The sequence below is a fragment of the Ambystoma mexicanum genome, chromosome 6q (assembly GCF_040938575.1).
Source record: "Ambystoma mexicanum isolate Mex_15411 chromosome 6q, UKY_AmexF1_1, whole genome shotgun sequence".
Lineage (NCBI taxonomy): Eukaryota > Metazoa > Chordata > Amphibia > Caudata > Ambystomatidae > Ambystoma > Ambystoma mexicanum.
This window is the reverse complement of record NC_090937.1, coordinates 1,006,845,201-1,007,133,558: the sequence shown is the minus strand read 5'-3', so window position 1 is coordinate 1,007,133,558 and position 288,358 is coordinate 1,006,845,201. Positions and strand designations below refer to the sequence as shown.

At 44.5% G+C, this 288,358-nt stretch overlaps 1 long non-coding RNA gene across 1 annotated transcript; it reads left to right on the top strand.

The window, feature by feature from the left end:
* Positions 1-92,550: 92,550 nt before the first annotated feature.
* On the top strand, positions 92,551-241,231 carry LOC138516433 (uncharacterized). Its single transcript, XR_011282270.1, has 3 exons — positions 92,551-92,826; positions 235,336-235,381; positions 237,057-241,231. It is a non-coding gene; the product is annotated as an uncharacterized lncRNA (long non-coding RNA).
* Positions 241,232-288,358: the final 47,127 nt, after the last annotated feature.

The window sequence follows — 288,358 nt, the reverse complement described above, 5'->3', positions numbered from 1 at the left end:
CGTGTAGTCACAGTAGCTTACAACGTTGTCCGGGTAGCACCCATAGGACCTTGCAGGAAGCAGTAAACCTGTTCATCCCGTATCCATGTGCTCCTCCCTGTATTGCAACGATGCCCATCTTGGATACTGCAAAGTCCATTGCTGATGGTGTTGTCCCCATTCATAAGATTAAGCAAGCCAATGCCTCCATTGCTGCCTCTGCTCCAAAACCATATGTAACCAGTTTGCCTAGCATTGCATCAGTGGCCGAAGATGCTGCCCCCACCAGCGCTGCAACAGCCGTTAATGCTGACTCTCATGTTACTGCGCGTGCAACATCTGCACCTACTCCTGCCTTCATTGCCCCGACATGTGATGTTGCGGCCACTAGTAGCACCTCTGTTGTTGCCCTGTCAAAGTTATCTGCACCAATTTCTTTTATTAATCAAAACATTTATTTGGTTTTCAAGCATGAATAAACATTACAAATAACTATACATTGCAGGGAAGGGAAAGAAAAAGGAGGGTAAGACAACAACGGGGAAAAGGGAGGGGAAAAGGGGATATCGGGCCTTAGCCCTTGGGACCATCAAGTTTACGATGAGGGAGCATATGAAACAGTTTGTGCGTACCAGGCACACTAACCCGGCATCGCCTCGCCCAATTAGTGCATCTTTGCTTGTGTCATCTCGTCAGGAGTTTAGCTATCCTCTTCCCATCTCTGCCATATTTTACAAGCTTTTTGCAGGCATCCCCTCGCTGAGTACACCCTCCGTTCCATTATTACACAAATATCCACATCTGTGACCCATTGGTCGTAGAAGGGCGTTCTCTCCGATCCCCATAGCTGCACAATGTTCCTTCTGAGAACTGCTATTGCGGTCGACCAGAGCAGTTTCTCATAGCGGGTCAGATCACTTTTGTCGGAAATCCCTAACAGGAGCTGTTTTGGTCCCCTCTGTATTGGCTTGCCCAAGACTCTGGATAGTTTTTCACAGCATTTCCTCCATAGTTGCTGTATTTTGTCGCAGTCCCATATGATGTGGAAGAAAGTTCCTTCCTCCCGTTTGAATCGCAGGCATCGCACGTCCAGGGTTCTGCCCCACCGGAAGAGTGCCACTCTAGGGTAGTAGATGCGGTGCAGGATCTTGAGTTGGACCAGTCGGAGCCTCGATGAGATGGCCACTTCCCGGGGGTACATCAGAGCCTCTGTCCAGTCCTCTGGTTGTAGTGGGCCCACGTCGCGCTCCCATCTGGCTTTCAGGCTGATCAGTTCAGGTGTGGCAAAGGATGTGATCACATTGTACATAGTTGAGGTGGCTTTTCGTTTTACTTGTTCCTGGACAATGTTGCGCTCCAGCGGGGTGCACTCTGGCGTATCGCTGATGATTTGCCAGTGGGCATGCAGTGCATGTTTCAGTTGAGTGTAGTGGTATTCCTCGGAGGGTGGGAGGGTGAATTCAGAGTGCAGTGTTTCAAACGGGGCTAGTGTCCCCAACTCTGGTGATACCACTGTGGGCCCATACGGGCCATTTAGGCAGCTTCTGTGTTTCGGGGAGGAGACTATTGTTCCACAGAGGTTGGGCTAGAGTCAATTTTGCATCCCATCCTATGCAGCGATGTGCTTCGGTCCAAATACGTGTGATATGATTGTCCATGTTGGGAGCTGGTGTGAGGCACCGGCCATGATACAGAAGTTCCAGGGGTGACATTGCACTGTGAGTGTTGATTCTTTTGATGTGCGGCAGTTTCCTGTCCCCGTGAAGCATGTAATTCACCACCGCCATCTGGCTGGCCCAGTAATAAGTCTGCAATCTATGCAGCCCAATCCCACCCACCCAGACGGACCTCTGAAGAGTAGAGAGAGCAATCCGCTGGTGACCTCCCCTCCACAGCAGCTTACGAAGGATGCAGTCTATCTTAAGGAATTAATGATGTGGGATGTGCAGCGGTGCATTTTGCAGGATATACAGAAACTTGGGAAGTGCGATCATTTTGAATAGGGCAGCCCTACTCATCAGTTTTAGTAGCAGGGAGATCCAATGGCGAGTGTCCTCTGCAAATCTCGTCACCACTGGGTGGAGGTTCAGTACTGTGTAATCTGTAAGACGTTTCGTGATGATTACCCCCAGGTATTTGAACTGTTCTATCACAATTTGGTAGGGGCAGTCCACGGGACATGTGGCTGCCAAGCTACCTATGGGGAATAGGGTGGATTTGGCCCAGTTCACGCGTAGGTCACTGAAGGCTGCGTATCTCTTCAGAATTTGTGTAACTCTGTGGCAGGATTTGCGAGGGTCTTTCAAGTAGATAAGCAGGTTGTCCGCGTAAAGTGAGACTCTGTCCTCCCATGTCTCCAACCAACGGAAGCCCTCCCAGAGTGGTTTGTCTCATAGGAGGATAGCCAGGGGTTCGATGGCGATTGTGAAGATCATGGCTGACAGGGGACAGCCCTGCCTAGTGCCTTTGCCCAGACTGAAAGGGTCTGATTGCCAGCCATTAACCCTAGTCCTGGCCATCGGGAAACTGTACAGTAATTGCACCCAGCTCATAAAGTTCGCGCTGAATCCCATGTGCCCCATTATGTCCCAGATGGCCTCCCATCTTACCGAATCGAAAGCCTTTTCGAAATCGATAGCCAGCAAAGCCAGCGGTCCTTGTGTGCTGTCAGCTTTTTCCAGTGCTGCATGCAGTCTGTGGAGGTTCATGCGCGTCGATCTCTGGGGCATGAAGCCGCATTGGTCCGGATGGATCAGGGAGGGAATCACCTGTTGCAATCGGTCTGCCAGTATTTTAGCAAGAATTTTGGTTTTGCTGTTTATAAGTGAAATGGGCCTATAACAACTGCAGTTGTCAGGCGGTTTGTCCGGTTTGGGTAATACTATTATTGTAGCTTCTCTCAGGTCTGGAGATAGGATGAATCTCTTGCGTGATTGTACATTCGAAGTAAGTGTGGGGCGATTACATTGGTTCCCACCTTCCGCCACAGTTCGATCGGGAAGCCATTTGGGCCTGGGGACTTGCCAGTCTGGAGGGCGGACATAGCACACGACACTTCATCTTCCGTTATATCCCTCTCCAGCAATTCTCGTTGTGTTTCGTTTAAAGTGGGGAAATTGATTTCATCTATGATTGATGTGTTTATGCGGGTGGTGGGTGTCTTATAGAACTCAGCATAATAGTCCGCAAAACCCCGCGATATGTCTTGATCTGACACTAGTGGACCTGTGCTCCCTGTCTGTAGCTGACGAACATGGATGCATCCCTGCTCCTTACGTTCCAGCCATGCTAGCATTTTACCAGCTTTATCGTGCGTTTCATATACCCGTGCCCGCATTGCAGTGTGTGCGTGCCCGGCATTGTCTAGTGCTGTGTTTTGGAGCAGCTTCTGTGCTTGGAGTAAGGCTTGATTTGTCTCGGGTCTGTCTTGGGTAATGTGTGTTTTTCCTCTGTGAGTTTTACCTGTTGTTCCGCTTCGTGTACCTTAAGTAGATGCTGTTTCCTATGTGCGGTTGTCCATGAGATGAGTCCCCCCCTTAGTACTGCTTTGTATGCCTCCCACAGTGACTCGGGGTCTGATGCGGATTCTGTGTTTAGCTCGAAATATGTTTCGGTTGATTCTTGGAGCTTGGCGATCAGGTCCGAAATAGTAATTATTCAGACGCCAGCTAGGAGGGGGGGTCGGTCTGGAAGTTGTGAGTGTCAGCACCAATGGGGAGTGGTCGGCGATGCCCCTGGGAAGTAGATATGCCTCTTGTGCTCTGTGTAGGTCAGTTGATGGGAGAAAGAAGTAATCCAGTCTGGAAAGTGAGGCGTCAGCCCCAGAATGAAAGGAATATTTCCTGGAGTCGGGGTGGAGATCTCTCCATACATCACACAAGCCTAGAGCGTTCGTAAATGTGGCAAGTTTGGTAGGTATGCTGGGGTTTCTATTGCGCAAGTGTGAGCGGTCCAGGGTTGTGTCCAAGACTTCATTAAAGTCTCCTCCTATTATCGTAATGTTAGAGGTGTCTTCTGTGATCAGGGGGGAGATGTCGGTGAGTAGTGGCGTTAGTAGAGTGGGTGGTGCGTAGATAGCAAGCAATGTGATGGAGTTTTCCCAGAGCGTGCCTGTCACCTGCCTCCGGTGTCCTGTGTTACTGTGTTCAAGTGGAAGGGGAGGTTTTTGTGTATCAATATCATGACACCCCGTGAGCCCATCGTGAAGCCTGCATGCAGTGCGAGTCTGTATTTCGTGCATTTGAAAAGAGAGCATTCTGCTACATCTGGTGCGTGCCTATTCAGGTATTGCCCTACTAATCGGCACTTGATTGTGTTGCCGAGTCTGTTGACATTCCAAGTCATAAGTTTGAGCGTTCTGGCTATGCTGGCCTTAGTGTTCCTTGATGCCATGTCTGACTATGGACGAGAAAGTGTATGCTACTGATGGCGATGCCAGGCATTGGGCTACTGTGCGTTCATTTGCTGTTGCCCCCTTATTTGACTTTAATATGTTTCGTGCTTGACTGGTCCCTTTCATAACTAAACCCAACGAACCAATAACCTCCCACCCTATACTCCTCCCAACTAGAAGCATCGGTCGCCCGAACATAAAAACTCCAAGTTGTCAACCGGACAACTCACATAGAACAAACTAAATAAGAAGTTCAGGTGGCTCCCCCTTGAGAAATACAGCTAGTGGGGATTGCCACTGCTAGTACTGGCGTGGATTGTATTTGTCGGGCAGGGGACCCTCTAACATGCAGGTACGAGGTGTTCCCGCGACCGCATTTAGCAAGTGTGAGATACCTTGGATTGGGTGTTGAGGTGTGGTGCAACTGGGGCGATGGTTCAGTTCATCTTTAGTGCGGAGTATCGGGGCTCCGAAGGGGGCCAGGGCAGGTGTCATCCCGCTACATCTTCTGGTGGAACTTGAGCCAGTGGCCGCCAGGGCGCATGCTGTTGGTCAGGTGGTGGTCTATGATTCCTTCCCCTCCTGCTACGGGAGGCCGGCCAGCCTCCTTCTACATGTTGTTCAGCCTAGTACCATGCTTCTTTGGGGTCATTAAAGTGGACTGTAGTCCCTTTGTGGTAGTTCTTGAGCTGTGCGGGAAAGAGCAGACCGTATTTCACGCCCATTGTTTGCAATAGCTTTTTAAGGTGGTCAAAGGATTGTCTTGCTTTCTGCACTTCCCTGTTATAATCGGGGAAGAAGGCGATTTTGGAGCCATTGAAGGTGATCGTGCCCTTGGCATGTGCGTGTTGCAGTAATGCTTCTCGGTCCCTGAAATTTAGGAACTTTGCTATCACTGTACGTGGGGGCGCCCCTGGTACCGGTCTGCCCGATGGCATTCTGTGTGCTCTCTCTATAGAAAAGAACTTGGAAAAAGAGTCTGGGTCGAATAGGTCGGTGAGCATCTGCTCCAGAAACAGTTCCATGCAGGGGCCTTCTGCTTTCTCGGGAATGCCGAGTATGCGCACATTATTGCGTCTAGATCTACCTTCTCCGTCTTCAATTCTGTCCTCTAGAACCTTGAGTTTGGATGTAACGTGCTGAAGTTGTTGTTGCATGTTGTGAATCCCATCTTCTGTGGTGGAGATGCGTTGTTCGGCCTCCCCGGTACGTGCTGTTAACTTTTGGAGGTCGTGCCTGAGGAGGGACACATCCATGCTTATTCCGTCCATTTTCTGTTCCATGGATGTGCGGGACTCCGCTATAGCAGCCATCACATCTTTCAGGGAGATCACATTGTCAGTCTCTGCTTCCTCCGAGTATAGCGAGTGGATGTCAGGAGCCTGCGGTGGAGGAATGGTGTATTGGTCCATGCTGCTTTGGGTGGGGAGCCTTTTGGATCTGTCCTTCCCCATGATTCTTATTGCGTCTTGTGGCAGTGGGTCCTGCGCGGGGGTCCCTTTGTCGCAGCTGACTAGCGATTTGTTTAGTCCGCACACTTCTTCGCGAGCTGCTGGCACTGGGATTATGTTGGAGTCTACTGCTACTTAGGGACTGGTAATGGCCCACGTGACCGGCCCGGTACCGGTGTACCTTGTTCCTTCGATCTGGCACCCTCGTGGTTGTATTCACGATGCTTAGCTATCGGCTTTCGGGAGTTTGGCGGAAAGAGGACTCGTGCACTGCTTCTGCGCCTTATGGGGGGGCTCCCGCCGGGTCTGGCTGTTATGCTGCCGGGCACCACCGCCTGTTCCCCCGGACCACCCACTTGTTTCTAGGTCTCACTGCGGGGTTCTCATCCCCTTACCTCAGGCAATGTAGCTGTTGTTTCAGTGAGGATTACTCCTCTTGCGGTCACCCCTTGGCAGGAGCCTCTGCCTTCCCCTCGCAAAGGCCGTGCTCCTGGGGTAGTGTGAGTGCTACTTCCCTCCGGGCCTCCGCTGTGCCCCGTCGTCAAGCCCAGCCATGGGAGGGTTCACCCGGTGCAGTCCTCCAGGCCTCTCTCTTGTGGTGGCTTCTGTGTGCTGCTCTCCTCCGGTCCTCCACCACGCCCAGCCGTTGGTGGGTACGCACTCCCCCACGTAGTCGGCGCCCCAGCCACCACACGGCGCTGACCTCCAGTCCCCGCTCCTGGGGTGGTGTGTGCGCTGCTCTCTGCTTGGCCCCCGTCAGGCCCAGCCATCTCTCCGCCTCACAGGCAGTCCCGGGCACGGCTCCCCACCCAGGGAGTGCGCACTCACCCTCCACCAGCGCCGACCGTAGGACAGCCGGACCCACGGCAACCGAGACACGCTGAGTTTTTGTTCTGTCGACAGGCTGTCTGGAATCTGCTTGCAAGCCGGGGGTCAGGCCCCGATGCCGACAGCAGGCAGGTGGCAGGCGCAGCTCCGCCGCGATGCAGCTTCGTCGCACGGTTTCAGTGCATTCGAGTATAGCCGTTGGTGGCCATCTTGAAGGCGGGCTGGTTGGCGCACGTGCAGCAGTCTTCTTGCTCCCAGCTCTGTGATTCAGCCGCGGTTTCAGCTGCCAACTACCCCTCTTATGCACGGGGGCGTCTGACACCCATAAGAGGTGTTTTTAGTCCAATATTGTACAGGAATCAGGCTTTTTATACAGGATGTGTTTAGCGGTCGTGGGAGCCGGAGAGACTCACGGCTTTCCCATTGTGCCACTGGCCACGCCCCCATCTGCACCAATTTCAACTAATGTAAACGCCCTGGTCGATGATATTGCTCCCATTCACTATGATACTACCACCAACTTTGCCTAAAATCTATGCACTAACTACTGCAGATGCAACCATCACCAGTGAGGTCACTGCCCTTACTTGTTCAGCCATTGTTACAGACAACTATAACCTCTACCCTGCCCTCGTCCCCACAAGCTCAGCTCCCAACACCTCTGCCCCTATCAACGTGACCACATATAGTACAGAAATAGGTACTGGTGAACCCCTGGATCCAGCTCTCAACAAAGCCTAGATCAATGCCAGCTCTCTTCCAGCGCAAGCTCTTGATATCTATGATCTCCTCACAGTAGGCAATCTCAATGCCCTTGACTTTACAGAAACCTGGCCACACCTAGCATCAGGCCCAGCTGTGTGCCTCGCCATCCCACCAGGCTTCACCATCTTCGGAAGAGACAGGCTGAACTCCAGAGGAGGCAGAGTCGCCCTCATTGCCAAAGACCATCTCTGCATCAGACAACTCAATACTTCATGCAATAAAATTGTGATATCCTCTCTGTAAAACTGACCAACCCCCCTACCAACACTATCACAATCCACTTGATCTATCGCCACCTGGCACAATCCAGACATTTGAGGAAGACCTTCATACCCTAGAACACAACATAAAACCTTCCTTGCAAGTGATCTAAATCTTGTCCTTAATGACCATACTGACCTACAGGCTACCTCTGTAGCAAACTCACTAAGGGCCCTAGGCTTCAAATAGAGCGTCTGCAACCCTACACACATTGAAGGGCGTTCCATGGATTGGCTAGTAGACCTCAACTGACAAATCTCAGTAAAGTCCAATACTCGCTGTCCGTGGTCTGATCACCACATCATCACCTTCATGCTCCCTCTGGGCCTGCACACCAAACATCCCACCAAGCAGCTACCACTGTCTCTGGCTCGCAGTTCCAGGAAGCTAACCAAAGAAAGCCTCTTACCGTTCCTTAATGTCCTCAAACCTGAGCACCTGGATGTCTCTGACCCAGAGATCCTAGCAGATCTCTACACCAAAACACTAATTAGTGCCATTGACACTATTGCCCTTCTAGCCCCCAAAAGCTAAACCTGCAGCTCACACCAATTCTTGGTACACGCAGGAACTATCAGACCTTAGAGCTAAAAAAACACTTGCGGAAACCGGTTGGAAAAACAACCCCACGGCTGCGCTTAAACAGAAGATCACTGACCTCCTGTCCAAACAATATAAACAAGCCATTGTCCTAGCTAAAGCCACCAATTTCAAAACTAGAATAGCCAATGCTAACTTGTACATTAGAGAACTATTTGCCATCCTTGGGGAAAAGCCCCAGTACCTCAAGACTCCACCTTGATCAAAGACCCAGCCTGGTACACCAGCATACAGAATACTATGCCTCTAAAAACTAACATGCTGCAAAAATAAATTCTCGACAAACAAGCTAGCTTCACATACTCCTATCAGGATACTCAAGCCACCCACACTATGACCTCCAATATCCTAGGAACCCCTCTGTTCAGTTTCCATCCCAAAAATCCTAAAGCCATCCAGATGCAAAGGGGATGTCTGCCCGGCCCCCTTAACAAAGACTGCACCAAAGCATTAGCCCCTTTTATCACAGCCTTCATCAATGCCTCCTGCTCAACAGGAGCTCTACCGTCTTGCCCCAAAGAAGCCTGGGTTCTAATCCTCCTAAAAAAACTCACTAGACACAATAACTACTGTCCTATCACTGCTGTCCCCTTCATATTAATAATACTTGACAGAGCAGCATATGTAAATCCAACGCCACTTAGAATCCAAACATATCCTAGGAGTCCGCCAGTCTGGCTTCCGCCCTGGCCATGGCACAGAGTCAGCGCTCCTAGATCTTAAGAACCAGATGGACGAGATCTGAGATGAGGGGAAACCTGCCCTACTGCTCCTATTAGACCTTTCCGTGGCCTTCGACCTAGTCGACCATAATATACTTTGCCACCACCTCACCTCTGCAGCATCCTTTTCCCTGGAAAAAGTGTCTTGGAATGCCTTCTTCCTAGAAGGCAGAGTAATGAAAGTATTCTCGGAAAATGCCTCTGTGGCCTCTACCCCTATTATTTGTGGAGTACCCCATGGGTTGTGCGTCTCCTCGACTTTGTACAACATATTCATAAAGCCTCTCTTCAACCTCCTGGATGCACAGGGTATAGCATACACTAACTACACCGACGACTCTCAAATTCTCCTTCCCCTCTCTGGAACCTCCTCCATGGATGCTGCATCTCTGAACTCAACCTATGCCACCATCCAAGCCTAGATGTCGACCCATGGCCTCTGCCTCAACAATGAGAAGACTGAACTTCTCCTCGATGGGCCTGCGCCATGCTACTAAAACTGGACCCAGAACACTCGGCCTTCAACATTGATGGCACGCTAATCTCAGTTTCACCAGTGGTAAAATAATGTAGGAGTAGACCTCGACCCAACACTCTCCATAACCTGACAAATAAATGCCATATACTCTTCAGAGGCCTATTCAACTAAACTCCTCAAGACCGACAAACCTTATCTCTCTGCAGACAGCTGCCTAATGATCGATTGCACCGTGGTTGGTGCAAGGCTTGTCTACTGCAATGTACTCTTTGCAGGCACTTCGGCCTGCAACATACAAAAACTCCTGACTATCCAGTACAATGCCCTATGAGCCGCCCTGAACATACCGAGATAAGAACATATATCTGCTTCCCGCAGAGCAGCACATTGGCTCCCCATCCGGGAAAGGATTTCATTCAAGACCCTCACTATTACACACAAGTGCATCTCCAAATCCGCCTCACCCTACCTGGCCCAGAAAATTGCCAAGAATCAGGCAGACAGACCTACCAGGACCCCTTACACCCACAAATTTGTACAAGCCAAATTTAAAAGCACCAAAGCAGGGGAGTCAAGCTTTCCATTCATTGCCACCAAATAATGGAATTCTCTGTCACCTTCGCTAAGGGCAGAAGAATCCTACTGGGCCTTGTGCAGAGCCCTCAAATTCTGGCTCTTTACCTGACATCTGCTTGGCATTTCAGAATCTGTTCGCACTTTGTACTGGATGTGAGATAAATGTTGTGGGTAACTATTTGCATCTACTGTATATGTATGTATCTACTCCACTGGCTACCGCCTGCATTTAACTTCTTGACCACAGCACACTGTTTCCTGAGGATTTGTGTGTGCTATACAAATGAAAAAAAAGTAAATAAATACAATAAAGCTGTCCCGGAGTATTATTCAGTTACTCAAACTGGAGGTTGCACCCTGCTGATCCACAGGACCCCAGCGGACCACGGCAGACCACTTTCTACCACTTCCACTCACTGCACCACCCTCTGCACCTCAGCCAGTGTTATATGCAGCAACCCCTTACAGCAAGACGCTCCTCCACAGTAGACAGTGAAAGAAGACTGATGGCCAGACACCCAAGTAGCGGCAGACCACTTTCTTCCACTTCCACTCACTGCGCCACTCACCAGAATATCAGCTAATAGATTTGCAGGATGACAAACTAATATGGAGTCAGGCCACAACGCTCCCAGGGCTTCTTCCAATAAATTCAGGAAGGAAAACACCACATGTAAACAGACTAAGGAACTTGCCAGGCTGACGGTGTCAGGTGTATTGACCCGCGTTTGAGTCATTAAGCTGCAACATTTGGTGCTGTGGGCTTAGAAAATCCAAGATGGCCAAAAAGCCCACATGTGCGCCAGAATCCAGGAGAACCGCGCAGTTTGTGCGCACACCAAAATGGTCGCCTAACCTTCCACCCACCAGTGTGAGCTTGATGGGCCAGGGGTGCCATGAGTGGAATGTGTGCCAAAGTAAAAACAGCAGTGCCTGTTAGCTTAAAAAGCCCTTTGAAATCACCTTGGTTTCTCTGAATGCAAGCTCAAAATGCCTATTTCAAACATTGCAGGATATTCAAAAATCTCACTGAACACCAGCAGACATTTGGCAGAATGAAGTTTTCTGTGCATACAAAATCTGGAAAGAAAAAGAGCCCAAAACAATGTTCATAACAAAACTGGCTGAGCTGTGGAGGTCAGCAGCTTAAGTTAAACTGAACTGAAAGCCACTAAAATCGAAATGTTTAAATTAAATGAGGGACCTACTTTTGAGTGTCACATAATTTGTAACTGTTGAAATGTCATAGTTTTGAACTTAGAATCAGCATTCTAGCTGCATGTGTAAAAATTGTCAGTTTGATTTGAATGTAGAAAACTGGGAACAAAAAGTGACATTTAGCTGAAACCTGGCTTAATGAAACTGGATTCTGCCTGACAACTACCCCCGACAGGAGTTGAAACTGGATCAACAGCTGTGTTCCCAGTCCTGGCTGCATTCTGCTGCCCCCACAAAAAGGAGGTGACACCTCTCTGATTGAATTACCTGGGGACTGCAGGAAACTGAACAATGGACTCAGGCAAATGTTATATTGGGGGGGCCGTAAAGTGGCTTCCTCTTGGGAGAAGTGGGAAGAGAAGTGCCTGTGAGAGCCAGCTGAGCTTGGGGGAAGTGGATAAACCAGTTCTTCCACCATGTGATGTGGGAAGCCACACCCCTTTTTGACCAGGGCATAAGTTAAAAAGATAGATAACTCATAGTGCGGACTGGTCAAAATTATATAAGTAATATCATTATTCTTGTGATTTTTCTGTGCACGTTTTAAGAGGCGTTAGGACCCTGTGGTGTATTCTGGGGGGTTGCTAGCGGAAAATAGGGTCTCACTCCAAATGTCTGCATGTTAAAAATCTGACACTTCATCAATTAATGCCATACTCCTTGCGCACATGGTAAATGTCCGATATTGGTAAACTAGTCAAAAAGCGCAAAATGTTGTCATTTTTTAATGCAAGCCGCCAGGAAGATCAGAGGCGGACAAGCATGGACCATAAGGAATATGTAATGTGTACATGTAATTTCAACAAATTGTGTATCTGGGAAATAGCTATTTGAATCAAATATAGATTTGTGGGCAAATTGACCAGGGGAGGATCCTCTGACCCATAAACAGACCTCATCATGATGACAATCCATTTCCTTCCCCCAATCATGGGAGAGGGGAGAATTGGGCCAATGACAAGTAGAGACGGGCAGGCTCAGTTATGCCACACACACACCCACTTCCAAAACACATAAAAAGAGACTGCTGGGACAGTTAGAGACATTCAATTCCATTTGCTGCGGAGCATGCTGACTGACGACTTCACATCCAGAGATCCAACACTTAGACTTCCAAGCTAAACATAGACTACAGAACTTTGAACCTAGAAGGCCCACTGCAAGCAAAAGTATTCTCAGCAGGCCTTCAGAATCCAGCAAACCTAACCAAACTATTCAACAGCCGGGCGAGCTGTTTGAATTCTTTGCCAAGAACTTGTGCCGGAACCGCAGACCAGACCCAGACCGCTGTGAGCAGAACCAGAGATCCGGATCGCTGTGAGCAGAACCGGTACCTGATTGACCCGCCGAGCAGAGAGAACCGCCGCGGACGTGTTGACCAGATCCGTGACGAGGCCCATTCATTTCAAAATTAGGAGTGAGTATCCGCCAGAACTGTGCAAAACCCAATCTCTTAGTTAAAATAATCTAATCCAAACTATGTTAACCTAATTATAACAGCCTCCTAGAAATCGTGTCATCTGTCATTTATAAAGCTGCACAACTGTCACCTGTCAATTTTTCAGCTGCAAGCTGTCACCTGTCATTTTGAGTTTTACTTTAAGTCCGAAAATCTACCTTTATTAAATCGTCTGTATCTCCGGAACCGTTTGTCCTAGGAACGTGGTTTAACTTTCATATTAAAGCTGTAATTCTAGGGGGGGAGTGAATTGTCAAGGAAAAGTGATTACATTGTCTTTTGTTGAAGCCATATCAAGTTATTTTCTGTACTGCATTTCATTCATCATTGTGTTTCCTTGTACCATATAAAGCATTCTTTCCCACCTTATTCTTCTGTTCCTATTCATAAGTTATCTCTTGCTGATTACTGCTCATATTCACAAGTGTGATATCCAATATTAATTTATTATAAAAGTGTGATAGATATATATTGTTATATTTCTCAAATAAACCTTTTAAATTTGCAAAACAGACCTAATTCTTGGCTCAGTCAGGCCAGGGGGATTCTAAGAGAGGGGTGTTATATAAGGGTTGTCATCCAGAGTACATAAACTGGATCTAAAAATATATCAATAAGGGTTTCCCTCAGCATCCCAGACTAGGCATTGACTTAGCTGTAGTGTTGAAGTGAAGCTGCTTAACAAAGTGGGGGCTCGTAGCCAGGGATTCTGGGTTGGATCTATCACTTGAGCAGATTAATACAGTGTGCTAACTGACAGGAGACATACATCCGGTCGGATCACCACGCTGCGTTATGCTGTAAAGCACTCCTCAAAAGAACTCTCTAAGCAAACGGTCTGTTTTGCAAAAATAAAATACAAACTTCTGTAAGTCAGGAAGGAACTCAAATTCCAGAATGACGACACTGGTAGACATCAAAATAGCCAGAGAGCACTTCTTACATAAGCTATTTGTGAGATGTGAGTGGACGCATCAGGACCAAACGGTCTGGTTGCAGGCAATCGCGCAACAGGTCACTGAAACAGGGTCAGATACATGAAGAGATCAGGGTCCCTACATGTGGCCCTGAGTGAACTATATATGGCCCCTAAAGCCAAAGATGAACATAATAAGATTGCCAGGATAGCGGCAAATTTGTACCTATATATGGGAGCCATGCAGGACAAATGTGCTGAAGGCCAAGATCTGGCAAATAGGCAACAGATGGCGTTAGAGAAGGCCCAATCTGATCTGGACTCTTCTGAGCAGAGGCTGCACAGGAGCCAGGAGTCAGAAAATGACAGCAGACAGTACATCACTAAAACAAAGGAGGATATGGATGTGCTGCAACAGGAAAAGGCTGACCAGGATACCAGATTTCTGGCCTTACAGAGGGAGTACCAAGATGGTTTGGACTCCCTACTGCAGAGCCAGAAAAAGCTGGAGCAACAATTAGATTTCAATAGGGCATGTGCTGAGCAGGTAGTCACCCTGCAATGCCACCTAGATAGGGAAAAAGAGGAAAGCAATAAATGGATTTTGAAATACCTGGATACCCAGGCAGAGTTTGACCAGGAGCGCCAGAAAACTGGTGCCTTCCAAAGGCAAAGGGACGACCTGGCGGCACAGATGCAGGCTCTTAGTCAGGAAAGGGATACCTTAGGCCAGGAAGTCTGCCACTTAAAAAGGAAAATGGAAGAAAATCAGGGACTGGGTGACCTCCAAAAAGAACACCAGAACTTGTTAGAGCACACCAGGAGGGTGGACGATGCTCTGGCAAGAAAGGAGCAGGCCAATAGGGACACAGCTCAGGAGGTAACCCTCCTGCAGCAAAGACTGGCCCAGTACTTCAGGACTAATCAAGAGGCACAGAGAGAGAATGAGGCTCTCTGCCAGCCCAATGATAGGCTCCAGCAACAGGTAGCGATGCAGGAGAGACTGATAGAGTCTAGTAAGGCCTTAACTGAGGAACTGAAAGCGCAGGCTCTTGCATTGCAACAGGGAACAGGGGCGGATAGAGATGAGGTTCGCTGGGAAAAGAGAAACTCCTGAGCATAACCTCAGGAGCCCTAGTACCAGAGGCCTTCATCTCTCCCAGTCCCTGGACTCTGCCACCCCCATGTCCCCTCGCGCACATGAGCCCAGGTCCACGGGGATGGCAGATTACTATCCAGCTAGAAGTATGGGGCTCATAGGCCAGTACCTCCCAGAAATGGATGGGCGGGCATCTGGATATGGGCACCCAAGCACAGTGCAATTTAGATGGGAACCCCAGGAGAGTAGGCCCATTAAGGGCATCCTGAAAACCTCTATCCAGTTAGGTCAGTGGGGAGGGTACCGATCAAATCCTGGCAGCAAAGAGGGATCTGAAGACTCCTTTGAGCATTACAGGACACAGGAGACCAGGTCCCCACATTCTGCCAGCCATTCCCAGGCCCGCAGAATCCGGGAAAACCTGGAAGATCAGACGGGCACCTCTGGGAGTAGTGCTTCTGAGTCAGAGGATGAATGGACCAGGGTTACCCGAACCAAAAAGGCCAATAAGGCAAAAAGGGCCATGCTTAAGGACCCATTGAAACAAATAAAGGCAATAAGGAGTGTCATCACGCCTTATTATAAGAACGCCAAGTATTCTGTTTGGGAACACTTGGAGCTCTATGAGCAAATGATGGAGACTTTCCATTTGAAGGACAGCAGTAGCTGCATCCAGTACGTCAAATGGACCTTCTCACCAGAATACTCCAGTTTCTTTGCAGAGCTGGAGGATCAAAACCATTCAAGGTGGTCCACATACAGGGCGGCCATCTTGAAACATTTTTCTGTGCACAGAAATCCTCAAGAGGCTCACAAGGCAGCCTACAATTTGCAATGTGGGGAGGATCAGGCACCACAAGAGTTTGTGCAAGAATGAAAGCGTGCTTTTGCGCAGACCACCAGAATGGTGCGCACGGATAGCAGAGAATTTATCAATATGTTTTTCCATGCCTTACCCAAATACATAATGACCCAGCTCGTGAGAAATTTTCATGAGAAAAGATCTTTAGACTGGGTCATTGAACAGGCTACCTTGATCTATGAGGTGCAGAAGCCCATCGAAAATAAAAATAATGCACAGAAAAACCCCAAAACCAACAGCACCCCTGCTGCTGCCAAGGTGGCAGAGGTAAAGGTCACCCCCAGTTTGGATTTGGAGATGGGGGGGGCCTAAAAACCTACCTGCACCTAAGGCCCTCGGGCCAGTCACAGACAGGGAGCCAAGGAGGTAGTCCCACAAATGGGGTCACTCACTCCCCTGATTATGTCAGTCCCCGCTACAAGGGAAACCGACCCATCCTGGGTTATGTGTGGACTTCTCCAGCCCAAGGGGGGATCCAGCCAAGCACCTAACCCAGGGAACTTCCCTCCCAACTTCCCACAGGAGGGCAGAAATTCTCCAAATCCTGGGCAGAACTTTTTCCCCAGGTATCCACCCAATTTCAAGCCCCAAAATCATCCATCCTTCTTTCTCCAATTCCCTGAGCCCAGACAACCTAATCTGGGAGAGGGGAGGCCAAGGGTGGAGGGGTACCCTAACCTTCCCAACCCAGGGTATTACCAGAGAAGGGATAGCTACCCTTCCCGGGATCATCCCAGGGGAGAAAATGGAGCCCCGTATCTGCCTGAGCGGGTTTCACAACTTGAGCGCCAGATCCAAAATATGGCACGAGATCTGGGTCACATACTGAGGGCTCAACACAATCCTCAGATGAGCATGCCACCGCAGAATGCCCCAAACTGTGCACCTGGTGCTCCAGAACAATGACGGGGGCAGCAGCCTGATAACCCACCGGTTCCCAGGGAGGAGGCACAAGGGGAAGGGGGGTGTAAAGCCTTGGAGGAAGCTTCCTTCCCAACTTGTAAACAGCCCCTGGAAAACCAGGAACCAGAAACAAAATCTCTTGCCCCTGAAAGCCTGCCTCCCAAGGAGCAGAGGGGGGGTAGGAGAAACAAAGGACCCAAACAGACCCACTTTGTGGAGGAGGTACAGGTCTTCCAATTTGAGGGAGAGGGATCCTCAGAAGATCCTGGTAAAAGGATCTTTTCCTTCAGAGATGGGGGAACTCCTCCCAAGGACAAATGGGTCCCAAGGGATGCCAATTCAGACTGGGGAGATGTGGAGACTGAGATACGCCCATCATCTCATCCCAGAATCGACAATACCAAAATCCCATGGGTCAAACCCATCCTGATGACTGCCTCCAAAAAAAAGGGGGGGCGGCCCAGAACCAGAAACCATTTCCAGTTGCCAACTTTTTCTTTCAGATTCCCCAGGCTCTCCACAGAATTCTGCCCAAATCTCTTTGCTAGCAATGTCCAAAACCAGAAAATTAGCCCACCAGTTGTCCAAAAATGTGCATTATCTGAGCCCCCTTGAGGAGAAGGAGGGAAGATACTATGCCCCGGTACAAGTACAGGGGCAGGGTAAAATTTCATCTCTGGTGGACACTGGATCTCAAGCTACCCTTCTGTCCAAAAGGGCCTTTGATGAACTAAATGCAGGAAGGGGGAGAATTACCGTATTCCTCTCACCTCTCTTCCTGGACAACTGCAGAACTTTGACGGGAAGGAAATTCCTGTTGAGGGGACTGCAGATTTGGACATCAAAATTGGGCGACACAAGGTGAAACACCCGGTCATAGTAGTGACTCCAGAGGGCACCCCTTGCTTACTAGGGAATGACCTCCTGAGAAGGTTGTCACCCCTAATAGATTGCGTAAACAAGGTCCTCTGGACCCAGACTAGCCGACCAATAAAATTAAAACAGAGTGTCAACCATGTTAGTTTAAACAGCACCTGCCACGTGGTTGAACAAAAATCTGACCAAGTAGAATTTCACTTCCAGAACAACCAAATTCCAAACGTGACAGTAATAGCAGTAGGACAACAGACTGGTGATGGGGGGTCCTCTCTATTTCTGAAAATCAACCTTCCTTCCAGTTTAAGGTGGTATTCCACACTGGAAGGAAACACCCTGAAATTCTTTACTAATCCACAATCAGAAACTCCCACTCCGATAGTCCAGAAAGATGTGAAATCAGCTCAGAGCCTGGCTGATATTCAGCAAATTGGAGAGCAGTTGTTCATCCCTGTTCTGTTAAATGATGGGAAGGACTCTGTTCTCGCTCGAGCGTGTGTGAACAACGGTAAGAGCTTCATCAGCGAAGCCATGTTCCACCAGCTCCCAAAAGATCCAGCCATTCCCAAATTCAAACTGCTAGACAAATGGGAAATGGACCTGGAAGCACCTAATTCCAAACATCTCCTGCCAAGCAGGTGTATGCTCAAAATCTCCATTGGCAACAAGAGCATAGTCCATAATTGTTGGGTCGTGTGAGACGTCACTGCCGCCTTTTACTTGGGCAGTGACATTCTCAATCGCTTTGCCATTAGTTTGGACCTCATAAACTTCAAAGCTTGGTCCTGATTAGCGGATAATCCCATGGGCTTTGATGATCCAGAAAAAGCATTTAGGTCAGCTCAATTGCTACCTTATGCAGTTGAAATTCAGATTAAAGAGGAAGTCACCATCCCAGAAAGGACCCGAATTTTTTCCCTGGAAGTGAAAGTTAAAAGAGGACAAAAATTGAAAATCCCTGATGCTTATATTCATCTAAATGCTTCTCTCCAACAGCAAGGGTTAGGGGTAAACCCAACACCATTAGTTAACATAGAACATGACACCATTCCAATAGAGGTGGATAACAGCGACTTAAAGAGTATTACTCTAGCCGCAGGCACCATTATTGGAATGGCGTTTGATGACCGACATTTCTCCATTGATTTACGAAATGAACTGTTAGGACCGATCCCCAAGGACTGTTTTGACAGGGACAGTGATGACAACATAACACCAGACAGGATTTTCACCCGGCATGGGGGGAACTTCCTGGTGTACACTTCTTGCCCTTATGGTAAGGAAGATGTGACTTGTGACTTCAGGAGGGATGAGGTGATTTTCCAGGTCCATGAAGGCTGCCTTTCCCACCTGAAGCCTCCAGTCCAAATCAGCACTCTGACCAGGGACTTCTCCACCCATCTGGAGGAGGCCGCTGAGATAGCCAAACCAGAAGTCTTTCCAGGCTTCAGGCAGATGGTGGAAGAGAGAGTCAACCTAGCTGATGCCTGTGTGACTCTGGAACAGAAGCAAAAGTTGAAACAAGTTTTCTTGGATTTCCAAGATCTCTTTGCGGTAGACTCATATGACTGTGGTCGCACCGACATCCACACAACAACAATTCCCACGGACCCTGGAATGACTCCAATTTTTGTGAAGCAATATCGTTTGCCTCTCGCATCCATGGAGTCCCTTACTGAAATAATTAAGAACCTTGAGTCCCGGGGAATAATACATCCAGTACACAGCACCTTCAATAATCCGGTGCTGGGAATATTGAAGCCAAACGGCCAGTCGAGACTCTGTGCTGACCTTAGGGAGCTCAACAAATGGGTCCATACTTCCCGATGGCCTCTGCCCTACATTGACCAAGGGCTGGCCCAGATCCAGGGGTCACAGGTATTCACAGCAATAGACCTGACCAATGGATACTGGACCGTGCCTGTCAGTCAGGAGGACCAATACAAACTGGCTTTTACCTTTGGGGGCCAGCAGTACACATGGACCCGGACTCCCTTCGGATACCTCAACTCCGGCAATGAATTCAACATTTTCCTACATAAGGCCATGCCCGACCTTGGTGTGAGGGGTAACCTTTCTTATGTAGATGATGTCCTCATCAAAGGTTTATCTGTGGAAGAACACATAGCGGAGATCTGTTATGTTCTGACACAGTTGAGGGCCGCCGGAGCAAAACTTTCCTTTCAGAAAGCACAGTGGTGCAGAACCCGTGTTAATTTCTTGGGGCATTAGATTACTCCTCAGGGTCTCTGTCCCCAAGAAAAGAAAGTGGAAGCACTTCAGAAACTGAAGGATCACACAACACTGCCGGAACGAAGGAGCCTCCTTGGACTGACTAATTACAGCAGAAAGTTCATTGAAGGCTACGCAGAGATCACTAGACCGCTGATTCATCTCTTGAAGGGGGTGGGTCAAGTGGGAATGGGGTCCAGAACAATCCGAGGCAGTAAAACAACTCAAAAGAAGCCTCTCACAAGCGCCTTGCCTAGCTTACCCTGTCAGAAACAAGGAGTTCTTCCTGGAGACAGGGTTCTCTAATACATGCTTGACGGCAGTATTATACCAAAAGCATGACAAGGTCAATAAAGTAATCTCCTATGCGAGCAAAACTTTATCCTCTGTGGAGGAAAAATTCAACGATTGTGAGAAGGCACTCCTGGCAATGGTGTGGGCATTGAAGAATTACCGCCCGTTTATCCAGGGGCAACACATCATAGTGGAGACTCCACACCAGCTTCTGTAATATCTCCAAAGTGACAGAACCCGGGCTGGAAATGTGAGTAATTCCTGAATTACTTCCTGGATTCTGTCAATGCAAGGCTTTCCTGTAGAAGTCAGATGTGGCCAAAACAAGAAGAGTCCCCTCGTGCAAGGTCTGGCTGACTTGCATGATTGTGCCAGAGAAAACTGTCTCGAGGACGAAAGTCTAAAAATCAAGGACAACATGGAAGCATACCTTAATTCCCCACACAAAGTCTTTGAAGAAGACAAGTGTGAGGGAATGCCCACTATCTATGTGGATGGATGCTCATACCGTGTTGACAACAACGGGGAGAAAGAACTTTTGGCCGGCGTAGGGAATGCATAGGTGAATGAGTCCCCAGAACCCTCCGCTGGACAAAAAATTGGTCCCCGAAGTAGTCAGGTGGTAGAATTGATGGCTGTGCATCAGGCCATCCTCACTGCTGTCCAACATCAACTCCACAAACTGGTCATAATCACAGATTCAGATTATGTACGTAACGGGTTCGTGGAGCACTTGGTCAATTGGAAAACCAGAGGCATGTTATGTGCTAATAACAAACCCTTGAAACATGGGAAGTTAATCCAAAATATTGATGATCTAGGCACATCGAATGGGATGACCATCTACTGGAAAAAGATCAAGTGTCATTCCAAAGTAGAGGGACCAGACAAAACTGGAAATGACTTAGCTGACAGCTGGCCAAAACCGGGGCCATCCAAGGGGATCTAATAGAAATAGAGTCCCTGTTAGGGGAAATCCAGGTCACTGCTATCACTAGGTCCCAGACAAATGCTCACAATGATCTTTCAACTGCACAATGGAGTAAGGAGACCCCTGATGCTGATTTGATTACAGCTCAGAAGGGGGATCCAATAATTGGTAAGTTTTATCAACACATTGAGGACCCTGAGAACTTTCCCCTGACGGATACCGATTACATTGGGAAAGAGGACCTAAGAGTGTTGATGAAATGTCCAAAAAGGTTCTGAATCCAAGACGGTTTGTTGGTAAGGAAATCCCAAGCTGGCCATGATCAGTGGGTGGTCCCTATCTCATTCCGAAGCCTGATGTTAAGTCACGCCCATGATGCAGCCACCACCGGTCATAGGGGGTTTCACACAACACTGGAAATCTTAAGAGAGGTTGCATACTGGCCACACATGGGGCAGGACCTCGACCAATACTTGAAGGGGTGTCTTGTGTGTGCACAATTTCAGCCATCATCCCTCACACACCGGGCACCTCTCCAAAAGAGGGGAATGACACTGCCATGGTCAGATTTACAAATCGGCTTTGTAGGCCCCGTGATTCGCTCAGCTAGGGGGATAAGTACATGTTGATGGTGACATGCTTGTTTACCAAGTCGGTGGAATGTCTCCCAGCCCCAAATTGCAAGGCAGAAACAGCAGCTGCCCTGATGATTAACCACATCTTTTCCCATTTTGGTCTACCTCAAAGGATTGAGTCAGACACGGGTAGCCACTTCACCAGTGAAGTAATGACAAAGATGTGGGAGATACTGGGGGTGAAAAGGAAGCTACACATTGCTTACAGGCCAGCTTCTTCTGGTGCAGTGGAACGATACAGCTGGACAATTGTGAGCATATTAAAAATGTTTGTGGCAGATTCTGGGCCAAGTTGGGATATCCAACTACCTTATGTCCTAATGGCCATCAGATCTATTCCTTCATCTGCAACCAAAATGTCACCATTTGAGCTGATGACGGGGCGCAAGATGGTGCTTCCCCAGCATTTGCTCTACAGGACCCAAGAGCAGACACTGATAAATGCCTCCACAACTCATGAGTATGTGAGAATTTAAGGAAACACCTTCAACATGCTTTTGCCTATGCTCAGCGGAATCTAGAAAGATCAGCCCAGAGCATGATGATCCACTATGATTTAAAAACTACCCGAAAGGAATATAAGGTGGGTGATCGGGTCTATCTATACAATTTCCAAAGGAACCAGGCCAAACAGCGAAAATTCTTGCCTACATGGAAGGGACCGTTTGAAATTATAGACAAGATCTCCCCTGTTGCCTATAAGATCTGCATCCCCAAAGGCAGTTTGGCAGAGGGGGAAGATAAGTGGGTCCATATAAATCAGCTAAAGTGTTGCCATCCCAGGCACACTCTGCAACAACTGGAGGAGTACTCAGCAATACCAGAGGGGACCGCTCCAGAGTGATTCAATTCCAACCCTAAAATATCCCACATATAGTCTCTAAAATATTATGATTTGGAAAAATAAAATGTCTTATAATTGTATCTTGTTTTTTAATAAAATAAGAACGCAAATGTTTTGACTATAAAATGTATATGCCACCCCACTATATCAATGGTGGGGAAGAAATGTCTACGAATTGGTATTGGCGCTTTCCTTTGTCGTCCTAGGAGAAAGAAAACCTGGAGACTGGCCAAGGAGGACGATCCAGAGACCGGGGGCAAAGATCCGAGGGGCCCGGGGTACCGCCCAATATTCCCATCAGGACCGGCGAGGAGAACCGATCGATCCAACCGGATGGAGGAAAAGATGCTGAACTGTGCCATTTGCAGAATTGGAGGAAGATGATGCGGACATACCAGTGCGTGGGTCAAAACATTCTTCGCACCCGACTCCCCCTCGACTCAAATTCAAAGTGCAGTCAGGTGGGGGGGGCTTTGTCAGGTGTATTGACCCACGTTTGAGTCATTAAGCTGCAACATTTGGTGCTGTGGGCTTAGAAAATCCAAGATGGCCAAAAAGCCCACATGTGCGCCAGAATCCAGGAGAACCGCGCAGTTTGTGCGCACACCAAAATCATCACCTAACCTTCCACCCACCAGTGCGAGCGTGATGGGCCAGGGGTGCCATGAGTGGAATGTGTGCCAAAGGAAAAACAGCAGTGCCTGTTAGCTTAAAAAGCCCTTTGAAATCACCTTGGTTTCTCTGAATGCAAGCTCAAAATGCCTATTTCAAACATTGCAGGATATCCAAAAATCTCACTGAACACCAGCATACATTTGGCAGAATGAAGTTTTGTGTGCATACAAAATCTGGAAAGAAAAAGAGCCCAAAACAATGTTCATAACAAAACTGGCTGAGCTGTGGAGGTCAGCAGCTTAAGTTAAACTGAACTGAAAACCACTAAAATCGAAATGTTTAAATTTAAATGAGGGACCTACTTTTGAGTGTCACATAGTTTGTAATTGTTGAAATGTCATAGTTTTGAATTTAGAATCAGCATTCTAGCTGCATGTGTAAAAATTGTCAGTTTGATTTGAATGTAGAAAACTGGGAACAAAAAGTGACATTTAGCTGAAACCTGGCTTAATGAAACTGGATTCTGCCTGACAACTACCCCCGACAAGAGTTGAAACTGGATCAACAGCTGTGTTCCCAGGCCTGGCTGCATTCTGCTGCCCCCACAAAAAGGAGGTGACACCTCTCTGATTGAATTACCTGGGGATTGCAGGAACCTGAACAATGGACTCAGGCAAATGTTATATTGGGGGGGCCGTAAAGTGGCTTCCTCTTGGGAGAAGTGGGAGGAGAAGTGCCTGTGAGAGCCAGCTGAGCTTGGGGGAAGTGGATAAACCAGTTCTTCCACCATGTGATGTGGGATGCCACACCCCTTTTTGACCAGGGCATAAGTTAAAAAGATAGATAACTCATAGTGCGGACTGGTCAAAATTATATAAGTAATATCATTATTCTTGTGATTTTTCTGTGCACGTTTTAAGAGGCGTTAGGACCCTGTGGTGTATTCTGGGGGGTTGCTAGCGGAAAATAGGTTCTCACTCCAAATGTCTGCATGTTAAAAATCTGACACTTCATCAATTAATGTCCATACTCCTTGCGCACATGTGTGTAATTTTTGGTAAATGTCCGATATTGGTAAACCAGTCAAAAAGCGCAAAATGTTGTAATTTTTTAATGCAAGCCCCCAGGAATATCAGAGGCGGACAAGCATGGACCATAAGGAATATATAATGTGTACATGTAATTTCAACAAATTGTGTATCTGGGAAATATGTTTTGAATCAAATATAGATTTGTGGGCAAATTGACCAGGGCAGGATCCTCTGACCCATAAACAGACCTTGTCATGATGACAATCCATTTCCTTCCCCCAATCATGGGAGAGGGGAGAATTGGGCCAATGACAAGTAGAGAGGGGCAGGCTCAGTTATGCCACGCACACACCCACTTCCAAAACACATAAAAAGAGACTGCTGGGACAGGTAGAGACATTCAATTCCATTTACTGCGGAGCATGCTGACCGACGACTTCACATCCAGAGATCCAACACTTAGACTTCCAAGATAAACATAGACTACAGAACTTTGAACCTAGAAGGCCCACTGCAAGCAAAGGTATTCTCAGCAGGCCTTCAGAATCCAGCAAACCTAACCAAACTATTCAACAGCCGGGCAAGCTGTTTGAATTCTTTGCCAAGAACTTGTGCCGGAACCGCAGACCAGACCCAGACCGCTGTGAGCAGAACCAGAGATCTGGATCGCTGTGAGCAGAACCGGTGCCTGATTGACCCGCCGAGCAGAGAGAACTGCCGCTGGACGTGTTGACCAGATCTGTGACGAGGCCCATTCATTTCAAAATTAGGAGTGAGTATCCGCCAGAACTGTGCAGAACCCAATCTCTTAGTTAAAATAATCTAATCCAAACTATTTTAACCTAATTAGAACAGCCTCCTATAAATCGTGTAATCTGTCATTTGTAAAGCTGCACATCTGTCACCTGTCAATTTTTCAGCTGCAAGCTGTCACCTGTCATTTTGAGTTTTACTTTAAATCCGAAAATCTACCTTTATTAAATCATCTGTATCTCCGGAACCGTTTGTCCTAGGAACGTGGTTTAACTATTAAAGCTGTGATTCTAGGCTTTCCAACGAACCTAGAACTGACTTCCTACTCCCTATACTTTTTCTGCAATCGCGATTTACGCACTCGCGAAATTTACCACGATTTGCGATTTTGGCTCAATTTCTCCACTTGTCAAAATAGCAGCTCCATTCTTTCCTTTGTTAAAATCCGTTTGCAACCTGGTAATAACTCATAGAGCATTGCTAAAGTGAGCCAACCAGCATCTCTCACTCACCCTGAATCTCTACAGGGAATTAAAATCAGTTAGCACATTTTCCCATCCATTGCCATCACATTTAATAGCATTTTGGACCTGTGTTTCAAACTTCTACCTGTTTCCTCTAAGCTTGCTGGGGGGGAACTGCATTTTGTATTGCATTTTGTTGGGATCCTTGAAGACTGTGTGCTCTCCTTCCATTTCTTACATTGCACAGGGGAGGGAGTGAATTGTCAAGGAAAAATGATTACATTGTCTTTTGTTGAAGCCATATCAAGTTATTTTCTGTACTGCATTTCATTCATCATTGTGTTTCCTTGAACCATATAAAGCATTCTTTCCCACCTTATTCTTCTGTTCCTATTCATAAGTTACCTCTTGCTGATTACTGCTCATATTCACAAGTGTGATATCCAATATTAATTTATTATAAAAGTGTGATAGATATATATTGTTATATTTCTCAAATAAACCTTTTAAATTTGCAAAACAGACCTACTTCTTGGCTCAGTGGGGTCAGGGGGATTCCAGGAGAGGGGTGTTATATAAGGGTTGTCATCCAGAGTACATGAACTGGACCTAAAAATATATCAATAAGAGATTCCCTCAGCATCCCAGACTAGGCATTGACTTAGCTGTAGTGTTGAAGTGAAGCCGCTTAACAACGGACAGGCCGCATGGTAATAACATTGAAAGGGACCAAAGGTGTGGCTGCACCCGTATGCAAGGCAAGGGTGATGCAGTTACCATTGCTCCAAAACGGTATGGCGCTGACTCAGAATGTGCTGTGGCCACAAACAGATCAAAACAATTTGATGGCTACATAAGCTTCATTGACAACAGGGAAGTGGATTTTTGAATAGGAGAAAAAGATGGCAGGAATGACACGAGTGGTAGTAGACATAAAAGTTGACTTGCTTCCACACTAGGAGAACAATCAGATGGCATATGTAACAGTGCAGGATGCCCTGGGCAGATGGTGCAAAGCAATGCACATGATGGCTCATCATTTAACAATTGTAGAGCAGATGTTTGGATGGTGTTAAGTGTGCAATACCAGATACATCAGACATGAGTGTGATTATGACACATAAAATGAATACAGAAGAAGATCCAACGGCAAACATATGAATATAGAAGAAGATCCGACGGCAAACATACAAGGAATACAAGAGAAGTGGCATTTGGAAACTAGGGTTGGTTGTGACAAAAACATAACCATTTCTTTCCACATCCTGTGTCAGGGTTTCACCATTGAAGCGCAGAAACAGCCAAAGAAAATTGTAGGGACTGAAATGAAACAATGGCCTGAGATTCAAATGACTGTTGTCCATTAGTACCCAGTGAGGGAAAATCATGTCTGAATCTGCAACATTATTGGCCCTCGCGCAGTCCTTACCTGAAAGGAAAATACATTCTTCCTACTGTGATGCATTATGCATGTCTCGTGGCTCAACGTTCCTTTAGCCATGCAAGGTGCTTTATTCTGAGCCGTGTCATCCATTTTCTTAACTTGCCATCCTTAAACCATTGACCTACTTCCCTGCACATCATGGAGAAACAAAGCCACAGCTTCTTCGTTTCATGTACGCTGTGCATGTCTTTTCCAAAATCTCTTTGTCAACTCAGGAAATGCTGGACTACTTCAGTTCATATCCAACAGTGTGTGCTCCATCGCACATTAAAGAAAATATTTCTGGCTTTCCTGGATCACGCCCTCTAGCGACGAAATATATTATGGACAACAAATCAACAACTGCAGGCACTTCGTTCAACCAGTCCGTTGAAAATGAAGTTTCACCCAAAATAAACTTCAATCTCATTGGTGAACTGACTGTAGATGAGTGGCTTGAAGACAGCTCTGTGGAAAATGAAGTCCTGCAATTGCCTGCTTCCAATTAACTGACTTTCATGAATAAAATCCACAGACATGCTAATGTCAATGCTTGTGAATTGGATCAAATTGAAAACAATTAATACACAATCTGCCACTAAATGGGCTAGAGAAACTTTCTAAAGTGTGGTAATTCATAAGGGCTACTCACCAAGTTTTGAAAATACATCTCTTGCTACCTATTTACATTTTTAAGCCGAAGTCTGTTCTGTATCCGGCACAGAATATCAAGCACAAAATCTAATTTCTCTGCGCTCCAGAATCAACCATCACTTGAACAACCCTGCATACTCCTGCAAAATTAACATTATGCTCAATGAACATTTCATCAGTGCCAACAATGTCTTCATCAGTGTTATGAAACGTCTCTGCCGTGAAGGTAAAAGACTTATCCATGCATTAAGCTCATATCTCCACCAATGATATGCACCCTCTTACTGACCCTCACTCTCCTACCACCAGATGCTTCTTTGTCATGGCCCGTTCTTTCAAAGCAAAAGAGTATACAACTGAAAATATTTGGTACATTAACCATCCTCTTGGACTGAATACTCTTGGTAATTTCATGCCCAAAATCAATTTGGGCAACATCTGTCCAACTTTTAGCCAATGCCGGTTTAGAGGCACGCCAAATTATGTTAGTCACTAGTCATAGAAGTACCTCCTCTATTGATAGCTATTGGAAACCTCTTGTAAATGAACATCATAAATGTTCATCCATCCTACTTCATGTCGGTTCACCTTCTCCTACAGCTGAGTGTCCTTCCATTAATCCACCACTTACCTTTACCCTTACTTACAATTCTGCTTTTCTCACTACTTCCTCATCTACTTCATTTTGTAATTTTTCCATTAATCCTCAATTCGCTAACTGTTCTTTCACATTTCATGGAAATGTTCAATTTAATCACTCTCCACAATATCCCTATTAATGAAACATATAGTCCTTTTGTGCCATCTCTGTATTTCTATGGGAAAAGAACACTCCCTTGATATGTATACCCACTACCGCAATTTAATAATTTTGTTACACTGCCATAATCATCTACTCAATGTCTGCATCTGTTAATTGGTTTTCCATCACATCATGTAACACCTGAACATTGCACAGTAAGTGCACTACATTTTTTCATGTGCAACTGTGTTCTCATTTTTCCCATTTCAGCACTATTCATGCAAAGTGTTTTTTTTTTATATTCAGTTTTTCAATTTAAAAGGAGTTGTGTCCCCAGTTACCTTTCTTCTTTCATCTTTTTATTTTTTCATATTTTGTCCATTTACTTATTATGTGCAAAGTAGTTTTTAGTTTTTTCCCCAATACCACACAAAAGACTCTGCACATAGCAGCCATGATTGGCCCCTTTCAAAAGGCTAGAAGTGGACCAATCTACTGTGACAGAAAGCCCATATACGTTGATGAGCCCACCCCCTTAGGTGAATCATCTTTGGACGAAAGAAGAAGAATTTCCACTGGAGCCTTATTGTAGACACAGTCTGCTCCAAAGTCTTGTTCCATAGAGGTGAAGATACAAACGTTCAAGAAGGCAAAAGCTCTTTCCCTCAGACTCAGTCTGATTTCAGACTAGGGTGAGCAGCACCTGCAGGCCTCAGCACACCACACCAACAAGGAAAACCGCCAACAATATGAAGAAACCTGGAACAAAACAAAACAATGTTATAAAAATACACTGCAATCTAATCAATGCTAGAACAATGTCCAAACATGCTAGAGAGATCTACTCTACGACGGCAGAATAGACAGCTTATTCGACAAAGGAACCTGGATAGATGACAACTACAAAGTCACACTACACAGCTGCCTGCCCACCAACTTCAAATGCACACAGGTAAACAGAATAGGAAAAAAAAGAGGAGGACTTGTAATAGCCTAAAAGGAATACCTGGAAATAAAAACAGACGACCCGCTAAGCATCAGAAACTATGAATCCCTTGTCCTTAACCTGACTGCTAACTCAAAAACAAAGCTCACATTCATACTCATCTATAGACCGCTGATCTACAACGCAACCTTCATAGACACCTTCATAGAAGCCACCAGGAACATAGCTATCAAACATGACCACCTGATCATCCTTGTGGACTTCAACCTTGTGGACTTCAACATATGATTGAGGCTGACAACTCTCAAAAATCACTAATCAAGCAACTCGAGACAGTGAAACTACACCAGAAAGTAAAATGAGCGACACACACAGCAGGGCACACTCTTGACGCAATCTTTGTCAACAAAAATGTGATCTCTTCTGTGCCACCAATACAAATACTATGGAACGATCACATCATCATACCATTTGTGATTCAGCTTCCAACCAAAGCACTCAAACAGTACCAAAATCTCCCCATGATCAGAAAAAGAAACTGGAATTCAAAAGTAGTAACTTAAAAGAGCAACTGGAATCCTCAAAACCATACACCGAAAGCCCAGATGGAACCAACCTAGATAAAAGAGCAGACCTAATCCAGAAATGGATCGCCGATACAGTAGACAGCATCTCCCCAGAAAAACCCTTCACCCCCTCACAAAAGAAAGCAGTGGCAAGGTAGTTCATACCCCACCTCAGTACAATGCAAAAAAACAAATCAGAAACTTGAACTAGAATGGAGGAAAAACTACAATCAGGCAAAAATAATAAACTACCAAAAACAAATCATAGCATACAAAAAGAAAATTCTCAAAGCCAAAAAGAAATACTATGACAACCAAATCACAATAGTGACCAACACCCAAAAAGAACTATTCCACATCACAAATCAGATGAGAAACCCACCTGGATGCAACAACACACCAGTACCTTCAAATAAACTATGCAACGCCTTCCAGACCACTTCAAAAAATAAAATCACTGACATACATCAGCTCATACAAAGTAGACTAAGCAACCAGACCGTGCACCATGCCCTACCGACCCTGGAATGACAGAATAAGCTGCAACGCTTCACACAAATATCAGTGCAGAGATTAATCAAGCTGGTGAAACTTAGCTAAAAAGCTGGACCACCAATGGACCCCTGCCCACCACACATATGTAAATCAATATTCAGAAAAGGCACGTCACTGGAATGCCACACAAACCTCTTCAACCAATCGCTCTCAATGGGGAGAGTGCTACAGTCCTTCAAAACTGCATACATCAAACCACTCCTCAAAGATACAGCAGGTGCTGTGGAAGACTTCTCTAACTACAGGCCGAAATCAAACATTCCCTATCCGGCAAAACTGCTAGAAACCTATATCAACAAACAAACACTGGAACATGTACAAACACGCCAACTGTTGGACCAGGCACAAGTCGGCTTCAGACCCATGAGAGGGACGGAGATGACACTTCTCCCTATATGGGATGACCTAAAGACCAATGCAGACTCCAACACAAACTCTGCATTGATACAACATCCTAATCAGAAGAGTGAAAGAAACAGGGATCACTGACACGACACTGACCTGGATTAAATCATTCCTATCTGAAAGAACAGAAACAGTATGGATAAAGCCATTCACATCAGTGCTGCAAGACACCACATGTGAAGTACTGCAAGGATCCTTCCTATCCCCACTCCTCGTCAACATCTACTTGACCCCACTAATCAACCTCATCAAAAGGCATGGTCTCACCTGCTACAACTATGCAGATGGCACCTAAATAATCTACAAAATTGAAGATGTACAAGAGGAGAACACAACGCTTGTAGACTGTCTGAACAAACTCTATGAGTGGATGAACACAAACAGTCTCAAACCAACCCAGATAAGACAGAAATCATGATCATATCCAAAAACCAGGCATGCAACCAATACATCCCATGGCCAACAGAACTAGGAACAGGGCCCACACTATCAAAAATGGTCAAAATCCTTGGAATTCTAATGGACAACGAACTAACACTAGAACCACAAGTAAACGGAATGATCAAAAAATGCTTCTTCCATCTACACACAATCACAATCAAAAGGATCCTACCATTCCTCTCCTTTGCGCACAAAACACTAGCCATCATTTCCTTTCCAGGATAGACTACACCAACAGCTTATACCTCGAATGCCGGAATATCTACTGAAGAAACTGCAATGTATACAGAACGCATCGGCCAGACTCTTCCTTAAGCCATTACGAAGAGACCACATAACTCCTGCGCTGAACATGCTACACTGGCTGACAGTCAAGAAACAAATTGCATTCAAAACAATGTGCATAATACAAAGAAAAATCCACAGCCAAGGAGCAGAATTCCTACAAAAGAGAATCACCATTTACCAGGCGGCCAGAACACACAGCTCCAGTAACGACATCTGCCTGGAACCAAAACAGTACACCAGGAAAAAACATGGTGGGTCAGCATTCTCCTGCTTAGCGGTAAAAGCATGGAACTCCCTCCCGAGAGAAATTCGAAACATGAAGGATCATCTAAAATTCAGAAAGCCCCTAAAAACCTTGCTCTTCAACTCAGAACTGGACGAAAAGGAATGAGCAGAACCCACACCCCTTGGAATGAAGATATACCTCGTAGGACAAAGGACTAAAGCGTATTATGACAGGTGCAGGGAGTTGGAGAAACATCAGAGTGAAAGGTAGAGCCGGGTCCACATGGAGGGCTTTAACCAAGTCTAAAGAGGGAGATCGGAGCATCCTAGACTGAACCACAGACAGAGGGAGTAAGAGCTGAAGAAGAAAAAGTGGAGATAGAACAGGAAACTACTGGGACCAGGTAAATCGAGAGCACAGGAAAAAGGTCCCACTGGACCCCTCCCCCCGACGCACCACCAAAAGAGACCGAGGAAAGAGGTGGTAGGTGCACATGTGTATAGGCCAAAAGGCAAAACAAATTATACAGGATACTGAGTGGAGGGTGGATTGAGGAGGCACTGTCTCTAAATAGCCCCACAGTCAACCCACAACCCCAGACAGAATAAAGGAGGGAGATCCTCCATCCCCCTAGAGCATCACAATATGTGACACTAGCAGGGACGCATATCACAGGTGGCCACAGCGTAGGAGGTTTGATGGAGCGCCAACACTAACCTAATGATCTCATCCCTCTGCTCACACCTCCCAAATTATAAAACCATACCTACACTGCAAAACAAACTGCACACACTTCACTACACTGCAACAACGAAACAAGCCACACATAGCATCACACAACAGCACACAACAGCTACTGACTGCAAAAATGACACCCAAGCTCAGCGAACGGTGTAAACTGAACTGAAGCTGCCAACACCACATCACAGCTCTCTGGAGCCTTTTCCTGCTAAGTTCTACTAACCTACCCTACCCCCTTGCTTTTCAGATCTGCCAGAGTGCCAGTAGACTGCTCCTGGGGTGAGTGCATGGTATAAATACCCTTGGACATAACATAACATAACTCATCCCAGAGGAACATATTGCATGTCCTGCTGACTAGACAAGGCCTGCCTGCAGCTGAAACCACTGGTGCCCAGGATGCTGTTCACTAGAGGTGACAACCCCTCTAATAACTCTCTAGCAATCTTACTGATTGGGAAGTGTACAACATGGACACACCTTTCATGCTCTAACTCTGGACATCGTCCACCAGCATCCATAACTCAAGGAACCGCTCTGGGAACTGTTTTCCATCTGTGATCTACTTTTGAGCTGCCTCAGCCACTTGTGAGAGGTTTTTCAAGCCTCTGCAAGTACCCGCTGCTGCCTTTGACATTCGCCCCCTTAAATCTATTCACTATCACCTGCCTATGCTCCAGCCATTACTAAGCCAATCCCCACTGAAGTACTGAATCGCATCATTGGCCCTCATGTGCTCGGTTTGGAAGCTCTGACCATCACCTGCCTGTTCTTCATCCAATACCGGCCGATCCCAACTGAAGGACCACATCTCATTGCTGGACTGTCTCAAGCCATTCAACCATGTGAAAGCAATCCTCTTGACACAGACTTGACCCATGTATAAAACCTCAGAAAGAAGCCAAGAATCCTGTCCTTCGAATTCTCCTACCAGGGCATCGCTGATGACATACAATTCTTCTTTTCCTTCTTTACATTTACTCTTGAACTATCTGCCAGCCCATCTGATTGTCTATCAGCAGACACCCCCCCCCACTGATTGACACTTTGTTATCTTATGCTGAACTCCTCCATGGCCAAGGAAATCTATCTTCCTAACGCCAATGCCCCACCTCTCCTTCATTACATCTGCACAAAAATTAGTACTGAACTTTGCCATTGGAACCCTTCATCATATCTCCCTCTCTCCCACCTCAGAACAGTGCCTGCATTCAGGGTGGCTGTCCATGAAACATTGATCCCTCTTTATATTCCCTCTGCTTGTGCTGAACTCATGGCATGGGCTTGCCTCCCACCTAACAGACACTACTACCAGGTATTTTCCTCCATATACCCTCTGCTCTACCATTCTCAGTAATCTCTGCATTCCACCCACCCTATGCTTCCCCCTGCTTTCGATCCTTTCACCTTTTTGTCCCTTACCACTCAAAACTCCCTTCCTCCCCATCTCAAATATGCAACTACAATTCACTCCTGCAAATCCTCCCTCAAGCTTCACCTCCTAAACATTGACAGAGTACCATCTACCTTCCAACATTACTTCCCCACTCTGATCTACTAGCACCTTATTACTTACTCCGCTGTACATTGACATGGTAAGATATAGAGAGTAGTTAGACGAGTTACTGACCAGCCCTTCTGAATACTGACTATATCATGTCTGTATGTCCCTAGTTAATGTTCCATCAATTCCTTATCATCCATTGATCAATTGCTAACTAGCTACCCCACTATTGTAGAGGTCCTGACTCAGGACTGCCCGGTTGTCTGTTATTTGCTTTTTTAATGTTTCTGGCAAAACACCCTGTACCATCAATAAGTACAGACAATAACTGCAATCTATGGATTAAAAAAAATATGCATAAAACATAAGCAAAGAGCACAAAGGTTGACAAAATAAAACAACGCAATCCATATACGTTCCATGTATTAATGTCCCTGCAAAAATGTCGCCTGGAAAAAATGTTGTCAAAAAATTGCTGCTTTTTGCGCGGACATTATTATATTTTACATGTGCAGGAGACTCCCGCAATCCCAGACCTTTTCTTAATTTTCAAAGGGAGTGGGGGGCCACCCACGAAAAACCCCTGCTCCCTCCCCTTGACCCCATATATATGGTCACCATATATAATGTCACCACAACCATTTGCCGGGACCATTATGCATGGAGACCATATGTATGAGGGCAATATTTCAGGGACGTCATTTAGGGGTCACCAGAGGTCGCAATTCGACCTCTGTGGTCCTCTTGCAACCTTTTTTTTATGCAAGCTCCTGGGCTGTGGCCAGCACCATGTGGCTCTTTACTGCTGGAGTCGCTGGCTTTATTGTTCAAGCCCCTTAAAAAAAGAAGAAAAATAAGAACAGGAGTGCCACATGTCTAACCCTTTCAGCACTGACCCTAATAAGAAAGAATAGGAATACCAAATAATGTGTCTTTCTGGAATTCTGTACAATAATTGCTAGACTCATTAAAGGTTTATTTCAGGCATACTTCAGGGGGTGAGTCACTGATTTAGTCTGTTCTTAACCACCTCAACTCAGCCTTTCATCCATCTGAGATCGATAAACGAGTACAAACACAGGTTGGGCGATATTGGGTGTATATTTTTCTATATAAAGCGCTTAAACGTAAGTGCTATATAATAACACATCATTATCATTTGGTCATGGACGTCTGCTTGCATTCGCAGTAATTGGTAATATGGGCCTATACACACTGATCTTAACGATACATATGGCGATCCATTCTTGTATGAAATGTACATCACATTATAGTGTACAATGCTATGTGATGCCACTTCCTATTTTGTCAATGGGTGAAAGGTCTTGTTCCATCGCTTCCCGCAGTATGACTTCGGGGTGGGGTCAAATGACATCACTTCCTGTGATGTCATCAGGGGGGTCATGGGTCATGTGATGTCACTTCCGCCACCCCTGGCATTTTGGTGAAATTACGTCCCTGCAATATCACCTGATACCTAAGAATATGCATCTATCCAAACATCACCCACATACCCATTTATAAGGTACACACTCTACACAAACAGATGCACACAGAAACACACACAAAAACAAACACAAATCCATGCAAAGGCCAGAGCTATAGGATTGATCAATGCTGGATTTTGAAAGCTATCTCCCAATAAGGGAATCCCATCTTTCTCCTGAGGCTTGTCCCTGCTATCCCCTATCATTCCCTTCCCTTTATTTTTATCTTTTACAAGCCATTTAATCTCTTCCTAATATAGTTTTTAAGTCAACCTTAATCAGGTTTTTCTTTTTCTTTTTCTGAAAGGCATCTTTCAAATGCTCTTTTGACATATTAGAAGCAGTTACTTTTCTTCCTTTTCTGATGAGCGCATTCCGAAACTCATGATTCAGGTTTATGGTTACATCCCTTACACCAGTGACCTCATGAGGGGCATCACTTTTGCTCATTCTAGATGATTCTTCCTTCTGAGGCAGAGAAGATGGTGGAAAGGAGCAGTGGAAGTGGGTCATGGCGAAGCTGGCCTACTGCTGCACCCAGAGAGTAGCAGACATAACACAGAGTCTAGGGGCAAAATGGACATTAAGAAAAACAGGCATTCACCCAAGGTGGCCTGCTACATCTAAACCTCCAAGGCGGGACACTGCTTGCTGAGGGCTGCCTCACTTCTTGTAATGACTACCCTTCTCCTATGCCCATCAAGCCAAGAGCTGCCTCATCTGAGGTAAAACAATAAAATCACCTCTTACCTCTCTGATATAGTCATCATTTTGAACAGATGGGGTCTCACTAGTCATCCACATTTACACAGGTCATGTTCCCTTGCAGGACAGATAGTTCACTGAGTTGGAGGATTGCTACTGAAATCTATTCTCACACTGAGGGTCACATGTGTGCTAATCCCAATCGGGCCAAGACTGTTTTTTGTATCCTTCTGGGGTTGGTAATTTAGTTATCACTAAAAGGGGTAATGTTGGTGTTAGGTAAGAATTAATGCAGTCCAACTGGTGTGGGACTACACAAGACTTTCTCTTGGTATTAGGCAACCCACCTTTTAATATAGGCCTGTATTGTACAAGATGGTAGTGTGACTGAGCAGCCAGGTGTATCTTAAGAGGGGTAATGTGAGCTGTAGAGCTGTACAATGAAATCAGTAAATACAAGTATACAAGTAAACACTTACACACTTAAAGATATTGTTTATTTGTTTATGGTTTGTTTAAAACTTTACAAAATGATTCACCAATGAAATATACAATATTTACTAATATCAACACCATTGCATATTAAGAACATAGATAAAATAACAATATTATATATCACAATACAGAGATAAAAAAAGAAAAGTAAAACACACAAAAAATACATATTGTAGCGCAAGACCTTCGTAATTCATGTACCTTGCTCAAGATAAATTACAAAAATTCTTCAGAAAAGTAATAATTCTTAATTTTAAAACAGTGGAGCTATTATGTCTAATCTGGTGCCATAACAATTCTGTGTTAACACAATGCAGATGCTGAATAAATTGATCAAAGTATAGTATATGTTGCTTAAGTAGAGCAGGATATAGAAGTAATATATGTAGCAATGTTTCTTCAGTCTCTTCTTCTTTGCAGTATCTACACCAACCCCATGTATCATTAAGGAGGTTCCATCTTTTCAAGATATAATTTGTTTTTAAGATATTAAAGCAGAACCTCATGAATGTATTTCTAAAGTTTCGAGAAGGATATTTCTCCAAGTAAGTTTCTCGAACACGATAAAATTTCCAAAACGAATATATTTGGTTAACCATTTTAGATTGTTGAATAGAACTCACAGTCTGTTGCAAGTCATTACATTTCAGAATATTTGTAACTTTCAATGGCTTCGTTATTAGCATCTCAATAGCAATACCTAACTTCATCAATGTTTCCTCAATAACCGCTTTCAATTTCAAACAAAAGATGTTAGATTGATCTTTCCCTGCTATCGTGTACAATGACATAGAATTGTTTACCAAACATTTTCTCCACAGCAACATTTTTTTCCATAAAATAATTGATTCCAAAGATTGAAGGCCAAATTCATATCTAATAGCATGAATTGGTATACACTTGGGTATGAAAAACAAAACACATTTCCATATATCACATTCTAATTTTTTCATAAAATCAGTACTCTCTAGGTCATATAATTCTACACCATATGTAAGTTTGGGTATACCTTACATAGTATAAAATTGCTTCAGAGGTATTACCGTAAATCTACAATATTTGACGTCAATTTTGCACATCTGTCTCTGTATCATGTCTGATTTAACTTCAAACTTCCTTTTGATCATAGCAATTGAACCGTTGCCTGTAAAATAATTTCCTTGATATTTAAATGATTGATTTTTCTTAAGCTTTCCCAATCATATTATTATTGTTTTAGATGCATTGATTTTCAGGTGTATTCCGGAAGTGAAAGCTACAAAAGCATTTATCATTCTCTGTAAACCCACTTTTTTGCAATCTAACAATAAGAAGTCGTCTGCATATGCTATCCATTCAATTTAAATTCCTCCTAATTTAGGCAGTACCAAATCTTTACCCAACATTGGGGTGCCAGCTTTACAGACATATAAGTTAAATAAGGTAGCAGCTAACTTACAGCCTTGTCTCAGGCCGTTGAGGATTGTAATCTCTAAAGAGAGACGTCCCTCTGAATTAAGTCTCTCAAGATTGACCATAGTGGGTGCCGATCAAACAGGTCAAAAGCTTTGGAAAGATCCATTGAAGCAACAAAGATAGCAGATTCTTGCTTCTTTAAGGCTTTCGATTGTAAGCTTTTCAAAACGAGTCCACCACAACCGGTGCCTATCTTTTTTTTTAAACCTATCTGTTTACAGTCTAATACATTGCTGCTACTGAGCCAGTCTTCTAGTTCTTCCAATATAATAGAAGTAAATATCTTATACTCGGGATTTGAAATCGCAATTGGTCTGTAACTTTCAGGTGAAGTTCTTGTACCTTTTTTGTAGATCGGGATCACTATGGCCATTCACCATGAATCTGGAATTAGCTTGTTTAAAAGGATATTGTTCAATAATATATGAAAAACCTTTACCCACAGCAGTACATCCGTTTTTAGGATTTGGTTAGATAAGTTATTAGGTCCTGGTGCAGCTGATTTTTTTTGATTTTACAATTAATCTACTAATGTTGAAAGGAGAAGTTTCTAATGTCCATCTGTAATTCCTTGGATATAGGGACCTATCATCGGTATTATCTTCGCCGTACATTCCAATAAAGTGATCTTTCAATGTTCTTTCGCTAATCTGTGTGAGAAGTAGCTTTTTTTGCATAAACTGAATGTCATTAATCATTAACCAAAAGCTAGAGATGTCTTTTCTTTTAATGGTGGCAAGGATTTTTTTTCTCCATCGAGTTGATCCCTTGCCACTTTGCGAGAAATTTGCCAATTTTTATATTGCTGTTTAATAACTCTTAATTTCATACTTCTTTAGATTCCAATACATGTCGAGTTCATAACCCTACGGATATCTCGTCTTAGCTGTTTTTTCCGATTTAAAGTATGTATATCAAACGCATGAGTATGCTTACGACTCTGTTTCGTGACATGTTATAACATGTATCAAGCGCGATGTCATTAATATAGCTAGTAAAAGAGGTCGCTGACAAATTACATAGACATTCTTCGTACGACATATTAACAAAATCTTTTAGTAAAACAGATGTGAATCTTTTTGTTTTAGAATAGGACCATCGTATGTGCATGCCTCTAACATTCGTAATTAGACCTGCATTATAGCTCACAGTATATTCGATTGTCTCAGCATGTATAATATCATTCGACAAAAGGTTATGATCACTGGTGGACATTTTCTGAACAGTAAGATTGGATACATATTTGTCCAAACCATTGGTCACAAAGATATAATCCAAGATCGAACTACAGCCTCTAGCATTCCATGTATGTTTGGAGTTAGGTATTTTCACTAGGCCCATGACTTCAAGAAAATCCATCCATATCAGTCCCCTTAACTTGGCATTACCATTAATAGGTCTGGGCATCTTACCAACTGAATTTATATCGCACATTAAGGCGTCAATCTCTATACTGTCGATCTCACAATCTGCATTTAAGTCCCCAGCTATCATAACTAGCCCATTGATCGTTACATTACGCCATGCATCAATGTATGCTGTTACTTCACTTAGTTCTTTAATCAACTGCATTTCAGTATGTTTAAGGGGATTCCAATAAACATTAATAATACATACATCAATGCAGTTGCCACCCATTTTCATACTACATGTCACTGCCAAAGAGAACTTCAGATCTGACCATACATCAATATTCCCTGCTTCCATAGTATGTTTACATGCAGTTAGTATGCCACCCATCGGTCTCCCTTTAAGACCTTTAGTGGCAGGTAGTTGCCAAGTGTCTTATCCTTCCCATGTTAGGTGCACAGTAGCCAACGCTTCTTGCAAGAGAACCAGGTCAAAAGATTGCAAGATATCTGTAACTTCAGAATTATTCAAAAGATGCGCATGGCCTCTGGGGTTCCAACATGCTATTGAGCATTTCCCAGCGTTGCTAAAGCGGTTTAGCCAACGCCTGAAGTGGCGAAATGATATATAATAAATGATGTATTTATTTATACGTAAAGATATACACAAAGATATTTAAATCATTCTTACAAAGCAGTAATTAGTAACCATAATGCTAAGCCAGGATTCAATTCAAAAAGTGAACAATAAAGCGGGTGAGTAATTCATTCATATGTTACACATGTTCCAGCACCCAGAACCTCAGTTGAGGCCAGTGTAACATGTATATTGGTATCACCTTTGCAGTATTGAAGGAAAAGTTAGGGTAAGATCAGAACAGTCTGATATGTTATAAGAGCAGTTAGATTCTCCCAAAGGGATGCAGGCAGTCTATTATCCCAGCATTAAAGTGTTCAACATTTAAAACCTGTGAGGGATCAAGCACTGCAAAGCCAATGGGTTACGAAGGGAGCCTTTAGGGAGCCAGGACAGCCGATGTCTATGGACAAAGTCAAGGTTCTGTTGCTTCTTAGAAAAATGTTCTTAAATAGTCAGTGTTAAACAAAAGAAATCGCTGCAACTCAAGAGGTGTCACCTTTAGAAAGCACAAGATACAAAGCCAGTGCAGCTGATTTGAGGTCAACTCAGTGTAGGGTTCAATAGCACTCCCCAAGGTAAGAAGCACCCCAAATGGCGAAAGGATATTATACCCCCCAAACCCCACAGTATCTTTGAACTGAAGAGGTTGTTTCAGCTGGATGCCTTCTGGATTCAATGCAGCAGAACGTTTTTCCTGGTCCTTGGTCGTGGTGATGAAAAGGAGAGGACTTCTGGTGGGCTCCTGCAGCAGCACTCGAGAGAGGGACCTAGCAGCAATGGATTTCCATCGATTCAGCAGCTCTTTGTGGTTTTGGCACCTTTTTCTCCTCAGTGCAAAAGAAGAATGAACAGCTGTGGTTGGAAGTTACTTGATCCCTCTGCCCTGTACTCTGGTGAGGGCATTCTGGATGCACATTTTCAGCTTCTTTAGGGTCCTATGAATGCTCACAAAATATTGGCCAGATTCGCACTTCGGAAGACAATGCGCTCACAGGTGGTCGAGGTACCCCAGATATTGGGATTCTGCAGCTTTGGTAAGACACAGCAAGTCAGGGGTTGCGCCAAAATAGAGTTTGCCTTGGCGCTAGTTGGTCCCACCTGCCTAAGGTAGGAAGTCACCCTTTACGGGTCTTCCCTATCTATTCAGAAATGGGGTCAGCACAGCTGCAGGGCTTCACCGGGCACTTTGCAGATCAGGAGGATGCTGCTGGTGACTTACTCTCGTCTTCTGCTTCATATGTTGTCCTCCAGTGGTCGACTCTGCCTTTAGTCCTAAGAGCCTTGCGTTTTATGCAAGTTCCCATTTATTCACAGCCCTAGGCTTTCAATCACACTGCAGGGTGGCTGTCCTCCAGCCGGGCAATAGGAACTGTTTTCACTCAGGCCCACCTAGAGACAAAGGTCAGGGAAGTTTCGGGACCCTCCCTCACTTCCTGTCTTTCCAGACACACTGGAGCCTGGGTGGGCTTCGGGGGTGAAGCCCGCGAAAGGCCAAACACACAAAGGATTCAAACCTGATTCAAAAAGAGTAAAAGCCCAGAAGAAACTAACTGACAAGAAATGGAGAAAAAGGAAAACAGGGGCCATTTAGTGAAAATTGTCATCCTTGGGTGCTGTACTGCAGCTGGCGTATCAGCCTGCAGGAACGGGTCACCAGGTACTAAAAAAAGAAACCACTACAACCAGCCATTTAAGTGAGTTAGTGTAACAAAATGTTACATGAGGAATGGGTTAAAGGAGTTACTATGTAACCCTCCAGCACTCCACATAGGGTGCTGTGTGCTGGAGCCATAAAGTAAAGGTAAATAAGACAGGGGTGATCTTACTACACTTGAGAACAGTAGTTCACCCAAGAAAATGTAATTAAACATTATGAGAAGTCCTCTCAGTGGCACTGCACAAATGCTGCTGTGTGTTACAATGCAAAAAGCAGATGCCTATGGAGTTGACCAGACTCCATAAAACAGTAAGGGACAAAGAAAATCCCAGTCAGAGTAAGAAAAAGATCCCACTCACTCTGGAGTACAGATTTAAAAGCCCTGAGGCCAGCAAAAGAGCCTGGGGTCTGTAAGGTTAAAGGGAATTGGCACAGAAATGAAAATTCTCCCTAACAGTTGGTACTTGTGCTATGAGCTGGTGAGCAAGAAATACATCTTATGTTTACTATTGCCCATGGGCAGCACCTTGTACGTTCTCTAATTCAGAGCAGAGTCTTTGAAAGAGAATATTAATCTCCTGGTGGTAAACACCAGCAATTTAGCAATGGGCGTAGATTTCCTCTTCATCTCTAGAAGTGCTCCTTAAGGAAGAAGTGTTCGTAGTGGTGTATGTTGGGGGGAATATTTTAAGAATTTCGAAAGCTGGCTTCAGTGTTCTGCTGTACTGACGGCTGCTGGCGACCCAGTCCTCCCTGGTCTGGTCTGGTTGCCAGGGAAACTTCAATCCTAGTCTCTGCAAAGAGGCTCTTTTTACACAACTAAAAAATGATAATATTAACAAGTATACGAGCACCTGGGCTTTTAGACTTTTAATGACTGCAATGGCGAATAGCTCCGCATTGGAGGGCATACACTAGCTTGCACCCTATTGTAATTATAAATGTTTGTTTTCTTTTCAAACTAATTATTTCTGGCTTTTATTTTTTCTGACCATGTTGGCACGTGCAGGCATTAGATTACTACATGTCTTTCCTAACTCACAGATTTTCGGAGAGCACTTTTGCCTGGGTCGGTTATGGGCACGGTGAACGCCACTTTAAAGCTCAGCTCTATAATTTAAATACTTCTCTTCGGTCCCTCGGCGACCGCAGAGAGAGTCGGCTTGTCTCCACCCGATACAGCTTCACTTCCCAGAGAGCCGCCAGATTTGCCCAGCGCGCGGTCTGGAGTGCAGATGCCCGCTGCCCTGCCAAGTTCTCTCATGTGTGAGTGGTCAGCTGGAGGAGACTTGGCAGGCGATTAAACGACCTAGGAGTGGCTTGTGGAAGCTTGTAGCCATGAAATGCTGGCACGCCGCCTTGGCGCTCCCCATAAACTGCCATTTAGCTCCTGCAGACCTTTCCACATTAGAGGGACACAGGAATCCCTGGCTTGGGCTACACTGTGTCTGCTGCCGCCTAGAATGCTGCTCTTTTGAGATATGGATATCTGGTGGCTTTGCGCGCAATTGTTTAACACACAGAGCGCAACTGATGTGCACACGGTGTGAACTGGGAGTAGTGTGAAGGGACGAGAGCATGCATTCGGAGTTATTTTGAAAAAAAGAGTCTGTGCACAAAATCAGAGATATTCATGCTTTTCATTCTAATATTTTCCCCCCATTCTCCTTCGTCTTCCTTCGCTTCCATTTTTTAAAGAGGCCCCCATAAAAAGTGTCTTTTTTTCACCAGCATAAAAGGCCTATATAAGAGAGTGCGGTGTTAGAAGATGGCAAGGTAATTCGGTAGTCGATTCATAAGAAACTGAAACTCGAACCTGGCCTCTCCGAATCAAGTCCTCTCTGGATCAATGCTCACTTCCGCATAGACAGGAAATCGGGAAAGTGTTCTTCTAGCGAGAGTGCGACAAACATACTAAGTTAATGTCATGTCGCCTGCAAAATGATAGGGGCTGTGACAGGGAGGGTGCGTTCCTACACATGTTAAATGACTGTCTGAACATAAAGGGCTTTTGGAAAAAGCGAATTGAAATAATTTCTGCAGTCCTGCAAGTAGCTCGAGACAGCTCGAGTAGCCCGGCAATCTAGTGTCGCCCAACGCTCCAAACTGCACGCCACCAGCCGGAGGAATGGATTCTACTAGTGCTGGCCAATGTGCAGAGAAGAATAATGACACATTGGAAATATACTTATGGGCCCTTTTCAAGTGGTGTTGAGATCTCATGCTACAAGTTGTGCCCTATAAAAGAATAATTATAAAGGATACCATGGCTTCGAGATCGTGTAAAGCCTCTTTTTTCTTTTGCTGCTCCTTCGCTACTCTTCTTCTATCACTTTATATGGTCGTTTGTATATTCTTATAAATAAAAACCGTAATAAATAGTTTAATAAAGTACTTTTTTTCTTGTGTGTCCAAGTCACTGTTAAGCCCATACCTGTGTCCGATGTCACTTAGACCTGGGAGAGCCAGGGAACGTATGTGTAGGGCCCGGGTAGGACCGGGCCAGGGCCGAGCATTGGCGTCTGGAGTGGATCTTAGGGCCAAGCACGAACCAAGACTGAGAAATGGCCATGCGACAACAGAGGGGCCTGTTTAGGGGCAAGAAAAGTGGGGGAGAGGGGGGTGAGTGAAAGGACTTGGGAAGTCAACAAAAAGGGATAAAGGGACAAGAAAAAAGGACTAAAGTTGACTGGGGCAAGAAAAGGGGATAAAGAGGGCAAGAACAGAGGCTGTGAAAAGAATCAGAGCAAAAAAAAGAGCCATTACCAGCATGGCGACCCCAGGTGAGCTGCAGGGCCCCTCTGCCCCACGCTTGCCACCTTGTGGCCAGGCTGAAGCCCCCTTGCAACCCCAGACCCCTTCGCTCACTGTGTTCCCCAGCTTCAATCTTGCCTTCCCTCCGCCCACCACCCAGACACCCCTCCCCTTGTGATTGGCCTCTCGGCTGTCTACTGAGCGAGGGCCTGCAGCTGCACCTGGGAGAACGCCATTACCAGCACAGCGACCCCAGGTGAGCTGCAGGGTCCCTCTTCCCCACGCTTGCCACCTTGTGGCCAGGCTCAAGCCCCCTTGCGACACCAGACCTCCTCGCTCCCTGTGTTCCCCGGCTTCCCTCTTCCCCTCCCTCCGCCCACCTCCCGAACCTACCTCCCCCTGTGATTGGCCTCTCGGGCCGTGTACTGAGTGAGAATCTGCAGCTGCACTTGGGAGAACGCCATTACCAGCACGGCGACCCCAGGTGAGCTGCAGGGTCCCTCTTCCCCATGCTTGCCACCTTGTGGTCAGGCTCAAGCCCCCTTGCAACCCCAGACCTCCTTGCTCGCTGTGTTCCCCGGCTTCCCTCTTCCCCTCCCTCCGCCCACCTCCCGGACCTCCCTCCCCCTGTGATTGGCCTCTCGGGCCGTGTACTGAGTGAGGGTCTGCAGCTGCACCTGGGAGAACGCCATTACCAGCACGGTGACCCCAGGTGAGCTGCAGGGTCCCTCTGCCCCACGCTTGCCACCTTGTGGCCAGGCTCAAGCCCCCTTGTGGCCCCAGACCCCTCCACTCCATGTGTTCCCCGGCTTCCCTCTTCCCCTCCCTCCTCCCACCTCCCGGACCCTCCACCCCCGTGATTAGTCTCTCAGGCCGTGTACTGAGTGAGGGCCTGCAGCTGCACCTGGGAGAACGCCATTACCAGCATGGCGACCCCAGGTGAGCTGCAGGGCCCCTCTGCCCCACACTTGCCACCTTGTGGCCAGGATCATGCCCCCTTGCGACCCCAGACGCCCTCGCTCCCTGTGTTCCCCGGCTTTCCTCTTCCCCTCCCTCCGCCCGCCCCCCAGACCTTCCAGCCCCCGTGATTGACCTCTTGGGCCGTGTACTGAGTGAAGGCCTGCAGCTGCACCTGGGAGAACGCCATTACCAGCATGGCGACCCCAGGTGAGCTGCAGGGCCCCTCTGCCCCACGCTTGCCACTTTGTGGCCAGGCTCAAGCCCCCTTGCGGCCCCAGACCCCCTCGCTCCCTGTGTTCCCCTGCTTCCAGCCCTCTGCCAGGCAGCCCTGTGGCCAAGGGCCCCAAGGAAAGGGCGGCTCATGCACTGGCAGCTCCGAGATGTGACTCTGGGTGTCCGAAAAGGAAGCCAACAGACACCAACAAAACTGTAAGTGTGGCCTGGGTGGGGTGTACAGCCATTACTCTACTCCAGAAAGCCCTTGCCACTCTACCTTACCTTCCATAATGTAGACTGCAATAGACTTACACCATGCATTCTTGGAGAGATTTGTGACCACCAATCCAAATCTACTCTTGGGTGAACTGTAAAGGTTGCATTCCATCACACACTAACATACTAGCCACACCTATAGAGAATGATCAAGATTAGCCTGCATCACTTTTAGACAGGTGTAACAATGTTAGCATATGCCACACTTAGATGTCATCCTTAACTTTAGCCGGCGTAGCATCTAGATGGAAATGTGAATGTTCGCTTGTGGCACACTTAGATGTCATCCTAACTTTAGCTTCTGTCACTTCTAGATAGAAATGTGAATGTTAGCATGTGCCACACTTAGATGTCATCTTTAACTTTAGCTTCCGTCACATCTAGATAGAAATGTGAATGTTAGCATGTGCCACACTTAGATTTCATCCTTAACTTTAGCCCTCATCGCATCTAGATAGAATATGAATGTTAGCATGTGCCACACTTAGATGTCATCCTTAACTTTAGCCCTCATTGCATCAAGTTTGATTAGGAATGTTAGCATGTGCCGAACTTATATGTCATCCTTAACTTTAATCCTCATCGCATCTAGATAGGAATATGAATGTTAGCATGTGCCACACTTAGATGTCATCCTAATTCTAGCTTCCATCACTTCTAGACAGGGTTATGAATGTTAGCATGTGATACACTTGAATGAAACAGTGAGGGATGACAAGTTCCACACCTGGATGGAATAGTGAATGATAGCGGGCATCACACCTTGACAATATTGCAAGGACAGCAATGCCAACTAAATAATGCACTAACAACTTCAGCCCTCCACATACACCTCTCAAACTCTAACAAACACAACAACAAGCCTAAATACAGCAATCTGCACAAACTTCACTACAATGCAACAACAAAACAAACCACACATAGACTTGCACAACAGCACACAACGACTACAGACCGTAAAACACCCCAAGCCCAGCCAACTGACCCACCGGGCTGAGGCTGCCAACAGTACATAACTGCTCTCTTGCACTTTTCCATCTTATTCCCACTAACTACCCCCCCCTTCTCCCTTTTCAGAGCCGGCAGAGCGCCAGGGCACCACTCTGGTGGTGATAGTGCGCTGTACAAATATCCTTTAACATTAACATTAACAAAGGAACTGGGGTAAGAAACGGGGCTAAACGGGACTGGGGTGTGACAAAAGGGGCTAAAGAAGTGAGGCTCAACAAAAGGGACTAAACGGACTGGGGGCAACAAAAGGGGCTAAAGGGACTGGGGGATCAATTCAAGGGGCAAAACAGGCCTGGTGTCAGTTGAAGGGGTTGAAGGGCAACACAATGAGCTAAATGTGACTGGGGATTAAGAAAAGGGGCAACACCGTCCCGGGGAGGTTAGAGGGCAACAAAAGGGTCTAAATGGGATGGGGTCAACAGAAAGTGCAAAAGGGGTTTGGGGCGGCTAAAGGGGCTAAATGGGATTAGGGGTCAAGGAAACGGGTAAAACGGGGCAGGGGCAGCTAAAATGGATAAGGGGCAACAAAAGGTGCTAAATGGAAATGGGGTCAAGAGAAGGAATAAAACAGGTGTGGGGCAGCTAAAGGAGACAAGGTGCAACAAAAGAGGCTAAATGGGGCTGGGGGGGTCAAAGAAAGGGGCATAATGGTCCTGGGGACAGCTAAAGGGTTAAGGGGCAATACAAGAGGCTACATGGGATAGGGGGGTCAAGAAAAGGAGCTAGTGGGCAAAAGGGGCTCACTTACCTGTTTGAATCTGCTACTGCCTCTCAGCACCACCAGGAAGTGTTCCAGTCCTAACCCAGCCAATCAATCTGGGTCGGGACGAACAAAAAATAAATGGTGTACTCCTGGTGTGATGACAGCACTTACAGGAGCGTGTCTGTCTGACTTATTGTCCAGGTCACCTGACCTCCTGTTCTGCCCCAGTCAATCAATGAGTGGCTGGGGAGGGACCGGCAGTTTATACCAAAAAGAAAAGCTGCCTGGGTGGGCACCTGGTGGGGCTTGTGGCCAGCCCCTGCACTGGGCCGGCACTGACCTGAGAGGGGGATCAGGCCAGAGACCTTAAATGGCAGTGGGAACCTTGGGGCCCATGCCCTGAGCTTAAGTACATAAGCAATGTCCAAAGAACTGAATGGATGATATTGAAAATTAGTAGTCAACCCCAAGAAGTGCTCTGAAATGCTACTTGCCAACATCAATGCCACTATCGAAAATCTTTGTGATAAACAATACAAGCATTAGCACAGCCATTAGTTTGGGCTTTTGTGTATGTATGACATAGGCATTTTCTAGACACTGATATAATGGTACTGCTTGGCCATAAGATCACAACTGCTGGAACATAGTGATTACCTAGGCATGTGATGATAGTACCTGGAAAAAGATGATCTAATACATCAAGCCAAAACTCATGGGTTTCTCGTTGCCTGTTTTAACAGGACTTCTGCGCATGGAAGAGATATAAATCAATTGGCTGAAGGCACACTTGGTTAAGACATTTTTATTACACCATTAATCATTTACAGCTGTAATTAAGCCATTAACTCATAGCATACTGCTAAGAACTAAGTGTTGATGTTTGATGCTCTCTCTTGACAGAGGAACCTCAAAGAGATCCCAGGAGGATGCGCTTTGGATTTAGAGAAGCAGGTAGGGGGAGAGAATGGCCATAGGAACTTTAGTCAAGGGGGCACCGCAAACATCATTTTAAAATAGACCCTAAGAGCCCCAACATATCCTTAGCGAGCCTGACTTCATTGCAGACTGCATTGAATGCAGAAAATTAGCTGCACAATGTGTGCAAATCTCCACTGAGCTATCTTCTGAGAATGCTCACCACACGTCTTCATGACTTAATTCATGCGCAGGAAGAAGAGAGTACACGGCTGTCTGCAGTTGCAATGATTGTCACTGAAACCAGATTCACTGGTCCCATGAGCTTATCCAAAGTTTGGCACATGATCAAAAGGATATATGGTTCAACCAAATCACTTTATTTACATGTGCTCCAAATTGCATACAAGACCGAAGGCAACTATTACTTGAATATTCTATTTACCCTCTTTGGTCCACTTCCTGGTTTCTATAATCTGCTCTGAGAGAGATGCCAAACCCCAGACTGATCTATGTAGACCACCTTCTGTTCGTGATAAGGCTCTCTTTATAGCAATAGCTTCCCTATAAAGGGCGTTGAGGGCCCTTGCAGCTCGAATGCGCGCTTAATCAAATCAAAATAAAAACATTGCAGATAAGAAGGCACATGTGCCAGTGCCGGTTCCATGTTAAAATGTTGCCTGAAAAAAGTTGGCAGGTAGGTGACTCTTTTTCCTGCACACCTAAAAGCCTTCCCGCACGTATTCTAGGACGGATATCATCTTCTATTGTATACTCCAGTTGTAGAATATTTTCTTTGGAGTGCATATTTGGGGAAATGTTGCCCCCTGGCAGCCATTTCCGAGGTGACTTTATCACTGGATATCACCAGTGCCACCGCTAGAGATAGATGGTTATGCCAACCTCTTAGAGAAAGTTTCCCAACCCAAAAAACACGATCTCTTCCCACCCTCAGTTCCGTAAAGTTAGTATATTAGGTATCTGGAAATAACTTATATGATTACGGTACAAAATGTTCATGTCTGTGGACTCTGCAAATGCACGTAAAGTAGCTGCTTATTGGGCTACAGCAACTGGACCAAAAATGTGTATGCATCGGTCTGCTTTGAATCCCTCAGGAAGATTGGCTCTACATTTAATTCTTAAAAAGGTGGATAAAACGAGGACCATACAGATGGTGTACAGTAACACCTATCCGTGCATTATAACAAAAACATACGACTGTGGTGACAATCGCTCTGTGTTAAAAGAAAAACAACAACAAAAAAGTCAGAATTAAGGTCAGTGTTTGTGATAAAATGTATCCTATCAGTCACCATTGCTCTGTAGAACTCCCAGACATCAAGATAGTCCAGTGGGTTAATGCACATGCCAGAGAAATGCATGCACAAAAGGGAAATCATGGAGCTCTGTCCTTTCTTTTGAGTTGTGATTAACATTACAACATTAGATTTTCAATGCACTGATGCCTGTGACAGTTAGTGCTATAGAAACTAAATATTGTTAATTTGCTAGAACACTCTGTTGGGAGAGACTGCCAGGTATGCCAAAGCGATGCTGGATGTCTGCAGACTTGGAGAGCCCAACTCTCTCCCCCAGTATACACAGAGGACTCAGCCAACGGCAAGTTCAACTGCGGTTTATTTAAAATAAAACCAACAGGGATCGATACAAGAACACAGGTGGATTCCAGTACGTCTCGGCTTCTTCTGGCTCGCTGGCCAGTTTTAGTACACAATTGTGTCATTACTCCGACATTACTTGGGCTGCTCTCAAAAAAACCTATCGCTGCGTGGGATTGGCCGTCAGCAGTCTAGTTACCTATATGGTCACCTATACGTGTTATTCTACTGGCTCTTACATGTCAGGTGGCTGGCCTGTCCCATCCCCAATTTACTAACCAATACATTGTTGCAGAGTAGTGGGCTTACCATTGGTTCTCTTCCATTGCTCTCCACCCATGGAGTGCTAAACTGTGATTGGCTAGAGCTGACGTCCCCAGGCCTGGAACCAGAAATGGTTCTCAGCTCACTGTGCACCTTTTCAAGGTGGCGTGAACTATTATGTGTCTGTATTGAAACTTGAGTGCACCACCTTCGCCTATGAGACCATGTCCCACTTGTCGCAACGCTTGTTGCACACTTGTTGCAGCCTGCGTCTGGCTGCCCAGGAACGGCTCCCCTTTCTCACCACCGATCACTGTCCATTGTCAGCTTCAGCTGCTTCACGTGTCTAGAGACCACCAAATCGAGCTCTGCAGCTCCGAATTATGAGGATTTATGCCGTTTTCCTGCAGCTGATCCCTTCGTCTCTGGGGATTAGAATATCTTCGTATCTCTTGGCCTTGGCCATGGGCCCTTGCGCATGCTTCTTGCTTTCTGACCAGCCTGAATCGGCTCAGCTCGTCTCCTGCTGAATGATTTGAGGCCTGCTGTAATTGTCCCAAGATTTTTTTTTTTAAAACGCAATGACAGTATGCATATGTATCTGTCCTCTAACTATAGAACTGCGCATTTGTGTTCTTCGTGTATTCAAGTGTGTGTTTGTGTGGTGCAGTGTGGACTGCACATGTGCTTCATGTGTAATGCTGCAATGTTGTGGTGTCTCTAATGATGTCAGTAACATGGCTTCTTGGTGCTTAGTCCAGCTGTCCAAATAGGTGTCTCTAGCCACAATCACTGGCTCTTCTCCCACACACGGATAGATTTGTTCTGCACTTGGTCTGTGTGGCTGGCTCAGAGGGTACCTTTCAGTATATTTGTCGATCATTGGTGAATTTGGGATTCGTCTGAAATAGAATGAGTGGTTGCAGTGTTTTCTGGCCTTCTGTCTCGTCATGAACTTGATGGGAGGGGGAGTGGTCCCAGGATCCCGACTCCCACTTCAACTTAGCAGCCGAGCACGTTATACACAAACATATAACTTGGAATGGAAGTATCTAAGTGCATGCACTGCTGAGAAGTACCTGTACTTTTCCTTTCAAATAAAGGAAATGCAACTATTGCAAACCGGCTAGAGTCGACCCATTTAGAGCCCAAGACAGTGTTAAAACGAACCCACTTACCTTCTGTTCTGTGGGGAGATGGCTGCTGCAAGAGGGTTATCTTGTTGTGATGAGAGGCTCACCTTCATATATGCATGTGCACCTGACCTGTTTATATTCCCAGGAAGGCAGGTACACTGATCCGCCGCACCCCACTGGGATCGGACTCAGGCCATGCCAAGGAAGCAGCGCTGCTTGGTGACATGCTCATTAAGCAGATGGGCCTTTGTGCGGGGTCACTTACGTGGACTGCAATTTGAGACTCGCACAGGGCTCTTCACAAGTGCCCTGCCTCCAATAAAGGCAGTTCCAACCCAGAGCGGGTGGTAGGCACCGAACACACCAGTGCAGGCCAGTGGCATGAGGGGATGAGCATGTAACGATTGCACTATGTGTACTGTACAAACAATATGATGTGAGCTACAGAAGGTTTTCCAAGCGCTGTATGTATTATGCGAATGAGGCCGAGATTGCACGTCTCACCATGTCCTCCGGCTACAGATCTATTCTGAAGGTGTGCTGCTGCAGGGTCTTGAGGGTGACCTGCATGGCGGTGGCTCAACAAGCTTCTAGAGCATAAAGAGAGCACTGCTGTCATTTTAGAGAAAGAGTCACCGGCCGCGTCATTGCCAGCGTGGCAACCTCCTCACTTCCCAGTGCATTTTCCAAACCCGATGTATGAAAACGAGCTGAAAGAGTTCCCACGCAGAGAACTTTTGGGTGGGGGAGGGCAGGAATGGGTGGGATTAATCATAGGGATTAGCATGGCTATGGGCAGGCAATCGGTGGGACCATAACCAAACAACAACTAATACACACTGTGTGTCCCTCCATGTTATTCGTCTGTGCCCCTCTTCCTGTGCCATTCTGCCCTATGTATACACAATTCAGAATATAAATGCAGTAGTTTGAGCCATTGACTGGGGCAGGACATGAGTCATGGAACGTACCTCATTCACAAGGGAAATAGGGCATATCATTTGAAAAGATATCTGATTGGGTTGATTGTTCATGCTAAGGTGTTTCTGCCACAGGTGTGAATCACAAAAAGGCATACTCATCATTTCCTCCTTTGTCAAGTTGATGAAATGAGTACTAATTGGCTGGCCTGTAGTAACCAATATTTTAGTGTATGGATACAATTCATCGTGTGGAGTGTCCTATCTGAATACCTTTTACAACTTTGATAATAACATATTCATTGGGAAGATGTGAAATGGGTCTTTCAAAACCTAAAAACGTCATGTGATGTTCACTTGCAAAGACAGAGTTTGCGACAGAGCGATTCCTATTCAATCGTGTTCAATAATTTAGCCGTTTTTCAATGTTTGAGGTGGGTGCGCGTGGATGTTTCCGGACACAGGATCCTGTGCACTTCATAGATAATCCATTAACTGGTGGGGGGCAATCATAGTTGTAGGCGTGATAAGTGGGCCCGTGCCCAGCGCCCACAGTCCTCCAGAGATAGAGAAAGCTTGTGTGCACCATCAGTCAATAAATCCTTGGTGGTGCGCTTGTGCCCGGTTGCTGCATTGTGACCTAGTCACTAACAAAAGTCCCCAACCAGGGAACAGTACTCGAGAGTGACTTCTCAGTGCCCTGAATTTCTGGTTTCCTCATTTGGAAGGAATTATGAAAAGCAAACAATGGTTCCGACGCTGCTATCAATTATTTAGACCAAAGAGCACTTAACGACCCCAGATTCTTATGATCTAATCTTGTTCATGTGCATTTAATTAGCTGAAAGTATCCAGGCTGCTTGCCATTGTTAGAACGTTGTGCATCTTAGCATTTTTTCAGATGTACTTTTCCAGTTGCCTTTGGAAATGTTAACACTATGTCAATCATGCATGCTAAAACGGACTATTGAACATATAGATACCATAGCATGTTCTTTAATCTACCTAAATTGGGCTTATTGTACTCTTTTTTTCTGAACTACTGCTTTCCATCTTGGGAGTGCAACTGAATGTTTTTTTTCCTGTTGCTCATACGTAGTTGACGTCTTGTTTTGACTGAGTCATTAAAGGTGCACTGGGAGAGGAAACAAAAAATACATTGGAACTAAAATATGCGTGTAAAGTTGGTAAACCATTTTCTCAATAGGAATACATACATTTTGTGTGGACATGGCAATGAATAGCCCTGGGCTAACACGAATTCAAGTTACTCTGAAAGGCTAAGGGAAAGTAATGGCTTTTCTGTTATCACTTATTGAAAACAAAGTACTTCTGATCCCTTCGGGAACTGGCGAGCCTCAAATTTGAATACACGCGTTGCATCACGTGATGGCAGGAGCTGGATTTCCGTGTCAACGGCTTCTATGAGAGCCTGGCTGTTTTCCCAATAACAACATCAATCTTTTTACATATGCTCGGTCTGCCCAATGTGTCTTTTGCCATTTCCGGCTACACACCTTGTGACATTGTGACATCCACGGAGTTCACAGCCAGGACTGGCTCCATAAGACTATGAACTCGTATAAATTATAAATAGGTACGTAATTCCGGTTCCAGCCGAAGGGGGCACGCATTTTATAATGGCTTTGGGATAAAGAGCCAGTGGCGCCGGCTTGCCCACAGTTAGTTGGTCATTATCTTTTATCTTAACTTACGAATGTGCTCGCACACCGGGTGAAGGGTGGGGCGATAGGTTGCTGCTTGGGCAGGAGAATGGGCGAAAGGTTTGTGAGTTGGATTGGTTGGAGAGAGATTGGTGTCAAGCAATAGAACGCAGTAGATCATTAAATAGAGAGATGCAGACATCAACGTGGCAAAGCCTGAAGCAATTGTACACAGAGCACTATCAGGGAACATCGGATGCCTTCAGAGACGTATTTGGGCCTTTTCTGGTACACACTTGCAAACTGATCAAACGGGGATTCAATAGGCATCTTGCTGGGAGCCAGGCAACCATTCAGAAACATTCATTAAAGCAGTGTATGCAGCAACTACAATATTGCAAACACACAAACATTTAAAGTTATTTCTGGAAGTCCAGGTGAGCTTTGAGAGGGGATGAAGGAAGAGTCGATTTAAGGTGCATATTACAGACAACAGTGTCCAAAGTACAAAGGAGGCATCCTGTAAGAAAGAAACTGTTAAGTCCGAGTTTTGTAAGCAGTAGGCGCAGAAAATGGCCTGTAGACAGGACCTTTCATTTACAGTGCATTAGTGCCGGCCTTAGCGGCAGAAGCGCTCCGTGCAGCAAAACAAAAATGAGGTGCCCCTCCCCCTGCGAGTCACTGCCCATGCATGGCGCTACATTTTTCAATAGGCGCAATGCAAACACCTCAGTGCCAATTGTTATTAAATGTGCCTGCTGCGCCTACTCCCTCCACACCAGCTCGGGGGAGACCTTGAAAGTCTCCGCCGAGCTGGCGTGGCAGGGGCTAATGGCGCCCGGGGCAGATGCAGTGAATATCCCCAACAGGGAATGTACCATAAACCCAGGGAAGGGTCTGTCCAGGTTTGGGAGCATTTGGAACACTTCATGAGTGCAGAGGGTGAGTCACATATATTAAATGTGAACTCACGTTCACAAAGAGAAAAAGGCAAATCCTTAAACGGTTAACTATCTTCACAAAGAATAGGTAAAAGTGGTGGGTATCACAGAAATACAATCACAAAACAAGTGTTTCATCAAAGCCAGAATGCCTTTGGATAAAGCCATAGTGAAGCTGAAAACGTAACAGGGGGCTGAGGTGCTACATTATGTAGTAAAGATGCTTGGTTATCTAAGTTAGTAGCCATTTTGGTTCTTTCTATAAATGTATGAAAATGTGGGAATGGATCAGCGTACACCCAGGGTATACTCAACATTTAGCCTTACTAACACTATCGATGCTTAAGGCTCCGTGAGTGCATTTAACTTTCTCTGAGGTTAAAAGTGCTACACCTAATTGATATCAAGAAGCCCTTATTTTGTGTAGTTTTTCTGACTAGTTTACTCACTTTTCCCTGATGAGTCCTCATCTAACACAACATCAGGGAGTTAAATCCTGAGTTTCTGACAAGACAACCTTCTACAAGAAAACAAAGAGATAAGAAACAAAGAGATCAGAAAGAAAGGAGAGTTTGAGAAGAAAGGAAGAAAGAAAGAAAGAAAGAAAGAAAGAAAGAAAGAAAGAAAGAAAGAAAGAAAGAAAGAAAGAAAGAAAGAAAGAAAGAAAGAAAGATAATGCAAGAGGAAGGAAGGAAACAAGGAAGGAAGGAAGGAAGGAAGGAAGAAAGGAGAAGGATAGATGGGAAGAAAGGAAGAAAATACAAGATCAATAAAAAGAACAAAGTAATGAAAGTATACTAGAGAAATAAAAGGAGAGAAAAATTAAAAGGAATAAAAAACGAATATGAATAGAAAGAAGAAAGACAGGTGGGAAGAGGACCCAGATATCATTGCACAATGGCATTATACATGTTGCACTTTTGTGAATTAGTGAGTTCCTATCATTAAGACCATTATTGATATATTGAACTAGCATCCATTGCCCATCATTGTTGGAAAAAGTGGCTTGCAGTGTAGATGAGTCTATTTTTGATACTTCATAACAGGAGTCATGGCATAATGCGAGGTGGTGGGGAAGATGGCAGTCACCGGGAGCCAACTGTAAGGCTCATTTTTGGTGCTATTTAAATTCTTTTTTACAAGTCTGTGTTCTCCAAAATGCCACTGGTATTTACTGCAATGTTGTCAAATAAAACATTTCATGACAATGCCCATTTAAGTGAAAGTGAAGAACGTTCATGACCTCTCAAGTCTAAAGACACAAGTGCCAGAAAACCTGACAATCTGTGAAAAACGGGTCCCAAACAAGAAGTTTAACATCATCATTCCATGCAGTTGGTCTCATTATCTAGAATGCACCTTTATATTATATATGGGTTAATGTACACCCTACTGTACATTATAAGGATATTGCAAGTCACTGAGGAGTTTTGTGACCAAATAGAGGAACAAGGCTGAAGACCAAGCCCATTTATAAGGACACAGAACTCAAAGGTGAGTTGCAATATCTGTTTTGTGTTTTCCTAATCCTACATGTTACATGTTCCTATAATCACATGCACCTTATATGGTCATTGGTGCATGTTGTAAAACTGTATTAGTAAACTTATTTCAAAAACTTATGATCAGAGTACCATATATGGGTATCCACATTCTGAGAAAAACTGATAAACATGTAATGGTTGTGTTACAAACTATGTATATAAACATGTGTTCGGATGCTCCTTCCAAATGTGAATTCTGCTGTTGTTGCCATCCCCTTAACAGTTCATAACAAACATGTTTGTGTAGTCTCCCAGGAGACATGGAATCTTTGTAATGTCCCACAGCTATGTATATAAGTGTGTGCATGTCCCTGATGCCAGATACTCCTCTGCAGCAGGAGGGCCTCTTTCTGGAATGGAATTATTCTTGAGAGGATAGCTTAAGGGCAACGTGCTCGCGTTGGAAACAAGACAACACGAAGCAACACAGGTTCGATCCCCAGGTCCGCGCTTAGAAACCTCTGGTTATAAAGCGCGTTATAAATAACCTATCATATCAGCTAAACAGCTTTGAAGAAACTTACCTCAGACTCCTGGTAGTGTCTTACTTCAATATCCTTTTTATTCATGGTAGGAGGATTTTATTTCTTATAATACATATCCCCACTCTGTCATTCCCTGCCTGCAATAACTTATCTTTTGAGTGATATAACATAAGAGGTATTCAATTTGCTGATTCATATAGCCAATATAGAATTTGTTTGAATTTAAAAAAGCAAAAATGCAGCTCCTAATGTTTTGCAGAAAAATAGTTCAAGCTGTTTAATAAAATGTATAGAAAACAAATCAGTAATAGCTTGCAGATTCTAGCTCACATGAGTTAAACTCCAGCAGTTCACAAAGTAAACAGTCTACCATAAACAGTTCCTTGTCAATTACCGGCTGCAATGTGTCACAGAAAACGACTCTGCCAGCAAGAAATTTGAAAAGCTTTTCACAGCTTTAAATAATGCTGCAGTGAAAGCTGAAAAGATCTCTGCTGGCTGAAGCAGGAAGCACTGTGACGTCACAACTGAAGCGAAATAACTGATTGCAGAGCGGTTGTAATGTCATTTTCTTATTACAGGTCAGTTAAGATGTCTAGCCTGTAATGAAGACATTATTTCCAGGCTTTTATACATATATTGCATGCTGTGATTTATTAGATGGCTATAATGATCTTTCACATTTGCATTATAATCTGACAATTTACTATTTTTCTAGACCCAATTCAATGGTATCCACAAAGTAGTGGGGAGGTTCCTATAGATAATCTGACACGTTTTGACGTTTTAAACTTACCATAGTCATATGTTATTCGCTAAAGTGCACACAAATATTTAAATTTTATTTACGTTTAATGTCCCTAAAATAATTGCAGCGCCTCTACAACGCATGTCTGTGAGAGATATGTACATTTGTCTAATAATGTCTCGTATGAACAAGACAAAACCCCACAAGCTACCCCACCTTTACACACGATCAGGGATCAGACCTAGAGCGGCCATTCCAAAACTACTATTCATTTATCAGCAGCTTCATTGGGTCAGGATCACTTAAAAAACAATGTATTCAAAAACATGTATGAAAAACCGCAGATGGTGGAAAAACACTCAAATACAAAAACAGTCTGCCAAAATGCAAGAGTTGTGCAAACTATACAGCGAAAAACTACAATGCTTCATGCAAACACTAATAGTGCATATACATATGTATAGTGATGTTAGTGACAAAAGTGGAAAAACGATTCATAATGTATATCAAATAGCAATCCCTCAACTCACAAACCCCTGGTAACAAAAAAAGAGGGCATTTTGCTCAAGTGTATATCACACTAATAATGTCTCAATAGATCCTTAGTTGGGGTTTAACATTTCTCTTGCATGGGATGACCATAAACAAATGGATGCACCAACAGCGTTTCCTTCCTATACAAATCATGTGGAATAGCTGTGAATGGCACACCTATGAGGACGACCTGTGGGGTGTTTCACAAGTTCTATTTTATTGTGGTTATTTATTGAGCACAAACCTAGCTTTGGGAATCAACAGAGCTCTGTACAACAATAGGGGTTACAGACATACAGTAGAAAGTTAGGCGGGGCATTCATAACAACATAGCATTTGTTACTGGCATACCATTTACCATTTAGGGTAACAGGGAACAGTTAACATTCACAATAGAGCAATACGGAACAGTGATGAGTGGGGCTGCGGGAGAGGAAAGGGTGTCCGTCAAGAGAGCTACCGGTAAGGTTGGTCTTGAAGGGTGTATTTTATGGGGTGTGAAGAAGTTGCTTCTTGAAGAGGCGGGTCTTGATTTCTTTTTTAAATTGCATGAGTGTTCGAGCAAGCAGAGGCGTTGCTAGGGGAGATGAGAGGGCTAGAGCCCCAGGTCTTTTGGTCGTAGCCCTGAATAGAAGCTCAGGGGTTACAACCAAAAGGCTAGCTAGCCCTGAGTCACGACAGTCCTGACATTAGCATATCGCCAGATCATTTCCAGACCTAGCAACAACGCTGAGAGCAAGCATGCTGTTGATGGTTCCTGGGTGTTAGCACATAGATTGTGAACATCTGTTTCCTAGTTATTTCTCTTTTGGATTTTGTATGGTAATTGATAGAAGACTGAGTATGATGATCTAGCCAACCAGTGCCCTTGCGGGCGATGTACGTGGGGAGGTGGCTTATTAATTGGGTAATAGTGTACAAAAATAGCCCATCGATTATCTTGAATTGTGTTTCATTTTCCTAGCACCTGTTGCAATAACAGAGGTCAAGACCTTATTTAATACCAGTTACGGGCCAGGGTTTTTTTTGTTTTGGTTTAAATGTGAATAAATGAGGGTTGGCATAGCAGAGTCAGATAATGATACTAGGCATTTGGTATCATTCATATCAGTGTTGTTTTGTTTAGTGTTGGATAGTGGGCATGTACAACATTGACCCTCATTACCAATAGTTGATCATCTCAGAACATTGGCAAGCAGCTCTGATCATGTTTGTCACCCATCGCCATGCAGGCCACCTCTTCAATCTCTCTGCCTGGGACATGTCAGAAGCAGAATTATGGAGCCAGATAATTCATTGGTAGTGGCGCACCCGAAGAATTGAGAGAATGAAAATGCTAGATGGTGGTACCCAGAAGTTTTTCGATCATCAGCCAAATGCTATACATGGCTACGTGAGTCTTTATGCTGGTTGAGTTTAGAGTACGAAACCAGAACCAAGGTTCGTCTATGTGCTCCAAGTTTTGGACCCGGTTCACATAGCATAATTCATAGGTTTTAGCCAGAACCGGGCAAGCTGTAAATAAGTGTATTGTAGTTTCGTTAATAGTAGAGTTTTTACAGATACGACAATAACTTTCTTGAGGAGGCAAGTGGATGTCAATCCATTTGTTAGCGAGCAACGGCAGACAATCGAGTCGCAGCAAAAGAAAGACACGTCTGAGTCTACTTGAGGGGCTCAGATTCATGTACACCTGTGGTTTCAAGAATGTATATAATCTGTATTGCACAAATTGGTACTTTGTGAGTTTGCCCAGGTGGTCGTAGTTCTCCAGGCAGTCCCACAGGTCTAGCCAACTCTATTATTAGAACCGCAGAACAAGACTCAATCCCAAATTTGGCCCTTATACCGAGTAGCTAGCTTACAGGTAATGGAGACCTTAATGGTTTGGTGGAGGAGGATGAAGTAATTAATACCAAAATGTATTCCACTGAGAACCTAAAAATACTTGTCCAACAATCTTTGCTCAATCTTTAATTTCCCTTAAAATTTGGTTCAATACAGCATTTACAACCATTGAGGGATTCATTGAGAAATAACGAGGGAGAGGGAGCAAGTACTGCTCCATACTCACCTGCAAGAGAAACCATGCTGTCCTCTCAAAATACAAGGGACAGTGAAACCAGAGTCCCTCCAAATCATGTCTCCTGGTCTAAGGAAGGGGGAGGCTGGGAGTCTCAGGGGATAGCTACTCCAGCTAGTAATGCACGCACTAACAATAATGTGCATGAAAGCATTATTCCACCTTGCACGTGGTCCCAAATCGGGGACAAAATAGAGATCCTTGCTTTGGAGATATCTAGGGGGGTGGGGGGCAGTGCCAATTTACCTGGCAAGATTACAGCAGCTGGCAGAAGTTGCGCTGATAATCTGTAAGGGGATGGACACAAATATTGTGTCCATCCCCTTACAGGGACTTTTGCGGGGGGAAGCTGGTGATATTGGAAGACGGGGGAAAGACCAAATGAAGGCAGAGATTAAAGAACCATTCATAATAGAGAATCTGGTGATGTGCTGTGGAGGCAGCCCCACTATCTTGATAATCCTAGTGTTACATTACATTTTATGCTACAATATAGGGGTCCTCACTCCCTGAATCGATGGAGGATTCTGTTGCTGTTCAGTGAAATCCCTCGCCTTTCTCTAGTTGCATCAGGGGACATAAAACTAGTAGACTTTATCCACCCTGAGAGATTTGATTACGTACGGAGAGTTTTCTAATCGAATACTATACATGAACTAGTACTTTCTGAAGCAGAATCATTTAATAAATATGGGCATGATTTATTAAATCACAGCCAAGGCCTTTTGACACTGAGGGGGGAGGGCAGATGGAGGACCTGAGAGGGCCTCATACCGCTACCATTGAACAGCATAGGGAAACCCACCCGTACTCAGGGTCTAGTAATGACCCTGACCTGAAATGGTTAGCCCTGACCTTACGAGAGTCAATCTGTAAACTACAGAGACTCCAAGAGAATACTTAGCATTACTTAGAATTTAATCTGTTGTCCTGGAACCTTAGGGGATCCTGGTTTTTATGGAATTCTCCAGAATGATATTCAATATTTTCTGAAAGCTCCTTTTTATGCATCCAAGAAACCTGGGCAACTACAGCTTTGTCTATTGACGGTTTCATGCATGATGTTTCAAGAATTTGCCACAAAAAACTGTAAAGGAAGAGCATCAGGGGGTCTTTTGGTGGCAGTTAGAACAGATATTGAAGGGAAACTGATTAAAAGTTTTAGGGGGTAATTCAATTCGGCACACAAGTGGCGCACGCGGCTGGTGCACAGAGTGCACGTGCAGCAGTCTTCACCAGCTGCGTGCACCAAAACCCATTTCAGCGCACAGCGTATTCATGGATTTCAACATCCATAACCGGCCATGGCGCAGAGCGGCGCAGCGACCCTGCAGCAGTGCCAGTAACACCCCCAACCCCGCCCTGTGCACCAAAAACATCGCACAAATTCCCTACATGGTGCAAAGGCCAGTGGACCAGTATACAGCCCCACAACCACGAAAATGCATGGAAAACTCCCCGCGCAACCCTCGCAATACGCGTACCCCACTTGCGCTAGTGAAAACGCACTCGTACCCCGCTCGCGCTATCGAAACGTGTGTAAAAGTCCACGCGCCCCCCTCAGAATATGCATACCCCGCTCGTGCTATCGAAAACGCATGTAAAAGCCACGCACACCCTTTGGAATACACGTACCCCACTAGTGCTATCGAAAATGCATGTAAAAGTCCACGCGCACCCCCGGAATACACATACCCCGCCCGCGCTAGCAAAAACGCGTGTGAAAGTCCACACGCACCCCGGAATACACATATCTCTTCCCACGAAGAGCACGTACAGAGCGATGGAAACCCACGTGGGACCTTCAACCCTTGGCGAGGGAAATGCCCACGCGTGTTATGTCACAGACGAACTTACGCGCTAAGGGCCTTTCCTCGAATTACACGCTGACGTGCTGTTTTTTCACATGCCAAATCACTCTGTATCAAGCTGGCCACACGACAACACACGGAAGACCACGCTCCTGACCAGAAAGCCGAATTACTGCCCCCTCAGAGCCCCGAGCAGCCTCCCACGAGCCAACTGCTGCTGCCTGCCTGCCGGCGCCACTGTGCCCTGCCATTTGGTGCCTGCACATGTGCCATTTGCAGGGGTCCAGTTGCAGTGACCACCCCTGCTGGAACAGAAGACTCCCGACTGAAGTTCCATCACTCCACAGCCCAGGACCCAGTTGCCCACCCACACCTGCCTCGGGGGTTGCCATGTCCGACACAACACCTTCTGGCACCAGTGGCAACCCCCCAGGAGAGAGGCAGGGGGCTACCAGCTTCAGTGAAAAGGAAGTCAGTATCCTGGTGGAGCAAGTTCTGGGGCATTATGAGGCCCTCTTCACGCCAACGCACGCCGACCAGGAAGGACGGAAGAGGATCTGGAAGGACATAGTGGGTGCCATGAACGCAGAGGGGGTGGCACCCCGTGACATCAAACATGTCCAGAAGTGCTGGGAGGACTACAAGTCCAGGACCCTCAAGAAGGCCCGGTCCCTCTTGGTAGCAGCGGATGCAGTGGGGTGCTGGGTCCAGCTTACCACCCAGCAGGTGAGGGTCCTGGAGCGCATTCGCCTAGTGCTTCACCACCAGATCCTCAGGATGCAGGCCCACCTGGAGTCGAGTGGTAAGTGGCCATGCATTCACGTTTAAAAAAGGGCATGTTGCAGTGTGCTGGTAGTTAGCTACTTGGCTGCATGTGTGGCATGGGTCATGTTTGGATGTGTGTGTGCAGGGACATGGTGGTGCTGCATGTGAGTCAGTCAGGCGTGACCCACATGGATTGTGTATGTGTTACAATGCATCATGCAGAGCAGCATGCGGAACGCACACATGTATGCATTTCTGTGTCTGTACTTTGACATGTTTGGGGTGTGAGAGTTGTGTGCTGCTGTCATGGACATGCATGATGTACAAGTCCGTGTGTCTGAGTAGTGTGTGCACCATGGATGCATGACACATGTCCGTGACGATGTGTTCATTCACTGATACAGCCTCGTCATCCTTGTATCCACTGTGTCTGGGGGTATACCTGGCCAGATGCATGACCCTCTGGTGATGTGTGTGCATGTGACCAGCATGTCCCATGATGCATGTGAGAATCAGCCCACCATTGGATGCAACTACGGTGCCTTGGACATGGATGTGTGTTGCATGTGCCATGCCTGTTCTTGCATGTGTGTTGCCTGCACTGACCCATGTGTTGTGGAGGGACATGATGGAAGTGACGTTTGACAGTGCCACTCATGTGCTATTGCTTTCTGTCTAGGGGACTATAGTTCAGTACCTGATGCTTGTGTTCAATGTTTCCCTTTACACAGCGGCGACTGAAGAAGAGGGCGGAGACGGCTCTGTGGAGGAAAGCGGCAGGGATGCCTCCACCGGCCGGCGATGCAAGGCCCTGTCACCCTCCCAGGAAATACCATCATCTGGGAGCGAGGGGACTGGTGCTCTGTCTGCCACTACGGCTGCAGCGGAAGGGGCGGATGAGCCCCCACAGGGGCTTACAACGGCAGAAGACGGTGCAGAGCATCCAGGGTGGTGGTGTGTATAGAGGAGGAGGAGGCCTCTACAGAGCGCACATGGGGTCTGGTTGGGGTGGTACCACTGATGCAAGTGGTGCAGTCCAGGGGCAGGGGCAGGAGACAGCACAGGTCGCCGCGGAGGTGCCTATGCATGTCTCTGTCCCTGACACTGTGACTTCATCAACATGCACCAGCAGGGATGCCCCGTCCCAGGCCCATCCGCAGGTAGGGGGGAGGTCCACGTCATCTGGCACTCCTCTACCTGCGGACGAGGGGACCTGTGACCGGATGGACTCCGTCCTGATTGGTGTTGCGTTGCGCACACGTGACATTCGTGATGACGTGCGTGCTTCCTGGGGGGACCACGCACGTCATCACGAAGAGCTGTGTGCCAACGTGGCCCAGTTGGGAGGGTCCATGGTCGGGGGTTTCCTCCATGTGTCGGACAGTCTTGCGGCCATCTCCTCCTCTGTGCACACTATATGCCAGTCATTCTCCGTGCCGTCTTCCGGTCCAGATGCCACCAGAGCCCCCTATGGGTCTGCCCCAACCAACGCAGCCAGCCTGGTGGAGATCCCATCCTTGCCACAGTCGGGAGTCGGAGGTCCAGCACGGGTGGACATCCCACCAACTGGACCCCAGCAGATGGAGAATGTGCTGGCATCATCGGGCAGGGCACGTGTATGACGGCGCCAGTGGATTCCATCATCCCGGATGCCGTTGTGGTGGCAGAGGCAGTTGCGTCGGAGGCAGCGGCAGGCTCAGCGTGGAAGGCATCATTGCTCGGGGCCATCAACATCACAAGGGCAGGCATTGGCCGGAGGGCAGGAGGACCCTGGATTGGGAGTGCCTTCCGTGTGGCAGCGGTTGGGCCAGCGGATAGATGCGAAGAGGCGGCGGGCAGAGGAGGCATGGCTCACTATGGTCAGGGCGGAGAAGGCGGGCTGAGTGCCTCGAGGCAACTCGCAGGGAGTTGGAACAGGCCATGACTGCATCCCTGCGAGACCTCGGGGCCAGGGAAGAGGCCCGCCTCTGGGATGTTGAAGAGGAGTTTGATGATGCCCTGGCCCGGAACATCAAAGAGTGAGCCATCTTGCCCGACTTGCCCACCGCCTCTGTACATAGCTCTTTAGGGTTAGGTTTCCTTTGTTCAATATTTTTATTTGGAGTTCATGGACATTGCTCCACTTTATGTATATAGTTTTTTATTCATAGGACTTTTTTGTAGGTTTCCTTTTGTTTCTGGATCATGGTCCCTTTGGACTTCCATTGTAAATAGTTGCAGACTTGTACATACTTTCATTCTTTGGACATTCCATGGAGCAATGGTTTTTATTTTTTTTTAATGTACTTTATATGGATGATGGCAATGGACCAATTTTGTACTTTCCTGTTGTGGATTTTTGTTTTACATTTGAATTTTTCATTTCATTTTTTTTCTTTCATTATTTCTTAATTTGCACAATTGATTTTTCATTTAGTTATTTAATTACGTTTTTCAATACATTTCATATTCATTCATTATTGGTGTGGTGTACTCTCATTGGTTTTGTGCATGTCTCTATGAGCATTGCCTCAGTCATGTGTTGCCACTGAGTGGCTCTGTTGTACACTCATGCATGGCCATGCTGGTTCTTTTGAGACTCTCATGGCATGGCTAATTTGGGAGTGGGAGCAGTGGATGGTTGCATGCTTGTACTGGGGGGCAGGGGGGATTGTGGTTGGCATTAGGGCCATGGGTCTGTTTAGTTATGACATGTTGTTTGGTGGGCCATGTGTCGGGGCCTGCTGGCAGGTGCCCGTCACTGGTGGGTGGGTGGTTTGGGTGGGGGACATGAGTCCGGGCCTGCTGACAGGTGCCCGTCACTGCTGGGTGGGGGACATGAGTCGGGGCCTGCTGGCAGGTGCCCGGCACTATGGTTGGAGGACATTTGTCAGGGCCTGCTGGCAGGTGCCCGTCACTGGTTGGTGGCTGGGTGGGTGGGGAACATGTGTCGGGGCCTGCTGGCAGGTGCCCGTCACTGCTGGGTGGGTGGGTGTGTGGGGGACATGAGTCGGAGCCTGCTGGCAGGTGCCCGTCACTGGGGGTGGGTAGTCCTGGAAGAATGAACTGATTGCCTAGTTGATTGGCATTGTACGGAACAGCTCTAAGGTACTCTTGTGTTAATTCAGTACTTATAACCCTACGTTCACACTTGCAGAGCTTGTTACAGATAATGGTGAGTTCCTGTTCCCCACTGATCACTGCATTTCCTGCCCTACACCTAAATTTGCCGGTGATAACAAGGAGAAGAGTTGGGAATTTAGTTCCGAGACATCACAAGGCATTTTGGAGTGTGGCTCTGTTCCATGGTGGTGGGAGGTAACAGCACATCAGGCAGATACTGTTAAGCAATAGCCATGCAAAATGTTTCTGTCTGGAGTGAGCAGGATTGGCCTGAGTTTTTGAAAGCCAGTGGCTTCATTCTCAAGTGGAGCTTGTTCCAGCCACTAGGCCAACTAGGCCACTGGGCCCAATCCCACTCAAGCCCTGCCTGCCTCTCTCATCTCTAAGGAGAAGCCCTCCATGACTGATCCATCCCCCTCTAGCAAAGTTAAACCTGTTGTCTTTGCCAATGCTCGTTTATGCCATTAACTGTGTTCTACGCTATGTACATGCTTAGATTTGGCGGACATGTCCTAAATTGTTGTGATAATTGGGTGTTGTTTCCACGGCAAATTGGAGAACGACAATGAGTACACAAAGCAAACTCAATGGAATTAATTACCTATATATATACTACACGGCCTGTGGTAGCAGGCGTGCAGTTATGGTTAAGTTGCTCAAATCATAGAAAGAGCACGTTTTGGGTGGCTTACAACTTTTTCCCCATAGGAATCCTCATGAAACTTTGCAAAAAAGTATATGGCTCCCTCGGAATGATTCTGCAAATATTGGTGCAGTTTGATTCAGGCGGGGCAAAGTTATAAAGGGGTCCCAAATGTATGGAAATCCTCATAAACGCAATGGAAACATAATTTTGCTCATGCCTACAGCCGACGGCCATGGCCCCAAGAATCTGCCCACTGGCCACAACCACCACAGTAGTAATATGTGTATGATAATTATAGGTAATGTAATGGGAGTATAAAGTATTTGCAATATGGTGGAGTGATATCATTGAACTGTATATGGTATTTATAATTATATTACAATTAAGGATAGCACTTATGGAATATGTATTTGGTTACTAGTAATGAAGCTGGAATCTCTGGTTCTTTTTTTGTGGAAAAAAAAACAGGATAATTTGTTAAGCAGGATAGTTTAAGAGCTTTAATTACATATAGTTTTACATATACATTTACTTTATCTGACCCTCATACACAGTACATTCTATGTACTATGTTTGGTACAACATTATTGTATGATACACTGTTGTTGTATTGACATTAAATAATCAATGGGTCATTTGGGAAAAAAATCCATGCAGGATAAAAATATATATATTACAATTATGTGAGTAAGTGTGATATTATGTTTCTTGAAGTGTGTTGTCATTAAGGGAATCTTTAAAGAACTTAGATACCTGATTGGTTGCATCCCCCCCTTAAAGAGTTCCACCATCAGTCTGGTAGTCCACCAGGACATCTATCAGCTCAGCCCTAGACTTATCCACAAAGTCTAACTCCCTGGCTTCACAAGCACTCTGGAGTGCCTCTAAGCTCATGCTAGTCAATTTACCATTTGCAATAAACTCCATTGCTTGGAATGCAGTTATCTTGTACACAACTAAACCTTAATTTAACAAAGTGCAGATGTTTTGTAAGTGGCACGGTTATAAACTGATTCTTAAAACCTTAAGCATCCCGCCGCTGCCACCAGTGTGAAGACTGGATGGGGGGTCTGTACTCCTCCTCTCTATTTGGTAGAAGAGAGGCACAGAGGACCCCAGCCAAGATTCTCTATTATTGGTACGTGGTCGAGCAATCAAGGCCTAGCTTCTCAGGAGGTGATGCAGGCTGGTTCTTAAGTACAGTGTAGTCCCCAAGCCCCCACAAAGGAATGTCCACACACTGTATTAGTTAAAACACAGTCTTTATATAATTAATATTCAAGGTTATGTACACTATCACAATAACTCACTTTGTGCTCAGAAAATCAATAATGGTAAATATATACAGTTCCAAAGTGGTACCAAAATTATTGTCAGATCAATGTCACACAAATCAGTTAATAAAGGTAACCAACAATAGACATAGGAGGAAAGCAGTTGGTTAGAAAATTTGGCAGAATACTGGCCCCTACCACTAGACACAGTTCTGTGTGGAGATCCCCCCACCTGGGCAACCTGTAAAGCAAAGAAGTATCACAAGCCCAGTCCATATATTGTTCTATAAGTCGTATTTCCTTCTATAATGTTTCTACCCCCCCCAATGTACCTGGTGGAGCAGAGTTCTTCTAAGAGGTGTCGATGGATCGTTCTTGAGTGACTCCCTTAAAAGCAGGAGCCACGGATCGTCGAAAAAGGTGAACTTGGCATCAACAGCATCGATGAAAAGTTTAAGGGTACCGAGACCACGGCGTCGATCCAGGCGGTGCTCGTCGGCAACGTACTGCGAGGATGAGGTGTTCGAGGTACCTCAGTGATTGCTAGTTCAGGACTGCAAAGAGATTCTGAAGAACTGTGGCCCAACAAGGGCATCGAGTCGTCGAAGTCTTTGTGGTCCTTGGATGGCGGGAAACCCACCGGCGGATTCTCCTCAGCGCGTTGGCGTCCTCGACTTTCTCCTGCAGGATAAAGCGGTCTTCGGTGCGGACAAGGGAGTCCTTCAATTCAACAGTTTTAGGCAAAGGAGCGGACAGCTCCGTTGTCGGCGGCACAGCGTCAAGTGGTCCCCTCTTCTGGGCAACACGGCTTCGACGGGCCTCCAGCAGCTCCGGTGATACTCGATGTCCAGGTGCTTTACTTCGTTCTCCTCGGCGGTCCCCGTCTCTGGTCAGCAGCCTTTCGAGGGTCTGTCTTCCAGTGAGCTTTGGCAAAGGTTAGTGGTGCTCAAAGGGCCCTCGGAGCATGGGAAGAGGGCACCTAGCCAGGTCCTCTCTCGGATCAGTCCTTGACAAACTGGGCAGCTTTCAGATCGGGTTGAAGCAAATGCAGCAGCAGTTCTTCTTCCAGCTGGGCGTTGAGGGTCAGCAGTTCCAGTTACTCTTCAAGTGTAGACACTGCTTCTGAACAATTTCCAGTGGTGAGAGGTCCCCAGATATACTATTCTGTCTCTCATCCACACTGCTGGGTCACACTCAGCAGCCAATCATACAGAAGGGCATTCATGCAGTCAATCAGCCAATCAGGCATACAGTGCATTCAGGCCATATTCCTCCCTCTCAGACACTCACAACAAGGGATGTGGATTGGGACAAGTACCCAGCCATTCAACACTACACACTGCATTCATACCAGTTTCTGGCAGGGCTGTCTCAGTCTTTGTCTCTCATACCAGAAACCAGACAGCCACAACAAGAAGTGCATATTGGTCACACACTCCATTCACCCAGGTCCCACCCACAGGGTGTACCAACAACGTACAGTCCCTGGGAAGGCTCCAGTCTGTCTGGCCTGGACTTCACAACAACACCATATATGGAACTTCCACCCAACAGCCAGTCAGGGGGAAGGGACAGAGTCAGGGCTTCCAAGAACTTTGGGAAAACAAGGTAACAGGCAATAGAAAGCAAGAAGCCACAGTGGACATCTTGTTTCCTATCAGGAATCAGCTGATTCCAATGGCAGGGCCTGGGTACCCCAAAATGGAGGATACTCAGAGCACCTGTCAAATTCAACATGGAGCTGCCACCAGCCCATACCATGCTCTGTGGGCCACACAACAGGTGCCCAAAAAAATACACTAGGGGCACAGGGTTGTACCCCCTACCCATGGGTGTTATAAGGGTATCACATGGGTCTGTACACCAAACCAAAAACAAGAAGAGCTGCACTGCCAGGAGTCCCACATGGACTCCAGGGCAGAACACAATACTTAACATAAGGGAAAAAGGACTACAGGACAAGGACAGGGAGGCCCTGTCCCTCCAATGCATGTCCAGCATCACAGTTTACACTTGGGAAAAAGAACAAAAAAAACTGACAAGTGACATTTGGTGTTTAAATGCCTATCTTGCAACTGAACTTTCAAGACATTTAACTTTGCTACAAGAATGAGAAAACCTGTGAAAAGTGCCTAATTCTAAATCTAATTTTATGTTATCGATTTGAAGACTTGGTAGGACTCAGTACTGCATAAGGAACAAAAGTTATAAAGAATGACCAATTGCGCGAAAAGTATTAATGTGGCACATATAACATTTTGTACACATATCTCAGGGGTAATGGCGCATCTATGTACAAAATAGGGAAATGTTACGCCAAATCTTTCATGGTTAAAATTGCCAAAATGTCGCAGAAAGACTAAACCAGGTCCCACAGACTTGGGATTTGGATTGAAATGTAACCCACAAAATATGTAACCTGTGCATCTGATTTTCTTACAAGTTATAACTACATAAATATGTCTTTGTGGGAAAGTTGGATTTTGGTCCCAATAACTATGGGAGGTTTCCTGACATTGTAAAAATAATCCTATAAACATGACATCTTTTTCTGTCATCCAATCAGCGAAAAGCAAGGCAGAGATAGTGCTTTTGCCCAATCCTAGCATTAGGGGTGTGGACAGTAAGTCTGCACCTGCCATATAATTTAGTGATGTCATTTGGCATGATAAATAAGGGCACCTCACAGCACACAGAGACACTGATTCCTGGCTTCTTCCTGAATTTCTGTGTGGCACCCTGTTCCTGAATTCTCCATCCTTGTTACTGATTCCTGATTTTCCTTACAAAGCGAAGGCCTCAGCATTGCAGAACTCCTTTTTCAGCTCGGCCTCATACTCAAAAATCCCAAAAACCTAAGGGAAGCATTCTGATCCAGCTGGCTTGCTACTACTAAATGCATGCCTGCTGCAAACATGCATCCCATGATCTCCAGTCTCCAGTAACCAGTGCAGTCCAGTGCAGTCTCCAGCCCAGAGCAGTCTGGTGACCAGAACCGCCCACCTGATCCTGTTCCACCCGAGTAGCCCAGCTGTCCTTGGTTAGACCTGATCCGTGTGATGACCAGAACCCTTGACGCTCCAAAATCCTAAATTAATGTTGACTGTAAGTATTAATAGGAAGCATAGAACATCATAGCAGACCTTGCCTTGTTTTGTTCCATCCCAATCTCTAAACCATCCTATTCTTACCTTAAAGAACTTGTAATATTGTCACAACCATTATTGCTACCCTGCCTTTGATTCCTTGCGCTAGTGGTAACTTCTTTAAATAATTGTGTCTTGTGAAATCCCAAACCCTTAATCCTCCCTCATGTAATTGGACTGAGTCCGCCAGGGCGGACATGGAGGTGCTGGGGTTGGTTCAGTTGATCAACTCTAGATCCTACTGTGTTTCAATCTGGTAACCTAGCCTGAATGCCCTAGTGCAAAGCATAACTATCCTTGTAAAATTTGATTTCCATTTTATTTTTTGTGCCTTTATTCTCCAAAAACGCCTCTCATTCAATATTGCATAACTCACTCAATTTAATAGCTAGAGACTTCATTTCAACTCTGGAGTATACCTAAGACCCATAGCAACCTCCCAACCTAGAAACCACATTCCAAATATATTTCACCCGTTCTTCTTAAAAAGCGTTTGGTCATTTTTAGGTGGGAATCCGCATTTCTGCCAAGTTTTACACGTGTGAATTTCATTCTAAATTATTTCCAAACTTCCATTAAGATTCAAAGTGTTTACTTTTGCTCAAACTATAGCTTATGATTGTTCTCATCTTGTCAATGTTGCTCCCATAGAAATCTATGCTGAATTAAGGATTTTTGCACACTTTACATTGTTTTTCTAATCCACTTTCGAATGTCATTTTAAAAGTGTAAGATTTCCAACCCGTTTTTCTCTCTTGTTTGGGGAGGGAAGGTGGTATTTAAATTCTGTTTACTGTTCTTTATTCCTGATTACCTGCTGCTTCCTTATATCTATTAAGAATTGCTTATTTGTGGGTTGAAGAATTTTGCAGGGGGAAATCCTAACTTAAATGCTGTCTTTCCCAACAAGCCAAAAGTGTTATTTTCTCTGGTGTTTTATATTTTGTGTTGCTAAAGAGTGAATTTGAGTGCATTATATACCTTTTTTTACCTGTTATTGTCACCACATTGGTGATTGCTACTCCCTATTACAAAGTATATGTTATATTTGAATTTAAAATAAATAAATAAATATTACCTTTACCAACCAACCAGCCTGATTCCTGGTCCATTGTGACCTGGGGTATTTTGAGAAGAGGTGTGATATGAGTGGTAAATCACTCAGAATATTGAAACTATAGACATAATAAAATAAGTATTTCATTTGTGCACTGCATACTAGGCTGAGACCAGGGTGTATCGCCTGATTGAAATACTTAACAGTGGTATAGATCTGTTATAGCTTCTGTTTGTATTAGATTTCTTTTTAATGTTTTTTTTAGTACAGGATACACATCTAGATGGGGCGTACAGTACACGTAGCCTGTTGTATTGTAGGAATGTCAGGATTGACTTTGTTCGCATAAAATTTAACTAGGAATAGACCATTGAGTGTACGGAGAGGTGAAAATGCTAAGTAACTCATACATTCTTTAAAGACTGTGCTGCCAATGTCTATCAGTGCATGATATAGGGATAGACCTTGTGATTTGTGAATAGTGAAAGCATATGCAAGACACAGAGAGAATTGTTCACTGCGTACGCACATGTCTTTGAAAAGAAGGAAACCTGCTATTGTGAGGCAACTTCTGCAAGTTTGTGAAAGAGGATGTTGACAAACTGAATGTTGTTGTCTTGCGGATATGTTTGGTAGCCAACAACTGTACCAATTGCTCCATTGACTAAACCTTGTTCTACATCAAGGTTAAGTTTTAGAATTACTCTGCAGTTTTCTCCAATCCACCTGTGTTGAAGATACATTTGTCTAAGCTATTTATTTGTGTCGTTGCTTGTTGACACATAGAGAGAGCCTTGTCGTGCACTTCTAATTTGTCTGTGGAGCTGGTATGTAGTATGGGTTGCATTTATTTTTTTAACATTGTCTCTCTGAATTGAATACAGCTTGCAAGGGTTGACATTAAGGACATGCATTTGTATTTTGTTTAGTTAATTGTTTCATGACATGATATGATACGTCCTTTATAACGTGCCTGTACACAAGTGTTTCTAGACACGACAAGACAAGGAGGGGGAAACAGAAGGAGGAGAAAACAATGATCTTACTAAGCCTTGTGTCATTCAGATCGTGCAAGTGCGGGGAAGAGGGAGGGGAAAAGTGCTAGGGGGTAAAGGGGAAGTGCAGGTAACTCAATAAGTGCTGCCAAAAGGGGAATCATAATTGCAGTGAGAATGGACTATTTGGGTGCAGATATAGACCCTTAAGTGTTGGAGCCTGGGCCGAGTTCAGTGGGTGGCCAGGTGACCAGCGCGCGGAGCATTCAGGGACATCAGCAGTGGAGAGGAAGAGAGAAAGCGGAAGCGAAAAGGACGTTCTTGAGTTGCTTCTGGAACAGGAGGCGGTTCTGCTCAAGTTTGAGAGAGTGTTTAAAGATTTGAAGGCAGGCGCTCAGTTACCAGTCTTTAGCTTCTCCTCCTAACGCACGTTTTCATGACTTCATCAATCTTCAGGGAGGCTGAGTTTCTTTGTTTTTTCAGGCGGGTCTGCATTTCTGTTTCAGGTGTGACAAGTTAATTAGCTCTGAGGATTCTGGTACTTGTATTTTTTTGCACTGGATTTTGCTGGCAGGTGACTGGAAACTACTCCCTCCATAGCACATATCTTCCCCTTGATGGGGGGAGGGGGAAAGCCATGGTTGTGGCTCTCCAATGTAAGGCATGATGGCCCTGCTGCACTGCCTTGTGAGCCTGGGACTCCTGGAACAATGTTTAAAGATGTGAAGGCAGGCGCTCTGTTACCAGTCTTTAGTTTGAGAGAGGCAGGGAGGCTGGGAGGCAGGGAGGCAGGGAGGCTGTTCTAGAGGGGGGCCCCAGCTGAGGAAAGAGATCTGCCCCCCACTCTCTGCTTGGAGAATCATCTGACCCTCAGAGACTTGGAGGTAGATGAGTAGAGATCTAGAGAAGAAAGATGTTTAGGAAGAGAAAGTTGGAGGTAGTGCGGCCCCAGGCGCCAGAAAGCCTTGTGGACGATGCAAATGGTCTTGAACTTGATCATTAAAGCCATGGGGAGCCAGTGAAGAGATTTCGGAGCTGGAGAGATATGATCCCTGGGTTAGAGGCCAAGGAACAGTCTTGCAGTCCTGTTCTGGATAAGTTGTAAAGATTGAAGAGTAGAAGCAGGCAGATTTAGAAAGATGATGTGGCAAAAGTCCAGCCTAGAGAGAACCGGGGCTCTGGAGACAGTGAGCTACTTGGTGAAAGTGAGAAAATGCAGAAGACCTGTAAGGAGGTGCAGCTGAACATGTGACTTCTTAGAGACGTCCGAGATGTGAGGAGAGAAGGAGACCGTGGACTTGAAGATGACACCAAGGTTCTTAGCCTCACAAAAAGGAGCAGGAAGAGAGTCCAGGGTGGGCAGACAGAGCAAGAGAGGAATGGAGGGAGCAGGTGTCCCAATTAGGAAGATCTCAGTCTTACTGGCATTAAGACACAGATCATTGGCAGCACACCATTCCTGAATTGCGACCATGCAGTATGGTATGAGAGAAGGAGCAGATGTGGAGCCTGAAGGAGAGCTGGGTGTCATCCGCTCAACATTGAAAATTAGAGCAGACTGTGGGGATGCAGTGGGTAAGAGGTGCCAGGTAGTGGTTGAAGAGCAAGGGAGAAAGGTTAGATCCCTGGAGCAATACCACAAGTAGAGAGAGAGATAGAAGAGGGGAAAGACCCCAGGTGGACCTGGCAGGGTCAGTCATTGAGAAAGGAGGTCAACCAGTCCAGAGCCTGACCAGTGATGCCCAGGTTGTCAGGAGGCGATTGAGAAGGATGTCATGGTTGACCATGTCAAAAGCAGAGGATAGATTGAGGAGAATGAGGACAGAAGGAAAATTAGAATAAGGAGCAGATGTGTTTTGCCCATATAGCTCATGGATTAGTATAGTATTTAAACTGGATTTTGCATCTTTAGTAAGCCGACCAGTTCTAATGATTTTAAAATGTTAGCTTAGGTGAGGTCTGCAGACTGACACATGTTTTGATTAGTTCTCTGCACTTAAAATATTGCCAGAGATTTAGATTTCCAATGCTGTTGAGAGCGTTGCAGCATTGTTTGTGTCCTAATGTTTTGAAAGTAGGTTGACCTTGTGATGCTGGAAATGCATCAGAGGGACAGGGCCTCCATATCCTTGATCTTTACTGATTTTAATCGTGTGTTCTGTTGTGTTTTCCGCTCAGGAGTCCATGTGGGACTCCTGGTGGTGCATCTCTCTCTTTTGGTTTAGTGTACAGACCCATGGGATAACCTTATGGCAACCATGGGTAGGGGTACAACCTTGTGCCCCTAGTGTATGTTTTTGGGCACCTGTGTGTGACCCACAGAGCACGGTACGGGCTGGTGGCAGCTCCGTGCTGAAATGACTGGTGCCCTGTGCGTCCTCCATTTTGGGATGCCCAGGCCCTGTCATTGGAATTGGTAGATTCCTGATGGAGACAAAATGGCCCCCATGGCCTCTGTGGCCCCAGAGCATGGTATGGGCTGTTGGCAGCTCCATGCTGAATTTGACAGGTGCTCTGAGTATCCTCCATTTTGGGATGCCCAGGCCCTGTCATTGGAATCAGTTGATTCCTGATAGGAAACAAGATGGCCCCTGTGGTCTCTTGCTTTCTATTGCCTGTTACCTTGTTTTGCCAAAGTCCTGGGAAGCCCTGACTCTGTCCCTTCCACCTGACTGGCTGTTGGGTGGAAGTTCCATATATGGTGTTGTTGTGAAGTCCAGGCCAGACTGGCTGGAGCCTTCCCATTGACTGTACGTTGTGGGTACACCCTGTGGGTGGGACCTGGGTGAATGGAGTGTGTGACGAATACGCATTCTGTGTTGTGGATGTCTAGTATCTGGTGTTTGACACAATGACTGAGACAGCCCTGCCCGAAACTGATATGAATGCAGTGCGGAGTGTTGAATGGCTGGGTACTTGTCCCAATACACATAACTTGTTGTGAGTGTCTGGAGTGAAGTGAATGGCCTGAATGCACTATGCACTATGCACATGATTGGCTGCCTGCCTGCATGAATGCCCTTCTGACCAATTGGTTGCCTGAGTGTGACCTAGCAGAATGAATGGAAGATCAACTAGTATATCTGGGGGCCTCTCGCTGCTAGAATTTGTGTTCAGAAGTGGAAGTCCAAACTATGAAGAGTAACTGGAGTGAAACTGAAGCTTCATCTCGAAGCCCTGCTGGAAGAGAAGAATTGCTGTTGCCCTTCTTCATCAACCTGAAAGCTGCTGTATCTCCAAGGACTGACCCAGAGAGGACCTGGTAAGGCGCCCTCTTCCCGGCCTACGAGGGACCATCGTGCACCAGCTGATCTTTGCCAAAGCTCCCTGGTAGACAGACCTACGACAGGCTGACGACCGGGGACGGGGACTGCTGCGGAATCCCAAAGAGAAGCACCCGGACTGTTGTCCGCCACTGTTGATGACCGCTGTCGCCGATCAGAGCCGCCGTGCTCCTGTTGCCTAAGAACTTTCGATTCACGGACACGCTCGTCCGCACCGCCGCCTGCCTTATCCCGCCGGAGAAGGCCAGTCCGTTGACGCGCCGAGGAGCATCCGCCGGTAGGTTTCCCGCCACCCAAAGACCACAGAGACACCGACGACCCGACGCGCTTGCTGGGCCAAGAGTTCTTCAAACTCTTTGCGATCCTGAACTATCGACACCGAGGTGCCTCGCATGCCTCTTGCTTGCAGGACGTTTACGCTTCCCCGTCGATGAGCACCGCTGTTAAGTGACTTCAATTCAGCACTTCAACTGAGTCAATGCCTAGTCTGGGATGCCCAAGGGAAGTCCTTATTTATATATTGTTATGACAAGTTCTGGATGATAAACCCTTGTATAACGCCCCTCTCTTTGAATCCCCCTGACCTCACTGAGCCAAGGAGTAGGTTTGTTTTGCAAATTAAAAGATTTATTGAAAAATTAAACAAGATATCACACTTTTATAAATAAATTACTATTTGATAGCACACTTATGAAGATAATGTTGATCAACAATGGATAATATTACACTAGCACACTTATTTAATTACTTAGGAGTTGGTATAGAGAGGATAAAGTAGCTGAGAATGCTTTTATGGGTTCAAGGAAATGCAATGATGGAAAAGAATGCAGCACAGAAATAACAGAGATGGTTTCCACAAGAGATAATATGATCACTTTTTCTTTTGACAATTCACTCCCCCCTATGCAATATAAGGAGATGGAAGAAGAGCACACAATTTTCAGGAATACAATCAAATGCAATACCAATTTGGTTCCCCCCTAGCAAGCTTAGAGCAACAGGGATGATTTTAAAACATGCAGAAATAGTTTTAAATGTGATTTGAAAAGAAGTGAAAATATGCTAAAAATGATATTAATTCCCTACAGGAGATTCAGGGTGGGTGACAGCTACTTTGAATTAGTTCAGGTCAACACTAGCAATGATTCATGAGGGATTATCAGGTTGAAAACGAATTTCAGCAATGGAAGCAAAAGACAGCTATTTTTGACAGGTGAAGAAGTTTGAGTCAAATTGCAATTCGCGGCACTTTTTCTGAGTGCGTCGAGCGCGATTACGGAAAAAACTATAAGGATTAGAAAGGTCTGGATACAGCTCTGCTTTCTGGGTTCTGGCACTGGCACCGCGGTCTGGGTCTCTGGTTCCGGCAAAAGTTCTAGCTAGAAGCGAACAGCACAGCCCGGCTGTTGAATAGTTTGATTAGGTGGCTGGATTCTGAGGCCTGCTGAGAAGAATTCAGCTTTTGGTTCAGGCCTCTCTGCTTCAGGTTCTGGAGTCTATCTGGAGTCTATGGTCCTTCTGGATATTGTCTGGTTCGGCAAAGTGCTTCGCAACAAAGTGGAAAGTGACTGTCTCCTTGGGTCTCAGTGGCTCTTTTTATGTCTTTTGAAAGTGGGTGGGAAGGCTTACTTTCTATGCCCAACCCTCTGAGGATCCTGATAGGCTATAGGATTCTCTGTCGCCTGACTGGGGAACTGAATTGTGAGTCATCCGGCATCCTTTTTATGGCACACAGAAAGAACACTCCCCTTGTCACTTTGCACACAAATCTATTTTTGACTTAAATGCATATTTATCTATGTACAATTTTTCTGATATTATATGTCCAGTTAACATATTTTCTGTAGCACCAAACCATCCGATCCCTGTCTTTGTAAGATGTTGTGTTCACTTCTGACAGAATTCTGCCCTTTTCATCCAGAACACAACCTCTAAACTTTTCCAGAATTTACACAAATGTGCAAAAGGAATATGGGCATCAGATGATGAAGTGTCAGATTTTTAACATACATACATTTGGAGTAATACCCTATTTTCCGCTACTACCCCCCAGAACATACCACTGAGTCCTAACACCTCCTAAAATGTGCACAGAAAAATCACATGAATCATGATATTATTAATATAATTTTGACAATTATGTACTATGAATTATCCATCTTTCTAAAATTATGCTCTGGCCCAGATGGGTGTGGTTTAGGTCCCAAAGCACATGGGGAATTCCTTGTTCGTCCCCGCCTCCAAGCTCAGCCCATTTCCTTCCAAGAGGAAGCCATTTACGACCCCCTGATTTAACATTTGCCTGAGCCAAGGAAAGTTCATTGTTCTGTTTCCTGCAGTCCCAGGTACTCCTCCCCTGATTCAATCAGAGAGGTGTGATCTCCTTTTGGTGGGGCAGCAGAATGCAGCCAGGCCTCTGAATGCAGTTGCCGGGCAAGTTCAACTCCTGTCGCAGGTAGTTGCCGGGCAAAATTCAATCTCTTTAAGCCAGGCTTCAGCCAAATGTCACTTTTGTTCCAGTTTTTCTTCATTCAAATCAAACTTACAATGTTGACACATGCAGCTAGAACGCTGATTCTAAGTTCAACACTATGACATTTAAACAGTTGCAACCTATGTGACACTCAAAAGTAGGTCACTCATTTATTTTAAACATTTCGATTTTAGTCGCTTTAAGTCCAATTTCACTTAAGCTGCTGACATCCACAGCTCAGCCAGTTTTGTTATGAACATTATTTTATGCTCTTCATCTTTCCAGATTTGGTATGCACACAAGACTTTATTCTACCAGACGTCTGCTGGTGTGCAGTAAGATTTTTGAATATCTTGCAATGTTTGAAATAGGCATTTTGAGCTTGCATTCAGAGAAACAAAGATGATTTTAAAGCGCTTTTGAGCTAACAGGCACTGCTGTTTTTCCTTTGGCACCACGTTTCACTCATGGCGCTTCTGGCCCATCACGCTCGCACTGGTGGGTGGCAGGTCAGGCGACCATTTTGGTGTGCATAAAAACTGCGCGGTTTTCCTGGATTCTGGCACCAATGTGGGCTTTTCGTCCATCTTGAATTTTCTAAGCCCACAGCACCAAATGTTGCAGCATAATAACTTGAACGTGGGTCGATACACCTAACACCGCTAGGAAAGAAGCTACCACTTCACCATCGTAGTTCACCCTGTTCTCTGTCGGACGTTCGACGACCCGTGACTCCTGCCTTAAAGGGAGGGCACTCAAGAAGGGCCGTTGATTACCCGACGAGGAACGCTACAACGCCAGGTACTTTGGGGTTGCAGAACTTTTGGAAAGTCTCTTGTAAACAATACATGGACTGGGCTTGTGATATATCTTTATTCTACAGGTTGCCCAGGTGGGGGGATCTCCACACAGAACTATGTCTAGGTATCGGGCCAGTATTCTGCCACTTGTTATAACCAACTGCTTTCCTCTTATATCTATTGTTGGCTTCCGTTACAAACTGATTTGTGTGCCATTTAGCTGTACAGTTGATGCGCTTTAAAGAGATTTAATAATAATTGTGGTACCACATAGAACTGTATATTTGCCATTATAGATAACCGAGTACAAAGTGAGTTATCGTGATATTGTACATAACCTTGAATATTAAGTATATAAAGACTGTGTTTTAACTAATACAGTGGGCGGACATTCCTTTGTGGTGGGTGCTTGGGGACTACACTGTACTTAAGAACCAGCCTGCATCACCTCCTGAGAAGCTAGGCCTTGATTGCTCGTCCATTGCTACCACAATAGAGAATATTGTTTGGGGTCCTCTGTGCCTCTCCTCTACCATATAGATAGCAGAAGTACAGACACCCTCCTCTGGACTTTACAGACCTTTTACTGGTGTTAACTGTAGGAGGTCTCAGAAAGAAATAATGTTTTTTTCCTCCAAACGGTTCTTTGTAGTCAGTTTTTAGGTCTTCTTGCATTCTGAGGTGAATTAAAGCCAACATGCAGTTGGAAACCATGCTTACTTCATCTATTAGGAGCACTTTCATTTGTTTCAGAATTCTGTATACTTCAGTCGCAGTTTCTGTTGATAATTTCTTGTATTCTAATTTGTTCTACTGGAAGGAGCAGTAGTCGGGGTAAAGTTACACCTATGTTGTAGGCAGCTATACTTGTGGGGGCTGTTACAACAGCCGAAAGATTGTTGCTTGTTAAGTTTAGTAGAAATATGATGATTGTTTTAATTAAGAATGCTTTAGCAGAACCAGCTTCACACCTTACATATAGGAGCAGAGGTTTATAATTTTTGCAGGTACAAGTTTTAGTTTCATGTTTAAAACCATGTTCAATGTGTTCAGTTACTTCGAGATAAATGGTGAGTTGTTCATCATTTAGCTGTGATTTGAGCACTGACAAGTCTTCAGATTGTTCATATTTATGCAGGGTATGTTCTACCTCAGTCATGCCCATTTCTGCTTCATTTAGAATGAGTGGTTTTCCACATGGTTCTTGGCTTCCTGTGAAGGACGGTTGACTGCACTCAGGAGTGTCCTTATCTATTTGAGCTTCAATTTCTTCCTCTTGTTGGCGTTCATTGTCCAACATTTCTCTTTATTGCTTGAAATTGACATTGGTTATGCTGCTTTCTTTTGCTTTGAATGCAGCTTCAAATTAGTCATAGGGCCTCATTACGACCCTGGCGCTAAGTGAAAAACGATGGCGGTAAATGGTTACCGCCATCGTTTTCCGCCAGGTCCGATCATGACCCGTGACCGTTAACTACGATGCCATTAGCGGCATCGTAGTTAACGCTGGCGCTAACTGCGCCAAGGGTGCGCGCACGCGACCGGCCACACCGTACTTAACGCCATGGCGGAAAGGTACGCAAATGCCGACCCAAGCGGACATGCACCTAACGCCATCACCCAGCCCGTTAAGTACCTTACCGCCATGGTGCAAATAACGCCATCGCGAACCAACCGTAAAGGGCCATGTTAAGTGAATGCAACTGCCACAGGTGCACAGAAACAGCACAGGTGAAGGCAATACAGACTCAGGGAAGCACAAAAAGAGCACACCCCACCCCTTCCCACACCCAGTCACACTCCACAATGATGCCAATACGACTAGCAATGTTGGGGCTGGAGGACCTGATAGCAATGCATGTGCTACAACAGCAACAACAACAACAACAACAGGCAGCACAGAGGAGATGCAGGAGGAGAAGGAGGGCAAGGCAGGCCCAGCAAGCCCCACCAGCACAGCCAGTGCCACCACGCAGGCAGCCCCCAATCCCACGCATCAGAGCCAATCCATTCAACCTCACTGCTGAGCAGATCCACACCCTGTACCGTTTGGACCGGGACACCATCACTGCCATCGTAGACATGACACACAACGACATCGTCAGCATGATAGAAAGTCCAACCGCCATCCCCCCCCTACTGAAGGTAGTGTCTGTACTCCACTTCCTGGCCACAGGCACCTACAGCACACAGTGGGGCACCTGCATGGCATTTCACAACCATTATTCTCACGAACACTCATCCAAGTGCTCGATGCCCTCCTCAAGCACACAGACGACCACATCTCATTACCACGGACTGCCCAGGAGATTGCAAACACCAAAGTGGGTTTCCATGCACTAGCCGGCATACCCGGTTGCATTGGTGCCATCGACTGCACCCATGTGGAATTGGTGGTTCCACGTGCCATGGAGGTACCGTACCGCAACCGGAAACAGTTCCACTCAATCAACGTGCAAATGGTCTGTGACTCCAACAAGATCATCACACATTGTTGTGCCCGATTCCCCGGATCAACCCATGATTCAATGGTCCAGAGGAACTCCACAATACCACGCTACATGGAGCGACATGCAGGCCCAAGATCCTGGCTACTCGGTGAGTCCAATGTCATGGAAGTGGGCAGGTGAATGACGTACCGATGCATACTCCACCTGGCAGAAAGGGGGGGGGGATGATGCATACTCCACCTGGCAGAAAGGGGGGGGGATGATGCATACTCCACCTGGCAGAAAGGGGGGGGGGGTGATGCATACTCCACCTTGCAGAAAGGGGGGGATGATGCATACTCCACCTGGCAGAAAGGGGGGGGGGGTGATGCATACTCCACCTGGCAGAAAGGGGGGGGGATGATGCATACTCCACCTGGCAGAAAGGGGGGAGGTGATGCATACTCCACCTGGCTGTGAGTAACACAGAGAACGGAGACAGCGGATGGGCACTCACAATGCACACAACCCCTCTGCATACATTGGGTGATGGCATGCAAAATAGGCCATGGGAGCCATGAGCATATACTGGTTGCATTGTGTGAATCAATCAGTGCATGTAGAAGTGAGCCAAAGTAACAGTTGGATGCGAGCCATGGCGGAACATCATGTTCCTGATCAGACAACATGACTGTCACATACATTCTCACCTACATACAGGTGATGCAGGCTATCCCCTGAAGAGGTGGCTCCTTACACCAGTCCGGAACCCGTAGAACCAGCACGAGGAGGACTTCAACCGTGCACATACACGTACTCGTGTGGTCATAGAGCTGACATTCGGACTATTGAAGGCACGGTTCCGAAGCCTCAGCAGGTCTGGTGGCGCACTCCTGTATGGCCATGAGAAGGTGGCAAAGATCGTCATGGCATGTGTCATGCTACACAATATGTGCGTCAGACGGAATGTGCCCCTGCCCCCTGATGCAGAACTGCAACCACCTGACGATGAGGATGAGGAGGGTGCAGATGGGGCGGCACCCCATGGAGGAGGCGATGCACAGGAGGGGCGTGCAATGCGCCAAAGTATCATTGACCACTGCTTCTAGCACACACGGCTGGTGTTTATCACATGGAGACTGCACTTGGGGCACTGTGTGTCTCTGGGACATGCACACTGTGGACTGTACACCAATAAAGCACACATACGCAATGAAAATGTCCACACATTACTTTTTTTGAAAGAATAAAGTGTATTGAAACTATGAAATGTCGTGTGACACCCCCTCCCACCTCCCCCCTGCACACCCCAACACACCCCCTCCCACCTCCCCCCTGCACACCCCAACACACCCCCTCCCACCTCCCCCCTGCACACCCCAACACACCCCCTCCCACCTCCCCCCTGCACACCCCAACACACCCCCTCCCACCTCCCCCCAGCATTATCTAGGAGTGGCAGGGTGTGGCTGGTAAGCCAGAGCTAGTGGGCATGGCTGGGAACTTGACTATATAAGCCCACCCAGCCTTTGTGTGAATGCTTTGCGTTATTCTGCACTTTCATGCAGCGTAAAGCTCATCACTGCCTGACTGCAGACTCAACTCTTGGACTACAGCTTCATACTTACCTACCTGTTCTCGCCTGCACGTGCCTCCCATCGAACCTGGCATCCAGCATTCCAGCTTCAGCCCCTCCGGAAAAGCTGAAATCTTGACCTTGACACCTCAGCACGATGCGCTCCTCATTCACGAAGACGGCACCTGCAAGAAATACGAAAGACAAGGTTAGACATTAAAGACATTCAGTTTAAGGTCGCGCCGCCATCTAACCTCGCGCTTTACCTTAAACCACCACTTACCTGTTGTCGGACCATCGCGGATCCTCACCTCTTCCATCCGGCTTTGCCTCATGCTCCAAGGCCGCTGCTGGGACACAATTCCACCTATAGGAAGAAATCAGAAGAGAGGCATTAACAATAGAAAACATTTCAACAGCGAGAAGAGACAATAGAACTGAAAGACACTTGCCATAAGAAGTGGCACAGCCGCAGCTGGACTGGGCTACCATGTACGGGGAGCCAGTGAAGGAACTCGGTCCCCTCAAGAAGAGCCCCTGCAGAGAGTAGCCGGATGGAGGGCTCATTATCATTAATCAACAGGTGAGCCTATATGGGTCAGTGCATGCTCACCACGCTTTGGGAAGGAAAGTTCAAGAGAGACAACTGTCACAGAGTAGCATCCTCATGTTCTCTCATATCCACGCAGGAGCAGTGTCACCAATTGTCGCAGCCCACATCATATTTGCAGAGGAAGAAGCCTGATAGGGGTGATCCACTTCCAGGGAGGGCTGCAACGTGCCCCAACGTCCCTGCAGAGACCAGGTGAGCGTAACAGAAGTGGGTGGACTTCCTCCCATTTTGTGAGAATATGGTTTACTTGAATCATCCGGACATCATTGTTGTTTACTGTGGAGGCAACAGTTTGGGATACGTTACCGGAATGTCATTACAGTTTTCAATGAAGGATACATTTGGAAAGTTTATGAAAAGGTTTCCACAATCGAAAATCATTTTTTTCTTGGATAGCTCAGAGACAATTGTCAATGCGTTTGAATTTAATTTGTCCGCAAATGGAAAAAGCAAGGCGCAATGTGCACAAAGTTGTGTGTGCCTTTTTGCAGGATGTTGGCATGACCTCTTTTCATAACGAATATATTAAATTTGATTTTGTCAACATTTTTCGAAGAGATGGAGTGCAACTAACTGATGTAGACGATCAGATTTTTCTTGAAAACATTCAAAAGGCATTCAAGCAGTTTCTGTAAACACATACAATATGGATTTGAGTATTCGTTACTAGTTGCATTAAATAAAAATGAAAAATAGACAAAAAAATTAGAAACACTTTTTGTGAAAGTTACAAAAAATAATTATGTTCTGTAGAATCTTTGTTACTTTAGTGTATAAAAAATGAAATAATAAAAAAATATGTAAATGTCAAAAAGAAAGAAAAAGGTTCTTTTAAGAGCTGCCATTTTTGGCCAAAATCTTGTACAAAAAGTTACATTTGGGTGTAGTAAATGTACATAATGTTGTTTTATGTATATGTGTTTGTTGGTTGAAGGATAGACATGTTTTTGTCCTCCGCTGTACTTCCTCACTTTGTGAATGCTGCTTGCTGTCTGCAGACATTTATACTGTCGGGTGACTCAGGAGCTGCCACATTGTGAGTGAGTATGATATAAGGAACTTATAGCAAACTAAGGGTGCACTGGTAAAAACCTATGAAATTCACTGAAAAAACATTGTTAACGGAACGTTATGGTTAAGTTGGACTAATAAAAACCTATGCAATTCAGTGACAAAACTTTGTTAAAGGGAGGTTATTGTTAAGTTGCACTCATAAAAATCTATACAATTTTGTGAAAAAACTTTGTTAAAGGGACGTTATGGTTACAAGTAAAACCGGAATCCCCCAGAAATGTGCCAGTTATGGTAAGCTTAGCAACCATAACTAGCACCACCACCGTGTACATCTAACTCTAACACCCAGGGCATGAAGGATGACATCACAAATGTCATTGATGACATCACTGATAACATCACATATCTAGGCCACTTGTTTTTGTTCACTGACATATCTAGACCTGGTAGCCAAGCAGTCAGGCTTATTTTAAGAGGAAGATATGAGCTTTAGGTAAGTACACTGAACCTAGCTAGTAATGCACATCAAAGAAACACTTACACATGAATGTATATTAAAATATAGACATATTATATTTACACAAGAGTCACTGTTAAATACTTAGCACAATAAACCAGCACACATAGGTATACGTTACAATACTTTCCAAAGGCCACTTCTTAGTTGGTAGTTGCTGAATGCGCATAATTGTTACAGGAGTTTGACAGGTCTACCGTACTATCAGTAATAATGTACACCAACAAAGTAATGTACTAATTGTATTTAGGCAGCATACGCATATAAGATAGTTATTTTTGGCCAGGAAAACAGTTGGTTAGTGTTATCCTAGCAGAGCTTCGGGTTTTAAAGGTGGTTTCCCTGCACAGAAAGTACTTTAAAGTCCAAAATGCAACCCTAGCTAAAAGGCAGTTCGGAGAGGCTTAACGTCTTGAAAAGCAGCAGAAGTCAAATGTTCCTGTGGATACTTTCTAGTTTCTATTAAAGACGATACAGGAAGGCTTAACCAACATTGGAGATCCTGTTAAAGGACTCACTAAAGGGACACAAGCTGCTTGAGTCAGAGGTAAGAGGGGGTTGCCTTGTCCATCTCTAGATACACTCCAATGCTCTGGAGCAACATTCAGGAGATAAGGTTGGCAATACCTTTTTCCCCACAGTACCTTAGGTTTGAAGAAAACATTTGTGCTGGATGCTCTGCTATGTTGCAGCTCTGGACCCGACCTCTGGATTCCTTGGTCTGATGACGAAAGGCACGACAATGGATTCGACCCCTCAGCAGCAGTCTTGAGTGAGGATCTCTGGCAGGGATTTTATCAAATTCTTTGGTCACTCTGCGATGTTGGCACCTTTTCTGCTGCACCAGCAAAGGATGTGATTTGCCTGGTCAATCTTCTTCAGTTCCTGCAGTCCCACACTCTGATGAGGGCGTCTAGATGAGTTGGATTGTGTCTCTGGAGTGTCGTTGAGGGCCCAGCAATATTCGCCCTTTCTACGATGATGCACTCAAAATGGGCAGCAGGTCTACTGGTATTGGGGTTCCGCATCTAGAGAAACTCACAGGACCTCAGGAGATGGCTCAAATCAAAGTTTGTCTTGGGACTGGTCATGATATGATATGATAGATTATTTATAACGTGCTTAATACCCAGAGGTTTCTAAGCGCAGACCCGGGGATTGAAGCTGTGTTGCTCCGTGCCGTCTTGCTTCCAAGGTGAGCATGTTGCCCCTGAGCTATCCTCCCTTTCCACCAGTCAAAGGTAAGGAGTTGTGCTCTTTGGAGTTTCTCTTTCGCACAGAAAACGGGGTGAGCTGAGCAGTGGTGTCAGAGACGTTTTTATGGGAGGGCAAAAGGGGCATTTGCCCCGGGCCCCCACCTTGGAGGAGGGCCTGACAAGGCTGCCTGATCTAAAGGAGTCAATTTCCATTGCTCCCCAAACATTAATAGCACAAGTCAGGGCATTTTATGGATTGTTGCTGAGGCTAAACCTATTGCCTACCTCTTGTTGACAAGTGCATGCTGCTCTGATTAATTTATTTGATCACTGTTGTATACATAGTTTGTGTATTCACTTTGTCACAGCTGTAGCATTTGTGTGGGCATCATATTGATCATGTGCAACCAGATTTGATCTAAATATTGACAAACTTGAGTGGTGCAGTGATTCAGAAGATGGCTCAGTGTGTTAAGCACTCATTGCAGAGATCTGTGTCATATGCAAGATTACAAAAGCAAATTCTAGCAAGGCTAATTCAGCCTTTATCTATGTCGGAAGTTGATAAACCTACATGTATATGTACCTTGTTTTGTAGCACATCAGGTGCTATTATCCACAATGTACCTGCACCAGATAGATGTTGCTATAAAAACAAACATAGCATCAGTCTGGTGGAGGTCTAGAAATGTGTTCCTTCAGACGAGTGGTTGTAAAACCTATGCAGCTACCCCTAACAAAGAACATAAACTGTTAGTTTGTAGAGGTGAGTAGGTCTCCATTCTTTTTTGTATCCTGGCTTTGCCAGCAGCTGATACAGTGATCCTGGACAAATCATCTTATATGCTGGTAAGATATCTCAGCAAGTTCAGCACTGGCTGCTGCAATCTGTGGGTGATCTGAAGATCACAGGGTTGAATCCTGGCAAGGCCAACTCAGCCTTTCATCTTTCTGTGGTCAATAAATGAGTGGCAACTTTGGTTGGTTGATATTGAATGTAAATCTGTTCTATGTAAAATGCTGTAATAATCATATCATTGACAGTTTAGTGGTCGTTTGTGAAAAAGTTGTGCCTTCTAACATGCTGGTGGCATTGGTTAGCCCATTACCTGTTCTTTCTTTTTGTCTAGGACATTTGAGTGGAAGGGGTTCTAGATTTCAAAACGTGGACCAGATATTGCAGACTTCTGGCAAGCGCCCAGATATTGCAGGCCTCTGGCAAGCCCCAGATATTGCAGACCTCTGGCAAGCGCACAGATATTGCAGGGTTCTGGAAATCATATATGTTATGCTGTGCTCATTTGACACAAAAAGCTGTTTTCTTTTTTGTACAATTCAAATGATCATCTGCCCATTTATAAATAACTATTTCACAAGCATATTTAAAGCTTTAAAATACAAAAGAGAAACTTGCATAAAACCTTTTAAGATCACTTCAATTAGAATGCTGGTACTTATATATTTTGTTGTATTATTGCATATCAGTTTATTGCAAAACTTTTAGCAAACGATTCAAGTAAATTTATCCCATATCCTCAGCAGCGGTATTGGGACTTAAAAGAGAAAGAAACATCCACTAATTAACAAAAAATAAAAATGAAAAAATAATGCTGCTACTTATTGTTTACTCTTGATGATGGACGATGAAGCTACTCATTCCCATTTTGCATAATGTGCTTCTATAATATTTTTTATTCTTTTTAGTTGTCATATTGGGTTTCCAAGTCCTTTCTATAAAATTTGATTATTTTAGTTCATGTTAAGAACTGGAAAAGAAAGTGGTTAAGTGCAGAAATTGCAGAGTGGGCCTAAATCCGAGCATCACCTCTTAACCAATGTGTGACCTTCTCATTTAATCTTGTATTGTCTAACCTGTCACAATTACTAGCCCCCAAACATTTCAAAATTGTCTAACTTCAGAGTGATTTCATTCTAAGGGTGTGATCTTCAAAAATGCATCCATGCTTTCACTGGCTATATTGTTGTTTCCTCTATATTAATAGTGAGCATTTATGTATTGCAAATCACAACCAATTGTTTCTCTGCTCTCCAATGGCAACGCTACTTGAAAACCATGACCCTCTTATAATCTCAGTCTGTCTGGATACAGACACCTTTCTGGTAGCTTCTAATCTTCATCCACTATGTATGCTGTGGGATGTATAGCTTTGTCTTTACTTACAGGTTGTCGCCTGTATGCATATTTCAGCACTTTTGCATTTGGTGAGGCTGCTAATCAGAAGCATCTGTTTCTTCTGGGTTATGTGCACCTTTTTCATAACACGTGTCCTGCATTTATACTATGGCCAATATACCTTCTTGTGGCTGCTATTCATGAAAGAAAAATGTTAAACTTTATTTTTGGTATTTAAGACAAAAATGTAAAACAAAATCATAACATAAACAAACATGGAAGTAACTCATGCTTCTCCTTCCCGTCTCCATTTCCCGCTTTCCATCACCTCTCGGTCACACCCTAGCTTGAGTTAATAGCAGTTCTCGGTTATTTGTATTGTTGGTGATGGGGCCTGTGTCTGTAGTATCCTGTGGGGGTGCTGGAGTTGTATCTCGAGGGGAGTCTCTGTTTTTGGTAGATAGTAAGTAGGCAATGTAAGGGCCCCAGATGTCGGGTGGTCTTGCGTGCAGAGGTAGTAGCTTTATGAAGTTTGTTTCAGTGTCTTGACTGTACGTTACGTCTTTCATCCACTGTTGTATGGTCGGGGTGGGGCCTTTTCCCCACTATTCATGAAAAATGTCCTGCACCTATTCTAGAACACAAGTGCCCTTATCATAAGACTGCTAATGTTTCCCTTGAAATGCGACTTGTTTCTAATTCTGATTACAGCAAGAAATAAGAGCGTAATGAGACTGAAAAGGGAGTACCCATGCTTATTTTGATAGCTGCGAGGCAGCATATCAAGCTATGGGTGGTGATCCCAATGAAGGGGGACGTGACCAGATATTCGAATCCCTGAAATACTTTGGTTTGGTAGAGGGGGGCCGCAAAGGTGTCCATGCCCCAGGCTCCAAATGTGCTTAAAATGGCCCTGAGTGGTGTTGCAAAGGGTCTGCAGGCATCTATCGTTGTCTTCTTCTTCGGCTACTTCAGCTATTAGTGGTCGACTTGCTTTTCACTCCAGGAGCCTCACCTTATACAGTTCCAGCGCTCGGTCCTCTGCAATCTTCCTCAGCAGTTTACAGAAAGGGGAGCTAGGCTGTCCATTCAGGACAGCCAGACCCATAGTGGGAGCTTGTCCTATTCATGCACTCTGGCAGACAAAGGACAGGGGGGTGGAAAACTCCTTCCCACTTCCTGCCTGCACAGACACTCTGGAGCCTAGGCAGTGACACTAAGGGTTCCCACCAAAGCCAAAACACCCACACAAGCCTCCTCTTCCCAGAACGGGGGCTAACAAAAAACAATCATGCTAGTAATAGCAAAAAAAGAAGGGAGGCCCCAAGTTGGTACTTGGGTGCCGCTATTGTGCGCTACTGAGGCTATGGACATAGCCTGCAGTAAAATAAATCACACAATAGTTGGTACAGCACATCCACGTCCACCAGCCATAACTAGGAGATTGTGACTAAAAAGTCACATGAGAAGAGAGAAGGGGGATACTTTGTATCCTTTGGCACTCCCCATAAGATGGTTTGTGCCAATCTCTCAGACTATAACATTTTTGGAGAGATGCTGAAGACGACCCTAAGGGTCACCAGAAACACTGCCCATAAGGAGCTGTGTGCTGCAATAGTAAAATACAGATGCCTTTAAGAGTTATGAAGGAAAATAGACTCCATAGGACAGGTAAAATACAAAGAATAGAGATCCCAGAGACAGAGCCCATAAGAATGAATGAGTGGAAAAAGGCCCCACTCATTCAGCATTTCAGATAAAGGTCCAGTAGTCCAGCAGAAAGTGCTCACTAGGAGATGGGATGAAGCATACACATATTAATCTCCCTAACACACAGCCCTACCTTTTTGCATAATTTCACTCTTTTTTTCTCCCTTCTGAACAGTTCCTGCAGCCAACTGTGAATGAATGGCTTAGAGAGTAGTCGACCTTTTGACATAATTATATACGATTAAGGGAGCTCCAGAGTCATTTTAAATATACATATGCAACCCATCTTGGTGTTGGTGGAAAAGCGGCTGGAGAAGGAAATTTGCTCAGGCCATGACATCAATGCATTGCAAGCATCTCAAGCAGAATTTGCAGAAACAAAAGAACCCTGGAGATCGCCTGTGTCAGATGTCGACCAGCCTGTCCTGTTTCATTATTTGCATTCTGGGGTTAGTAATTGCTTCATTTAGTACAGGGAAACAAAAGTACACATGACAAAATGCATACAATATGCAAAACAGTTCTGCTTGAGCTACTCACACCCTGGGATAAAAAAGATCAAACCCAAAAAATAAGATTGTTCCAAAATAAATCTCAAGTGATTTTCATTAGAAGATGCCATAATGTTAAAGGTGCTGAGCGGAGTCAGCTTCACAACAGAATAGCTCCATTAAACTGCCTGCAAATGCTTGCTGTGCCGCGCATCCGAACACCTTGGTTACTTCATAGTTGGTATTGGGTGCAGCCAGCCAGAGAGGGCTCACTAGTGGTGCCCAAGAGCCAGTGGTTGAAGTGTAAAAAAAAGCGGAACTATGTTCCGTCTGCCCCCCCCATTTTCTGCCCACACCCACCATGCTCACTGCTGCCCACTCCCCCAATTCAAACCCCATACCTGGGTCCTTCCTTTTCCTCCACTCCATCCTGCAACATTGTTTTTACAACAGTTCTAGTAAGACTGAAGAAAACACAAAGAAAGAAAATGGATTTAATTTATCACCATTAATGTGTCATTGTCCTGCTCAGCTTGCACCTTCATACAGCCTCCCTTTCACCATCCTCTGTTGGCACCTCTTAAAGAACATGGTCAGCCACAGACACACCCCTCCCATTGCCTGCTAACAAGTCTGAGCCAGCCATTCATATTAAAATAGCGATCAAGCTGTGCATTGTAGCTGCTAGGGAATTGATTTTGTATCCAAGGCAGTCTATTGGAATATACAACCCCCTTCTAGCATCTGCAGGGGAGTTGCTAGGTCTGGAAAAGACCCGGGGCTAAGCTGATGTTGGAACTGTTGGGACTGGGGGATAGCTAGTCTTTTGGCTGTAGCTCCTGAGATTCTATCCGGGGCTACAACTAAAAGATCCAGGGCTATAGCCACCTTAGCCCCCCCCCTAGCAACGCCCCTGAGCATCTGCATGTTAGCTCATTGCAATGTTGCACAGGCTTGATATCAGCAAGGTTCAGGTTCGTATCTCTAGTTGGAATGAAGTAAAACAATCACATTTAATTTGAAAAGGTTGCCGTCCTGGAACGGAACGGAATTCTGAGTCGCATAAAGTAAGGGGACGATTGATTATGGGTTGCCCCGAAAAGTAAGGGGACGTCGTACCCTTTAATTCCCGCCCCACCTCTGCCATCTCCTCCGCACATCCACGGTTGATGGAGGATTTCTGAACTGTCTCTGTTCGTGTTCCGTACCTCGACGCTGTCAGCAGAGATTCCACCCACGCCTTCCTCTCTTTCTGACTGCGACATGCTGCGCACGTCCGGATTCCCCCTCAGCCCTGCCAGGCAGCGCACCAGCAGGAGTCCCAGGCCCGCTGTCTGGGAAACACGGTTGGAAGTAGTGTCTGCAATAACAGCTGTGACATGTATGGGGCGCGCTAGATTTATGTGTATTTCTGCCGCCTTGCGTTTCTGGAAAGCTGCCGAGACGTTGAAGCTTTTCCACAGCTGTGATACTTTGTTTTATTCTGAATACGAAGTTATTTTCAAAGCACCATCGAGCCATGCCTGCTATCGCGGAAGACTTGGAAGTCTGTGAGTGTGTATTGTTTCAATCCAGCAACACGTTCTACATGTGTTTGTTTTGACTGGAAGTAGGGCATACCAACGTAGCCAAAGTATTCATATGTGCATGGGGTTTCGGCGTAGATTTTCTTGCTGCTCTCTTCCTTTAGAGTGGGGGTTTCCTGCAACCTGCGACTCACTAGATGTGCCGAACTACGACCCCCCTCCGCACCCCCCAATATACCACACAGTGGAATTGGCTAGTTAGTGCTAACGAGAGTTGTAGTCAAAAAACGCCTGAAGCGCGAAAGTGTGTAGATAGCACCAAGCAGACCCCCATTGGATGAATGTCCCTTCATTCATAACACGTCTGGTCCCTCCAAGCCCCATACCGGAAATAAGTGCACGTTAAAATGATAATTTGGTGACTTATATACTGCTGCATGCTAATTTTCTCCCAGCTTCTAAGTACTGTAAAAGTGATGCTAATAATATTATCCTCTCATTGTACTCAATGCATTAACCTCGGGAGGATGAAGGGTTGAGTCAGTAAAAATTGGGTATTGAACGCATTGCCTTGTTACCATGGTAAGCACAGTGGACTTGGGATTTCTGCTTCACGTGCAGCACACCTCTCTCTCTAGTTATTGTATTGTAAAACCTAGCTTGAGAGGAGTGGCGCGCTTTAACGTGCGAGGGTGCCAGAATTTGGCTACTCATTTTATACAGTAGTGCAGTACTCTTGGTGGAAGGAGGCATTTTTAGTGTACAGGGTGATGGTGGTGGAATGTCCAGCTCTGCCGGGATTGTTTTCCAGGCGGTCAAGGAGAAGGACCGCTTGCGAGTCATCTCGTCATGGGCTTGCGTAAAATGTACGGGCAACAACAGGTTGTTCCTACCGGAGTTTCTATTTTTAATCATTCATTATATAGTGTCCGAATATATCAAAATGACACTGAGAGCTGGGTTCAGGAACAAAGTAGAATGGTTTGTATTTACTTGTATTTGTATTTATTAGGTTTACATAACGCTTTAATCCAGATCGCTTTACAATATAACAACAGAATACAAGAATAATGAAAGAAGCATATTTACAATCATGAAACAATATGTAGAACAATTTACCTAGGTGGAAGAAGGTGAGGGAAGGGGTGAGGAGTAAGGGTAAGGAGGAGGTAGTCAGGTGAAAGAGGAAGTTTCAAGGGGAATGGGAGGAGGGATAAGGGAAAGGGCAAGGTAAAGGGGAATAGTGAAGTAGGAGAGGAGTGAGGTAGGGAGGGCGGTCAAGGGGGGAATGGAGAAGAAGAGATTTCAGGGAGGTGCAGAAGGAGGAGTAGGTGGGAATGGAGCGGATAGAGAGAGGTAAAGAGTTTATTTCACTCTGTCAGTTTACTTTGCATCTTATTTAACATTGTTCATAAAAACAGGCACATTTATTATTTCATGCCTTATTCTTAAGTTTAACATTTGTTATGTGCACAAAAGACGTAGTGCCCTCATATCATCCCAGTAGTTTAGAACAGGGAGGAGGGGTAGTTGTGCAATAGGGTGAGTTAGGTGCAATAATTAATAGCAGCCTAAACTGATGATCTATGTCTAAAGAGCCGTGATCAAGCAACCAGGGTCAAGGCTGGTGGAGTGGAAAACCACAACAAGCACATGTGGAATAGTAGTGCTTCTGTAAAGCATTTTGGCAAAGCTGATAGATCGCCTTCCTCAGGACCAAATGGTGTCCCGCCCAAGTGGATGCAGTGTGGTAGAGGCACTGACGTTCCGGGCAGCGTTTCCCAATAAAATCCAGTTCCAGTTATTGACAGTTTCTTCAAAAAAACTCTAGTTGAGCAGTAGATCACAGATAGTGAGTCATGGTTGAAGATAAGGCAGTGCTTGGGTCTTCTGGGACACAAGGGTGTGTGGATGAACAGACGTGGGTTCTTCTGAAGACAGAAAGAGTCAGTTTCAGAGATGTTAGATTATGTACAGCAATTGGCACAGATTACAAAATTCATCTGCAATTATAAAGGGAGCTTTAAAAGTGATGGCGCATATCGGAACGAGCCGCTGCTAGAATTCCAGAAGACCCAAGCACTGCCTTATCTTGTAGGTGATATATGCCATTTTGAATACGATCCTGGTGGGGAGCGAGAGCCAGTGAAGCTCGCCCAGTGAAGGAGAGATATAGTCATATATATGCAGATGCCTTTAATGATGTGGGATGCAGTGTGGTGAATTACCTTGAGGGGTGCCATATGCACAGCTGGAAGCCTAGTACTGTGGGTGTTTCTGCAGTTGATATGTGAGATCACAAGGGCTTGGATCCACTGTGCAGAAGTCATGCAGGGTTATAAGGGGTGTGATTTAGCAGAGTGTGGAGTTCTGTAGCTTGGTAGTTTGTGGACATTTGGCTATGTGCTTTTGGAAGGAAAGGCTTCTGTCAAAAATGAAGCTCAGGGATTTGGCTGATTTTGACAGCTGAGATGTGAATACTTCCAGGAGCATTTCGTCCAGACTTTGTTGAACCAGTTGTTGTTTGGTGGGGGGCAGATGAATACAAATTTGGTCTTGGTGGGGTTTAGTTTGAGTTAGGCATTTGGCATCCATGCTTGGATGGTAGCCAGGGATTCACAAAAATGAGCGATGACCTGGTGGCCACTGACCTTAATCTAAAGCTGAGTGTCACCAGTCCATTAATGAATGGCTCTCTTAGAATCATTTAGGAGAGTACCCAACAGTTCCATTTATAGAATGAAGATGACTGGGGAGAGGATTTAACCTTGGGGCACACCACACATAACTGGGAGTCTGTTGGTTCTGAATAAACCCATCTGTATGGCCTGGTGTCTGCTGGATAGTTAGGACGCAAACCATTTTAGGACAGTTCCGGAGTGTCAGTGAGGTTGGAGAGGAGTGTTAAGTGGTCAAATGTGTCAAAGTAACTGAGAGGTTTAAGAGGTCTAGGAGGCATGTGTCCCCTGTATCTGTGATACACAGCGCATCGTCTACCTCTTGTACGGTTGCAGCATCTGTGCTGCATTTGGGGTGGGAGACGAACTGGTAACAAGGCAGAGGCCAACAGGGTTGATTTTGTTAAGTAGTCGGGTTGCAACTTCTTTCTCAATAAGCTTCCCAATGAACAGGAGGCTTGTGATGAGTCTTCAGTTGACCATGTCCCCTGGGTTAAGCCAGAGATTTTTAACAAGGGGTCAAAAAGACATGTCTTCAATGCATCTGGGAAATTACCTTTGCTGAGGGAGGGATTCACAATCCAGAGGAGTTCTTTGAGCACTGGGCTGGTGAGTTGCTTAATAAGGAGGCTGGGAGGAAATTGCCTTTGGAAATGGTAGGTCTAAGGGAAGCAAGTGTGTCTGAGAGATCCTTAGAAGAGAAGGGGGTGACGTGGGTCCAGGTAGGCAGTGAGTCAGGGTTGATGGCTGGAAGGGGTCCATCTTACTTTGAGGCATCGTGGAGAAATCTGATCTTATCAAGTTTGTAATGAAGAAGGTATTGATTCTGTTACATTTCTCTTGTGAAACTGAATGAGCTTGGGGCAGTGCTTGATGGCTTTGAATAAGACTTTTCTCCTCTTAGAGGCTGCCTCAATGGTGGTGGTGTAGTATGCAAACTTATCCTCAGAGATCATTTGTCTGCATTGGGTGCACAGGAATTTGGGGGATAACAGGTCCTCGGACTGAGGTCCTTCCACCACTGCTTTTCTAGGGATCTGACTAACTAGTCCTGTGTATGTCGTAGGTTTGGGTGTGTACCAGGGTGCAGATGGTTTGGCTTTGGCACAACTAGACTTTAGAGGTATGTGGGTACTAGATATTTAGGAAAGTGGTTGAATGTATGCAGAAGGGCTGAGGCATTCCCTGTGGTGGGGAATGTTGCAAAGGTTGCCTCTATTGTGTCTAGCATTTTTGAAGGAGCAGCAATCAATCACAGGGCATTGATATGATATGATATGGCATTTGTAACGTGCCTATACACAAGTGTTTCATTTAGACTGACCTTTGTGTAACAGCTTTTTGAGCGATATGAGAGGGGAGATTGTGTCATGGTTGGTACAGTCGAGAGGGAGAGGGTTTGACCACAAGTGGAGCGGGGAGGGGGAGAAGACTAGGTCAAGCATGTGGCCTTTGACCCGATGAGAGAGAATACAATCTGTTTAAAGTCCATGGAGTTGGTCATAGAGAATAGAGAGTCACATTGGTGTTTTGCTGGCAGGCAAAATCTCAAACAAAACCCTCCTACACTTGAGGGGACCCACCAATGCTCTACTTGATAAAAATGAACATCAGCAAAGACATTTTATTACAGTACGAAACATCTCATAGGAACATAACTGTACAAATAAATAAATAATCAGTAACCTATCAGCTACTAAGATGTATGTAAAGAGTAATTCATATCCATTATGTACATTAATTATGTACATTAATCAATTTTACAACATTCAAAATTTAACAAATCCTCATGAAAAGTTGTTTAACATGTTTCGGTCATCAGACCATCTTCAGAAGAATCAACCTCTAAAAAAAGAATATAATGTCCCATTTAATAGTAGGGTTCAACTTGAATAATATAGGAGAGCTCATCCCTACACCCCAATTTAAGTAAAACTACTCTATCAACAATGGCGAGTATGTGTGTTTGATGTCACAGCGTCCAAACACGATGATGTCATCACACATGGTCGTGGTGGCATCCTGTCAAATATCCGCAACTGACTATTTTCCCAAAGTTTATATACGTTACTTAACATGGCAACTAAATGTCTTTAATTGTACATTGTATGTTTTGTACATCAATGAAATGTGTGTATCATTTGTAGGGGTGCAGAAGTAAGGCTTGAACACAAAGGTGGAATAATTACGTTTATAAACATTTATTAACGAGGAAAAGGGTTGGGAAAACAGCCTCTTTGTCCCTAAAGCTAAAAGGGGGTTCCCTGCCTTTAATGAAATATAAGGAAAACATCAGGATGTCAAACAAATAGTCAGTCACTGTAGCATCCCAAAACCCTACTTCTGACCCTAACACTAATAACCTACATCTAATGTGCAAGTGGGTTTCTTCCCAACTTAAAGTAATAATGACAGTTCTTTCCAACAGAAAACTTCCCAATGTCTGGGTTGGTAAACAACAAAATAAATATTCCACAAGGTATTACTCCATTGATTAGGGATTTCCTCTTTCCCCTGTGTTCTTTCTGGCTCTACTTCAGCCTGTTTCCTGCTTATGTAGTTTCCTTTCCTTCTCTTAACTTCTTGGCTCCTAGACCCATACCTTATTACGTGAACTTGGATGTATTCTTAGATTGTCATATGGGTGCAAGCCCCAGACTCTCAATGCTTTGTTATGCCAGCTTGGTGTACTCTCCAGCCAAGCACAGGTTTTCTTCTGATCGGTTTCTTTTGCTTTCAGGGTCCCAGAACCTCTTATTCTCAGGTTCTCATATGGGTGCAGGTCCAGGACTTGCAATGTCTGGTTGCAATAACTTGGTTTACTCTCCTGCCAAGTATATGCCTTCTTTTGTACTGTCTATGTTTCTCTCAGAGTCCCAGAGCATCTTATTCTCTGGCTTTTATATGGGTTTGAGTCCCAAACTCACAATGCGTTGTTGCAATAGCCTGGTTTACCCTCCGGTAAGGCATCTGCTTCCTTTTGCAATGTCTCTGTTTCTCTCAGGGTCCCAGACCCTCTTATTCTTTGACTCTCATATGGGTGCCGATCCCAGACCCTCTTATCTCATGGTCTGCCGCTGTTCACTGCTACCTCCCGGACCTCCAGCACCTCTTGGTCTGCCTGCAAACCTGTTTCTGTGGTTCATGTCCTCCGAGCACTGGTGCTTCCCTCTGAGACTCCGGAGGCGTTCGGGCATTCTCTGCGGTTGGCTGCGTCCCAGCCGGTCAATTTGTGTTTGGGTTCCACTTCATGTTGGCATCCCTTGCCATGTTGGTTTACCTCTGATGTTTTGTATTTCCTTGGACCAACCAAATGCCGTGAGAGACTAGACCGTTCACTTTGGTTCTCCATTGGGATCAGCATACTCCTGGTCATCTTCTTCCTCACAATACTTGTAGTGGAGGTATATCAAAGGCAATTGTTATTTTCAGGGCCACTAGGCTGGTCTATCATATTAAGTTGATTCATGGTACAGTAGCAGCCATTTGCCCTGGCGGGAAAGAGGGAAGGAGAGTTTGGCTTGGGGAAAAAGGGAGGGCCTAACCAGGCGGTGGTAAACCGCATTCTCTGGGAATGATTGTCCCTAATCCCATAAGGGATTCCTCTCCCATGTGATCCTCCCACAGTGCACCACCCCCAGGGGGATTATTGTACTGTTGGTTCACCACCCTGGCCCCATAGGAAAGGTCTCCACGTAGGGGAGAAGGAACGACATCTGCAAATTCGTCACATAGTCTTTAAAGAGAATTCACAATTCAGCCACAACCAAAAGAAATATCAAAAAGGAGAAACAGACTCAGCTTAGATGTTCTTTAATTTATTTTTAAAAAGTTTAAACTTATTGGGGTCATTAAGATCTTTGGGAATTAAGGTATCCAAAAAATCTATCCAAAATGCTTCCCAATGAGACAGCAATTTCTCATAACCCCTACCTCTTTTTATGTTTACCACGCCTAAAATTCAAAGGTGCAATTGTATGATAGTATGGTTATTTTTAACACACTGGCAAACTAAATGTGAAGTTACATTTTTTGATCAACTGGAAGAGCAATTCTTTTTATAAATTACTTTGGCTTTCTTAGTTCTTCCCAACATAGACTTTCCTGCACAGGCATTTAATGCCATTTATCCCTCCCTTTGTCACAGTTGGCAAGATGACGCAAAAATATTTGATTACCCTTTGAGGGATGATCAATAAATGGAACTGTAATCACCAAAGTACAGTGTCCACAATTTAAGCAGGGATGTGAACCCCTTTCCTTTTGAACTAGTAAGGTTTGGATGTCTCTATCACTACGTTACGCATCCACTAGTTTTTGATGTAGAACGTTGCTCCTTTTAAAAGTAAGAGTGTTTGGAAATACATGGTTAATAGATGTGACTGCAGAGCTAACCAACCAATTTGTTTTAATTGTCTTTTTTAGAAGAAGACTTTGGTGGAAATGTGTAGTTACATATATCAGGTATTGTGTTTGTCTAGTACCAACCAGCTCAATGAATGATTGTCTGCCATTAGATGTAGCAATATCCTAAGCTAAAGCAACTTCTGCCCTGCATATCCACAATCCACAAACCTATTTGTCATGATATCCAGTTGCTTAGTCAGTTCATCCCTATTGGATTTCATTTGTCTCAGCCTAAGGAATTGACCATACGGAAAGTGCTGTTTTGCACTTTCTGGATGAAAACTGTCAGCTCTCAAAATACAGTTCCTTTTTGTAGGTTTATAGTAGATATTCATAATAAAACATTCTTAATTGTAGGAGTAAGCAACATTACATCTAAGAAATGTACATAAGAGCCAGCAATAATCCTGGTGAATTGCGGTCTTGGATCACTGTTATTTATGTAAGTCAATAATCCATCGAGTGTATCCTTAGAACCGTACCACATATATAAAAAAAATATCATCAGCATAATGATGCCACATGATTATGTGGGAATTCTAACTCTCATTTTCCTGTACATAACTTATTGTGAAAAAAATCATGAAAAGATTACTGCCACTGCTGACCCCATTGATGTCCCAGAGATCTGTAATTAAAATGTGTCTCTAAATCTGAATACATTGTTGTAGAAAATGATCTTCAATAGCTCTAATACAAAACATTTTTTGGAACCTACCGAATCATGTGTTAGTAAGGCTTGTATGCCCTACACACGAGGGAAAGATGTTCATAGGCTAACTACATGTCTAGTAAACAGTGGGCAATTCCCTTTTAAGCTTCTCAGAAGGTTCCATTATCTGTAGAAAATCTTCAGTGTCCTCAAGAAAAGTGCTTGTTTCTTGTATCGGGGGCTTTAAAATAGCATCAATGTATTGAGCCAAAGCTTCCAATAATCCCCTTGAGGAGGGTTTTGTGAATCCTTCTGTATCTTTGATAATCAATAAAATACTGACATAGTAGGATGCAAATTGGTGAGAAAAAACAATGTTTTATCAGAAATCCATTCCAGATCATGAGTCCTTTTGAGAGTACTGTCGACTCGTTTTTAATAACCTCAGTTGAATCAGTATCCAATTCCATATAGGTATTATTGTCATTTAGATGATGGTATATGGCTTCAATATATTTATCTGTATCCATAATCATGATAAAACTACTCTGATCTGCAGGTTTAACTGTAATCTTTTGGTTATTAGGACAGGTACGTTTATAATTCAATGTTTTCAAGTACCCCAACACCAATGATTCAAATAAATCAAATTGAATAGAAATGTGTGGACAAAATGTGATTATATGCTTAAATGCTCTATAATCAAAGATATTAGATGAATCAAACTCATCTAATTTGTTGAGGTGATGAAAAATTCTCAGTTTCAATTTTTAGACAAATTTGAATACATCTGTTTTGTCTTTGAAATGTGTGCAATTGTAGCTAAGTGAAAATGATAGGACTTTTTGTAATGTCAGATGTTCAAATTTAGAGAAATTATAACTGGAAATATTAAAAACACTTTAGGCTACATTGGACCTGAGATGTCTTTTTTCTTTTCTCCCATCTTGTGCCTTTTTTTTCTAAAATAGGTATTGGGGTAGAACCGGACCTCCTTAGGTTCCGGAAACTCCTCAAGACCTTCCTCTTCTCTTCCTCTTTCTCTCTCCCTTGCTAACCTCCTTTCTCTTCTCTCCTGAATCCCTCCTTCGTTCTCTTCCCCATCCTGCTCAGTTCGCTGACTGGTCGCATGGTGCACCTCCAGAGCCTCACAGGTCCCAGGCTACCCCGCCAGTCCAGCACTTGCCTCCCGGCCTCCACACTCTGCCTACACTATTGCACTTGAATACGTTGTATAAGAGTGGCAACCACTCTGCACTTAACCCTGGCCCCTGCTGGACTGGGCGGACTAACTCCCACGCACTTCCTGTCAGCACACTTACCCAACTTTGAATGTACTAGGCTTAGCAGGTCTGCCTGTCCTGCCCTCCACAGTCCCCCCTCTCTTGCTTGGTTGTGCCTGAAATATTCATCTATAGGTGCATTGATGACCAACCTTTTTTGTCTTTGTATGTCCTTCTCCCTCTCCCCACTCTTTTCTCACACACTTATAGCAGTAGACATGCCTCTGGCCTAGTATGCTAGTTATTGTTGTTTAGATCATTCGGAATCTTCAAGGCCTAAGAATGATGAGTAAATCCCCTTGTTCCGTTCCCACCTTGAAGTGCTTTGAAGCACTTCACATTTGTATAAGCGCTTTAAAAATAAGCAATTACAAATACAATCTCTTGTTTCTAGCGGAGACTTCTCTATTAAGTCCAATGAGTTTGGGCGTGGTGATGTCATATACGCATACTAGCCTTTGTTAATTGCTACATGAGTGAAGTTTAACTGAGGAATTAGTCACCGTCTATAAATTATAGGGACACCAGGGGTTAGAAGCACTATGGCCGACCCCAGTTAAACCATAAGCAAAATACAAATGAAGACTGAGTGTTGAAAATCATTACTGCAGGGGACCACACAATAAGGAGTGTAGAAAGGGAAACAATTAAATTAGTTATCTATTGTTTACTTGAAACCAATTGAAAGTTTATTAATAATCAAACTCGAAAAAACAAATGCCAATTAAAAATACAGGTTAATGTTCAAAATAGTGAACCTCATATTTTACAACTGGTCAAAAATCATAATAGTCCAGGTAAACATGTTTATGTATTTTCAGCATTGGGTGACTTAAAATCAACATTCAAACACATATTTATGGTGGTGTCAGAACACTGGACATGAAGTGTTCCTATCAGTTTATCTGTCCATACTGTCCTACAGAACTTGCTAAAAGATGTGGTTTAAAGTGCACGTGCAAATATAATTAGCAATCAGATATTCCAACTTCAGGAATAATAAATAATTGAAAAGCTAACACAAGCTTTATGTTACACAAATGTTCACAGTAAACTGTGTTCTCACAGCAGCAAAATTGTGGTAGTGGAGCTCTCCTGGGAAAAGCCTGCAAATATATCTGAACATTTCCATTCAAACAATTCATGTTCGGACATCAAGGGGACAAGATATGTTATCAGGAACCTCCTGGTGTATTGAATACGGATGTTGGTAGGTCATCTCTTTTGGTGTCTTTGGTCTTCTTCTTTGCACCTACACATAACTGCTTCTGCTTCTGTTCAGTGAGTGAGCACTGAAATTGTTAGCATGGCTTTTGTGCTTCTTTGACTCATCTTCTTTTTGACTATGTCTTGCTTCAGAAATCCTCTTGTACTCTGTTGATGGCTACTGGCTGCTGGCTGCCTTCAATGGTGACTAATTCTCATTATTATAGAAGGCTTTTTTGGTGTTAGGCATGAATTTGAAGGGCGTTGCTATGAAATTCAAGGTACATCAATACAGTCAGATTTAAGCCACAGGGGAGAGAATGGATGTCATGCACACCCCCTGCTAAAAGCACTCAGGGAACGCCCTGGTTTCTCAGAACATTGGATGGCTGGACAAAGAGATGATCATGTGTTATAACATTTAGGGTCATGCCACTTATTGAAATATGTGAAGTAATCACATCCCTTTCAGTCTTCTTGCCCTGCCCACTTTAGTGTTTCAAGCAATGAAGCTAATTAACCACTTCCTGTGACCACCCAAGGTTAGACTGCAGCCGAGTTATTATGTTCTTCGGACCTCTGTTATGACTAGACTGTGGCACCTTGCTATGGATGGGCAAAACCGGGTGGCATGCGTGATAGGTGTGGGTCAGTACTCTAAAACAATACATTATTTAGGTGTAGAGGAGGTCCCAAATATGGCCTGCACTCCAGCCACTCTTGTCAAAATGCCAGAAGCATACTCGCCAAGATATGTGACATATAAGGAGCAAATGAATCAACAGAGAGCCACGGTGGGGCTCTGTCCAGTACCCATCAGAGGGACATGTATACCTATTGAAGCACCAATAACCAGACAACCATGGGCTGCAAGGTATCCACTGAGACAACCATACCAGCAGATGACACGATACGAAGACTACTTACAGACTGTCCCCGAAGAGGCTCATAGAGCCGTAATGGAAGGCACTTGGTGGCGATATAAGAGCCTAGACTTGACGTACAGACAACCATAAAACGACAAGCAAAAGAAAGTACACAAGGACAAACTGTAAAAGAATAATGATGTGACAAACGTATAAGAAGATACCACGTTGCAGCACAAAGAACGTACCCAGGATCAAATCGTGCAACTGACTGAATGCATGTAAATAGGCTTGGAATGCAAGAAGCTAAGTAAATGGCACTGCTTGCAATGCTTAGTAGAAGCTCAGAGCGGCATGCACCAATTATATCTCTACCTCACAGAAGCACGCTATACGAGTGCAACTCCATTTTGTAAAGCAGAACTGAGCCCAGGCTGCAAGGGGGCCACCAAGGCCGAGATTCATATTCCAGCTAAAGCCAGAAGGGAAGAGCGGAATTGAAACTCAGCAAGAAGTAGATCATGCTTGGGAATTCGAGGTCAACTCCGGGAAGCGAGGAGAGTGGCAACTCTGAAGAATCGTAACTCCAGAACATGACAATGGACCAAATAATCAAGGGTCCTATAGCTTGTAGAACCAATGAGACGTCGTATTTGTAGTGACGTCTATCATGAGTGATGTAGTGGGATGGGCGTAAACGCCCACCTGATAAGAGTTATCCAATCCGCATGATCTGCTACCTTATCCAGATATAGCACCTATACTTAAGTTACCTTTCCGAACAATAGAAATTGCATGACAAACTTATGAGTTTTGCACGCCATATGATGACGAATTTTGCCCATAAAAGTTGCTGTCTGAATGAAGAAGTGGGGAGTTGAAGCGAGACAGGTGATCGCATCATTGTTGATTACCATTTGTTGCCCCGTTTTTTGTACTTGTCATTAAACTGACTTCCCTTTGCCAAACTATTGAGGTCCTTATTGAAGTGTGTCTGAGTAAGTGAATCCTGCACCCTAACCTCCTCAAGGTGCAGCTATCTTGTGTTACAGGTACTAGAGGATGAGTGATGACCTATGGGCCCGTCAGAGGATGCTCCGCCCTCCTGTACATAGGAAAATAAAACCACACTCTTCAAGCTAAACATGCAAATCAAACCAAACTCTATTTTGTGAAACCTATGACCGCTGGGACTCTTTCCAGTAAGTTGACAGCAGCAGCAACCAATTCCAACTGAGGCAAACACAGAACGTCCAACTTTCAGCGAACCACAAAGACCGACACATGCAAACAGAGGGGTTAGTGAAATATTACCAAGATATACGTGTTTTCACAGCCATTTGAATGTAGCACTATCCATAGCCATCCATGCATAAATCATGACAGTATCATATGCCCTTAAACTTTCATACATCCATCTTCTAAATCTTTCATTCATCAGTAGTATCTACCCTCAGAATCATTAATTCACACATCCTCCTCCCCCGCTCTCATTCATACTTCAATCCTCACATTGATATTCACTTATCTACCCTGTTGGCACCCTCTCTCCACCCATTCTGCTTTCCCCTCGACATATCCTGCATCTTCTTAAGAGTGTCTGTGTATAAGCTGTACATGAACTCAGAAAATGATTTAATCTTCAGACATATGAAACTGTTCCCGTTGTCAATGCTTGTTTTGCACCATAGCCATGACACCTTTCCAGTGTAACATGTCTGCCTTGTATCACATTATCTCCATGACTATCTTCCTCCTCACTGTCCCTAATGAGGCGAAGAAGTCTACTTGCCATTATCTTCTAGTAGTGCTCTTTGTAATCACATTACCTTCTTATGAATGATGACCATACCTACACAAGCACATTGTTTTTTTTATTTAGAAAAATACATTTTCTTTAGCTGCTCCTCCTTCCTCTTTGATAGATATTTTGCCCCACGTGTCAACCTGTTTATTGAAAGAGCAGGAACAGGAAATGTATTAGAAGACAGTGGCACAGCTGGGAAAAAATGGCGATTAAGTACTGTTAGGTAAAAGCCGGATGGGACCCAAAAAAGGCACAAACACTAAACTAAGGGATGTGTTTATGGGTGGTTTGTACAAAACATACTATAGTACCATTTCCCCCACAAAACATGGGTTCTATGCAAGGGGCCTTAGTTTCTGGTCAGAGAGCTCTCAGACCTCTCTTCCAGGGTGAAGTTCTCGCAAACTGTCATTCCACTCTGCATGGTTATCAGCACTTTCCTTCTACGAGTCCAAGAGGCCTTCCAGCTGTAGGTGGAAACCTCTGCGCTCTTCAGGTGGGGATGTCCCGTTTGGAGTGGTTCCTTCCTGGGACGACTGTGCCCTGTCAAGATCTTACCCAGAACCGAACATAACCCTCCTCAACACCGTCCCACATGCTCGTTCCTCCACCCTCCTCGGGATCCACCACTTCGAATCAGATCTCACACCTGATGGTGGAACACCCTTCCCCAAGTTCCCCTCCCTTTCTTGCCAGATTGTCCAGTTTATCAAGATTTTCCACTCACACAAAATACTGTGAAAACGGATATTTTTTTAAAAAAAAGTGAAACGGTCCATTTTGCAAACACACCTGTGAAAACAGCTGTTTGTGATGAAATGCACTTGCATCACATTCACCAAAAAAGAGGCAGCCCAATCCACAAACGAAATCTGAATGGGTGCATCTTACATGCACTCATTCAGATTGCCTTATTTTCCACCCCTTTGCGCATTTGTTCACATCTGGAGACACTTCTACTCATTTAGAAGGGCATCCCAAATTCATAAACAGAATGCGCTTTTAAATATGCAGACAACTAAGGCAACCCAATGCCGCTATTTTGAATGTGTCGAGGAGGGTGAGCATTGCATGACAGGGTCTTCCCCGACCTTGTCATGCAATTCCTTTAAGTCTGACAGCAAAGCTATGAACTGCTGCTCTCTCGATTGCATTTCTATCGCTATAGGCATAGGAATGTTTGTTTGTTTTTGATTACATTTTACAGTGATGGGCCCTTTAAGGGCATGCCACTGTGAAATACATGTACAATAATTTAGAACATTAGTGTCGGAAGAGCATTCCAGACACTAATGTATTCAGGGTGGGTGGCTAGCGCACCATTAGCACTACAGCTCAGCACGCTGGAAGTGTGCAGGTCCCCTTTGAGACTAAGGAGGCCTGCTCATTTTAAAAAATGGGGCATCAAAAAAGCACATTGTCTGCTCTATTTTTAGATGACTCATGTTTTGAGGATCTGGCCCAAAATCTGCAGAGGGAGATCGATGGGCCAGATGGAGAGTGATGGGCAAAGCAATAGAGATAGATCAGAGAGAAGTGGTGGGCAAGAGAGCAGAGACAGAGCAGTGGGTCAGATGTGGGGCGGTGAGCCACAATTCAGAGAGGGAGCAATAGACCAATAAGAACAGAGGGAGCAGTGGGCTAATTTGGGAGCAGTGGGCCAGAAAGCATAGTGAGACCGGTTGGCTAGAAAGTGGCAGCGAGCTGCAGATGTGGAGGAAGAGTGTGATAGGATGGGGGAAAGAATTCAAGATCCAGAAGGAGCTAGAAAGAATGCAGGGCTGTTGACTGCTGAAGGTACTGGAAAGCATAACTGTGAGTTGGAAATATGGTTGGCAGTGTGGCAGGGACTGGGCAGTGTGAGTTGTGACTTAGCAATGTGACAGAGCATGTGAGGGTGCATGACTGGCAGAGACAGAAGTTTTGGAGTGTGAGTTGTGATGGAGAATTAGTGAGTGTGAGGGGTGTTGGTGAGTGGGATGAGTGGGTGCTTGAGAATTGGAGACCATAGAATGTTTTCTTCATTACACTTGACAGTGATCAATAAAGTTAATAATATTGAATAGGCATGCACATTAAACTAAAAAATTAGAGCGAAGCAAACACGGTTCTGTCTAGTATGGGACATCTGGGACTCTTCCTATTAAATTGATACAAAGGGTGCAAATATTGACAACCTGGCTCTCTTGTAGCCTCACACACTGCCTCTTTTGTGAAACCTACCAATGTTACACCCTCCATTCACTAAAAATGTGTCACAGAAATGCTGCAATAAATAAAATGCTGTGCTGTAAAATGTGCTTTTCTTTGCAGCAAATTGTGTAATGTCATGCCTCAATATCCTCGGCGGTCTTTCTAGCTACACATGCTTCCTCTTGTTTTATGGTATTGCCCCATCTCTCCTCCACCAAGTCTCCCTCCTCTCTTTTGAACTTCCCTAACCATATCCAGCAACTCCAGATTCCTCCAGCAACCTCCAGTTTCCAAACTCCTCATTTTGACCTTTCCCAACCTTCACTAATAAGTTTCTCCTCCCCCAACAATTCTCCAACATCCTACGTCTGATGTCTCCCCTCCTCCTCCAACATTCCCTCACTCTCCTCCCACATCTCTCCACCCTCTGCCTTCTGAGGTTTCCCAACTACCTTTATCTCCTTCTCCCTCTACATGTTCTCACCCTTTTTCCTCCACTACCCTCTGCTCCTCTGGACTCCTCCTCCAGTCACTGCACTCTTTCATCCTTCTGTTTGCCATCTTTCCCCAAGCACTGTCCTTCTTCTGCTCTAACAACACACAAACTGGAATGTGTGTCCTAGATTTGTATAGTGTCCCAGCCCTTTTGCTGGGTTGGCTCTATTGCCATTGCATCTGAATCCTGGGGGGCTTGTTTGTGATTGGCTAGTCTCTAGTACCACACTCTTGGTCCCGCCCAGTGAGATAGAGGCAATAAGAAGGGAGACTGCCATTGTAGATTCTGTGTGGCCAGCCTGGATTGACTCTTTCTTTGTACATTGCCATTCCTGACACTAAACTTAATGTGTCTGTGTAAAAATCTTTGGGGGTCTCTCCTGGGGTTTGGGAGGCCAGGACGGCCTTATCTGATCTTCATTAAATGCCGGGAGCTGAACAGTCTGGTTACCCAGGATCGGGTTTGTGGATCTTGAGAGACTCATACTTTATTGGTTCATCTTATTGAAATTGTCCAGATGTGGCAGAGGGTCTGCAGAGCCCACATGGCCAAGAAACACACATGGGAGGTAAAGGAGTTGCCTACACAGTGTTGTCGTGGCTGCATTAATTTCCTTCAGATTTAAAGGAACCCAGACAGCACCCTAGTATAGAATATACCCTATTCTCAAAAGTAAATATATTTCTGTCGATTAAACTGTAATCCCTTGGCTGTGTTATCAAAAAGGTCTTGTTTTGACTTTAATAAGGAAAGAGATCTTCATTCAAATTGAAGTAATGATGCAAAATATAAACGTAATATGGTGTAGCGCTCGTATCTCAGTCAACAAAGGTCATGTTTCAATGATGGGTGTTATGTTTACTATGCACATTTTGTGGATGGTACAGGCATTGTAGATTATTCCAGCGTTGGTGTTCTCGCCTACCTTGCTGTCTAAACTCCATGTCTAAAATCATCTCGAATATAATGTGTAGGTCACAGATTAAACACTTTGGGACATTTTGGGAATATCAGTGCATGTTGTCTATTCGACGCTTCAATTCTGTCAACGAGTTTGTATGTATTGCTTCTCAATTCAAATCCATACACCATCAGTCTTCTGGTGAAGGTACCAAACTGGCGGAAACCGGGTGCTTTGCGCCAATAAATGGATGCATTTTCCTACCATGTTCACAAGGCTATGATCGTTATCACTTGTCCTCCTTGCACCTCTCACACCTGTACTTATATTGTCTCTACTGTACTTATATTGTCTCTCCTGGGCACTCAGATGATCTGGAAGAGCTCCATCTATTCCTTAGTGACGCGCATTCATCTTCTCCTTTCCCACTTGATGAAGTCAGACACATCCATTGCACCAAACTATGCCTCTTGTGTCTTCTTTCACGCGCTTCTTCATACACTCTCCAAAGGTGAGGCGAAGAAGGCAGAGAGGCGAGTCTGCTGTTCATTTCCCTACCTCCCTCTCCTTAAATCATAACCATGCCTTGCCTATAGCTGAACAATCTTGGGCCACATTCTTGAAGGCAACATAAGCAGTACATGTGGTGCCAAGCTCACACCTTTTTAGTCGAATTGTAATTCATAGCCAAAGTGTTATCTCTTTCAAACAATGAAGCTGTATCTAGGAGGGATACATTCTAAACTCCATACAGGTGTTGCAGTGTCTCATTGTTTTCATGGTGGTTTTCCAATCAAGATGCATGACCTTAAGGTGGTGTGTATGTGTGTGCTTCTGTCGGCCCTGAGAAGTTGTTACGATAGCTAGCAGTATTTATTTCCACAAGAAAGTGAACAGTACTGCATTTCATTTTTATTATAGCCCACGTAATATAACATATTGCAAAGTGTTTTATAGCACAACTGCTGTTAGTGGGGCAGACTCTTAGTGCTAGCTATTTGTAAATGCACATAGGGATATGATATATCACGCAGGTTATTTGCTTCTTTGTGACATAATCCAAACATTTTGTTAACATATAATCATCTGTATAATACTTTTTATTAAATTCCATCAATGAAAATATTTTCACCTGATTCTGAGGGGCATACCATCTTATATGCTTCTTTTCATTTGTATTTATGTATTTATATACAGGAAGGAACAATGCTCCTTTGATCACACAAAAATGTCCAATAGATAAGAAATCAGATCTGGTGGGAAGAAGTGACCTACTTAGAATGAGGTGAGTTTGAGTGATATTATTACCAGGTTGTGGAGGGGAGTAAATGGAACAGTCACCCGGGACAATAGATAGGTGGACTTAGAAAGATTAAGGACAATCAACATTAGACATTTTTAAGTGCAGGTAGATACAGCCAGCTACGTTAGGGATGTGACCATGATGGATGAAGTGCTAGTGTGGAGGCAGAGGAAGTGAGGGACAGAGGCGGGTTAGAGGCAAGGGAAAAGTGTTAGCTAGAGCAGATGAGAGGTAGATTAAGAGAGTAACTCTGAGGCGAAGAGGTAGGCTTTTAGTTTGGTTGTGAACAAATCAGTGTGAACTGTTTCTTGGATGTCCGGGGGAAGAGAATTCCATGCAAGTGGAGCATGAAGAAAGAAAGAACAAAAGTGAGAGGAAGCACAGGGAGGCAGAAGTGCCACAGGGGTAGTCGAGGCAGAGCAGAGATTACGAAAAGGCTTGTTAAATTGGATAGAGAAGGTGCCTTACCATGGATAGATTTATGAACCAGGCGGAGACCATTAAATCTAGCCCTGTTTTGCATCCTCAGCCATCCAACCTGGTGATGGTACAAGGAAGAAGGTGTGAAGTGAGGGAGTTTAAAGAGAGTCCTGGTAGCGAAGTTAATAATCTTGGCGAGAGGAGGCCAAAAAAGAATGATTGCACAATAATCCAGTTTAGAGAAGACAAGAGTATTTGAGCGATTTTTGGTTTTGTTGAAAGGATGGAGTTGCCTGATTTAAAAATGTTCCTAACATTTAGGAGGTTGAGCTGAGCCACCTTTGTAGCTTTGGAGATTAAAGTAAAGAACATCAGAGAATGCAAAGCCATCCAATAATTAATGGCAAGAGACAGTTTTAAATATTGATAAAGAGATCAAAGGAGAATTCAGGAAAAGAGAGGAAGATTTGGGTGTCATCTGGGGAGAGTGGGTGCGAGAACTCAAAGGAAGAGAACAGTGTCCCAAGAGCAGAGGCATGCAGTGTAAAGAGGAGTATACCCAAGACAGAGCCTTGTGGAGCACGAACAGTTAGAGTGAGGAGTGAGTTGAGAGGTTTTTGTTGTTCAAGGAAACAGAGAATGAGTTGGTGCCAGGTAGGATTCAATCCAGGCAAGGACTCGATCATGAATCCCAAGAAAAGAGAAAGTATTAAGGATATCAGAGGTCAAGGAGAGGATTGAGGATAGGTTGGACTGCTTGGCAGGGGCGATGAAGTTGGTGACATTCCTGAGAGCAGTTTCCATGGAGTGACAGGTATGGAAACCTGCTTGTAGGAGGTCTCAAAAGTTGTGGATATCTAAGAAATGTGTAAGACGGTTGAACACAATCCTTTAGAGTACTTTAGAGCAGTGCAGAAGAATAGACACAGGACAAAAGTTGGCCGGTAGGTTTGAATCAGCCCCTTGCTTTTTTAGGAGAGGGATAACCATGTATATTTTCACAACAGAGGGAAAGCAAGTAGAGCTGAATGGCAGGTTGAAGACTTCAGCAAGGTGAGCGCCCACTGAAGGGGCAACAGTCTTAACGAGATGATGAGCTAGAGGGTATGCTGGGGCACAAGAGGAGTTAGCCTTCATCAGTAGAGAAAGGACTTCTTCAGTGTTAGTGCGGCTAAAGTGGGACATAGAGGCAGAGGATGATGGTAGAGAAGGGGGTGTGTGTAGAGTGTAGGCAAAGGGAGTGTTAGAATGATCAGAGAGAGTCTCTAAATTTTAAAATCGTTGCTGCAAAGTATTCAGCTAGGTCATTAGCTGTGAGAGTGGAGTTAATAGTCAGAGGGTTAGGAGGAGGGAGTTTAGGGTGCCCTGTAGCTGGCAAGGATGGCTGGAGTGAGAGCCAATGAGGTTGAGGTAGAATTATGTTTTTGATCTATCAAGGGAGCTTGAGAGAGTTCAGGACAGAGAGGTAGAGTTGCACGTCTTCATGCAAGTGGTTATGCCTCCAATTGTGCAGCAGATGACCATATTGCTAATACACTACTGAATTCTACTTTTCCATTCTAAGCAAAAATACATTATATAAACGCTTGGCAAATGGGACCTCGTGTTCTTTTAAGAGCATTGCCACTTCCGTTTCGCTAGGTAACCCTACTCCTAAGTCTTTTAAGATCTTCTGGGTCAGACCCACGTACAGATGTAGCACTACAACGAGGTTCACCCACCTGCTTTCCTCTGGCAAGGCAAGATCTATCCCATATCTCTTCTCATTCATCACTAAACTACAGAGAATGGTCCTTATTTATGTCTCCTTCCAGGGACGACTATATAATATGCAAGATGCTTACTCACATGCTCAAGCACAATCTTGATTGTTTAATTACCTACATTCACTCTGAAATGTGCTTTAAATTTTACATTAAACATTTGTATTAGCATTATTTCCATAGTACGAGGCATGTACAAATGCCACTATCAAATGGAAGAACATTTCCGCTCTTGGTAGTATGTCAGCTTGCCCAGAAAACCCTGTTTTGGGGCGCTGGTGACTACTTGCACATTGTGTTACTCATAATATTATCTCTTAGCAACCACCTGACCTTAATCCTAGAGTGTTACTGCATAGTATTTCGACATTTATTTATCTTTTCATGTTCAAGGTCAATGACATGGGCATGTGAGCCTCATCTAAAGGCAAAACTCGTTAACATTGCCGCAACACGTGCAGCTGGTCACCCCACTGGCCTCCGCAGGTGTTTGTGTTTCCGAGGTGTGGCTCAGACATCTTATTAGGTGTCTCGTGAGGGTGGGTGGGACATGATCTTTTGAAGCACTCTTGCATTCAACCCCTTTGATACCCTCCTCCAATAACAGCTCAGTTTGTCTTCTGATGAGGCACTCCCGGGCCCCTTGTCCTACATATTCTGATTCTTTGAGTTGTGGCATTATTTCACTGCCTTCAGAGATGCGTTGATTCTAGCGCCTATTACAGTTCCCACCTCATCCCCATCGCTCTTGATGTGCATTCGATGAATCCCCACCATCGTAATTCTCAGGGCTTCTTCGTTCTGCTGTTGCACACATTAACACAGAGGTGGCATAAGGCTATTTCTTCCCTAACATTCACTCATCATTCTTAATCCGAGCACGGCTGTGCATTGAACTGTCCCTAAATGCACACTTGGTATATTTCCCATTGTTAACGCTTCATTCAGTCCTCACAATAAATAGCCCCATTAAAAAAATGTTTTACAAGCTGGAGATAAAGGAGTCCTTTTGCCCTACAGATGCCAGGGGGGTATAATTTGCTATGCCAACTCTAGTCCCAGAAAATGTGCATATCGATTGTTAATTTGGCGCTGCGCAGGTGGAGCTATGTGAAGTCTGAACGAGACCTACAGATCAAATCGCGACTGAACTGCCTTCGCTGTCTTCCCTCCAGAGTCCACAAAATGTGTATTATTTTAAGCAGATGGAGAGAATATAGTTCGATGCTCATAGTCCCCATAGCGCTTCATAATAGGCATGCGTGAAAAGAAAGAGATAACAATTTTTAACTGTTTTAAGAATCATTTTATTTTCGTAATTTGAGTGGAGGCACGAACCCGATTTTCTGGTTCTGCCATCCCATCTGCTCCACAATACAAAAATAAAAGCGTTAATGGCAGCATGAGGTTTACATGATAAAAGCAGCAGATCTCATAGTAATAATACATTGTAAATGTTGTGTGACATGCGCAAATGGCAGGCGGAATTTACACTGTTTGCACTAGCAAGTGCAAACAGTTGGTGTAAAGGTGATTTTACACCTTTATTTGCACTTAGTAAATTATGGAAAATGAGCACAGGCCTTTCTTTTGTGGTAATTGCAAATGTAACATATCGCCTCCGTGCAATTTACTTTTATAAGCAGATGACCTCCTGTTTGTACTTTGAGATCCAAACCTTTCTCCCCGGGAAGCGGGAATAGGTGTTTCAAGCAATTGCTGATATTTGCAAATCTATTTTCGGGAGATGTACATTTATGAAAGATTTCAGTAGGGTGCTCTTCATTTTGTAAATGCCATGCCGCCTTTTTAAGTCAAATACGGCATTTTAACAGTGTTGTGTATGGTTTCCACAGGAAGCCATGATCATCCTACTGTGACGTCATGGCAGGGGGTGATCAAATGCACAATCAGCTGCTGCGACATCACAGCATGGGGATACAGCATTTTCTGCTAGTTATTTATTTTCTCCTTTTGGGGCTTTGGTGTGTTGAGGGGCAAGAGAACTTGGTATTTTCATATGTTGTATGTAGACCCTCGCGCCTTCACGCTACATCCCCTGCAATGCTCGACAATAAGGTACAGTGTAGGGAGTGGCAAAGGAGTGCACGGGTGTCATACCCAAAAAAGAATTATAGACTGGTTGCTTGCAAGTACGAGTTGTGTTCCATTTTGGAGCTCCGAGTCCTATCATAGACAGCTTGATCATCACTCACGTTGTCCCTCAGAATCCACTCATATGCCCATGGTTAAAAGCTACCCTGCTATAATGCTATATACTATAGTAGAGCTGTGATGTCACAATGCTGCTGTGTGAGCCGGGGCAGGTGTAAAATTATTTCTTCTATTTTTGCATTTAATAAAGGTGTGCCACACTTTTCAGATTCCTTTAATTGGAAACATATGGGGGGTCATGTTTTAATGGACTTGAGCGTAATTGGAAAGCCTAAATGCTTCTATGCTTTCCTTTACGCTCTGGATCATTTTACATCTGTTCTGCGTGCAGGAGGGCAGGAAAGCAGAGATAGCGTCTCCACTTTGCTTTCCTCCTCTGTCTCGGGGAGCATTTGGTTTTACGCCTGCGTGAGGTTCCAGTGCCATACACCTTGCTTTTGCAGCTAGGGTATAGCAGGCGGATTCCATTAGAATACATTATAAAAAGCCACCTGCACAGCGAAATTGGAGGCAGTGTTTTAGATCTCTCAAAGCAGAGAGTAAAACTAAATGACAAAGGCGATGTCCTCTCGTTTTACTTTTCAGTTTTTAAGCACGTAACTGCAAACATAGTACAGTGGATGCGTGGCCGGCGCTCGCGCTAGTGCCCTTAAATCTGAACGATTCAATAATAGCAATCCCAAGAGTGACTGCAAACATAGGCGGTCCACTGCATGCAATGACGCCCTATCTCACCAGTGCAACCATGAGTAGATAACTAGACATATATGCCTAGTGAATTTATCGAGTGCGCCGTTGGAGTTTAAAACAGAAGTGTCAACAACTGTCTAAACGTTGTCAGCCAACTTGAACCCCAAATCCGCTCTTAATTGCATTTTATTAAATATGCTTCACATATTTGTTCTGAACACCTTACAAACTACAGTTTAAGGTGTTTTTTTGCCACTATAACATATTCTATGTCTGTCCTACTACATTATGTACCATTGAAGGATATACTGCAATAGCATAACTACAAGACCAACTATTTAAAGACGAAGACAGTGTGGCCCTGTGTTATAAGGAATACAATATCTGCTACCATACGCAAAAACTATATTACAAGTCACCTCAGTGTTCTGTGACCTTCTAAAGGAACTCATACTTCGGCCTCATTTCTCTTTGTTCACGCACCTCTTTGGTGACTTGCAGTAGCCCTATAATTAATGGCAAGGGGTAGGTATGTTATCACATATATCATATGTTTAAATAGTGCTTCATGATTGATAGATTTCTCAGGCTTCTAAGTCGTGTGATAATAGGTGGTATTTTTACCCAATTTAATCATTCTTAATTTATCAAAATCTGAAGGATGAAGCTGGCTCTGCTGAAACTGAAGCCTATGTTCTGCAGGGTCAACACTGATGCCAGGGCAAGCATTTACTCGCTGAACTATTTGCTGTTTTTTCAGTGGCCAAGTGTTCTATATCCTCTATAGGTTTTTGGTCGATACAAACTTTATGTCACTGCAAGTGATGGACATCAACAGCTAGAATAGCGTCAACTGCAGATGTCGACATTATTCCTGCAGACCTCTCAGTGTTCATCGTTAATAAAGGAAGCCATGAAGATTCCAACCCAGCCAGATATATTCTTGCAGTTTTAAGGAAACTCCAGTTCCTTCTCCCTTCAATCATCTAGAGAGCAGGAAGGGCTGCATTGCTTGGGTCACTTACCTTAGCCAATGGCGCTTCGATCTGGTTATGTGCGAGCCATCCCACGAGGGCCCCCAAGTCATTGGTAATGGATCTCAGCAATAGTGTGCATTAGAAGGAAAGGAAGAAATGTCACAGGCACTTTGTTTTCTTCTAGAAATTGGAGTGTGCTTGAAAGTTACATCCATTGATGCAGGTGCCTGAAGGCGGCCTACACACATAAAGGTGATGTTAGCCTCTTGAAGAAGCACGTCACTCTTTCTGTTATTGCCTATTCTCTTCTTCATAGTTCCCGGACTCATGTTGCCGACCATCTGAGGAAACATATAGACTTCGTTTATAGAAGGCAAGGGCGGTTCAGACGTTACAGCATCATACGTTAGGGATCTACGGCATGACCTGAAATCTGATGCCGTGAACCTGTTACACAGTAGCGGGCATTGTGTGTGGAATGGCGTCGTGCTCCTTTCTTCTACTAGTTTAACAAATACAGACACAAAATGTAAATTCATGTGTTCCAATAACTAAGAACACTGCATGAACCATATGGCCAAACCCTCTGCTTAGGTCACCTGATAAATGCTGTTCATTACCCATATGGACTAGAGTCCCAGCATACCCACAGAGCGCAGCTCCTGAGCAAGTTAGAGCAAGCTTTGACACGGATCTCAGCCTGCCAGCTCAACATATTAGTACAAATGAAATTAGCGCCTGGGGTTTCCATCTCCCAGCCAGCCCTTTCTATGAACCAAAGGTTCCTAACTCCCATAACCTTTAGCATTTCACTTATGATCCCGAGTGGAATCTGCAGACTGCCCCTTCCCTTATCTGTTAATGTTCAGATGCTCGTTGCACAAGGTATACAATGATTCTGCTTGAGAGAGAGAGGGGGGTAGGGCAAAGAGAGAATATGAAATGTCTGTCGTGCTGGTGTAGCCACTATATGTAAGGTGCAGAAATAAAATTATTATGATTCTTATCTCTGCCACAGATGCCAAATGCATGAGATAGTATCGTAACAGAACCATGTAATGCCCCCACTTCCTGCAAGACATTGGGGCTCATCACAGCTTTGCCGGTATCCTGGCAGTTAATCCGATACCTATAACTGTAATTACCTTTACTGGCACTCGATCTGGCGGTATTACTGATGGATTACGAGTGCCGGGTGACAGTATAAATACCCATTCATGGAGTCCCATTGGACTCCGTGGGGGATTTGCCGGTATTACAGGTGCTGGTGTAACCAGCGCCTGCCATACCAGCGATTCTTGCCGCTGGGGTGGCAAAATTACCTCCAGCTCTGCGCAGGAGGTAATTCCTCCACCCCACTGGCAAACTCGTAGTTGGTTAGATGCGTAATGTGCCAGAATATACAATTATCGGCACATTAATACCACACACCGGCCAACACGGAATGAGGACCAATGTTCCATTGATCATTAATGCTCAGACCATATAAATACACTGCTTAAACATGTGCACATATCCTTGTAATATGCATGTATTGTTTTCGTGGTATGCATGCAGTGTGCATATAATGTGCATTTATATTATTATGGAGTCCTAATCACTCTGGAAGCCACGCACACAGTACGGCGAGGAGCCATAAAACCAGCCCCACATGCTCATATGCACAGGTACACAGCAAGTGTGAGGACAAGTGTGCTGCGGTTGTGCAGTTTGGCGGGTGGCGTGTGACCAGTGGGAGGTAAGACTCTTCAACACTACACATGGATTGCGATTGACGGACTTAATTACGAGCGCCCTGAATGACAGACTTTTGACCATAGGCACATCTCCATGTGGGAATCTGTTTTTTTTTTTACCTTCCACTTCTATAAAGACCGGAGGGGGGGTCTGCACTTCCGCTCTCTATATGGTGGAGGGGAGGCACAGAGACCCCTGCCAAGATTCTCTATTATGGTAGCAACAGACAAGCAATCAAGGCCTAGCTTCTTGGGAGATGATGCGAGCTGGTTCTTAAGTACAGTGTAGTCCCCAATCCCCCACGAAGGAATGTCCACACACTGTATCGGTTAAAACACAGTCTTTATATAATTAATATTCAAATTCATATACACAATCACGATAACTCACTTTGTACTCCGAAAATCAACAATGGTAAATATGTACAATTCTAAAGTGGTACCACTAACGTTATTAGATCTTATTAAAGTGCATAGGTCAGAATGACACACAGATCAAAATAAAGAGGAAACCAGCAGTAGAGAGAGGAAGGGAAGCGGGATGGTTGAGCAATAGGCAGAATACTGGTAACTACCGTTAAACACAGCTCTGTGTGGAGATCCCCCGACCTGGGAAACCTGTAGAAGAAAGATACAAGCCCAGTCCATATATTGTTCACCCTTAGACTTCCCAATAGTTCTGCAACCCCAAAGTACCTTGGTGTTGTAGCGTTCCACGTTGGGGAAATTGACAACCCTTCTTGAGTGTCCTCCCTTTCAGGCAGGAATCACGGGTCGTTGAAAGTCCGACGGAGAACAGGTCGAGCTACGACGGTTAAGTGGCAGCGTCGTTCCTAGCAGTGCTCATTGATGGGGAAGCGTAAACGTCCTGCAAGGAAGAGCCGTGCGGTGCACCTCGGTGTCGATAGTTCTGGACCGCAAAGAGTTGAAGAACTGTGGCCCAGCAAGAACGTCGAGTCATCAGTGTCTCTGTGGTCTTTGGGTGGCGGGAAACCCACCGGTGGATGCTCCTCGGCGCGTCGACGGTCAGGCCTTCTCCAGCAGGATACAGCAGTGACGATGCGGACGAGAGCGTCCTTGGATCACAGAAATTTCTTAGGCAACGGGAGCATGGCGGCTCCAGTCGGCAGCGGCGGTCGACGACAGTGACGAACAACAGTCCAGGCGTTTCTCCTTGGAGATCCACGGCAGTCCCCGTATCAGGTCGGCAGCCTGTCGAAGGTCTGTCTACCAGGGAGCTTAGGAAAAGATCAGCTGTGCACGGTGGTCCCTCGTAGCTCAGGAAGAGGGCGCCTTACCAGGTCCTCTCTGGGTCAGTTCTTGAAGCACAGCAGCTTTCAGATTGCGAAGGAGAGCAACAGCAATTCTTCTCGTCCAGCAAGGCTCAAGGTTAAGCTTCACTCCAGTTACTCGTCGTAGTGGACTTCAGCTTCTGAACACGATTCTTAGCAGTAAGAGGTCCCCAGATATACTGTTGATCTCCCATTCATTCCGCTGGGTCGCACTCAAGCACCCAATCACGACTACGGGCATTCATGCAGGCAGGCAACCAATCAGGTACACGAGGTATTCACGCCATTCACTTCTCTCCAGACACTCACAACAAGTTATGTGTATTGGGACAAGTACCGAGCCATTCAACACTCCAAACTGCATTCATACCGGTTTTCGGCAGGGCTGTCTCATTGTGTCATTGTGTCAAACACCAGATACTAGACAGTCACAAAATAGAATGTATATTCGTCAGACACTCCATTCACCCAGGTCCCACCCACAGGCGTACCCACAACATACGTCGTTGAGAAGGCTCCAGCCAGTCTGGTCGGCACTTCCCCACACTACCATATACGTAACTTTCACCCAACAGCCAGTCAGGGGGAAGGGACAGAGGCAGGGCTTCCCGGGACTTCGGGAAGATCAGGGTAACAGGTGATGGAAGGCAAGAGGCCATGGGGGCCATTTTGTCTCCATCAGGAATCTACAGATTCCAATGACCGGGCCTGGGCATCCCAAAATGGAGGACATTCAGGGCACCAGTCATTTCAGCACAGAGCTGCCACCAGCCATACCCTGTTCTGTGGGTCACACACCGGTGCCCAAAAACATACACTAGTGGCAAAGGGTTGTACCCCTACCCATGGGTGCCATAAGGGTATTCCATGGGTCTGTTCACCAAACCAAAAGAGAGAGAGCTGCACCACCAGGAGTCCCACATGAACTCCTGCACAGAAAACACAACAGAACACACGATAAAAAGTAGTAAAGGACAAGGATACGGAGGCCCTGTCCCTTCGATGCATTTCCAGCATCACAGTCGCCCCCCCAGACTGAGGTGGAGGGTGCCTAATCTCCAACGGGACAGGCACCCTCATCCAGATGGTCAACATACCTTCTGGAAAGGCCATCTGCATTATCATGACTCTTCCCTGGTCTGTGCTCAATGGTAAAGTCTAGTCCTTGCAGACTAATAGACCACCTGAGCAGTTTCGGGTTTTCGCCCTTCATCTGCATAAGCCACTTCAGCGGCTTATGATCGGTTTGGACCTTGAAGGTAGACCCGGTAAGGTAGAGTCTAAAATGCCTAAGGCTCCAAACAACACTAAAACAGTAGCCCACCTAAGTTCCCTACCCTTAAGTTGTCTACTGATGAATATGATCGGATGCTCTCTTCCTTTGTCATCTAACTGGGACAAGACAGCTCTAATTCCGGTGTCGCAGGCGTCAGTTTGAACGATAAAGGGCTTGCTGTAATCCGGCGAACACAGCACTGGTGCCCAACACAGATTTCCTTTCAAGCCATCAAAGGCCCTCTGACAGTCTTCAGTCCAATGAATCTTCCTAGGTTGCTTGGGCGAAGTCAACGCTGTCAGGGGTGCAGCTATGGTTCCATAGTCTGCCATGAAATTGCGATAATACCCAGTGAGGCCCAAAAAGGCTCTCACCTGGGTTTGAGTAGTGGGAGGCTCCCAGTCCTGTACATCCTGTACTTTACTGGGGAGAGGTTGGATTTGACCCCCTCCTTCCTCATGAGCAAGATAGGTGACTTTCCCCTGAGCTATCTGGCACTTGGTGGCCTTGATAGTGAGGTTAGCCCTTTTTAACGCCTGCAACACTTTATCCAGATGAGTCAAATGCTCTTCCCAGGTGGAACTGTAGACGGCAATGTCGTCTAAGTAAGCCACACTAAAAGGCTTCCAGCCCACTGAGCGCATGGTTGACTAATCTCTGGAAATTGGCATTGGCGTTCTTCAGCCTGAAAGGCATGACCCTAAACTAGTAGAGTCCCTCTGGTGTTGAGAACGCCGTCTTTTCCTTGGCATGGTCCGTCAGAGCTATTTGCCAATAGCCTGAGGTAAGGTCGAAGGTGCTCACAAAATTGGCAGCACCTATGGTGTCCACGAGCTCATCAGCCTGGGGCAAAGGGTGCGCATCAGTTTTGGTGACAGCATTGACTCCTCGGTAGCCCACACAGAACCTCCAATCCTTGGTACCTGCTTTGGAACTTGCCTTGGTGACAAGGACCACGGGACTGGACCAGGGACTGGTTTAGGGTTCAGTAACACCCAGATCCAACATCTTGGTGACCTCAGCCTGGATGTGGTTCTTGACATTATCTGACATACGGTAGCACCTGCTTTTGACAGGCACACTGTCACCAGTGTCAATCTCGTGCCTACACCACGGTGTAAGGCATGGTGTCAGTGAAAACAGAGAGGCGTACTGCCGGAGCAAATCCCGGCAGGCCTTCTGCTGCTCGGTCGTCAGATCGGGAGAGAGATGCACTCCCTCCACGGAGCCATCCTGAGGGTTGCTATGCAGCAAATCAGGAAGGGGCTCACTCTCATCCTCTTCTTGCCCTGAAGCTAGCAAGAGGCATGGGACTTCGGCCCGCCTGTGGAAAGGCTTGAGCCTGTTAACATGGAATATCTGAGGGGCTACGCCAGAGGCTCCCATGTCAACCAGATAATTGACCTTGCCCATCTTGGAGATTATCCGGAAGGGTCCAGTTCATTTATCCACCAAAGCCTGAGGCTTGGTAGGCTCCATCATGAGGACCTCCTGTCCAGGAGTCCAATCCACGTGCAATGCTTTAAGGTCATGCCAGTACTTATTCAATTCCTGGCTGGCCTTAAGATTCCCTGTTGCCTGACCCATCATCTGTGTCATCCTCCGTCTGAGGCCTAACACAAAGTCCCCCACTTGCTTGGCGGGACCTGGAGGGGTGGCCTCCCAACCTTCTCAGATCAAGGAGAGGGGCCCCCTCACGGGATGTCCAAAGAGTAACTCAAAAGGGCTGAAACCAACACCCTCTTGAGGTACCTCTCTGTAAGCAAACAGCAGGCATGGCAGGAGAAGATCCCACTTCTTCCTGAGGGGCTCTTCCAAAGCGCCTAACATGCCCTTGAGAGTTTTGTTAAATCTCTCAACCAAACCGTTGGTCTGAGGGTGGTAAGAGGTGGAAAATGTGTAAGTTACCCCGCATTCTTTCCACATGGTTTTCATGTAACACGACATGAAGTTGGATCCTCTATCAGAGACAACCTCCTTAGGGAATCCAACATGGGTGAAAATGCCCAGGAGAGCCCTGGCAACGACCTTGGCCATAACCGTCTGAAGGCGTATAGCCTCACGGTACCTGGTGGCATGATCTATCAAAACTAGGATGAACCGATGTCCACCCGATGTGGGAGGATCAAGGGGACCGAAGATGTCGATGCCAACCCTCTCAAACTGTGTGCCCACCACTGGCAACGGTTGCAGTGGGGCGATGACTTTACCTCCAGTCTTGCCAGACAGCTGACAAGTTGGGCAGGTCCTGCAGTGGGTCTCCACTTCTACTCCCATCCGGGGCCAGTAGAAATGGGCAGAGAGCCTCTGCTTAGTCTTCTTGGTACCAAGATGACCAGCCGAGGGCACCTCACGCGCCAACTGCAGCAGGAAGGGCCGGAAAACCTGGGGTACCACCAACCTCTTGAGGGCACCAGGTTCAGGCTTAGTGGGCTCACTAACAAGGAGCTCACCCTCCCAATAAATCCGAAATGTCCTAGGCACTTCTCCCTGTGCCTGGGACAGGGCCTGTGTCCTCAGACCCTCGAGAGAGTGGCACTCTCTTTGTCCCTTACAGAAGTCCGCCCGGGAGGGTCCCCCTTCAGCCAACAATCATTGAAGGTCGGGATGATCCTGCGGGTTAAGAGCCTCTCCCACAGGAAAATCTTCTGGCTCATCTCCCACACGAGTTGAGACGGGATTTACCACTGGACCCAGCCCGTCTGGAGCATGGATCCCAATGGGTGCTGTCGGAACAGCGGGAGGAGTAGGGGCTCCCTCCACAGTGGCGGCCTTCTTACTCCTCCGTTTCTTTCATGCCTTGGGTTTCCCCGTTGGCAAGGGTACCGGGCTCGCAGCCGGACCCTGTATGACCTGCGATTGGGTGACTGCCACAGCAGACATGGGTAGACCATCCTTGATCATCCCTAATTCGACCAAATCGTTTCCCAACAAAATGTTCGCAGGCACTTTGTCCTGAACCAGGACCGGAAGCTTTGCTGTCTTTTCTCCAATGGTAATGTTGACTAAGGCTACAGGCGATAATTTGGGAGGCCCACCAGCTAACCTGGTGGTTCTCAGAGGAGCACCTACATAGTCCTCTGGCTTGAGAAGGGTCTATTCCACCACTGTCATGCTTGCCCCAGTGTCTTTCAAACAGTTGCCAGTCAAAGGATCGACAGTGAAAGGGTCGACAGGTCAAAGGATTGAATTTTTTTTTCGGACATATTTTTGTTTTGGGGGGGTCCCCCAACCCCCTTTTTTTGCTAAAAAACACTTTTTTTCCTAACCGAAAACCTAAAAAAATATATATAATTAAAAAAAAAATTCAATCCTTTGACCTGTCGACCCTTTGGTGTCGATCCTTTGACCTGTCAACCCTTTAGATTCGATCCTTTGACTAGACACCCCTTCAAACCAGTAGAAGGCTGGCCATTCAAGAGGCTACTTCTCAAAAACCTATGAGTGTTTTGCGGGATAGTCACCAGTACTTCTACGTACTGGTCCCAAGCCCCAAGGGACACTAAGGAAATCTCTACGCGAGCACCAAAGGTGTTCCCAGTAGTGGAGGGGAGGACGGTGGCCTCCACCTCAGGTACGGAGTAGAGATAGGTCAGGCTGACAGCCTGGACTCCAAGTGCCTTACCCTTACACTTGGGGCCACCCCTTCGGTGATCCAGAGCCCCACAATCCCAGTATGTGCCGGGCGTGCGGGGTATGGTACTGGAACCACTGGGACCCTGCTTTGCAGCAGGTAGACCACTACTCTTACTCCCACCCACAACAGACTTATCCCCACTAGGTTTTTGGGTATTCGGAGAGGAAGGTTTTGGTTTACCCAACAGTGATTGCTTTTGGGACTCCTCAGCTTTCTGAGAGGCCACTTTTTCTTTGTTCTTGTGCTTCCCACTGGAGTCCTTAGGGGACACCCAGTGGGAGACCCACTTGTCAGCCAACCTAGCCAGCTTAAAGGGGTCCAACATTTTCTGGTCAGCAACCTACTGACGCAGCTCTGGCGAACAGGCTTCCGAAAAATGCTCAAAAAACAAGAGGTGAGACAATTCAAAAAACGTTTTCACTTTGTAACCATCAATCCACCCCATCATGTTCATGTGCGCCGCACTCACCCAGTCAACCCAAGACACATTCTCTCGTTTCTTAAAATCCCTGAACCGTTTAAGATATTGGGTAGGCGTTTTGCCAAACTTGGCGATTAAAGCAGACTTCATGCATTCATGCTGACCCCTTTCTTCTACACTCAGTTTCAGAATACAGTCATATCCAGTTTGAGGCACTCTGCTTAACAAACACTTAGCCCAATCTCTCTTATCAACATCGTGAATTGCACAAGCCATTTCAAACGCCATTTCAAACGCTTCAATCCATTGGAGGATATCAGAACCCTCTGCATACACACCAACCAAATCTTTCATAAACTTGGTTGCTGGGGACCGGACACACTCAACTGGTTTAGCTGAAGTCTCCACTCGAGCTTTCTCTAGCTGGATTCGCTGACATTCAGTGTCCTTGTCTTTGAGTTCAAGATCCCTATTCTTGAGTTCCACTTGCTGTGCCAACTCCTCTTTCTTAAGCTCAGCATCTAGTTCCAACTTGCGATATTCAAAGGCTAACTTCATCCTCAATAACTCAAGCTCTAAAGAATTGCCGGGGTTCGGAACAGAGGCAGCAGGAAGGGTAACATTCCCAGAATCAGTTTCAGCGACAACCCCTGGGGTAGAGTCTTCATTGGTTGCATCCCCCCTTCAAGAGTTTCACAATCGTACTGGTAGTCCACCAGGGCACCTATCAGCTCCGCCCTAGACTAATCCACAAAGTCTAATTCCCTGGCTTCACAAGCCTCTAAGCTTATCCGAGTCAATTTACCATTCGCAATATATTCCATTGCTTGTAATGCAGTTATCTCGTACACGACTAAACCTTAATTTAACAAAGTGCAGATATCCTTCATAAGTGGCACGGTTGTACACTGAGCCTTAAAACCATAAGCATCCCACCGCTGCCACCAGCTGTAAAGACCGGAGGGGGGGTCTGCACTTCCGCTCTCTATATGGTAGAGGGAGGCACAGAGACCCCTGCCAAGATTCTCTATTACCGTAGCAATGGACGAGCAATCAAGGCCTAGCTTCTCGAGAGGTGAAGCGAGCTGGTTCTTAAGTACAGTGACATCCCCAAGCCCCCACGAAGGAATGTCCACACAGTGTATCGGTTAAAACACAGTCTTTATATAATTAATATTCAAAGTCATATACACGATCACGATAACTCACTTTGTACTCTGAAAATCAACAATGATAAATATGTACAATTCTAAAGTGGTACCACTAACGTTATTAGATCTTATTAAAGTGCATATGGTCAGAATGACACACAGATCAAAATAAAGAGGAAACCAGCAGTAGAGAGAGGAAGGAAAGCAGGATGGTTGAACAATAGGCAGAATACTGGTAACTACTGTTAAACACAGCTCTGTGTGGAGATCCCCCCACCTGAGCAACCTGTAGAAGAAAGATACAAGCCCAGTCCATATATTGTTCACCCTTAGACTTCCCAATAGTTCTGCAACCCCTAAGTACCTTGGTGTTGTAGCGTTTCGTGTCAGGGAAATCGACAACCCTTCTTGAGTGTCCTCCCTTTCAGGCAGGAGTCACGGGTCGTCGAACGTCCGACGGAGAACAGGTCGAGCTACGACTGAGAAGTGGACGCGTCGTTCCTAGCGGTGCTCATTGAAGGGGAAGCGTAAACATCCTGCAAGGAAGAGGCATGCGGGGCACCTCGGTGTCGATAGTTCTGGACTGCAAAGAGTTGAAGAACTGTGGCCCAGCAAGGGCGTTGAGTCGTCGGCGTCTGTGTGTCTTTGGATGGCGGGAAACCCACCGGTGTATGCTCCTCAGCGCGTCAACGGTCAGGCCTTCTCCAGCAGGATACAGCGGCCACGATGCGGACGAGAGGATCCTTGAATCATGAAAGTTTCTTAGGCAACGGGAGCACAGCGCCTGCAGTCGGTGACGGCGGTCGACGACAGTGACGGACAACAGTCCGGGCGCTTCTCCTTGGAGTTCCACGGCAGTCCCCGTATCCGGTCGGCAGCCTGTCGAAGGTCTGTCCACTAGGGGTCTTAGGCAAAGATCAGCTGTGCATGATGGTCCCTTGTTGCTCGGGAAGAGGGTGCCTTACCATGTCTTCTCTGGGTCAGTTCTTGAAGCACAGCAGCTTTCAGATTGTGAAGGAGAGCAACAGCAATTCTTCTCGTCCAGCAGGGCTCAAGGTTAAGCTTCAATCCAGTTACTCGTCGTTGTGGACTTCAGCTTCTGAACACGATTCCTAGCCGAGAGAGGTCCCCAGATGTACTGTTGATCTCCCATTAATTCTGCTGGGTCGCACTCAAGCATCCAATCACGACTACGTGCATTCATGCAGGCAGTCAGGCAACCAATCAGTCTATTCACTTCTCTCTAGACACTCACAAGTTATGTGTATTGGGACAAACACCGAGCCATCGAACACTCCAAACTGCATTCATACCGGTTTCGGGCAGGGCTGTCTCAACCATTGTGTCAAACACCAGATACTAGACAGTCACAACATAGAATGTATATTCGTCACACACTCCATTCACCCAGGTCCCACCCACAGGCGTACCCACAACATACGGTCAGTGAGAAGGCTCCAGCCAGTCTGGTCGGCACTTCCCCACACTACCATATATGGAACTTCCACCCAACAGCCAGTCAGGGGTAAGGGACAGAGGCAGGGCTTCCCGGGACTTCGAGAAGATCATGGTAACAGGTGATGAAAGGCCAGAGGCCATGGGGGCCGTTTTGTCTCCAGCAGGAATCTACCGATTCCATTGACAGGGCCTGGGCATCCCAAAATGGAGGACGCTCAGGGCACCAGTCATTTCAGCACGGAGCTGCCACCAGCCCATACCGTGCTCTGTGGGTCACACACAGGTGCCCAAAAACATCTACTAGGGACACAGGGCTGTACCCCTACCCATGGGTGCCATAAGGGTATCCCATGGGTCTGTTCACCAAACCAAAAGAGAGAGAGCTGCACCACCAGGAGTCCCACATGAACTCCTGGGCGGAAAACACGACAGAACACACAATAAAAAGCAGTAAAGGACAAGGATACGGATGCCCTTTCCCTCCGATGCATTTCCGGCATCACAACTCTTATTGGCAGTCAAGTTTGTACTGGATTTCTGCCTTCCATCTCGCATCAGGGCTGACTGCAGGATTTCCTTAGAACCCCCGAACCGAGCTTTCTAGTTCCTACTATTTAGAACATCTTAAAACTGGTCCATAAATGAAATGAAAAATGACTACAGCTTCAACAGTGCGTTTGCATGTACTATCTGTGAAGAAATAAAAACATGCTAGCAGACAGTTCTCAAACGACAAGGAAGGACACTTCCCTCTGCCCAGGCCTGGAGCAGGCGCTCATGGAGATTATTGCCAATCAAATCGACTTAAACGACTCAAAGGAATTACCCACAGCCCCACAAGAACATCCAGCTTTGCTGATTCAGCATGAATATAACATAAATAACGGCAGGGGCGTAATAGGAGACGCGTTGCCTCCAGAGGCTGCAGTCCCTCTCACTCAAATATTACCATCGAATAGACATAGGAGGCAAGAGGAAGAGGATGTAACAATGCCCTGTGCAGCACCCTGCCATTCTATAGAACCTAAAGATTACTTACTCAAGTTGAGAGATGGGACCGGAAAAGCTGTTGGAGTCAAAGGAGGGAGGAAATCTTCTACTTCGACCCCCAAAAAAACTTCATGAATCCTGGGATAAACCAACGAGCGGCGCAAGATCCATCAAAGAACCCTCCCTCGGTTCCGGCTCGTATCCAACATATAGTCTTGACAATTGCACAGGTGCACCATACACAAAATGATGCCCCATGGGAAACCACATTATTAGGAGTAGAACCTGGCAAAATGAGTAAATCCCAAAAGAAAATGATGGACTTCTTCTTAAAACTGGTAAAACACTCAACCACCTGGAAGGAAACTCTAAAGACAAGACTCTGTAGTCTGGAAATGGGCATCTCAAACGGAAGCATCTTGGACGCACTGCCAAGAAGGGACCTCCCCATGGCACTCTATTCAGACTTGAGCATCATTAACCCTATAGAACTTAATACTGCAGGAGATTCGCAGGACGTCCTTAACATAGAACATGACTCCATCTTGACCGAGCACCCTGTGAATAGTTCCATCTATCACCCCTAGTCTCTACCCAGATTTACTTTGCATGAAAGCTTAAAGGAAATGGATGAGAGAATCAAGCTGACCACACCCTCGATTTCAGCCTTAAATACTGTATTCAGAGCCTTTATAACAATATTAAGGATATTGTTGCTGCAAATATCCTGCAGTCTAGCGAAATAAAAATAACGCTGAATATGATACAAGAACAGAGCGGGTCTGCCCTGAACTGTCAAAAAACATTGCTGGGCTAGCTGGAATCTTTGAACCAGAAAGTCTCTTTGTCATCCAAACTAGACTGCAAACACATTCCTATAGAAACTCATTGCAATATAAAGGCGGCACTAACAAACAGAGAGGGTATTAGTCAAAGTATATCTCGACTGTTGCCTGAATCCAGGCCTGAGGTGGGTGGTTCAAATGGCCCTCCTAAAAATCTTGAACTGAACAAGGCTCGGCAAGAGCCAGAATCGACAGCGCATCACTGTGAAGGCCAAGAAACAAGATCCTCCTTTATGCCCTCGGTAGAGGTCTTGGTGGATGGGCCCATTACAAGCAATGAGACAGGGAATAAACGAAAGAGAAATAAAAAGAAGAAGCGTTTGAGAAACAGAAAAATCTCTAGGAAATATATGAGATATCTAAATCTCTCGACTTTTCAAAGTGAAGAAGATGAGTGAAGTGACAGCAATGATATTACTAGGAATGAAAACATAGTGGAGGCTGTCACCAACATAATGGGCCTCATTACGAGCTTGCCGGTCCAGATACAATGGTACCGGTAAGCTTGCTGGTACCGTTGTATCCGGATGGCAAACTCTGAGTTATGGTCACAGGTGCCTCTGACCTGGCGGAATGAAAGGCACCCGCAAGCACATTATTTCGGATGCACAGCATCCGGCTTCCCCATTCCCATTGAGCCTTATTGGGCTCAATGGGAATGGGGAAGATTTTTTTCCGGCGCCCAGTAATGGGCAAATACCGGGTCCGCCAAGGCCGTAATGACCGGGTAATTGCCCATTTCTGTGAGCCGGAAAAAATGCAACTCTGGCAGGGCTACTGCCAGGGTTGTAATGAGGCTCAATGTCTTTCTCTCTTCCCCCAGATACAGATAAATCTCTGAACGTAAATGGAAACAAGAATGTAAAAACAGACAAACGCCGAAAGACAAAGAATGCGGAACAACAAACGGACAAGAAACCTGAAACGATGCATGCTGTTGAAAAACCGGGGAGGGTCAATGCTGAAACACAGATGGAACAACAGCCTAAAAGCACGTTGACTCGGCAACAAAAGACTTTATCAGTAGTTAAATGGGCCCTGATTTTTCTTATGGGGAAAAATAAAAGTATGCCACATACAACAAATATCCCCCAAGAAATCGGCCTACCTACTATCTCACAAGCATCTCGAGCATCTGAGGAACTGTCAAGCCCTCATACCAGCACGCTTAAATTGCAATAGGGAACTTCCACTGGAAATTACCAGGACCCAAATAGGGAAAAACACACTGTTAACAGTGATTTGGAAAACACAGGAAAGCTCCCAGCAGAGGAGGACTTTTCTAGCACCTTCTTTTCTCGTCCACACATTTGGATATAACAGATAGACTCGGTCCAAACAAACTACTTTGAACAGAAATGCCATCTTGAAGTTAGTAAAAGACATCCCAGAGTTGTATTTCTTTCCTCTCATGAATTGGACTTAATCCACTTTCCATATGAACGCTAAAGAAATATTGTGGAAATAGGCTTGCAATCACGTTTAGGGTTCAACGCCTTTCTAGCAGCCAAGACAATCTTCTGGCCAAGGGTTACAAGGTAGCTACAAAAAAACAATGTTTAGATGCATTGCAATTGCTAAAAGTGGGGACAGTACAAAGAAAGATCACAGCATAACATTCCCCTCGGACAATGTCTCAGTCAATGTCTCAGAAAGGCAGGCTATTGGAGCATACAAGGCTCAAAATTCAGAAACAAGTGTTAACAATGTATGGTCTATACTTCTGGAAATCTTAACTGAAATCTTTCAGAAGCTACAGGCAAAAAGTGCATTGCTCTTGCAAATGATAACATAAATATCCTTAGTTGGAACACTAGAGGCTTCAGAATCTTTACTAATGTGGCCACACGAAAGACATCTCAGAGAACGTTGACATAATACTATTACAGGAGACATGGCTGCTAGATAAGCTCTGCCTATATGGCTTTAACATACTGGAACAAGTGGCAACTGGCAATGTGCTGGGCCGGCCCTCTGAAGGCCTCATCATTGACATCAAAAATGCAAAAATCAAATAAATAACTAGCCTAAATAGTGAGCAGCATGGTATATAAGCAGCCAACATCTATTTTCGTTTGGAAGTCTCTCTGAGGTGTTTGGTGGTGGTAAACTTATACAATAATTGGGCTCGCTGTGCTTTGCAAATGTTTCTGAACCAGATTTCCAAAATCCTTGTAGAAAGCTTGGTAAACAAAGAAATGGCACACATACTAATAGCTGGAGATTTAAATTTGAATCTGATACCTACATTAAGCCTCATAAAAAAGCTCCATCGTACACGAGAATGGAAAAAGATGGCTACAATTTCGGACAGATTGGGACCTCCTCATTTGCAATGGAAGTGTAGAGGGAGATTTAACTCCGGCGGCCACGTGGAGGAATGGCAATCTAAGATCCACACTTGATTACATAACAGTCTCAAGAGACATTTTCGAGAAATGTGGTAATATGACTGTAAAAATAACCAATAAAAGCGATTAATCAAGGTGGGAACAGATTAGTGAGGTTCAAACAGAGTGGTTGAAAACTGAATTGTAATCTAAGAGGAAAGGTGTGGACCCTAACCGAAGAAAAGCTATTTCGAGACTGCAAGTCAGATCACTTTAAATCCTTTATATGGAAACTGGACAAGACCCTGATTGGGATAGCTCCCCTCTCCAAAACCCACCAATATGATTTTGACCATGAATCATGGGCACGTAAAAGAGCTCTTTGAAAAAATCTGATACTAATTAAAAAATCCCATCCCTTGAGCAATGAAATAATTAAGGGAGAAATCGGCTCATGCAGAAATTTAAAAACTGGAACAGAGCTAGCAGATATCTAACATTGCAAAGGCAGGGAGAAGTCATTTTGAATGCACTGATAACAAAGAGATCCTGTTTTTTCTGGGCATTGGAAAATATAAACAAAAAAACCCGGTCACAGAGCCAAAGTAACAGTGTCTCTGAGGAGGTGTGGATGGAGCATTTTGGCTCTTTGTTCAGTAAGACTGGAATGGAATTTATAGCAAATCTCCAAGAAACTCTTTGGTCATTTAAAATACCTAAAGAAACAATGGAGCTTCTGATAAAAAAGACTTCCTCTTCGAGAACTCCGGGCTGAAATGGTTTATCAAACCAAATATTGAAATCAGATGTGGGTATCTGGACTGATGTTTTACATGCACCTTTTGAAAACATCATAACCAAGAGAAAATGCCCTAAGAGCTGGAAGACCGCAGTCATTGTACCATACATAAGAAGGGCAATCAGACTGATGCCTTTCTAGATGCAGATAATAAGATCTTTGTGGGGGGTGTGCTGCTGGAATTGGAGAGCTGGGCCAAGAACAATGACATCTTAGATAGACGCCAGGTAGGATTTAGGAAAGGCATGTCAACCCGTCTCAATGGCTTAATTGTCAACATGCTTAGGGGGAACGCATGGGAAGCGGGAAACAGCCCACCGTGCATGGCCATCAAAAGCTTTTGACACCTTAAATAGGTCTCGCTTGTGGGCAAGGCTAAGATCCTGGGGCATTCTTCTGGGGCTCCTAGCAGCGTTAATTCACCTGCATAAGAATACATCTATAAGGGTCAAGTTGGATGCTGAGAGCCATCTATCTACCAGGATTAGTACAGAAAGAGGTGTGAGACAGGGCTGTATTCTTACACCCTTTCTTTTCAACCTGTACTTGATGGACCGGAATAGGTTCCTGATGAAACATGCCTGCAAGTCCAAAAATTGTTGGGGAAAAATCTCCTGGCTGGCATACGACGATAAAATTAATCTGCTGGCATACGCCAACAAAATTATTCTGCTGGATTTCACTCCTAGAGGAATACAGCAACTGTTGTTGGCTATATGCTCCTTTGCAGAGGACAAAGAATTAATCATTAATCCTGGAAAAACTCTAATAATTACATTTTCCAGACAAACCAAAAAAAGAGCAATTGTAGTTGGTCGGTGCAAATGCAGAAAATACCATTGAGTTGGGATTGCACCTACCTGGGTTTTCATGTTTAGACCAGCGCAAACAGGAAATGGGTGGAAGAAAGTCTAGAAGCAAATGCAGATCAAGCCTTATCACAAATAAAAACGATTAAAAGCTCATACTGTAAATTTCAATCTTACCCCCTATGAAGTACCAGAAAGGTAAAGTGATACTGTCGTCGTTGTATGGCATGGACATTGAGTCACAGACCTGGGGATGGAATTGGGAACGGATACAGGGTAGAAAGTGGAAAAAGGTGGTAAACTTCACGCTGTCACTCCCGATCGCCGGCCTCCTGTTTGAACTAGGCTTGAATTCACTAAAGGCCCACATGCATTGGAGATTTTTGCCGATATATCGAAGTATTAAATGCCTGCTGGAAAGCACACTGTTTGAAAAGATATCAAGGGACGAGCTAAATCACCCAAAAAACTATTTGAAGAACTTTTTAAAGATCATTAAGTGCATATTGGCAGACACCTCCAAAACAATGAAAGATCCAATGGAGGATCCTGTCAAGATGTAGAGTGCCATTATGGAGGCTGACTGGGCTAAAACCATAGATGAGGTATGTGCCTTGAAGCTCCATAGAAGTCACTCTTTCCTAGATAAACCAAAAGGAATCAACCCGGCCTAATTAAGTGAAGTTCCCTGATGTAAGGCACATTATTAAGATTCCATTTGAATCTACTGTTGACTGGTGAAATAATAATAAGCAGACTGAAACAAAAAGATCCAAATGACATCTGCCCACATGTGGGCACCACCTAAAACAGACCTTACATCATCTCTTCATGGAATATTCGGAGGGTAGAGACTTGATGCTGTGTTCTTGTGACCGCTTTGCACACTGCGAAGAGTGGCTGGATACAGAAGAATACTAGAAGAGACTTTCCTTGGGTAATGAGACAGCCTTGTCAATAGAATCCCTGAGAGTATTAAGAGTTCTGGGACCATAAACCTAATGGGGACAGGGGTAACAATGTAAACCCGAGGGTTGGTGGAAAAGACATTTAATGCAAAGCATGTTTTAGCATTAGTTATGATTAAATGTTTTATGCTGTTTGTAAAGTTTTGATTCAGACATGTGAAAAGTCAAATTCTTTGGCTGTAATATATTAAAAAGAAAGAAATAATAAAAAAATAACTAAAATTCCTAAGGTGGTGCCTGGCACAGTTAACAAAACTGTTAAAATAACATAACAAAACATAACATCAATTATGGTTGGCATGATTTATAAATTAAGTAACATAACATAATATAAATAATGCATTAAATGCTGCAAGATGGCCTTCTTTAGCCTCTCACCGTATATACTGGTATACTGATAAGACACCTTTAAGTGTGTTTCCAGGAAGTATGAAATTTGCTTAAAAGCTGAGTAACATGATGTAACATAAATGGTGCATAATACTCTGTTAGATAACTTTTTAGAGGTCCAAATGTAAGTCCATCACTGTCATCAAAGTATACTGAAAAGGATTGACTGCTGAAAAATATCATTCGCAGAGGTCAAAAATGTCCATAAAAGTCAAATAGTGTAACATAAAAACTTATTAAGATGACATTTTAGAGGTCTAATATGTTATCCCCTTCTATCAGCGAGGTATACTCATAAGGAATTAAACATTATAATTGTGATGCAGCCAATTTTGAAATATGCATAATTATAGAGGTTGCACAGTTTTGAAAAAAAATGAAGCTCCTCCAAAAGGGTCAGACAAACTATGTTCCCGTGGGGAATTTGCCTCATTACAACTCTGGTGGTAGCCATGCCGGTAAAACCGTCAGGCTGCCGTCGGAGTTGTCATTTTTTCCAGCGCCTGACTTGACGGAATCACCGGGGCATTACAGCCCCGTCGGTCTGTGAAGTCAGGCACAGGAAAATATTACTCCCAATCCCATTGAGTCCCATTGATGGAAGCACCAGCACCATGTGCAACAGTGCCGGTGGTTCCGTCAATGTTTGCCGGCGGGTGGTTTTACCAGGCCTCCTTAGCGGGTTCCCGTGTGCAGACCCGTAATAGGGCGGTAAGGGGGTGACAGCTCTGGTACCTTTTCCGGCACCGTAAACCCCTTACCGCATACCTCGTAATGAGGTCCCATGTCTCCAGCCTTGCCTCTAATTGTGTACACTCACCAGTGTTCTTTTCCAATTTCGGATGCTGACCCTGAAGAGAGAGGGGAAGTGTAACTGGCAAACCCAAGAATGCATGAACAAAGCAACAGCGCTGCAGAGACCCAATCATTGCTGCAGAAAAGCGGACGAGAGAGAAACGTGGATGGAGGCCGAGCAGCAGCCCAAATAGAAACCCCACAGAGAGGGGTCGGCAAAGCTTGCCCATAAACCAACCACAAACAAAGGCAATCCTGTAACAGTAAATGGAGAGACCACCCTCAGCACAAGGAGTTCCTTTCCTCAATCAAGGTGTCACACAACAAACCATTTAATTGATTAATTTCTCTAACCCTACTTCACACTCATATCGAGCCACTTAGATCTCTCCCCCTGTGCCAACAATGAGCCGAGAACCAGGCCGGTGTACAGAAATATATATATATATTTATTTAAATTGTTTGTTTGTTTGTTTATTATTTGTAATGTGCCAGAATACCCTAGGGTAACAAGGCGCAGCAGATACAGGAATTTACAAAGCTTAGTTGCAGACAATAAAATAAATACATGGCATATACACAATAATAAAAGAAAAGCAAGGAGTATATACATATATACAGTTACCAATTGTGTGTATGGTATATCCAAGTGGCACAAGGGAGAAACAGATCATGGCTCAGTATGGTTATACAACAGCTGCCTTCAGCCAAGACATCATCTTGGAACGGAAGTTTTGGTAGGGTAAGTCCATTCTAAGAGTGGGTGTTAGGGAGTTCCACCGTTTAGCCGCTTTCACTGGGAAGCTGTTACCTCCTATGGTAGAGCATTTGTAGTTGGGGACGAAGAGGCAGTCTCTGTATGCTGTCCTTGTGTCGTTTAATTATCAGTTTAGTAAAAACCGCACAAAGATTACACACACCACTTTCACTGTGGCAGAAAACACAGCTTCAATTACAAAACACTCTTTTCTGTAGGATGTTACATTTAAACACATTTTTTCTGCATTTTACTTTTGTCTCACAAACATGAAACACAGGCTAAACAAACTGGTCAAAACTCTTTTCCCATGAACCCTGTTGTATGTTGAATTGCATTAATAATAATATGGCACAATACTAGAACATAATCTTCAACATTTCTTAAGAGTTTAGTGTTCAAACAGAGGCATACATTTTGTTTTATTAAAACAAGTTCACCTTCAAGGCATGATACATGGAGTTCCTGTATGTTTGAAATGCTAGCAGTTTGAAATTAGAGATTTGTAAAAATGTATGTGGCAAAAGAACTATTTCCTTTTCACACTAAAACACTACGAAAAGTGTTCTGCTATGAGGGTCACTTACTCACTCTCAACAGAGAGTGTATAGTGTTCAATGGCGAATTACACTTTGTTGCATTTTACTTGGCAAAATACTTCTCCCCCCAGCACTCAAAACCCAGGCAACAAATACATGCAGCACCCCTCGGTTTAAAGGCCAGGTTTAGGGAGTGGGGACAGTTTAGGAATAAGGACACATATCGACTGTAATGCCAGGGTTAAACATTGGGGACATATATTAATTTTGTATTTAGACCCCCCATCACTTAAGGGCCTGTGTTGGGAAAGGTGGACAGTTATGAATGTTTTTCAGACCCCTCTTTGCTTAAAGGGCCGTGCTGGGGAAGTTGGACAGTGAAATGGGGATGGTTATTAATTTTATTTTGGCTTCAATGAAAGGCCCGTGTTAGGATATGTGAACAGTTAAGAATTTCATTGTTGGGGCCAAGGGCAAACCCCTTTGTTAAGTACAATGTTTGAAGAGTGGTGACAAATGGGATTTTCGTTGTGGCAAAAACATCTTTTAATTTAAATACAATGTTTAAGGAGTGGTGACAATTGGGATTTTATTATGGTAAGGATAAGTCTACCTTTTGTTTTAAAGGCTAGTGTTGGAAATTGAGGCAATTATCAATTTTGTTTTCATGGCAAGGACACCCAAATTACTCTAGTCTGCTATAACATTTTTCCCGCTAAGAGCGAGGGTGAAAGTTTGGAATTCTTCCAAGCTCCCCCTTGCATCAATCTATTTAGGAGTTAATTAAGTTAATATACAGTGAAATATGATAAGAGTCTACACAATTTCCCCTGCCCACTAATGTAAGGTAATCCATTAATGAAAGGCAATAGGTTAATTAAATAGAACCCCGTGCTAACATTTTGTTGGACAATCGACTTACTTTTGGAAATCTCTGTGCTTGGCACTCATGGAGACGGAGCAGAGCTTTGCTTTTGGGGAAAAACAGGATTCTGGACAGCACTCCGGTCCATGGGATCTTACAGCAATAATCCCTCAACATGGATCCAGGGAAGTATCAAAGCCTCTGTTTTCCGGTTGCCCCATCAATGGGAATCTCCAGCTCTCTTCCAATATATCTGCCCACATGGTGTTTCAGCAGATCTCCTTTGGCGATTTCTTTTTAGGCAGTTGTCCCTTCTTACATAATGCAAGACCTTTTTATTCTCCAAGTCCCTCCCATGGAAAATGAACATTAGGATTGGACATTTATATTTCTCTGCTCCCCCAGCCCCTCTCTAAGGACTGGTTCAGTAGTCTAGAACAAAAATATTGAAACTCCCATTGGAAATTAAAACATTGTTTTCATGTTCTGTTTAATCCAACATGGCAAAATGTAACATTTTACAAATAACTATGCCAAACTATATATATTTTGCTTCACCTAATCATGGTTTATTTGATAAAATGACAGCCATGTTCTCACCATCTTTCATGGGCGCACTGTAATTATTTGCCCTTTACACAAAAAGTATAATCGCTATGAACATGAAATTTAATTTCCAGATACCTAATTTTATTCCCATCTGCTCGCCAATTTTTTAGATTCAGGACATTTTTTCGAGGTCAACACAAAACACATTTTATATTTTTATACGTGGCATGTGGATATATTTGATTGCAACAGAACAGCCTTGGAAATAGCTTTAAAATGACATAAGAACGGACTCAGTGTGTCTTATGATTGCTGGGAAAATGAACAATTATGATAGTTGATTTAAACTAATGGAAAAGTTCAAACATGTTATGCAAATCCAAATCCCTATTTCTCCTCAGTTTCATTTCTCTGAAGACAAGGGGTCCAGATACTCTAGGGACTCATTGTTGGTTTAGCCTGAAATAAAATGATCAATCTTTCCCTGTGAAGACAAATGCCAGGCGGCAGCAGGGTGAAAGATTTTTATCTCTCAGTACAGATGATCTCTTGGCATTAATAACACATTAAAGGCAAGCCATCCCCCATTATAACCAAGACTCAGTCCACAAAATGTCTTGGGTATTTTTCAGAGTTCCGTTTCCCTTGATTGCAGCCTCTGTTTATACAGCCACCCAATACATTCCTGTGATGCTCTGGCCCTTCAAAGTAATGTGCTTTCACAGACAACAGTGCCTCACAGATCTGCCAATGGGGAAAGTTAATTTTGAATCTCCATATAGAAGTTAGCCTCACTTACTGGAATGCTGTACTTTGCTTGTCACAATATCTTTCTTTAGGCATGAAGCCTTACTTATGATAGGTTTATTTTGGCAGCTGAACACTTTTCACCACATGTTAATTTACAGTTGCAAAATACACACACTCCAAGACATTTCAGTACACAGCAACTTTTATCAATGTGGCAACTTTTAAGTGAAGGTCTGCTGTTCAGTTTGGTCATTCACAAAATGCATTTTGATTTCTGAAAAATGGACCTTATTCACCTGAAATAAAAGATATTAACATAGTTTTGTATTTTGCAAGAAGGCCCACTTTGTGCTCTGAGTTGTCATAATGTGCTGCCTTTTGATGTTCAGCAATTTCTCTGAAAAATGTTGCTTTTGTCTCTCAGCCAACACTGTGATATGCCTTTTCAATTTGCAATCTGATTTTACTTTCCAGCCTACTCTGTGTTTTATTCTCTTAATACACTGTTCCTTGGTCCATCTTCAGCAAGACCCATATGTTCAATTACCAGGCCTATTCGCTGTGTTAAGGATTTAGGCCTGTAATTCTTCTAGTGTGTCTTGTCACTAGGTCAGGGTAGTTTGCTGTAAGGCCTAACCTGGTCTTCCAGTTATATCAGTTGAGGCAGTCATTTACCCAACATATTTCCTCTGGCTCTTTTCCCTCATTATCCATGGGAACGAGTAGGGGAGAGTGTGGTTTTCCTCAGAAGTCTTTTTCCTTTGTTAGAGCCTGTCCGGCTCATTTCCTTTACTTTGGGAGTGGGCGTTCTATCCTCCACTTCTGTATTTTGTTCCTGGGGGTATGTTATGGAATCCCCTCCTTTCCCCTTCCTGGGGTCCTCCCCAGACTCCCTTCTGCCTCCAGGCTGGAAGTGAATGAAGTTAGTTATCTAGAAATAGGAAGAAAAGAGAGGTTCAGTACTTTTTACACAACATATTTCCCCGAAGATAGGACATAGCATTAGAGAAAACAAATTACATAGAAATAGATAAAACATTTGAGAGCATAAACATAGCACATTTGTTTCTTAACATTTCCACCGAAGATTAATTAAACTACTCAACTGTTATAAGTCTCAATCCAGGGTTTTCATCCTTTCCTTTCACTCCTCGGATGGTTCCTCTGCTTGATTTTCATTGGGCTCCTCAATCAGTCCTAAAGCTTATCTGGGATGGCAGCTTTTGAAATGATCAATGTGGACCCATTTTTCTTCTGTCTGTTCTCCTCTTGGAATTGGATCTTGTAGACAACAGGTGATATTTATCTACAGTTTCAAATGCACCATAAGACAAAAGGAATTTCGGTTCCTTGGTCTAATTCCTATGAAAATTATACTGGTAAACCTTGTCACCTCCCTCATACTCCTTCTTTGTGATCTTTAGTTCATAATATGTTTTCATCCGTTCAGCCAACCTTTCTAAATTACACTGAGCATAAGCAAAAGCAAGCTGAAGGTGCTTTGTTAAATGTTCAATGTACTCAGGAGTGGTGGATGCATTGATCAGTGTCTGTGCCTGAGTGTAAAGACTGGAGGGGGGTATCTGTACTCCCGCTCTCTGTATGGCAGAGTAGAAGCCCAGAGAACCCCAGCCAAGGTTCTCTATTTGGTAGCTTGGACGAGCAACCAAGGCTTAAGCTCTCAGGAGGTGATGCAGGCTGGTTCTGAAGTACAGTGTAGTCTTCAAGCACCCACAAAGGGATGTCCACACACTATGTTAGTGAAAACACTGTTCTTTATATAAATAAGGCTTTGATTATGTACACATACAATAGCACACTTTGCTCAGGTAATTCTAAAATGATAAATATATACAGTCTCTATGTGGTACCACAATTACTTCTTTGCTTCTGGGCAACACAGCTTCAATGGGCCTCCAATGGTTATGGTGATCCTCCGAACCCTGGTCGACGGCAATGGATTTTGATGGCTTCGATGTCCGGGTGCTTCTCTTCAGTTTCCTTGGCGGTCCCCATCTCTGGTCGACAGTCAGTCGAAGGCTGGTTTCCAGGATGCTTCAGCGAAGGTTAGCGGTCTGCATGATGTTTCCTCAGGAAGAGGTCTCCTAGCCAGGTACTCTCTTGGATCAGTCCTCGATGGCAAAGCAGCTTTCAGATTGCGTCACAGGTAAACATCAGTTAATCTTCATCTTCCGGCTCGACTTCGAGATCAAGCAACAAGTTTCGACTTCAGCTTCTGAACATTTTCCAACAGTGAGGGGTCCCCAGATATACTGTTTGGTCTCTCATTCACTCTGCTGGGTCACACTCAGGCAACCAATCGTTCAGAATCGCATTCATGCAGGCAGGCAACCAATGAGGCTCACAGTGCATTCAAGCCATTTGTCTCCCTCCAGACACTCACAACAAGGAATGTGGATTGGGACAAGCACCCAGACATTCAGCACTCCACACTGCATTCATACCAGTTTCGGGCCGGGCTGTCTCAGTCATTGTGTCACAGACTAGAAACCAGACACCCATAACATGAAATGCATATTGGTCACACACTCCATTCAACCAGGTCCCACCCCAAGGGTGTACCCAAAACATACACTCACTGGGAAGGTGCCAGCCAGTCTGGCCTGGACCTCCCCACAATACCATACATGTAACTTCCACCCATCAGCCAGTCAGGGGAAGCGACAGAGTCAGGGCTTCCCAGGACTTTGGTAAAACAAGGTGACAGGCAATAGAAAGCAAGAGGCCACAGGGGCCATCTTGTCTCCTATCAGGAATCAACTGATTTTTACCCCTAGAATCTCCCACATCTTCGCAATCACCTCACTGGTGAAGTGACTTCCTCAATCCGACTCAATCATTTGCAGGAGGCCAAAATGCAAGAAGATGCGATTGATCATTCGTGCGGCAGCTGTCTCCGCCTTACAATTCGGGGCTCGAGGACATTCTACACACTGAACAAGCATGTTACAATCAACATGCATGTGTTTCCTCCAGAGGAGAAAATCATTGCCCGATGAAATCGACTTGCAGATCTGACCAAGAAAGTGTCATTCCAATTTTTTGTAGTGGAGTTCTATGTGTAAGTGAAATGGGTTTGAATTGAGCACACACAAGACATCCCTCTAGGTCTTCTTTATATGCAGTGACCAAATCTGCATCTGGGGTATCATTCTTATCTGAGCAGTTGCAAGTTCACTGGTTCTACGTGTTTGTGACCTGGTGACAGTGGCAACTTGGGTTTCACTGAGTAGGGATCCCATTTCTATGAACTCCCCCTGCAGAGCTCTGGTTTTGACTAGCTGGCCAGACAGGTAAATCCCAGTCATATCTGCCCCCTTTATTTTGGTATGACCTCTTATCTTCTTCCAATAGATGGTCATCTTATTGGAAGTCATCAGGTTATAAATTGACTGGATCAGTTTGTCATGCTTTATTGGTCTGTTGTTGGCACAATGCATGCCTTGAGTCTTCTAGTTAATCAGGTGCCCCACAAACCCATTCCAGACATAATTAGAGCCAGTGACCTCAACCACTTATTCGAGTTGGTGGTGCACTGCAGTGAGGATGGGTTGATGAATGGCCATCAACTCTGTAACCTGACTACTTCAGGGTCCTATTTTGTAACCAGCAGAGGGTTTGGGGTGCCATTCACCTAAGCATTCCCAATGCCAGCCACTATTTCTTTTTCCCTGTGGTTATCAACATGGTAGGAGCACCCATCCGCATAAACTGTGGGTATTCCCTGGCACGTGTCTTCCTCATAGACCTTGTGAGGGGAAGTTACATACGCCTACATATTGTTGCTGGTAATTAGATTTTCATCCTTGAGATAGTTTTCTTGAGAACAATCATGCAAGTCTGCCAACCCTTGAGCCAGGGGGCTCTTCTTGTTTTTGCCATATCTGACCTCCACAGGAAAGCCTTGCAGGAAAAGGATCCATGAAGTAATTCTGGAAGGACCGCCATTCCCCACCCATATTCTGTCACTAAATATTGCAAGAGCTGGTCAGGGGTCTCGACAATGATGTGCTCCCCCTGAATGAATGGGCAGTAATTTTTCAATGCCCACACCATTGGCAGGAGTGTCTTCTCGCAGTCATTGAATTTTTCCTCCACAGAGGACAAAGTCTTGCTCACGTATGAGATGACTTTGTTGACCTCATCATGCTATTGATACACGTCATGCTATTGATACAATACCGCTGTTAGGTATCTGAGAACCCCGTCTCTAAGAAGAACTCCTTGATCTTTACAGGGTAAGAAAAATACAGAGCTTGGTAAAGGCTTCTTTTCAGTTGTTTAGCTGCCTGGGATTGTTCCGGACCGCAATCCCACTTGACTCCACCCTTTAATAAATTCACCAAAGGTTGAGTGACCTCTGCATAGTCTTCAATAAATGTTCAACTGTAATTAGTGAGTTCAAGAAGGCTTCTTAATTCCCGCCAAGTAGTAGGCTCTTTGTTTTCATTAAGACTTACACCTTCTTTGCCTCGGGATTAAGACCCTCAGGGTTGGTCTCATGCCCTAAGAAGTTCAGTCTGGTTTTGCACCACTGTGCCTTCTGAAAGGGCAGTTTTGCTCCATCTTTCTGCAACTGGGTCAGGACATAGCGGATTTCTGCTATATGTTACTCCATAGACGAGCTCTTGGTCAGAACAACATCTACATAGGCCAGGTTTCCCCTATCAACCAAATTGGACATGGCAGAAAGATGTTGAACTCATTGCCAGAGTTTATATATCCAAAGGGGATTCAGGTCTGCTTATATCGCTGTGCCCCGAAGGTAAAGGCAAGCTTGTGCTGGACTCCCCGACTCACGGGTACTTTCCAGTAGCCATTGGTCAAATCAATGACGGTGTACACATTTGATCCTTGGATCTGCGCCAGCCCTGAAAGTGGCCATCTTGACATGTGGACCCATTTGTTCAACTCCGTCAGGTCTGCACATAGTATCCATTGGCCATTTGGTTTGAGTATCCCCAATACCGGGTTGTTGAAGCTACGGTGGATCAGACGAATTATCACACAGGATTCTAGATTCTTAATAATTCCTGTGAGTGAATCCATGGACATAAGAGGTAACCAGCATTGTTTAACAAATACTGGAGCCATCTCGGGGTCCGTGGGTACAGAGGCGTAGTCAGGATTGTCTAGTAAATGGTGCCTGAAGCTAATGTAGCTGGGCCCTCTGCACTGACAAAAATATCTGTAAATGTCCACACTGCTCTGCTGAGTGGGCATTTACAGATTTTGGGTGGGCCTTGCCCCTCAGGCCCTACCCTGCCTACGCCTCTGCGTGGGTATGGTAGTTGAATGAATGGATGTATCCACAGTCGTATGAGTCCACTGAAAAGATATCTTGGAGTTCCAGGAAGACCTGTTTCAGCTTTTGTCTGTACTCCTCTGTCTCACAAGCATCAGCAAGATTGATCCTTTGTTCGCCCATCTGCTTGAAACCTAGAAAGACCTCAGGCTTGGCAATTTCAGTGGCATTCTCCAGTTCGGTGGAGAGTTCTCTTTTGATGGTGTTGACATGGACAAGAGATTTCAGGGATTTGAGGTAGTGGTCCTTCACTCTGAGTACTACCTCATCCCTCCTAATGTCACAGGTTACCTCTTCCACCCCGTAAGAGCAGGAAGAGTGCATCAATAATAATAATAATAATAATAATTTGGCACTAATATAGCGCTACGAACCCTCAGGTATATGAGCGCTGCTTATTATTACCCATGGTGTGTGGTGCTCATTTATCAACCTCAGAAGGATGAAAGGCTGAGTTTGGCCCCGCCGGGATTCGAACCTGCGTTAGCAGACGCGCACAGATGTCGAAGCGAGGGCTCTACTCGCTGTGCCACTTGACCCCCATGCCTGGTAGAAATCCTTTCTGGAGGAATTCCGTCACTGATGTTAAAACAGTCATTTAGGACATGTCCAATAATTTAATTACCTAAATCAATCGAATAATATTGGACATCAACCGCCGTTCCAATAAAGGTGTCTGCACCCAAAGTGATAGTGATACTTTGAGGGTCACTATTATCCACCATTATTCAAATGGTGTCATGTTCTAGGTCTACTAGAGGTATTGGATTTAAAAACAAACCTTGTTGTTGAAGGGAGGAATTCAAATGTATATAGGTTTCCTGATGTTTGTGGTTCTGTCCTCACTTAGTTTTGAGGGGAATTGTGAATTGTCCTAGGATGGTGACCAATGTTCTCTCTAAGCTGTGCTTCCTTCTGGGTGCCGCTCAGAATAATTTTAGCAACACACACGGACAATTCCCACCTATTCAAATAAGATTTAATGAGGCACAAGCCACAGCAGGTACCTAATATTTGCTTTCTCTCAAAATGAAGCTAAATTATACTAACTTATCTTGATATTCTGGTGTAACCTATTGACATTGCCCTACTATGCAAGCTTGACCTTAAAACTCTAAAAATAGAATACACCCACACAAGGTTAAAAATGACTATGAAAAAGTGGCTCCATAAACAGAAGATATAACTAAGATATGCCTACACACATTAACTAAATTATCTTCCCTCCTCAACCAGAATCCTATTCTTGACTCTACCACACATATACCGTATGACTTGAACTCTGCCCCAGGCCACATTCAGATATTACCAGACAACCTTGACTCTGCCTACCTTAGCTCAGTAAAAGGTTACCAGACAAAGTTACAAGTCTTCGTTTATGTTATAATATGAATGATGTTCAAGCACAAGAATTGCTATTACTCGTGGTGCCTTAGTAAAAGCATTACACACATTATGTAACCAGAGTGTCAGCTCAAATATCGATAAATACTGACTGTAAATAAGCAGGCTACTAGGATATTTAACCTCATTCCATGCTTCCTATTTTTTGTACATATGTCACACAAGCACTTTGAAGAGCCCACCTTGCAAGTTAAACGCATTATAGAACTCAAATATTAATTTGCCCTCTAAGGATTTTGAGTAGGAAAATGTCATGCTCAGCGTCTCCTACTTTAGCATTGCTAACATTACCCTATGAGTGGAGAGCAACAATGCAATATAATTTACTTGGCCTCTAAGGGATTAGTGGTAGGGACTCTGCCTGGCATTATTCATATATAAAACGAGGGCAACAATATTCAGATAACTAGAATGTTTATCACACAATCTGCAACCTTTCAAAATGTTCAGAGTTCCATGAGGGATAGACCTTAACACATTATAGGTTAACTCGCTCCTATACAAATATGGTTTCACTGAGCACTTGTCGAATTGTACTCAACAATTGAAAGTTGGAGTTTGTTGCAAACGATCTTGTATGCACTTCATGGTAATTGTGCACATGCAGATTTATGACAATTTCTTGAACTGCACACAATATCATCATGAGGGTTTAAATTGGATTGCTTGCAAAGTATTGTGGGTATGCAAATATCCCAGTTAGAGTTTTTCTTGTACAATCCCTCACTTTTTATAGAGCCATCTCAACTAATATTGGGGGCTAACACAGGGGCCTGGAGCGGAAGGGGTGGAAGGGAACAGGAGAACCTTTGTGCTGAAGAACAAATCAGCACAAATCAGATGTTTTGGAAATATAGTACAGTACAGTGAATGCAAAGTTAGTTTGCCTAGGAAACAACACCTTCTATTTCTTTCTATGCTCAGCAGCTGAGTACTTTTCAATATATTCATGGGTTTGCATTTATTGCTTCTAGCATCCCCATGCATCTTGTTCAACTGATAACAGTGAATTTCAGAAGAGGGGTACCTAGTTAAACAAGAAGGTACTCAATATGTTGTAACTGTGAGCATTGCTGCTATTGACTGATAGGGCAAATATATATGATTGTCTTCAACAGGACGCCAGAAGAAACCTTGTTGATTTTTGTCTAGACTGGGGCAATCAAGGGTGGCCAAAACTATAGGCTGTATTAAGTGCCTTGTAATTTCACTTCCTATGTCAGGGTTACAATCATGGCTCCGATAAGATTTTACTCCATACTTGGAATCAAAAGACTTTTCAGGGAGTAAGAAAGCAATTGGCTTTGCCAGGAGGGATATTTCATGTTTATTAAAATATGTTCTTTCCCCTTAAAATTCCTCTTGAGATCGGGCAGTAATATTATTTGAGTTCCTACCAATGACACTGCTCTGCTGGTCACTGATTTGAAAAGAGATCAGTTGAACTTTGTGGGTAGAAGCAGGGGGTAGATTCCTATATGTTAATGTTTTACCGTTTTTGTTGGGTACATTGCCCTGTTTTTAGTAAAATAACATATGCCTCCTAGCTGCAAGGCTGGTTTTGAGTAAATGTCACAACTCACAGAGCAACATAATGTAGATAGTAAGCAGCAGCCCAGGAATTCAGCTCATCATATTATGTGGTGCAGTTATTCTGATGCAATTATCATCCTTACATACATTATGAGAGGCATTTTCTCCTGGCCCTTGAATTACTCCATTGAAGTGGCACATGAACTCCTATTGGCATGTTTTCTGACACATTCTTTTCAGTTGCAATTATTCCATTTGCAAAAATTGCATAATGTCTGAATTTTTTGACAACCACATCAGTGATTAGCGATACTTGTTTTTTGTAATAATCATGAGTTTTTTTCCCCAATGGCATTAAACACTTTCTGCATTGTCTCTGAGCAGTGTTGACAAATGATTTCCTCAACTAAAGCAATTGTTTATTGTTTATCCTGGGTATGCACAGCTTTTTTGTGCATACACGTTTTTCTCTCTGCGTAGGAGTACTTCTGTTAGGTACTATGGCATATCTTGAAGTCTTGGACCGGTTATGAGCTCTCCTTATAATCACATATACAATATTTGATTTTTTTAGCCTATATGTTGGTACACTGATTTGTAAAGAATTGCAGTGGTTGAAGAGGGGGCATTTCCTCCCAAACTCTTCAGAGATGGTATCTCACTAATGCATGCTCACAAAGTGGCTTACATCGTTATTCAGTTGGGCACATGGAAAATAATGTGCGTACGAAAGCTAATCACTTCTGCACTTAGGGAAAAATAATTAGGGGGAACATTGATGGTGACCTCTTCTCGCACTTGAACTTTAACTTCATATGGCAGCAATTGAGCTGACTGGAATGCTTTTTCTGTGTCCTCAAAGCCCATGGGGTTACCACCAGTTGTTACCAGGCATTAATATTAATTAGGTCCAAATTGATTGCGAATCTGTTGAGAATGTCATTGCCTAAATAAAAGGTGGAAGGGACATCTCTCATGAACCAACAATTATGTTCTATGCTTTTGTTGCCAATGGACAATTTTAGTATACACCTGCTCGGCAGGAGATTGTGGAATTTGGGGTTTCCAGACCTACTTTCCATTTATCAATCAATTTAAATGCGGAATGGTCTGATCTTTTGAGAGTTTCCTGAATACTCCTTTGCTGATTGAGTGTATTCCATTCTTCACGGATACTCTGGCGAGCACAGGCTCCTCCCCCTCAATTATCTGAATGGGTAAAAACAACTGTTTGCCCTTTTCCAGAATGTCCGTAAGACTTTGAGTTGGTTCTTCATTGTCTTGTTTAACGGGTCTCAATGTTTCTTCTGATTTGGGGGTTCCCTTGCAGTGTGGAATGCCATTTAAAACTGGGAGGAAAATTGATTTTCAAGATTGGAGATGGGTTCTCAACACTAGTTTGTTCTCCTACCGAGATGACAGTGACATCTGGGACCTGGTTATTCTTGAAATGGAATTCTACTTTCTTGGACCGTCGTTTGATTAAATGACAGGTACCATTCATGCTGACAAAATTGGTACTCATTTTTAGTTTTATAGGCTGGTTAGCCTGGGTCCAGATGACCTAATTTTCACAATCGATCAGAGGTGGTAACCTCCTCAGGAGATTGTTCCCCAGTAAACAAGGTGTGCTATCTGGAGTAATGACTATCACCGGCTGTTTTAATCAATGTCGCCAAATTTTTATTTCCAGATCCACAGTCCCTTTGATGTACTTCCCGTCTACATTCTGGAGTTATCCGGGAATTGGTGTGAATGGAATTTGGTGACCCTCTCCCCTGTTCTGAGTTCAGTTGGTCAAAGACCATTTTGGACAGGAGGGTGGCTTGGGATCTGGTATCTACCAGAGCTGATAATTCACACTGACACTGCACCTTGACTGGTGCATAGAATCTAAACTTCTTCCTCCTCCTGGGTGCAAAGAAAGTGTGAGTTATTTGCCAGCCAGGTGGTAATTTTCTTGAGATTGAACTCCAACTCTGGGTGCTCTTTGATGATGTTCTGTTTAGGAGATCGGGAATCTGTAGGGAAAAATCTGTAGGGAAAATGTTGCAGCTAACAATGGGTGGATTTGGGGAATCCTCATTTTCCTCCGATCCTTTGCTGCCCCTCTTTAATTGGAGGCAGTTCTCAGAACCTTTTTTGAGGGGAGGACACTGCTGCCATTTCTACCTTGTCTGGATCACATTTTTGGGGTTGAATAGTTTATTATTCTGGGTCAGTCTCCATATTTGTCCAATTCAGGGTCTTTTGGGGCCCATTTCTCTTTGGTAGGGAGTTCCCCATTCTTGAAAGAAAAGTGGGAAGTTTGAAGGAAAGCTGTGTGTCACATGAAAATATAAATGAGCTATGAGTTGGGCTATTTCAATCTGCTCATCACAAATATTTTGGGTCATTTCAAATTCAGTTAATGCTTGATGCAAAAGGCCATGATCTTGCCAAATATTTCCTACTGAGTGTACCATTTTTGTCTGCCAGCTCCCAGCTTCACCCTCACTCCATTCTCCTTGAATGAAAACACTTCTACGGAAGTCATTTTTAAATTCATTTTTGCAACTTTGTAACACTTTTGTTGAGCATGGGCAAACTCATTTCTTTTCCTGCTTGATTTGCCCACACAATGGCCAATAAAAATCTATTCTAATCAATCTACTTTTTCACCTATCCACCTTCCTGGCTGTCAGGGGCTAAGTCTTTGTGTCACTTTAACAAAGCAAAAACAACTTTCTATTCACCACAATGCAGTTACGCCAGAATTAATAGTCTGTCACAATGTACTTGTCATGAGTCAAAAATAGCAAGCCAAATCCTGGCCTGAGCCCCCAATGTGTAACAGTAAATGGAGAAACCACCCTCACAACAGGAAGTTCCTTCTCTCCCCAATCAAGGTGTCACACAACAAACCATTTAATGGATTCATTTCTCTAGCCCTACTTCACACTCCTATCTAGCCACTTAGATCTCTCCCCGTGTGCCAACAATGAACCGAGAACCAGGCCGGTGTACAGAAATATATATATATATATATATATATATATATATATATATATATATATATATATATATATATATATATATTTAAATTAGCAGTTTAATGAATATCACACTAAAATTACCATGCCACTTTCTCTGTGGCAGATAGCACAGCTTCAATGAGAGAAAACACTTTTCTGTAGGATGTTACTTTTAGAGACACTTTTTCTGCTTTTTACTTTTTTCTCACAAACATGGAACACAGACTAAATAAACTGGTCAAAATTATTTTGCCATGAACCCGTTGTATGTTGAATTTCAATAATAATGATAATATGGGGCAATACAGGAACATAATCTTCAAAAAGGTTTGCTCACAGTTTAGTGTTAAAACACAGGCATAATTTTCATTTTATGAAAACTAGTTCACCTTCAAGGCTTGATCGATATGAGTTGTCATAGTGGACCTCCTTTTGATGTGTGGCAGTTTCACTGAAAAATGTTGCTTTAGTCTCTCAGCCAACACTGTGATGTGCCTTTCAAATTTACAATCTGATTTTACTTTCCAGCCTACTTTGTGTTTTAACTGCAGAAAGACACCCACTTCTCTTAATACTGTTCCTTGTGTCATCTTCAGCAAGACCCATATGTTCATTTACCAGGTCCTTTCACTGTGTTAAGGTGGTCTGCCTGTCATTTCTTAGGGTGCCTTGCCATTAGATCAAGGTAGTGTGCAGTAAGGCCTAACCTGGGCTTCCAGATATGAGTTGAGGCTGTAATTTGCCCCACAATTCACTAAACCACCATGGACCATGGAGTTCCCCAACCTTACCAAAGGGTTCCACGACAACAGACTCCAAATCAAAAACTATCATATGATTGTCACACCTCCTAGTTTGCCGAACGTCAAGCCTGCACAGAGAAAGTGGGTGGGCTAAGCCCCCTTTTCAAAGTTGTCCCTGCAAATACACACCCTGGGAGGGGGAAGAGCAAGACTGATTGATTAAGGACAACTGACCAACCAGCACCAGGGGTGGAATAATCAATGACAAGACTGGAAGCAGCAAGTGTGGATGTATCAGATGAGGTCAGACAAAATGGTGGACGGTGACCAAGAGAACAGCAGAACGAAGGGGAGCGGTGGCTTGAGGAAAATAGTTTTGGATCAGGTGATGCATTTGCTTAGGAATAATAGTGGTTCTCCAGTGTGAGTGTATATTTGTGAGAGACAAGTGTGTTGAAAAAGATAGTGTAAGGTGTGAATATGAGAAGGCTGGCACAGAGTGAAAGGATGGTGGGTGAGCAGTGGTGTGGGAAGAGTGGTAGTGTGGGAGGAGGATTACTACTAATCTGGGAGGAGGAAGTGCAGTCTGGGAGTAGGAGAAGTCGTAGTGTGGGAGCAGGAGGAGTAATAGTGTGAGAGGAGCAGCAGTAGCCATGTGGGAGTAGTACTAGTAATAGTGTGGGAGAAGGAGTGGCAGTAGTGTGGGAAGAGGAGCAGCAGTAGAGTGGAAGGAGTAGTAGTAGTGAGAAGAGGAGGGACAGGTGTAGAGTGGGAGGAGAAGGAGAAGAGTTAACATTAAAGATTGAAGGCAGGAGAAAAGAGAAGTGAAAAATCGGAGGGACAGAAGTTTGGTTGGGAGGAGTCGAGGAGAGGATGAAAGTAGAATAGAAGGGTAAGGTAATGGTGGTAGTGACTTGCCCCAAGTAAATTTGGCCCAAGTAAATTTTACCGGGCAATTCCAAGGCATGACCCCATTCCCAATTACAACACTAACCTGTGGAGAGAGTAGGGAAAGTTAGGAAGTTCCTGAGGGAGTCAGTGAGCCTTCTGTTAGACAGTTCACTAGAATTGTGCTGCTATGCAATCCTGGCAAACCACCAGAATCCCATGCAACCTTCTCCTGCCACCCTAATATATCCACCCGTGGTCAAAAGAGCAACTCTATACATAGGTCCTGCATTATGTGTGCTTTGTGGGATTGTAATGTACCACCCTAGATTAGCAGAGAGAACTTCACCAGGATGTGGGAACATATGCACACACGCCAAGCAACAAGGTCAACAATGGAATACTCATGGAATACTCCAAAAAGTCATCAGCACTGAGTTGCCCACTGTATGGCATCTCAAGGTAAAAGCAACCAAGCCTGTGCCCTCCAAAGCCGTCACCTACGCCATAATGCTAAACTCTGCTCATACCCCTCTCAATAACATGAGAATGACCTATTATCACAACCCAAAATGATGCTTTTTCTCTTTTTCTCTCCCGAGCACACCTGCAACCTAAATTGAATGACCATTGCACCAAAGCACTCTACCTGAAGCATGAGAGAGCCATGTCCACAACCATCATTGCACTGCATCTTGCTTCCCAATGCTTTCTGACCTGCAGCCCCACTATTCTCCCCTAAACGGATAATCTGCATTGCCTCCTCAGTAAGGTATCCAGTTTCCCCCATTCTCAGCAATGCTCAGATGTAACTCACACTACCTGTCAGGTTGAACTGTACTCTTGTTTGGGGGTTTCCCTTGCAAGGCCAGGAAGTTCAGGAATGCCCCACATGAGTGCCAGTGAAACATGACCTACATGAGCATCTTAACGCACCGTCCCTCTCATCAATTGAACATTACAAAAGCTCTGTACAGGAAAAGCTACAAAAAACCCTGAACTGCACATACAAATGATGCTAAAGGAAAAAGAAAAAAAAAGAATCAACCTGCACCAGTATATTGAGAATTTGATTTGCAGCGGATTTCAAGGAGAGAGTGGAGATAATGTGGCAATGCTTACCTGTGTTTGTGAGGTTCCACATGGAGCTACCAGCTAACAGCCTTTGTGATGAAGTTCCCCTGTCCATAGCGTAGAGGGCAAGATAAGTGTTTCATGTTTGGCAGTGAACAGTAGATACTGCAAGCAGAGCCACAGGTCAGGGAAGTACGAGCAGGGTCACACAATCCAGTGTATTGGATGTTGGGCTTTGCAGAGTCAGGAGGTAGGAAGCAAGACTACCAGAGTTGGACAGTGGTCTGAGGTGGTGACCCTAGCCCCAGAGTGCTAAGAGCAGAATGCTGCAAAGTTAGCAGAGAGAGATAGCTGGTAGAGAGACAGTACCAGTGCAAAAGTGGCAATCGTGATCCGAAGGTTATGACAAAAGGACAAGTGCACTGCAGGAGAACAGGAATGAGTAGAGGATACTACTACTAAAGCAGCAGTGATCCCAATCTGGTGAAACAAGCACAGCCGGACCGGTTTACCACCTTCACCTCTTCTGGTTATGTGGGCATATGGCAGGCTACATCTTCAGGAGGGGTGTGAGCTGATACAGTTGCAACTACAATAGATAGATGCTATCAAAGTAAGAGAATGTCCAGGCAAGGTTCTTGAGAAATAGGATATTTAATTTAAATAATAAATGCATGCAACTTATTAAAAACAGTACAGACCCACCCCTGATTCAGCAGCAATGTCAATGTTCAAACGATATGCCTTCAAAAGGTATACACTGGTGTCTAAACAGCCTCAAAAAGGTGGAGCCCAGACCAGCGCCAAACTATGAGTCTGCCGGTAAGGGCACGGTACTCCTGGCAGGCCTGAACTGCCGAGAGTTCAGGTTCCTAGTAGCACGCTTTAACCTGAAGCAGTCCTTTGGGACTCCGTGGGAATGGGACATTACCTTCAACCTTGTAATGAGGCATATCACTCAGTTTGACTTTCTATTCCTCTAACACCATTCAATTGATAGCGTTCTCTATCCAAGCACACCATTTATTCAAGAGCAACTCAACCTTTAATATACAAAAATGCATTTGAATCATGTATAACACCATTAAAATCACAAAGATGTATATTCCACAATTGGTGGATCACACCTAATTATAAAAAAAACAATACTCAATCTCAATTGCTTGATAGAAGCTTGGTGATGGGTTAGTAAAGTGCTACAAAATTTTATTATTATTATTTGACTCATTACTTCTTGGCAAAATTCCCACTTACAAAACAAAGCATAGGCCTGTATCTGAATGCCACATCACTCATGGTTGGCCATTTAAGTGAATACTGTCACCTGAGTAGCCTATATTGGCCTGACTAGTGAATACAGATGACCAAACACAATAATTGGCTCTTTTATTTGCATATCAGACCACAATAACTTGGTTATGCAATGTATTTTAGAAAAAAACGGAATGGTGGCCAGTGAGACATGGTCTCTTCAAATACCTTTCTCACCTTGTCTTGCATACTCAATAGCATCATGTCAGGCTTCTATGCACTGTACTTCAATCCAGCCAATGTTGAGACCATCGAGTCATGTCATCTCAGTCAGGGTTGATTTATTTCAAGGTGCGGGATACCCTTTGAATTAAGTCACCATTCAAGATGGTTGAGTCAATGGCTTCCAATGGTTCGATTCAGTGATTAAGTTACTGGAGAAACAATGCTTCTGCAGAGTCAATTTGGCATGTGAGATAGTGAGTCAGAGCCTTCCAGCAGATTGAGTTGGCGTATAAGTCAGTTCCTTCCACAAAGTCAAGCTGGTGATCGGGTTGCTCGAGGCTATCTGCTATAATGGATTGCAACAGTGTCTGGATGGCACTAAGGGCAGATCACCGGTTTGATGAACATAGAGTACCAAAAGCAGCACTGCTGGTCCTGTAGTTTGAAGATGTCTTGAGTCAGCGAAATAGGGTTTTGGCTGCTTCTGGACTACTGAGTAGCTTGGAGGCTGAATCTAGGGTCTCCAGTGACAAGATCAGTCATTTGATCCATATCTTCAGTCCAGTAGGTTGTCTGACATCTACAGGGGGTCCTTCCCCTCCAGTGACCTGAGTAGCCTATATTGGCCTGACTAGTGAATACAGATGACCAAAAACAATAATCTGCTCTTTTATTTACATATCAGACCACAATAACTTGGTTATGCAATGTATTTTAGAAAAAAACAGAATGGTGGCCAGTGGGATATGGTCTCTTCAAATACCTTTTTCACCTTGTCTTGCATACTCAATGGCGCATGTCAGGCATCTATGCACTGTACTGCAATCCAGTCAATGTTGAGACCGTCGAGTCATGTCATCTCAATGGCGAGTCAGGGTTGATTTATTTCAAGGTGCTGGATACCCTTTGAATCAAGTCACCATTCAAGATGGTTGAGTCAATGGCTTCCAATGGTTTGATTAAGTTACTGGTGAAACAATGCTTCTGCAGAGTCAATTTGGCATGTGAGATAGTGAGTCGGAGCCATCCAGCAGATTGAGTTGGCGTATAAGTCAGTTCCTTCCACAAAGTCAAGCTGGTGATCGGGTTGATCGAGGCCGTCTGCTGTAATGGATTGCAACAATGTCTGGATGGCACTAAGGGCAGATCACCGGTTTGATGAACATAGAGTACTAAAAGCAGCACTGCTGGTCCTGTAGTTTGAAGATGTCTTGAGTCAGCGAAATAGGGTTTTGGCTGCTTCTGGACTACTGAGTAGCTTGGAGGCTGAATCTAGGGTCTCCAGTGACAAGATCAGTCCTTTGATCCACATCTACAGTCCAGGAGGTTGTCTGACATCTACAGGGGGTCCTTCCCCTCCAATGATCCGAAATCCTGGTACCAGTGCACAGTCAGCAGAGAGGTGATGGTCTAACAGCAGTGTCACCCCGACTGTTCCCTGGGGTCGCTAAGGGGCAGAGTCCTCTCTGCCTTGAAAACTGCATCTCTACAGCGGAGGACTTTGGAATCGACTGCATCCCCAAAAGATTTACAGGCGAATCCTTCAACGTTCAGAGTCCAAAGATAAATCAATGATGGGCAGGATCTCCTGCCCTTATAAGGGTACATTGCCACTGCAGACTGGTCCATAACAAGCTTTTTGCCAGAGGTCCATTCCAGCCTGTTGTGACTAAATTCATTTGACCTTATGACCACACACCCAGAGTTCTATGACTGCAGAAAGGGAGAGGGGATAGAAAGTTGTAAAGAGCAATAGCAGAAACGAAGAAGTTGGAACCACTCTCCCAGCCTACCTCTCTGCTCTAGCTAATGTAGATCCATCCCCTTCCAAAATCTGCAAAATTCAAAGGGGCTACTGTGATCAGCATCCTCATGTGAGGGTGGCTTTGTTATGTCAGAAATGGCTTTGAAGCGCCAATTCCAAGTAGCTCTCCCTGGGAGGGTTTCTAGGTTCTAGGAGAAAGGTGGTGGCCTTCCTCTGGTGGCTCAAAGAAGCAGTTTCCTGGGTATTGTGCCACATGGCAGTTGTGGAGACAGCCAGGCTAGATAGCTAATACACATCAGCCCTGTCATAGCTAGAGCACTGGCCACCAAGCTGCCGCTAGTATGGTATCCAGATGGTGTGGCTCTTTGCGTGATCTGAATAGCCACCATGCCATAACTAGACATGGCTTATGTTTACAGTTTAGTGTGCACCAAGCCGAACTAGGGTACATAATTATTGTTTTGAATCAGAAAGGCAGTTGATTAAGAAGCTGCCTCTGCCTCTTGGAACTTTGTGTTCCATCTAACGTCAATAATTCCCTTGTGACTTTGAACCTGACCTGCTGCCACTGCAGAGCAGTTACTGGCGATGCCAGGAGACCAGTCACAGCAAAGATACATTATTGCATTAAGCATTTGTCATGGAGCATTATTGAAGGTATGCCTGGTTAGCAGGCTGTCTTTATAGAAAAATAATTACCGCCATCATTTTCTTTACTAAAGATCAAAAACGTTCAGGCTATCCTGCCCTCACCAGATGACATTCTGTCACAGAGGTTAAGAGGGCCATGTGCTGCATCTCAGATGTCACTTGTGGTAAGTCATCTTGAGAAGCCAGAGAGTGCAGAGCAACAGCGAGACAACCCTGGGATCATAAATGAGTTCATGCTGGGATCAGAAGTATGTGTGAGGAGCCCATGAGGTAATCCAGTCACAACAGCTTAGAATGTGCCAAAGTGGGTGGTGGAGAAGACTGCCTCTGTGATACAGCAAGAGGAGCATGAGGAGTGATGAGCACTTAAGGAGGCATTGAGGAGGTGAGTTTCAAAGTCTAAAGAGGGTCGAGAGCTCAAGGGTGAAGTAAGGGAATGCATTGAGGAAAGTCCTAAGCTGTAGAGATGCAATTTGGGAGTTGTGTTGTTTCCAACACTTCCATGAGTGTTAGAACAGGCAGGTGTGCACCCCCAGCCACAGAGCACACTGCATGCAATGCTTGCTGTCCGGGCTACATGGTGGCCCTGTTTATTACGAACACACACAGCAGAGTTGTGTCACTCTGCCGCGTGTGCCACAGCACTCCTCTTTTTTCATAACAGACAATGAAAAGAGGTAGATACAGACACTTCAAAACATTGCACTGCACACAAAATAACACCCCTTTATTTGCTTCCCTACCAGTCCCACAAGTCACTACTCATCCCAGGAAATAAGTGCCCGCCCTGTGGACCCAAAGTCAGCATGGACATTCTCCCAGAGCCCCGTTCCTTGGGGCATCGTCTCAATAAGGGGCTCTCTCTGGGCTGGCGCAGCCACCTGGCACCACACACAGGCAGACACAAATTCCTCCACCCATCTCTTGAGGTCAGGAAACCATACTTTCTGTCGCAGCCTTGCCTTTGTCTTGGCCGTTCCTTGATGGCCCTGGTGCGTTAACTCAATAACTTGGGGAATCTTGCACATCGGTATCACTATGCGGTCACCCCTCAGCAATAGCCCCAACTCAACAAAGTTCAGCTCTTCCTTTACTCTCCACAGCTGTTGCAGCACCGACCACGCCTACTGCTTCCTCTGTGCTGGCATGTCCACCACTGACCTCCACAACCCTTGCTCAAGGGCCACCTTTCGTATTGGGAAACACTCATCCTCGGCCGCCGCCCTTTCCAGCTCTTGGAGAGGCACTGAGTTTAGGGTTGGGGTTGCTGCTTAATTCCCACTTTTTTCTTTAAGAGCTGTGAAACCTTTTGTTTCTGCTGTGCATTTTCACTTGTTGGTACAGTCTCTGGTGTTATCCAAAACTAGTTTTGGTCATTCTCTTTCAGCAGACCTGCCTCAATCTTCACTGGATCCACTGAGAGCAAAGTGAAATAAGGTGGACATGAATGGGCATTTCATACTTGGGCTGTGGTCGAATTCTTTCCCGAATACTCAGTCAAAGGAAAGTTCACGTTTTGTGATTACGTATGTGAGAGATGATAGCCATTCACAGAGAGTGGAGCAACCAGGGGAGCCTACAGCAGCCAATAAGCTAACACCTGCACTAACACCATGCTTAATCCGTGGGATCAGAAGTGTGGGAACTAGCCTATCCCCCCACTTCTTACACGTCATCGGCATGGACAACGAAGGACGACTCCCTCCCCTCAAGCCTGAGGAGGCAAAGGGTTTGCAGCATCAGGTAAGTTGGTCCTCTCCCCCTCATCTTCCAATCCTCGTTGCCACTCAGAGCATTGTTTTCATGCTACACCATTTTGAAAAGTGCACACTGTGCACAGTAAAAAACACAGCATTTTCCCATTGAGACACTTACATTTGCTGGTCATTTAATGTATTATAAATAATTGTACCTGTAAGAGATATTGTCTTATTGGGGTATATTTGGGATTTTCTTACCGTACAAATATTGGCAGGAATTTGGCGGTAAACTAGCCTTACATTTAAAGTGGGTTTGGTATCACTCTATTTTAGTGACCATGGGCCTCATTACACGGAAGGCGGTAAGGGTTAACGGTCACTGGTAATGCTACCGTGACCGTTAACCCTTACTGCCTTATTATGAGGTCCCTTAGCAGGCGCTAAAAACGAACCCGCAAAGGGACCTTGGTGCTAATTACGGTACCGCAATTTGCGGAACCGTAATTAGCACCTTCCCCATTCCCATTATGCCCTATGGGGCAAAAATGGGAATGGGGAAGGGCCTTGGTGAATGGGGAATTACCGCCCCCACTCACCTTGGAGTAGGGCAGTAATTCCGCCATCCAGCAAGGCGGACATGGTAAAATACCGGTGGCAACCATGGCGCTAATAGCGCCATGGTTACTGCCTACCGTGTAATGAGGTCCATATCTTGTTAGCTTGTATTGGTGGTAATTTTAGTGATATCTTACATTGCAGTATTTTCAGAATTATCTTATTCCTGTGGTATAGTGGTGAGCATGTTTTTTTAACCCCATCATAAAACAAGCCTTTCCTTTCTATTAGAATGCCTTCTAGTTGCCTGTAGAGAGCCCCAGACATAGAACACTTCAGAGAACCCAATGAGTTTATTCAAGTCACCACCGATAGTTTGTGGCTGGCATTACTGGCTTATGTACATCCAGTAATCTATGTGCCAGATTAGGCACCCCTTCCCATCAGCATGCAAGGAAGGAATCACTCATTACATTGCACACACATCTTTTACCTTGTAGATATTTACTACTGACTTTCTTTTGTTTGCTATTTCAACTACAATGGTAAATTGGTAACTGCACTACTGCACTGGTATAAACATCACCTCTGCGCCTCATATATAAATAATTCACAGATGCATGAATGACACCAAAGTCTCATTTTTTGTTTATATACACGTTGTGTTACATTACAGTTACAAACCACAAAATCTTACCACATGATATTTACAGCATCACCTGCAAGATATAAAGAACAACAGAAACAAGCATGTATTTCGCAAACACAAATTTATGTTCCCATACTTTGAACATAGAGAGAGAAATGAACATATAATTTTCCTAACCTCCCTGCACTGCAATAAATCCTAGCAACACACATACGGCATACTATCTGTTCCTCACTTAGCACTTATCTTACCAAGGCCAGTAATCTTTAAAGTCCCTGCGCGACCTTGCAGTGTTTGCAGATGCCGACCCAGTGCAAAACTCCTCCGTATATGTGTGGGAGCTGTGTGGGAGCTGCCAGCTGAAAATGCCCGTAGCTAGCACTCAACCCACTTGTATTTCGACAGATATGGCACCGTCCGTCTCCTGAACCCAGCACGAACTGCCAACTCCCCTCACTTTACTTCTCTAGGAAAACACTCATTCAGCCCCCTGTTGACGTGGCTTGTCTGCCTACAATCCCTACCAATCAGAGTGAATGAATGTGCCCTGTGCCAGCCTTTGTTTTTCAATACAATGAAGACTTGATTTCCAGAGCAACTGTTTCATTTTCCTTCCTGCATTTCGATTTTTTCTGAAGCAAACTCTAGTATGCACTTCGTCATGGAAAAATTAATTTCAAACAGTGCACCAAAACGTGGATCATATTTCATTGTGCATAGAAGACTGTATTGTAATGTTAGAGAAGTTGGAATTAGTATTTTAGTAATGTTAGTACAAGGTTAATCCGATGTATTCTAATGCAGTTTTCACACATGAAACACATCCTCTTAATTTTAACTGGCAGTACACTGTGTTATTTTTTAATGTATTCTGACAACTTTGCCTGCTGGCTGTTACTGAATTGATGTCTGCAGTTTCAAACTGGGCCTGGCTGTGTTTCTCTACTGTATATTGTATGCTGGCAAAAATGCTGTATATTATATGCTGGCAATAAAACCCCATATATACCCTTACATATTCCCTCCTTTTTCTGAAAATTCTGGCTAACCAACCCATAATTGGAGGAAAAACGAATTTTTCTTTATATTTTCTTAGAATGTATGCACATTGGGATATCTTTCATTTCTCATTGTTGCTAGTAGCATAATCAACATCCTCATCTTTAGAGACAAAATAACCAGCCATCTTCCCATCACTATCACCAATATTGCCAAATACACCATAGTGCGTTCCACCCAGGTTCCCCAGTTAAACATATCTACTTCCATTACACCTAGACTACTAACCGTAATGTTATTCTTCCTCAGATTCATCTTAATGGTGTGCTTTTCCTTATGACTCAATAATAATTCTACATCTGGATCTATCGGAAAATGGATCCCTTTGAAATAACTCAATATTTTCCACTTGGCTTTCCCAAATATCATTTGCAATATGGAATAGGGTTAAACCCCCAACCGAGATGATTGTATCTTTCAGAACCTGTAGGTAAAATACATTATATTTCAACTGCTTGACAACAAACGTTCCATGATTCAAATGGGTAACAGCATAATTTTTCACAGAAGTGCTGACCAACCATCTATTTTTAACCAGCTTAGCTTGTGATAAGTCCTCACCACCCAAATTGCTAATGACCACTTCACATCTCCCTGATACACTGGAGTAAGGTTTCAAACGACAGATAGCATCTGTAGCATCAGGAATAAATGGTTTACCTGCACACATGTAATTTTGTTCTTTAAACCTTATACATGTGTCCAGATTTGGGATCAAGTAAACCTCCGGCTCCCATGACTGAAATGCCACCACCTCTGGAGTTTTCATTTTTATGTATTTTCCATCTTGCCAGAATCCCACGTTCTGTACCCACTTAGTTTGGTAAATAAGTTCAGGAGCAATATATGGAATACACAGCAAAAACCTGGGCTTTCCTGGGACTTCCTCCCGTGGACTCCAGGACTCCATCATCCCTTGCGTCCCCTTTCCTACGACTTCTGACCCCAACCAATATTTCAGTTAGTCGTTTCTGAATTAAATAGAAAAAAAACAGATTAAGTACATAGAACAATACCAATTTCACCCTTTCTACCACTTTGTCAAAAACAAAATGTGGTCCAAAACATTATGATCTACTCTTCCGAAGATCTGCAACCAAGCACATGTTAGAGAGATAATAATAATATATATTTCACATTATTATACATCAAAATAATTTTTATGTCGAACATTTCAGCACATTGTATCATAGTAATTTAACCTGATTCAGCACCTTCTATCAATATATATTACTGCACTATTCACAAATGTGATACTTTCATTTGCATTTATCTCCACATTAAACATTATATCTAGTTTTTTATGTCGTGAGACATAATGAAAATAGTCACTGCATCTTTCTTTTCCATGCACTCAGGGCACTTAACCTGTCTCCACCTGCTCAAGCCTCCTGACCTCGTGTTTAGTGTGATAGGGCTTAATTTGGTTAACAGGAACAAATTGTTCTGTCACCATTTCACCCTCTGTCTTTAATATCTTATAAACTACCGGGGACACCTTATCCACTATCTGAAATGGCCCTTGCCATGCTGCAAGAAATTCAGAGTTTTTATGTTTATCTTTTACAAAATGAAATGTATATACCCAATCCCCTACATTATACTCTTTCACAGATGTCTTTTTTAACATATGACTTTTCACTATCAGCAACTCTTTCCAAATTTCACTGCACAAATACAAAGGCATGTTGTAACTGTTTCCTCAGTTCTTCCACATATTTGTGAACTGTAGATGCACTCACAAGTGTCTGCTCATGTGTGCTGTATAATAAATGTTGTGGCAGTACCATTTTCCTTCCTGTCAACACCTCATGAGGATTGATACCTGTCGCTTTAGCAGAAGTCAATCTAATTTCCATCAATACCAGAGGTAATCGTAAATCCTAACTAGAAACTGCCTCCGCTACAAACTTCTTTGATATCTCCACTACAGATCTGTTGCAACGTTCAACATTTCCAGAAGAGGCGGGCCGGTATGCAATGTGCAGTTTCCTTTTCACCCCCAATATCTTCCACACCTTACTCATTAAGGTGTTCGTGAAATGACTTCCTCTGTCTGACTCTATTCTCTGTGGTAATCCAAATCTTGAAAATATATGATTTACCAGCAATGTAGCTGCTGTTTGCGCACTACAATCTGGTGCAGGTATACACTCTACCCATTTCGACATCAAACAAACCACGGTCAAAAGATAACGGTTTCCCCTACTCGACCTCTTTACAGGCCATACATAGTCAATTTATAAATCTAACCATGGAAGAGTTAAACCTCTTTTCATTAGTGGAACTCTATGCATTGGTGAAGCAGGTTTAAATTGTGCACATACCAGACACCCCCTTTTATATAATTCCACATCTTGGGATATGTGTGGCCAGTAAGCATAATCTTTCAGTATCTCTAAATAAATGGGTGTACCTCTGTGTCCTGTACTTATTGCATGATGTGCATGGTGTAACATTAGCCCTCTGAATGAAATAGGTACCACCCACTGTATCTGTCTTGTTATGGATTTCCTGATCATCAGTCCATCCTATAATCTAATCCATTTTTTAATCTTTAATAACAGTCTCAACTCTTCCTTTCCTGTACAATCATTTTCAGTTAAAGGATTTTGTTCGGGGTCCATCAAATAATTATAATAGATCCCCAACTCAGAGTCATCTTTTTGTGCCTTAATTAGATCTTGATTTGGTGTATCATAACTCCATTGCACTACTGGTTGTTCTACTTCTTTTGGAGCCTTAGAGCTTGTAACTGCATCTATTTGCATTTCACCGATCAAGTGTTCAATTAGCAACATCTCTCCCATAACAGCCCCAATCTTGGCTAATTGATCTGCTTTATCATTTCCCTCCTTATCCTCTCCTGGTGTTTTCAAATGTCCACAAATTTTCCTCAAGTATACTGTTAAATTATTCTCTCACACTAATTTGTCTATAGCTTGTATAATTTTCCCATGCTTGAGGGGCTTTTTGTTATATGTAAGCGTGCACCTTGCTTTCCAGCCAGGCAAATATTCTACAAAGCTATTTTGTGCATAATCAGAATCAGTCAACAAGACAATTACACTGAATTTGTTATCAACTGCAGTAGTAATTGCTTTATAAATGTCTGCCAACTCTGCTACCTGGCTACTCCTGGCCCCAATTCTCATCCCTATACTATGAATGTCCTCACATTTCAACCAGACATTTCTTATCCCTGACACCAACTGTTTATTGCTGTCATTTTCAATGTGAAAAGCACATCCATCAACATATACAGTTGGTTAATTATTGCATGTATTTCATCAAAAGCTTTGTGTGGCGATTGTTCAAACTCCCGCGAACTGGACTCTACCTCTACTTCATCTGACACACACTCAGCTGCACATTCATGTAAATCTGTTAACCCTGGAGCAGTTGGGCTCTTTTTATTCTGGCCATATCTCACTTCTACAGGGAAGCCTTGCAATGCCAATGTCCATGAAGTAATTCTGGATTGGGCTAGATTGCCTGATCTAATCCTTTTATTCTGTAAAAACTGCAATGGTTGATGATTTGTCTCAATGATTACCTTCTCCACTTGGACAATGGGACGAAAATGTTGCAACACCCACACAGTGGTCAGAAGAGCCTTTTCACATTCACTGAATTTAATTTCTAAGGGGAAAATGCCTTACTTGCATAAACAATAGTTTTATGGTTCAAATTATGTTTTTGAGATAACACTGCTGACATACAATGCTCAGTGAATCCTATTTCTATAAAGAAATCTCTGTTCTTTATGGGATACGCCAGGCATGGTGCCATTATGAGGCATTCTTTCAATTTAGCAATTGCCTCAGATTGCTCCTTTTCCCATTTCCAGAGCATATTCAGTTTCAATAGTTTAGTCAATGGTTGAGTGATTTCAGCATAATTTTCAATACATTTCCTGTTATATCCCGTCATTCCTAATAAACTTTTTAAACCTTTCATGTTTCTAGGATCTTTCAATTTCTGTATGGCCTCCACCTTTTTCTTTTGTGGATTTAACCCATGTTCAGTTATTTCATGGCCTAGCAGATTCACCTTTTTCTTACACCATTGGGCTTTCTGTAAAGATGCTTTGGCACCCACCTTTTGCAATTGGTCAAGTACATGTCTAATTTCATCAAAATGACTTTTTAAGTTTTCATTTTTTATCAGGACATCATCTACATAAACTATGGTTCCTCTTTCCGCTGCACCCGGCATAGCTTTTCTCAAAAATAAGCCAAATTCGCTTCCACTATTGACATACCCGAATGGTATTCTAGACCAAACATATTGCGTCTTATCAAATGAAATGCAAATACATTCTGAATGTCCTCCGCCAATGGCAAACATCAGTACCCAGATGTGAGATCTAATGTGGTAAATACCTTTGACCCATGTACCTGAGCAAGACCTTGATCAATGAATGGCAGTGGCCATCTAGACACTGGTACCTCTTTTATTTAATTCCCTCAGGTCTGCACACAGATGCCATTGACCATTTGGCTTTAATACACCCAAAATAGGAGTGTGGAGGTACTATAAATGGGTCTAATAATTCCCCTAGACTCCAAGATTTTATTTACCTCTGCCAAAGACTCTAAGCATGCCAGTGGCAAACTATATTGGTGCACAAATATTGGATTTCTACCACACCCCTCTGGTAATGTGGCAACATGTAAATCAGTTAGGCCGCAATCATATGCGTCTTTGGCAAAAACGTCCTTAAATTCCATAAATATTTTTCTCAATTCATTCTTATCCTCTTCGCTATCACATGCATCTGCCAACTGATTTCCTGTTTCATTTTTATTTAAATCAAATAGTATACAATTCTCCTGTTGACAGCACACTGTTTCATTGGAATCATAAGGGTACACAGATTGAATCTTGAAGATCCCTTTGGGTTGTGAATCCAGGTACTCTGGCAATACACCCTGTGCATCTACATATCTCTCAGGTATATTTCCAATCACCATGTTATTGATATCTGCAGTATAATGTAATTTTTGTATGGCCATTCCTAGTAAGGAATTCTCTTCTAAATGAATATCTTGACATCCTTAATTATCCACAATGATTTGTACGGACCCCTCCCCAACATCTATCAATGGGGTATATTCATAATCCAGCCCTTGCTGTTTCATGGATTCATTCAAGCACACAAATGCATCAGAATCCTTCATTTGCTGTCCATTCTTGTGCTTCAGTGTTATATCAACCTGTTTGGTGAATGCAGGAATAGTAATATCCTTCTTCACCTGTAATTCGATTGTATATGGTACCAATTGTGCACAATGATAAGCCGTTCTTTTGTCTTCAAATTTGGGCGCAGGCCCGCCTAGTCGGGATCATATTTTTTGGTTAAGGAAATCTAACACCATGCACATTCTGTGCATGATATCATTGCCCAGATAAAAATCATTCTGTGTTCCACTCACTATCCATACATTGTGGTAGATGGTTTTTTGTCCAACATTAATCTTTAGCATGCACCTTCCTGCAATTCTATTTTCAAAATCTGGATTGTCCAAACCAGAGATATATTGATTTTTAATGCTAAATTTCAGGATCTCCTCCATTTCCATTATTCTCTGCAGTAGTTTCTCATTAATAAAACTCCTTTCCTGTTCAAGCGCCAAAGTGGCTTTTATCATTTTAGAATGGCTATTTGTGCCAATATGAATCCCTGGGTGCTCATCTTCCATATGTATTTCAGCAAGAATGGTGATGTGTTTTTCTGTGTCTGCTTTAGGGGTGGTGTTCTGTTTGCATTTCTTCTCTTTTAAATAAAAGCACAATGTGTGTTCATCTATTTCAGTTTTCCATTTCTTCCTAGGATCCAAATAAATCTGCACAGATTGTTTTCTTTTTCACTTTGCATTTTGTCCTGACACATCACAATGACGGTGACACTAGGTATACAGCTATTCTGGAGGTACACCTCCACTGCATCATTCGATTTGGCAACAGTATGCCATTCATTTACACTGCTGTTTTGTGACTTTATTTTCTTAGGTCTTAATGGTTTTTTGGTTAAAGACCACAGAACCCCATTCACCCCATCAATGAGAGAAGACAATCTTTTGAGGCAATCTGTTCCCATCAAGAATGGAATTTCACAAATAGATGTGATCAATACTTGTGGTTTCATTGTGTATTTTTCTATTTTTATGTCTACTTCAATGACACCATCGATAGGCACCTCCTCACCATTAAAATTATGTACGGGGCCATCACTCTGCCTCACTTTGATCTGATTCTGTGGAGATCTCCCTTCATTGATACTTTTTACCAATTCTTTGGACATAATTGTGGCATGCGCACTTGTGTCAATCATTGCCAATGTATTGCACTTCTCTTCCACAGTAATGGGAGCATAATACCTGTCTTCAACTTCCTCTAATACACACAAAAAGTGCAAATTCTTACTGATTTCAGGATTCACCTTTCTCAGACCTTTCTCACTCTTGGCTAAGCACATTGGTAAATGAAAGGACATATTTCCCTTCTTTCTGTCCATTTCCATTTGAGAAACCTTATTCATCTCCCCATATTCAGAGGGCATTTGGAGTGTGGCCACTGTTTGCCCATCCATCTGGGGATCATCAGAGTCCACACCACAATCCTCCAACTGAATAGGTGTATAAACATCACCTGATAAGTTGTCATTTTCTAATTCTGGGCATTCATCGGTATTTGGCATGATACCAGTCTTTTTAATTTCTTCAAAAATCTGTGGCTCAAAGAACTCTTCAGGTGACTGATCTGTACCCTCCTTTTGAGCACTTATTCTTCCTGCCTGTATTTTATTAACACCTTGATTGTCTAGGAAGGGTGTTCTAACATCCAGGTCCACTCCCTCATCAATTATTTTATCCGTGCATGATTTGTCTTTCTTAAATCTGTCTCTTTGTTCCTTTGGAATTTCATGTTCTCCTCGTTTTTCTTTTTCGTTCATACACATTTCCAACGTTTGATTCAATTCTAGGTTAAACCAAACCTTTTTTAGATATATTTGCAATTTCTGCCTCATGTTCATTTGCAGGTATTTTCATTTTTAAATCATTAAACAGCTCAGAGTCATTATGCAAAACTGGTTCAGGGGAATCTGTATTTTTATCATTGCATGTGTCATGAATATTTAGTCACTTATTATCAGAGGCCACCAGGATGCTTCTATGACCTTCTGCCCCTTCATTTGATGACTGTTTTTGAGCTGTAAAGAGCTTTCCTGTTTGTTCAGCCAACATTTTTACTTGGGTATCTTTCAGGAGAGTGATTCCTATTGGAGTTGTTTCTGAACTCTTGATTCATGTGGGGCGGGGAGCGCGGTGTACCTATCCTTTGGTTGTAATCCCCTGGTGGCGGTGATTGATTGTATTGACGTGGAGCATAATTCATACTCGTGTCCTGTCTCTCATTTTGTGAGTATTGTCCCCTATGCTGATTCCCATTTTCAGTAAATTGATCCACATACCAGGGTCTGTCCTCATTACCATATATCATAGTGTTAGGGTCAAATCTGCTCTGTGTCTCCAATGTCTGGTTGCGACTATTACTTCTTTGATCTTGATTTTGTCTCTGATTATTGTTCATGCCTGACATGTCGGATCGATATCCTGCCCGGAGCCTGTCTCCTAAGTACCTAGGGCTAATGTAGCTCTCCCTATTACTAAGATCATGTGACAGAAACATCGGTGCAGAGGGTGACAATCTCTGTGGAGTACCCCTCTGTTCGGGTGTCACATCATTTTTGCCTGGACTTTGAGCGGACTGCATTTTAGCTGACCTGATCTCCATTACTGTTGCCAAGGATTCTTTAGATTTTGACCTGGTAGCTTTCATTTTATCACTCTATCTACCCTGAAAGTAGAACTTCATATAGTTTTGTACTTTGGTGCACAATCCATTCAAGGGAGTTCTCACGATCAAATTTGCGGACTAACTGTGATATAATGTCTTTCTGCAAACCATAAAAATAGGCAGTTTTAAACTCATTGGAATTGGGATCAAAAGATATGTCAAAACGAGAAAAAGCTCTTTTTAAGTCTTGAAGAAATTGGCGAGGGGACGTATTTTGCTCAGCTGTAATCGTGTATGCAACTTTTTTCGCCTCCTGTAATGACTGGAATGGAGAAAAATTACGATTAATCTCTTTTTCAAATTCTGCCCATGACATATTCTGCTGTCCATTTAATCCTCTGATGATGCTCGCTGTGGGAGCATCCAGAGTTAAGTGAAAGTATTGTCTGTATTGTTCCTTAGGTATGTGTAGGGCTTTAAATATATCATGCACTACTTCTAAGTGGTCCTCTATACAGCACTCCCCTCCTTTTTTGAACGGTTTGATCAGGGCCTTGATTGATTTCATTATCTTGATAGGGCTACTTGCTGCTATATTTGGGATTGCACTACTTTGTGGTTCAACCCTTGTCTCAGGTGTATGGGATCGGTGGCGACCCCCAATGGGTGTGTCAAACCCTCCAAAGGCGCTGCAACCAAACCCAGACACCGGCACAGCCACTGGGGAACTATCTCCCCATGTAGAGATGGAATTCACTTCAATACCATTGAATGTGGTGCCCTGTCGTTTTAAGGCGTCAATCTGCCTCCTCAAGCAAGTAATTGTTTTCATCGCCCATCTTATTAATCACATTTTGCATGTCGCTCATTTGCATTTGACATTCATTAAACTCTTTATGCCACTTGTCCCTTTGTTGAAACATTTTAGCTATCTCTTGTTCAGCCGTCTGAAGCTCACCTTCTTTCGCTAAATTCTCTTTTTGTAAAACTCGTATCTCCAAAATAGCCTTGTCTTTATCTTGTCTAATGTGATCTACCAATCCTTTCAAGTGTTTTAATTCTTGCTCACTGTCCTCAACAGTCCTCAAACAGTTTTTTCCTTTCGGACAATTGGGTGTTGAGTTCTTTACACTTTGACCGCATGTCATTTTGACATACCTCCCGTTCTGCTTTCAACCTTTTCTCCTGTTCATCTAATTCCACTTCTAATTAGCTTGGCATCCTTTTCTTGCATTCACAGAGACCTATTTACAATAAACCATGTTTTGGCACATAGTCGTATCAGACAATCTTTTTCTGCAGGTTTATCATTGGCATTTAATAATCTCAGAAGGCAGACCTGAATTATGCTACCCTCTTCAAAAATGCTGTCGAGTGGTTCTTTCTGAACTTCCCCATAGATACAGTCATGCCACTCTGTGGCATTATTTGATGACCATGTTCCATGTGCATATAATTTTGCCTCCAGATATTTCACCAACTCTGGGAATGTGGCATCAATTTGAGACATTCTGAGATTCACTTTCAGTGTCACACAACTCTCACAAAATGGGTTCCCTTTAATGCACATATGGTAGTGTTAGACACACCTGCCACGCCCAGTAGATGCTCTACAGTCTATTTTCCCAGCCAACGCACTATATCTATAAGAGATATTGGGCCTCATTCCGAGGTTGGAGGTAGCCATGGTGCTACTAGCACCATGGCTACCCCCTTACCGCATACCGGGTCCGGGTTCCCTGAATGGGGACTTACCGGGTCATTCCAACCTTGGAGGACCCGGTATTTCCCCATTCAGGGAAGACATCCCATTTCCCATTCGAGCCACCAGAGTGCTCAATGTGAATGGGGAGGGAGCTAATAACGGGCCCGTTAATAATGGGTCCATTATTAGCTCCCTGGTCCTTTAGCGGCTCCCGCTAAGGGCAGCTGGTTTCACCACTAGCCCTTGGAGGGACCCACTAAAGGACCCCGGAATGCAGAGGTAAGGGGTTATGGGTACCGGCATCCTTACCGGCGCCGTTAACCCCTTAACGTCGCACTCGGAATGAGGCCCATTGTCTTATTGGGATAAATTTGGGATTTGGTGGTATTTTCTTACTGTAAAAATATTGCAGATAATTTGGCGGTAAACTAGCCTTACATTTAGTGTGGGTTTGATATCACTCTATTTTAGTGACCATATCTTGTTAGTTTGTATGAGTGATATCTTACTTTACGGTATTTTCAGAATTATCTTTTTCCTGTGGTATAGTGGTGAGCATGTTTTTCTTTTTACTATAACCCCATCATAAAACAAGCCTTTCCTTTCTATTAGAATGCCTTCTAGTCGCCAGTAGAGAGTCCCAGACTTATAACACTTCAGAGAACCCAATGAGTTTATTAAAGGCGCCACCTATAGTTTGTGACTGGCATTACTGGCTTATGTACATCCAGTAATCTATGTGCCAGATTAGGCACCCCTTCTCATCAGCATGCAAGGAAGGAATCACTCATTACATTGCACACACATCTTTTACCTTGTAGATATTTACTACTGACTTTCTTTTGTTTGCTATTTCAACTACAGTGGTAAATTGGTAACTGCACTACTGCACTGGTATAAACATCACCTCTGCGCCTCATACATAAATAATTCACAGATGCATGAATGACACCAAAGTCTCAGTTTTATTTATATACACTTTGTGTTACATTACAGTTACAAACCACAAAATCTTACCACATGATATTTACAGCATCACCTGCAAGATGTAAAGAACAACAGAAACAATCATGTATTTTGCAAAAACAAATTTATGTTCCCACACTTTGAACATAGAGAGAGAAATAAACATAATTTTCCTAACCTCCCTACACTGCAATAAATCCTAGCAACACACATACGGCATACTATCTGTTCCTCACTTAGCACTTATCTTACCAAGGCCAGTAATCTTTGAAGTCCCTGTGCGACCTCGCTGTGTTCGCAGATGCAGACCCAGCATGGAACTCCTCTGTATATGTATGGGGAGCTGCCAGCTGAAAATGCCTGTAGCTAGCACTCAACCCACTTGGATTTCGACAGATATGGCACTGTCCGTCTCCTGAACCCAGCACGAACTGCCAACGCCCCTCACTTTACTTCTTTAGGAAACCTCTCATTCAGCTCCCTGTTGACATGGCTTGTCTGCCTACAATCCCTACCAATCAGAGTAAAAAGAATGTGCCCTGTGCCAGCCTTCATTTTTCAATACAATGGAGGCTTCATTTCCAGAGCAACTGTTTCATTTTCCTTCCTGCATTTCGATTTTTTCTGTTCTCCACAAGCTGAAGAAAACGCTAGTGTGCACTTCCTCATGGAAAAATTCCTTTCAAACAGTGCACCCAAAACATGGATTGTATTTCATTGTGCATAGAAGACTGCATTATAATGGTAGAGAAGTTGGAATTAGTATTTTAGTAATGTTATTACAAGGTTAATCAGATGTATTCTAATGCAGTTTTCACACATGAAACATATCTTCTTTATTTTAACTGGCAGTACACTGTGTTTTTAAAAGAAATGTATTCTGACAACTTTGCCTGCTGGCTGTTACTGAATTAATGTCTGCAGTTTCAAACTCTGCCTGGCTGTGTTTCTCTACTGTATATGGTATGCTGGCAAAAATGCTGTATATTATATGCTGGCAATAAAACCCCATATATACCCTTGCATACCCCTAAGCATAGGAAACTACTGTGCCATTTCCATAAAAAGCACTATCAGTATATTAAACTGTAGAGGCACAATCTGGAAATACTGTGCTTTGTGATATCCTTGCTTGCAGGAGTACACATCTGGACATGGTCCCCCCCTCAAGACCACTGGTATGATGGCAGATGGGCTTTTAAAAAGCACTGTGTAACTTATTTTCACATGGTGTCATATATAGACTACTAAGAGAAACATGTATATTTCATACGTTTCACATTGTCTACACCATGCCAAAACATCTGGTTTATAACATGTTGGGAAGTGTGCTGAACATTTCGAACAGACACACACACATATCCACAAACCCCAACAAACATTTTTTGACAAACATATATGTTATATGTTATACTCGTTACATTGTCTACACCATGGAACCAACCTTGATGCCACATTTCAGGTGTGTAGCATGTTGGGAAGTATGCTGAACATTTCAGACGGGCACACACACATATCCACACATTTCCTTTTTATATATAGAGAGAAAAGAGATATATGCAATGTCATTTGGATCTATGTTCAGTAACGGGAAGAGTGCACTCTGAGTACACTAAAGACTTGCAGGAACTCCTGGGCTGGGCACATTCGGCATTGTCCCTCTGTCTAGAGGAGTGGCTACCTGCAAGTATTTTAGTCTGCTCCAAACATAACAGGTTTGTGTTTATGGCACAACGTTTGGCAACTCTGCCTCCTTAAATGTTCGCCACTTGGAATTGTGGAATTCCACAAATGGAATAGTGGCTTCTCTAAAGTCAGATTTCTGGAAGCAAGCCAAGCACAAGGTTCCTCTTCAGATGGAATGATAAGGTATAATCAATGCAAATCAAAATGATGCAACATGAAATTGACGGAAGACCAGACATAAACATGTAAATTTGACTTGAGCCCTTCCTTTCCATCCCTACTATTTAGATTTCTGAAGGAGTGCCTTTTGTATGGAACAGGTGTTGTCTCAAATCTTTGATAAATAACTGATTCAAAATCACAAACTTCCTGTTTCTCTCTGACTGCAGTAACTAAAATAAAAGCCGATTCCACATAGGCCACATGTGCCTTTATATTACCCTACATGTAAAAGTCTATGGATTGATTAAAGTTATTTTTTGAAAAGTGAAGATATACTATCAAAGATAACCATAAAACTAAAGATTCGAAGAATGATTAAGGAGACGTAGAAGTTGCTTTTCAAAGACAAAGAGTGTTCATGTAGTGAGAATGTATAATTCAAATGGAGTGAATCTAACCTACACAGAATACTGGCAAACAGGCCCTGTGGGATGCAACCCAGTGGACAGACACTGGAGGAGGCTTATTCTTCCACATTGTTAGTGCAAGTCCAAATTATTTAAACCCTGACTGGAACACCACTTGTGGAGAAGATTGATTGGCTTTGAAGTAAAGATGTACTCACTGGACCTGGCTACAAACATTGAGTGAGATGGTGGAAAAGTGAGAAGAACTCTGCAAGAAAGCACCAATCCCAGGAACTGTTTGGGAGGTTCTCAGTTGAACATAATATTTAGACATATGGAGCAGGTCATTAAGCTCCCTGCCTCAATTTGGGGACCTCTGGTGGGGTTACTGATGGTGACGCGTGACTCCCAAAGCCAGCGGATGGTGCGTGCAGGGTGATATGCGCAGGATCACCCGGTTACGCCCACTTACTTCCCATCTTCGGGTAGGGGACAGTCACATGGTGCCAACTAGGGACATGCCCCCTCTAAGGGGCACAGTGCATACATATGAGTAGTGGCGATGGAGAGGGAATAGCCTGCCAGCCTACCGGTTGGGATTTTAGGGAGAGGGGCTTGAGGCAGAGTAATTGTTCAACCTCTGAACCTAACAACCTTCTGAGTTTGGCATTTCTTACTGTGGTGGCTGCCAATCTCACTACCGAGGACCCTTATTCCCGTACCCCACTGCTATGTGAGACAGATGATTCCACTGAGAGAAAACATCTCAAGGAGCAGGCAGTGGGGATCCCGGATGAAGGCAACTGACAGCAAATCGGTAGGACCTGATCACGGAAGATAAGGAAGGGCAACATTCCTGCAAAACCAGTACTCACAAGGAATTGCTAATCAACCTGGGCAAAGTCCTGAACCAATAGACTTTATAGAAAAAAGTCTTGTTAAAAACCCTTTTCCTTAGTTAGTCAAAGCCGTCAAACCAAACATGACATTTCAGTTGTGCTTTAATCCTACCCTATTTATTATTCTGTCCCCACACTGTGAATATTGCGTACTTAAACACCTAAGTCTAAAATATTCTATGTTTTTCTGGTCATTTGATCACTGTCATAGATGTGACAAGCCCAATTCAAAAAGACAGTCACTGGAGCAAGTTGGGCATGCTATGTGTAATTTCGAATTACAGCATATATTGTTTACATACTCAAAGGTTTTTAGAGTTCCTATGGATATGTCAAGATGAAATTATGGAAATGTGTATGTATTTAATATACCCATGCACATCTCGAAATGGCCAAGAACTCCACAGATTTGATGCAGAGTAAAACCTTATTACTACAGTTAAAGGTGCATGATGCATATATGAACTTGTCATAGCAGCCACCGATATTGTCAGATCATTTCACTATCTGATAGATATTGGTATCATATGTGCAGGTACTGATGGCTGTATACCAGCTAGTGCCATCATTTGCCAAGATACTCCACGTCAATTCCAGGTTTTCTCATCACACATGGTATTCCAGCAGAGATTGTACATCAGCAATAGGATTGCCTCATGTGCATGCAGCACACTCCTATGCTATGGAGGGAACGCTGCCCCTCACCCCTAGATGTTATGTCTGCAAACTTAGTGTAAGAGAATGTATTAATTCGGAGGAGGCCATACAATCCCCTCTTTAATACCAATGTGCCGCACTGCAGTACAAATGAGCACATTTGCATAATTAAGCACCAGATATTGCAGCTATTAAAGTGCGCATGCCCATGGTCAGTTTGTAGCCGGTAGCCACTGGATTATATCCGAGCAGGGCCCACGCAACCTTCACCTTTCCAGTGAGGCTACATTCAGCGCCATTAAATATTATAATAGTTAACCCTATTGCTACAGCACTAAGAATCAGGAGGAATCCAGCAGGACAGTGTATATATAGAAATGAGAAATTATTATTGTTATTATTTTCAGTGGCAATAAGTCATAATTCCAAGCAGTATTTTGCGTTCTTGGGCAGGGTTCTAAGGCAACTGCTACAGGTTGTAGTAAATGTTTCATCCATGGTAACTTTGACACTAGATTTAACCCGTCGTCTGAGTGCCTTTTACCACAAGTTTTTATTTCTCCTTCTGTAATGGCTGGTATTCTACCTATTTAATACCACTTACCACTGGCAGTGATGATACTGCCCCTTCCCTAATGTGCCCTGATGTCACAGAATTATATTAGATAATAATTGAGATGTTAAGGCAACACAGGACCTACTCATATAACGCTTAGCCACAGTACACACCCAATGTTGATGGCAGAACATCTCAGAATGTTATGGGAACAGACACCATTAAAACAAGATTGCCACAGGTTCATTGTATCATTCTCAGTCTGGAATATTGTCAAGCGTGTCTGTTATGGCATTAGAATAGCCCCCATCAGCAGGTTTTCAGGGGCACTCAGAAACGAGGGGACAAGCATGGTAGTCGGGGGCATCACAAACAGCAGGCTGCTTGGAGGTGCCAATACCTACATGGCGATCAGGGTCGATGGAGCCAGCTTGCAGCATGAGGTTCTGGAACTTTATACCAGCTTGCAGATTTGAATACCATTTGTAGCCACACATGAGGCTTGAGCCGGGTAGAAAGTAGAGTCCCTGTTCCACATGTGTTTTCCCTTGTAAAGAAATCTGTCCACTTCACCACTGGAGACCGTTCTAGGATGGCCCATATAGTACTGTATATGTGCAAGTGCCATCCCATAAAATCATGGCCAGGATGCTGCACGTTCCCTTTCCCTGTCACGTGGCCAGTACACTGTGTGTGCTTAAAAGGGCTATGCCAGCACATAGATATATCACAGCTCTTCTGCTTCTCCGTGGTTGTGTCTGGAAATCCTTGCACTTGTTGTTCAAGTTCTGAAGTTCACACTACACACCAACAAGGTCTCACCTCTTTCCCTTTAGTAAACTATCTCCAGTTGGTATCCGCTTTCTCTCTGTTCTGAAATCAAAGCCAGCAGGTTTATTACGGAGAAGAGGTGCTTTTCTCAGACAATGAGGAAGAGAACAAAACAGGAACATTCAGCTTCTGACAAAAAATAGGTCTAACTGTCCTATGCATCCTACCTCTTCAACCATTTCAGTTTTCCCTCTGTGACACTTTACTTTCCGCATGTCTGAGCAACCTTCTGAAGTCCTTCTTTTTCTTCAGGGTGGTTAAAATGGGTATTTACTTCTTGAATGCGCTGTGGCATTGAAAGATAGTGGCTGCAGAAGCCCATATCCAGCATTGTCTTGCTAAGGTGTGGTCTTAGCGCTGAGAACACCTTCTTTCTGACTGCCACTTTTGCTTTTGCTATATCCAGACAAATCAAAACTCTCTTCTCCATCATAAGCACAATTTAATGTGATCCCTATTTTAACTGGGAATTTCTGCAGTTTTGATGCTGTCAAGCAACAGAAAAACCAGTGTGTAGGTATGTTTTTCTTATTTTCAGTTAACATATGCTCAAACACCCAGGTGAATATTCACGCCAGCCAATGAGTGACAAGAAGGTCAACCATTAGTGTTTATGCACTCTCTGCATCACCCGCCATTCCTAACATGTCAAGGGCCCAGAAACAATCACTAGGAAATTCCCAAATACCTACCATCTAGAACATTGTGATCCAGAAACGGCTCACTAATAATGCTACCAATCTTGTAGCTAAAATGGCATGGAGGTTCCTCCTTCTCTTTCCAAGCAACCACAATCTGGAACTTTCTACCCAACACCTCCATACAGAAGAAGATCACCTAACCCCTAGGAAACAGCTGAAACCTAGCTTTTGGAATAATTCCTGAGACTCATCCAACTACACTACCTACGAGCAGCAACTAGTTGGTTATAAGACTTTTATATTCATAACCCCAAGGTTAGGGCTGTTTAGAGTTTAAGTTTTAGGTGTTTATTCTTGATTGTTGATTTTGTATGTGCACTATTTTATTATCCAAAATAAATATTTTAAAATTAAAAATACTCACTTACTTGCGTTATCATCGCCCTTTGGTAGGCAACCTTGAACTATAGAAATGCATGCAAATCACTTGCAACACCACTGACAACAATGAAGAATGGTCATGCACATCGACAACAAAGATTACATGGAATCAAATGAATACTTCCGGAAAAGCATTTAACAAAAAGCCTTGCCCCCATGAGGTGGCACATACTACCTCACATGCTGCCTCACTACCTCCTGCATATTCTCCCCCCACCACTTGTGCTGTTGTTGTCCCACTCCCCTCCCAACTAACTTATTCCACTCTAAAACCAACCACCTGTCACTATGCAAACACCCGCCCACCCCCCACAAACAGTTCTACTTTACAATGAATCACAATGACTTAGCTGTCCTGTCTAATTCTATCACATTCTCCCACAGGAGCAGGTATCCTTCACAATATCACTTTATCCTCCATCTTGGGCCCTTGCTTGTGGAGATCATACTCCCAAGTGTCTCAGCCAAACACATAGAAACATGCTAGCACACAGGGCCCGGGCACTTCTGACCTCTACACACCAACACAACAGATTTTGCATCTGCCACTACCTCTAACATTAATCCCCTTCTTTCGTGCAAAGCCACATGCTGCAAGGCCAATACAAATTGCAGAAGTGTGCGGCGAGACCACTTTTACATGCTTACTTACTTTCTTTCCTTATAAAACAATATAAAGTGACATGACCAACCCAGCGAGCAGTGGAGTAACTTTGCTGAAAATGTTGGGGGGACATGACATCTGAAGAAAAGGTGCCCCAGCCAAATGAATGGGGACAACATGGTGTGCCATGAAAGTTGGGGGGGACAAACACCCCTTTCCCCCCCTAAAATTACACCCATGCCAGCGAGCCATTCATTTCTGAGACCACTTTTGGAAAGCATGGCAAGAAACCTCAGCAAGAACTCATTTGTTTAAGATTGGATTGTCTCTTTACGCTCCAGCCAAAGGTTTTTATCCCTGTTCCTATTTCCCATGTCTTCATTCTCAACGCCCATCAATTTCACCCAATCGGAAATGTACAAATATTTTGTTCCCCTCTCTGATTAATTTCTAGAATGCTCCCTTCTCTCAAACAGCTGACATAACTTGCCATCGGTAGCTTCCATAAATTGTGTTAATGCTTGAATTGCTCCTTGCGGTTGTGACCAGTCACCTGGTTGTGCAAGTGACTCAGTCATGGCCCAAGAGATGCTTTTAGGCTTGTCTATGATAACTCCAAGTGAGGAGAGGATGTCCTTTATAATATTTCTGAAGAGTTATCCTTAAGAGTCAGAAGCCACTTAGACATATTATTGCTAACCACTGGGATCAAGTGAATTCAGGAACGCTGCAAGGAAGATTTTCTTTAATCCTTGTTGTCGGGGTCTTCAGGTCTGTCTTCATGTCTTAAGGACTTATTGGTCGTGATTCCTACAAGCTCAGCCGGCTCTCTAAGTGGTAGTCGTGACAGAGCACCCCAGGCTTAACTCACTGGCGGTGGAGTGGGGTAGTTAACATCTAGAGAACACAACTTTCTTTTTTTATGTTTTCTTTTATTTATTGTGCCTTTCTATTTTATTCTATTTTAAATAATTATTGTATTGAGCCAACACGCCTGTAGGCCTCAGAGCACTGGTTTACAAAAACACAGCAATCAACAAACATTGTTCATAAAATTCATCAGGTACTTTCATTTATATTCATTGAGAGAATGTTCACTAACTATATCTTCATAAACATATTGGGGCTGATTCATGGAATGTGTGCCCCGAAAAACGGGGATTTGTGCGCCATTCTGCCCGCAAATCCCTGTTCAACAAATGGGGATTTGCCGGCAGAATTGCGCACAAATCCCCGTTTTTCGGTGCACAATGTTAAGTTCTGGGTCCGGTTACAAATGACTCTGACAACTTCTTGTTAACTGTAAGTTCTTTACTTAGTTTGGGCTTATTAGTTACAGTTCTTATGTCAGATAAGTCATGGGGAAAATAGGACACCCACCGGCATCCTCTCTCAGGGCTTACATCTTTCAACTGACCACCCTGGAACACTCACTCATGGGTAAACATTCTGCGCTCTGCCTTCCATCTCAACATTCCACTCTCTTGCAGGCAGAGCTAATCATAACACATCTTCCCCCTATAGGGACAACCAACCACATTAAACACCAAGATGTAACTAGTGGGACATATCAGAAGAGGGGAAGGTTCAAAGAGCATAAATAATAAAATAGTTAACTGGCCTTCCAAAACCACTACTACCAAGCTCTCCCTTCACTGAACCATATACTAGCTAACACATAGCTACACTCCCACCAGGACAAAACAACTATTTCATAGCTGGCCTACCATGAAATTCGACACCAGGGAACCAGCCCACAATCCAACTATCATCCAAAACAAACATACTGCACTCACAACCATCTTCCTCCATCCCCCATCAACCAAATGTGCACAAAAAAAAACACAATTCAGGGTTCTTAACCCCCCACGCAGCCTAAAGCTATGATAGCATTACTCAAACTTTTGCACCGCTAATGCCAGGAATCTAAATCCCTACCATCATTTGACACCTATGGTGTCGGGATTCTCCATCCCCCAAGAATTTGACACCACCAGTGTCGGGATTCTCCATCCCCCAAAGATTTGACACCACCAGCGTCGGGATTCTACATCCCCCAAAGATTTGACACCACCAGTGTCGGGAATCACAATCCCCCAAAGATTTGACACCAAAAGTGTCGGGAGTCTCATCCCTCCTTCCATTTGCACACCTCCACTCTCTCACAGAGTCACATCACACACTTGGCAATTTGCGCACAACATATTTGAAAAACAAGTGTACAAACATCAATTGAGTTCATCATATTTGGCTACAAAGTCCTTTGTGATGTTACCTGTAAAAAAAACATTAACCACAATTGTGCAATTGGGACGTTCTAAGAAAACGAAACTACACAACATTTCCTGGTGTTCCAAAAAAAAAAACTTCCACTTCATTTCCCTATCAACAGAGCCCACGACATCCACTTAAAACTCTCACACCATAACTCAACAAAGGCCATAGCGCTTGCACATACGAACCCAGCGCACACCAGTACACAGCAAATACTTTCATTCCATTGCTGTAACTCAGACAGGCCTCACATCACAGCTGCGCTTTGTAAATGTTGTTTCTGACATGAGTAATGCAATCACAATACATTACACGAAACTATACATCATTACATGAAAACACATTCCATCTCAAGATTCTAGTCACTTGCACCAGATGAATGCAAAGTTAATCACAACACATCTTTCCCCTATAGGGACAACAACAAGAACAGTAAAGTATCGGTGGCAAGATCAATATTTCATCAAAAGATTTGTCCAGTAAAGTCCCACCTGAAAAACAAAAGATTATTCAAAGCATTTCATATATAACCACAACCAACTCCAAAAGGTTTAGACCCTGTCACCACTTCAAAATCTATTAACATTAACATCAATGTCCATCTGTGGATTAAAATTAAAAGTCCACCTGTGGAGAGAACATATTAATCTGCCTACATAGAACAGCTAATGATGAACACTGTTATCAACTTAATAACACTAATGAAGATTTAATAAACACTCAAAACCTTAATATCTTATCTCACTCACACATCACCGCACACATGCCTACCAACATATGCCAAAACAATGGCACCAAATCCTAGGAACAACATTTCCCTTGTAAACTGTTATCTCAACACCTTTGGCACCACACCGTAGGAACCACCCGTTCCCTTACAAACTGTGCCCACACTATTCATGCAACATATAAACACTATAACGTTGACCTTATACCTGAGTCAACAACCACACCATTCCCCACACACATGCCATATAGGACAACTGAGCATTGAACATGGTAACCAAGTAAAAGAATTGCCCCATCAATGTCCAAAATTCAAGCCTGCAGGGCCCATACTGATAATGTGTCTGTGGGAAAATGTATGGTTAAAGAACCATTTCCCAAAAACACTTGCTTTGACACTCATCCAAACATCACACGTGTGTCAAAGCAAAAACTAAACAGTGCGCACCAACTTTTAAGCCTTAATATCCACATGTTGAAAGAATTTTTTTTTTTTTTAAACATTCTTGTTAGACATTCTATATCCTTAACACTATAGTAGTTTTCACTACTCATTCACTTCCTGAGTATGACCAATAGTTTGTAGCCTTGGCGCAACAGATGTTTGCACAGTCCATGGGCCCCAGGCCCCTCCTAGATCCATTAACAACTTCCAACTCTTCTGAATGTTTGTACAGTCTCAATTCTCTTAAATGCTTTATGAGAGACTGCCACCTTGAACTTCACCATGCCAATGAATGAATGAACCTTGCTGCTCCAATGAACTTCACAGCTCCTTCTAATAACCATAAGTCTCACAGAGCCCACTGCACTTTACAGCAGACCGTTGTACCTTTCAACACTAGAACTTCTTGTCCCCACTGCCCTTTGCAGCACACCCTTGTCACTGAAGTGCCTCTTCACTCCCTATGCAGCGCCTCTTCACTGCCCCGTGCAGCACTTCACTGCCCTCGCAGCGCCTCACCTCTTCACTGCACCATGCAGCACTTCACAGCCTCTGCAGCGACCACTCACTGCCTCTTGCAGCGCCTCTTGACTGCCTCTTGCAGCACCTCTTAACTGCATCTTGCAGTGCCTCACTGCCCTTGCAGAATCTCTTCACTGCCTCATGCAGCACCTCTTCACTGCCTCACGCAGCACCTCTTCACTGCCTAACGCAGCACCTCACTGCCCCTGCAGCGCGTCTTCACTGCCTGTTGCAGCACCTCACTGCCCTTGCAGCACTTCTTCATGCAGCGCCTCACTGCCTCTGTAGCATCTCACTGCCCCTAGCAGCGCTTCACTGTCTCTGCAGCGCCTCTCCACTGCCTGTTGCAGCGACTAACTGCCCAGCAGCACCTCTTCATGCAGCGCCTCACTGCCTCTGCAACATCTCATTGCCCATTGTAGCGCCTCACTGCCCTGGCAGAACCTCTCCACTGCCTCATGCAGCACCTTTACATCCATAGCTGCTCTGTTATTCCAGTGCCTTCGTAGCGCCTCTGTCTGGGCCTTTCTTGCCCCCTCTGCCTCTGTAGCACCTCTGTCTGGGCCTCAATTGCCCTCACTGCACTTGCAGTGCCTCACAGCCATCCATCACTCGTACCTGAATTTTGGACATTGATGGGGCATTTCTTTTACTTGGTTACCATGTTCAATGCTCAGTTGTCCTATATGGCATGTGTGTGGGGAATGGTGTGGTTGTTGACTCAGGTATAAGGTCAACGTTATAGTGTTTATATGTTGCATGAATAGTGTGGGCACAGTTTGTAAGGGAACGGGTGGTTCCTACGGTGTGGTGCCAAAGGTGTTGAGATAACAGTTTACAAGGTAAATGTTGTTTCTGACATGAGTAATGCAATCACAATACATTACACGAAACTATACATCATTACATGAAAACACATTTCATCTCATGAGTTCTTATCACTTCCACTTCCATTTCAAAATTAATGAAAAACTGTTAAAAAAAAACGTGTTCAAAACTGTGTGATGGAAAACCTCTAAACTATTAGATCGCGGCAGTTCAATGGCATTCCCCCTGCTCCATGCTGGCACTAGCGTTATATAAAAGTACCTGGTGTGGGGAACCTAACCCCATTATGCCGGCATCAGATAATCCTGTCCCTGCAATTTGAACCACACAATGTGGAGGGCACAGTCCCTTGCAAGTCACAGTGCAGCCGTACGCTGCCTCTTGCCATTTTTGTTTTTAAAAAAATGCTTTATCCTCCGACGAAAATATCGGCAAAACATCACCAATGCCAACATATGACTTCCAGCTCTATTTACTTAACAAGTGAACCCTCATAGCAGTGCGCTGCTAAACAAACATCAGAGAATTGCGTGGCAGTGTTCTCCTTTCTTTGTTCATTCAGTGCTCCCCCACAGCAACCGAATGTTGCTTCTAGTGATGGAATTCTTTACAAGCACAATCGCCAACTCCCCCAGCATTCTACCCGACGTCATCAGTCGGGATGGGTAGCCAAAGAGGACGGAGCTCTCCGCACTAACGAACTCGGCTGGAGGACGCCCACTCCACAGACCAGTGCCGCAGCAAATTCCCCAGAACAGCGCTCTCCATACAAACAGGTGCACGTCAGCTACAATCTCATTAACGGTAAACAGCCACATTAGGCAACTGAAAGTGCTTCCCCAAAGTTACTTGGCCACTTGTTGTTAGCCACTGGTCCTCTCAGACCCACTGTCTCTGCGACACTTCACAGGCTGATAGGGCAGAATGATCACAAAGCGCTCCTTCTTACAGTTCATGCGGAACGTCTGTAGCACTGCACAGGGCCCCTGGCAACTGCAGCTCTTCACAATTGGACATTACATGACACTTGTCTAGGACTCTGCTGCCTCCACTGCCTCTGTAGCGCCTCTCTATGTCACGCTTGCCCTCACTGTGCCTCGCCTGCAGCGCCTCAATGCCAATCAGCACCCTTACCTGAGAGAGGATTTCTTCTCTTGGGGGGTGCCGGTGGGTGTCCTTCCTTGGTGCTGCTGTCCCCTCAGCAAAATCAGCATCATCCTCGTCGCCACTGTTAAGTTCTGGGTCCGGTTACAAATGACTCTGACAACTTCTTGTTAACTGTAAGTTCTTTACTTAGTTTGGGCTTATTAGTTACAGTTCTTATGTCAGATAAGTCATGGGGAAAATAGGACACCCACCGGCATCCTCTCTCAGGGCTTACATCTTTCAACTGACCACCCTGGAACACTCACTCATGGGTAAACATTCTGCGCTCTGCCTTCCATCTCAACATTCCACTCTCTTGCAGGCAGAGCTAATCATAACACACAAATTCCATGACTCAGCCCCATTATCTTTTTTTAAAAAAGGCAGAGAAAAATCACTGGTAGGTAAACTGTGTGAAACAAAAAAATGCCTTAACGATCAGGTAAGTAAACAGTTTCAGGACGTGTGCTCTAGAGTTCCTTAAGTGTCCTTTCTGGAAAAGGAAATGCAGTAGCAGGTATATGGACAGTATTTTATCGACGCTACTGAGTTTAAGAGAAACCAAGGGAGACCAGTAGGTCTCAAGTAGCAGTTTTGGAGTTTTGAGGGCTTGAGTGCCATGAAAGACCCTAAGTATGAAGAGGAGGCTCAGGGATGAAGAAATGTGTCAATATAAGACTCACCATCAACACCACAGAGTCAGGAGAGCAATACCCTGTTACCAGAAAATCCCAGTGGATGGCAGGTTTCAAAGGTGGTTGCTGCACATGTTGTTTGGTAACCACTCTAGGTTCCATTAATAACACACCATTGCAGCAAGCGCCCCATGACTCTTCAGAAGGATGATTATTGAAGAGTTTTTGACTTCCAGGTTAAGGGTTGGAGCCAGAGGTGTAGAAAGGTGAGTCTGTTATAGTCAGAGGTTGCCTGTGATGCAGGGATACCCCATCATTCTCTGGCACATGATTCAGCTTCTAAGGATGGGGTCAGCTTGGACAAACTCTAAGGAAGAGCGAATATTGGTAAAGCTTAATGAAGTCATATTGACAAGGACCCAGACATAGAAGAAGGACTGGGAAGATGAGTAGTTTAGTGGTGTGGTTGCAGGAACCCAGATGGCCAGCAGCACCTGTAGTTTCCCATTCATGGGAGATGGAACCAAGATGCTTGCCTGATGTCCTGGGATGAAGATTCTTGGTTGGCCCATCACACTAGGGGCCTCATTACAAGTGCGGCAGTGCAGTAAAAAAATAGCAGTAAAATGGAGGTTGCTCCATTAGCACCGTATTACCACACCACTGTACTACAGTTTCAGTGGTGAAGCCGGAAAGGTGGCTCAGCGGGTTAAACGCTTGTTGCTGTGATCTGTGTTTGATCTGCAGGACGCAGGCTCAAATCCCGGCAAGGCCAATTCAGCCTTTCATCCTTCTGAGGTTGTTAAATGAGTACCAATTTTGTTTGGGTAATAATAGTAATTTATGTAAATATGTCCTATGTAAAGCGCTTTAGATTAAAGTGCTATACAAAAAACAAATTATTAATATTATTATTTAGCTTCAGCAAAAAGCTGGAGGTAAATCTGGTGCTTTACTGCTGAAAATCGGCAAAATCATCGGAATTACTGCCGGCGGTAATTCCACCGAAATCCCCATGGAGTCTTATGGACCCCAATTAATGGGGGCTTACACTGTCTTCACCACTTGTTATCCAGCTGTAATTCCTCTGGACTAGGTGGCAGTAACAGTAAATCCATTTGGTGGTATTTTGGCAGATTTACAGCTGTAAAAGTCCATCTTTTATTGAGGCCCTAAGTCTTTGTAGTCCTGGCAGCAAAGGGACACCCACTATCAGGTCCGGCGATGCAGGCATAGTCATTAGACAAGGCCTTTGAGCAGGAGCTGAGATCCAGTTGTCGCCACCAGATCAAGGAGAAAGGAGCAATGCAGAAGGTTCCCTCTGGTCGTCTTGAGAGGCATACCTTCACCGTCGGATTCTTCAGAGTGTCAAAGCATGCTGGCACAGAGCTGCAGTCCTTTGTCAAGCAGCAATTCTTGCAGCAATGCAGGTACAGAGATCTTCTAGCAGTAGGCAAGGTGAGTGGGTAAGGGGATCTGCTTTTATCCCTCTCGGCAGTCAATGAATGAACACAGCCCCAATCCCAAAACAGAAACTATTCAGAGATCTAGTCAGTCAATGGCACAATACTATCCCTCCAAGCGCATGCATGAATTCTGGAGGCGTCTCTCACAGAAAGGAAGAAATCCACACTAATCAAGACAGGTCTCCGCCTATGCCATTCATGGTTGGTTTCAGAATTACTACAGATCCCAGCCCTTGGAAACACAAATCAAGTTGTCCAAGATGGTGGCAACTTCCTCTTACACATAAAAAGAGGGAGAACTAATGGTCATGTGACTCTCAGGTCTTCTCCTCCTGAGTTCGCTCAGTTTTTGCTAACTGGTTGCCTGGTTCACCTCCAGAGCCTTACCGTACAGGTCCCAGGCCCCCCGCCAGTCTTTGCACTTGCCTCCTGGCCACTGCACTATGTTCAGCACTAGTGCACTTTCTGCTTATGCTCTATGAGCCAGGCAACCCCCCTGCACTTAACCCAGGGCCCTGTTGGACTGGACGCGTTTGTTCCCCCCACACCCTCTTCCTCACACCTCCGTCTGTACACATGCATTACCTAAATGTACTAGGACTAGTAAGTTCGTCTGTCCTGTCCCCCTCTACACCTTTTTCTGTCCCCCCTCCCTAGCTGGGTCGAAACTGTAACACTTTATGCACTTGCACTAGGAGAAATGCCTTGGTAACTTCAAGTCCTCAGAGTGATTACTGAATTCCCTTGTTCCCTTCCTGCCTTGAAGCACTTTGAAGCACTCGGCAAAACACATAAAATGATAGTTACATTCTCAGTCAGGCTTTGATTTAAGCCCCGATGGGAGGAATAATAAAGTGCAAAACCCAGAAATGCAAGAAAGAAGTCCAAGGGGCTACCACGGGTAGTTCAAGGGGTACTTTCTTCCTAGCAGGTCTCTGAATGGGATGTAGGCAAGCCAAAAGATGCCGAGCAATACAGAAGCAGGCAAAGAAGAGACCCGGGCAACTGGGGCTCATTTGCGTGGGGATGCCCAAAGGCAGTAACTGGGTGTGACTGCCTTAGAAATGCTGAGCAGCACGGACACGTGAAAGGAGAGAAAGGGGAAGATTCGATTAGATCATTTCAACTGCCTAGATACAGAAGTGAAATGGAGATCCAAACTACAGTAAGGAAATAAAGAAAGGAGAAAGCCTATTTAGAGCCGGGTCAGAGAGATAGGATGGGATAGACAGGACAGAGCACTACAGGTCAGAGCGGTAGAGAAGACGACTGAATCCCTTCTGGCCAAAACGCTCCTGTAGATGCAGTCCCTCTGAAGTCCTCAGCACCAAGAAGGGGAGATTGCCAGATGCAAGAGGTTTCTGGTGAGCGCCTAAGACTGGACTCAGAATTTTCTGGGAGAAAAGTCTTTGGCGTATTCAGTTAACTTAGTAGAAAATCCTGGCAGCTATTGCATGAACTGAGGCAGAGTCATATGAGCTGTACCCCTTGATTACCTGAGGTGAAGAACACTTATTTCCAATGGGAGGGGACACCATATTGCTTAGTGAAATAAGGAGAGGATCCTGCCTCTGACAGAATGCCATCTGTGAGGGTGTAAACTCCTGAGCTTTTTGGATTTTTGCCATGCAAAGTAAAGGTGGTTTCACTGCAGGAAATGAGTGCTTCTAAATGAGCACACTCTCTACAAATGATCTTTTGCTAAAAAGATACTATCGATGATTAAACCTGGCATTGTGAGTTTTTAGCGTGATCACTGCCATAAACATAGTGGACACATGTATACCTCTGCTGTGCGCAATCTCAAAACATGCCAGCAGCTGAAATGTGACTGTAGCCACCAATCAGAGAAAAGTATCATGTACTTCAAATGTGCACAAGAAGGAGCTGAGCAGCAACATCTCATGTGTGTTTCCTTTACGAAGGCATTAAGGGACCATGTTGAAATGGTTCTATGTGATTACAATGAATCAGAAAATAGTGAATGAACAAAATGCTGGGAAAAAAAGAAATATTGATGTTTGTAATAGAATTGGGTGGCCCGCACCTCAAGCCCCCGTTGCTCCATGCTTTTAACCCCACCTGAACCCCCCCACACTTTATAACCCCTTACCCCCATATATTTATCTTTCTTCATTTTTTCAGTATTATTTCATTCGGGTCTATTTTTTCGGTATAATCACTGGATACCGTTGAAATGATACAGTTGTCTATTGATGCCCGTTACCTTCCTAGTCAAATATTAGAAGCTAAGAGACAGCATGGTAAGGAATTACCACCAGAAGGATAAAAAGTACCACAGTCAAATTGCTTATTATTAACCTCATGAATCGTGTGGCAGGGTAACTGTCCACTTTAAACCAGGGACATTGACAAATTAAAGATTTAAATATATTTTACTAGAGGATAAACATATTGATTCATGAGAGGATTGAATTAATCAACCAAAACCGAATTGGCTGGCATACTTTATCCTCCCACTCAGGCTTTTCACTTTTACCTACAGATGAAGGCGACATATGACGCTAGCTGCTGTCTTTAAAGTTGTTTCCTCAACACATGGGTGCAGCTACACCCAGGGAACCTATTGTACTCCCAGTGTCCTTCTGACACCTAACGCATACGCAGAGAGTGGCTTTCTTAGGGGCAAGGGCTGAGATCAGGTACTTCATGGGTAGCTGCTGAACAAAGGGAAAATACTTGAAAGGGGACAATTAACATGGAGATGCTTTGATCTGGGACAGACAATCAGAGGGACGGTCCAGGGAAGATAAAAGGATAGTAAACTACAGGAAAAATACTTTGGCTATCTGGAATAGATAGATAGATAGATAGATAGATAGATAGATAGATAGATAGATAGATAGATAGATAGATAGATAGATAGATAGATAGATAGATAGATAGATACGTGTATTTGGGAAATTATACCAAGTTCAAAAACGTCATCAATACAATATCATTAAAATTCCATAATAGTGAAATTATATAAGAAGTAACATTTCCTTATTGACTTCAGAGTAGTCAACAATGTCAAGCCTTCAAAACAGTTACTAACTTGTTTCTAATAAGAAGTGCATACATAGTCATCAAAGCTCTGCATGGAATAAGCTGAATATTTTTCCTGCAGTGCAAAGATTAAACAAAGAGCTGATTCTACCTGTCTGATCCCCCACCTTCTAAAGGAAGGAAACAAATTTAGCATAGATCGGACAAAACAGAAGAAAGTAGGGTAAATCAGCTGCCAAGTCTCCATAACACATTCACTCTATTTTTGCCCCAGCAACAGTTTAATGGGGCTAGCTGCCGTGTGTTTGTTCTAAGTTTCATAAGGATTGTCTTGTGCCTTGGTTTGACCAACCAGTCAAGGTAATTACTTTGGTGTGAATTATCTGTGTAGGAGAGATAGAATGTAACTGTCAGTTTTCCGAGTTGCACCTGTTCGCTCTCCTTATCCATAATCGAACAGATATCCCAGCTTTGAAAGCTCTCTTTTAGTATAGGTAAGCAAGGAACAGCTTGAATAGGTGTTGGACAATAAAACATCTAATCTAGTGCCAGCTGTTGGGTTAATTACTTTTATAATTCCAAAGGTGGATCCAGTATAGAAGTGGGCATACTCCAATCAGCCAATGAGATCTGTCAGTGGAAAAGCCAGACATCTCTGAGGGAGACCTGTTATGGTATGCTGGATATCATTTTCCTCGGTTTGCAATGTAAGGGGCTCACAGTGACCCCAGGGAGCAGCGCCATAGGTTGCAATCAACACTGATTTTTCCTTGTAAATGTGAACTGTGCATTTCACAAGCATGCCACCGATCTTCCTCCCAGAATTGGCAAGGTCCCCATACATCTGAGACATTTTTATGGCCTGGCTTATGATGTGGGAGGACCACTTACAGTTACACCCAGATAGCTAGAAAAACGTACCCATTCCAATGGTGCCATTACATATACATATAACTGGTGATTTGCCCACTTTAGCATAAGATCCCTCTGATTCATGTAAGCCTCAGCCATTCACCAGGATATTTAAGGTTTTACGTGTCCAAGCAATTAATACCACATCGTCGGCATATGCCAGGGCACAAACTTTTTGCTGCCACACCCATTTGTGGTGTGTCTGAGGTCAGCTTGCTTAAATTTGTAAATAAGGAGTTAATGTAGAAATTAAAAAAGTATTTGGACCAACACACAACCCTGTTTTACCCCAATGAATAGGGAATTTTGGGAACGTTAACCCCACCCATAGCCTTAGCATAGCCATCTGTGCATTTCAATTAAGGGTAATAAAAGTGAAGGAGGCATCACTGCATCTCACCAAATAAGCCACAACTTATTTTGGTTGATACAGTCGTATGCAGATGAAAGATCCCTGAATCCCAAGTAGATTCCAAAGTTAAAACCATGCACATACTTGTCAAGGATCAATTGTAGGTTGAGGACTTGGTTCAAGGTCTCCCTTCCTTCCATTTTGAATATTTGAAAAGGCATGATGTTCCCTTTCCCAATCTAATATCCTGGAGTGAAACTCTGTGCAAAACAATATTTCTGATGCATCAAGGAAAGAGATGGGACATTAGCAGAGAGGATTTGCTCGATTTCAAACTCAAAGTGAAAGCCGCTGCAGTCATAAATACAACGTGGTTGTATTTATAATTGCTGTGGTTTTATTTTTAAGTTTTCCGAGCTCCCCCGAACAGGGGGAGCCAGGGAAACTTAAAAAGATAACCATGGCAATCATAAATACAATGTGGTTGTATTTATAATTGGCATGGTGTTCATTTAAAAAGAAAATAAACACTTACTGCAGCAGCCTTCCTGCCAGTTTGCATTCTCTGCTCTCCGGCACCAATGAAGCAAAAGCCACTGTAATAAAAGCTACCAGATGGTGGCTTTTGCTTCATTAGTGCTGTGAGGGCAGAGATTATAACACAAGCACAGGAGGCTCGTCCATTTCACAGAATGGATGCCTCCTAGTGCTTGAAATTAAAGGGGTTTAAACATTATTTCATAGGAACGTTCTTTAAAAAGACATTTAATATGTTTTTTGTTATTGCCCATCTTTTAAGACAATAACATTTTTTAGCGCATTATGCCATTAAATAGTTCTTTTGGTTCTGTGTCTGGGCCTGCTGCCTGCCCATTAGCCCAGAACATCTTCAACTTCAGTCAGAGAAAGGACCAAGCAATCTTCATCCGCAGATCCATATCTCAAGGCAGGTGAGCTGCAATCCAACGTTATTGTAAGTAATCCCGTACTTTGTAATGGCACATACTATGACATGATATGATGCAGCATTTAAAATGCGCCTGTACACAAGTGTTTATAGGCGCAACAAGACAAGGAGGGGGAAACAAAGGGAGGACAACATAACAATCTTACTAGGCCTTGTGTCATTCAGATCGCGCAAGTGTGGGGAAGAGGGAAGGGGAGAAGTGCCAGGGGGAGAGGAAGGGGGAAGTGCAGTTTACTCACAAGTGCATCCAGTGGTGGCTCATAAGTGCAGAGAGAAGGGACTGTAGGGTTGCAGATACAGACCCTTAAGTGCTGGGGCGCACCAAGGCAGTGCAAGGGCAAATGGACATGTAGGAGTCTGGGCCAGTTCAGAGGGTGACCAGGTGACCAGTGCGCAAAGCAGTCAGGTGCATCAGCAGGGGAGAGGAATAGAGAAAGCGGAAGTGAAAAGAAAGTTCTTGAGTTGCTTCCAGAACTGGAACTGGTCCTGCTCAAGTTTGAGAGAGGCAGGGAGGCTGTTCCAGAGGAAGACCCCAGCCGAGGAGATGGATCTGCCCCCAACTCTCTGCTTGGAAAAGCATATGACGCTCAGAGAGTTGGAGGTGGATGATCGGAGAGCACGAGAAGAAAGAGGTTTTGGAAGATAAAGTTGGAGGTAGAGCAGTTCGAGGCCCCAGAAAGCCTTGTGGAGGATGCAGAGGGTCTTCAACTTGATCCTTGCAGCCACAGGATGCTAGTGAAGAGATTTCAGAGCTGGAGACAAGTCTTGCAGTCCTGTTCTAGATAAGTTGTAAACGTTGAAGAGTAGAGGCAGGAAGATTTAGAAAATGGCTATTGCAATAGTCCAGCTTAGAGGAGACCAGAGCTCTGGAACCAGTGAGCTTCTGGGGGAAAGTGAGAAAAGGACTAATACCTCTGAGGAGGTGCAGCTGATAGTTTGACTTCTTAGAGACATCAGAGATTTGAGGAGAGAAGGAGAGGGTGGAATCAAAGATGACACAAAGGTTCTTAGCCTCGCAGGAAGAGGGTCCAGAGTGGGCGGCCAGAGAGAGAGAGGAAAGGAGGCAGCGGATGTCCAAATTAAGATGATCTAAGTCTTACTGGCATTAAGACAGAGATCATTGCCAGCCCACCCTTCCTGAATTGCAGCCAGACAGTCTGGTATGCGAGAGGAAGCAGAGGTGACTGAGGGAGCCTGAAAGAGAGCTGAGTGTCATCCGCATAACATTGAAAATTGGAGTAGAATGTAGCGATGTGATGGGCAAGAGGTACCAGGTAGTGTTTGAAGAGCAAGGGGGAGAGGTTAGACTCCTGGGGAACACCACAAGTAGAGAGAGAGATAGAAGAGAGGAAACACCCCAGTTGGACCAGTGTCTCATCAGTAATACCAAGGTTGTCGCAGAGACGATTGAGCAGGATGGCATGGTTGACTGTGTCATAAGCAGAAGATAGATCGAGGAGAATGAGAACAGAAGGGAGATTAGAGTCAAGTTTGGGAAGCATGTCTTCATGGGTGTTCAGGATAGCAGTTTCCTAGCTTCTGGCAGCTCTGAAGCCAGACTGGTGGTCATGGAGGCAAACAACAGATTCAGTACGGAGATTAAGCTGGGAGATGCCCAGCTTTTCCCAGAGTTTGTACAGGAAAGGAGTGATGGAGGTTGAGCGATAGACAGAGAAGAAGGATTAGCCGAGGGCTTCTTTAGAAGGGAGTGCACAAGAGAGTGCTTGAGGGGGATGGGAAAGGTCCAGTAGCAAAGGAGTGATTGCAGAATTCGGCCAAGGCTGGGGCAAGGGTGTCAATGTTGTCCTTGATGTTTCTTGATGAGCAGGGGAGAACCTGTTTTGATGAGACTTTCATAGATCAGACTTGTCTAGAAACATTGTCAGGGATTACCAGGGGAAAGGAGGAGAAAGCAGGAGGAAAGACAGCCTCAGACTGGCCAGGAATGGTAGAGGAGGAGGAAGAGGAGGTAGAGGAAGAAAGGGTGGACAGGATTTGCTGAGTTTAGAAGTGAAATGAGATGCCAAGGCCATGCAGAGGGCCTGGAAGGGAACAGGAGAGGTAGAGACTGCAGCCAGCAGGATTGGCCAGCTCCTTGCAGATTTTGCAAAGTTCAGCCAAGTTGTTAGATGCAGCAGAGATGCAGACTTGGGTGTAGGCTCTCTTCCCAGAGAAGACAGAGAGTCTGTACTGTCTTTGGAGCAGGCAGCAGGCCAGTTTGTCAGGGTGTGCGCCCGATGCCCTCCACTTCCACTACACCGCCCTTAACTTGCGTTTAAGGGCAGCAAGGTCAGAATCGTAGCAAGAGTTGCACTTGGATTTGGGCTTCAAGTGGATCCTCATGATAGGGGCACTGACATCCAGAGTGTTAGAGATAGAGAGATGAAAGTTTGAGAGGGCTGTGTCAGGGCATGAGTCAGGCAAAGGTGCAAGAGGAGGAGAGAACGTATCAGCGAAAGCCTCAACTGACACACACTTCATGGGTCGGATGACTGAAAAGATAGGTGGCAGTGCAGGTGTCAGCTTGACTTCCGGGCAAGTGAGAGAGAGGTGGGAAGAAAGGAGAAAGTGATCACTCCAAAAGAGAGGAGTGATGAGAGGGTTAGAGGAGGGGAGGTCTGAGGAGATCAGAACATGAGTTTTGGGCCAGAGGGAAGAATAGAGACAGAGAGAGAGAGAGAGAGAGAGAAAGAGAGAGAAACGCAGAGTTTGCAAAAGAGTCCCCAAGAAGGGCTGGTAGCATCCAGGTGGATGTTCAAGTCTCTGAGGAGGAGCAGTTGAGAGGTAGAGGCAAGAAGTGAGGAGTAGAGGTTACCATCATCCTGAGCTAATAACTACTACCAGTGCGGGTAGGCCTGGCGAAGAGTCCGTAGCTGCATGATGGCCTTCAGTCCTAATGAAAATAGTAAAGTCATGGGTGGCTGTCTTCAGAATGTTTCCTAAGGCATGTTATATTTGTTCCAGTTGTGACGCCAAAATCTAATACATATTCTATAACCTTCAGTGAATTTGAAGTTTGGGATGTGGCTTCAGCCTCCCAGCCAATGAGAATGGTCAGAACAGGGGCTTTACTACATCATAAAGCCCCCACTCCTAGCCTCCTCAGAGCTGGAGGCTGCCACCTTGACCTGCCAGATAATTAGGTAAGTGCTCCCCTGCACACCTGCATTCCTATCCCATCCCCCACCCCCTTTTCCTTATAGCTGGCCCCCCTCCTACCCCAGCCCAACTTACCTTGCACTGCTGTCCCTTGCCGGCACCAGGAACCGTAGTGTTTCTGGCATGTCCCTATCATGCGAATAGCAGACATGGAAAAGGAGAAGGGAATACGGGTAGTTCACTTCTCCCCGATCCATGGTGGTCATCTTATTCCGTAGTTTTTATTTAAGTTGAGAAACGGTGAACACGTTGTTTCACAACTTTAAAAAAAACGAGTAGTACCCTGGTACAGTATTCTGGGGGTACTAATAGCAATATTACACTTGCAGGGGGGGGGGCATTACCGGGGCCTGGGCTATCGTTAAATCCCTTGCATCACTCAGGCTTCTAACTGGCCCAGGGCATTACCTAGCCCAGTAATGCCCCCCTGCTCAGATAATATTGCTTAAATATATGGGCAATTGTTCTTTTAAAGTTTAAGCTGTGTAATTTCCCATTTTGGTTCCACTAAGCTGCAAGGTGATAATCAGTGAGTCATGGTCACTCTCTATTCCATCCACATTTCTTGAATCTTCTCACCTTTGGATCCTGTTCAGACTGGCTTTAGACCTGGTAGGGGTACTGAGAGTGTTTTGGTCTCTGTCCAAGAAGATATAACCAGGCTGGTGGACTCATTTGGGGTGGGTGCCCTGATTTTATTAGACCTGTCAACGGCTTTTGACACAGTCGACAAAACCATCCCGTTGTCCAATCTTGCCCCGATGGGCATATATGGTCAAGTGCTGGCCTGGTTCACTTTGTTCCTAGCGGACCGCACTCAGACCCTGGCCATGCCCCTTTTTCTTTCTGCCCCGTGTCATCTCAGTTGTGGGGTGCCGCAGGGCTCCTCCTTGTCTCCGATTCTATTTAATATTTACATCTGGGCACTTGTGTGACTCATCCGCTCCTTCGGCGTCAGGTGCTACTCTTATGCTGACGACAGCCAGATCCTGATCCATTTAGATCTTGATCAGGCTGAAGTGTCGATGTGCTTGCGGGAGTGCCTGCCGGCCATGAGGGATTGGATGAACCACAACTGGCTAAAATTGAACGGAGATAGAACTGAGGTTCTGTTGGTGGGCTGTCCTCCTGATCCTTCACTCTGCGTGTCTTCTTTCTGGCGCTCCTCTCTTGGTCCCCTCCTGGGTTCAGTGGAGAAGGTGAATATAGTATAGTTCTGGCTGCATCTTTGTCTATGGATAATCAAGTAACAGCTGTCTGTCAATCTGGTCACTTTCATTTGAAAGTGTTAAAGACAGTGCTCCCCATGATCCCTGCCTCCCTCCGTCTGCCGGTGGTGGCAGCTATGGTGCTATCCCAGCTGGACTATTGTAATTCTCTTTACTTGGCACAGCCAAAGGGGTTGATCTGGCAGCTGCAGCGTTTACAAAACCTAGCAGCTCCTGTTACTACAGGCATTGCCTATTGGACTCAAATCTCACCGGTGCTCCATTTGCTTCATTGGCTTCCGGTTGCCCAACACATTAGATTCAAAGCGCTATGCATTGTCCATCGGGCGCTGCACAACCAGGGTGCAGAGTACAGTTTATCCATTACTGCCGCGCGCGCTGTCTGCGTTCTGCCTCTGCTGATCAGCTCTGTGTACCTTCCTTCCGGCGTGTGCGGATAGGAGGCTGAGCGTTTTCCATAGCAGCAGCAACGCTATGGAATGAGCTGCCGCTAGCTATAAAAAAACCTCCCAACAATCTGGTCTTTAGGAAGACCGTAAAGACCTACTTGTTTTAGCAAAGCGGCTTCTGGTTATGGTTTGTGCCTTGCTCTCTAGCGCCAAGATACCCCAGGGTGATTGTGCACTGTAGAAATGTCCTTAACATAACATTCTGGGCTTAATTTAAAAATGTTCTACCTAGGACCAAGTACCCACTTCTATCAATGGTGGATCTGCATCTTATATTACAGTGCGGTGGGTGCCTCAGGCTGTCTAAGCAGAATCTTGCATTTATCGATCTCAAGTTCTACCATGCTAGAGCAGAAATATCAACTAGTAAAAGACAACAAAGGATGGAAAATCTGTAACAGAGACAAAGATTGGCCTTTAACAGAAGCCTTGATAAAGGGCCTTACCATGTTAGGGTTGGAATAGTACGATCAGAACGAAAAAAAAAGTTCCAAACGTAAAAAAGTCCGAAAAATGCTTCCACCAAAGTATTGAACACCAAAGGTTTGAACCTTTGGTGGTAGCATTGTAGGTAAGTATAAAAAAAAAGACTGCAGTGGCTATGGGTGTGTCCCCCGCAACACCCCGCTCACTATACTGTGTGGTATAGTGAGCGGGCTGTTGCAGGGGACACCCCTGCAGCACACCCGAAAATAAAAATAAAAAATAAAAAAATGGGGGTTGCGGGGGTGTCCCCTGTAGCACCCCGCTCACTATACTGTGCGGTATAGTGAGCGGGGGTTGCGGGGGACACCCCTGCAGCTCCCAGAAAAAAAGAAAAAAGTAAAGGACCCTGCAGCGCCAGTTCCCGATAACGGAAGTGAAAGGGAACTGGCAGCGCAGGGACTCAGTGTGTAAAAAAGGTAAGTAGGGTTTTTTTATGTTGGGGGTGTGGGTGGGAGTGTGTTGAGGGTGTGGGTGGGAGAGTGTTGTGGGTATGTTGTGATTTTGGGTATGTAGGGGTTTTGAATGCGTGTTCCCATGGGAAATGTGCAAACCTTTTGTGGTTCGCACATTTCTCGTGCAAACTTTTCCGTCTCTGACTTTTACACAACCGAAAAATCACGCAGATCCTTAGGGTTTTACTATATATGGGGGTGATCCTTCCTCCCCCATTTGGGCAACCATCTTTGAAAATCAGCTTTTGGAAAACAAGAAGGGTCAAGATGTAACTAGAAGAATGGAGAGTTCTCCCCTCTGGGGGGCAAGAGTGGTGACTTCTGGTCGTACGCCTGCCTGCTACAGAAGACTTCTGACACCCAGGGAACACTGCCCACGACTGGGACAAGATCCCGCACGACCCTCGGAAGTATTTTTCTGGACTGGGTCAAGAAAGGAAAGCATGAAAGTCTTCAAGGGACCCAGTACAATATCCCCAGTATGCTGAAAGCCCAACGGTGCTGCTTTTGGCAGTGGAGAACTGTTACAAATTCACTCATGAACTATAGGAACAACACAGTCCATGATGGGAAATAGAAGTGAGGAATGTGAGGCAGGAGACATGCCATCTCGCACCATATTTGTATTACTGCCAACCAGCTTGCCACCCTGGTTTCGAAAGCCTTCAGATGAATTGCATATTTGCTGTGAATGTGTAGTGTGCCAATCAAATATTGGCCATGCCAGCCATCCGTCTTGAACACCCCTCACTTGACTGGATGCTCCTAATGCACTCAATATTTGCCAAGCATAGTTATGCCAGCGATTATCTTCACAGGCTACAACTGTACTTGCACTACAGCAATGGAGGCATGCATCCCATGCGCAACCCCACCCAACTGGTCATACAAGATCCAGCCATGATTGACCATATACGCAGAGCTACAACCACAGTGCACCACTCCCCTTAAGTACCAGTATAGGTGCAACCTCATCCCACACACGCTCACAGGCAACTGGCCACTTGTCACACTATCAGCCACCACACACCACACAACCTCCCAGTTGTCATAATATTCATACACAATTCCCACAACACTCTCCCTGTTGCAGGCAACAGCATCCATGGCCCTCTCTGTCTTAATATGTTTATTTTGGAATAAAATCCATGAAACAGACATATACATGAACACAGTTCAGATGATAAAATATTATGACAAACTACATATCTTTAAAACGGATACTAAAATTCAGCTTATAAAAAGATGTACAATGCATGCGCTATCCATCAATGACGCCTACCTTCGAAAAGAGAATGGGAAAACAGTACTTTTAAGCATTTACAAATACACCAGACTCGTGAACGGAGCAAAGCACAGAGGCAATGCGCTGGTCTTAGAAACAAGACCACGCAGAGCAACAGAGGTTCGAATCCCGGATGTGCACTTAGAAACAGAGCTCAGGTATGGTATTAGGCGGTTAAGTTAAATAAATAAATATATATAATATATATTGGTACCAATCTAAAAACCCATCAAGGCAAAATAAAGCTCGTGAAGTTTACCTGTATGCATATCCTAAGAAAACATTGATTAGCTCAAGTGGAACCGTGGAATAGGGCATGAAATCCTTGCTAACTGATCACTACCGAACAAGGGCATCCTAGATCTTTGGACATGATTTCTACAATATATCTGAAGAGTAATAAGAACATCATTGCAATGTTTAAAATTCCCAGAAATACATTAAATTATGCTTGTAACCTAAAATAAGTCCATCTGTGCAAAATAACAACAGTAGCATGATATTCCGGTATACAAAATGTGCTTCAACTTTATCTAATAGCTGTGGGGTTTGTTTAATGTGTGTCCCTAACAACATGAACGGAAATACATTTTGTACCAACATACAGGACTAACAGGTTGAAAACCACTACTATTTTCGTCTAATACAGAGTGGTGACTTGCTGGCTGCTAGATATACCTGAGATCCAGGCTCTCATGCTTACCATTGCATTCATAGCAGCCTCTGTACACAGCTATCTACTCAATGCATCACACTGCACTCTTATTCAGCTAGGACTGATTGCAGCCGTGCTATGGTTGTGAAATCACTTTTAGTAACTGGCATATTCCGTACTTAACCAAGGAATATGGCAGATGTTGGTGGACAGTGATTCTGTTCCTAAATGTGCAAGAACTATGGGAGGCAACGGATCTAAACTAGAGGGCCCAAAAAAACATTGAATACAGTGACTGTCAGAGTTGTGGGCGCCAGAGAGGGCGAGGAACCAGGCACACAGAAGTTAGCTGTCACCATAAACTGAACGAAGAGATGGAACCGGCCCTGGAAGAGTGACCTTGTGGTGATGCTAATATGTTCTTGCAATGTGTGTTCCTTCTAAGCTGTAGAGGCTCAAACTTAGGGGCGCCTTTGCAATATATAGAACAATGAACAGGGGGCTCAGGTTACAGTTTGGTTTTGATTGGCCATTTTGTAACGGATTAGAAGGGATCCTCTGAAATGCAATTCTGGTTCAGACAATAAGCTTCTACAATGCGCTATTCTATATTAGCACCCAGTGCGCAGCCAATCAGGTCCTGCAGACCATGGGCTGAAACCTGTAATCTCAGCCCACGTTCCACGGAATACGCAGACGCTGCCGGGCTGCCACCCCCCCCCTCCAGCTCTCCCTCACCATCCCCACTTACCCGATTACAACAGCGGTACCATCTGCCACTGCCGCATGAGCTTCCCTTTTCCAGCCGCCATGGTTATAGAAGAGGAGCTCCGTATGGGGCCCTGCCTTCTATAACCATGGTGTCCATTTTGGTTACGGATTTCATTCATTCAACAGGGCACGCGTGGCATGAAAACGAATGAAAATATATTTTTTAGCATCCCAGGTTACCGCTTTGGTAACCCGGGTGCTAATAGTGTTAACCCTCCACCACACCCCCGTTCCAAGGGCTAGAATGGAGGGTAACGGCCTGGTAGCTTTGATAACTTGGGCTGCCAGGCCGTTAAACCATGCATGCTTCATACACAGTAAAACAGTGCATCACTGCCTCTTATTTGAAACCTTACCTCATGGCGCTGTACTTCACTGCAAAACACGTCCAAATGCCCTCTGTCTGATTGTGCCCCTTTGCACCAGTGACATCTGTGCTGGCCTTACACTCCTTCCTGTGTTATCATGTCGCCTCCTGCATCTTTAGTTTCAGCCAACATCCCTGAGGAATGTCCTCCCATCCAACATTTAGTCAACATCTCCTTTGCCCCATCAGACCTCTTTACGCCCTCCCACAAATCAAGAAAACCCTCACGTCACCTGCTCCGTCTTCATCACCAGTACCTTCTAATAACTAGTATAATCTTGACAGCACTTGCTTCAAAGGAATCAAAGTTATTTTCATACAAAAAAAGTCTCAGTTGAGTCCTGCACCTGATTCAATCCCTGTGCCATCTCATTATTTCCATGGTTCAACCCAGACACGCGTAAACTTAACAGATCTGAGTCCCCTTTGGCTACACAGCATCTTCCTATTTAAAAGGTCTGCCTGGGCATCTATTTCTCTACCCTCTCCCGGATCCTGTGGCTGAATCTGCTCAATATCATTATACTCCAAGCCCTTTGATAACAACCATCTCTCTGTCTGTCCCAACAATGCTTTCTGGACCTGATCTTCTAAGGCCACAACCAAAGAGTTTCCCTTGACAGCGAGGCGTATGTATGATCATTCATCACCAAATTTGACAATGCAGCCTGCTTCAGCCTACTCAATTTCTAAAACCAGCTCAGAGCGCAAAAGATGACAGACATAAGGAATGTACACTGTCTGCCCTCCCATTCACTTTACTCCTAGATATACCTCTTCACCCTGTTCCAATCCTGCTCTCAGGGGCACCTAGGCTTTCTATGGCTCTTACCGCATGTTTCTCGGGCTGTCAGCTCCTGAATGCTGGGGTATTCATGTGGTCTAGAGGCTGCACATGGTGCATTCTCTGTCAATGCTCTCTGGGCTCATCAGCAGCCACTGGCTCCCACATGGGTATCGCAAGTGTTTGGTGAATGATGCTCTGGTCTATGTTTCCATCAGGACTATCACTGTACTGGCACTGCTGCTGTGGGTCAGGAGTGGTGGCACTACTCCCTCATCAGTGTGGATTTAGGGGCTGTTTTGCTGTTATTGCCATCTGGACAGCACCAGCTAGGGGCAGCACTGGTGATCCTGTTCTCACCAGCTGCCACTTCCTGGAGACGGCCACCCACCTTCTTCAATCTCTGGCCTGTGTGGTGTCTGCGCTGTGGTGACTCTCACCCCCCCCCAAAAAAAAAACTGGGAATGGGGACTGACGTTTTCCATGGCCTGATATCTGGCCCGCCAGGACTTGTAATGTCCCGGTGGCACCGGGATCTCAAGTGGCGAAAAGGGTGTTACAGTCTGTCGGAAACCCGCCGGTAGCACTGGCGAGTTACCGAGGGACTTGTAATGACCCCCAATGTCTCCGCTTAGACTCCTGCTAACATTTGAAGAGCTCCTGGAAATCCTTGAGTTGATGCCGTTTCGGCTACTTCAATGATTCTTCCATGTTCTCATTCAGTGAGCAGCTGTCAGATACTTTTTTTCGATAGCATCATTTATGGTTAGCTACCTGTCTCATTTCCAATTCATTGATTGTGTTCTGACACTTGTTCACCAACATGACAGGCATTATGACACAGCATTCAACATACACTACCAAGGTACACTACGTTAGAGCCGCCTCCTTAATTGGCAACTCAAATCAGCAATCTCTCCTTCCTCACTAAAAGATATACTTGTCGTGTTCAATCTTGTTCTCTCAGGCAACACTTCCTCACTTAAATTGCCATCATCAATTCCAGGTCACACAGTCAGCCTGCTAATGACGTGTATGACCTCCTCTTAGATTACAGCAGATATATTCTTATTCTTTCCTGTCTGCTTTCCACATGTCAGTACAACTTGTGTCTCTCTTTTTTGTGCCAGAATAGACTTGAAGGTATGTGCAGTAGTTTGGCAATTATTTATAACTGCAACTTACATAGTACCATCTAGGCCTCTCACTGTCACATGTTGGACATGCAAATAACCCTTAAGCCCACACTCACATTCAAGTTCCTCACCTTCCTATGTTTCTTTTTAAAAACGAGTCCATTCTCCGAGGAGCTTCTCGACATGTGTAACAGCATCAATCTCAATATTATATTCCAGAGGTTCTCAAACAAACATGACCACTTTCAGCATACCATCCAATCATTGTGCATCTCCACCGTAAACCTTTTCATCATTCCTGTCATCTGGTCTGACCATCATCTACTCAGCCTTTGACTTGCCAAAACATCAAATCTTCCTAAACGCATGCCAAATCCCTATCCAACTCTGACTTTCTCTTGCCAGAACCTCAATTCCTCCTAAAGACATGCCAAATACCAATCCTACATGGTTCATATCATGCAAAAAAAGATGTCAACAAATTCAAAAAACTCCCTGCTGAAACTCTGTTATCTCTTTCCCCTCTGCTCTTCATCGACTGCAGATTGACTTAATTCTCTTTTAAGTCCATCTCCCGGACCCTGGTCTCATGGACACACCTTAAAAAAAGGTTAATCAAGATCACGCTCGAAAAACTGGTTCAACAATTCTTTGAAACCTCTCAAAAAACATTGTTTTAAATTAAAGACTGTTTTTTTTTTATTAATGCCTACACACCCAAAGTAAAAGAAGCTCTGCATAAGGTTTGCACTGCATACCAGGAAGCCATCTTTGCTGTCAAAAGGGACTACTTGTTTTATAAAGTGCGAGATGCATGGCACATGCCTTCCTTGAGAGCTCTTCATGGCCGTTCATTTTTTTATCTCCACTTCTTGCTCTGCATCACCAGTTCCACAGCATCTGGACCTTTGTGGAAAACTCTCCTCTTTCCTTGCACAAATGGTTCAGAACATTAGATAATGATCATCTCCTCCCTCTTCTCAATCTGTCCAACTGACGTCTTCTCCACCTTCCCTACTAGCTGTCCCCCTTTGCTTACTTGTAACTTCCACTTGGTCACTGCAGATAACTCCTATAAGATGATAAAATCCCTTAGACCAATGTGAGAGTCCAGCAACTCATGCCCCTCTTCCATTGCACCTATCCATGAAGACACCATCCATTACTGTTTCTCAAAGAAGGTGGGAGGCGGGGATAAATCCCTAACTCTCTAAAATATTACAGGATATCTCTGTTGATTAAAAAACCCACCCTAGACCTTACCGATCCTTCAGACCTGTTGCACGCCTTCCTTGGCTAGCCATAATTCTCAAAGAAATAATTTCCATAAATATGTAGAAGACAACTCTCTGCTTGATCATCTACAATCTGGATTCCAACCTATCATAGAGTTCAATCAGCACTTTGTTCTCAGTGTGGCTTGAGGTTTTAGCTTCTGTAACATAAGCACATCAATCCTGCACAACCACTCTGTTTCCTTCAACACCATTGGTTATCCTATCCTGCTGCAAAGGCTTCTATCAAATGCAGTGCTTTGCAATGAGGCCATTTACTGGTTCAGCACTTTCACTGATAACAGGAAGCCTTGTATAAATAAGACTAGGCAATTTAACGTCTGCTCCTATCCCTGTACCATTTGGTGTACTCTAAGCTCCCCTCTCCTCTTCACTTTTAAACATCTACATGAAGCTTCTAATAGACATTGAGGGTCATTCCGAGGTTGGAGGTAATGGAAAAACAATGCCAGTAAAGGATTACCGGTATCGCATACGCCTCCGGCCTATTCTGACCAGGTACACCGCTATTAGTGGTACCGTAATTAACGGTACCTCTAATAGCGGCATGGGATCGGGCACGCGGCCCATCATACCGGCAATACCGGCATGTCGTAAATCCGAGGAAATCACAAGGTAGGCGGACAAGCAAATACCGGCATCAAGAAGGCGCTAATAGGCGATACCGGCATCGCGAACCAACCGTAAAATGCCATGTGCAGTGTTCCCAACTGCCACAGGTGCACACAATCAGCACAGGGGGAGGCAATGGAGTCTGGCCCAGTACAAAAGGAGCACACCCACACAACACACCCCCTCCCACACCAAGATGATTCGAATAGTTGTAGCAGTACTTTAGCTGGAGGACAGGCTTGCATTGCCACACCAGCAACAACAACAACAACAGCCGGCACCACAGAGGAGACGCAGGAGGAGAAGGAGGTTGAGGCAGGCCCAGCATGCCCCACCAGTGCAGCCAGTGTTGCCACGCAGGCAGCCCCCAATCCCTCGCATCAGAGCCAGTCCTTTCAACCTAACCCCTGAGCATATCCACACCCTGTATCGTCTGGACCGGGACACCATCACCACCATCGTGGGCATGATACACGACAACATTGTCAGCCTCATAGAAATACGCACCACCATGGCCCCTCTACTGAAGGTAGTGTATGTGCTCCACTTCCTTACCACAGGCACCTACCAGCACACAGTGTGGCACATGCATGGCATATCACAACCCTTATTTTCTCGCATTCTGGACCAAGTGCTGGATGCCCTCCTCAAGCAAACAAGGGACTACATATCCCCAGGAGATTTTTGATACAAAAGTTGGCTTCCATGCACTGTCAGGCATGCCAAATTATGTAGGTGGCCTCGACTGCACCCATGTGGAGTTGGTGGTTCCGCATGCCATGGAGGTGGTGTACCGCAACCACAAGCAGTACCACTCCATCAATGTGCAGATGGTATGCAACGCCACCAAGATCATCACACATTGTTATGCACGATATCCTGGATCAACTCATGACTCTATGGTCCTGCAGAACTCCACACTACCACTCTTCATGGAGCGACATGCTGGACGACGTGCCTGGCTGCTTGGTAAGTTGCATGACTGGCACATGGCATTGAAATGGGGGGAGAGATGCACACACCACCATGCTGTCAATGTTGATGTGACTGCACAATGTGGACATCACCGAACACTGTGCACCAAAGCATCACAAACGGTACATGACACCCAAATCCCATAGGAAGGAAGTAAGGTTTACACCTATCACAACATGACTATCAGTAAACCACCCCACATCCCACAAGACGTGCACCACTCATAAGCGGACCTCACCCTCCGTAACGCCATCCAGCAACATGCAGTGCATATGCAAATCACCACACAGAACAAGCATCCCTGGGAGTGCATTGAACTGAACCAACAAGGGAATCCACTGTCTGTCACAGGGCTGCCACACCCACAGGAATGCTGCATGTCACCATGTGAAAAATCAGCGCTGAATGCCTTATATTGCACAGACTACTGCCAACTCTCCAAGTAAGTAAATCTCACAGAACACAACACATCACAAATTTGACACGAACACAGCTGTATGCGTGCAGGATGCATGTGCAACAAGGCAGTGCACATCATGTATCATCTTGGAGATGCAACCCACACCATTAGTCCATGGCACAGGACACATTGAGGGCCTGAAAATGGCGTGCATACAACCAGGGACATGTGCATGTGACCAACGATAATCTGCCGGCATGTGTGACTAGTACAGCTGTCCATCATGATTCGACTGACATGTATATTTGTGTTGCCTCCCATGCAGGTGACAGTGGCTGTCCCTTGAAGCCGTGGCACCTCACCCCTATCCGAAACCCACAGAACAGGCATGAGGAGGACTACAATCGTTCCCACACCCGTACCAGTGTAGTCATTGAGCAGACCTTTGGCCAGTTGAAGGCATGATTTCGCTGCCTTAGACGGTCGGGTGGGGCACTCCTGTACAGGCATGAGAAGGTGGCCAAGATCATCATGGAATGTGTCATGCTGCACAATATGTGTATCCACCGGAACGTGCCCCTGCCCCCTGACATTGAACTGCTACCACCTGGTGATGATGAAGGGGATGAAGAAGATGTGGCTGGACATCATCGCGGTGCCGATGCACAGGAGGGACGTGCTGTGCGTCAGTGATTGCACAATATTTCTGACGCACATGGCTGCAGAGGGTGACCTGATAGTTGGACAGAGGGCAATCGGTGTGGGGGGTACATGTACACTATGCACTGTTCCTTCTCCTCAGCCAGGGGTGCTGTGCTGTGGCTGCCACCTCCCCAACCAAACTGGGCTCTGCCGAGTGTGGAGCCTCAGCTGTTTCGTGTGGCAGTGCAACAGGTGTTGGTGCTTCACTCTCAATGGCCTTTGGCAGCACCGGTGCCCTGGCAACTTGCGGTGGTTTGATTGGTGGTGTACGGCGGGCCTTCGGTTGGCCCTTTGAGATTGAACGCCTGTTGGCCTCATCCCGGGCCCTCTTCCGGGGTGTGGTTTGCTGTGGGGGTGAGTCCTGCGCATCTCTGTCATGGTCTGAGCTTGTGGGGGTCAAAGAGAGGGACGGCATGTGTGATGCTTTGATAGGCATCATGCATACATTTGTACAATTGATCATCTACACAATCGAGGGTAATAGGCATTTGAGTTTGGATGATCACGTTGCTAGCTACATGGGTGGGTGATGCAGGCATACGTCAGGGCCACTCATTTTGGGGCAGATGTATGATATGTGACATGCATATTTGTTGGGGCCGGCATGCAGTGTGACTTATGCCATTTGCATCTTTGTGTGGTATGTGTCATGTACGACATTGCCTTGCTGCAGGCAACTGCTTGTGTCTGTGCTGCATCTGAAAAATTTGTTGGGAATGTATGTGTGTTGGGCCATGGCTTGCCACTTTGGACATATTGGTGGACTTTCATCAGACTCTGCATTACAGTTTTTTATTAGGACACTCACCTCAATCCTCCGATGTTGTGGTGCCACACTCCATCTCTCCAACTCCTTCTATGCCCTCCATGCCAATCAGACTAGCACAGATGTCCTCCCATCGGGCTAGCTTTATGGGGGAGCTAGCTCCTCCGCCTGTTGCCATTGCCTGGCTCCTGTTAGCACTGTTAGCAGAGAGTATGTTGCATACTCGCAGACGCAAGTTGTCCCACCGCTTCCTGCAGTCTTTTATAGTGCGTGGGGTGTTCCCGACTGCGCTTACTTTCTGCGCCACAAGTGCCCAGATCTCTTTCTTGCGGATAATGGCCTCCATCTTCATGCTCTGGGCAAACACGATGTCAGCATGTTCCTGCAGGGTCTCAGCTATCATGGCCAGCTCATCTTCATTCTTAACAGCCTTAGGCATTGTGGTGTGTTAGAGGATGAGTTTACATGAATAGCAGTATCCAACAGGTCCTGGCTGCTGAGGATGGCAATGGATTGGATTTTTAAAGATGGCCACCGTGCTCCTTCTTGCTCCTGTGCGATGACGCTACTTCCGGGTCCGCTTATTAACGGTGACCGTTATTAGCGGTCACCGTTAATAGCGGTGACCGCTATTAGTGGTGGTCGCTAGTGCCGCATTGGTTCATGCCGGTAGTGCCGACTGCGCTATACATGATGCCGTTAAGGGCCTTTTTGGGGCCTTTTGCGGCATGGCGGTAATGCCCTTACCGGCATGGTGCAAAGCTTGTGCCCGCAAAGTCATAATAGCCCTCTATTAGCGGGCTTGTGACTACATGGACACGCTATTTGCGCCATGCCTGTAAGGACTGTTACTTACCTCCAACCTCACCATGACCCCCATTATCAGATTACACAACATCTTTTCTTATTCCTATGAGGATAACTGCACTTATGTGGAGAAAATAACCAACTCTAAGAAATCTCCAAAGGTCTTCAAGACATCAAATCCTGGAAGAGAGCCAATTTCGTAAAGCTCAGTCAATCTAAGAACAAAATTCCAGTAGTTGGAACTGCCACCACTTTTTAAGGAAATGGATAACTTATGCGCTCCTCACACCTTCTTTGATAACTCTCTCCCTATTATGTCTTCTGTTCAAAACTTCTGCTTTCTATGGAATGCCAAATCTGCATTGTGTTAAAAAAAGAAATCTTCCATTTGAAACTACCGGGCAATGTGCTCCTATATTTCTCAAGAATAAAAAAGATAGTAGTTGGTGCTTTATTCACCTCAAGACTGGATTTCTGTAATGCTTTGCATGCAGGTCTCCATCCTCCCAAATTCATTGGTAGAGAGATATAAAACGTAGCTGTCCGCTTGATCTTTGTTCTGAAAAAGAATCACTCTGTCTCCCCAACTAAAAAGTTTCCACTGGCTTACATTAGCTTCCAGAATCAAATTCAAGATGATGAATTCTAAGTTTGGCGGTCTGGAAACAACGGTGCTGGTAAGATTACCGACACTGTTGTTTCTGGGCTGGAAAACTACAGGTTTGCCTGCCGGAGATGCTGTGCCCAACAGGTCTGACCCTGCCGGGCACAGCGATCACGGCTGGCAAAGCCATCACAGAAGCATTAGCACCGTTAACAAAGGTGCCAGTGCTTCCGTGTCCCCACTCCGATAGAGTCCTATGGGACTCTATGGTAATGGGGATTAACAAAATTACCGGCCCCTGACTTCCCGGCCGCCAGACTTGGAATAGCCCGGTGACACTTCGAAGTGACTTCCGGCCGCCAGACTTGGAATAGCCCGGTGACACTTCGAAGTCAGGCACCGGCAATTTATTAAGGGTCCAGCAGCAAACCACCGGTAGCACTGGCACAGTTACCGCCGGACCCGTAATGAAACCCAATGTGTTTTACCTATAAAACATGCATATACCCCCCCACCCCGCAAAAACTGCAAATACAAATCAACATCTACCAACCAACAAGATCTTGTCCCTCATTAGACTACACACTTTGCGCTTGTCCCTCTCCCCAATGGGGGGTAAGGGAGACGGATGCTTTTTGGTTTTTGGATGACACCTATTGAATTCACTGCCACCACATCTCAGAGTCAGATACATCATTGTGCGATTCAAGACTGTAATTAAAACATTTATCATCTAACAATCATTCACTCACTGCTATTCAACTGCAAAGTCTTCCTCCCCCACTCCCTTTTGCGACTCCTTATCCTCTGCTTCATGAGTGAATGTCCCCAAATCTTTATAAAACCAAGGGGCAATTCAGTATGTAGTGTGCACTATACAAATGAATTACAAATAATGAAAGATTGATCTCACTCAGTCAAGGCGATTGCAAATGCATACTGATACATTGCTGCAGGCTTTGCCTGGGTCTAACATGTACTTCTTTTAACCCATGGATATAAACCTCAGATTTTCCATCCTTGTGTTCTTTTGTCTTCCACAATCCAACCTCAAGCGTACAGATCTATGTTTGGATATTCAAGCCTTGTTTTCAAACATATCTATGGTTTACTCTTGTCTCCCCCCTCTTCACCTGATGCCAGCTTTCACACTCTCACACACACTATGCCCTGTGTAGAGGTCCCATGTTTGAGATTAAAGGATGGGACAAAATAGGTCAGATGATGGAGGCCCAGGGAGGAGATACATGGAAGACCCCAGGATTCCAAGTCCATCGCTAAACGTTTATGATGCAGTAGGTCTGCTGGCGCAAACAACCCTTTACTCAAGAGTAAAGTACCTTTCCACCTTTCTCAATAGTTATCATATCTTCAAAGTGCACAACACTGCAAGTTTTCTACCTTCACAACCACTGTTACAGTCACTGGTGGTCACTGTAACGTGTGAAAAACAAACCGGCACAAGCGACTCTGAAAAAAGAAATTACATTAGTGGAGCAACAAAAATGGGATCTTATGGACTCTTAAAAACAAGTATATATTGGGGGGCGCTGTTGTGCTCGTTTAAGATGGCCACCTCAATTGGAGCTCCATTCTACGAGGCACCTTCCACTCGTAATATTTCTTTGGTGCGCTCTTACACCCTGCATAAACCTTTTGAGCAGGCCTCTGCCAGACACGGGAGGACACTGTTCAAATCCTTTTTCCCGGGCCGGCTCCGGGGCGGAGATCTGCCGTGTTGAAGGTGGGCCAGGAGCTGAGACTGCTCTGTCCCGTCCTCCCGCTCCGGTGCTGCTCGCCTCCTGGTGCCACGGATCTGGGGCCTGCAGTGGGGGAGGGGCGCTGAGGCAGCGCAACACTGCCCCATCTCCCCCGTGCATCTGTGGCCTGCGGCGACCTGATCGGAGGAGTCTGCCGCCGCCTGGACCTGGAGGTCCTTCACGACTCTGTGTGCTGCTCCACAGCCCTCTTCGGGCGGCCTCTGTTGCCTGGTCCCTGTGAGACCCCGGACGCCTGCTGGGACCTGGAGGTCCATCGCGGCGCAGAGCTTCCCGCTCCGCTGCCTCTCCTGGACGGCGCACTGCTGCCTCGGCGCCTGGTGAACCTGGACATCTCCCTGGACCGGGAGGTCCTTTGGCCCATCAAGGGCCCAGCTCTGCTGCTCCTGCTGGGCGGCATACCGGCGCCCTGTGCCTGTGAGGCGAGGCGGGGGATCCTCAGCTTCAGAGAGCGCTCCGCTCCGCTGCCCCTCCTGGGCGGCGTGCCGATACACGAAGCCCAGGAGACCCTGTTTTGCGACTACCTGGCCCTAGAGAGTCCTGTGGCCCCCTACCTGTGCAGCTGACCCGGCCCTGGCGCCACCTGATCCCCTCTGGACTGCCTCCCGCCCTGAGATTCCTGCCGGCGCCTGTACCCCCCTCACTGACACTTAAGGGTACTGGTGCTGTGACTCTACCTCCCTCTCACTCTCCTGGAGACTAGGGCCCTTGCCCCCAAAACACCCTTGTGGTCATAGCCCGGGCAGCCCCTCTCACCCCTGCGGCGTCGACACACTGAGCCCTTTGCTGGCTCGCCGGACTGGGGTCTCCCCCCAATCTGATCCATACTGGCCTCCTTGGAGCACTGGAGTGGAGGCCCCTCTACAGTCCTACGCTGCCCATACCCTCAATTTACACACATCTACGGGAGGCCCTGATCCCCTGCAGTCCTGGGTTGGATATTCGCGGCGTCAGACCCTCTTGCCGGGCTGCATGGCAGTTGAGCCTCCTGCTGCAGCTGAGTTCCTTGTGACCAGGGGTCCCCGCCCGGACTACATCTCTGCTGCCTGGCCCCGGGTCACCGACTGACTCTTATTCACCCACAATCACCATGCTGAAGCACTCTGCCATCCCATTTCCTGGCGAGTGAGGTGAACCTCCCAACCCTCCCTACCACACCAGAGCACATAGATACTGCTCTCCTCAAAACTGATGCAGCACTCGGTCCTCAGGCTCCTGGTCTCCTCTGGGTCGCACTAAGTTAATTTCATATCAGTGGATTCGCCTTGGCCCACTCTGAGTGCATACATCGCTGCTGGCCAGGATGGTCCTCCCCGGTTCCATTAACAGGCGGTCAACCACAACTCAACAACCCCACACTTCACCATTGAACCGCACTATGTTTCAACTTTGTGAGTTCTGGGGCCTCCCGGACACCCCAAACAGCTTGCCTGCCCTCCTCCGGCGACCCCCCCTTCCTTCTCCGACCTGTTTCGGCTCATCTGCTCCCATCCCGGGCTTCGACCCTGCTATCCATCCGGCGTCATGACCAAGGGAACAAAGAAACAGAGTTCGATCAATATGTTCCCCAAGGCCCCATCGGGGGCAGTGTCGGTGGCTCCTGAACAGGAACCGTCTAATTCATCGACCTTAGACCCCTCAGACTCTCGAAAAATGATGGAATTTATCCAGGAGGGGTTCACCACGCTCCACAGTAAGCTGGATGACATGAGCTGCATCATATCCTCCATCAAAGCCCACATGGAGAGGACGGACGGCCGGGTAGCTGAGATCGAGACACGAGTGGGCACCACCGAGGATCACCTGGGCTCCCTCAGGGCAGAGGTCTCCGCACTCTCTACCCGAGTTACTGAGGTTGAGAAAAAGAATGAGGAGCTTGAGTCGCGCTCGAGGCGCAACTCCGCATTATCGGAATACCCGAAGATGGCATATGGGAACCTATGGAGGACTACGTCGAGCGCACTTTACTAACACTGCTTGATTCCCCAAAGCTCTCCCCTCAGTTCGCAATCGAGAGAGCCCACCAAGCCCTTACTGCAAAACCCTGGCCTGGCACGCCCCCCGACCATCATAGCCAGGGTACTAAATTTCTGCGATCATGACGCCCTCCTCAGGGTGGCAAGAGCAAAGGGTGACCTCCTGTTGGGGGCCGCCAGGATCCATTTATATCCGGACTTCTCAGTGGCGGTTCAGCGGGAGCACAAAACATTCCTAGCGGTGAAGAGGAGACTACGAGACCTGGAGGTCAAATACTCTATGTTATACTCCGCCAAGATAAGAATCGAGGAGGGTGGAGCATGGGGCAATATCGTCCCGTTGTTGTCAAAAGACTGAGCAAGCAGTGCACCGACCTTGGGGGCCACCACTTTGTTATCCTGTAATTACTAACAAATATATCTGATCTGGTGACTGAGGATAACTTAACGCTCATGAGTTGGAATGTGCGGGGCCTGGGAAACTACAAGAAAATTAGACAATTACAGCTTCAGGCCGAACGACATGGGGCCAAGATCCTGTTTCTGCAAGAAACGCACGCCTGCACTGAACACTGCGAAAAGATCGCCAAAACATGGGGCCCTCAAAGGTACTTTACTAACTTCTCCACCCAGAGCCGTGGGGTCATGACCCTACTCCACAGGAGCCTTAAATTCAGTTCCATATCCACACAGATTGACCCCCAGGGCAGATATGTGCTACTCCATGTTATCCTCCAGAATAAGGAGGTGGTACTGTTAAATATCTATGGTCCCAACATCGAAGATCCAGAGTTTTACTTACACCTCACGTCTCTCCTTGACAGATTTCCGCTAATACCGATCCTCTGGGGAGGTGATTTCAACACAATATTCGACGTAGACCTAGATAGATCCGGTTCCAGACCCCGCCAACTTTCCAAGGCAGCCTACACTACAATGTCATCTCTCCCCCGTCTTTCCTTGGTTGATGCATGGTGACTCCTTTACCCTGACTCCCGCTCCTACTCCTTCTATTCTTCGTTACACGACTCATACTTCCGAATCGATAGATGGCTGGTGTCTGACATACTCATGAGAAATGTGTCCCACCTAATGATCCTTCCCAGAACCCTCTCTGACCACTCACCAGTGACCATTACCTTCAGCTCGGGCCCAGATCGGGACTGGGTCAGACACTGGAGAATGAAACCCCACTCTCTCCTCGACCCTGTTTTTAGCTCCGAGCTCGAGACTGCCATCAAAGAGTTCTTCGAAATTAACACCAATATGGTGTCCTTGCAGGCTACCCTCTGGGAATCTTTTAAAACATACATTAGAGGTATCGCTCTGTCCAAGGAAAATGGCATCCTTAGAACAATCCGGAGAGACATTGCTGCAAGCGAAGCCACGCTGTCCACACTGGAGGCTCAATGCTCGCTACACCAAACTCCGGAACTCCTAGCATCAATCGGTGTGGAAGTCGACACATTCCGCTCTTTAGTGGATCGTGAACTGAGGTTCCTGGACAGCCCGGGGCTTGGGAGGAAGTACGGTGAGGGGGAACACCCAAGCCGCTTCCTGGCCAGGCTTCTCTGTTGAGAGTTCGGCACCCCACACATCCCCGGAGTGGAGAGGCCCAATGGCTCCCTAGTCATGACACCACAAGAAATCAACTCCGCATTTCATTCCTTCTAGGAATCCTTGTACGCCAACGCAGACAGTGTTTCGACATCGGAGATCGACTCCTACCTGGAAAATCTTCCCCTCTCGGCCCTCTCTCCTGAGACTACCGGTGCCCTCGAGAACCCTTTCACACCTGAGGAATTTTCGAACGCCATAGACTCACTTTCATCAGGCAAATCCCCTGGTTATCAATGGCATCCCCGTTGAATTTTACAAACACTTCAAACCTCTCCTCCTTCCTCACTTGATTGCCCTTTGGGAAGAATCGGCTGGGGTGGGCCAGCTCCCCCCTCGCTTCACGAAGCCACGATAACAGTCTTACTGAAACCCGATAAACCCCCCACTCAATGCAGCTCCTACCGCCCACTCTTGCTTATCAATAGCAATGTCAAAATTTTCGCCAAACTTCTAGCCCTACGCCTAGTCCCGTACATGCCACACATTATTCATCCAGATCAAGCGGGATTTATCCCGGGACGCTCTACCTCCCTGAACCTGAGACGCCTCTTTAACATTATAAGCAGAATTAACCCAAACACCCACGCAGTAGCCGCAACACTTGACATGCAAAAAGCTTTCGACTCTGTCTCGTGGAAGTATCTCTGGTGGGTTCTTGAAAAATGGAAATTCGGCCCCTGTTTCCTCTCCTGGGTCAAGCTCTTGTACTCTAGTCCAGTAGCCAGGGTCCACACTGAAGATCGGTGTTCCCCCCTGTTCCAAATAGCTACAGGAACAAGGCAGAGCTGCCCCTTTTCCCCCCTGGTCGTTGCCATCGCAATGAAACTATTTGCAGACATGCTTTGTCAATCCCATGCACACAGGGGCCTACGTACTGCTGGTAATTCAGACATAGTGTCCTTATACGCGGATGATGCCCTTCTCTACGTTTGTTCTCCCGATACCAACTTGGCCCCGATACTGGAAGATACTATCCGTTTCGGGCGTATCTCCGGCCTCAAAGTGAATTGCTCTAAATCCACCCTATTCCCTCTCACTGCCTGCACACGCCCCCCTCTTGACACCCTAGGATTCACATGGGCCCAATCAAACTTCACCTACCTAGGCATAGTGGTGTCTCGTCACTGCGAACGTGTTTTGGAGGAGAACTAGCAGAAATACCTTACAAGCCTTACAACAAAGACAATGGGCTGGGGCAAACTCCTGATCTCTCTTGCAGGCAGGATAGGAGTGTTGAAGATGGTAGTACTACCCCAGTTTCTGTAGGTTCACCAACATCCCTCAGTGGCCGGGCAGCGGGTTCTTCCAGGCGTTGACTCGCATCCTCAACACTTTTCTTTGGCACTCAGGTGCGGTCCGGCTTAAACTCAAAACCTTGGTCACCCCAATGGCGGTTGGTGGCTTCGGCGCATCCGATTTCCTCAAGTACTGGCTATTTGTGCAACTCCAATACACATCATACTGGTGCAACGCTTCGGACCCCCCACCCCACATCAGACCCGAGAGGCTATCGGTCAGCGACCGTGATATCCACTCCCTGATTGTCACACCTATACCGATGGTATCGGAGTCGCTCGATCCGGTAACCTGCACCTCGTTGGCCCTGACAAAAACTTGGAAACTACTAGGAATCGCCCACCCGTTTCATGGCAACCTACCGCTTTGAAACTTCCTCCCGGGGGTCCCACACGTACCCCTCCTTATTGTTCGCCGATGGGCAGAGGCTGTTTTCGAACTGCTCTGCGATGTCTTTGAGCAGGGCAACTTCATAGAGTGGCCTGACCTCCCATTGCCTCTGAGGCAAAGTCCATCCGTCTGGCTCCAGTACTCATCCCTCCGGAAAACCCTTAAATGTAAATACCCCAGCTTTCCGGCAATACCACCAGATGAGCTCATAGTTACGGAGTTAACCTCCCCCATTCCCATGAGAGGCAAAGTTTCCAGACTCTACACTCTAGTGCAGTCCAGATCTGCCCTGCCTCTCACCAAATTAAGACAAGCTTTGGAGGACGACCTCGGCCTGGAGATGACTGACGAGCGGTGGGCCCATATGTGTGCTCGCATTCATGGGGTATCTTTCAACTCCCGCTTCAAGTTGATCCAATTCAAGGTACTTCACAGATACCACTACACCCCGAGCAGACTGCACCATATTTCAAACGACCTCTCCCCTGGCTGCCCTAGGTGCGGCTAGGTTGACGCTGGATATATCCACATGATCTGGTCCTGCCCACGCCTCACCCAATACTGGAGTGCAGTATGCTCTACTATGTCAGATATTCTCAAAGTCTCTATCATCCCGTCTCCAAGAAATGTCTTTTCCATGAATTCCCTGAACTCTGCCGTGACTCCAAAAAGCTAGCTGGCCTTTGCATGCTACTCACAGTACACTCTATATTACGCTGCTGGCTTCGGCCTACCTCACCTACCCATGCACAATGGCTCAGGGCGGTCACATGGGCCTCAGATACTGAAGAATCCTGGGTCGTACAACAGTCAGCCCACTCAAGACCCATACATGTCTCCCCCGACGCTACTTCGGACACAGCATCTCCAGTCCTCTCCCCCTACCATTCCCCCTCCGCCTCCTGAACAGCTCCCCCTCTACCCCATACCCACCTCTGTTGTACCCCAGATTTGTATATGCTGGTTTCACGTTTATACTTTGTCTGTATCACATGCACTGCTCCGATTGTAATTGCCTTTTATGCTACTCACCTGTTCTTGTGTTGCCAAGCCAATTACCAATTACTATGCCTGACGGCAATTAGGGTAGTGCCGGAGGTTGACAGAAGGAGGGAAGGAGGGGATGAGAGGGTAGGGTGAGGGGGAGGAAGAAGGAAGAGGGAGAGGCACAGGATGATAGAGCAGGAGGATGAACGAGGAGGAGGGGGAGGGGAACAGGATGATAAAGCAGGAGGGGGAACCCAGATGGACAGATGGTGGATAGATCTAATGAGGGCTCTTTCCACTGCTCTGCATGCAATTTTGGAAATTAAGTAGAATCAGCTGCACCATCAAATTCAAATACGAGAACCCATGCTTGGCTCAGAGAAGGAAGTGGCTGAACCCATTCTTTCAATTACGGGCCCCTGCGTGGGTCCATATAACTATAAGAACTCCCAGGCTACAACAATGTGTGATGGAGTTAGAGGATGAAGGTTGAGTTAGAGAGAAGTCATGAATCAGTGTGTCAAGGAAGCAGCCAAGGAGACTGAGGATGAGGGCCAGTAAGAGGAGAGGAGAGAGAGGGGAGAAGAGGTGCCAGGAACAGAATGGGGAGGAGGAGGGGGAACAAGAGAAACAGTGGAGGAGGTTGATAGAGGAGGAAGAGGGGGAGTATGAGAGAAGGAGAAGAGAGAGTGTTTGAGACACAGAGTGTGATGGAAACAACATGAGGAGACAAAGAGTGAGTTAAAAAGAGAAAGGGAGTGGAGGAGGTATTTGCAGAGTAGGAAAGAGGAGAGGAAAAAGACGAGATAAAAGGATGAATTGAGGTGAACAGCCCTGAATGTTGGGAGGAAGTAGGGGGGTTCAACACAACAGAGGGAGGAAGAAAGAGTGCTATGTCAGGAGAAGAGGACTCCACGTTATGGGGCATCCTATTGGTAGGGCACCTATCGACACAGTGCTGGAGAGGAGTGTGGAAGAGTGTGCCAAAAGCAGTAGGGGGGTCATACTTTGCCAATTAAGGGTCTCTCCCTCTCTCCCTTTTTCCCTCCCACGATCTCTCCCTCCCTCCCTCCCTATCTCCCTCTCTCAAAGAATTTTAAAAGCCTGAAGATCCACAGGCTCCAAGATCCCCAGGCCATGAAGCCCACTTATCGCCCTTCAATGTAGGTCCATGAGGAAGTGTTTGGAATGTAGCAATAAAAACTACAAGTGACTTTTTGTAACCACTGGCTTGCTGATCCAAAAGGAGAACGGTAAGGAGTAGCAGACTACAGCATTTAAGAAAGTTCTAACTGCTCACCATTTGAGTTTCGTGTAACCTTATTCACTGTCTTCCTTAAACCCTTGTTACATTTACTTTGAAAAGTGAACCTTTTGAACTTTGTTTTCTAGGCATTGAGTTGGCTCTCTATCACTTTCCAAGCCGCATCTCCACAGGTTTCATCCCAAAATCCGTTCTAATCATCTGTTTTTCTCAAGCCTCACCTCTGGAAATCCATAATCACTCCTGTAGCATGCACTGAAAAACAATTCCTGGGCTTTTGTGTTCTTTTTGGCTGTTCTTATGCGCCTCCCACTAACAATCATTCCACATGTAATTGATGAATGTTCCAGCATGTTAATGTACTTTGGCCACTATTGTTTTGATGTATGGGGTTACAAGCGAGTCAACATACTCCTACTCCTCCCTTTTTTGTTTTGATGGCTTCAATGTCTGGTTAACCCATTTTTGCTATTGCACTACTTTAGTGACTTTACCAGCTTGGTACATACCATTGACATCATATTATTTTGCTGACATTGTCAATTGTTGATTGTACTCTTGCCACTGTATTATTTTGATGGGACATCCACACATCACACCTTGTTAGTCCAACATGTATTCTTTTATACTATTGAAGAGCATACACTTCAGCAGTGAACCCACTGACCCGGTCCCTTCAACATGCCCGACCTCTACTATTCCCTTCAAAACTCCTTCCTCACCCTTTATCTATCCTTACGTACTGATGGTGCATCAATGGCATGCCAGCCAATGAGACCAGACCATGAAAGAGCTGCCTCGACACTGGGTCACTGAGGGGCACAGGGAAGCTTTTTAGCTCCAGCCCTTGGCTTGCCCCAGCTACCTGCTATTAGATGTACTGTGATAGATTTCTACGGGTGAATGAGCAGATCTTTTTCCTCCCATGCCTGGCCATCTGAGGGCAGACCAGAGACTCAAGAAATTTCATATCGAAAGGAAGAAGAGAAATAGGATGAAAGTTAGAGGGAACCAGTGGATCCAGTTAAGGCTTTTTCAGAAGCGGGATAACCATAGCCCATTTAAGAGATGCCGGAATCACTCCCATAGAGAAGGAGGTAACTTCCTCTGTCAATAGGTGAGCGAGGTCAGGGAGGATATCTTTAATAAGATGTAGAGGAATGGGGTCAAGAGGGGAAGACAATCTCAGTTTGATGACAGCAACAGTCACCTCCGAAACAGAGAAAATCGGAAACACCGACCAGGAGGAGGTAGGCAGGGGCTCTGGAGGCCCTGGGCCAACAGTAAGAAAAGGATGGGTAGCAGCAATGTTAGACCGAATAGAGCTAATTTTGTCCATAAAAAATTGGGATAGAGAGTCACAGAGAGCCTGTGAGGAAGGACATGGGGTCGGTGTCGTACTGGAGAGGTTACAAACCACCTTAAACAGTTCTTTAGGATGCTTTACCAAAGGTTTCAATGAGAGACGCAAAGTAAGTGCTTTTAGCACAGACAATGGCGAGATGATACCTGGAGGCGGCCTGGGAAAAGGCCAGCTTGTCCCTGGCGGTATAGGAATGCCTCCATTTGCGCTCCCTTTGCCTCTTTAGCAGGCGAATGGCACGGTGCTCGTCCTTGAACCGCTGTTGGCAGGGGCGTGAGGAAACCCTGAATTTCTTAAGAGGGGTCAGTTTATCTGAGGCTTTGGTCAGGGTAGCAGTAAGCGGACTCATATCTACAGTAGGCCCTAGAAGACGGGCATGTATGGAAGAGACCAAATCAGTGTTAGATGCAGAGCACCAACCCCGCTGCATGATCTATTTGAACTGTGGGGCAGATGGCGGACACTTACTGGCCCAAGTGAAAGGAGCAACAAGGTGGTCAGACCACGGAATTTGAAAGGCTGAAAAAACAGCGTATGAAATGTCTCTATTTGGAGTGAGTGAGGGAGACAGACATGGAGAGAGTGAGTGTGTGTGTGTGTGTGTGTGAGAGAGAGAGGGGGGGGGGGCTCAGAGTGAACATTTATGTTTTTTGTGAGACCGATTTCAGGAGGTGAGAGGTCAGGGTAAGTAAAAGAGAAAGGAAGAGCAGGGTAACTCCTATTCACCTGACACCTTTAAGATGTTTTCAGTTGATATTCACCCTGAGGTTTAACTGTACCCAATAAGAGAACTAGTTATGATTGTACAGGACACCTGCCCATCTGGGCCTTTGTTATGGATTTTCTACTAACAAATGTCCAAATACCCTGACACCAAGGTGTGTTGTTCTGGAAGGACTGAAAGCCTCACCACCCTGATCCAACAAGCCACACTCATCATTCACGTCAGAGTGTCGGGGTAGTGGCACAGCTACCCTAACGCGTGGGAACTTACCAGATAGTAAACCCCAGGGCACAACATTTTCCCTCACAGTGAGGCAGCCGTCAATGCCAAGGGTCCACACCAATGTCAAAACTTTAGCTTTGCAAATGCCACATAACATAAAAGAAGAGCTAAAGTTGACCTACGACCTTCGTCTTAATGGCTGTGCGAGCCTTGAGTGCCATTCTGATTGGTGAATACAAAGACATTGGCCCTGATTCATGCAAGTGTTTTATAATGGTGCAATCCCATAGGAAAACGTTCCGTGAATCAGGCCAATTGCCTTCCACCACCCCAATAGTCCAGAACAATAGAGTGGTCCGATCTGGGCACAGAAACAAAAAAAAGAAAAAACAAATATGCTCAATTCCATCGGTCTTGCCTGTTCTAATGCTGTCCCGCTACTAGCTCCCTTTTATCGATAAAACGTATAATTGTATATCACTGCCGAAGGTTATTTTACTTGTCAAGTAATTTAAAGAAAAAAAAAAACAATTACTGTGTTTTTCTATTGCTTTTTTCCACGGCCAAAATAAATCGAGCACACAACATTCTGAACTGCGTTTCTGAAACGAGGGCTAAGTTGATAAAGTAGAGAAAACAAACGCATTTAGCCCTTGGAAAGACGGATCACATGCTCCGAAGCAGGAATTCACAGGACTCTATTTTTAATAAAATTCCTCCTTTCCCACAGCAGCGATGATGATGTAGCACGCGACTGCCAGCCATGCTCCAGTCCCTCGGATTTTCAGCTGAGCAAAACAGAAAACGGAGGGAGAAAATTGCACCGAGAATTGTTCAATATATAGCTCATAAAAGACGGAGCAATGTTAGTATTAAAGGGATAGCCATTTCAAAGCGCTGGTAATACTTTCTTGCCTGTGTGTGTTCTTTGAGATTCCCCTCTTCCCCTCCACCATGCACTCTGTATGTGTGATGCTCATAGTGAAAGCGCAGCGGTTCCCACAAAAAATATCCGACTCCCAATTAAGCAAACAATGTTTGAGGGAATGTAGATCCATGAGAATCCACGATGGGCAAAGTCCCCACTCGTAGACATGACGAGGCATGTTCTCCTTTGCTGGACTATGTCTCGGGGATGATTCTAGAGCAAGGGAAGACAACTATCTTTTTTCGAACTACCTCCATCTGCAGCTTCCAGTAATTGCATGCATGTTCAGCTTGGACATCTTGTTTGGCCTGCAATAAGGGTGTGCATAATGATCAATATTAAAATAAAGGTACAGAATAAAGGCATAAACGTTTGCATAGGATCCTAAACTTGCTTTCACAAGTTATTTTAATAGATGAATATGTCCATGGGTGTTGCTAGGCCTGGAAAAGTTCCAGAGCTACGCTCAAGTCTGGACTGTCGGGTTTCAGGGCTAGCTAGCCTTTTGGTTGTGGCCCCTGAGTTTCTATCAGGGGCTACAGCCAAAAGACCTGGGGCCACAGTTCCCACCCTTGTGATGCCAAATCTATGGGCAGTCCACAGATCCAAACAGAGTATGCATTTGGTATTCCCAGGGTGTTTGATGTACCCATGGTTTAGTCTTTTCCTTTTGCGACCAGGTCAGTGCACCCAGACATCTGAGATACCATTTTCATCCGGACAGCTGTGGGGACGTGGGAAGGTAGGACAAAAACATTCCCTGCATTTTGGACTTTGCTGGGCATTCGGAGTCATAAATCATAAGGTGATTTACGCAAGTGAGAACTCTGTGGATTCCCATGGGTGTCTTATTTTTTAGAAATGCACAGGATTCCCCGTTTTGATTGGTGGCTGCGACACCCCAGGCCCAAATCTGTGGGTTGTCCACAAGGCCAAATAGAATATGGATTTGGTCTTGCCAGGGTGGCTGGTGTACCAGTGCTTTAGCCTTTTCCCTTTCCGCCCAGGTCAGTGCACACACACATGTGAGGTACTGTTTTTCATTGGGACGCCTGTGAGAACATGGGACGATAGGACATGTATTGTTGCACGCGTGGTTTGGTGGTTTCCTGGTCGCAAAGGTCTAAAAAGTTTGGGTTTTCCCTAAATTTTGGAGTTCGCTGGGTATTCTGGGTAATACATTGTAGAGCGATTCACACAAGTGAGAACTCTTTGGATTCCCACCGATGTCTTCATTTCAGAAATGCATTGTTTTCCCTGTTTTCATTGCTGACTGTGACACCCAAGCCCAAGGGGTGTTGCTAGGTCTGAAAAAGATCTGGGGCAACGCTCAAGTGCAGACTGTCGGTATTCCGGGCTAGCTAGCCTTTTGGTTGTAGCCCCTGAGCTTCTATCCGGGGCTACAACTACAAGACCCTGGGCTATACCTCCCCCAGCCCCCTTTTGCGAAGCCTCTGAATATGCCCGCTTGCAGTATCGATCAGTCAAATACATTTAAATATATGTGATCCTCTCTGCAAACAAGCAAAATAAATAGTGGAATATGGCCCATGCCAAAATACGTCTGGCAATGTATAATAAAGTGTTCTAATCTGGTGTTCTTACTGAAAACCACTCGGCACTTCTTTGCAATCTCCGCATATTAAACAGTGCTTGATATTTTCTGTCCTCTACTTGTAGCAAAGGTGTCACCACCCTTGAATCGCCAGGTGATAATGAGGTGGACACAACGTCATAATCAATAAACAAGATCTGCACAGCTTCCCCTGCCCATAGACCAGAAATGTCAGCCAACTCCAGATGCAGCAGTCAGGCTTTCACTGCTTTCCAATGATTGAGATACCCTTTGCACTGCCCTCCTTGGGTTATTTACGCATGGTACCATCTGAAGGAAACCCGTGCACACCTAACAGTGGACTTGCATGACCACATGCACCTTAAAAAAAACCTTTACATATGAAAAACAATATTTGTTATTCTGCATTACAAATGTTTAAACACATAATGCGGGAACGGTAATTGGATGCCAATGAGCCCAGGGTACCTGCATATGTTACACTCTCACTCCCATAAGGACGCATATGTATGTATACTTTCCATAGGAAAGCAATCCAGGTAGTTGAAAAGTTAATATATAACTATCTTAGAGTGATAGAAAGCACCACTTACCCTCTCTTACCAAGCAAATGACGTGGCACGTTACATTAGAAGTAAAGGGTAGGGAGCGGCTGGGATACAGTGCTTGAGAGTGACTTTTGTACATATGTAGCGACAACTTTCTGAGATGCAGTTCATCATTTTACCACTAGGTGGCTTCTTGTCACTCAGTGTGGGTGAAAGCACCATCAGCACAAAGCGATCGGGGAGGAGGAGTAGAGTATAATGTAGGTGTCCTTTCACCCATGCAGTATTCAGGCACCTCTCATGCTCATGCTTCTGTGGTGGAAAGCCTACAGTATGGGAGCATCAATCAGACTCCATCTATGTCACGAGACCTGGAACACCAAGGGGACTCGCTGATGGGCACTGACTCTGCCCATTGCTGCTGCATGCAGACCTCCAGGACGCACCCCAGGGCTTCTGCAGCCTGCCAGGTAACTTGCCCCTCTTTGTTCCAGGCCTCCATTCCACTAAAAGCACTCACATCGCTCTCAGGCCACTGAGCCTGCTCTACCTGCCCCCCGCCCAACCTCAATGAGCCCATTTGTGGTCTAGGTCACTAGACCCCAAACACCAAGGAGACTGTCCGACGGAAGCTGAATCCACTCATTGCTGCCATAAGGAGACCACCAGGACACACCTCAGGGCCTCTGAGGCCCTCCAGGTAATTTTCCACTCCTTGTTCAGGGCCTCCATTCCCCCTAATGCTCTCACAGCACACTCAGGCCCCAGAGCCTGCTCCACCTCCACCCACCCACTGCCCGCATTCAATGAGCCCTATTGGTGGCCCAGGTCACGAGACCTTGAACCCCAAGGCGACTTGCTGGCGGAGGCCGAATCCACCCATTGTCACTGCAAGGAGACCACCAGGGCACACCTCTGGTCCTCTGCAGCCCTCCAGGTAACTTGCCCCTCTTTTATCGGGGCCTCCATTCCCCCTAACTCACAGTGCTCCCAGGCCCCTGAGACTGCTCCATCTCCCCCACCCACTGCCTGCCTTTGGAATTTCCAAATGCGTTATTTTCGGTCCCAATGAACACATGGATCCTATTATTCCACAGGGATAGTGTTGTAGGCTTGCATTTGGAATTCCACTGTTTGTCTTGTGCCACTACTGCCTCTTTTTCCACAGGGATAGTGATTCTCTGGTACGTTTAGCACTCCATCTCAATGGAACACAGCCCCCACCTGTAAACATCGTCAACAATTCACTACTCAACTTCATATCACACATCACCTCTGCCGAGTCCCACAAGAAAAATGTGGTCCAGCTGGGCATATAATCAGTCTCCTTGACCCGCCTACTTGCTGGACAGTCTATTACAGCACCTGTCCACTAACCAGATCTCCATGGGTCCCTAGCAGAGACTTAGCCAACCCTCCCTACCTTTGGTTTGGCCAAAGTGCACACACATTCTAAAAATCCTCCTTTCAATACTCATACCTTAGACTTTGGTCCTCCAAGGGCATTCACCCCACAGTGCTATGAGGCCATACAAATGGAATTAGGTGCTAAACAAATGCCATATAAAATAACATAGTATTCTATCAAACCCAAATATGAAGACAACTGTTTTGGTCCCTGGAGCCGTCATTCTCATCACTGCTTCTACTACATCCATTTTGGTTCGATGCCTTGAGCTGACAATTCATGCCCTGAATACTGCACTTTGCTCATCCAGAAATTCACCTTCTCTAATGAAATCATCAACCCAGGCTCACCCAACCACCTCAACAGCCCCTTCAACCTCACATCATGACCTCTCTGGTCCTTCCCCCACACTAAAATGTCAGTGTGGTAGCAGCATACACCCTTTAATCCACTAAATAGTTTGCTCATTACTCTTTGAGAAACACATGAAGCAGAAATCAAACCAAAATGAATCCTCCTATTCATATACAAAGCAAAAGGCAATAGAAACGTTGTCAAATCCACCAACAAAGGATGAAAACGAACCTGATGTTATGCTGCCTTCAAATCTATAGTGGAGAATATCCCAGCACCAGATATTTCCACCAACAGTTCATTTATCTTTGGAAAAGGTAACTTGTTAGGTGCCACACTTTTGTTTAAAGTTTTCAAGTCAATGCAGACTCTCACACAACCATTAGGTTTGCACACCACCACAATGGGGCAGACCCATTGCACCACTTCCACTTCCTAGATGATACCTCCACTCATCATGCTATTTTGCTCCCCTTCTATCTCCGATCTCAAGGCTACTGGAATTGTCCTTGCCTTGGCCCTAATGCACCCACTTTTAGCTTGAAACAATATGCAAAGTCCTTGAGACACCCAGTTGTCTCCTTGAACACCCTGGAATACCAGTCCATTACATCCTGTTACTGCCACCTGCCTCTCTCTCCCCTTCTTAACTACTACGTCCAAAGGGTGCTCGGGGTCCAACCGTATGCCTAATTCTGATTGACTATCCCATGATAACAAGTTACCTCTCTTGCTCGTAACTCTCACCACACCCATCACCTTACAGACCTTCAATCGAAATTGTTCCTCGAACTCTCCCTCTATGTCAAACAGTGCTTATCCATATCCATTTGCTGCCACTGTCGGCTCCTGTAAGTCACAACACTCAAACTTGATTTTCCCCATACTCACATGCACAAGGGTATAGTCTACTCCACTGTCTATTAAGAGATTAACTTTGATGCCGTTTATCCCTATCATCGCACATGGCTTGACTCTCTTCGGTCTGGCATCCACCGGAGTCACTATACACACCTCGTCATCAGGATCATACCACCCACTCAACGAGGATGAAACATCCTGAACACACTTAATGGTCCCATATTTCATCCATTGCTTGCAGCACTGTGGCTGGTGTCCTTTTCTTCCACACTCACAACAGACCACACGCCCAAAGCGGAAACACTGTCTTCCGCTAGGCCTTCCCTCAGATCTTTTCATCACATCCAATCTCCTACTAAGCTGCAGCTTATTCTCTTTCTTCTGCTTTGTGACTTTATTCTTCTATACCTGGTTCTAATCATTCACGGCTAAATTCTGAGAGTCCACTTCCAGCTCCCTCATGCAGGTCCTGGTGTGTTCAACCATCTTTGCCATTTCGATGGCTCTCTCCAGCCCTATGTCGCTTTCCCTCCAAAGCACTTCCCGAAATTTGTGGTCACTCCATCGTATCTTCAGTTGGTCCCTAAAATGCTCATCTTTGGAGTGCTTGATTCCTCACTTAATAGCCAGGTCTTGCAAGACCGTGATTAATTCCTCTATGGTCTCATTTTGCCTCTGATGCCTAGTGGCAAAATGTTACCCGGCCAAACTCTTGTTTTCCCTTTTCATTGAATGTTTGTCCAGCTTGGTGATGCTTATCTCAAATACATTTGAGCCCTCTGCTTCAGCTGCAGGAGGCTCCGTAAACCTCCTATATGCGCACTGACCCACCTGTCTCAGCTAGTGATAGAGGAGGGAATCCTTTCGGTCAGCTGCAAAGTTCCAACCATAGACTCCTTGCAAGTACTGGAGGAACGCTTCCTTCCAATCTTGCCTTTTGATGGGCAGCTCCCCGTGGAAATAAAAAAATGTGGGCGTCCAGGAATATTTGCCATTGCACCAATGTCCTCTCACAAAGCGCTTAGACAATCACTTACCGAGCGTGCAAGTGGTAGAGCGTGCCTTTATGCCAGTGGGTAGCTCTTAACTCCCCACTCACTCAGTTCCTTTCCTTCCATAAGCTCTAGTAGGTGCAAGCACAGCACAGGTATTGTGTTTGTGCCACATTGTAAATCTTCCCGATGCACCTCAGACTGCAGTCAGGGGCATGGCTTCGAAGAGCATCCCCATTGCCAGGCAAAAGCGCCACCCAGCCCAATGTACGAAGTCCCCTGACATAAGTCCATGCATGTCAGGGTGCACTGGGATCACTGTTGCCTTAATGGTCTCTGACAGTGCCTGCCCAAGCAAACACAATCAGCGGTGAGCAGGAAACAGCTCACCAGTGCACGGATACGCTCAGGTTGTGAAGCGACTAGCATCGGAGCATGCCACCGCTCAACGCGCTGTGTGTCACTGGATGTGTGCAGCGGCTCGATATGCTGAAGGTCACGGCTGGGACTGCCTAGACATCCTCTGACCTAGTATTGGGTTCCCACCTTGAAGAACCCTGCAGGAGTCAGGTAGGTTGATTCAACAACATTATTCAAGATCTTTCTTGGCAGTGCTAGCTGCATCCTCATCCCAACTGGTCTCTCTCATCCTTCTCTTATTGAAATCCAAACATTCTCACTCTCCACTCCAGCTAAGGCCACCTACATTCTACATTCCACCATACAGTCCTATTCCATCCATTCTCATACTGCATTCACGTGCAACAGATATCTCTTAATGAGGGGTATCTAAATGATCAAGTTTACACTGTAGAACAGGGCCAAGTAAAAGGAATAAAGAAGACAGACAAACTCGGCTCTGGGAACCAAAAGTGGCCCTAAAAACTATTTTCAAAGTGGCCACATATTTCACCGAACAAGTGAGCACAGCGTGTGAGCCCAACCCTTATATGAGAGTTGTGGGAGTATTCCACCCAAGAAAATGTTGAGGGGTGGGTCCCCATCATTTCCCAGAGGGAGAAGCTGTAATCCAGGCCAGCCAGAGCACCAGGATAGTCGGGGTTATGTCCGTGGCCTTGGGTGGCTGTCTTCCATGTGGGTCGACCATCCCCAAGTGCAGAGACAGTCCCAGGGAGTCCCAGCAGAGTCTAAGCCTACTGTAGGGCCTGAATGTATGTAGACCACTCTTGTGGATTGTGTTTGGAAATCAGAAACTTGCGTGTGTGCCAGTGCAGGGTTGTGAAATACTGCTACATGGGAAATCTTAGGTATAGGAGTCTACAGCAAGTCTTCAGCTAACTGGAATCCATGACAAACAGGAGGACAAATGACAGAAACTATGCCCTGATTAAGTGCTGAACTAGAAAGATCTTACATACTGAAAAATATCTTGGTCCTCTTAAGCCTCTGCACCCAGAGAAAGGACAGTATTCACATCAACAAGGGATTGTTGAAAAGTTGATATATCAGCTAATTCTATTACAAATAAATGTAATGTACTCTCTATCAGCTCACCAAGTTTTGGATTTCTCAGATTTAAAGGTGTATCACAAGCACTTTTTCATCTCTATCTCAAATTACAAACATTGCATAGTGTTAATATTTACATAGAACTGACAAGCTTTCGGTGATCTCCAAAATTAGACCTGAATGAGCCCATTACGACGCATGGTTCTCCTATTATTAATGAAAAGGTGTCCAATGTCATTTGAATGGCCAGACATTAATATAGCCGGTCAAGTGGCACAGCGAGTAGAGCGCTCGCTTTGACATCAGTGCAGAGACTGCGAATGCAGGTTCGAATCCCGGCAGCGCCAAACTCAGCGTTTCATCCTTCCGAGGTCGATAAATGAGCACCACACACCGTGGGTAATAATAAGCAGCGCTCAGATACCTGAGGGTTCGTAGCGCTATATAAATGCCAAATTATTATTATTATTATTATAGAAGTCTCAAGTTTCACATTCAGATCACCCCTAACAGTTTAATTTTCTCCAAAGTCACATGACTTGGACATCTCTTTATCTATGTTGTCTGTTCCATTAGGATTCTCTGAGAGGCAGTTTATTAGGGCCATGACAGTCCTGGCAGGTCAGTTCTGTTGGCTGCCTTATCTGACCCTTCCACAATTTTTTATCTAAAAACTGTTTTATTTCTTTGGAGTTAACTGAAACAGACCTGTTTTCTTGGTGGGCCTCAGTCAAATGTCTCTGTGGTCAGAAATCCAGATACACGCAGTTCAGTGGGGGAAGCTGCAGCAGCAAGCTACATGCATAATACTGAGAAAAATAGCATTTTAAATTGAAAATATCTGTTTTACATGTAACATAACATTTTACATTGCCTATGTATGTGTATGGCATTTCTTTAATATAATAGTTGAAAAGACCTGAGTCTGCTCTGCATTGTTCACACATAGACCGCAGTTTAACATGGGAAACTGATGTCCATTTTAAAACTCCAAATAAGCTTTTCCATTTAATGTCAGTTCCTTTTTTGTACAGTAAGTGTTTTTATTCAAGGTCAATGAAATGTTACTTGGCCTCACTTAGATTTCCAGATCACAGTTTTGTGTTGCAGAACTGCAATGTAACATGCTGCTATCTGTCTTTCTCAGCCAAATTGTGCCTTTTCCCAGTCTATGGAGTCAATATTTGCAGCAAAGCATCTCTTTTGGAAAGCATTGGGCATATTCAGTAGTTTTCAGTTCTAAGGCACACTGTCCTTCAGCTGAGTGCCTTCCCATTTGGGTACAGTTGAGGGGGGCCTATTTTCATTCATTCACTAAGCCTCATGTTGGAAAACAATGTTTTGAACTGGCCTGCATGTTCCAATGGGTCTCACCCATTAGCCAGCTTTACTCTCACCATAGGAGCCTTGCATGGCCCATGGATTTGTGTTACTCTGGGGCTGAATGTGCACCCCACAAGAGAAACAATGACAGGATCTCTGAGCTAAGACCTTTTATGGTATTGTATTGTATTTTATGGACAGGCTGAGGGTTTTGAGTGGCATATCAGGTAATGCCCTCGCATGGATCAAATAATTTCTGACAGGTCGCCAGTCACGGATTGTTTGACCCAATGCACGGTCCCCTCAGGAGCTCCTGAAATGCGGTGTCCCTCAGGGTGCGTGCATGTCCCCATGTCTTTTCAGTGTGTACTGCCGATCATTGTTTGACTTGTTGGCCAGACTGCGTGTCCATTTTACCAATTATGCTGATGATACCCAGCCCATGTTTGAACTGAGCAGCAAGTACGCAGAGGACTCAGAAACTATAAACAAAGTGTATACTGCCATCCAACAATAGATAACTACAAACGGCATGTGCCTAAATGCCCAGAAAACTGAGATGATGATTTTTGGCTCATGTCAGGCAAGATCCAAGCTGGACTCACAATATTCAGACCACAAAAGTGATGGGTGGAAGGTTTCGAATGAATCTAAACCACTGACAATTGCTCTGGGCCAAACTTCCACACCGCCGTTTTTTAGCCCGTCTGCGCCATTGCAAAAGGGGACCAGCCATGTGCAAATCAGTCAGCAGCTGCCGCCACCGAAGGTAGCAGCCCAGCCCGAACTGCTAGGCCAGGTCCCCTCTGCACAGAAAACCAAGCAACCCCAGACATGTTTCAGCCTTGTTGGACCTCCTCAGTGAGGTGCAGCCTGGTTCCCAATATTCATATTTTTGTGTAGAAGGCCGTGTTATACCGACTATCGATAGAGTCAAGACACTGGGAGTTGTCTTTGAGTCTTCTCTGAACATTAATGCCAATACTGAGAGTATTGTGAATAAAGCACAGTATACGCTACGTCTTCTAAGATTGGTTAAACCTTATGTTTCAGAAGAAAACGGTGCCACTCTGGTACGTGCTCTTGTGATGCCTCAGTTGGACTATTGTAATGTCCCGATGTTGGGATCCAGTAGCAACAACCTCAGACGACTCCAAGTCCTTCAAAATGATGCGGTACGCATCAACAAAAATATACAGAGACACAAGCCTATTTCTGCCCACAGGAGAAACCTTCATTGGCTCCCGGTGGAGGCTCACATCCAGTTCAAGGCCTTGACATTAGTGCATAAATACATAAATGAGCAAGCCCCTAGTTACCTCAAAGAAATCGTCAAAATGTGCATTCCGACTAGGTTCACTAGATCTAGTGAAGGAATCTGCATCTCAGCACCACGGAGCAAGAGGCCCAGAGGACTGGGCAGGTCTTTTATCACCCAGGTGCTAAGCATAAGAACCAGGAAGAAGGGACCGGTCACAAACAAGAAGACTGCATCAATGACCAGCGCTCGACTGAAGTAAAAAGAGACTTTTAAAGCTGACTAGCAAGCTGTTTGCTAGCATCTGACAACCACAGGTGCTGCTTATCCTCCACACAACCTTGTCCTGCAATGGTGATGATGAAGCAATGGTCCAGGCATTCTGTGAAGCATACTCTTTTGATTAAAGTAGCATACTGGCTACCAAAAACCTGGAATGAATCTGGAAGGGAAGTGAAATTTAAAATATGAATTTCGAGCTCCCAAATCACCACAGGACTGTCTCATGAGGTTCGGAACCTATGTCCAATAGGGATTAAACCCCAAATCAGGCCACCAAGTGGCAGGAATGAGATCAAAGGGAGAAAATCGTGACACAATTAAACATTTTGTTTCATGTGTTATTTTGGTTGTTGGTACTTTGATGGCTTGATGGCAGAATAAAGAGAGTACTAACATGAGAAATACCTGGGAAAGGGGTGCAAATACCAGGGCATGTATATTAATACATACATGAAATATGTAATACCTAAATGGTTGCCTTGAAGTCATCCTTGCAATAGAGAAATTAAGGTCACATCATGAGCCAACGTTTTGGAAAACCCTGAAACCAGTCTATTAGGCACCAAGAGATTTTACAGGCTTCCTAAGGATCAAATCAATGTTGGCTCGACTGATATCGTCAGGAAGACACTTCTTCTGTGGAAGATCAAGCATGTGGTGATACTACTAGAGCATATGATGGAACTACTTTGTACATTAACTGAGTACAAGGCTACGTGATGACACCAAGCCATGGGCTAGGAGTAGCCGGCATGTGATGTCATTAGACTATATGGGCATCTCACTGTATTACCATTCTTATACTTGGCATATTTTGCAAGTACCAGGAATATGAAGTTTGAAAAGAGTACTCAGAGCACATGTACATTTTGGTAACTTCTGACATAGGAGGAGGTATGCCATATGATGACAGCAGATTGCATGTCATGTCAGTTACCTTGCTACTGGCATTTGATGAGATTGAATTGACATATTATGACTTTAAATATGTATGCTATATTTATTACCACTTGAGCTAATGACCCTTCCCCAAATTATGGCCCTCAGCTTTACCTCAAGCCATAACTCAGTAGTGGGTCATTATCTGATAATCATGACGCCTCCCTCAGTCTATAAGGGTAAATTGTGAACCCCCAGGTATTATCAGACTGTAGTCTGTGGACTGGAAAAAAGTTTGGATTTGTTGATTTGTGCTGGAACATTCTTGTCATATGACCCCTAGCATATACGGGACATAGTATGGCTTAGTACACTAGCTGTTAGGTGTTGGGCATGCTCGGCTGTTTTATAGCAATCCATGCCTTTTGTTTGAGCATTTGCAGTACATTGGCATAGTATTCCAATATATCGCTTGAACTAAGTACCTGGCCACATCATGGGGCTACCTCTCTGTAGGGTACCATTCCTACACTACATCAGTGATACACACTTACACATAAAACATTAGCCATATTTCCATATACTCAAATAATACAAATAGTATGCATGTACAAGCCTGCCGCCTGTTTCAAAGGCAATACCGCCTCTCTGTCCTCACCAATAAGAGAGCTCTTATCCAAGCCTGCACCTCTGCAGCATCCAACACCTTGGCTGAACTCTTTAAAATCTGCAAGGAACTGGCCAATCCTGCTGCAGTCTCTACCTCTCCTGTCCCTTCCCAGGCCCTCTGCATGTCACTGGCTTCTCACTTCATCTCTAAAACCCAGCACATCCTGGCCTCACTCTCCTCCTCTCTCCCCCTCCCTCTACTCCCTGCTCTTCCTCTGGCCATTCTGCAGCCACCTCTCCTCCCTCCTTCTCTGCCTTTCCCCTGTTCTCTGCAGATGAGATTTCTAGACAAGTATGATCTGTAAAAAAGTCTTGTCAAAACAGGTTCACCCCTGTTCCTCCAAAACCATCAAGGACCACATTGACTCCCTGGCTCCTGCCCTGGCTGACTTCTGCAACCACTTCTTTGCCACTGGAGTCTTCCCATTCCCCCTGAAGCACTCCCTTGTGCGCCCTCTTCTTAAGAAACTCTCTGCCGGCCCCTCCTGCCTGGCTAACTATTGCCCAATCTCCATCACTCCCTTCCTGGGCAAACTCCTAGAAAAACCATCTCCCAGCTTAACCTCCACACCGAATTTGTTGGTTGTCTTTATTATCATCAGTCTGGCTTCAGAGCTGCCAGAAGCACGGAAACTGTTCTCCTGAACATCCGTGAAGACCTGCTCTTCAACCTTGATTTTAACACCCACTGTGTCCTCATCTTGCTTGATCTCTCTTCTGCCTTTGACACGGTCTACCATGCCATCCTGCTCAAATGCCTCCATGATAATCTGGGTATCACCGGTCAGGCCCAGGCGTGGCTGACTTCTTTCCTCTCGGACCGACCCTCCCAGGTCCAACTTGGGTCCTTCCTCTCTGATATCTTTTTATCTACCTGTGGTGTGCCCCAGGGGTCTAACCTCTCCCCCTGGCTTTTCAACCTATACCTGGCACTTCTTGCACACTTAGTTGCCGCTCTCTGCCCCAACTTTCAGTACTATGCGGATGACACTCAGCTCATTTTAAGGCTACCCTTGGCCACCTCGTCTCCATCGCTCATCTCTGACTGTCTGTCTGCTATCCAGGAGTGGTGTGCTGCCAATGACCTCTGCCTTAATGCCAGTAACACTGAGATTCTCCTCATTGGCACACCCGCTCCCTCCTTTCCTGTTGCTCTCTGGCCGGCTGCTCTTGACCCCCCTCCGTCAACTAACTGAGAGGCTAAAAACCTTGGGGTCATCTCGACTCCACACTCTCCTTCCCTCCTCACATCTCAGATGTATCTAAGAAGTCACAACAGCAGTTGCACCTCCTCAGAGGTATTCTACCCTTCCTCTCCTTCCCCCAGAAGCTCACTGTCTCCACAGCTCTGGTTCTCTCTAGGCTGGACTACTGCAACAGCCTCTTTCTATATCTGCCTGCCTCTACTCTCCGCCCTCTGCAACTCATCCAGAACAGGACTGCGAGACTTGTCCTTGGCCTCAAGCCCATGGATCATATCTCTCCAGGACTGAAATCTCTGCACTGGCTCCCAGTGGCTGCGAGGATCAAGTTCAAAACCCTCTACATTGTTCACAATGCCTTCTGGGGCCTGGTGCCTCAATGCCTTCAACTCTCTGTTCCTAAATATCCTCCCTCTCGAGCTCTTTGCTTATCCGCCTCCAACTCCCTTAGGGTCAGTCGCTTCTCCAAGCAACAAGTTGGTGGTAGATCTCTATCTTCGGCTGGGGCCTCCCTCTGGAACAGCCTCTCTGCCTCCCTGAAACTTGAGGAGAGCCACCTGCAGTTCCGGAAGCACCTCAAAACCTTTCTCTTTGCTTCTGCCTTTTCTCCTCCTCTCCCCTGCTGACCTCCTTGCTAACACTGAATCTGCACTGGTTACCTGGCCACCCTCTGTTCTTGAGCCCTGGTCCCTCCCCCGCCTGTTCTCACACACCAGCACTGCCTGCCGGGCACCCCCCGCACTTGGGGATTGTTTCTGTATCCATGCAGCACTTGACACCTGATGTCTGCACTTACCTTGAACTTGCCACCAGTTGGCCGCTACTTTATTTATTGATATTATTCTATGCTCATGTACTGCACTGTCCCTTTTTACCCCTTTCCCCACACTTTCCCTTTTCCCCCCATCTCATGCACTTGCGCGATATGAATGACTCCTGGCATAGTAGGATCCTTGTCTGTCCTCCCTTTGTTCCTCCTCCCTTGCCTCGTTGCGCCTTGAAACACTTGTGTATAGGCGCGTTATAAATGCCATATCATATCATATGTAAACTCATGCAATCAACCTACATACAATCAGATATCAAAACACACCACTAAATTATCTATACACAACACATATTTTAATTTAAAAAAGCAGAAACAATGGCTTTGCTAATACTTGTTTGTTTTGAGAATACTCAGCAGTAAGTACTATTCAATAGCTTATAGATCTCCTTTCTTCTTCTGCAAGTGTCATTTTGATTTCGTAGTCTAGATGCCTTTGAACCATAAAATGTTAAACAAATTTAAGTGTGTTGTCACCATTATGGATCATTTACATACACTCACTGATTCAGATTGTAGATTTCCTTGTTAAAAGCCGTACATTAAACAGTTCACATGGGCATGAATTACAGTAGATCACATTTTGGTGTTTCAATTAGGAAAACATCTGTGTTTCCATTGCAATTCCTGATGGGTAATTCTGTAGATTGCTCTTTGAATTGAAAAGAGAAAGATCCTTTCATGGAAAATGTCTCAGTGATGGGTAGAGTAGACACATAATTGTAATGTTGTTTTCACTTGGCCCTGTGCAGATCTTCACCAGTTGCTGCTTGATGATTCCTCTCTTCATAAATAAAGGTGAGCTTTTGATTTGGTATGAATCTTGTCTAATGTGTCTAATGTACCAGTTGCTTCTAACTAGCTGCTCGTTTTATTGCTAATGAGGTTACATGTGGTAACACCTATATAACTAGTTCAGATTATTAGTATCTGAACTATATGTGGCACGCTAATTAGGAGAGTTCTCTCTGCATGCCTCACTTGCTTCTGGGCCCTATATATTGTTTTTAATGTAACATTGTGTTCTCAGGTTGGCGGGTAACACCCTGTCTTCATTTTCTAAGTCAGTAATTTGAGGCAAATCTGCCAAATACAGAGGAAACAGCCATAAGGTAGTAACTCCTTCAAACTATTTAGACATAATACCCAAGATGCTGACTTGCAGAATCAGTGTTGTATGTAATATGCGAAAGCCATGACTTATTAGTAGAGCCACAAATTATTTTCTTCTTTACTTCAATAAATTATAAACTTGTAATTGCCTATTTTGAGCCAACTTGTGTATTCTTGGAAGGGTTCTGGCATTCCTATATAAAACAGAAAAAGATTAATATTGTATCTATTCTAATTATTTTAGACATGGTTGATAGAGATTAGACACTGGTTCAATATGGTCCCCAAAACATTGTTGGCAACGCTGGAGTCAAACGTATCACCCAGGCATGCATTGTTCAGCTGGGTATATAATTCTGATATGGAAATCAAATAGTTTAATGTCATTGCAATTACATTTTTGTTACAATTGTGGATAAATCACAGGGTATGGTATGGAAGCCTCTCACATCTCTTGAGAGTGGAATATGAGACATATTATAACTTCTTGAGGATCATCTGTGTAGAGACTTTCCACATTAAAAACATAACCATTGTATCTATTGAATCTAAAGTGTTATGTGTGGAGTCTCCCATAAAGTTTAGAATTATATGAAGAACTGTTTTAACAAAATTTCAAACACTTTGACATGGGTTCTAAAACAGACTCTATCCCAATTCTCGGAATGCAGTCTCTAATCTCTGAAAGAGACCTCAATCCAAATATTCTGATTTCTGAACTAAGCAGCAGACTCACAAGCAGTGCAGAAACAATTGCATTGAGTTGTGTAAAGGCAGAGAGGAGCATGTGCAGTTCAATTCCCAATGCTAACAAACTACTTAGAAACACAAAATGTATAAAGTCTATTGCTACTGGTTCCACGCTCAATAAGCAAACATTGCAATTTACTTGTTTTTGCTTCTTTTTTCGCTAATACAAACATTTTTATTTGTTTGTTGCACAACCCCATGTGCTAATAGGCCTGGAAACCTCGGGAGGATACATTTTGCTTGGGATAATGACCCATCCCCAATTTCCAGGCAGCAGCTTCGGCATAAGCCAATAATTTGGGGTCAGGTTATTATGCAATGATAATGACCTTGCGCTCAGTCTATAAACTTAGAAATATAAACTATTACACAACATAAACGCAATTGTATGAGTTAAATCATTATGAACTCATTATGTTAATTCACCTTTAGGGAAGAATGTTAATGCCAGCTACTAAATGCTGATTGAAGAAAGCTTTTGCCCATGTGTAATAAATGTTTTTTTTCTTGTTTAAACAATGGCCTTATGTACAATGAGATGCAGACACAAAGTAATACAGTCAGAGTGCTTCATCGCTTTAAATATTGACCAATCATTTTCCCATTACAGGATGCACAGCTCTCACTCTGAGTAAATTTCTCAAAAGGAATACGTTGCTGTCAGCCAACTCTAATAACTTGGCTGTAATCGGGTGTGGTGCTCCATACTAGCGAATGGCTCTTCAAGGCCAATTGGGAACAGAGGAAAGCTCTTCTGCATGAAAACCGCAATTTCTCTTAAAAGCATTGAAAATGAGAATGTGCACATACAACACTGTCCCTCAGTTTAATCATTAATGGTGGCCTCGCCTTGATAATACACATCTCCATGAAGATGCAGATAGCCTAGTGCCAGCTCTCACTCCTCTTCAAAGTCAAGCTCTTAAGCCCGACCATGGACTTCAGAACTTCTGTCTGATCCCTGGATCTCTCCCAGCTGGAAGGTTTGTTAAGCCCACCTCCTAGGTGTTCCAGCAACAACAGTGGCACCAATGAAATCTGTCCAACCCACAGCATCCCAACTTATTGAAGGACTGAAGAAATGTGACTACATCAGATGCACACCCAAGGAACTTCAAATGTTACATCTGTGGTGTGTAAACAAAGGCCCTAAACCAATGGAACTGAAGTACCCACTGGGGAAATGACTTGCCAACACTCAGAAAACTGCATGCTGAAAAGAGGCCTATTTAGGCAGACTATGTGGATGTCTTTCTGCAGTTGAGTTCTAGAGAAAGCTAAAACAAAAATGTAATCCAAGTGCAGATCAGAAAAGCACATCACATTTATGGCTGAAAAATAAATGCAGCTTTTTCACTGAAACTACCAACCATAAAAAGGTGGTGCACCGTGGTAATTCAGACCAAGTTTTCAGCAGAAAAATGAACAGCAGCTAATTAAACATGTATTTTATTAATGACTGGAAGCAAAGTGAACCCATAGCAGTAAAACACACTGTACATCAAATAATCAAGACTGATGTTAGACAATGCAATATGCGAGTTCCTTTTAGCCAAGGACACATGGTTGGCCTCTGGGCAAAATTCACAAAGGACTCCCCAATGATAGCCTGGCTTGCATCCCAACTGTTTACAAATGCAATAAAATGTGGCCTGCATGAAGGGTGTTGAAGACCAGGTTTCCCTAGGCCTGCTGTCTCTGAAGGGGCCAAATGTTGTAGCTGGTGCATGACTGGAATATTGGGGGGAGGTTCGAAAACAATGGCTGCAATCAAGGCTGAACTCTGAATTCAAATAACAATAATAATAAATAAAAAATACTCTGGTGACAGGCTGGCTAGGAGTGACAAATGGCCAGGAGGGAGGGAAGCTCATATTTTCACATATAAACATCCCCTTTATTTAAATAGACTGTTACAATTTTTGCAATTTCCCAGAAACCACAAGTTGCACTGATTACATGTATGTTTCATTTTTTAGATAATTTCCAGGCAATTTTGTTGATATAAAATTCCTCCACCTGCGATTTAGGGAGTTGCAATGATCAGCTGAAGGTGTTCCTGGCTGCTCTGAATGTGTTCTGAATTTGAGAGTTGGTGTACTGGCAGAGGGTAAAAGTACGAATGTCGGAATAAATTGCTAAAAAATCTGTTTTTTGTAAATATATACATTATATATAATGGCAGCTACTAGTAAATCATACAGGTTTGACACATACTAGATTGGTGCCAAAAATTGACATGAAAACAAAAGGGGATTGCAAATGGAATTTGCCATATGTCTGTTCCACACCCCTAAACCAATCCTTAGAGAGAGGCTGGACTTGGGGGTAGAGAGAAAGGTGAATTGTCAAATCCTAGTTGCGAGAATTCTTACAGGGAATTGCCTTGTATTGAAATCCTGATGGTGTCATCACTGGTATATAAAGTGAATGCATTATGAGGAAGAGACAGAGCTGCTGAAATGTACCATCTGACAGCCACAAGGAAACAGCAAAAGGAGATTTTGCTGAAATTGCATCTGGGGGGAGTTGTCTATTGCTGGGAAGGCCTAAAATCTGCCTGGTCCTAGGGAGAAGCGCTGGGTACCATCCTTGCGAGTGGATTGGCCAGACCCCTGCCCTGTCCTTCCAGAGGGTCCTAAAATGCAGCTGGCTTTCCTGTACTTTAAACAGAGGGTTTAAATATAAGTAGAATTTCACCATTTGAAACCAAACGGTGGGGGAGTCTGCATGCCTTAAATCCTTTCCCTTTATAGTGGGAGGCCGGGGGGGGGCAAAACTGTGTAGATCATTGGCCTATTTAACTAAAAATATTAATTTAATGAATTCCCCATTTGGCGGAACACCATGTGATGATTTTTTTTAAATTTGAAATTAATAAAGCTCATTCCCAAAATTCTAAAATCATCCCGATTTTTACTGTCAGTTTCCCAAACACAAGCCTTTAGGTGGAGGGGAGTCTGCAGTCCAAAATTCCCAAATCATTCCAATTTTTCTGTCTGACTTCCCCAACACAGACCAAAGTAGGTGGGGTCTGAAAACAAACCTCTAAAACACCATGTGTTTATTTTAAAGCAACAATGTGGGTGAAATCATAATTGGCAAATGCATTTGCACCAATCTATAAACCACACTGCTAGCCTTTTAAGTACGCAGGAAAATCGAAATTGCACAACACTATAGATGTAAATTGCTTGTGTTCATTGACCAGTTTGATTATTTCTTTAAATGTAATCTTTAGACAGCAAAGAATTGTGATTTGTGTTTTTCACAACCAATTTTTGTTATTTATTTCTGTAACAAGAAGTTTAATTGTGACCACAAAGAAGTTGGTGTGTGTTGTTTTAGTTTGATTTCGATTGTTTTGTCATTCAAATATGTTTCCTATACCAGAGCCTGATTCTTGGCTTGCTGTGGGCACAGGAGTAGGCGGAGATTTGTGTGACTCTATATGAGTCTTCAGTAAGGCCAGCACTAAACAAACTCAAGCAAGTATTGCAGGGTTCCTTGATTGGGGTGGGAAGGAGCTCCCCAGGTTAAGGGTGGTCTCAATATAACATGACAAATAGGGGGCTTGTGCACCGGGATCTGGTCTACTATTGTTGACTCATGGCAAGTGCATTGGGGACAGTATATTAATTTTGGTGTAACTGCATTGAGGTAGATACAAGGTTGCTGTGAATTTCTAAAAGGCCACTGTAAAACTTGACCCTTTAGTTCCAGCGAGGAGTATAGATATAGAAAAATAAGACTATGTAGAATGATAAGGCAAAAAGGAGATTGTGTAAGAATTGATTTTTATTTGGCATTGTGTGTAGAAATCAAGCAGGAACAGGGTGATTTTTGCCCCAGCGCAAATAAAGTTTTACAAAAGTTGCAAAAAGCCATTTTAAAATGACCGCCATAGAAGGGTGTGCCAGCAAGCACTTCCTGGCTAAGCTATTCATTCGAGGAGAATGAGGTGAGGCCAAAGCCGGGAGTTGGCAAACTAAAATGGTGCAACAGGTCACCTCAGTGGGAATTGGCATTGGTGTGAAGGTGAAATATTGCGCACAGCATTTGAGGCATTTTTTTTTATTCAAAATTGGTTTAGTTGAAAAATCAACTTTTTCAATATTTCATATCAAGGTTACATTTCTTTTTTTTCCCTTTTTTTACATAGTCATATGCTTTAGATCGTACATCTCCGTTATAATACAATTTACATTTTAAAACCACATAAATCATTACTATTTTGATACAGAAGAATTAAAATTTCATATATTATAATATTGTACAAAATCATCACATCAGTTAAAATATAGTAATAGTTGCATTAGTTTTCAGATAGATTCAATTCATTCAGATATTGTACCGTTGCTATAATAAGCGAGACATTTGATGTGTTGAATATCTCATGCCATAATTGTTCTTTGGTAAGTAATACTTTATGTTTAAAAAACTTAAAAAAATGTTTTATCCTTAAGTCAAGTAGAAAGGCACATTCCGAGATTAGGTGAAAGATAGATTCTTCATTCATAGAGATTTTGCAGAATCTACAGAGAGTGCTTAACATTGGGTCTTTGGAGTATTGAGCCAATTTGATCTTGGTTGGAAGTAGATTTAGTCTAAATTGTAAAAAAATATCTGCATATGATTTATCTGGAAATGCTGAGATGTATTTTCGGGATGTCGTTCAATGCTTTTACAATAAAAGGACCTGCTTTGAAGGCTGAATATTGGAGACATTTTTCCCTTGTGAGAATCCAATCGTATCTAAGTAGCTTGATTTTCGCTTTGACTGGAAAGATAGCAAGGTTTTTACACTCATCAGCCCAAGAGGAGGTTGAGTTATTGCCTGAGGATTTCATCATGTCTCTTACCGCCGGAAATACATTTTTAGCATTATCTGGAGTGAGAAGAGCTTTTCGATATAATGCTAACATTGCCCAAGAAACTACCAGAGCTAGGGAAGACAGCCCAAGTTCATATTGAATTATGGCTATTGGGTAACTTGGATGGACCGGCAAAATTGCTTTCCAGTATAAACCTTCAATATAGTCCCAATTTACTTATTTGTTCATAATTTTGGTATGACTTGCATATGTTATAATGGGTACTGCTTTCTGTAAATAAAACATACGAGCAGGTATTAAAGAGAACCAACCATACTTTCTTTGTAGAGCATTCGCTCGAATTGCTAGAAGTTTCATTCTATTAGAGATTTCATCTTTATAGGGGATGTCCGCTATGTTTGAATTGATATTGACTCTTAAATATTTATACTGATATATTATAGCAAGTGGGCAGTTGGAAATGTACCACTTAAATTTGATTATAGATTGTTGTGGAGAAGGTTGAACAATTAGAATTTTTGTTTATTTAATATTGATTTCAAGTTTGTTTATTTCTGCGTATTGTGATAACGCATTCAATTTTCTCTGAAGTCCTATAGGGGTTTTGTCAAAAAGAACCATATCATCTGCGTATAATAAATAGGGTATTGTTAAAGATCCTAGCCGTGGGGAAAACAACTGCACGGTCACCATTTCTTTAAAAAAATCACTAATAGAAAAGTTAAAAAGGATTGAAGCAAACGCATATCCCTGTTTTAAGCCTGTATTTCTTCTTATTGTGTCTGACAAGAGACCGTCGGTTGTAAGTTTTACTCTTACACTCGTGTTCGAATAAAACAATAAAATCAGGTTAAAAATGTGAGCAGGGCAGTTAGCATTAGATAGTTTTTCCCATAGCACAGTGCGAGAGATGGAGTCGAACGCTTGTTTAAAATCGACTAGTGCAAGATACATTGGCTGTTTACTTCGAATGGTTTGGGCTTTCAATATGGCAATAATAATTAGATTTAGTGATGTACCTATACCTGGGACAAAGCCGGATTGATAATGGTCCATTAGATCTTGCTCGCAGAGCCATTTTGTAAAATCTCGCACCACAAGCCTTGCTAAAATTTTCCCTGGCACGTCTAAAAGTGCTATAGGGCGATAGTTACATGGGGAAGATCTATCCCCGGATTTAAAAATTATTGGAAATTTATTTTGGTTTATGACATTTTTAAAAATCAAGTATAAGACATCAGCCCATGCTTATGGGTTTTCCTTTAAAATAGCATTTGTTATCATGTCAGGACCGGGGGCACATGAATTATTACATTTTTTGATTATAATAATTATATCCAAAAGGTCAAAATCCAACGATTTGGTGACAAGACCACTTTGATTTTTAGAAGAATGATCTTCTTGTGGTTTAAGTAGGAGATTCTCGTAGTGTTTTACCCATGTCCTTTGGTCAATGCAATTTAATAAAATAGATTTTTCAGCTGTTTTTTCTGATCTATTTATTAGTTTACATATTTCACCTGCTTTTTTGGTAAGAAGAGCTTTTAGCATTGCTTCAGCGTTGTTCTGTTTTATTGACGCTATTATTTGCTTAATTGGATTTCTATATTTATGTTTTATTTTTTGTTGTAATGTTTTATTATCATGTACCGGTAGTGATCTTATATCACGCCTTAGTTTTGCTCTAAGAGAAATTATATCAGGGTTCCATTTATGTTTATGAGCAAAGCTCGGCTTGGCATATTTAGTGCTCAATTCAAGGATAATCTGAATTAAATCATTGTAGCATATGTGGTCCATCTCCTCTTGTTTTTGATGCAAGAGTTGTGTTAAGTAGTTTATGCGAGATGGGGTCCACCAAATTCTTGTCCTTGCATTGTTCATTTCAATTGGGACTCTATAGTATTCAGTATTTATTTTAGAGTGTGGTCTCCAAGAAGTTAGCACCAAATTATGATCGCTCGACGTGGTTTGAATAATTTGGAAATTCATTATTGTTTTAGTTGAATTATTTGAGATAAAGACATAATCTAGAATTGATTGAAGGTTGCCTCTTGTCCAAGTTGGTCTCGGAGGTACATCCATAGGGAATGTGCCATTTAATAATGTAAAATTTCTGGTTTTCATTAGGGATAGCCATTTGCCTGATCTTGTGTTACTTAGTTTTTCAAAGGAATGTAGCAGATTCATATTGAAGTCGCCAGCAATTATTGTGTTGGTTATATCAGGTTCAAGAAGAATTTGGTCAAGAATATACTCAATTTTATCAGCAAATTTGAGAGCAGCCACAGATGCTGGATTCCAGTATATATTTATGACCACAGTTTTAGGAAAAAAAGGATGATCTTTATTATCAGTCGTAATTAAGACTGGTTGGATACCAGGATCCAGGCTTTTCCATGCAGTAATGGAGAGCTGAGAGTCAATTCTTACTGCTATAAGAAGGCCTGCTGCAGGTCTTCCCCTTGCTGGTTTAGAAGCATTAATTGCTACAAGTTGATGGTCCAGCCAAAGGGGAATGCTAGACATCCATGTCTCTTGTAACAAAATGACGTCATAGTTGTTAAGTAAAAGTGATTTGGTGTTCAATAGGTGGGAAAACCCACGAGTATTCCCAGAAATAAGGGTTGCATTGGTGTTGGGGAACCCTATCTTGCTAGTGATTATCTTTTTAAAGGGATCTAGTAGAGGAAACCCATGTTCATTTGGATTGTTGCGGGGGTGGTTGTATTTTGGTGGTTGGATTGCAATTGGAGCATGAGGGATTCGAAGTGGAGTGAGGGGGGAATTGATTTTTTGTTCCTGGTAAGTTCTGTTGATCGGGAGTCGGAGGAGATATAGGTTCAAGTAGAAGGCCTTTTTCAAATAGTAATGTTTTACAATTAAAGATCGAATTTTGACATCAACAATGTCTTGATGGGCTGGGATAGGATAGGAAACACCATCATTATCCTCTGAGTTAATGTGTTTTAACTGCGGTAAGGAGTGAAATATTGTTCAAATAGTAGTCCTATTTGGGAAGGGATCAGAAAATATTCTATCAATCATAGTGAGCCTGAGTGTTTCATTTCATAGAACTTTGGGAAGCCATTCTTCCTCATGAAAAACTTCCACATCAGGAGAGTTGAAATCAGACGGGTCACCAGAGAGTGGTAAATTGATGGGAACTCCCACGTTTGCAGTTTCTGTGGAAGAGAGAGACAGTGGTTGATTCAGAGCAGTGTGCTCTTGGTCTCTCACAGGGGAGTCTTTAGGAAAAGGCGCTCTCTTCACCAGTTTTTTTTCTTTTTTGTTCAAGGGTCATAAATGGATTTGCATCATGATCCAATACGATGCAGAACATTGGATCTCGAGGTAAAGCTCTTGCTCTATCCTGATGGAGGCTTTGGTGCACCGCTTCTATGACAGAAATGTTATTTGAGTAAACCGATAAATTCATTAGGTCATCGTTTGTTGAATCCTTGTTTAAAGATTCTACAACACTTGAGGATGGTACAGGCTCAATACAAGGAGATATAGAAACAAGCTTCTTACCTGCGAGAGACATCACACCATCCGAGGGCAGCTCGGGGGCCAAGGTGGGCTCTTTTGAAGAAAAAGCAGGAATTACCTGGGCTGACGACGGAATAGGCTGCAGATTTTGTTCAGATGGTAAGGAGATATTATCTACACACTTTTTGGCTTTAGAAGCAGCTAGTTTGTTTATTTTGGTCAAGGTTTGTGTCTTGTTTTTTTTTTTGATTGCGGATTTTCCAATACCTGGTCTGGAACAGTATTCAGACTTTGCAATATTGTTGACTTATTATGTTTTTTAGGTTTTCGTCTCTTATTCTGTAAGCGACGATTGAAGATCTCATAGACTGGATTTTGATCTGGTGGAAGGGAAGGCGTTGCTTCAGGCTCAGTCCATAGATCCACCTCAGGGACAGAGAATGACTCCGGTGGACCTGGAATCGCAGGGATTGGAATTTGGGTCGCGTACCCACGAGCCTCCTCAACAGGTGTGATGTCTCTCTCAGAGGAAGGGATAGCACTTTTAGTGTTTAATTCTGGTTTCACAAGTGCCGGAAAATTTATAGCCAGCCAATCAATTTTGCTAATTAAGTTATTTAGCAGAGCTTCCTGAGAACATACACGGAAGTCTAGGATTTCAAAGAGTTTGGTAAGTGAGAGAATCGAGGTGTTTATGGCCATGAGGGCAGGTTCTACAGCAGAGTTGGGGAATGAAGGAAAACCAAAGGATGGGCGAGGGGTTAGTTTAACAAATGATTGGACTTCGGAGTTGATTGATAGAGCAGACTCCGGAGAGGAGATGATGTCGTTAGGGCAATCAGTTGGGTTTATATGACCAAAAATGCTCATGTGGAACTTAGTAAAATGGCTCAACTCATAGCTCATTTATACTTCCGGTTGCAGTTAGTGGAAGAGAGAGTGCAAGAGTGAGGCTGATGTGATGAAGCATACTGAGGCCTGGAAACAGGCTAAGAGAGAACTCACACAGCTTGGAGGTAAAGTGAATCAGAGAAAAAGATTTGAGTTAAAACAAAAAAGGCTCATTGAGCAACTACAGGATGAGCTGAAAACATAACAGCAAGCCAGTGCAGAGAGAGAGAATGTGCTGCACTGCATAATGCATGCACTTAGGGTGCAGACAGTGTAAGTGGCCTGCATTCCCAATTGAATGACCAGACTGGTCATAACAGAGTGTTGCTAGATGACATTATGGCCTTCAAACAACAAATTAGGGAATTGGAAAGAGAAAATAGTCAGTTCATCATTAGAAGGATGGACTCATAAAAGGATGAAATGCGGCAGAATCTAAATATCCTGAAACAGAATTTACAACTGGCCAAAGACCAAGATGCATTCAGGATGAACGTGGATGAAGAGAAGGAACAGTCAGGTTCTCAGGAACTGGCCAGAAATAGAGAAAAAAGGAATGAGCTAGTAGAGTGTGTTAGACAAATAGAAGCTGAACTGTTAGAGGCATTGTATTGTAGGGATGAGCAAGAGAACGAGATGATTCTCCTGAAGGAAAAGCGCCTTGAATATGCACACAGCATTCAAGGCTTACAGGGGGAGAAAGAATCACATCAGCATGAGGTGCAGCAAAGAAATGATTGGTTGGTAGCTCAGAGCAGGGTGCACAACATCAATTAGGTCTTAGTGTCAGAATTGAAAAGCCAGCTCTCTAACTACTAACGGGAAATAAGGAAAGAGGGACACAGGTGTGAGAGTCTCACCTAGGAAAATGAAAATTATAAACAGGCCTTGAGGCACCCTGACCAATCAGGATATTGGACAAAGCCCACTGACCAAGGTGAGGCGCCACTCCCAGCAGGGGCCTCATACCAGTCATTTACAACCTCTAATGTACAAATGGGAATCAACCTCATGCATGCCACTTATCAAGAACAGGGTGATATGAGACAGTTAGACTTAATGGTAATGTTTGGTAAGGTTTATTTATATAGTGCCCATACACAGGTAAGTGTTTGAAAGCACTCAAGAAGGGTGGTAACATGGAGAAAAACAGCAGTCGTTCAGAAATTCTGAGACGATAACAGTCTGCATAGGCAGAGTAAGTGAATATAATACATTCAACAATTGAGATACAGCAAATAGGCCTGGTGACGATTCTACAGTTTTACCAAGTGCACATTAAGGGGTGAAGACATGGGAGGGCAGACAGACGATCTTCAGGCAAAGGTGCATTCAGATCGTGCAAGTGCACAGATGGTCAACGGAGTTGGAGGTCCAAGTGCACCCAGTTGGTGGATACTGGGGTAAGTGCAGAGAGAGCCACTCTCTTTGGTTAATTCTCAAGTGCATTGAGGAAGGGTGGGGTTCAGGGCCCTGAGGCAAGTATAGAACTGGCAGGGGTCCCCGGGACTTGTGAGACTCTGAGGTACACCAGGAGTCCAGTCGGTAAGCTGTAAGGAAGAAGAGGGAGAGAGAGAAAGAGAAAAGAGCTAGGTTAGCAGGGTAGATGGGAGAGATAAGGAGGAGAAGAAGATGAAGGTCTTGAGGAGTATCCGGAACTTAAGAAGATCAGGCTTAAGATGGAGGATGGCAGGGGGGCTGTTCCACAGGGAGACACCTGTTGAGGATAAGGAACCCCCTCCAAATCTCTGCTTGGAGAACCGACTGACTCGCAGAAAGGTGGAGGTAGATGAGCGGAGGGCTTGTGAGGGACAGTATTTAGGTAGACAACATTGCAGGTTAGTAGGTCCTGGACCCAGAGAGCCTTGTGGACAATGCAGAGGGTCCTGAACTTGATTCTTGCAGCCACAGGGAGCCAGTGAAGGGATTTCAGCGCCAGACAGATGCAGTCCATGGACTTGAGGCTAAGGATAAATCTTGCAGTTCTGTTTTGGATGAGTTGCAAAGGGCGCAGGGCAGAAGCGGTAGGTTGAGGAAGTGGCTGTTGCAATAGTCCAGCCTGGAGAGAACCAGGGTTCCCGAGACAGTGAACCACTGGGGAAAGTGAGAAAAGGTAGAGTGCCTCTGAGGAGGTATAGCTGATAGACTTTTTTGAGATTTGGCATTTGATAAACTTAATGACTAGTCCAAACACTAGGCATTTGATACATTTAATGACTTGTCCAAATAGTAAGCAGGTCTACAGTCTTGAATAAATGACTACAGCCCAGTAGGATCAATACGTAACAATACCCTGACTCTTTTGTTTTCACAGCAGAAATTGTTTCATTTGCTATGATTACTTTAATTCAAATGTTTTCTTTCACCTGTGATTTGTTAATTCCAAGAATTTAGTCTTGTAAATATACATGTATCTTTTGTCTGTATATACCTTCAACAAAATTTGTTGTATGATTTTGAACTATGTCATATATTTCTGGTTATTTTTAGATGTTTCCTTTTCTTAAATTCAAGTATATTAAAATGTTAACTCCATCAGAGTGTACATTCACTTTGTTGTTTTTCTTAGTGACATTTTGGGCACTGATCCAAGGCCTTCTCCTGAAGTACATCACTTTTTGTAAACCAATGACAATGAAATGAATCTTGTCCTTCATGTGGATGTTTTCTTTTTTTGTTAATTAGTACTCTATACCCCCTTATCCACATTCGCCTTACGGGCACCCCTTTTTTTTGTATTTCAGACTTTTTTGAGATGACCGAAATGTTAGAGGAGGAAGAGAGAGTGGAATCGAAGATGACCCCAAGGTTTTTGGCCTTGTAGGTGGGTGCAGGTCCTCGACAAAGTGAGGCCGGCCAGAGTGAGAGTGGGAAAGTGGGAGCAGGGGTCCCAATGCAAACGATCTCAGTTTTACTGGCATTGAGGCAGAGGTAGTTTGCAGCACACTGTGACTGAATAGTGGACAGACAGTCAGATATGAGCGAGGAGGAGGAAGCGGCTGAGGGAAGGCTGAAGGATAATTTGGTGTCATCCGCATAACATTGGAAGTTAGAGGTGAAAGTGTCGATCACACGTGCCAAAGTAGCCATATAGACGTTGAAGAACCAGGGGAATGGGTTTGATCCCTGGAGAACGCTGCATGTTGAGAGAGCAATAGTAGATCGAAAGACTCCGGGTTTCACCTGGGATGGGTGGTCAGTGAGAAAGGAGGTTAGCCATGCCAGAACCTGACCTGTGATTCCCAAGCTGTCAGGAAGACGTGCAATCATGATGTTGTGGTTTACCGTAAAGGCAGAGGAGAGATCAAGGAGAATGAGGAGAGTGGGAATGTTAGTGTCAAGATTTGAGAACAGGTCTTCACGGGTGTTCAGAAAAGCAGTTTATGTGCCTCTGGATGCTCTAAAGCCAGACTGATGGTCATGGAAGCAACCAATAGTTCAGTGCGGAGGATAAGCTGACAGATAGCCAACTTCTCCAGGTGTTTGCCCAGGAAGGAAGTGATAGAGATCGAGCAATAGTTTGCTGGAATGGAGGGGTCGGCAGAGGGTTTCTTGAGCAGAGGGTGCACAAGGGAGTGCTTGAGAGCAGTTGGGAAAACTACAGTGGAAAAGGAGAGATTGCAGAGATCAGCCAGGGCTGGATGAAGGAGTCAATACTGTTCATAATGGTTTTGGAGGGGCAGGGGTCCACTTGTTTGGATGAAGCCTTCATAGACGGGACTTGTCTAGTGACCTCATGGGTGCGATGGGTGAGAGCGAGGAGAGGAAAAGTGGAGGGCGGGCCAAGGGAGGCTGCGGTATTGGTGTATGCTGGGGTGTGGAGGAAAGAGGGAAAGGATGTCTTGGATTTTTGTGATGAAGTATGCAGCCAGGGCCGAGCAAAGGTCCTGAGTGGGTGTGACAGAAGAAGAGGATTCTGCAGGATTGGCCAGTTTCTTGCAGACTTTGAAAAGTTTTCCCTTGTTCTTAGATGCTGCAGAGATGCAGGCTTCAATAAAGACTATTTTCTTGGAGTGGATGCAGAATCTATATTGCCTTTGAAGGAGGTGGCAGGCCAGTTTGTCAGATGGTCCACCAGACGAATTCCATTTCCTCTCAGATACCCTACTCTTGCATTTAAGAGCTGCAAGATTAGAGTCGTACCAAGAGTTTCACTTTTTAGAAGGCTTCAGTTGGACCCTCAAGACAGGGGCAAGAGTATCGAGAGTGTTGGAGATAGAGAGATTGTGGTTAACAATGGCTGTGTCAGGATCGGAGTCTCTCACTTATTTCATGGGCTGCGGACTTTGAAGCTGAGTGGCCATGCTGGGTGTGCCACTGCAAGAGCAGAGGAGAGCTTCAGGTGTGTTGATAGAAGAAAGTGGTCAGTCCAAGAAAGAGAGGTAGTAAGAGGGATGTCAGTAGAGATGAGAGCATCCAAAGTGTGGACTGTAGTGTGCGTGGAGCCAGAGGGTAGTATCAAGAGCGAGAGAGTGTCGTACACAGGCATCCAGATAAGCCACATACAAGGCCTTTTTATGCATGAAAATTTTAGAAATACGACAGCTTTATTATTTTCTTGTGTACATTTACACACACGTTTAGAGGAGAGGGCAGTGTAAAGGTCAGGTTACTTGACACAAACCAGAACGCTTCTTTTGATTTTTTATCTACATAGATGTAATTGCAGGCCATGGAGAAAAGCCTCTGAAACAGAATGTATTTCTCTGAAGCCTTTCAAAAAAAGAAACTGCATACTGTGATTAAAGGAATGGTTCATTGTCATTCAGCTTCTGCTGTGTTACTGCTCATGGAGCAAACAGCACTGTGCATATTTATTTTCCTAGCATTTTAGGATTGTATAATTAATAAGATGGACAACTAAGTTGCAATAGAAAATTAATATTTTGTAACACATTATGCTTCTTTTCCAGTGAAAGCAAACCAGTATTTCACAATATTATTTTTCAGAGTTCCTGTGCTGTGTGCATAATCATGCAAAGGCAGATCATTTTTACACTTTTAATGTATACTCTAATTATAAAAAGTGTGTAAAATGATGACTATGCACGGTCTAGTTTACATCCTTTCAACCTTGCAGTCAATGGGGTACATTACTATAAATGGTCAGTGGCAGCAGAGTCATTGAGCGATTGTCATTACACCAATCACAGGTGTTCTAGCCTGTCAAATATTCAAGACTACAATTAAAACAATCAAAACCTGATTCTCCTAGAAGTCCAAGCGCTGTTCAAAAACAAACAAATGAAAGCTACATTTGTAATTGAAATAGAAACTCAGCAAAATCTGTCCCTGGGATAATTCAGATAGGTATTTAACCTTATGTAGCGCTTCATACATGGTTAGTTCAACATCTAAGCACTATGATATTGCACCTCAGTCGCTACTCAGTTAACTGACCTCTGAAGAATGTTAGCCAAGATAGCTCAGCCAGCTGAGCACTCGTTGCTGCAATGTGTACCTGATCTGTAGATTGCAGGTTCAAATCCCAGCAAGGCCAACTCAGTCTTGTATCCTTTGAAGGTCGATAAAGAAGTACTGACTTTGGTTTGGTGATAATTGTGATAAATATGTTCTATGTACAGTGCTTTGCCAAAAGTGCTATATGAATAACCATTTGACCATGAGATTAGATATAGAATTTAGCATGGAGTCCTTGCCTCCCTGCACTGTTGTATCATAACATTGGCATATCATTAGGTAGTAATAGCTCCAGGAAATGAGGACATTCATTAAACATCAAAAGACATGTCTGCTATCGAATCTCAAAACACACAAGGCAATTCATGTTTGCTTTACTATGTAATTGGCTAGGTTTTTGTGGTTTCAGCATTTAAAAATATACAGTAGAGATCAAATGGCCAGACCTTAGATAAATAATAAAAGGTGTATTCTGTCACAAGCAGAAAACTGTCGCAAAGTAATGATTTCCATACAGTTTTTGCACACGTCGGCTAGATTTCATATACATTCTACTCTCTTGCAAAGGAGAAAAGTAATTTTTACTCTCTTAAAATCACATTTACTTCCAAAGTTTAAACATAGGGAGTAAAATACTCCCACCTCAAAATCTTATCTGGATAGGCTGCAGAAAGGTCCTGAAGAGTCAGGAGAGACCAGATGGATGTTGAGATAACCCATCAGGAGAAGTTGAGAGGAGGAGGAGAGTAGAGAGTAGGCCATGTCAGCCCATTCTGAGAGGAAGAGAGTGGACTGTCCTGGTGGCCAATAGGAGGTAGCCAAAAGGAGAGAAGATTTAGGAGTGAATGAGAGCCTGCAGACTAGGCACTCGAAGGAGCAGTAGGCCAACGTAGGGATGATGGACACAGGTATCCATCCTGAGAAGATCAGCACCACTCCACCCCCTGTCTTCTTTGGCCTAGACCCAGGGAGGATTTTGTAGCCTTCGTGGAGGTGTCTGTCGAAGCACGTGACAGAACTATCCTTGAACCATGTCTCTGTGATGGTGAGCACTTCAAGTTCCATGAGTTCAAGGAGGTTGCAGATGTCAGACGAATGGTGGGCAGCGGAGCGAGTGTTGAGCATGGCAATGTGGAGCACCTTGCCATCTTTGAGGGTCTTCCACAGGGGGTGCAGTGAACGACGGTCCCTCTGGGGGTGTCGGCAGGACCAGAGGGATAGTGGAGGATGGCGGATGAGCCAAGGCTGACAAGGGAGCCAGGACAGTGCGGCAAGGCAAGGGTGCGGTGCAGAGGAGAAGGAAGGCACCTGAACCATGATGGTTTCATTGAAGTAGACATTAATGATGACTCTGGAAATTGCGAAGAGGTCAAGGAGAACCTCCAAGCAAGTGCTGCCATTAATGGGAGAAGAGGGGATAGGAGAGAGAAAGCCGACCATGTAGCGAGTCCATAGGTCAGGTATGTTAATGAAAAAGAGAATGTCCGTGAGAGTCTCTCTGGTGGAAGCCGGGACATAGGTGTCTGCAATAGGAAGGTCTGGATTGGAGCCCAGTATGTCCTTCTTATGTTTCTTCCGACCAGATTTAGCGATAGGAGATGGTGAAGCAGTTAGAAAAGATAGGAGAGATAGATAGTGACATAGTTGGCTACAGTGGTAGGGGAACACTTAACTGTCTGAGGCACTGATGCACACAGGGAAAGGGGGTGCAGTGTGGGGATCAAAGGGGAGGCAAAGGGCTTAGCGCACACAGCTAATGAAGACACCAAGCAGCCATTAGGCTAAGCTAGATTCGATATCAGCAGGACGGTGGTCGGTCATTTTTTCAAAAAAATAATGTCGAATGACAATTTTTTCGAAAAAACAATGTCGAAAAAAAATGTCAAATTCCGTTTTTTAAAATTATATATTTATTTTGGGGTTCGGGATTAAAAAAAATGGGTAAAACAAAAAAAAAAAAATTTAAAAAAAATGCATTAAAAAAAAATTCAACATTTTTTTTTCCACATTTTTTTTTTTGACTATAAACCCAGCAGGACAAGGTGGAAACAGAATGCAGCAACTAGGCACAGCTAAATTCGATTTTGGCAGGACATGGTGAAAAACAGAATGCAGGCACAGCTACATTTGATTGTGGCAGGACAAGGTGACAACAGACTGCAGCAGCTGGGACAGCTAAATTCAAGTTTGTCAGGAAAAGGTGAAAAGAGAATGCAGGAACAGCTAAATTCGAGTTTGTTAGGACAAGGTGAAAACAGAATGCAGACACAGCTAAATTCAATTTTGGCAGGACAAGGTGAAAACAGAATACAGGCACAGCTAAATTCGATTTACCCAAGCCCAGTCCAACTGATCCAGAAGGCCAGTCCCTGTCTGATATTGGTGAGTATTCCTCTCTACCACATGAAAGGGTGGGTGGCCAGACCAGTGTGTCCTGGAAGGCCAAAAGGAATCTTGTGAGTAATTCTGACCCAGAAAAACTCCTATGATGACAAGATCAGGGAGTGAGACTTGCAGAAGATGAGGATACAAAGAGACCACCTGGCCCGCGTTGCTTGAAGAGAAAAGCCACATATTCAATCCAGGATGATTGCATTGCAGCACCAACAACAACAGGCAGCACAGAGGAGACGCAGGAGGAGGAGGAGGAGGGTGAGACAGGCACAGCAAGCCCCACCAGGGAACCTAGTAATACCACAGAGGCAGCCACCAATCCCCAGGATCCGAGCCAGTCCATTCAACCTAACCCCTGAGCAGATACACACTCTGTACTGTCTGGACCGGGATACCATCGCCAGAATCGTGGACATGATGTGAGCCTCATAGACATCCAAACTGCCATCCCCCCTCTACTGAAGGTGGTAACTGTGCTCCACTTCCTGGCCACAGGCACCTACCAACATACAGTAGGGCACATGCATGGCATCTCACAACCAGTATTCTCACGCACGCTGACCCAGGTGCTCGATGCCCTCCTGAAGCACACAAGTGAACACATATCCCTGCCACGGACAGCCCAGGAGATCTCCCACACCAGAGTTGGCTTCTATTCACTGGCAGGCGTCCCAAGTTGCATCTGGGCCATCGACTGTACCCATATGGAATTGGTGGTCCCACATCACAATGAAGCAGTCTACCGAAACAGAAAGCAATTCCACTCCATCAATGTCCAAATGGTATGTGACTCAAACAAGATAATCACACATTGTTGTGCCCGATTTCCCGGATCAACCCATGATTCAATGGTCCTGCGGAACTCAACGATACCACGCTACATGGAGCGACAAGCAGGACAACGTTTGTGGCTACTTGGTGAGTAGCAGGGCAAGCACATGGCAGTGTGATGTGGGGTGTGATTGGGGGGGAAGAGATGCATACTCCAACTGGGTGTGATTGGGGGGGAGATGCATACTCCAACTGGGTGTGATTGGGGGGGAGAGAGATGCATACTCCAACTGGGTTTGATTGGGGGGAGATGCATACTCCAACTGGGTGTGATTTGGGGGGTAGAGATGCATACCCCAACTGGGTGTGATGGGGGAGATGCATACTCCAACTGGGTGTGATTTGGGAGGGGTAGAGATGCATACTCCAACTGGGTGTGATTGGGGGGGGAGAGATGCGTACTCCAACTGGGTGTGATTGGGGGGGAGAGATGCATACTCCAACTGGGGGGATTGGACTGTTGTCCGTAGAACAAATGGACATACAGATGTACGCCAATGTCCACCAAGGCAGGCCACAATTGACCGGAAACAAAACCACATGCAATTTGAAGCTGCACAACATTGAAAACAATCCAAGATGCCAAACATGACACATCCATACATCCACATGCACATCATACCACACCCCATATGACACAAATCAGCAACATGGTGCCAATATTCGTCTAGACAATTTGCACTGCACAACATCACTACAGCTATGCGCCCTTGAGTGCATGCAAAGGGATCACCTCTAGCAATTGTACTGAACCACACCCCTACACCACTACTGAAGTGACGCTTCACAGCATGGCAACATTGATTTCAGAATGGCAGTACACTAGCAGTGTGGTACCAAATTTTCCTGGGCCAAGGAACACCTAAGACCTGTCCTCACCCAGGACATGGCAATAACTGCCAGAGGCATGCATGGTGCATGTCCACTTGCAGGGACTAGCTCACCTTCTCACATTGCAGTTACACAGATCGTCTCCATGCATGCTGGGATTCATGGATGCCAATCACAATGCAAAGATGATTAGTCTGATTTGTACAGGTTGCACTTGAGGTGAACAGTAACAAGTCCCCATTGTTCCACCCATGCAGGTGATGCTGGCTATCCCCTGAAGAGGTGGCTCCTTACCCCTGTACGGAACCCACAGAACAGGCACGAAGAGGAATACAATCGTGCACATACCCGTACCCGCGTCGTGATTGAGCAGACATTTGGCCTTTTGAAGACACGGTTCCGGTGCCTAAGCAGGTTGGGTGGGGCTCTCCTGTACGGCCATGAGAAGGTGGCCAAGATCACCATGGCATGTGTCATGCTGCACCATATGTGTATCAGACGGGATGTGCCACTGCCCCCTGACGTTGAAATGCAACCACCTGATGAGGATGATGATGCAGATGAGGAGGGAGGGGATGGGGCTGCAGGTCATGCAAGAGGCGATGCCCAGGAGGGACCCGATGTGCATCAGCATCTGATCAACCAAATATTCGGAATCACATGGTTCAACTTTGTTGGATGGATCTGGGTATTAGTGCACTGGTGTTTGTGGTAAAGCGCACAGTGGGCTCTGTCCCCCAATAAAGTTCACATACACAAGGATGAAGTCCAAGCCTGTGTTTTAACTTGTCACAAGTGTATTAAACATATTTTGATAAGAAAAAGGGCATGGCCCCAACTATGCAACCACCCTTTCCCCCCTTCCTCCACAACACTCCCAAAACACCCTTTCCCCCCTCCCCCCACAACACTCCCAAAACACCCTTTCCCCCCTCCCCCACTACACTCCCAAAACACCCTTTCTCCCCTCCCCACACAACACCCCCATGTGTGGCTGGTACAACGTTGCTGTCCTGCTGTACATGTGCCAGCTACATCTTGCTGGCCCTACTTCCCATCCCCACCACCACCATTAGGAGGTTGGGAGGGTGTGCACCTCGTGGTACGCAAGGAGCAGCGGCGGGGGCTCGTCTGCCACGAGCTTGCAGAGGAGGAGGTGCCTGGTTGTTCCTGTGGTGGTGGGGGGTACTGTCGGTTCATAGCGTCCGCTATGCGGGTAAGGACCTGCCTCAGTTGTGCCATCTCCTCACAGAGCCTGTTGGTGCAGGCTTCCATGCCCTGTCTCGTCTGCCTTGCATTCTCCATTAACTCCTCCCTCAGACGGCTGCCTCATCTACATGCTGGCCAACTAGTGCTGTGATCTCCTCCTGCCGCTGTCTGATGGTGGCCAGGTCATGGCCACTGTGTCCTGCTCGTGGGGTGGGTGCAGCACCTTGATCTATGGTTCGGCCATCAGGTGAGGGCAGCTGTGGGCTCCAGCACCCTGCCATGGTCTCGTCGTCAGACTGGCCATGGCTGCTGGATCGTGACGTTGGCCGTGGGCTTGCTTTTCTGGATTGGGTGGGGCTTGGGGTATGCATTTGCATGGGCAAGTCATAGGTCTCCTCCACGTCGGACATCGGCGCGGTGGCTGCTGCCTCACCAGTCGAACTGTTGGCGGATGACAGTGGGCCCACCATGGGTGTTTCCTGTGTGGGGGGATCACTGCAGTGGGTGCAGCAATTGTTGCAGCCGTAGCTTCACGTCTTGGTGACTTGGGTGGCTTGCTTTGATTGCCCCTCTGCAGGAGCGCACTCCTCCCTGTGCCCCTTGATGTGCCGGCGGTGTTCCCTGGCTCCTGTGCCCTGGCTTGTTCCTTGGCAGGGGGAGCCTGTGTTGCAGTGTCCGGCTCATCGCTGTCGGTCTGTGAGCCTGTGGGGGACAAAGAGGGGAATGGCATTGGTGATGGATCAACGTGCTTCATGCAGATGTTGTTCATCATGCTGTTCTATGCATTGGGACATCATTAGTGGGCATTCAGGTCATGGGACTGTCGAGTGGGTCATTCATGCATGGGTCTGGGTGGCACGTGGCTGTGGTGTTGCGTGCATGTGTGTGTGTTAGGGTGTGACACTCACATGGGCAGGGTTTTGTGCATGTATGTTTGTGGTCACATCCATGAGCTCCTTCTGGGCTCACATTTGGGGGGTGCCTCACCTTTCACAGTGCATTGTTTATGTGGACACTCACCTCCATCTGATGTGGGCGCACCACGCTCCATGTCGCCAACTCCCTCTATGTATTCAATGCCAATTGTGCTCGCGCAGGTCTCTTCCCACTCCATCAGTTTGATGGGTGAATCTCCGACCACCTCCTGTGGCCATGGCCAGGTTCCGATTTGCAGCCAGTATGCTGCGGACCCGGAGGCGGAGATTGTCCCACCACTTCCTGCAGTCTTTCACAGTGCGGGTGGTGGTGCCCACCGCACTGACTTTCTGGGCCACCTCTGCCTAGATGAGCTTTTTTTTTTATCAGGGTTTCACGCCGCATGTCATTCACGAAGACCACATTCGCATTTGCAGCAAGGGTCTCTGTAAGCATGATGAGCTCCTCATTTGTAAATTTCTCTTTCCGCTGCCGATCCGCACCTTTCTTAATCGCCTTGGGTATTGTCAGGGGATCCTTGATGGTTTGGTATGGCACTGGTGTGGAAGCACGTCCTGGGGGCAGAGGAAACCAAAGGATTGTGTTTTTAAAGATGGCTGCCGTGCTCTTTCCCTTTCCTGTGCGTTGATGCTATTTCCGTTTCCGCAATTTTGCTAATAGCGGTCACCGCCAATTGTGGTGACCGCTATTTGCATGTTGCTGGAGGTCAGAAGTGCTGTCAGCACTTTTGTCGGTGCCGCTAAGGGTCTTTATGGGGTCTTTAGCGGCATGGCGGTAGGATCATTACCGGCATGGCGCTATGCTCGTGTCCGCGTACTCCTAATTGCACGCAATTAGCGGTCTCTTGCCAAGGTGGACACATTAATAGCGCCATGCCGGTAAGGGCAGCATCTTATCGCAATCTGTGTAATGAGGCCCACTTAGTGTAATCCTGGGCCTGAAAGTAACCACCAGGAAAGGTACCTTGAGAGCTCACTGCAGTCCAGGCCAGTGGATTTCAGATCCTATGACTCTGCGAGATATTCCCGATCTCATAGAGATAGGGAGTGCCTAGAGGACAAGGAATGGAGTACACAGAGTAGTTCTGAGTCAGCAAATGAACACTCAGGTGTAGAGGAAGAAAAAGATAGGGAAACAGAGCAAGGGTTTTGTGAAAGACACTATAAGACAAATCAAGGCCATGAAGAGCTTCCTGACCTCATACAATAGGAATGCCAAGTATTCGGTATGACAGCACTTGGAACTTTATGAAAAGATGATGGCATCATTCCAGATCAGAAATGATGTGAATTGCATAGCATTTGCTAAATGGACTTTCTCATCTGAGTACTCCAGTTTTTTTTCAGGACTGGAGTACCAGGATCATTATAAATGGTCCACCTTAAAATATTTCTCCCCCTCACAGAAACCCACCAGAGGCCCATATGTCTGCCTATAATTTGCAGTGTGGGGAGAATCAGGCGCCTAGGGATTTTGTGCAGGAGCTAATGCATGTATTTTCTCAGACTTCCCAGAGAGTGAGCACACACAGTAGGGAGTTTGTGAGCACCTATTTCCATGCACTCCCAAAATACATTATTACTCAGCTGGTGTGTGACTTTCATGAGCACAGGACCCTGAATTGGGTAAATGAACAAGCCACCAGGATCTATGAGGTCCAAAACCCCTTAGCCGTCTAACGTACCTGCTGCTGCAAAGGTAGCAGAGGTGAGAACTAGCCATCCCTTGGACCTGGAGATGGGGGTCTAAAAGTAATGATAATGATAATGATGTGTTAAAAAAGTAACCCTCCTTCCAACAATAAAAATGGAAGGCAGAAGGGACCCCTCACCCTGACCCAATTGAATGGTAGTCAGGCAGGGGCCCAGAACAATGATCCTTCAGATGCTGCCACCTATGTAAGCCGTAGGTACAAGGGTACCAAGCCAATACTGGGGTATGTATACACTCCCCCAGCCCAGCAGGGAGGAACCAATCAGGTAAGTACTGACCCAGTAAACTTCCCTCCAACCTTCCCTCAGGAGAGAAGTATCAATCCACCTCCCAATCGGAGCTTTTTTCCCCAGATATCCCCCGAACCAGAACTTCCAAAATAATCCTCCTCTCTCTGCCCGGTTCCAGGACAATAGACCACTGGACCCAGGAGAAGGGAGATACCAGATGGAAAATGATGGGGGAAATTTCAGTGCCTGACCATTTCCGGGAGACGGGACAGTTACCCTTTTCGGGAGCAGCAGAGGTATGACTCAAGACCTCCCTACAGCCCAGAAAAGTTCTTACAGCTGGGGTGACACATCCGCCGGGCCTGGGGCACATGCTGCGGGCTCAGTCCAACCCTCAACCTAAACTTGCTTCCCATATTTCTCCAACAACACCCAAGGCTGATGCCTCAGGGGGGAAATGATAGGAGGAAATAAGCAAACCACAGGTTCCTGAGGAGGGGGCCCGGGTGGAGGGGAGATGCCAAGCCCTAGAGGAAGCTTGCTTCCGCACCCAGACAGAACCCCTAAAAGCCTCTCAACCTGAAAATGAATCTTCTACCCCCAAAAGTTTTGAACTCAATGAGCAAAGGGTTAGAAGGAGAGGGCAAAGAAGAACCCACTTTGTGGAAGAGCTTAAGATCATCCCCTTTGAAAGAAAAGAGTCTCTGGAGGACTCAGGTAAGCAAATCTTCTCTTTCAGGAATGGGGGGCTCTTTCCCAAAGAAAAATGAGCCCCAAAAGACCCTGAGTAGGACAGGGTAAGTATGGAGACTGAACCAAAACGAGAAACGATTCAACCTCCAAAATGTGAGCCAGACAAGGTAAAAAAGGACAGGCTCTAAAAACTGCCTCCAATAAAAGGGGAATAGCAAAAAACCAGGGGGAAGGGGATTCCCTAAATCCACCCATTGCCAGTTGTAACATTTTATTTACAGATATCTGATCTCTGACAGGAAATTGGCCAAGATCACACAATGTGGTGTTCAATATTGAGAAAACTGACCACCAAACCGGCAAATAACTCACATTTTCTTTGCACCATGGAGGAGAAAGAAAGCTGATTCTCTGCGCCTGTAAGGGTGCAGGGTTAGTATGAATTATCATCTGTGGTGGATAATGGATCCTAAGTCACCCTCCTCTCGAAAAAGGCCTGTGACCAACTAAACTCAGGACAGGGGAGGGCCAGCAAATTTCCCTCACACCACTTCCCTGACAACTCCTACATTTTGATGGGAATGATATTTCTGTCGAAGGAACTGCGGATCTGGAAATCAAAATGGGGCGTTACTGATTAAAACATCCGGTGATGGTAGTGACTCCAGAGGACACAGTTTGTTTGCTGGGGAAAAAAATCCCGAGGAGGTTATCACCTCTGATGGACTGTGTAAACAACATCCCCTGGACCCAGACTACTGGCCTATACAATTAAAAATGAGTACCAATTATGTAAGCTTGAATGGTACCTATCATTTAATTGATCAACTTTCTGAGAAAGAATTCCATTTCAAGAATAACCAAGCCTCAGACATCACTGTCATCTCTGTAGGAGAAAAAACTGGGTGATGGGACCCCTTCTCCATTCTTGAAAATCCACCTTCCTCTCAGTTTAAAGTGGCAATCCACACTGGAACGGAACACCCTAACAGTTTACACCAGTCCAAAATCAGAAGAAACCTTGAGTCCCTTGAAACCTGACAAGGAAGAACCTGCTCAAATTCTGACGACATTCAGTAAATGGGTGAACAGTTGTTTTTCCCCATTCAGTTAAATGATGGGGGGGTTTCACATGAAATTAGAAATCATGCACGAGGTTACCTACTGGCCACACATGGGTGAGGACCTCGACACATACCTATAAGGGTGTGTGTGCTCAATTTCAACCCAGTTCACTCACACAAAGAGCTCCCCTACACAAAGGGGAAATGACACTGCCTTAGTCAGATTTTCAAGTCCATTTCATTGGGCCAGTGATTCGCTCCTCTGGAGGAAAGAGGTACATGTTGACTGTGACATACTTGTTCACAAAGTGGGTAGAATATCTTCCAGCCCTGCTTTGGAAGGCAGAGACAGCTGCTGTACTAATGATCAACAACATCTTCTCTCGTTTCAGCCTTCCGCAAAGGATTGTGTCGGTTCGAGGTAGTCATTTTACTAGTGAGATGACGGCAAAGATGTGGGAGATTCTAGGGGTAAACTGAAAACTCCACATTGCCTACCACCTGTCCTCAACTAGGGGGTAGAGAGATACAACAAGACAATTGTGAGTATCCTAAAGAAGTGTGTGGCAGACTCTGGACCCACTTGGGACATCCAATTACCCCTTGTCCTGATGGCTATTAGGTCTACACCATCTTCTGCGCCAAAGATGTCTCCATTTGAGCTCTTGCCCAGATGAAAAATGGTGTCACCTCAGCATGCTTTTGCTTATGATCACCGCAATTTAGAAAAGTCAGCTGAGGAATGAATACCTATTAAGATCTAAAGACCACCAAGAAAGAGTAAGAAGTAGGGGTCAAGTTTTACCTGTATAATTTTCAAAGAAATCAGACCAATGAGTGGAGGTTTTTCCTGTCTTGGCATGGTGCTTTTGAAATTTTATATAAAATTTCACCTGTTGCTACAAGATCCGCATCCCAAAAGGAGAATAGACAGAAGAAAAACGGGTTCCCATCAATCAGTTGAAGAGCTGCCATCCCAGATCAGCTTTATGACTGATTGAGGAGCCAAATGAAAGTTGGGCAGAGGAACCATCTGAGGAATGATAAGGAAGGATGAAAAATCAGACGGAAATTAAGATATATATATATATATACAATGAAAAAACCTTGTTAAAAGGGACGCTATGGTTAAGTTGCGCTACTAAAAACCTATCAAGTTCAGTAAAAAAACTTTGTTAAAGGAACATTATGGTTCAAAGTAAAACCGAAAAACCCCTGAAATTCGGCAGTTATGGTAAGATAAGCAACCATAACTCACGCCACCGTGCACTGCTAACACTAACACCCAGGACATCAAAGATGAATGAGGAATTCCCGAATGGGCCCAATGGGGAATGGGCAATAAACCTTCTGCCAAACCCGTGATCCGGCGCTAATTGCGCTGGGGGGTTTGGCAGTAGGGCTATTAGCGCCGGCGCTGATAGCACCGGCCTTACCGCCCAACTCGTGATGAGGCCCTGTGTGTCCCTGTGAATTTTAGTTTAGTTTATCCAATCTTCCTGACTTCCCTTCCATATAACAAAGAGGTCATCAATATAACGAGACCACATAACAATCTTGCTGGTGTACATTTAATTTTCTTCTTTCCATACTTCAAACTTTTCCCAGTATCCCATCATGAGGTTAGCATAAGCAAGGGCGAACATGGTGCCCATGGCAGTACCTTGTTTTTGTTTATAGTATTCTTTATTAAATAAGAAATCATTGTTCGTAAGGCATAGTTTAATCATACCCAAAATCATTTCAGCATGTCTGAGATAATTAAGGGATCTGGTATTAAGAAAATATTCACACGCCTTTATACCACAATCATGCTGTATGGACGTATATAGAGATACTACGCCCATAGTGGCTAAAACATAGTAAGATTCACATGGCAATGCATCTATTTTTAATAGAAAGTCCTTCGTTTCTCTGAGGTAAGAGGGTAGAGATGACACAAAAGGGAACAAACTTAAAGGGAACTTAGACATATTTTCAAGTAGAGATCTTACTAGAGTGACGATTGGTCTACCCGGGGGTTTCTTGATGCTCCTATGCAATTTGGGTAGAAAATACACCGTAGGGATGGTTGAGTGGGGTTTTTTAAGAAATTTCAGATCTTGGTCTTCCAGCATTCCATTGGTTTCCCAATTGACAAAAAATTCTTGAACCAATCTTTCCAATTCTTTAATGGGGTTACTGGTCAATTTCTCGTAACAAGTTCTGTCATTTAATTGCCTTAAAGCCTCATGGATATAGTTGTCCTTATTCATAAGCACAATGTTTCATCCCTTATCTTAGGGTTTGATTATGCATTGGGATAATTGGCTTATTCTTTAAGGGCATTTCTATGTTTATTTGACAGATTAGACTTAAAGTTCCTATACTTCTTTCTTTGAATCTTCTTTAGATCTTCAATAACTAGATTTTGGAAGGCTTCAATTGGATTACCTGACACCATTGGAGGGTTGAATTTCGATTTTGATTTCAATTTGCTTCTTTTATATCATTCGGTATTATGTCATAATCACCCAAAGTAACTTCTACATTTTCAGTGGTTACACCACCAACCTCTTGCAGATGTATGAGGGTAGAGCATGTATCACAGTGATGTATGTGGTACTTAAAGGGCATTAATTGTAAATAATTATTTCAGTCTTATTTTGCGGACATATAGATCAAAGTCTATCCGTGTTTGTACATAATCAAAACTTGCTGCCAAACAAAAAATTCAATCCTAGGCTGAGGTGTAATTTACTTCATACTCATTGTAAAAAGGACAAAAATAAAGTTTACTAAAATGGTGAAAATGTCTTGTGTTATAATTGTATGCTATTGTTGTTTTTGTTAGTTCTGTGTAAATCCTCATGGGAAATATGGTGTGTACAAAATACGTAACCTCCAATTTTTCTATTTGTTAGATAATTAACTTCCTTCACTTCCAGCATGGAGGCAAGAATGGATTCTGTGGGGGACCTAAGGCACCCCAGAAAGAAGGACAAAAGGGGGTCCGTGCTACACCCCAACCCAAAGACACAAGAGGAGTCTGGAGTGCCCACTATCTTGAACCTGTAAGCCCTTTAAGGTGGCACTCTATGGGATGGATGGGGATGCAGATCTTACTCTTACTCTTACTCTTACACCAATAATAAGACCGACTCAGGAAGTTGGCAAAACATAACTGTTTTTAATGGCAAGTGTCTAAAACAGGGAGTACAATGGGCGTCAACGGACGGCCCACAGTATAAGTCTAAAAGCATTTAATAAAAAATTGCACTTTTATAGCAAAAACTCATCATATGTGACGTCATACTATGTGGCAAAATAAGAAAGCCTACATGGAGTTGTGATAGGCTTAAGGGGAACATCTAAGTATACTTTCTATGAGGGTATCATTGTGAAAGGATCTCTAAGGTCAGGTGCACAGCTATGCCTACCCCTAGTGTAGGTCATCTTCGCTATAATGAATTACACAACATTTCATTGTCTTTCAAACTATAGGGCTCTTCGCTACATGGCCCTCTACAATTGGTTGGCACACTGGTACCTGGAATATTCCACTTGCTAGCAGCATGGAAGCTGGTACCCAAGGTGCTGGAGGGTTGGACTTGACCATGCCTCCCCACCCAATTAGCCCTTTGAACTCCACCTTGCAAGTATCACTGCGTCTGAGAATAGAAGAGAGTGTGAGCATTGTCTTACGTTCAAGTCTCGGTGTAGCTTGCCTAAAATCTATTTTCATCTGACCATGTGATAGGATACCTTGTTTTGAGCTCCTTCTTCGTATTTAACACTATTAATAAAACCTGGCGCTTCTAGTGTTTTTCCATTACACCTCAACAGAAGCTTGTCTCACTTCTCACGTTCATTGTATCTTCTCAAATAGATAACCAGTTTCTCGGCTGCCCCAACCCTTGACACTGGGAAATAAAATCTTTTCTCAAATCTTCTCTCGCCGTCAGCAGTTTTCTTCAACTGCGCCACACTTTAAGCCCTTCTGTTCATGGGGTCCTAGTTTGTTAAAATGCGTTGTGGAACATCCAGATTCTATGCACATATATATAATGGCGGCAACGCCTGCAGTCTATTCACTACGTATAGCTAGCCTTATGATTACTTAGTCTACTTGCGTTTTAGCATCTGTACAATTATAAAACAACTTTGCATTTTTTCAGTGCTCTTCACACATGCAATCTTCATTCCGCAAATGAAATGGTGCTCAATTCTTTACTTCACCATCAGATTCTATAAGGTCTATATACTCTCTTCATTGGCATCTCTTCTGTGTGTGTCATTTCTGCTTCATGTGATGTCACCAGTTCTCTCTTTCACTCATTTCTCTATGAGTACATCATATAGGGGTTTCTCAATGAATACCTTGTTTTTAGGACTCTTCGCGGGTTAGGGACCATTATTGGAGTCGTGGATGTCGCAATTTCCGGTCTCCAACACATAGGCAAAATGGGGCGGGACTTCCGGTAGAGGCATTGGCTTCCCATCTACACTCCCCCCTTTGGGTGATTCATTGACCACTCTTCCATCATTCTTCACATCTAGACAGCTGAGTGTGAAAAAGTGCTTCTTTGGAGTCCATATCTTCATTACTCCTTTCAGAGATCCTGTTGATTTCACTTGGTCATCAACACTCCAGGTCATGAGAGTACATTGTCCATTCGGGCGGCAGTAGATCCATCCTCCCACATACGTCTTGTGATTTCTTGGATACAGAAACTTCTTTCCCTCAGGTGCTAGAATACTTGCTTCTATATATTATTTTATTTTTTCTTCTGTCAGCTCTTTGGGTCCAAGCCCTGACCTAACATTGATCATGATCTTCATTCCTACTGCTTTCTTTGCTGTCTTCTTGCACTGTCTGATTATCTGATCACACAGAATCCAAACAGGATTATGACTGAGAATGCTCTGAGGAACTTGAGGAACTTGAAGATGTTCGCCATCCATTGTGGAACCCATGAGAAGATCGATGCAAACCAGCTGTCATCTGCAATATCTTCTACTTCATCTTCCATCTTGATGTGCAAGATTGTCAGCATCATTATGGCCTCTGTCAAGGTCCCTTTCTCCTCTTCATGAGAAGGTATGAATGTGCAACATGATTCTCTGATTTTGGCACAAACACCTGCATCCATAGCTGTGATCATGTCTAGGACATATCTATTCTGAAGGTACATCAGTCTTATGGCTCTCTATTCTTCTTTGATAGCATTGAATCCCTTTATGGTAGTGTTGATCATCTGCAGGACCTCCCAGGTGGTAATCTGTAACCATTTGGCATTTGCCATCGTCTGGATCTCTGGCATGAAGATTGTCGCAAATACTGTTGAAGTCTGACTGAACAACCTGTGTTCATACGGAATAGAGTTAAATGCTTTTATTGATTTTGCTGAAAAGTAGTTCTCCCTCTTTATTTGATTGAGAACTTCAACTGATCTCCTTTTTCTCTCCAATGTCCAGGTCACTCTTTGGAATCACCAATGCTGAAACATGGACGATCACTATAGAACACTGGGCAACTTCATGTAAGCTCTGCATCCAAAGGCCCAGTAGTGGTCCATTATCAATACTGTCCCATCCTTCAATATTGGTAAGTCAAGATTTCAACTGCTGAATCATTCCAACTTTGCCTGTGCTATTGTTTCTGAAACATAGTTCTGCACTGGCTAGAGGGACTATCGGCAGCGGGCCTTCTTCATCATCAAACCATGTCAGCAATTTTAAAATTTTCGGCCAATGCTGTTTGCATTCTTTTCTGCAATCTTTATAGTTGGCTCATAGTATCCTGTAAGTGCTAATGTCCTACATATGATCAGGCCATCCTCCCATCCATCTGGAGAAAGCACTGTCCCCTTTATTTGCAGCTGCCCTCTCTCCTTGCATCTTCATATTTCTTCATTTTCTTCTTGACAATTGAGCTTTCTGTTTATTTCCCATCTGATTCCTGCTCCCTTCATTCCAGGCTGTTCATATCTTATCATGTGATCTCTGCTGTGTGGTCTCTCTCTTGTCTTTAAATCTTGCACATAATCATCTTCTTCTGGAGCTGTCCATTCAGTCATCCATACCAAGGATACTGTTCAAACCAGGAACTTACCTTTTGTATTGCAGAGTGAAAGGTGTGTCAGGCAATGAGCTGTCAGGACTGCTACTTCTAGAATTCCCTATAGCATAAGGTAGGAGAGCACAAACATAGCAACTCTCCTTGGATGTCCCATTTTGCACATCTTTCACATGTTGATAACACATGTTATTCCCCAGATGTTCTGTGCTGTCTAGATAATTATTTAACTCATAATCATCTTCCCTTGTGATTCTCCTGTCTCTCCCTCTTACAAGGAGGGTGTGTGCATAATGTTCATGAAGTATATCAATAAGGGTCTTTCCTACAGGGGGAACCATAGGAACACTTGTCAGAGAAATGGGTGACCTTACATGTGTCACTTGTGTAGGGATATTCACAAATGACCTTAGTCTCTTTGCAACAGGTAATTATGCATAGGTCACTGGAGTGGGAAAAATCAAAGGGACTCCTACCTTTCTTGGACCAATGAAGTAGACAGTATGGATTACCAACATTAGAAAAACAATAATAAATGCTGAGCATGCATATATTATGCACCAATACATCAGTCCCCAACATTTTCATTTCTCCACACATCATTGATTTTTGCATTTTCCAAAACAGCACCACTCCCAACATTCCTCATTGTGCCTGTGTACTCCTTTTACGGAAGGAAAAACCCTTTTTAATCAGGCAACTCTGTTAGATGGTCAGGTAATTGCAAGTTCTGACCAACTATTGCAATAACCTGACTCCTGATTGCAGGGCCATTTTTAGGATTGTGCAGAAAAACAGTACTGCGACCAATAAGAGCAGGATAAGCTCGCAAAATAAAAACAAAAACAGCAAGAAAGAGGCTATTGGCATCGACATCAGATAGGACCATGGGGTTAACCAAAGAGAAACTCAGTGAGGAATGAATCGGGGAAACTGCTCCCTTTTGCAGTCGTCGAATTCAAAGTCTAGATTTGGCATATTTAGCACTTCAACACTATACTATCTCAAGTCCAATTCAAAGATTCCTGTGACTTGAGAACTTTGTTTAGCACTAATGCTATAATATCTATAAAGAGTGTCCGGGGTGAGTCACAGTCCAAATGCACACTTGCATTTATTTAATCAGCAATCTTAGCGTCCTTCTTACTCATCATCAATCAAGGCTGCACGTGCTGAACTACTTCTTCTTGTCTTGCTTCTGAATCATCTGTTGGGGGTGCATCGGTCTCACCAGCATACAGTTTCACGTTGCCTAGGAGTATCCATGTGCATCTGTCTTGTACTTTTACTGCTGAAGGAGTAATGTTCTCCATAATAAAGGGACCACTAAAACGGGGTTCGTGTCACTTCCTTGTGAGGTTGCGCACTAGGACTGAATCTCCAATAAATAATTTAGGTGTTGGTAATAATTCTTGAAGTCTGGTTGCTGAATGGTCTTCATCTGTGTCCTAAGACCGACACCCATTGCGCTTGATTTCATCTAAAGTGACAGATACTAGTGGTCATACATGTCAAATAAGCACGTAACTAATTTCCTAACAATTCTTCAGTAATCTGGGCATCACTTCTGCTCCTCGATCGAGAAGACAGGGGTGTTCTCATTTGCCTCCCTGTTACTAGCTTGTGGGGTGTGAGGTTGTGTTCCAACCCAGGCTGATCCCTTAATGCATATAATGCAAGGGGCAGGCACTACAGCCATCCCCTCTTCAGTGTCAATTTGAGTTTCGCAATTCTCTCTTTGAGAAGACCGTTGAGTCTCTCACATATCCAGTTCAATTGCAGGTGATAAGCAGAAGAAAACATGTGTTTTATACTGAGCAATAAGCTAATCTGTTCAAACACTTCATTAAATAAATGGGGCCCATTGTCGATTCTCAGCACCTCACATACTCACCATCTGGGAAAGACTTCCCGGACTAAAAACTTTGCTGCGCAAGTGGCATCAGGGTGTGTACAAGGACCTGCTTCAATCTGCCTAGAAAAAGGACACACCACCATTATCATATTCCTGTATCCACTACATACTTGCATAATATCAACATAGTCAATATATAAATGCTGAAAAGGACCATTCGGTCAAGGAATCACTCCTATGATTGTTCACAGTGTGTGCCCAGTGGTAAACTTTTGACATAAGATGCAATTTACCACATAAAGTGCAACATGTTTTAACAGGTTCAGTACAAACCAGTCCTCCGCAATAGCTGCTGCAAGGCTTTTCCTAGTCACATGCGCAGGGTTGTGCAGCTGTTCAAGCGCTACCCTTATAAAGGCTACAGGCATCAATGGCTTTCCAGTACTGTCCTGTCACCACAATGCTTCAAAGGGGATAAAGAACACCCCCCCCCCTTGTTTCCACAATTCGTGCTCTTCCTGTGGTGCACAGCCTTGAACCTTATCAACTGTGTTCTTGACAAATGATTAAACCCTTCATTTACAATCATAATTGGGACAACTTTCTCCTTTACATCTGGAGTATCAAATCTTGAAATATCTGGTGAATTTGCACCCCTTTTAGCCTCTTCGTGTGCGGCTTCATTTCCATGAGAGATAAAGTCAGTTTGCTTAGTATGTGCTGTGCATTTAAATATTGCTATGGCTACTGCAAGGTGTGCTGCCTTAATAAGCCTGGCAAATAATGCTGTGTGTTGCACTGGAGTGCTGTCTGCTCGGAAGTAGCCCTCCTTTTCCAACATTACTGTACACAGTCACTTCCTGTCCTGCATGTTTCTCGAGCGTGACAATAAGCACCACTAATTCTGCTGCTTGTGGTGAAAAGTGAGGTGGTAGTCTTGCACCTGCTGCAATCACAAATTCACCATTGGCTCTGTGACTTACCACAGCTGAACTTGAATGCCTTTGCCCATCAGTTTAATCAATTTTTGAAGACCCGTCAATAAACACCCCCCTGCTAGCGCATTCTCCTTTACTCATGGAGTATCATCATAGAACCCCTCGTAATCAGTGCAATCATGCACAGGCTCACTCTTTGCTTCAGGCTCAGCTACAAACGTGGCAGGGTTCACTATTTTACAACTGACTATTTTGATTGCTGGATTTGATATAACTAGCTCATATGTGGAAGCCCTCTGAGATGTTAATGTACCCTCAGGTTTCTCCAAAATAGCAAACAAAGCATGCTCAACAAACAATGTCATAGAACACCACATCGCAATACTAGTAGACTTCTCTATCACAAATGCGGCTGCTGCCAGTGATTGTTCACAAGGAAAATACCCTCTCATTACTGGATCTAAAAGCCCACTATAATATGCCAGGGGTTTGTACCCCAACGTAGTCCTCTCATTGAGCACCGCTGTCATAACTGTCCCATTCGTATGTGTAAACAAAAATAATTCCTCATCATAGTTGGGAATTACTAAAACTGGAGATGTACAAATTGCTTTCTTTTATTCTTCAAACCCTCCCTGAATTTCATCAGTCCATTCTATTCTTTCCTTATTCACGTGTGTTTTCTTCAGAGCCTGCAAAAGTGGTCATGTATATAAACTATAATCAAATACCCATGCTCTAGCATAGTTGCACAATATCCAAAACTGCTGCATTTGTTTAATCTTGTGCAGTTTTACTGTTTTCATAATTGCCTCAGCTCTTTCAGGTGTGATTCTCTTCCCTTCATGTGACATTAACTGACCTATGTACAACTTCTTCTTGACAATATTGCAACTTCTCCTTGTCCACTTTATATCCCTTGTCTGCTAGAATAATCATTAAATGAATTGAATCTTGCCTGCACTCATCTTCTGTTGTGCTACAAACCAAAATATCATCTACGCACTGTATCACAATGCTTTTCAAATCAATATTGCCTAAATCTATCTGTAGGACCCTAATAAAGATCAATGTACACTCACAGTACCCTTGGGGCAAACAAGTACTCTTCAGCTTAGTTTGATGAAACATTAATTACGTATGGTCTTGGGAGTCCTTATGCAACAGGATTGAGAAAAGCGCATTTTTTCAAGTCAATCACTGTATAATATCGTGCCTAAGTGGGGATACTACATAGTATTGTCGCCGGATTCGGAACTAAAGGAAACTCTGCCTCTACAATCTGGTTAATTGGTCTCATGTCCTAAATTAGTCTCCACAACCCCCCCCCTTCGATTTCTTCACAGGGTACACCACAGTTTTACACGGTGACTCTGACGTCACTAAGATACCATGTTCCATTAGTGCTGAAATAGTCTTAAAAATACCCTAATCTGCCTCTCAAGACATGACGTATTGTCTTGCTCAAGGTAAAATTTCTCCTGGCTTCAACTTAATCCTAACCTCAACTATCCTCATAGGGGCCTGTAGTCCATAAAGAGTTTGGCATTTTTTCCAAATCTTCATCAAAAAATGCTTGGCGCTGTCGCACTATCACCATTCGCAGTGGGATTTCTCTTCTCTCTATTCTTATCCAATATGTAATACTCATGTCTAATATTACTTCATCATCTTCCGGATCATCTCTAAACATATCCTCGACAGTGACATCAGTCAATCTATACCCTTCCCCAATGGCAATCACTGTCCTCCACGGCCTGCCCTCGTCATCGGTTCCTTTGAGCATTGCCAATTCCCACGCACTATGGCTGCATTTAACTCTAGGGGAATAGTCTGTCCCCATTTGCATCCATAGGTATCTGTGGCCTGAACAAAAACTCATCAGGTATTCTCATAATTTTTCCCACTGGGCCGGGTAACCATGTATCAATATGCATACCCAATAAAGAAAGACTTCTGGCTCTAATGGCATTCTTCGTAGAGCTATTTGGCTGTAAACGCCAATATATATTTGCCAACATTCATATAATGTATCCCTAGAGCAGAACATACCATGCCTTCATCAGAAAAAGAAATCATCATATTAAGCTTCATCATTAAATATTGGCCCAAAATATTAACTGGTGTCTGCCTTGAATACAATAATGGAACAGGCATGTCACACCCTCCTATGGAGACTGGTAATTCATCAGTAAAAGGTACTCTACTTGTAGCTCCAGAGAAACCTTGCACATTCATGGCATTTCTCAATATTGGATATTTGCCCTCTCGTATACATGAATGAGTAGCCCCAGTGTCTACTAAAAAAGAAAAAGATTTTCCTCTTATCGTAATATCAACCCTCGGTTCCTCTTGGGGGTCTGGTGTCACCGATGGTACTGAACATATCAAGTCACCCTGTGAGCTGTCCTATTGTGAGTACATACTTATCCCTGTACCTGTAAAAGTCTTCCTCCCACTACAGTGGCACTCCCTAATCAAGGTGTCAATATTTGTCCTGTGTTTGCCTTCTGCTGTATCTGCATGGGTGCTTGCTGTGACTGCCCTTGCGGTGGATTCAGTGGTGCTTGCTGTGGTTGCAATGCCTGTTGCATTTTCTGCTCTTGTGCTTGATACACTGTCTGATCTTGGGCAAACCCACCCATAGCTTGTGAGCTATATGCTAGAGGATAAGCTGTCCTTCCCCCCTCTTGGGAATTGCCCATTCTGTACATACCCTTGGCTTCCACATGTCCGCGTGATGTGCCCTGTCATTCCACATGTCCATAATATAGGAGGAGCTCTTCTTATTAGCCCCTTGCACATTCTGATTATCATTCTGCATATTTTGAAAACCATCTTGATTATTCTGAAAACCACCCCTTCCTCTGTAGCCCATTCCTCTGCCTCTCGGCATTAACCCATTCCCTCCTTGGTCCATCTGGTGTTGATTATTTGCCTGTGATGCACCCACTGCTTGCTACATTCCCAATCCTTCTCCGCTTGTCAATACCGCCCCTTCTATGGCGTACTTTGACAATTTCTTCTGAACTAACTTGGTTTCCTCGAGTTTTCTAGCATATTCCTTCTTATCATTTTTCTTTTGTAAGAGCCGGTAGTGATGCGCTATAGTCAATTGTATCTCTGCCCATGGCTTTGCTTCCATTCCCACTAATTTCTTGAGCTGTCTCTGTACATGTTCTGGCAATCCTTGACACAAAATGTGGTAAAATGCTGCCACTGATTTCCCCCATGGTTCCCTCGTTTCAAGAGTCCAGTATTACTGAATACTTTGTGTGTAAGCAAGCAGATCTTCATCATCTTTCATCTTATGTGCCATAATTGCACCCATTTCTGACGTATCAGGATACTGTACCCTGAGCACTCTCCAGGCATCTGCTCTACAATGATTAAATGGCACTCCATTGTGCATAGTGTTCTGTGCCGTGACACTTGAGTAACATGTTCTTTTTCAAATGGCATCAGCTTTTTAGCCAAGAATGGCTGCTAGGAGACACTTAATGTGCCCTATTGCCAGAGTTTTACCTCCTGTCATCTTTTCCAACTCATAAACCTATTTCCCCACACCCGCACCTGCACCCGCCATTAAGCTGAGAAGTTTACACCTTAAATTCTCCTTATCAATTTTTGGCCAGGGAATATACTTCAGTCTGGTCACTCCTTTCTCCAATAAAGGGTACTGCATAAACCCAAATCCACAATCGCTTCCCATCGCCTGCCTATCCATAGTGGGGACAATGATTCCTGATTGCCTTCTACCTGGCAATGACCTCACCCTGCTCACATATGGTGGCGACTCTCCCTTCTCACAATGCGATCGTCCTTTAGAACGCTCTGAATATACTGTAGGATCTGGCTTTCTATCCTTAGGCTGTAAATCATCCCATCTCACGTCCGTGTCTATCTGCAGACATCCCTCGGGACCGCATGTACTTTCTCCCTCCTCTGCACGGAAGGTTTCTCTATCTTTGTTTGACATATCTAGTCCCCAACTAGTATGGCTTTTTTCGCGCCTTGAAACACTTGTGTATAGGCGCGTTATAAATGCCATATCATATCATATCCCCATCACGTTTGTTTAAATTCTGCCTGTCTAAGGACAAGGCTATATGCTCGAGAATGAACGGGACTCGTGATTAGACGGCCAGGGATTGTGTCAAAATTCTCCTCTAGGGTTATCCTAGATGGTCCTGCCATTGCCCCCTGTGATGGGAGGAACTTCTCTATATTGCCCCATGGTATTACTGGACACGGTTCCATTAACTCTTTATGAATGCAATCAATATCGTGTTCCCTTTGTCTTCTTTTTTGCTCAGTTTTTTCATCTAATTCTCTTTGCTTTCTCGCTTCCTATCTAACCCTTTCCTCTTCTTCTTTTCTCTGCCCTTCTTTCATTTCCTATACGCTCTTCTTCTTCCCTTCGTCTTTGCATTATTTTATCCCTTAATTTCTGTGCTTCCTTCTCCTCGCTCTTCTTTTTTTGCCTATCTCGTTCTTCGATTACTTCTGCCTGTTGTCATACTTCCTTTGCTCCATTGCCCTTTCTTGCATTCTCTGCTGTTCTTCCTGATACATCTGTTCTCGTTTCTGTCTATTCTTTATTTTATGCTCATCTTCTTTGAATTTTTTCTCTTGTTCCCTGTCTTTTCTGTCCTGTTCATCTTGATCTTCTCTTTGCCTAACTTCCTCGATACTTTTCCCATCGAGCTTGAGCAATATCTGTCCACCCATCCATTTGTTCTGTATAAGCATTACCTCATCAACTTTCTCCTTTTCTCCTTTCCATCTCTTAATCTCTTGTTCTATGTCTGTGGATATATTCAGTCATTCACTTTTCTCCTCCTTCTCCTGCAAGACCTTAAAGACCTCTTCTTTTCTTTTAGTCTCTTCTGGACTATCGTCACGCTTTAAGCAGGCGGTTCATATATCGGATTACTATATCCTGATTCCGCTTTCACTTCCTTTAACGAATACAATCCTACATCCTCTGTGCTATCGCCGTTTACTTCGGGCGAGGTAAGGGGAGCAGAAGGCTCAACACCTTCCTCCCTAGACTGATTAAGCATACTGTCCTCAGGAGGCGGATCTTCCCGTTCCTCCGGGTACATTTTCCAAAGCTCTAAAATAGGTAAGCTCTTCTCCTATTTCTTCCCTGTGTATGCAGCAAGCATGTATGTGGTTATGTGTTGGAAAACCGCCTTGAACAGCGATCCCCCTTGTGGCCATGGCATGAATATTTTATCTGCTGTGCCCTTTACCCACAAAGCACTATACTGTCTGAGCTTAGGTATATGATATGATAGGTTATTTATAACACGCTTAATACCCATAGGTTTCAAAGTGCAGACCCGGGGATCGAAGCTCTGTTGCTCCGTATCGCCTTGCTTTGAAGGCAAGCAGATTGCCCCTGAGCTATCCTCCCAAGATAGGTGCATGTTTTGGAAGCATCTTGCACATATGCATCAGTGGAGTAACATCCTCCATTGTGAAAAATCTCAATTGACTGTCAATACTTACCGTTAGTTACACAGATAAGTATCAGAAAAATAACAAATATGAGCACGCTCCAACTTCGCCGCTCAAAGCCTCTACTTTTCAACCATCTCAACCTATCTTTTCAGCCGTCACCAACAATGACAAAAAAAAGATAACAACTTTTGATCTCTTCTTTATCCTCACAGTTTTACTCTTGTCGATCTTGTCGACACATCTTCTCATTTCAAAATACACAAACAGACAGACTATTTGACTATTCACAAAACCACCATGGTACTCCTTTGCTCCTAGCCCCTAAAATACCCAGATTGGAGTTTGAGTAAATACCCAGATTGGAGTTTGAGTAATTCCCTATCATAAACCTGTATATGAGCCACCTAATTACCTCCTCTGGGTTTTGAAATGACTCCTTCTAGACCTGCCTTGAGGTAGGAAACTGGGCTTTCTAATGCTCCTCGTTATATATCTCTAACGCTCCTCATTTAAATGTTCCTCATTTATACTAGACGATCCCCCTTTACTTTTGTATGTTACCACGATCCATCCCTTTATTTTCTAAGTCCCCTTGATCTACTCACCATTCGCTTTTCAGCTCTAAACCTTCGGGATCGTCCCCCTCCTACAATCGACCACCGTCACCTTCAGTCCGCTCAGCACCTGTGGAATCCAGGAGGGATTTTGTCAAATAGGGGCCCGTCACACCTGTATGAATTTTTATTGCGAACAAGAGTTCTATATTGGCAGCTCTCCACAGGAAACCTTCAGATCCTCTAGCTAGATGGCGATGGTGTCAGATTATCTGACAACACTAAAGACCGACTAATTGATGGGCCAGAAACATCCTCTTCTACCACATAAACCCGTAGGCCCTTTAAGCGAGGTAGCGCTGTATGGGATGGATGGGAATGCTGATCTTACTCTTCCACCAATAATAAGACCGACTCAGAAAGTTGGCAAAACATTACTGTTTTTAATTGCAATTGTCTAAAACAGGGAGTACAATGGGTGTCAACAGACAGCCCACCACATAAGTCTCAAAGCATTTTATAACAAAATTACACTTTTATAGCAACTGTCTCTGAAGGCAGTTCTGTGCAGGCCAAATGTTCTAGCCGGTGAATGACCAAAATGTACGGTGGAGGGTGAAAACAGGGGCTGCAATCAAGGCTGAACTCTGAATTCAAACAACAAAAAGGCTAATTAAAAAAACTGTGGTCACAGGCTAACTAAGAGTGACAAATGGCCTGGAGGAAGGGAAGCTCATATTTGCACATAGGAAGATTCCCCTTGTTTAAATGGACTGTCACAATTGTTGCATTTTCCCAGAAACCACAAGGCACACTGATTACATGTATGTTTCACTTTGTAGATATTTTCCAGGCAATTTTGTTGATATAAAATTCCGAAACCTGTGACTTAGGCAATTGTAATGACCAGCTAAAAAGTGTTCCCGGCTGCTCTGAACACGTACCGAATTTGAGAGTTGGCAAACTGGTGGAGTGGAAAATTAGGAATGTGGGGAATAAATTGCATGTTCCTAAAGAATATGCTTTTTGTAAAGCTGGCGTAAAATTGACAAACAACCGTGCACCACAGTGCAAACCCGGCTGTTGTTTTATTAAATTCCCTATGATAAGCTTAGCCTGAATATATTACTTTTTGGTCGGCCTACAACTCGGCTCCCCCTGGACGAATCCTCACCAAACTTTGCAAAAAATGGGGCACTCTGAATTCTTTTGCAAAGTTTGGTGAGGATTTGTCTAGGGGGGGAGTTATGGAGGGGGCCCAAAACATCTTTTTTTCCCATAGGCATAATGGGAAAACAAATTGCGCACGCCTACAGTCCAAGCCGCTGGACGGATTTTCACCAAATTTGCGGCAGGAGCTGAGGCTTGGTCCCGAAAGCGTGCTTTTGTTAATTTGGTATAAATCCGTCCAGTAGTTTTTTTTTAAATAACCAAAACATAAAGCAAAAAAATGTGTGATATCTATGTCTGCTCCGTGGTCACACTTCCCTGTACGCTCCGCGGACAAGATACCAATTGGGTAAGGGACTGCCGTCATGGACGCGGACACGTGATGTCTCTGCCGATTGGCTGCAGTGAGCCGTGTTCTGCGTCAGATTGTTTGGATGTGCCTGACATCTTGGATCCGCCGACAGTGCAGCAGCGACCAGCGGCAACATGCTATTTTGAAAACTATTTTGCTGAGTTATAGTGCTTGGGGAGGTTCACACAGTAAGAGATGGGTGAAAAACTGTATTTGGTCAGGCGGTAAGTGTTAATGATGTATTCTCTATGCCTGCCTTGTTCAGAATGTTTGTGCGTACAGAAATTGAGGGGTTTAATAAGGGTAGTATTTCAGTCCGTGCTGTGCACAGGCACCTTGAAACTGTTCTAAGGACACGCATGGTGTCAGCAAACATTGAAATTGAGTACATGTCGTTATTATATTATATTTTTCCTATGGGTGTGCTCTTGATTAGTACGCCGCCATGGGTGTGCCATGCTGCGGTGGTTGTGGCCAGGGCCTAGAGGCCTGGCTGCATGGCCGTAGGCCGAAGGCCATACTTCCAAGACTGTAGGCCCTTGCCACAACCACTGCAGCATTTCACACCCATGGATACACCTGTAGTATTGATTATCGATTAGATGGTTGTGGGAGGGTGTACAGTCTTGGGTGCATGGCCAAAGGCCATGCACCCAAGAACAAAGTTGTAAGGACTGGAGGTATAAGCCACTGCACACCCATACATTGTAATATCTATGGACATACAGCTAGGAGTCTAGCCTCTGGCCAGAACCACTGAAGCATACCACACCTATCGATACACCCGTACTACTGCACATCACTCAGGTGGTTGTAGGGAGGGCCTGCAGTGTTCGGTCCATGGCCAAAGGCCATGCACCCGAGAACAAACTTGTCAACTCTACAGTTATAAGCCAACATGGATTTTACATAGTGCGGTGGTTGTGGGCAGGACGTAGAGTTTTGTGTGCATGGCTACAGGCTGTATGCCTTACACCCAAGTATGTACACACGGCCCACAACCACTGCAGCATATCATATTCACACATCACACCCATACAATCGACTATGTATCTGGTAGGTGTGGGCAGGGCCTAGAGTCTTGGCTACAAATTGAGTACATGCTACAGTTGCAATGTTTCGTCAAGTGTACGTAAGCGTGATAGTGCTACGTAGCTCATGCCTTCTTTAAAGACTGTGTTTCCTATATCTATCAATGCTTTGTCTAGGGTAAGACCTTGGGATTTATGAATAATGACTGCATATTCAAGAGTTAGAGAAAATTGTTCTTTACGTACATACATGTCTTTGAACAGACGGAATCGAGCAGTTGAGCACCCTATCCTTTTCACTTCTGATAGTTTGTCAAAGCGAATATTGACAAACTGAATGTTTTGTCATGTGGGTATGATTGAAAGCCAACAACTGTACCCAGTGCCCCATTAACACGCCCTTGCTCCATGTCAAAGTTACGTTTAAGCATTACTATTTTTTCCAACCCAGCTGTGTTGGAGATTGAATTTTCTAAGCTATTTAGTCTTGTTGTGGCTTGCTCAAACATGGGTAGTGTCATACCATGTACGTCTAGTTTGTCTGTGGCACACATTTCCATTATTGGTTGCATTTCTTTATTTAACATTGTTTCATTGAATTTGAAACAGCTTGCAAGAGTTGGCATTAAGGCCATACAATTGACATTTTTGTACGCTAGTTGTTCCATAACATCAGTAGCACATGCATTATCGCCATAAAGTGCATGAATGTGCCGGTTTTTCAATATTGCTTGTGCTTCTTTAGATAGTACACCAACTCTAATACTTTTTAAGATGTTGGCATAAGTGAGATATGTAGATTGCTGCATGTTTTCTGTTAATACTCTGTATTGGAAATGTTGCCAAAGGTTAACATTTCCTGTGCTGCCAACAGTTTTACAGCAGAGTTTGTGTCCTAAGTTTTTAAAAATAGGTTCACCTTTCACTGGTGTCAATTGTTGAAGATCTCCGAAAACAATAATGTGTTTCCCTGCAAAGAGTTCTTCGTAGTTTGTTTTAAGTACTTCTTGCAAGTTGAGGTGAATCAAAGACAACATTAGGTTGGAGACCATGCTCACTTCATCTATTAGTAGCATTTCCATTTGCTTTAATACTCTGCGTAGTTCCATTGCAGCTTATGCAGAAACTTTGTAATAGTCTAATTTGTTTTGGTGTTCTACTGGAAGAAGTAGTAATCGGTGTAAAGTGACACCGCCTGTGCTGTAGGCAGCTAAACCTGTGGGGGCAGTTACAACAGCTGACAGTTTGTTGTTTGTCAATTGCTGAAGGAACTTGCTGATGATTTTGATTAAGAATGTTTTCCCTGACCCAGCTTCACCACTGACGTACAGCAGTATTGGTTTGTAATTTTGGCAGGTACATTCTTTATTTTCGTGTTGTACACCATGTGCAATTTGTTTTATGTCTTCAAGAATGGTGCACTTATGTTTGTTAAGTTTTGCTTGTTGTACAGTTAAGTCTTCTATATTTTCTTGATAGTGGCACATGGTGTATTCCACTTCTGTCATAGCTAATTCTGCCTCATTTACTATTAGTGGCTGTCCCAGTGGTTCTTGGCTTCCTGTTAGAAAAGGTTGACTACTGTCGGAGGAGTCCTTATCTAGTTGGGCCTGAAGTTCTTCTTCGTGTTGCTATTCATTGTGCAACATTGTTTTGTACTGCGTAAAGTTCACATTGGTGATAGTGCTTTCATTTGCTTTGAAAGCATCTTCATAGCAGTCATAGTTATATAGTATATATTCCTCTTTTCTCCATGGTTTAATAAGTTGTGGCAGAGACATATAATATAGTTCTTTCTGTTGAGGAGTTTTTAATGACAATTTAACATGATTAATTAAGCTTCGTGTGGTAAGTTTCACTAAGCTGCCTTAACAATCTGTGACTCTATATCTGCCTTTGCTTTCATCAGGTTTTATATTATTTGTGTATGCCAAGTTTTGAGCTATGTGGTATAGACACATGCTTTCCAAAGTGCTACTCCTGTTCGGATAGTATGTGTCCATTAAATTGTTTTTTAAAATGTCTTGGCTCTTGGGATCATTTCTGGCATTTGTTTCTATGTCCTCATATGATTTCAGAACTCTTTTTCTAGATTTAGCAGGAAAAAGACTTAGCCATACTATGTTGTCTGATTTTCCGTACAAAGCAGTACTGGTTAAACAATCTTCAATGGGCGCCACACTCTCTATGAGACAGCATTTTAATGCCTAGGCTGTACAATTTCTGAGATAGGTCATCCCAGAGGTCTTGAAGCTCTGTTTTTTCTGCTTTTGTTAAGTAGGCTGTAACATATTGTGCAACAGCAGTGTAATTGTCTGCATGCAATGTACTGCACATCTATGTTTGCATTCCATAAGTGGGCAATGATTGCATTGTAATCATTGATATATTTTGATTCTTCTGTTCTTTTTATGTGATATGTGTTCTTAGGTGATTTACCTTTAACACTATGTTGAACTGAAGACATGAAGTTGTTCACTTCACCTGTTTCTGTTACTGGCCTAGGGAAACCAAACCGGCATTTGGTGTAGTATTTCCCTTTGTTTTTGTATTTGCGATAACAGCATTTGCCACATTTGTGTCTTTCAAATTGTAAAATCTGCCCATGCAGGTCACTGTGTCCGTTGTGTGAAGGGATTTCACAAGTGACATATTTTGGGATGAACTGCAAAACAGTGGCATCAGTGTTGTGACGAAATTTAGGTGCACCTTTAATCCATAAAAGCATGTTAATATGAGGTGCTCCTCTCGCTTGGTATCCTTTTCTCCAAAAGAAATGTTGCACTTCTCCGAGGGAAGGAACAGTTTTATTGCAAATAAAGTGTATCATAGTAATGAAACGATGACAGAAATATCTTGACACATTAACTGGATATAGAGAACAAAGTTCTCCAGGTGGTAATAAATGTAAGTTGGTTTTGTTGTTATTTGATATGCGTAGGAACTCATGTAAATCTTCCCATGCATATTCTGCACAACTTAGTGTAACAAACCAAGTCGGTGCTCCAAGGTTTCTGATCATACAATGTACGTCTCTGTGCCGTCGGAACCAGTATTCTTTTGTACCGCGCATGTTTGCAAACAAATTTGTTATACTTGATTGTAAAACCTCATCTTTTTCTTGTACTTTTTGTATTAATTGCGTAGCTGACATATTTTGAAAGTGGGTTCCAGATTTCAAAATGTGTGCAACTCCATAACATAGGGTTGGTAGTTCACTTTCAAAGAGTAGGTGGAATATGGATTCCACATTTTGTCTAAACCTGGGATCTTGCGAATACATTCGTAATGAGGGGTATTCTGATGCTGTAATCTGAGTGGGTCTATCATCGTATCTTCCACCTTTGCCAGTAGGAAATAGCAGTGGAAATGCATGTGCTTCTATACTTTTTTCCCATATGCTCATTGGTGAATCTTTGGTTTGTCGCATTTGGTAAGTTTCTAGTGCATAATCTATGCTTTCATTGGAATGCAATGGATGAATTGTGTACTGGTCCAAAAGAGTGAATACTGCAGCAGGATCCAGAAGTTCGAATTGTCCAGTTTCTGATGACTCTTCAATTATTTCAGTTGTTTCCCTTAAGCTTTCTTCAATATTTATTTCCTTGTAATATTCGTTATTGTCTTTTAGATATTGCAAGGCTTGTCTAACTTTATGTGAGTCCACCAGTTGTTGGCACATTTTTTTGTCTTTTGTTGGTACACCATTTACCAAGACAATTAAAGAATGCTCTATTGAACGTTGCACTCCTAAAGTGTGTACATTTTCTGTTCGATCTAATGGCAAATAAACTACTTTGCCATGAATGCCTTTCACCAATTCAGAGGGAGGTAATTTTGCTGTTTTTGGGTAAAGGCGTATAATTGCTTGAAATGGGTGAACTGTTTGAATCATGATGCTCTCATACAAATTGAGTTGTTGCAGGGTTTTTGGTAGTGGCAACAATTCTAAATTATTTGTGATAGCACGTGAAGGAGTTTGGTTGTTGTCTAGTTTTGTAGTGTAGTAACTGCAACATATTAGGGGTTCACTTATTTGATATTTGTTTTCGGCTAAAAGGCAGAGAGCTAATTCAAACCATTTGGAATCTTCATTGTCTTCTATTTTGTATGCTATGTCTATATTTTTTGTGTTCCTTTTGTAAAACATTCTGCGGTAACACACATACACATGGTTTGGTATTCAGCCGATGCACTTTTAAATTTTAGTATTTCTTTTTTGTATGTGTGTAATAGAAGGTTGCTATGTGCAGAATTGTTGCTAGTCTGTTCTACAACTATTGCTTTTTGTAAGTGGCTTTCACTTCCAAAATATTTTCTCTGGATACGGTCCATTTCTTCTTGTAGATATTTGGGTGTACCATTCAGAAGAGTGTTATTTAAATTGGCTAATTCTAAAGCTGGACTAGTATATTTTATACACTAGATTTCTTACATTTGAATGATGTATTGATATCCTTTTGATATCATGGAAGGTGCTTTTGCAAATATGTCCAGAAATGCAGGCTAATGAATGTCCTTGTAGTCCTGTGTATTTGTGCACTGGCCAGATATCCAAATTTTGCAGCACTTTCATTTTAATTTTGTCTTTACCTTTCATATAAGGATTGAGGAACTGACGTAAAGATTTGAAAGATTTGTTAGGAATGGCACACATTGACGTGCACGGCCATTTGTATACTGGTTCAGTTGAATCGAGAGGTAGTTCTGAGTTTTCAGGGGATACTTTTCTAAGCAGTGTTTCTTGTTCCATGATGCTATTATTGATTTTTTCATACCCTCGTCCACTGCTATGGATGGCAATTGTGTTTCTTTTATTTTGTTTGTATGCTTCTTCATTAAAATATGGTTCTGTGGTTGTTGTGTGACTCCATTCACCTCCACAAATATCCAAGAAGTTATTTTTGTTCACATTCCATTTATTGATAACGTTCTCTTGTAGTTTCGTACTTTGTTTTGTTAGTGGTTTCAGCCTATTTGACACTAATATAAACAACTTCCTTTTGAGAAGGATTGCACTGTCCGCGAGAGCTTGTAGGATTAATTTTCTACCTATTATTCTTTGTTTAATGAATGGGTATTTGTGGGTAGAGTGGTTCAGAAATCACTGTTTGCTTTGATGCGCAAATTAAATACATAACCCACACAGTCTGTTTGAGGAATAGTTAGACTATAAAGGTCGTACTGTACTTACTTTTTTTTGCAGAACAGGTTTCTTCGGATATGTCGTTTGCAGTGTAGAAGCTGTTGACTTTCAGGAGAGTAGTCTTCACTGCGATTTTAAAAAGAAGAAGTTAGTAACTTTGTGTGTTTGAAGCAGTGAAGTTACTGTATACATTCATTTTGTAAATTTCGTCGGAATATTCTCCTTTGATATTTCAACACAGTGCATGTGTGCATTTCACTTCACTATGTGCTGCCTTTGTATGTTACTTGCAGTATGTTAGTTGCACGTGCTTCAGAATGAGTACAATTTTTAGGTTATGAAAATGCCTTGTTTCTTTTAAGCTGTGTTATCTATAGCAGAGAGGTTTGTAAGCATAAGGTCATTATAGTAGATGGGAAACATTTCTGTACTTTCATATTATAAGTACGATTTTGAAAAATCGGGAGACCCTGAGAGAGAGCTGTCACCAAAGCAATCAGGAGCGTTTATTGTTCTCATACGATTGCATTGGAAGTAATATTTATGTAGGCGGTACACAGTAAAAAATGGTGCCATTTTCTAATGGAAAATCAAGTTTCACGCTAGATAGGGAGGGTTGTAACGTATGTATAGGTTATGCGGGAGACAGTAAGAAGTAGTGCGGTTTGTCAATGAAAAATCGGACATCTTGCACTTAAAGGGGGAGCGTTGGTATGTATTGGCTATGCAGATTTAGTGGCATTAATTTGTTTAAATGAAATCATAAGGGTTGTACATGTTCTCTGATTAAAATATGCATACCTGTACTTTATACGCATGCATGTGCGCATGCATGGAGCTGTACGTATAAATCCGCGACACTTGCACAGTAGTTTTTAAAGTAGGTGCTTTGCAATGATAAGCGACTTGCATTCAGAGTGATCACTAATACATTTGAAGTGCAAAATTTTGATGACGGAGTTAGATGTAGGGATGTTGAATGCGATTGGTGGACGGTTGTGTGACTGCTTAGCTGTGTCCAATGAGGGAATGGATTCAGGAGTGATGTGGAAAGGGTAGAAGGACTGGCTAAGAGTTACGTGCCGCACGTAGACAATGCTTGTCCGTGGGTAGGGTGTGTCACATACAGGTTTCTACAGCAAATCCAGCATGGAAAGGGGACTGTAGGCATCAGCCAATCAGATGTTCACATTGCTCTTTTATGTCGAAAGACGGTGCGTATACTGAAGATTGAAGAGGTGCAGAGGGTCAGGGTTTTGGTCCATGGAGATATTTTTTACATGGTTTACAGCACTATGCCGAAAGTAGGCATGTGGCACACCATTTCGATGTGAGAGGAGTGCAGGTGGTGTGGAGCGCTGAGGCTGATCGCAATGTTGCGGCAATTCTCCAAGTTTGCACCGGGATGCCTACGATGACCACTCCTCATGTGGTAGTTTTGCACCACGGTGCTTGCCATTTGGGCTACATGAGTTCACGTACTTTGTTGGAAGATTTGGAACAGTTGGTTCAAGCAGTCATGAACATCTTTCCAACTGCAAAATTATGTTTTTCTGGATTACTCCCTAGAGGAAAATGGGACAACAGTTCTGTTTTCTGTCCTCATTAAAATATTAGGCGGTGTAACATCAATCGCGGCATGCATGCTTTTATGTTACGTGCTGGTATGTTTTTTTGCAGCCACGAGAACATTGTTCCCAGTAATGCGGCTTATTTTGAAGCAGATGGTGATGTGTTATTTACTTTGGGAAATGCCATGTTCTTTTGGAATGTGAGGCTTGCTTTGGAGAAGGTTGTGTAATGGTTGTAGGAGTAAAGTAAGAACAAAAAATATTTTAAAAAAACAAAATAACAGGTGTCTGTAAGGCATCTGCCCAAAAAGAATTGCTCTTTTCAGAGCCCACCTTAAAGGGGAAAAGGCGAATAATAGTTAAATGTACAGTCATCACGCTCTGATTCTGTTAGTGTCCGCGAACATGGCAGTAGTTTGAAGGCGGCGCATATTACCAACGGGGATTCTGGCTGGAGACGCATGCAAATGAGAATGTGCGAAGGTAGGGATTGGTCAGTAAAGTTCAGTGGGTGTGTTCTGTACCGAGAAATTTAGTGAGAATGTCTTTTCCCTGACAGCAGGCCAGACAGCCATAGCTCTGTGTGCTCGAAAACAGATTATCTGGATTTTGGGAGACTCATGGATACATTAGTTGAAGGTGCATGCAGAAACTTGCGGTCTATGTGCAGATCTTGGATTTCCTCATGTGGAAGTGCACTGGCATGGCGTGCGTGGAATGAGGTGGCTGAACTTGGTACCTCTCTGTGCAACTTTACCGACAGAGCATCATCCTGATATATTTATCATTCATTGGGGAGGAAACAGTTTAGGCCATGTCTCTGGAATTTCTTTGCAATTTGCAATGAAGGAAGGACTTGCGAAGGTCATGGACATGTTTCCAAATTGCCAAATAGTTTTTTCCCGTATTGCACAAAGACAAATATGGCTGCGTTCTTCTGCATTTGGTCCACAAATGGAGAAAGCGAGGCGCAATGTGAATAAGGCTGTTTGTGCCTTTCTAAGAGATGTTGGCATGTCCTCATTCCACAATGAAAACATTTTGTTTCGCAGCTCTTTCATTTTTTCATAGAGATAGAGTCCATCTCACATATGCTGGCAATCAGATTTTTCTTTGTAATGTACAAAATGCATTGCAACTTTTTTTGGAATCATAGTCACCTATTTGGCATTCCGTATTTTCCAACCTACATTTTTTGAAGCACACACACCACCACCAAAAGGATCTTTTCAGAGCCACCAATTACTCCCAGTGAAAAGTCGATTAGTTTTGCTACGCTTGCACCCCCCATTTTTGTGTGTCCTATGACTGTTCGCAGACTTTTCCAAAAATGCGCGGAGGCCTGCAACGGTCACTTGATAGTTCTATTGTTAAACTGAGAAAGGAGGCTATGAAAAGAGCCTTTTTTGTAATTTTTGTTATTTTCAAGTTTACTGCTTTTGATGACAGGACACACTAGGAAAGTTGGGCAAAGGAGGGTAAGAAAGGGACACCAACCGCGTGGATAAGAAGGGGCAGGTGGAGTGAAAAAGATATAGGGTGGGCTTTAATTAGGTAGGGAGCAATTCTTCTGGTGCTTCGTGGCCGTAGCCTCAAAAGCACTTTGAAAACTCTTCCCCCCTGCAGAGTAATGCGTCACTGTACACACACAATATTGTGACCCTCGAAAGGAAAGGGTCGACAGCATCGCAAATGGCTTGTGAGGCAGCTGCAGGGATGCGCTCCCCCAGAGGAGTGTCTCTTGTGGTGAGAGGATCGGACACAGAGGATGCTCTGGAGGAACTCAATCTACTACGTTCTTCGCATGGCAGCACCTTGCGAATGTCCGCACTGTGGAACAAAGTTAGGTGTCGCTTCATGGTTGTCATACCAAAGCTGTACGCACCAGGTCTCCCGCGACTGAGCACCAACTTGCACTGGTTACACTTGACTAGGTTTGCACGTGCTTTCGGTACGTTCCCTAAAACGGAAAACAACCGCCACACCCACGACTCCCGGCGAATGTTTGTAGTGCGGAGTTCCTCCACCTCATTCTCTTCTTCCTCTTCTTCCTCAATCTCTACATCCTCACACTTATATCCCTCTGCAGGCCCTTGAGGAGGTGGTGGCGGTGGTGCTGAGGCTAATGAAGCAACAGTAGACATGGATGCCATAAGGATTAGTTGCCTAATGGTCGCTACAGCAGTAAAGGCAGCACAACTCAAACTGCTAAAGCCAGAAGCACAATAAAGATGAGCTCAGCGGTGTGGCCATTTATAGTGGTGGATGGGTGCACCTCGTGACCATATTGATTACTAAAAAGCGCTGCAAAAATTCTAAAAGTCACATTCACAGGTAGAGCTATTGTATGGGACATGTGAAATGGTGATTTTATACTGTAAAATAATATACCATGTATGTATAAGTTCTTTTGCAATGTGCAGAAGCAGACACACTGCGCAAATTAGTCCACACGCTCGGCGTGGGTGCGGTCACATGATGACGTCCTGAACACATCCGCGAGGGAAATGTGTGCCCGCTGGACAGCAAATGCAGACTAACAAACGTGCACATGCGCGCCAGTGTTCTACGGACAGTGTTCTACGGACAGTGTTCGGGTCCTGAAACTAATTAAAAGTGTGTCACAAGTGAGACGGACAGTTAGTGACAGGCGCGATGTTCACAGTACTTATGGGTGTACTGCGCTTGTGCGTACATGATCTGCTGACTGTACGGACAGGTCCAGTGTCCTTAGGACACCTCCATTTCGTTTGAATACGAACATGCCGGCCACCGCGCCTGTTCTACGGACGGTTCCATCTTGGCTGTGGATGATACGGACAGGTATAGTGTCCATAGGACACTCCCATTTTGCTCATTTACAGACATCACAGACAACTGGTATGTCCTAGGAACATGTTTTATCTCATTTGTGAGCGCTACGGAGAGGTATAATGTCCTTAGGACGCCCCATTCTGTTCATTACGCACAACTTGCACAGATGGTGCGTTCTAAGATCAGTTCCATCTTGGTTGACATTGGTACGGGTAGGTGTATTGCCGTTAGAACATCCACATTCTATTACTTACGGCTAGCTCGAACAGGTGCACTGTTCGCGAACATTTTAAGACTTTTTAAAAAAAAAAAAATGTCCTCAAACCCTTCGACTACAACAAATATACAAAAACTTTCTAAAAACACACACACACTTCAATCAACAGAAATACAGGGGGAAGCAGATACTGACAC